Raw genomic sequence first — 271738 nt, 5'->3', positions numbered from 1 at the left:
CTAACTTCATGACATACCAACATAAATCAAATTTCAATTCCTTTCTATTTTTAGACAGTCTTTGAGAAAATAGTGAGTCATCTTAATAGAGAACAAAAACAATCTCATTCCACTCGATTTCTTACTTTTTACGGTACAGAAGAATTGATTTCTCGACCAATCTTAAAATTTGTCAGTTTTTCACATTATCTCGATACCAAATCTACTGGTTTCAGATGGTTTTAAAATTTATAATTGAAGAAAATACATTTTTATTGAAAAAAAATTAAGCAAGAGAAAAATCGGTGAAGGTGTAAAGGTATTTATGTTCCAAATTCATAAATGTAAAAGTTCTTTTATACATATCAAAAAAATTTTCTTGCATTAATTCAATCAAATACGTGGGAAAATAAATCTAATTTTTAAGTAGGTATTCAGGCGTTCAAAAAAGTAATGGTTCAATTCTACTTATCTACAAGCTGGATGTAAGAATATTATTTGTTTACATTAAATTACTCCAGTCTCTAGTTCAGTATCGACTCATGTTGATAAGAAAGGTAATTTTACTGTTTGTTCCTATATCTTACAATAATCTCCCTTAGTTTATTTGAATTTTCCTCTAACCTGCGCTTTTACCCTTCAATCTTATTGTAAAAACTACGTACTCTCATGTTTTTCACAATGTGCTCATGTTCAGCCTAGTGCCAATCAAGTTTTTTTTATTTCAAAAAGGAAGTTGAATGTAAGTACCTACTATACCCACTTTTGGTTCCCCAACACTGACCATTACTACCATTTCTCTTGATTTTAATAAGATGACTTCCAAATGACTTTGAATTTTCGTTGCACGTCACTGGTTCCTAAGCTTGATTTGAAGGACTGAACAGATCAAGTATGAAGTACGAGTTCAGTCCGAACAGCAGATATTTGGATGTTCATTAAATAAATGGAGTCATTGTTAAAAAAAAGTTTTTGATACAAAAATATGTAATAATTTAACAATGTCCAAACTAAATTCATCAAAATGGTTTCAAAAAGTTTTTTTATTTTTAGCCCTGATTTTTAAATCATCAGTTAGATTTTCAAACGAATAATGTCAATAGCGCAAAATTTTAAACGATCTGAGTAATTCCATGTGAAAAGAATCACAACAAAAACATTACTGTTAAAAAAAGAGCCAAGTTCTCTTATATTGAAATTATGCTGGCACAAAAAGTACTGAGATGTAAAAGTGTACCAAGTTCTAAAGTTTGGGTTCAAATTCGTATCAATAAAATTTTGATTGTTCTCTTGACAATTTTTCTTAATTATCGATTTTTAAAGTTATTTCAAAAATTGCCAAGTAAACAATCAAAATTTTATTGATACGAATTTGAACCCAAACTTTAGAACTTGGTACACTTTTACATCTCAGTACTTTTTGTGCCAGCATAATTTCAATATAAGAGAACTTGGCTCTTTTTTTAACAGTAATGTTTTTGTTGTGATTTCACTACTTTTTGCAAGGTATGGCTGTAGAATATAAAATCTCTATATTTGATGAAAATTCAGTGAAAATGGGTGAAATTCTCAAACTTTAAATTTTTTCCTTTGTGTAAACTACCAGCTCCACCATTCTACCAAATTTCAAGATTCTACGACAATCAGAAGTGCTCTATAATATTCGATGAAAATTCAGCGGGAATGCCGGTTGCCACGCCCCCTGGCTGAAATTCTCAAATTTAAAATTTTTTCCTTTGTATTAACTACCAGCTCTACTATTCTACCAAATTTCAAGATTCTACGACATTCAGAAGTGCTCTATAATAATTTATGAAAATTCAGCGGAAATGGGCGGTTGCCACGCCCCCTGGCTGAAATTCTCAAGTTTTAAATTTTTTCCTTTGTATTAACTACCAGCTCTACTATTCTACCAAATTTCAAGATTCTACGATAATCAGAAGTGCTCTATAATATATAATGAAAATTCAGCGGAAATGGGCGGATGCCACGCCCCCTGAATTGAAAATCTCAAATTTTCAATTTTTGTAAAATTTCAAGTTTCTACGATATCGGGAAGTTCTCCATAATTTTGATGATCTGTCAGTGAGTCAGTTACGGTTTTTGCGATTTTTGAAGCCCTATATCTCAGAAACTACTCATCGTAGGAGGCTGAAATTTTGTGAGGAGTTTGGTTTTTACGAGCTCAACAAATGTAGTGAGTTTGAAATTTCTAGCATCTTTGGTGTGGAAGTTAGAGGGGGGTCGAAAATGGCCTGAGTTGTTTCCTGTAAATAAGGGTGTAGTGCCAAAGTTGCTAGAGAACTTGGCTGGGCACTGCCCCTTGATATACGAAAAATACCTGTCATGAAATCTTTTTGTGTCATTTTTTACTGGTTCCTAAGCTCAAAACATGAACTTCTGTATATAAATAATCCCCCAAAAAAATTAGCAAGTGAGTAGTATGAATTATTTTCTTAAGTCACTCAATTTTTGAGAGTAAAAAAAACTATGATCTTAAATTACTTTTTTGCATATTTCTTGCGACTTTAAGCATAATTGAATGAATGTTTTTTCGCGTTTGTAGGGTGATATTAAGACCTTTCCAAATTCGTTATTAAAAATGAAATTAGTCCATTTTAAGCTGATCTATTACAAAAAAGGTGAAAAACACATTTTATTTTTTTTCTAAAAAAACCCATTTTTTAATTTTTTTTTCAAAACTGTTTTTGAAGTAAAATTTTATGATCTTTTCAAAAAAAATTATCCCGTTATGATTTTTACACTTTTAAGCTAGTTTTTCAAAGTTTTTTGTTGTTGTTTTTCTAGGCATTCTTAGTATTTGGGTTATATCTTGAGTAATAAATGACTAATCTGAACAAAAGAACGAGAACCTGAAAGCTGAATAAATAAGTAAGAAACACTAGAATAACTTTTCTGGGTAACTTTAGATGTTTAAGAGCAATGTATTAAAACATTTAAAAAAAATCGATATTTTAACGGAAATTTTTGCAAAAAAAACTTTATTACTTAAAGAAAAAATCAAAATCTTTCGAATCCTCAAAGTTTTAAATTTTTCATGTATAGCACATTTTCTGGAAAAGATAAAAAGATAGTTTTCTTCAAAATCTATGGATAATTCATAAAGATATGACAATTTTTGTAACGATCAATATTTTCGACTTTTTCTGTTACTTTTTGAGTTTTTGTCTATAACTTGAAAAGGAAGCCGAATTTGAAAATTTTTATTAAGTAATTTTTTGTAGATAATTAAATTTCCTATCGATATCCTATGGGTATCTTTTTTAAATATTTTAAAATTCAAATATTGCAAAAAAACTTAAGAAAAACTATTCAAAAATGAGAAAAAACGAAATTTTTAATTTTTCTACTAAATAATCCATTTTTATCCTTTGAGTATTTATAGATATTGAACATGTAATGGAGAAAAGAAGAAACTTTATTTTCATTAAAATTGTCGTGTATTGTCAAAAATTGAATACGGCTAAATTTGGATTATTTATTTTTCACCTTTTTTTGTAATAGATCAGCTTAAAATGGACTAATTTCATTTTTAATAACGGTTTTGGAAAGGTCTAAATATCACCCTACAAACGCAAAAAAACATTCATTCAATTATGCTTAAAGTCGCAAGAAATATGCAAAAAAGTAATTTAAGATCATAGTTTTTTTTACTCTCAAAAATTGAGTGACTTAAGGAAATAATTCATACTAATCACTTGCTAATTTTTTTGGGGGATTATTTATATACAGAAGTTCATGTTTTGAGCTTAGGAACCAGTAAAAAATGACACAAAAAGATTTCATGACATAGGTATTTTTCGTATATTCTTTTCACATGGAATTACTCATCTAGTAAAATGCTAAAGCCACTTAGTAAGTTACTACAGTTAAAAATCATTCCACTTTTTGGCTTTGTAATTTACTAAAATGGATTTAGCAATGTACTTAATCGTTTAAAATTTTGCGCTAATATAAATAAAATGCAAGACTGGGTTGCACGTACATTAGGGTGTGTCAAAATGCTAAAGTATGGAATTTTCAAATTTTATAGCTTTTAAAAGTTGCATTACTTATCAAAAATAAATTCTGCGTTTACAATTTTCATTTTAATTAATATCTTTGGCTCGCTCAAAATATATGTAGGAAGAAATCGAAGAAATTTGAATTTTTAGAGATTTTTTAAATATGTATATGTTTTTTTTTTAATTGCGCCTTTGAATACAAAAACAAATAAATTAAATATATATCTTTATAAGAAAAAACTTTTAAGCTTATATTTGTTAGAATTGAATACTTAGTAAAAAATCATTTTTTCATATAAAATCGTTTTTTTCCTAATAACTTCAACCGATTTGAGCGAGCCAAAGACGAACGATATTATAATTTTTGCTTACATATTATTAAACCTTAGACCCTAATAAAACTTTTGACCACTATTACATTGCAAAATTAGGGTACTTTTTTTCGGCCATACAAAAGTGAAACACCCTAACGTACATGCTCTTGCAGTTGAAAACTCTTTTATATTAGTTCACTATAAATTTTGAAGAAATTTTGTTGATGTTGGGGATTAGAGGACATTTAAGGCAAAATTTTGCTATATGAAAATTTTTTTTTTGTTATTTGAATTGCGATTGATTTGAATATTGAATATTATGTCTGCAAGGTTAAATCAAAGTCGTTAGAGCCGTTTTCAAATAATTTGTTATAACTTGCTTTAAATTTTTTTCAACACGCAACCAATACATGCATAATGCTATTGAGCATTTTTTAATTTTTATCAGACTTCAGATTTAGTTGTAATCTATCATTCATAACCAGATTTAAAGGATTGATCGCCAAAGCTGCCAGTTTTTTTTTTTTAATTAAAATGTCTTCACATACAAATAAGAAGATTTTAACCTTAAATTAATGGGATTTTTTTAAATTAGCACATTCAAGAAAATAAGAATATTTTTCCGCTTAATTTAAGACGGTAGTCTTCTTGGAAAAAAGCAGAAATCCACTTAATTTAATACAGAATTCGTTCTTTTAAACTGGTCTTTTTTCTCCTTGCATTAACTTTTTTTTTATTACTTCGGCATGACACTTTTTATTCATTTTTTATTTAAAGTCTTAATGCTTCATTATTTAATCTTTATTTCATCTTTTTTATGTATTTTTTCCATATTCCTTATATCGGAATCCACGTCTTTTTTAAATCTTTCTTAGAGAAGAAATTCAAAAACACCTGGGAAAATATCTATAACAAAATTTGTGCCGAACATATTTTTTCAGAAGTGTTTTCTCCTGTGTCTTTTAAAGTATCTCTTGCCAGAAAGTCTTGATTCCACTGATAACAAAGTAAGTAAATATATAAAACATTTATATTACCAATGCAAAATTTATTGCATTTTTAATTTTTTATTTTATGGAAAATTATAAACTGTAATTATTTTTTACAAAATTTCAAATTTTCTCTTTTGAATCAATTTTTTGTTTTTCTTAAATGATTTTGGTCACAAAACTCTAATCTATAATAATATTTGACTTGTTGCTTTAACACTCATTAAAAACGAAATTTTTAATTAACTTCGATTTCTCAGATTATCCGTGTTTCTTTCCGCTGCTCTTCTTCTTCTGTACAACTCGAACAACTTTCCCATGTCCTCCATGTCCTCGACTACTGCCACCACTGGATACACGCTTAACACCTGAACTCTTCTTCTTAGTAGCTTCAGCTAAGCCAATTTCTCCAAGGATGCAAGACAAAATAGCCACAATTAAAAGGACAAAAGACAACTTCATTTTTCTTGTTTTTTTGTTTTGTTGAATGCGTTTGACACTTTGAAACTTAATAATGTTAATGTCTGTTGGATTGAAAGGTCTTTTATATGCCCAGTAGTTGTGCATTTGTTTCCTCCTATCAAGATTTGGATTTATTTTTTCTTTTTTCTTTTGGTTTGGATGTTCCCTCCCAGCTCCCACTCAAATGTGTCTCGTAGCTTTGCTGGTTATATCAATTGCATGAATAGATTGAAAGTTAAACTTTTTAATCGAGACTTCGGGGGTTTTCTTATTTCTTCGATTTAAACAATGACAGTTGTGTGATAGCTTTGGGAAAGTGCTCATCGTGTATAATATAATATCTACCACAAAATTGTCTCGATACAATTATAGGTAAAAACAAAAATATGTCGGCATTTTCCGCAATCTACAAAATGTAAACACTCGTAATAGTTTTGATACCAAATGCGTAGTCGTCAGTATATTAAACAGATTTGTATCTTTTTTGTAGTTATGACCAATTTTTTACAATTAGTTGAGAGGTGTTAATAATTATAGACTACCTAAGTTGCAACAGAAATGTATATTTGTTTATTGTTTAATTGTGCAATTTGTGAAGGAAATTCACTATTTCTTAAACAGAATCGGATAATGATCCAATCTATTCGAGTAACAAAAGATTTCAATTTTTGAATAAAAGGTTAATGATGATTGATGAGGTACTTTTTCGTAACAATTGATTGCTTTATTTTTGAACTTGGTGTCTGCTCGCATCTGATTCACATTTTGTTTTCATCCGGGTAAATTTAGATTTAATAGTTTTCAATTTCTTAAAATCACCCAAATTTCTTCGAAATCCAAATTTAAGAAAAAATAAAACTTTGTTTGCTAATAACTCAGCAACTAGACCTCAAAGAAACTTTTGGTTTTCACTTGTTAATAGAGCTTAAAGAGTCCTTTCTTGTGATATCTAAGTTAATAGATTTGGAGGAAATTTTTAAAAATGCATTTTTTTTTTCGAAAAGGGGTTAACCTTGGATTTTTTTCGAAAATCTGAAAAATAAAGATTTGTAATTTTTGTACCTAAATGCATAGATCTGTTCAGTGTGAACTCATACCTTTAATTAAAACTTATTTCGCTACTTTGGTCCAAAGATTTCTGCTTCCAAAATCTAGATTTAAGAAAAAAAAAAACATTTTTGATTGCAAATAACTCAGCAACTAGACTTCAAAATAACTTTTAATGTTCACTTGTTAATAGAGCTTAAAGAGACCTTGCTTTTGATTTCTAACTTAATAGACTTAAAATGCATTTTTTTTTTTTCTGAAAAAGGGTTAACCTTGGATTTTTTTCGAAAATCTGAAAAATATAGATTTGTAATTTTTGTACCTAAATGCATAGATCTGTTCAGTGTGAACTCATACCTTTAATTAAAACTTATTTCGCTACTTTGGTCCAAAGATTTCTGCTTCCAAAATCTAGATTTCAGAAAAAACAAACATTTTTGATTGCAAATAACTCAGCAACTAGACTTCAAAATAACTTTTAGTGTTCACTTGTTAATAGAGCTTAAAGAGACCTTTCATTTCATATCTAACTTGATAGATTTGGAGGAAATTTTTTAAAATGCGTTTTTTCTGAAAAGGGGTTAACCTTGGATTTTTATCGAAAATTTGAAAAATATAGATTTGTAATTTTTGTACCTAAATACATAGATCTGTTCAGTGTGAACTCAAATCTTTAATTTAAAACTTATTTCGCGACTTTGGTCCGAAGATTTCTGCTTCCAAAATCTAGATTTCAGAAAAAAAAAACATTTTTGATTGCAAATAACTCAGCAACTAGACTTCAAAATAACTTTTATTGTTCACTTGTTAATAGAGCTTAAAGAGACCTTGCTTTTGATTTCTAACTTAATAGACTTAAAATGCATTTTTTTTTTTTCTGAAAAAGGGTTAACCTTGGATTTTTTTCGAAAATCTGAAAAATATAGATTTGTAATTTTTGTACCAAAATGCATAGATCTGTTCAGTATAAATTCATACCTTTAATTTAAAACTTCTTTCGAGACTTTGGTCCAAAGATATCTGCTTCCAGAATCCAAATCTTAGAAAAAAAAACAACTTTGATTGCAAATAACTCAGTAACTAGAGCTCTAAAAAACTCTTGGTTTTCACTTGTTAATAGAGCTTAAAGAGACCTTTCATTTGATATCTAACTTGATGGATTTGGAGGAAATTTTTCAAAATGCCTTTTTTTCTGAAAAGGGGTTAACCTTGGTTTTTTATCGAAAATTTGAAAAATATAGATTTGTAATTTTTGTACCTAAATACATAGATCTGTTCAGTGTGAACTCAAATCTTTAATTTAAAACTTATTTCGCGACTTTGGTCCGAAGATTTCTGCTTCCAAAATCTAGATTTCAGAAAAAACAAACATTTTTGATTGCAAATAACTCAGCAACTACACTTCAAAATAACTTTTAGTGTTCACTTGTTAATAGAGCTTAAAGAGACCTTGCTTTTGATTTCTAACTTAATAGACTTAAAATGCATTTTTTTTCTGAAAAAGGGTTAACCTTGGATTTTTTTCGAAAATCTGAAAAATATATATTTGTAATTTTTGTACCTAAATGCATAGATCTGTTCAGTATAAATTCATACCTTTAATTTAAAACTTCTTTCGAGACTTTGGTCCAAAGATATCTGCTTCCAGAATCCAAATTTTAGGAAAAAAAAAACAACTTTGATTGCAAATAACTGAGTAACTAGAGCTCTAAGGAACTCTTGGTTTTCACTTGTTAATAGAGCTTAAAGAGACCTTTCATTTGATATCTAACTTGATGGATTTGGAGGAAATTTTTCAAAATGCCTTTTTTTCTGAAAAGGGGTTAACCTTGGTTTTTTATCGAAAATTTCGAAAAATATAGATTTGTAATTTTTGTACCTAAATGCATAGATCTGTTCAGTGTGAACTCAAATCTTTAATTTAAAACTTATTTCGCGACTTTGGTCCGAAGATTTCTGCTTCCAAAATCTAGATTTCAGAAAAAAAAAACATTTTTGATTGCAAATAACTCAGCAACTAGACTTCAAAATAACTTTTATTGTTCACTTGTTAATAGAGCTTAAAGAGACCTTGCTTTTGATTTCTAACTTAATAGACTTAAAATGCATTTTTTTTTTTTCTGAAAAAGGGTTAACCTTGGATTTTTTTCGAAAATCTGAAAAATATAGATTTGTAATTTTTGTACCAAAATGCATAGATCTGTTCAGTATAAATTCATACCTTTAATTTAAAACTTCTTTCGAGACTTTGGTCCAAAGATATCTGCTTCCATAATCCAAATTTTAGGAAAAAAAAACAACTTTGATTGCAAATAACTGAGCAACTAGACCTCTAAAGAACTCTTGGTTTTCACTTATTAATAGAGCTTAAAGAAACCTTTCTTTTGATTTCTAACTTAATAGATTTGGAAGAAATTTTTTAAAATGCATTTTTTTTTCTGAAAAAGGGTTAACCTTGGATTTTTTTCGAAAATCTGAAAAATATATATTTGTAATTTTTGTACCTAAATGCATAGATCTGTTCAGTATGAACTCATACCTTTAATTTAAAACTTGTTTCGAGACTTTGGTCCGAAGATTTCTGCTTCCAAAATCTAGATTTCAGAAAAAACAAACATTTTTGATTGCAAATAACTCAGCAACTAGACTTCAAAAGAACTTTTAGTGTTTACTTGTTAATAGAGCTTAAAGAGACCTTTCATTTGATATCTAACTTGATAGATTTGGAGGAAATTTTTTAAAATGCGTTTTTTCTGAAAAGGGGTTAACCTTGGATTTTTTTCGAAAATCTGAAAAATATATATTTGTAATTTTTGTACCTAAATGCATAGATCTGTTCAGTGTGAACTCAAATCTTTAATTTAAAACTTATTTCGCGACTTTGGTCCGAAGATTTCTGCTTCCAAAATCTAGATTTAAGAAAAAACAAACATTTTTGATTGCAAATAACTCAGCAACTACACTTCAAAATAACTTTTAGTGTTCACTTGTTAATAGAGCTTAAAGAGACCTTGCTTTTGATTTCTAACTTAATAGACTTAAAATGCATTTTTTTTCTGAAAAAGGGTTAACCTTGGATTTTTTTCGAAAATCTGAAAAATATATATTTGTAATTTTTGTACCTAAATGCATAGATCTGTTCAGTATGAACTCATACCTTTAATTTAAAACTTGTTTCGAGACTTTGGTCCAAAGATATCTGCTTCCAGAATCCAAATCTTAGAAAAAAAAAACAACTTTGATTGCAAATAACTGAGTAACTAGAGCTCTAAGGAACTCTTGGTTTTCACTTGTTAATAGAGCTTAAAGAGACCTTTCATTTGATATCTAACTTGATGGATTTGGAGGAAATTTTTCAAAATGCCTTTTTTTCTGAAAAGGGGTTAACCTTGGTTTTTTATCGAAAATTTGAAAAATATAGATTTGTAATTTTTGTACCTAAATGCATAGATCTGTTCAGTGTGAACTCAAATCTTTAATTTAAAACTTATTTCGCGACTTTGGTCCGAAGATTTCTGCTTCCAAAATCTAGATTTCAGAAAAAAAAAACATTTTTGATTGCAAATAACTCAGCAACTAGACTTCAAAATAACTTTTAATGTTCACTTGTTAATAGAGCTTAAAGAGACCTTGCTTTTGATTTCTAACTTAATAGACTTAAAATGCATTTTTTTTTTTTCTGAAAAAGGGTTAACCTTGGATTTTTTTCGAAAATCTGAAAAATATAGATTTGTAATTTTTGTACCAAAATGCATAGATCTGTTCAGTATAAATTCATACCTTTAATTTAAAACTTCTTTCGAGACTTTGGTCCAAAGATATCTGCTTCCAGAATCCAAATCTTAGAAAAAAAAACAACTTTGATTGCAAATAACTCAGTAACTAGAGCTCTAAAAAACTCTTGGTTTTCACTTGTTAATAGAGCTTAAAGAGACCTTTCATTTGATATCTAACTTGATGGATTTGGAGGAAATTTTTCAAAATGCAATTTTTTCCGAAAAGGGGTTGTTAACCTTGGATTTTCTTCGAAAATCTGAAAAATATAGATTTGTAATTTTTGTACCTAAATGCATAGATCTGTTCACTATGAACCCATATCATTAAATTAAATATTTTTTTTAGACTTTTTCAGTCCAAAAATATCTGCTTCCAAAATCTAGATTTAAGAAAAAACAAACATTTTTGATTGCAAATAACTCAGCAACTACACTTCAAAATAACTTTTAGTGTTCACTTGTTAATAGAGCTTAAAGAGACCTTGCTTTTGATTTCTAACTTAATAGACTTAAAATGCATTTTTTTTCTGAAAAAGGGTTAACCTTGGATTTTTTTCGAAAATCTGAAAAATATATATTTGTAATTTTTGTACCTAAATGCATAGATCTGTTCAGTATGAACTCATACCTTTAATTTAAAACTTGTTTCGAGACTTTGGTCCGAAGATTTCTGCTTCCAAAATCTAGATTTCAGAAAAAACAAACATTTTTGATTGCAAATAACTCAGCAACTAGACTTCAAAAGAACTTTTAGTGTTTACTTGTTAATAGAGCTTAAAGAGACCTTTCATTTGATATCTAACTTGATAGATTTGGAGGAAATTTTTTAAAATGCGTTTTTTTCTGAAAAGGGGTTAACCTTGGATTTTTTTCGAAAATCTGAAAAATATAGATTTGTAATTTTTGTACCTAAATGCATAGATCTGTTCAGTGTGAACTCAAATCTTTAATTTAAAACTTATTTCGCGACTTTGGTCCGAAGATTTCTGCTTCCAAAATCTAGATTTAAGAAAAAACAAACATTTTTGATTGCAAATAACTCAGCAACTACACTTCAAAATAACTTTTAGTGTTCACTTGTTAATAGAGCTTAAAGAGACCTTGCTTTTGATTTCTAACTTAATAGACTTAAAATGCATTTTTTTTCTGAAAAAGGGTTAACCTTGGATTTTTTTCGAAAATCTGAAAAATATAGATTTGTAATTTTTGTACCAAAATGCATAGATCTGTTCAGTATAAATTCATACCTTTAATTTAAAACTTCTTTCGAGACTTTGGTCCAAAGATATCTGCTTCCAGAATCCAAATCTTAGAAAAAAAAACAACTTTGATTGCAAATAACTCAGTAACTAGAGCTCTAAAAAACTCTTGGTTTTCACTTGTTAATAGAGCTTAAAGAGACCTTTCATTTGATATCTAACTTGATGGATTTGGAGGAAATTTTTCAAAATGCAATTTTTTCCGAAAAGGGGTTAACCTAGGATTTTCTTCGAAAATCTGAAAAATATAGATTTGTAATTTTTGTACCTAAATGCATAGATCTGTTCACTATGAACCCATATCATTAAATTAAATATTTTTTTTAGACTTTTTCAGTCCAAAAATATCTGCTTCCAAAATCTAGATTTAAGAAAAAACAAACATTTTTGATTGCAAATAACTCAGCAACTACACTTCAAAATAACTTTTAGTGTTCACTTGTTAATAGAGCTTAAAGAGACCTTGCTTTTGATTTCTAACTTAATAGACTTAAAATGCATTTTTTTTCTGAAAAAGGGTTAACCTTGGATTTTTTTCGAAAATCTGAAAAATATATATTTGTAATTTTTGTACCTAAATGCATAGATCTGTTCAGTATGAACTCATACCTTTAATTTAAAACTTGTTTCGAGACTTTGGTCCGAAGATTTCTGCTTCCAAAATCTAGATTTCAGAAAAAACAAACATTTTTGATTGCAAATAACTCAGCAACTAGACTTCAAAAGAACTTTTAGTGTTTACTTGTTAATAGAGCTTAAAGAGACCTTTCATTTGATATCTAACTTGATAGATTTGGAGGAAATTTTTTAAAATGCATTTTTTTCTGAAAAGGGGTTAACCTTGGATTTTTTTCGAAAATCTGAAAAATATAGATTTGTAATTTTTGTACCTAAATGCATAGATCTGTTCAGTGTGAACTCAAATCTTTAATTTAAAACTTATTTCGCGACTTTGGTCCGAAGATTTCTGCTTCCAAAATCTAGATTTCAGAAAAAACAAACATTTTTGATTGCAAATAACTCAGCAACTAGACTTCAAAAGAACTTTTAGTGTTTACTTGTTAATAGAGCTTAAAGAGACCTTTCATTTGATATCTAACTTGATAGATTTGGAGGAAATTTTTTAAAATGCATTTTTTTCTGAAAAGGGGTTAACCTTGGATTTTTTTCGAAAATCTGAAAAATATAGATTTGTAATTTTTGTACCAAAATGCATAGATCTGTTCAGTATAAATTCATACCTTTAATTTAAAACTTGTTTCGAGACTTTGGTCCAAAGATATCTGCTTCCAGAATCCAAATTTTAGGAAAAAAAAACAACTTTGATTGCAAATAACTCAGCAACTAGACCTCTAAAGAACTCTTGGTTTTCACTTATTAATAGAGCTTAAAGAGACCTTTCTTTTGATTTCTAACTTAATAGATTTGGAAGAATTTTTTCAAAATGCATTTTTTCTGAAAAGGGGTTAACCTTGGATTTTTTTCGAAAATCTGAAAAATATTGATTTGTAATTTTTGTACCAAAATGCATAGATCTGTTCAGTATAAATTCATACCTTTAATTTAAAACTTGTTTCGAGACTTTGGTCCAAAGATATCTGCTTCCAGAATCCAAATTTTAGGAAAAAAAAAACAACTTTGATTGCAAATAACTCAGCAACTAGACCTCTAAAGAACTCTTGGTTTTCACTTATTAATAGAGCTTAAAGAGACCTTTCTTTTGATTTCTAACTTAATAGATTTGGAAGAATTTTTTCAAAATGCATTTTTTCTGAAAAGGGGTTAACCTTGGTTTTTTTATCGAAAATCTGAAAAAATATAGATTTGTAAATTTTGTACCAAAATGCATAGATCTGTTCAGTATGAACACATACCTTTAATTTAAAACTTGTTTCGAGACTTTGGTCCAAAGATAGCTGCTTCCAGAATCCAAATTTTAGGAAAAAAAAAACAACTTTGATTGCAAATAACTCAGCAACTAGACCTCTAAAGAACTCTTGGTTTTCACTTATTAATAGAGCTTAAAGAGACCTTTCTTTTGATTTCTAACTTAATAGATTTGGAAGAATTTTTTCAAAATGCATTTTTTCTGAAAAGGGGTTAACCTTGGTTTTTTTATCGAAAATCTGAAAAATATAGATTTGTAATTTTTGTACCAAAATGCATAGATCTGTTCAGTATAAATTCATAACTTTAATTTAAAACTTGTTTCGAGACTTTGGTCCAAAGATATCTGCTTCCAGAATCCAAATTTTAGGAAAAAAAAACAACTTTGATTGCAAATAACTCAGCAACTAGACCTCTAAAGAACTCTTGGTTTTCACTTATTAATAGAGCTTAAAGAGACCTTTCTTTTGATTTCTAACTTAATAGATTTGGAAGAATTTTTTCAAAATGCATTTTTTCTGAAAAGGGGTTAACCTTGGTTTTTTTATCGAAAATCTGAAAAATATAGATTTGTAATTTTTGTACCAAAATGCATAGATCTGTTCAGTATGAACTCATACCTTTAATTTAAAACTTATTTCGCGACTTTGGTCCAAAGATATCTGCTTCCAGAATCCAAATTTTAGGAAAAAAAAAAACAACTTTGATTGCAAATAACTCAGCAACTAGACCTCTAAAGAACTCTTGGTTTTCACTTATTAATAGAGCTTAAAGAGACCTTTCTTTTGATTTCTAACTTAATAGATTTGGAAGAATTTTTTCAAAATGCATTTTTTCTGAAAAGGGGTTAACCTTGGTTTTTTTATCGAAAATCTGAAAAATATAGATTTGTAATTTTTGTACCAAAATGCATAGATGTGTTCAGTATAAATTCATACCTTTAATTTAAAACTTGTTTCGAGACTTTGGTCCAAAGATATCTTCTTCCAGAATCCAAATTTTAGGAAAAAAAAACAACTTTGATTGCAAATAACTCAGCAACTAGACCTCTAAAGAACTCTTGGTTTTCACTTATTAATAGAGCTTAAAGAGACCTTTCTTTTGATTTCTAACTTAATAGATTTGGAAGAATTTTTTCAAAATGCATTTTTTCTGAAAAGGGGTTAACCTTGGTTTTTTTATCGAAAATCTGAAAAATATAGATTTGTAATTTTTGTACCAAAATGCATAGATCTGTTCAGTATAAATTCATACCTTTAATTTAAAACTTGTTTCGAGACTTTGGTCCAAAGATATCTGCTTCCAGAATCCAAATTTTAGGAAAAAAAAAACAACTTTGATTGCAAATAACTGAGCAACTAGACCTCTAAAGAACTCTTGGTTTTCACTTATTAATAGAGCTTAAAGAAACCTTTCTTTTGATTTCTAACTTAATAGATTTGGAAGAAATTTTTTAAAATGCATTTTTTTCTGAAAAGGGGTTAACCTTGGATTTTTTTCGAAAATCTGAAAAATATTGATTTGTAATTTTTGTACCAAAATGCATAGATCTGTTCAGTATAAATTCATACCTTTAATTTAAAACTTGTTTCGAGACTTTGGTCCAAAGATATCTGCTTCCAGAATCCAAATTTTAGGAAAAAAAACAACTTTGATTGCAAATAACTCAGCAACTAGACCTCTAAAGAACTCTTGGTTTTCACTTATTAATAGAGCTTAAAGAGACCTTTCTTTTGATTTCTAACTTAATAGATTTGGAAGAATTTTTTCAAAATGCATTTTTTCTGAAAAGGGGTTAACCTTGGTTTTTTATCGAAAATCTGAAAAATATAGATTTGTAATTTTTGTACCAAAATGCATAGATCTGTTCAGTATAAATTCATACCTTTAATTTAAAACTTCTTTCGAGACTTTGGTCCAAAGATATCTGCTTCCATAATCCAAATTTTAGGAAAAAAAAACAACTTTGATTGCAAATAACTGAGCAACTAGACCTCTAAAGAACTCTTGGTTTTCACTTATTAATAGAGCTTAAAGAAACCTTTCTTTTGATTTCTAACTTAATAGATTTGGAAGAAATTTTTTAAAATGCATTTTTTTCTGAAAAGGGGTTAACCTTGGATTTTTTTCGAAAACCCGAAAAATATAGACTTGAAATTCTGCCCATTACGAGTTTTTTTAAAATTTGTCTTGGACAATCCAAGTAACAAATACAGTTTTAACCCAAAATAAAATAAAACGAAATGCCTTTTTACCATATCCTTTATTTATTAACCAAAAGGAATATTTTACAACCCAAATTGCAAATTTAAATAATTTATATAGAGTTCCAAATGTTTTAGCGCCGATCAGCTGCGTTATCATCCGTGGATTGGGGACGTTTAGTGGTGGCTGGACGTCCTCTTGGATCTGGCATGGGTTCTGCCATAGCCACGCTTCCCAAAGTGGAGATCATTGCCAAGAATCCAACAATGAAGAACAAACTTAGCCACTTCATAATTGAGTTAAAATATTGTAAGGTAGATTAATAGAAAGGTACTCTTAGTTTGTGTTAAGTCTAAAACTTAAACGTTGACTGCGTTTTGACTGAATCAAACGCAGCTGTTTTATACTAAACAAATAAGTCGGTCATTTCCTGTGGGTATAAATTCTTCGTCAAGAATTCCAAAAAAAATTAAGAAAATTGCTATGAATTTGGAAAATATGTCAAAAGCAATCGATCAGTTAAAGATTTGAGACCTAAAAGTTCTAAGTTGAAACAAAACATCAGACATTAACAACTTACACCCGACAAGGTAAAACATGGAATATAACTTTGTTGGCTGTTGATTTGTGGCTGACGAGAGATCACGAAATGTTTACCGCTGAATTATTACATCAATTACACGATCATTTGCAGATTTACATCTGTGATAAAGTGGTGAAGTTTTTTTTTCTTTAATTCAATTTTCTATGCATGTTGTTTGTTGTTTTAGAGTTGAATTGTTTATGGGAATCCCGGCTCAATAAACTGTCGTAATCTTCTCTTGAAATACTAAGACGTAATGCTAATGGGATATGTCCGCACTTATTATTTGATGAGATACCAATAAATTAATTGAGAAGTTTTCCGCTTGATGAACTCAACGTCCATTTGATATGAATATGAAATTGATTTCTGATAGTTTTCTATTCATAAGAGAAAACAGTCTGCAAAATTAGAGCAACTTTTTTATTTGTCTATTTATTTTTTAAGTCTAGTGAAGTCTAGTCAATAAGGACCTAATTCTTGCAAATTTTCGGAATTCTTCATAACAGTTGAGATTTTGAAGAACTTTTCGTGTTCCAATTTTTGTATACCCAATATTTAAACTATAGTTTTTGAAGTGGAAGAATAATAATTTATATTTTTTTAAATAAAACGTTTCAACAGGATATAATGCGGGTTTTACATGCGAAACAACAAAAGTCTAAAAATAAGTATTTTGTGAAAATTATTTGATGATGAAAATGTCACACCAAATTTTTTTTATTAAACGTTTTGTATTTGACCTCAAAATCATTTTAAAAGTTGTGTTTTTCCTTTAAACTTACATACATTATTTTATTTACATTTCAAAATTTTTAAATACAAAAATTGAACAATCTAGCCAATTTGAACCATAAGAAACAAATTTGTACCTTTTATTTTATAAAAAAGTTTTTTTTTTCTGAAAAATAATCGCATAAAAATCGGTTGCCTCTGCAAGCAATGTCAAGTACAGACAAGTACGTGGCATTTTTTTAAATCTGATAAATTAAGAAAGTTAGGAGTTCAGATTTTTTTGTTTCTTGGATTTTGTTTTACAGCTATTTTTTCCTAATAGTCCAGTAATTTTAGGTTTTATCTGCGGAAAAATTCCTACTGGGCTGAATTTTGGTATACAGCTTAATGACGGCTTTGTTATGAAGATGTGAAAAATCGACATTGATATCGTATCCGCGTTAAGAGTTATAGGGGTCAAAAGGTCACAAAATCAGGTTTTTCACGATTTTCAGCAAAACGGTAAGTCTTATCAAAAAATTTTCAATGCAAGAATTGTAGACCAGATTATTATACATATATAAAAAGTGTCATGACACTTTTTTTCCTAAGACCCACCGTTTTTGAGGTATAACGATTCAAAAAGTTGAAGTTTAGTTGTAATCGTCATAATCTTATTCCTGAAAAAAAAACTCCTAACTGAAAAGTTCCTGAAATTTCATTATTTTTTTAGCTTGAATTTCGTTCCTCAACTGTTAAGAATATGGGGAAACCAAAAAAAAATGGAAATTTTCGCCATTTTTCCGATTGGGGCCCTTCTCCCGAAACCATTTCCCTGGGAATTTTTGTTTAGAATATGCCTGAAAATATACAGGGTGTGCAATAGAGAATGAACAACCTTAAAACGGCTCATAGCTACACTTATGATTGTTCTAAAAACAGATAGAAAAAAGTTCTATCGCAACCAGTTCATAAAATATGGACTTTTTTTCGTTCAGTGTATTTTAAATTTTATCATCTTATGTTTTCGTTCACTACAACCACGAATGAATGAATTTTATTTATTTCTTTTCTTTATAATTTTCTACAATAATTGTATGAGTACATAAACGCTTTAAAAACTGCACAGCTATTGCACATTTTCGTAAAAAAAATTTTGAAATCTGTTTTTTGATGCAAAATGTAAAAAAAGTATTTTATGAAAACTTTAAACACCTGTGGTATAAAATAAATCTATAGAAACCTAGGTGGCCATTTTTCTTAAAAATATTCTCCTTATACCAGAATATTTTTAAGAAAGGTGGCCACCTAGGTTTCTATAGATTTATTTTATACCACAGGTGTTTAAAGTTTTTCATAAAATACTTTTTTTTACATTTTGCATCAAAAAACAGATTTCAAAATTTTTTTTACGAAAATGTGCAATAGCTGTGCAGTTTTTAAAGCGTTTATGTACTCATACAATTATTGTAGAAAATTATAAAGAAAAGAAATAAATAAAATTCATTCATTCGTGGTTGTAGTGAACGAAAACATAAGATGATAAAATTTAAAATACACTGAACGAAAAAAAGTCCATATTTTATGAACTGGTTGCGATAGAACTTTTTTCTATCTGTTTTTAGAACAATCATAAGTGTAGCTATGAGCCGTTTTAAGGTTGTTCATTCTCTATTGCACACCCTGTATATTTTCAGGCATATTCTAAACAAAAATTCCCAGGGAAATGGTTTCGGGAGAAGGGCCCCAATCGGAAAAATGGCGAAAATTTCCATTTTTTTTTGGTTTCCCCATATTCTTAACAGTTGAGGAACGAAATTCAAGCTAAAAAAATAATGAAATTTCAGGAACTTTTCAGTTAGGAGTTTTTTTTTCAGGAATAAGATTATGACGATTACAACTAAACTTCAACTTTTTGAATCGTTATACCTCAAAAACGGTGGGTCTTAGGAAAAAAAGTGTCATGACACTTTTTATATATAATAATCTGGTCTACAATTCTTGCATTGAAAATTTTTTGATAAGACTTACCGTTTTGCTGAAAATCGTGAAAAACCTGATTTTGTGACCTTTTGACCCCTATAACTCTTAACGCGGACACGATATCAATGTCGATTTTTCACATCTTCATAACAAAGCCGTCATTAAGCTGTATACCAAAATTCAGCCCAGTAGGAATTTTTCCGCAGATTGGGCTTAAAAATGCCTAAAATTACTGGGCTATAAGTTTTTAGTTTGAAATTATTTTTTTTTTTTAAGTATTTTCATCTTGCTATTAAATTGAAAATGAAACTGTATTATTTGTTGTTTAAAATAAACTTGGACTATCGGAAGTTGATGGAGGTAAAATTACTGTCATGGGGTTGCGGTTGTGTTTTTTTTAAACCAAAACAATTAATTGAACATTTTCGTCTTTTGGCATGTCACTGGACTGGACTGGACCTCAAAACTAATGCATTTATTAAATGGAAAGCCAGTTTTATAAATAAACAAATAACAATTTAAATTTTTAGGTTTTATTTGGGCTTTAATGATCTCCATTTTTTGGATGCAATTAATGAAACACTAATTCATCTAATATAACCAAAAATACAATTAAAAATTAGATTCATGGTGAAAATTAAATTTTAGTACATTTTTATTATTATATTATTTTCACCACTAAAAGTAAGTTCCTATACAAAATTTAAATATGCTCCGTATGAATCTTATTTTTAATTGTATTTTTGGTTATATTAGTCAAATAAAAATCCCGTGAGGAAGCTGGAAAGAAACCGGCAAAACGTAGGGTAACAAAAAGATGAATTAGTGTTTCATTAATTGCATCCAAAAATAAAGATCATTAAAGCCCAAATAAAACCTAAAAATTTAAATTTCAATCATATGATCAAAAATTCACATATAAATAGTCTAAGAGCCAGGAGCAGATTTCTTGCGTTAGAGATAACCGATTCATATGAATGTCAGAGGTAGCGTGGGTCATGGTGACGACGAATACCTTAGTCTGCCTGCATTTATTTGGGGCGTTGCACACTGGGGATTTTGCGGAAAAACGTCCAAAATTTAAAGTTCCTCGGAGAATATTTCAATAGTATTTCTAAATTCTAGAATAAAATCTGAATCAAAATCAGAAAGAATTACTAAAATCGGACTTGTAGTTTACTTTTTAGAGCTTTGTAAAGGGACAAGTTGTTGAAAGTATAAAAAACGAAGTGAAAATACCCTCAAATTAAAGCTGTGTAATTTTTTTTAGCTTGAGCCGACTCATACACTTTTATTATTCCGTAAAGAAGCCATCGTTTGTCTATTGTAAATCGAAGAAATTATTAATTTTAAAGATGTTAATTATTTTATATAATTATTTAAAGAAAAGAGAAAAATATGGCTTGATTTTTTCATATTTTTGTATATATAATTTTAGCTACACTTGCCTACAGTTAGAGTATATTAAAAACTTTTTCCTTATGAAATTCCCTTTCGATGAAGAACAAATTTGGGTGCCACCAGGTGCCACTGCGTTTTTTATTGGTAATTGAAAACTTCATTTGGTCGCAAAAATCATTTTCTTAAAAATTACTTAAAATAACAAAAAAATATTAAAAATCAATGGTAATACTTACAGTTATAAATGACACTTTTTTTAAAAGCCAAAATATTAGGCTTAATTTGAGCTTTTAAATTAGTTCTTTAAGTGAATTGTTTTTGAAATAATCGATTTCAAAGTCAAAATTTTGAAAAAAAAAATTTTAAAAAACATATCCAATACTATTTTTGACAAGGTTGGGGATTTGAATTCAATTTGAATAATGAAGAACACTGCCTTAATTAATTCCTTACCAAACACTGAAAACCATATGTTTCTATGCCTTCTAGTTTTCGAGAAAATTGAAAAGTAAAAAATCTCCTTTTTGTCAGATTTTTGTTTTTTTGGCTGCAAGCTTGAAATTTTTATCCGAAAAGACAAATAGAGAAAATAAGATTAATTCGTAACACATTTTTTTACAAATCTACTACAATAAAATTACATTTGATTTTTTGAACTTGGCTCAGAAAAATTAATTTTCGTTATAATGTAACTGAAATGTATGTACATAATATATTGAAAACTATTCAAATTAAAAACGAGTGAAAAGGGATTATGCGTCTTATTGTTATACATTTTATTAATAATGGGAATTTTAAGCATTTCATGCGAAGATCTAAGCAGAAATCTAATGGAATGTCTCAAGATTTAAATTGAAATTATTATTGAAAAATACAGATCATCTGACCCATTCCTTTATTAAGAAGAATCAGAGTCATTTAATTGAGGAAAAAATGGCTCTCTTAAAAGAATAAACTTTTGAAAAATTTGTATAAAAAAATGAAAAAAGTGTTTTTTTTTTTAAATAATTTTTAACTATAATTTGAGTTTTTTATTTTGCGTGGACGTGGACCTCGACAACAGTACTACTATGAGTTATTCTTTTCCATTTAATGTATTTAAAATCGTTGAGGTGGTTCCAATAATACAAAAAAATTAAAAAAAAAAATGCTATAAGTACAAGTAAATTGAGAATCGGAATTCTTTATTACTCTCACAATTTTTTTTAAAAGGGCGTGGCAGTGGGCGGAAATGAATAATAATAATTTCTTACGACGAAAACTGTCATCCCTGAAAATTTCATCCAAATCTATTCAGTGGTTCAGTTTTTATTTAATTTTTTCCGCACTCCCATACAAATTTCCCCAGTGTGCGTTGTCGAGAAAAAGCGCATCAAAAGTACCATTTTTCTGAAAATCGATTTAGTGAGGGTAACCACTTAAAATTTATAGATAACCAACGCCACATACTCACTGATAACAAATATACCAATGGCAGACATTTTAAGTGGGGCCAAACCCCCGGCAGGCTGTCCCGAAAATGCGTTTTTTTTGGCGTTTTTAGACTTTGGGGTAACCACCTAAAATTAATCGCATCCTGTAGCGGTGGACTCCCTGATAACAAAAATACCCATGGCAGACATTTTAAGTGGGGCCAAACCCTCGGCAGACGGTTTCGAAAATGTAGTTTTTCTGAAAATTGATTCATTTAGGGTAACAACTTGAAATTAGTCGCATCCTGTAGCGGTGGACTCCCGGATAACAAAAACACCCATGGCAGACATTTTGAGTGGGGCCAAACCCCCGGCAGACGGTCCCGAAAATGCAGTTTTTCTGAAAACTGATTTATTTAGGGTAACCACTTAAAACTAGTCGCATCCTGTAGCGGTGGACTCCCTGATGACAAAAATATCTATGGCAGACATTTTAAGTGGGGCCAAACCCCCGGCAGACGCTACCGAAAATGCAGTTTTTCTGAAAATTTACTTATTTTACTTTTTCACATAACTCACGTATTATTGAAGATAATTTAATTTCCTACAGAATATGTTAAATAAGTTTTTTCGATTAAACCTTCGGTTTAAAAATTAGGGTGGTTTTTTTTTTGAAACAAGTCAAAGGGTGATTTTCTTATTGTCGTCATATCTCTTTCATTTGAGCTTTTTTGAAAATTAATTTGAAGTAAAAGTTGTTGATCTTTTTATTACTTTCATTTATTACATTAACGGTTTTTCGATTTGACAGACCGTTTTCGATCTGTAGGAAAAAAACTTCAAAAAGATTGCAATTTTGCAATCTCCACAACGCCCCAAATAAATGCAGGCAGACTAAGGTATTCGTCATCACCATGACCCACGCTACCTCTGACATTCATATAAATCGGTTACCTCACACGCAAGAAATCTGCTCCCGGCTCTCGGTCTAAATAACAATTGAATTTTATTTAAAAAAAATATTAATTTAGCTCATAAAGTTTTTGATAAGAATAAGAATATTGAAAAATAATTTTCTGATATAAAATTATTTACTAACTTAATATATAAAACAAAAAACAAGTAGTTTTAAATAACAAGTAACATAATAAGTTCTTAACTTCAATAAAAACTAAAAAGACAAAGCTGTTGAGATTACAAAAACACTATTTTCTATCAAAAATATACATAGCTACAGTAAATCATACATTCTGTTTGTGGTATAGAATCTATACTATGAATTTTGTTTTCCAAAAAATGATTTTTTTAAGTTATTCAGTCTGCCATATGACTTTTCTAATTTCAATGAATTTTGTATTTGTTATAAAATTCATTTTTTTTATTTTAAAATATATTGAAAACGACAAAATTGTTTAGATTGGTATAAAATTTTGTATTAAATTTTTTAACATTTTTTTCTAACGATACTTAAATTTTAATTCATGACAAATCACCCTAGTGAAAAAATTCTAGTGACTTTTAAGCGTCTTTGATATTCTTCTTTAAGAAGGATTTTAAGTGGCCGGTTCAATAGAAGGAATGTTTTTTCGTTAGCAAAATGAAAAAAAAATCAAAAAGAAAATTGCTATAATTTTTGAACTCTTTCCTTCAATTGTTTAAAGAAAGAAACATCATTGAATCGTTATAATGGAATTATTAGCTTAATTTTTTTTTTTTTTGAAACAATGCAATAAGTGACTCATTAGCCCACTTTCATAATCATAGGGCACAAATAAATAGTGGCTTACTTTGGGCTAACCTTGGACAAACAAACCATAGTTAAATCAATGATTTTCGCACTCAATAAAACAAAATTTTGTTTTTCTAAGGTCAAAAAAATCGTTTTCAATTTTTGAACTAGGTGGGATATAATGCTGGGCTAACCTTTAAAACCATGAATTAAAACAAACAATTTTTTTACAGAAAAAAGTATTATAATTTTTTAGTTCATAAAACAAAATTGGAGTCTGGTGTCTAACTGATCTTAAAAGTTCCATCATATCACCGTAAGGGTTTGATAACTAAACATCTTTAAAAAAACTGCAACAATATTTTACATTTGTGAACTTGTAGTATTAATGAGAAAGTTTCTATATTAGCAGGATGTATTCAACTCGTCTGTATTTTTTTATTTTTTTTTTTTTATGATTGTTTCCTCATAACTTTGGACTGAGTCAACTTATTTTGATAATTCTTTTTGTATTGGAAAGCTAGCCCCATTTCAATTTCGTTCAATTCTGGCTATAGAAACTATGAGAAAAACCATAAAACCCAGTTTTATATCCATGGAAGCCGGTTTTGTTTTTTTGATAAAAATGATTATTTTGCAAAGTGAATGTTCCATTTATTTATTTGCAAAAACCTTGAGTTACAAAAATTGCAATTTTGTCTTCCTATGCAAATTCTTTTGTAATATTTCAGTTTTCAAATTGAAGCCTTCTAAAGTGATAGTAATGTTGATGCTTCAGGAAAAGGGTATATAACTCAGGAATATAAAGGAATATAAATTCAAATGCTCATTTCCAAAACAAAAAAAATCCACTTGAATTTAGAATAGGTACCTACTCAACATTTTTTCTAGTCTCCGGGAACTAGAAGAGATATTTAAAAAATATTGAAAAAATAAAAAACACAAAAAATATTTAAATCTATAGTAAATAAAACAGCGGTTTTTATTAATTGAAACGGGACAGTAACGATGGTAGAAAATTAACAAACCGATTTAAAGTAAATTATAGATACAAACATTATTCTCTTAAAACATAAATAAATATATAAAATGAACACAATGTAAATTCTTATAAGAAAATAATTCAAACTGAAAGGTAAAAAGTTAAAAAATATAAAATATTAGTCCAGAAGAGTGTATCAGAGTGAGTAGCCAGTTAGAAGTGGTCATGGTGGTTTCAAGCGCTTTAGAGAAGTAATCCTGGTCTCTTGACCAAAAGTGGAGCCCGTCCAACCAACACAGGACGAGACACCAAAACAGCTGGACGACGAGACAAGATGCTTCCTGCCGGTTCAGCACTAGCAAAATTAATTGCACTGCACATCATCATTACGAAAATAAAAAAAATTTTGAAAAATTTCATTTTGATGAAGAAACTCTCTTTTTTTTGAAGAAATGAAAAAATGGGTAGATAGATAGAAGATGGTAATCCTCAAAAAACCGGGCTGCTGATGCGTTCGAATTGAAACCTGCTACTGAAGATAAAGAACTTGGATGGCTTGATTTTATAACAATTCGCAGTAAGTTACATGAGACGACTTCAACCATGAACCTAAAAAACTAGCAGTGGTTTGTTATTGTATAATAGTAGAAGTGTCTGTGGATGAAATTGAATCCGCTGGCCCTAGATCCATGAAGGCAAGCCAATGTGAAGAGACACTTCTGTGAATCATTATTTTATCTACTGTCTGCTCATGATGTTGTGCGTGAATGAGAGATTGAATGGAAATTTGATATCAAACAAGTGTTACTCAAGGTGGTCTATGATGCATTTGTGCACTGAATTGTATATGTGCTCATTAAAGTGTAAACCACCATTGATTACTTTTTTTTTAAATATAAATAAAAACTAATAAGTATAAATTATAAACAAATAATTCAAGTTCTCAGTACATATGATTATTTTCTCAACGATATTTAATTTAGTAACATTATTTGTGGTCTTAACGTTCTTATAGGTTCAAAACGACAATACCGTTTTGTACAAATGCATACTTGTTTTTTTCCCTTTAAGGTAAACAATAGCTTATTGGTTATATTTTTGAATTATAAAACAATGCAGACAGATGATGAATAATTAAGTAACATGACTTTGTGGCGTGTTAACAATAAAATTAATATTGAAATTGATCATACTGATTTATTGTTCTTAACCACATAAATTATAGGTATTTTTTTTTATTTTTTACTTAAATTGTAAAAATATTAATGTTTGCTATTATTAATTGTTTGATAGGTTGAGCATTACAAAATGGGTAGAATCAGTTATTACTTAATTAGTTATAATAACTTTTTTGTACCCTGTCTATTAAAATTAAACTTTTTAGGTTCGAAAACGTGATTTTCATAAATTTTGGTAAATAAATAACTTTTTGCATAAAGTAGGCTTGTCAGTGGGCGGAAATTTATTGTGATTATATTTTATATTATCTTTTATCAGTTTTGAAAATTTTATTTTATTTAGTTGACGGGTTCAGATTTTATGGGCTTAAAACTGACTAGTCATACGACTTGAAAAACTGTGCAGTCCGCCACTTTGATCGACGGTACCATAATCTTTCGGCAGGATATGACCAGGCAGCGTGGACTTTTCGGAACCTTTAAATCTTGAAAAAAAAAACATTTTGTAAACATAAGAATCATCCAGGCGTTCAGGACATAACAATCGACTGGGCTCTTGGACTATACTCTTGGACTATATTGTATAAGATTTGAAAGCTTTTTGGATTTTTAATGAACTTTTGAAATCATTTTTATGTGCAGTTAGCAGGTTTTTATGTTAATACGACACCATATCCATTTATATTTACTGAAAAAAAAAACGTTACGTATACGCCACAGTGACCATTTGAATTTAAATCTTAGTATTGATACAAAATTTGCTAACCATTTGGACATTGTTCTGTGCTCTCTTTTAAAATAAAACAGTGACTGCGTTTCGATGAAAAAACATCCAAAATCTTACTTTATTTCCCTCGAGAAAAAGGTGAAGTTATGAACTTTGACTGAATAAAAAAATTAATTTTATGTCTTCTATTTTAAAATTGGTAAAGGTTCGGTTTTCATTTAAAAAGAGAAACGGGAGTTTTGTACTGGAACGAGTTTAAAGTCTAGATTTTCGTACTTTATAGTCTATGCTTCTCTACAAGTTTTATTTTACATTTTTTTTTTTTTTCATAAAAATAACCGTCATCAAGTTGTTATGCATAACGCATTTTTTGCATTTGCAGGCAAGTTCTGTTACCTCAGACCGAACAAATTTTTTTTTTAGGAATCACAAAACTTTTTTATCAACTATATGTAACTGCAGTCGATTCTTAATTCCGCTAAAAGCTAATGGTCATTAGAACTGTGTCAGAGCAAAAAACTTTCCAATATCCTTTTTAAGTATTTTTAAGGAGAGAAATTCATAGTTAAAAGTTTAAAACAGCTCTGCTTACCGTAGAAGAATTTAAGAACGAACCGAATATAAAATAGCCGAATATTCGGCGGCATCTCTAGTTTAAATTGGTACATAGAGTGATAAGTTGTTTAATATAAATTGCGAGCGTTAGCGAGGAAGAAAATTTGTTGAAGAAATAAATTTGAACCATTATTAGGCTTTATAAAATGCACGACTGGGTCGCACGAACTTGATCTTAGAGTTGAAGTTGCTTAAATTTTGAAGACTTTTTATATAGAAACTTGGGAAATGTAGGTACATAAAAAAAAAAAAAAAAAAAAAAACAAAAATAAAATAAAATTCATTTTTCAAAAAAATAAAACAATATCTGAAATTAAATCGCCCCACAAAACAAGTATGCAGTTTTATTTGATATATTAAGGTGCATTTTTAGAAAAAAAAAAAAAAAATTTCAAAATCGTTAGAGCCGTTTTTTAAAAAACTAATTTTTTATAAATAATTTTTTGAAAAAAAAGTTTAAAAATAAAACTGGTATGCCATTTTGTAGAAATAACTAATCAACATCTAAAAACAAAATTTCAAAAAAATTCAATGTCCCGTTTTCGAAAATTTGATTTTTCAAAAAAAAATTTTCAAATTTTTTTTTTAAATCCAAAAATTATTTTTTTCAAAATTTTATTTTTGGCTTATATTTAAATTATATAAATGCTTTTGTATAAAAAATTCCGTTGAAATACAATAAGTAGTTTTGTAGAAAATCCGATTTGAAAAAAGCGGTCCTATGGCAGGTACCGTTAATAACGATTTTCAAAAAAAAATTTTTTCTTCAAAAGATAGACATTGTTTAAAAACTAACATTTGAATTTTTTTAACAAAATCGTTGGAGCCGTTTTCGTGAAATTAAACTTTTCCGAAATTTTTGTATGACAGGTACCGTTATTTTTGGTCCGAAAAAATTAATTCCAAAAACCCCTCTGGAGAGTCTCCAAAAACTACTACATAGCAAGTTTGGAGTCAATCGGTCCATCCGTTTAGGCTCTAGTTCCTTATACAGACAGACAGACAGACAGACAGACAGACAGACAGACTGACAGACAGACGGACAGACGGACTTCCAGGACCCACTTTTTTGGCATTGTCTATCATCGTAATGTCATGGAAAAATGTTATCTCAACTTTTTTTTTTGTACGAATGCATAACTTGATATATAGTACCTACCTATATCGCAAGTAAAAATTAGTTCGTACAATTTTAAATATAAAAACATTGAAAATTAAATTTTTCTCGCACTGAAATTTTGTAGCAAAAAAATTGATATGTTCTATTATATTAATTAAGTTCTAAATTAAATCAGGAATACTTAAAAATAAAATTTTTAAATAATCCAAGTTGTTTGGCATGAGCTAAGTACTTCACTTTGAAATTAAACTATAAACTTAAATTGTTTAATTTTCTAATTTGAAACAATTTGATAATAGAAAGATAAAAATATAACGAAATATTTTACATAGGTACTACACTCTCTGAAATAAAAGGATAAGATGTCGGAAAAACTTAAATAGATTTAACGGTAATATTTCAAAAACGAGATGTGATCGAATATGTTTGTCTTCGGATTTGAGTTCAGCAACCCTTTGAAAAAGTATCGTTTAGTCTCGACACCAAAAACCTTGTAGAAATACTTGTGTTATTTAAAGGGTTCTTAAAAGAACATTTTAAGGTGTTTACATAGTGCTTTAGGAAATGATCAAAGAGGTAAAAACTAGTTTTTTGAAAAATCCAAACTTTGTAATGGACCACAAAATTGTTGTTTTTCCTTAAAAAAAACTTCATCGACAGCTTCTTTAACGAAACGAAATTAGTAGAGACTTTTAGGGAGATTTTCAGATAGGTAATTATTAATTAAATTACTAAAATACACAAACAAACCATTTAGTACCGCACATATTAGACTTGTATTTGTTTATTCTATATCTTTTGATTTTCTGAAAAAATAAATTTCGGGGGGGGGGGGTTAAACTCCCATATTGGATGTCTTTTTACCATTAACCCACACAAATTTGTTCAAATACAGCTTCTTCATTCTCAAATGAAATAAATAAATAAAATAAAATGAAATAAATTAAATATTTAAAAAGGTTATTTTATTATAACTCAGTCTTTTAATACAACTTAATTTTAAAATTATGGCAACGCGTTTCGGAATTAACATTCCATCTTCGGGCTTCCAAACTGATTTATGTTGTTTGTCTCTTTTCCATGTTGTTGTTGTTGTTGACTTCGTTAAGCTTTATATTTGGTTGTGTTTAAGTGTAATGTGTAATTGTTTTAGAGAAGTAAAGTGTGGTTGTCTCATTTTATCTGTTGGTATGTTTGAGTAATGTGTCGAATAGTGAATTTGTTTTCAATGTCAACTTGTCGTTGAGTAGGTCGTCTTCTTTCTTCTTGTTAGATTTGTAGATTTCAAATTCTTCGAGTGCATCAAGTAATCTACCTTTTCCGCAGCGGTGAAGGGGGGTGAGGTTAGAGTCGAAATCGGTATAATTGTGATTAGCTTCCATCAAGTGTAGGGCAAAGTTAGATTTTGTGTTATGTTTTGGTTTATGTTCGTTGAACCTGTCAAGAAATGTTCTCCCCGTTTGTCCAATGTAGTGTTTGGTGCAATCATCGCATTTTAATTTGTATACACCTGTGCTTGTTTTTATGTCATTATTTGTTTTTGGTTGGAGAAGTTTTGTTAAATGGTTATTAGTTTTAAATGATATTGTTATTTTTTGTTTTTTAAAAGTATTTTTAATAATTTGTGGTAGCATATTTGTATACTGTATTGAAATGTATTTGGGTGGCTCTGTTGGTGATGTGATGCTGTAATTGTTTTTGTTTTTCATTTTTCTTATTTTTGCTTTTTTCTTTTCTATTATTTGGTCGATCATATTCGGATCATAACCATTTGTTGTTGCAATGTATTTTATTGTGTGTACTTCGTCTATGTAATCTGCTTCTTCCATTGGTATGGTTAGAAGTCGATTTACAAATGCATGGTATGCTGCCATTTTTTGTGTTTGCGGGTGATGTGATTCTTTGTGGATAGTGATGTCGGTGGTGGTGGGTTTTCTGTATACTTTGTATTTTAATTTGTTGTTGTTCTTTTTAATGTTTAAGTCCAGAAAATTTATTTCGTCATTGGCTTCAACTTCGGAAGTAAATTGAATTTTGTTGTTGATGTTGTTTACGTATTTCTTTAAAATTTCTAATTGTCTTACTGTGCCGTCAAATATAATGAAAGTGTCATCTACATATCTAGTATATGTTATTATTTTTGATTTTTGTGGGTTTTGTGTTGATAATATGTACTTGTTTTCAAAATTGTTTAAATAAAAATCTGCTATTAGGCCGCTCAATGGTGAACCCATGGCTAGGCCTTCTTCTTGAGTGTAGTATTTGTTGTTAAATGTAAAGTAATTTTGTTTTAAGATTATATGTAGCAATGATATTAATTCTTCTATTTGTGCGTTGTTAAGTTTTGCTGTAGAATGGAGGTTTTCTTTTATTATGTTGATAGTTTCTTGTATGGGTATGTTTGTATACATGTTTGTTATATCAAATGATACCATTTTATAGCTGGGTAACATATGTATATCTTTTAATTTTTCTATTAATTGTTTGTAATTGTTTATACTGTGGTTGTTATGTATGTGAGAATTTGTTTTGATTAATTTGTGTAAGGTTTTGGCGACTTTATAACAAGGTGCTGATGTGTAATTGATCAGTGGTCGGATGGGTACATCTTCTTTGTGTATTTTAGGTAAGCCTGTAAAAATTGGGGCTTTTGCGTTTGGTTGTTTTAATCTTTGTTTATTTGTGTTTGTAAATAAGTTATTGCATTTGTTTATAGCATTGTTTATCTCTTTTGTGAACATTTTGGTTGGGTCTTTATTTAATTCTTTTAAATTATTTTCTGTGATGAAATTATTAGTTTTATCTAAGTATGTGATTTTGTCAAGTATGACTACTGTGTTGCCTTTGTCGGATTTAGTAACGAAGGCGTTATGTTCTTGTAATTTTTGTCTTATTGTTTTAATATTGTTTATATTCTTTTTTTGTTTGTTTGAGTGACTATTTTGTGTTGGTGTGGTTTTTAATATTCTTTTTAGTTTTTTGTTTATTTCAACCCTAGTTTCGTTTTGTATTTCTTGTGTTGGCAAAGATTTTATTGCAGCTTCGGCGTTTGTTACTTCATAAATTAAAGAATTTTTGTTATTTTTAGGTATGTTAAATTTTAATCCTTTTTCTAACAGATTAGTTTCGTCGTCTGTGAATGTTATTTGTGTGTTGTTAATAAGTCGTGGATAAAATGTATGTTTATTGTTTATAACTGGTGGATGGTTTTGTTTTTTAATTAATTTTTGTATTTTTGTTTGTTGTTGTTTTTTTACTTTTTGCATTACATATTGTATTTGCACGTTAAGTTTTTCCATGTATAGTGTGGTGGCTATGGGGTGTATGTTATTATGTATTTGTAAGTGGAGGTTATATAATTCTTTGTTTAAATTAACTTTTTTGGCATACTGTTGTTTTATTTCTTCTTTTACCCAGGTTATTTGTGCTATGTTTTTTGTTTTCACTGCTGATTTTGATTTATTTTTGATGTTAATTTGCGCGTATTTAGGGATTATATTATTTTTAAGACATTTTTTATTAAATTTTATGTTCATTATGGTTTTTGACAATTTCAGTTTTAAGTTTTTATATTTGTAGACGATACTTGCTCCAACCAAAAACAAATAATGACATAAAAACAAGCACAGGTGTATACAAATTAAAATGCGATGATTGCACCAAACACTACATTGGACAAACGGGGAGAACATTTCTTGACAGGTTCAACGAACATAAACCAAAACATAACACAAAATCTAACTTTGCCCTACACTTGATGGAAGCTAATCACAATTATACCGATTTCGACTCTAACCTCACCCCCCTTCACCGCTGCGGAAAAGGTAGATTACTTGATGCACTCGAAGAATTTGAAATCTACAAATCTAACAAGAAGAAAGAAGACGACCTACTCAACGACAAGTTGACATTGAAAACAAATTCACTATTCGACACATTACTCAAACATACCAACAGATAAAATGAGACAACCACACTTTACTTCTCTAAAACAATTACACATTACACTTAAACACAACCAAATATAAAGCTTAACGAAGTCAACAACAACAACAACATGGAAAAGAGACAAACAACATAAATCAGTTTGGAAGCCCGAAGATGGAATGTTAATTCCGAAACGCGTTGCCATAATTTTAAAATTAAGTTGTATTAAAAGACTGAGTTATAATAAAATAACCTTTTTAAATATTTAATTTATTTCATTTTATTTTATTTATTTATTTCATTTGATTAATAACACAACTGGAGACGAAAATCTAACATCATGTATTCTTCATTCTCAATTTAAAAAAAAAGCACCCCTTTCCCCGTTACCAAAATTAACTCATTTGAGAAACATTATTTCAAATCTTTTCTAACATTAACTCAATATACTATAGCTATCTTATAAAATTAAATTTCTCTTTTTAACCCCTAACTCAACTGCACTTGCACTCTTAAACACATAATTATCATATTTTATGGTTTTTCTTTATTCCTTTTTAACATTTGCCCCGAAGGCATCAAGCAATTGTGTCTTAGAACTGCTATGCTTACGTCTTAAAGAATTATATATCATTGCTACAAAATTACACGCTCACACTAGTCTCATAAGCTCTTAAGAGCTATGACAGAAATTGTTATATGAAGTGACATGTTACTCACAAATCACAATTTCTTATGCGCATGACCATAACTCCTTAATGACGTCACAAACTACCGCGTGTTTCAAAGACGTGCCCCCAAACTGCACACCAATACAATACAACAAATCAAGCTTTCAAAACTTGTGCCTTATAAATCATTCAAAATCAGCTGTAACGCTGTCTGAGTTACGTCATCGTTCCATGTGCCTTGTGAAACTATACTTTTTTAAAGATATGCTTTTTCAAAGATATTGCCAGACTTTGATTTTGAAAAACAAAAATTTAAATAAGAAACTTAACCGCTTTGCTGAAAAAGGATTTTGCAGGTGAAAAAAAAAACTTTTGGAAAATAAGAATTAAAATTTTCATCTAAAAAAAGATATTAGTGTGATTTAAGCAACCATATTTTGAGAAATGGTTTAATCAATCAATAATTTGCATGCAATCTTTTTCAAACCCAAAGCTTTGGATTTAATTTTTCCTGTCTGGCAATAATTTTCTTCCTTATTTCATTCTGAACTTCAATCCACCCTCATAGGAAACCGAAAAAGCATGTGCGTGGTCACGCAAAGCCAAGGCTTTTCGTCTCAGTTTCACTTCCAAAACATCCATTAAGTTAGTTCTTCGAAGGTGACGAGTAGCAGCGTTTGTTTGAAAAAATTGATTTTCATAAAATAGATACATATTTTATCATTTTTTTTTCATGGTGTCACTTAAATCAATCAGTGAAAAAAATTAGAAGGAAGTTGAAAGATTCTATCAAATCCGCATCTATACTTGCTAAAAAGTTGCATAATACTCCTGGAAATACTTTCAATACTCTGTCGTAACTGTCGAAATTAATTGAAATAAAAATCGAAAAAAAAACTTCATAATGAACAACAATCTTATTATGAGATTGTGGTTACTAAGAAACTCCTATTCCGGCTTAACTTTGCATAATGGATCGAAAACGAATAGTTTTTTGAAAACTCTCGATAAGAAATGCATCAGCTCGACTGCAAATCCTGTCAAGGATACGAATCAAAAGTCTGCAACAAAATCACCAGCAACAGGAATTCGAGATAAAAGATTATTTGGGCATACTGGAAAAGATTTGAAAGAACGTTTCTCACATGAGGTAATTTGGTTATACGGGGAAGGGGGTGATTTTTTAATGGAAGGAAGAGGCTGTACTTATACATATTTGTGTGGGTAGACGGTAAAAAGACATTAATGGATTTTGCTTAATGCTTTGAATTACAAAAAAAAAAAGAAAGTATCGATTTCATTCAGAATATACGAACCTAATGCATATCAAGTTCTTCAATGTTTACATTGAGAACTGCGAATCGGTGGGTTTTTGTTTAGATATCAACGAATCAATTGAAGGCCACTGGGGATTTGTTTGAATCATTGGAACGCCATGTCAGCTTTTATGTTGGATTATAGTATTGATGGCAATCATTATATTCAGTTTTACTTTTTGCTTAGAGTTGTTTGACATAAAGACATTAATGTCGTTTTCGATTGGCCGTCCGGAAGCGTCCGGAAGCATTCAGAAGCCTTCTGAAAGCGTTTTATTCACAAAAACATGACAGCTTAAACGCTTCTCAGAAGTAAAATTCTCTTCTTGATTTCAAATCAGAATCGACTCAAAATTACTTATACATAGAAAATAAATGTCAAACAAAATTTTCTCGTACAAAATTAAATTTTTTTATTTGATTATTCACTAACACCGATACAAACTTTCAGAATTGAGTGGAAACGATTCAAACTGTTTTATTGGATTTCAGAATGAGTGAATCCTTGAGTGAAACCAATCGAAAACGACATAAGCTTCGTATAATTTATAATAATATAAAAAATTTAAAACAAAAAGCTTAAGTACAGTAACATTTAACATCACACCGTGCGTAAAATTTGGTAGTTTTGATTTTGTGTACAGTGTCGAACGCAACATTGTTTAAGATATAAAAAAAATGAGTTTGTAACCATCTTTGGGGCTAGGAGTTTCTATATAATATCGTTTTTCTAATATCGTCGAAGGGAACGGGTCAAAATTCTGGCTTCAAAATTCTGGTTTTCAAAATTCTGCTTTTTTTATATTGTCTTTCAAAATTCTGCTTTTTAAAATAATTCTGCCAGCATTTTTTCGAAGAAAAAAATCCTGCTAATTCTGTTTTTTTTTTCATAGCATATGCGTTTACTAAACAAAAATACACCTCATTAATGTAATTTAAGTTTGGTACTTTCCTAACTGCCTAAAAGACTGATTGAAAACGTTGAAAACTAATTAGAAACGATGAAGAATATTTCTTTTTTATTAAATTTTTTGAATTTTAATTTTTTTTTTATTAGCTAAAAAAATTTCAAGTATAATTTTTCGAAGATATATCACTACACTTTTTCTCAATATTTTACTTAAAAATTATTGATTTATCAAAAAAAAAAATAATATTACAAAAATTGAAATAGTACCTACTCGAAAGTGAGGAATCTCAAATAAGCAGCAAGTTTTGCGAGAAATTTTGAAAAGCAGAATTTTGAAAAACAGAATTTTAAAGAGCAGAATTTTGAAAGCAGAATTTTGACCCCGTCAGAATTTTGACCCCAACCCATTCAAAGATAGAACTTGTCTTAAAACTGAACTAGGAATTTTGTAAGAGCCGTTAACAAAAACTTTTCTAAATTTGGTATATAAGATGACAGATACCTTTATTTTTAGTAAAAAAAAAATTCAAAACCCTTTTGTAGCGTCTCCAAAAAACGCTACACATCCAGTTTTGATTTTTTGTAAGACTGGAAAACTTGCATGTTATTGCAGTTTTCAAAAAAGTATAAATGTTTCCAAAGTTCAAGTTACATCCAAAATATTACAACTTGAATTACACAAAACAGGTTTTTTTTCAAAGCAAAAATTAGGTTTTGTTAATTTTGCGCCAGAAAAAAAAAACATTTTATCCAAGAATAACTAAAGCGACCAATATCTAATATTAGATTTAAACAGCCTTTTCTTTTAAAAAATCGTTCACCTAACAACAACTACATATATATTTCTTTTTCCAGAAAATTCAAAACAGATGTGCACCGTTATTGAACTTAGTCTTTGCTAATAGAAAATTATCTTTCTATGATACTCACAATAACTATCCAGAAAACAATATTGATGATATGGGGTAAGTTTTTATTTGACAGTATGTATAAATATTTGACCATTGAACAACAAATGATTACTTATTAAAAATTAAAGAAATAAAATGCTTACTAACCTGCGAACACAGTTACCAATAAAACACGACTATTTCTGAAAAAATAGCTATCAAAGTTTTTGATATATACAACGTATAACTATTTAAAATTCTTACTTTTAAAAACTACAGTATGTGTATTTATCAATTTTCCACTTAGTAACTTGCAAAAAAATTTAATATAATATGTACATAGTTGACTGTTTCTTGCAATACAAACAAATATTTAAATGCAAATATGGTGCAGTGAGTACCAGTTGCAAGTTCATCTTTGTGAAAATATTTATTTTAGCTTCGTCAAATTCAACAAAAAGTTAATTTTAGATTATTCTAAAATAGAACATTTAGCAGCAATTTATGATAAATTAATAGGTAAATGATTTTGTAAATATTTCATGAGAAATTAAGTTGCATTTGAAATAATGCATATCCTTCTCTTAATGCTTCAATTATTTCATTTTATTCTATTTTAATTTTGGAATCAAAAAAAAGTTTATGTACCAAAATAATTCTTGTTTAGAGAAAAAATACAAATTAGCCATTACAGATTAAAGTAATTTTAGATTTAAAAAAAAAAAAAAAGTTTGTATCTTCCATGAGTTTAAAATATAGGCCGTATTTTTTTCTTTTTAATGTGCACACAATGATTGAAAATCATTATTTGGCATTGTAAAATTATTGTCAACAGGTGCTATATGAACAATATTGACTTGAAATAAAATTTAACTAAATAATATTTTTGTTTTCATATTTCTCCGAATGCATTTGTAGAAAATATTTATTGAATAAATAAATAAGTATTTTTTTTTTGTAAATGCTTGTTGTGGCACATGAAAAATGAAAGCACATTTGTTTGAATGTTTACAAATTCGAAATGTTGTTCCCTTAAAGGCCGTACAATTTTATAAACAAAAAAATGTTTTCAAACTCTCGAACAATTTTGAAAATATTTGTTCATCCTTCAATTATTATTATAACAATAATAGATACAAGGATGTTATTTAAAATATTTGTCATTTGCCAATTTTCCTGAAAATGTATTTTTATACATTTTATTTGAATGAAAACTTTTAATGTTTTATGCTATTAGTTTTAAATGAATATTTAACCAAAAATGTTATAAACTATTATCGCGGAAAGTACTAAAAAAATACTGACAAAAATATTGTAAATTGCTAAAATGTGTAATATTATTGAAGAGAAAAGTTTAAGTTCTTTAGTGGTTGCTAACTCTCAAAAATTAATTGTTAAGAAAGAAGTGGAAGAAGATCACAGTGAAACTTGTCTTAAAGAGATTCTTCATGAAATATCATTACAACGCAGAGATAAGTTTTTGAAAATCATCACAACCTTTATAAGGTATATAAACTTATAAATTTTAATTTCATATTTTATAAAAAAAATCCTAAATTTATAGCTCAAAGTAAAATGAATAAAATTACATAACATAAAAAATTTATCATTTATGGAGTTATGATTTTAATGACGCGGTGATAAAAAACTGAGTGATTTTTCTGAGATTCAGAAATATCCTTTCAAAAACTCCTATAAAACGTGAATTGACTAAACCAAGGACACTTCGAAGCTGATTTTTAAAAAAATACAAAAACTTTTCCAAAAAAAAAATTTTTAGTGTAAAGAAGAGTACAACAGAAATCGACAATACAAAATAGATTAATATTTTTTTTTTAAACAGATTACATCTCAAATGAAATAAATTAAAAAAAAGATATCATGACAACAAAATTAGCATATTCTGTGATAAGTGATAATTTCAAAATATACATCACAAACATGTTTATGTACAATACATACATACTAATCTACAATGTGTTAAGCATTTGCCGGTATTAATTTGTTTTCCAATTTCTAATTATTGACTAGAGATAACAAATATTAGCTAACAAGATGATCAATATTGCAAAATCTTTTATAAGGACTGCAGTTTGTAATCAGAGCATCTCATTTAGTAAATGATTCGAGTTGTGTTAACATTATAGTGCACTTTTATACTCAATTAATAAAATATTACGTATACACCATGGGTGCCGAAGATTCTAGCCGATCAAATTCAATATCTTTTGAGGGTAGTGATGCTGCTTTAATAATTGAACAACTTTTACAAGGAATAACATTGAAAAGGAGAGGAACAATTGTGAAGACAATTTCAACAATAATAACGTAATTAAATATTTATTAAACAAAAAATAATTAGGGATTTTGTGACAAAATTTTGAAAAAAAAAAATATTTAAACGTAGTAAAAGAATTTGACTTATTTAAATTGAAAATAATTTATTGATGGTCAAAAATCTTATGATATTCCATTGCAATTGATTAAGCAGTTTAAAAAAAAGCTAAAGTTCTCGAAAAGTGATTTAAAAAAATTCTATACGATATTTCAATTTTTTAAAATTAATAGAAACTAATGGTCACCAAAATTTTTAATTGGCATTTCAAATAAATATATCGTCTTGGTAAAAAGACCAACAAAAAATTTTGACTAATTTTTGGTTTTAGTTTGAGATTTTTTAATACTGGCAACGACCAAAAATAATAAATTATTATTATTCTTTACTCTTTTTTAAATATTAAAATTTAAGAGAAACTACAAATAAACTTCTATGCATCTCTCGAAACTTGATGATGTGTAAAGATAAAAATGCATCTCGCCAAAGTAAATCAAAACAAGACATGATAACAAAATTAACATGTTCTAGTGATAATCTGAAAATAAATAAATTGTGAATTTATTGTTTCCTCGATGACAAAATTAAATTATTATTACTGTTGAGCATTTCAGAAGAAATAGTGTTTTTGGTTGCATTACTTCATTTTGTTAAATGATTTTAATCGCGTAGTTATATTAAAGTGAACACAAAAAAAATCACTCATACACCATGGATGCCGAAACTGTGAATGAAATTAAACGAACAAATTCTTTCGAAGGCAGCGATGCCGCATTGATTATAGAACAACTTTTACAAGGAATCGCATTGAAACGAAGGGGAACAATAGTCAAAACTATAACATCAATAATAACGTAATTTTAATTTATTTTTTCTTTAGTACGACGTTAAATTGAGAAATTCAAATAATTTTTCTGTGTTCACCTTATTGAATATTGGTTCAAAATAAATTTTGTTTGTGGTTTAATTGATTTTCGCAAAAACTTATCGACTTTCCAGAGTTTAAGTTAAAAACCTGACCAATTGCATAACAATTGAAAAAGAAAATTAATATGAGATTGTCTGTTCAAAGTGTTTATTTTTTTAATAATCGCAATTAATTTTTCTTAAGTTTCAACTAAATGAAAGTTTTTATTTGGTGCGCATAATTTAAAGAAAAAATTTGTTTCATTTCCACGTAAAATTTTCAAACCGTGAGATATAACAAAGTGGTAGTTTCATTTAAGAGCCTATTTTTGAGCATACAAGTTTAACGAAACTAACGCAGCTAAAAAACACAAAACAGTTAACGAGAAATAACTGTCTAGGAATTCATATTTGGGCCAAGTAACGTTGCTCACAAACCAATGCATTTTTAACTGTGAAATTTTAGCTACAATGTAATTTTTAAGAATAAAATTATTTTCACTGTTATTCAAGAAGTTATTGATCATGACAAATAAAAAAACTAACTATGTTTTGTATCATTCTTCAGGTACCTATAGTAGCATTTAATTTTTTTTCTTGAATTTTCCTTAAATATTAAAAAAGTTTTGTTGTTAAGGCGGCGAACTACACAAGCGGATCATTAAAGTAAAGCAAATAGATGGGAGAGTTATGATTCCCTCGCTATCAAGATCAATATAGTACTGATGTAAAAACTTCTTTTAGGAAAAAAATAAAATGCATTACTGGGTCGCACGAACAAGCTCTTTCTATTTCAAGTTGCTTAATTTTTTAAAACATTTTAAATACAAATTTTGTAAATTTATATAAAAATTTTTTTTTAAATAAAATTCGTTTCATATGAAAAAAAAATAACTTAAGGGGTAATAACACCTTGTAAACCACGAAATCGAGCGTCATATTCATCAGCGTATAAAACAAAGAAGAAATATTATTTTCTTTTGGTGTTTGTTTAGTTTAATTAAGTATATTAATAGGTAACAGAATAGGCTAATGTTAAATTTTTTAATGATGTGAAGTTTTTTAAATGGCGGTGTAGTTCAGGATGATAGTAAAATCCTGTGCTCCCATCGGGCGACCAACTAACTCCTACAGTTTTTAACTGATTGGGCTGAAATTTTGTGTGGAGCTTAAAAATATTATTCTCTAGTGAAGTACGTAGGATTTTTTTGAAGTATTAAAATTTAACGATTTTATGGTCTTTTATTCAACGAATTTTGTTTTTGGAATGAAATAATTTTTTTAAACTAATGCCATTTCTTTAAAAACTAATATTTCAAATCCTACGTACTTCACTAGAGAATAGTATTTTTAAGCTCCACACAAAATTTCAGCCCAATCGGTTAAAAACTGTAGGAGTTAGTTGGTCGCCCGATGGGAGCACAGGATTTTACTATCATCCTGAACTACACCGCCATTTAAAAAACTTCACATCATTAAAAAATTTAACATTAGCCTATTCTGTTACCTATTAATATACTTAATTAAACTAAACAAACACCAAAAGAAAATAATATTTCTTCTTTGTTTTATACGCTGATGAATATGACGCTCGATTTCATGGTTTACAAGGTGTTATTACCCCTTAAGCAAAAAAAATATGCAGTTTGATTTGATGTATTTATATTTAAGCTATATAGATAGTTTTGTACACAAAAATCGTTGAAATTGATAAGTCTTTTGGGAGAAGTTCAGGAATAAAAAAAAGAACGTATCTAAAAAACATTATTAAAACATTCCTTAAAATCAATATTAAAAAATTTTTTTTATCAGTATTATCGTGTCAAAAACATCACAACTAAGAAATATGAATAGCAAAAAGTTCTTTTCCAAAATAATAAATAGCAAAACTAATGTGTTACTCTCATGTTACCACCAAAAAATGTTGGACAACTGAGAAAATAACTTTTTATAGAACAATAATGTTTGCTACTTCTTCTAAGCCAAAAAAACAAAACATTTTCTGGATTAACATTTTTATATCTTTTTTTTTTAATTATGACCATATATAAAGAAAAAAAATTTTTTGCAAAAAAAAATGTCAATTTCAGTCCCTTTTTCGGTAAAAAAATTAAAAGTATGATATTTGGCTAACTTTTTGTTATAATCCAGTAACTAGGCATTATTATCTTTCATCGAAACCTAAAAACTTGTTTAATTTAATATTTTTTACGAATTTTTAAAAATATGTTACATGAGAGTAACGTTGGGTAAGAAAGGCTTAAAAAATAGATGTTATCTAAGAACTAAAAAAAAAATTAAGTTTATAACAAAATCGTGGTACCTGTTTTTGATAAAATTCTAAAATAACAATAAACTGGAATGAATAACTTTCACCTATTGTCATAGAGGGAGTCATCGAAGAAGTATGAAAAACTGCCTAACTTTGCCAACGGGAAGTTAAATTTTCACGTCAATACGGAAGGTCAGAAAATGGTACCTAAATGCCAACTCGTCTCATTATTTGTTTACATAATAGAATAAATATTTTCCTAACCAACTAAAAATTGTTTAAAAAAAGTGTTACGCATACACCACAGTGATCTTTTTTATTACATATTTATACGTCGTCGCCAAGCTTAAATTTTGTAGTGTACAATATATTGCCAAATGAATTCAAAATTTCTAGGGTTCCCTCTCCGTTTCTTTTTTCATTCAGGGTTGTCTTGTTTGAAGAGTTAGTTTTTTCTTAGTTTTTTAGCTAAGGTATACCTATCTGTTATAGATTAAAACATTTATGGAGTCCCATTTTGATGAATACAAAAATAAAGTCTTGATAGATCTGTAAATAAAATAACATTTAAAAATATTAGCCTACACTTGTTTTATAAAATAAGTCCGAAATCATGAATACATTTTCTCTCTCAGCTTACAGAGGAGATTTATGTCAATGTTGCCGTGAGTAAAAAAATTTCAATAGTTACATAATGAAGCTGTTTCCATATCAAATAAAAATTAGATTTAAAATTATTATTGTATACAAAATCAAAAATATTGTTTTTTTATAAAATTTAATTTTTAATTTGTAAAATATTCTTTTAAAAATTTAACTCCGAATTTTTTAGCAAATCCTTTTTTTTTATATTTTGTTTTTATTACACATATGTACATTTCTACATTCATACAAATACTCTACCCTCCTTAAATATTGCCAGAATCAAAAATATGTTTCAGCTCTTCGAAGAAAACTCGTTATGGACACAGCTTCAAAGTTAAATTTGTAGACATTGAATAATATGTTTTGTATATAAAAATCAAAAAATACAAGAATTTACTTATTCAAATTACTCATCTTTCGACCTAAAAATTCAAACCACATTATATTTCGAATTGGCTTTTGGGAAAAATATTATTTTTAAGTTGTAAAAACAGTTTCTATCTACTATAATTTTTAGTAAAAAAAATATTTCTAACTTGAAACTTTTAATTTTTTTTCTAAATAATTTAGCCAAAGAGAACAAGAACAAAAAAATGCAGAAGATGTCCTTTTTGATATGTTCTACAATGAAGAGACCGGTTTATTGTCAATGGGCAAGTTCTTAGCGGTAAGTACAATTTTTTCATTAAAAAAATACAAATTTTAAATAAATATGTATCTATTATTTGTTTATCTTGAAGGCCCTTAAAACAACCGGTATCCGCAAGACTGATCCTCGAATCAAGGAATTGATGGAAAACTTAAAAAAAGTTCATAAGCTTTCGAATTACGAGTCAGGTTCATCTGCTGAAACACAAAATCTTAATCGAGAAACCTTTAAAGGGTAAGTTTTACAAAATTACCGAAATTAACCAATTGTATGGATTAAAACCTTTTGTTTTATATTCCCATGAATAGAGTTATCGCACAAAACATTGTCCTAATTGCAAAAGCTTTTCGCCAACAATTTATTATCCCTGATTTTACTGGATTTGTGAAGGACATTGAAGAGATTTATTGGAAATGCAAAAGTAACACAGATGGCAAAGTAGCCAATTACATACCCCAACTTGCTCGCTACAGTGCTGAATCTTGGGGTGTTAGCATATGCACTATCGACGGACAGCGTTATTCAATTGGAGATGTTGATGTTCCATTTACACTTCAGAGTTGCAGGTAAAATTGGTAACAATTTTTTCTCGAAAATCATAAAGATACATTATTTTCCCATTTTTAGCAAACCTCTAACATATGCTATTGCATTGGAAAAACTTGGTCCAAAAATTGTCCATAATTATGTTGGACAAGAACCAAGTGGGAGGAATTTCAATGAAATTATTTTAGATCACAACAGTAAGTTCAACTCATAAATCGGTGTTTTCCTGTTTTAAAACATAATTTTATATGCAGATAAACCTCACAATCCAATGATCAATGCCGGAGCTATTATAACATGTTCTTTGATGCAAACACTTGTTAAACCTGAAATGACTATGGCTGAAAAATTCGATTACACCTTACAATGGTTTAAGGTAAACACAAGGCTTATTGAATTTATTTCAATTTTTTAATCTTAATTTTTTTTTTTCAGAAAATGTCTGGTGATGAAAATATCAGTTTTAATAACGCTGTTTTTCTGTCTGAACGTGAAGCTGCTGATAGAAACTATGCCCTCGGATTTTATATGAGAGAAAATGGTTGTTTTCCGAAAAAAGCCAACTTGAAAGAAGTTATGGATTATTATTTTCAGGTAGATCACTATTTATTTTTAGTTTGATTTGAGTAAGCCCTATCGTAAATTTAACGGGAAAATTGCGTTACCAATAATGCAATGCAGCGTTACACAGTTAGCTTCCCTCTAGAATCCGAGAAAAAAAAACAGGCAATCGCTTCAGTTCAGCAATTTGAAAAAAAAAAAAAAAATAGCTTTACCAATAACGCAGCGCTGTGTTACAGAATTAGCTTTCCTCTTGATTCTACCGAAAAGTTTGAGGCTAGTCACTTCAGTACAGCAATTTAAAAAAGAAATTGCTTTACCAATAACGCAGCGCTGCGTTACAGAGTAAGCATCCCTGTAGACCTAAGCGAAAAATTTTAAGACATCGCTTCAGTTCAGCAATCTGAAAATAATTGAGTTACCAATAACGCAGCGCTGCGTTACAGAGTTAACTTCCCTCTAGACTCTAGCGAAAAAGTTGAAGAAAATCGCTTCAGTTTAACAATTTGAAAAAAATATTGCGTTACCAATAACTCAGCGATGCGTTACAGAGTTAGCTTTCCTCTAGACTCTAGCGAAAATATTGAAGACCATCGCTCCAGCTCAGCAATTTGAACAAAAATTGCTTCTCTCTAGATTCTAGCTAAAAATTTGAAGACAACCGCTTGATTTCAGCAATTTGAAAACAAAATTCGTTACCAGTAACGCAACTCTGTGTTACATAGTTAGCTTCCTTTTAGATTTTAGTGAAAAGTTTGAAAACAATTGCTTCAGTTCAACAATTTGAAAAAAAAAGGAGTTACACCTTGCAATATAACGCAGCGCTGCGTTACAAAGTTTCGCTGATAAATTAGAGTGCATTAGTGCGTTAGTGTATCAACGCAGAATTTTTTTACTGGGTTACCCATATCTAATTCTCAAACCTCTAGAAAGAAACTCAGATCCTTACATAACCACTTAATTACACTTCTTTTTCCTTTATCATATTGATCTCAAATTTGATCTTAAGCTAAATTATTTATTTTTATATATTCTAGTGCTGTTCCATGGAGGCAACATGCGAAATAATGTCCGTGATTGCAGCTACTTTAGCAAATGGTGGAATCTGTCCAACGACCGAAGAGAAAGTTCTCCAGCCTGAAGTTGTACGTGATGTCTTGTCAATTATGCATTCCTGTGGTACCTACGATTACTCTGGCCAATTTGCCTTCAAAGTTGGTCTGCCAGCTAAATCTGGTGTGTGTGGTGGCATGATGTTAGTCATTCCCAATGTTATGGGTATATTCACATGGTCTCCACCATTGGATATGCTCGGCAATAGTTGTCGAAGTGTACAGTTTTGTGAGGAATTGGTCCAAGCATTTAATTTCCATCGATACGATAACTTGAAGCATGCTTCCAACAAAAAAGATCCTCGCAAGCATCGTTACGAAACTAAGGGGCTTTCCATTGTCAATCTTCTCTTCTCAGCGGCAAGTGGCGATGTAACGGCTTTGCGTCGTCATCGTCTCTCTGGCATGGACATAACTTTGGCCGACTACGATGGACGCACTGCTTTGCATTTAGCTGCATCGGAAGGACACTTGGACTGTGTGAAATTCCTTCTTGAGCATTGCCATGTGCCACATAATCCAAAAGATCGATGGGGTAACTATCCCATTGATGAAGCTGAAAATTTTGGTCATCAAGCAATTGTTGACTATTTGAAAGAATACGGAGAGAGGGCTGGCAGCGAAGAGGTACCAACAACAGTTTGCAAAAAGAACACCGATGCTGATGAGGTATATTTCTAACTTAAAAACTAGTATTTTCCATTAACAATTCTATGATTTAAGGAAATTACTCCAACTGAATATGATCGAAGTTCAACAGCCAGTCCAGTACCCTCCGATAGTGGTGACAACACCAGACCAGGTCTTTAAGGCGTTATATTCCTTCCTCTATATACCAACCATAAACACTCCCAAAATACACCACCTATACAAAGTTGGTCTTCAAGACCATCAATTTACCTAAATATATTTATTGCTAAACAAAAACAAAAAAAAAATACAAGAAAATTTGTGCTGTGTTCTTTGACTAAAGGTTTGTGTCTTGGAAAAAAATGTTAAGATTTTTCAGAATGTTTAAAAAAATAAATGTATACCCAATTCTCCTCCTATACATAATAAATGAGTATGACAATAATAAATTATATTTAGGAGGTAAATCATCAGTCAATTTTACAAAATAAATTATTTTAAAAAGCATAACTTAAGATGCTTGTAATTATCATCAACTTAATATGTGTAATTAATTTTTGGTAGAAACTAAATTTAAAAAAAATTACAAAAAAATTACTTTTTAACTTTCTGTGATTTTCTTTTTCTAAGTTAATTAAGATTTTTTTTTTCAAAAATAGAAACACGATCTTGTAAGCTTATGTATTTTTAATAGTGTCTTTTTTAAATTCTCGCAGCTTAATATATATATTTAATAATTCACTTAATTTTAAAATGATTTTATAAGGTTTTGAAATCATAATTTAATGTAATCATCAATTTCTGTTTTGCAATGTAATAAAAATATGATTTTTAAAAAGTTTGAAACAAAAATATATTTTTCAGTCCTTATACACTCGTATAGTCAGTAGTTTTGAGTTTTTAAAGCTTATGAATTCTGGCAACCTCCTATTTATTTTGGTCAACATATTAAAAGGGCTAAATCTAGGTTTTAAAGTGGGAATTTAATGTACCAATCGATACCGAACCCACATCTCTGTATCGCAAAAGTCGCAAAATTGCTCTTATGAACTGAATGTCTTGCTTTGCAAAAGCATATATCCACATTTCTCTACTTTCTTTTTTTTCTTTAGTGTCCTCTTTTTAACTCTTGCAGAATATTTGTGTAGTATCCACCTGATATATTTACAACCTATTCCTTATAATCGATTTCCAATCGATTTGTAAAAATGGTTAAATATTTCTTATCTTTAAATAAATAATCCCAGTACGTTACACATTCCTTGTATCTGAACGGCAGTTTTATGTGCATTCTATTCGTTTATGGAACTCCCTCCCTCGCTCTGTTAAAATTATAAGCAGCCCGACCATGTTTGGAAAAACGCTAAGAGAACTCTTCTCCTAGCTCTGTGCTTGTTTGGTGATGTTGATGATGAAGAAGATGATGATGATGATGATGATGATGATGATGATGATGATGATGATGATGATGATGATGATGATGATGATGATGATGATGATGATGATGATGATGATGATGATGATGATGATGATGATGATGATGATGATGATGATGATGATGATGATGATGATGATGATGATGATGATGATGATGATGATGATGATGATGATGATGATGATGATGATGATGATGATGATGATGATGATGATGATGATGATGATGATGATGATGATGATGATGATGATGATGATGATGATGATGATGATGATGATGATGATGATGATGATGATGATGATGATGATGATGATGATGATGATGATGATGATGATGATGATGATGATGATGATGATGATGATGATGATGATGATGATGATGATGATGATGATGATGATGATGATGATGATGATGATGATGATGATGATGATGATGATGATGATGATGATGATGATGATGATGATGATGATGATGATGATTATGATGGTGATGAGGAAGACGCTAGTTTTTGAATGTTTTTATTATTTTTTATTATTAGCTTTTTTTTTTTTCTTTTGATAACACTTAAATAATCTTAATATTAATTATTTAATACACAATGTACATTTTTCCACTTATAACTCAAAGCACAAATTTTGTAAAAATAGTATTTAGATACTGAAATTTTCTCTAATTTATAAGATTTTGTATCTTACTGAGTATAATTATACAATAAAAGAACTATGACTATGACTATGACAATACCATTGTAAAAAAAAAAAAAAAACAAAAACAAAAATAAAGCACCTTCTTTAAAGGTTTCAATCCCAAAACTAAGCATATTTAACTTCTTGAAGGTATATAACTTTTTCTTTTTGCGAAATAAAAAATTTCAAAAAAAGTTTGGTATAATTTTCTTAAGAAATTATGATTCGACATCTAAATAAAAACAAACTTGAGATATACACAAACACAGAAAGACGTACAGACGGACAAAATTGCGGGACACACTTTTTTCGCATCTATCATCGTAATGACTTGTCTGATTGTTATCTCGAGTTCGATTTTTGTACGAATTATTAAATTGCCCTATAGTACCTATGTAAATCGCAAGGAAAATAATATTTAATACAATAAATAACAGTACATAGTGTTGCAAATTAAAATTTAATTTTTAACGCCGAATTCTAACTCACAATTTTTTTTATTGTTACACATACACCACAGTGGCTGTTTAAAATTGCTGTTATTAAAAAACTTTAAAAGAAAGTTCTTGGGCCCAATCCTATATTTTATTTTTAAATTACGCCTTGGTAATACCCAAAAAAATACTCACACGTTTTGTATGGTGTAATGCATTGTTTCTAAATGTTAAGTCATCCCAAGGTCACCATATTCTTAAATGAATTTTATCTCCAAGATAAGGTAACTGCCAATCGTTTGGGAAAGTCAGAAACCTTAAAAAACTGATGGAAGTAGGGCCCATTAATATTGACTTTTGGAAAACAGGTTTTTTTTACAAAAAGGTAGACCTAGATAAAACAGAAAAGCCGATATATGTAGATGTTACTACTAAATTATGGTTTGCATCTACTCCAACCGGATGAGAGGTTATTATCGACAATGGTCTTTTATGTCAATCGTAAGGCCAGTACTGAGTTTCTGGTTAATGCAATCCAAAACACTGCAATGTGTAGTTTAAAAAACAGTTTTTATTAAACAAAATTTTAAATAATAGAAAAAAAGAATGCTTAATGCTACTCATAATATAGTCAACCAAAAAAAAAATTTTTAATCTAATCACTTTGACAAATAACAGTAAACAAATTCGACATAAAATGTAAATAATCCTCTTCAACCATTTGAACATATGACAATGGACTATATTTTGGTTCTTCAGCTGGATAATAGTCAATTTCTTCTTCGATTTCATCTTCAAAACAAACTTTTTTCACATTCTCTTCCCCACCTGACATATCACTTGATCTACGAATTGGAGGACGACTAAGATTAGGTGTTGATGATATAGCATCTGGCTGGTTAGAATTTTGAACATCGACATGCGACGATACAATCGGACTGATCATTTGTGACATTTCAAATGTTCTCCGATCAGGATCTGGGGTACGTTGTTGTTGTTGTGATTGAAGATGTAATCGGCGAACAACATTAACTCGCATTGAGTTTTTATGATCAAGAACTCTTCTAGTTCCATTTTCAGGTTGTGTTTTTGATGATCTACTTGGCCCTGCAAAATCATTGTCATCACTTCCAGGTTTCATCATCAGAGCGATTCCATGTTTCCTCCGATGCCAAATCTCTTTGTGCTCTCGGAAATCTATTAAAACCTTTTTCCGAATAAATTCATGATAGGTTATCAATTCCGTGCTAATCTCTCGTCGAATTAGCTGTTTCTCTCGTGAGGGTAGATTACAATTCTTAAAAGCCAAAAGACTTTGTGATGCAGCAAGCATTAGAACATGTTCCAATGCCATCAGACAAAGTTCTCCATCAAGATTGGAGAGAAGTTCATTAGGTGGTGCTGATACTGATGAGGCAGAAGTAATCGATACCGACTTGGAAAAACCACGTTGACTTGGTGATTTAGCAAGATTATTGCCGGTTGTGTTACGACTGGGAGAATCTATACCATCTGCCTGACCTTGAAGCTCGGTGTTTTCTGGCAAAACATTCAATGGAACTTCATTGAAACCATAATTTTGTAAATTCAAAACTTTTGTAAAGACACCAATAACACTAAGTACAGTTCCGAAAGTAAGTTGTGGATTTGTGTCATTGAGCTTTGGTGCTCCAAAATGAATCTCAAATAGGGGCTCCCATTTGCAGGCTAAAAATTCTGGCTCACAAATCAAATCAATGAGAGGTGGACTAAAGCGTAGCAAACATTTCGCACACAAAGTTATAATCTCTGTCAGGCTGGAAAGAGAAATATGAAACTTAGAAACCAAAGGAAGCAAGGATTTCTCCAGAGTAACTTACTCATTGAAAGCTGTAATCACTTCGTCGACTAGCCCACCACTTTCACTCTCTTTTATGATATCCAATTGAGTTCGTCTTCCCATAACAAGACTTTTAAGATTCTTCGGTTGATTAAACATCGATATAGAATGACCCATCAACATTTGAACACAACGCTGTCAAGAAACAAAAATTAAACTAATTTACATAATGAAGACTGAAAAGACTTACCATCAAATTAAACAAACTATGTGAATGCTCCAATCTCCATTCCTTCTCATAATCAACTAATTTAGCCACCAGAAGGACAGAATTCTTAATTAAAACCATCGCACTAGGTTCCAGCGATTGCTTTCCCAATAACAATGAATCCATTAAGTACTCCTCGTGAATTCCAACAAAAGTCAAGACATTCTTTAAAAACTGATAGCCATGTTTTTGAAAGAGAATTGTTACAAGTTCTATGCCACGCGAGTATATAGGCCACCATTTTTGGACAGCCCAGTCATTTTCTCGAGGTTGTTTCATTGCGTAAGTAGCTTGAAGGAGTTCTTTCGGTGGCAACAACTTCAACCACAAATAATCACCAACGTCACAATAGAGGAATTCCTGGGAGCAATTTCCTTTAGCAAAGACAATCAGGACATCAAGCAACTCCACGGAAAGCTTCTGTTTAGAACTTAGCTGTAGAATCCAACCAGTGCAACTCAACAAGCGGTTGAAGACTTTGTTTGCTATAAATGGCAAATCCCAATTACCAGGGCCATCATTATGGAAAATGGTTGCTATCGTCTTAAGAAGGTTTAAGCTCAGAATAAGCGAGTTTGATGAAGAAGAGAAAACTGAAGATTTCGAAGCAAGTTTCATCTCAACCTTGACTTCGGTTTCCAGATTACTCAATTCTCGGCAGATAATACTGACCACCGAGTAGAGAAAGCTAAGAGCCACAGTTGAGTCTTTGAGCAGCTCCACTGCAAGTAGATCAGCACATTTGATGGTTATTGATAGACACGCCTCCTTGGCACGAATATGAAGATCCTCATAGCAACTGGCCACTCCACTGAGAAGTTTTATCAATTGTTGGAGCATGATTCTGTCCTCTTCAGCGCTTTCGGTGTAAGAATGCTTATAGCTTTGAATAATAAAAAGGTACAATTCGGAGAGGATAATAAATGGCCTAAGATCTTCGGTGTATTCTGAACGTTCCACCAGCACCTGAAGACATTTCTCAGCGAGAAGTTTGAATTTCTTTTGTGGAATTTCAATTCCAGTTGGATTTTTCTTCAAATAGATTAACATAAATCCTTTGAATGCTTGCAATCGATTCAACCATTCGGGTGTCTCATCGACAGCTTGGGAGGCCCGTGGGATATTAGGCAATTCGAAAACATACTCCAGCCAGACATCAAAATGGGAACTTTCAAAGAATTTATTAAGAACTTTCTTCAATTCGGTGTCTGTTTTGTTACTGGTACAGAACACTTCAATTCCAAGGATATTGAAGAGTTGACTGTATGCTTTGACATTTGGAGAAACCTCTGCAAACAATGGATTGCAAAGTGACGACCAGAAAGTGGGTTTCTGGACAAGTTCCTCGACTAAACTCTGCATGTTGTTCTTCCAGAGAGAATGAAACAGAGTCATAATGCGACTTGGTAGAGGGTTTTCGACCGCATTTGGGACTTTTGCAACAGCATCGAGATAATCTTCCATAAACGTTACAATGCTATCACCGAGGTTTGATTTTTTGTCTTTTGTTTTTTCTCGGGAGAAGTTGACATTGAAGAAAGCCTCTGTAACACCAGGTTGTTTCTCTATGCATGCCTCGACGAGCTCTAGAATTGCAATCTTCAGATTGTCACTTTCTAAATCATCTGGAAGTTTGTTGAGGAAAGTCAGACGAATTTGATCTGGTTCCATGTCCAAACAAGCTAAGAGCGACATATTAAACTCAAGAGCAATACGTTTGAGAAGTCTACAAGATAATAAAGGAAGCCAACGATCAAAGATGTTATTCATGTAGCTTGTGACGACAGGAATAATTCTTAAGGTGTCTCTTTGTTTTGGTTGAGTATAGATGAGTGCTTCGAGTGGTGATAATTCGGAACTGGAGAAGACGGATGTTTTCAATCGAAGAAGTTGCATTAAAATTCTCATTGATAAACGAACAAGTAAAATGAGCCCATTTGATGCTAGCACCATCCAATTAGATTCCATTTCCATCGATAGTTGCAAGTTTGGATTGCCAATTGCTATGAAACTACAAGAAGAATTAAAATTACAAAATTGAACCAAAATAATGTTTTTTTTTTTTTATTTACCGCAGAAGAACTAAGCCATTTTCAAGATTTAGTAAACTATATACGCAAATGTTTCGTAAAAGTTGCTTTGAAGGATTCTTAGATCCTTTTTCTGTGGTAACCATGTCCAGAATGTCACATATAAAACCCATAATCTCTGAATAGATTTTGTTTTTATCGTGTTGCGATTCAAAGCGCCAAGCATGCATATGGGGAAATACTTCACGCAGAAGGAATATTAAGCCGGGAATTTCCAATTGAAATAGTCGATCACGGCCCATCTAAAAAAAAAAAGTGATTTCATGAGACAAATTCTATAACCTCTAAAATAGATATAAGTTCATAACTTATTAGCTACCTCTAATTTGGACCCTGAATAGACCAAGAGCCCTAAGTTATAAAAGAAAGCGAAAACGACTACTACTCAAAAAAAAAAAAGTATAGTCCTTGTGAAGAATAATGGGAACAGGAAAAAGGTGTTGGAGTTGACTCTACTTTTTTGTAAGCATTGTAGAAATATGATTGAAGCGTCATATAAAAGGTAAAATAATAAGCTTTCAGATGATATAAAATTTTTTATAGGTTGTCATTTAAAAAAATGGATTTAATGTAGTTAGAAGAGAAAAAAGATTGATTATTTTGCTTTTCTTGATGAAAACTGATTGGGTTCAAAAAATCGTCCATATAAATATTTTGAGCTGAAACAATAAGCTTTCAGATGATATATGTACATACGTACTTGCTCTTATTGTAAAATTTACTCTAATGTTAAAGCTTTATTATTGAACAAAAGGAGAATGGGCAAGTTTGTATGGAATGTGGACGTTGCGCGGCCAGGAATGAATTTGTTATTTTTTGATGTAATTTAGGTTTACATATATTGTGGAGAAGTTTTATCCTTGTGACGTACTCCAAAAACGTATAAAATGCGTTTTGCATATAACACTTTATGCAGATTGTCTCAAACAAAGTTGTATCTTATGTGTGTATTTTAAGTGCAAAATACGATACTCTCTCATTTTCCCTAAATCTGAAGACCTTTATCTTGAATATCCAACCACTAGAACTATAAGTATTTTAAAACAACAGTTTCAAGACTATTTTGAGAGTTTCGTTATTCAATTTTTTGTTAGTTTGAATTGTTTGAAAACTTTCGAACAAAATCTTGAAGTGGTTGTCTTAAAAATCTTATATTATGAGTTCTATTGGTCGGATTTTCAAGAGTAATGACTTCAGACTCAGGGAAAATGACAGAGCATCATATTTTATGTTCCAAATAAAAATATAAACCAATTTGTCGTTCATACATTGAATAATGCATTAACGATACTAACACTGCATTTTCTTACATTCTTAACGCAATACTGCGAAACGTCCATAGTAAAAGTTTTTCCTAAGTTGTAGTCCTTTCATTTGATACCAATTTTATTAATGGCCGCTCAACGTCCAAAATTCCCATTCTCCTTTGATAAGTAGTTAAAAAAAATAAAATCTGTTTTTTTATAGTTTACTTATTAAGACCATTTTAAATGAACTTCTACAAAAAAACCAAGTATGTCGTTTGATTTCTTGTATAAAAAAGAATTTTAAGAAAAAAATTTTCAAAAATCGTTAGAGCCGTTTTTAAAAAAAAATTTTTTTTCTATAGAAAAATTTCCTAACATTTTTCAAAAAAAAGTTGTTATGCCATTTTGAAGAAATAATTAATTTACATAGTTAAAAAAAAATTTCAAAATTTTTCACCAACCTGTTTTCAAAAACTTGATTTTTCGAAAAAAAATTTTGAAATATTTTTTAAAAATCCAAAAAATTTTTAAATTTTAATATTACCTTTACATAATCGCTTTTTCATAAAAATTTTCCTTGAAATCGGGTTGATGTTGTACGAGTTATTCAGAAACAAAAATAAACCGTTCTTTGGCAGGTACAAAAAATATTTTTCTATTTCAAAAGTTGGATCTTATGTGTAGTACTACACACAAAAATTTAAAACAAAATCGTTAGAGCCGTTTTTGGAAAAAAAAACTTTTCTATTTCCGTTATATGGCAGGTACCGTTAGTTTTGGTCATAAAAAAAAACTTTCAAAACTGCTAACTACCATGTTGAAGAAAATCACTTCACTGGTTTAGGCTGTAGCTCGAGGTATACATAAACAGACAGACAGACAGACGGAATTGCCAGACCCACTTTTTTAGCATTCTCCGCCATCGTAATATCATGTAAAATTGTTATCTCGAGTTCGATTTTTTTTTTTTACGAATCCTAAACTATAACCTACATATGTATGTATATCGCAAGTAAAAATGGATTTAATGGTGTAAGAAGAAAAAAAAGATTTTTGTTTGCTTTTTTTATGAAAAATGATTGTTTTGAATAAATTATTTTATACTTTTTGCACATTGCACTGTAATCTCATGACTCGTACAAAATTTATTGAGAAAAATTAATTAAAAATAAAAATACAGAAAACTCACCTTTGCATAAGTCCTCAAAAATCCTAGATAAGCCATCAAAAATTCATAACGTTCTGTCTTCTTTTCCACATCAACCAAATAGGTGCCAACCAAATTCGAATCGAAACACACTCCATGTGCATATTTCTTATAATCCAATGTTTCATTACTCAAAGCCGGGAATATACTCAAATTAATAACTCGATTAAAAATCTCTTTGTCGACCAGAGGCAATAAAGCAGTACAAACATTCAAACAATTGGCTAAAAGTTCAATTGGTGGATTTTGAGTTAATTTAAACTTATTCAACACATCGATACACAATTCGGTTGGATGAACCATTTCGGCTGAGATTTCATTCAATGATTTAACACGAAGAATTGCCGATTGTAGATACTTCAAACCGAAATTGATGCGTGTTAGTCGATCATTATTGAATTCAGTATAACGGGTGGCGTCGTCGAGTAAGCAATTAATTTCATAATGAAGAACATTGAAGTAATTCACATTCGTACGGAAATGAACGCAACATGCTTTCGATCGCTCCATTACCACAGCGGATGTACCTGATCGAATGGTATAGTCAATACGAGGAAATGGAGAGAAATTTCGAACAAGAACATATTCATCTTCGATTTCTGGCGAAGGTTGGAGCATAAATTTGTTATCATCGTAGATTTCGGTGTAAATTGGAAGCGATTCCAGTTGAGATTTGATCTGGATATAGAAAAGCGTCAAATTATTATAAAATTATTTGATTATAAAATGTTCATACTTACGTAGGGACCCATTCCAGCTTTACTCAATGCATTAGCTATCATTGAGATGTGAATAAAATTTAAAGGAAAACTCTCTAAGGCTGTGTTGTATAGAGACCTAACTCCACCATCTAAAATAAGAATTGTTTTTAATAAAGATATTTAATGTTGTTTCTTTTTTTCTTAACAAACCTTCAAGAGCGCAGAAATCTTTGGCTAATGTCGGCCAGGAAATTAGCTCACATAACAACTCGTAAACAAAAGGATGACGACTAACACTTCCATCAGCGTCAAAGAGATCACACAAATAAGTCAGCAGATTGTAAATTGTTTTCCGTACAACTTTGGATACAACACTATCATCCTGAAATGATGAACAAACTTAAATTAAAGAAAATTACAGAAAATTAAAGTTCAATAATTGTTCTAAGATAAAAAACCTAAATCCGTTACAAAAATAACTGTGTTCGCAAAGTTTTTACTGGATAGATGGCAACCATAAAAATAAAGGAAAAAAATAAATGTTTTACTTGAATTTGTTTTTTAACTGTGTTGGGAAAAGAAAACTCGACCTAGTTGTTTTTTTAAGAGAAAATTAGTTCTCACAGTTTTAAGGTTTTCATAGATATATTTCTACACTGTGGGACAAAATTAGGGGAACGCATGAACCGCATGAATTTTAACAAAAACGAAAATTTGGATCAGGAATTAGAGTATGATTAATTTCTTATCTCTTTCAGAACAATTTAATTCTTCAACTTGCCTTTCGTGATAAAAAATTAATAAAATAAAAAGCAAAGAAACCGAAATTTTGAATGGAATACTTTTTTCATTATTATTCAATTTTACTTCCGGCTCCGTCAACTAACCAACTAACACAAGAAGTGTCTTTGGCATACTATTATTAACTCAATCGGTCATTTAATTGGGTGTTTTGTATTTGAACTTATAGTTTTTGAAAAAAATACGACTTTTCTTATATTAAGTCCATATTCCTTTATTCTATAAGACGCTTTTAACTCTCTAAGGTATACTTTTAAGAAGTTTTTAATTATTTCGTAAAAAATAATTGCCAATTCACTCTAAACTCTGGCAAAGAGCTTTTCCAAGTTTCTTAAGTACTTTCTCGTCATCCGCCATTTTCCCGTTGACCAAAGTCTACAGATTTTCGATGAGATTAAAATCTGGACTTTGTGTTGGGTACTTCGTTGTTTCAAAGAATTGATTTTCCAGTTTCGTACATCAATAATGGTATCTATGATCTCCACCTTCTTCCAATGAGACGATTTGCTGCATTGGATAGCTGTTTTCTTGGCCAAAATTCGGCCGAATTGGTATAAGGAATACCGAGATTATCATATCTATGCATTATTTCATTGATTTGAGCTAATAGATTAACTTGTGACATCGAAAAACAACCCCACGTTATAAAGACATTCCTACCGCCCGATTTTATTATTATTCTAAAAACTAAAAATAGAACTTCGGAAAAAGAATTTACTTATGATAAACAAGTTAAGTCAAAAATTTCTGCCAACATATAAGATTGTAAAAAAAAATGTTTCCACAGCATTAATACATTTTTTTGAAAAATGTAAAAATGCATAAGGCTTGGAAGAGAATATATTGTAAAGGAAAAATAAACACATATTAAATTGTCTCCCTCTTGCCTGCCATTCCGAAAACTTTTTATAGACAATTTCACTTTTTCCAATTAATTTTCTAATAAGTCAATAAGATGCCAGACCAGTTCAAAAACAAACGAGATATTCTTTGTCTAATTCATCGTTACATGTCACTACTAATGTTAAGTTATGTTTTTAAATACTCACGAGCTTTAAAATTTAATTCTTATAATGTGATCTTTAAATACAAAGTTTATCAAGGAGAATAAATTTGAGAAAATTTGCAAAAACATTTATTGAAATTTGTATCGAAATCGTTAAGGCACCTCAAAATATTAAAATATTTTTCAAGTTTCACCTAAAAACATAAAGGTATTCTTTGATTGATCTTCTATTGCCATACATGGATGCTCCACTTCAATATTCATGTCAAATTTTATCTCTGTTACATAAACTTTAACTCGTTCACCGATGTAATTTAAATGATACTCCTTGATTTTTGTTTCAATTGAATTTGCACTTTAAAATATTTTTACACTACAATTCGCATGCTTCTTTACTTTTATGAATATGCAGATCGAAGCTTGAAAATCGAAATTCAGGCATCTTATGAGAGTTGTTCGAAGCACAATAGAAATGGTTCAAGGTTATTGAACATGATAAATTGAGTTTTGTTTTTTAATTTAATTTTGGCTCTAAGAAAAATTGTCTTGAAGTCTTAAAAAAATAGATATCTAGCAGGAACTTTCGAAATATCACACAAAATTATTGGGATAATGGTTTGAAATGCTTAGTTTTGTAACTTGTTTGAAGACTTTTGGAACATGTTTAGCAAGTTATAATTAGGCCCTATTTTTCCTCTCTCTCGATCATAAACTTCTAAAAGAAATTTTTTTGACATCAAGGGATTACGTCACGAACTTTTCAATATAAAAATTCTTGGTAGGTTCAGTATACAAACAGCCCAAGACAGTAATCCAACATGGCAATATAAGCTAAATTTATTGATCGTAGCAAAGTGTTCGTTTTCATTGACGGAAAAATTTAAATTTTAAATAAAATAGAAGCCTTAATGCATAATTTATGAGTTTGTTGCTGTTTAAGAATGCGTACATAAGCAAGAAAACGTTTCTTCAATGAACATTATTTTCCGATGAAATTCAGGATTATTTCAAACTTTTTGCAAAATCCAATTGGTGTTGTTTCGGTGCTTCAGTTTTTGATTGTAGTAAATCTTGAAGATACGCTTTATTTCAATAGATTTTAAGAACGAAAACATAAAGACATTGAGGGAAATATATTCCATAAATGTTTGGCCTATAGTTGTATATTCCCTAACGTGGAAAACTTTGTAAGTAAACTTATCTCAATTTACAAGCGCATTGATATGCCAACATTTAAAATTTGGTAAAATAGGGTTCTATTGCAAAATCAATAGCAGAAGAGTATTTTATCAATTTATTTGGTTTTAGAATTAAAATAAAGAATACTAAGTGATAAATCAACAAAATTACCTTAAACATCTCATGACTAACAAGTTCTTTGAGAAAACCGAAAACATTTAAATGTACAGCTCGTACTCCAAATTGTCCATACTTCGCCATGACATTATCTTCCTGTCCTGAACTGCAACTTCTAAGATTCAAAAGCATCCAAGACAGCAACATCGGACCATTCTCTTCATTGTGATACATACTGGTAATATCTTTATCCAAAAGTTTTATAGTTTCATCAGCTCCACTAGTATGTTGTGGATTTGGGAAATCAATGCTCTTTAAAAACAAAGCAACTTCACTAAAGGCAATCTTCCTAATCAATTGCTGATGCAATTCATTCATTGGGTCAATATAACGTTGCTGCCTCCCAAATGAATGTTTCTTAAAACAATCAAACAACTTTTGCAATTGTTTCGGTGGCATTCCAACATGATCAGTAATCAGCAGAAGAATGTGCAAAGTTTCATTGATTTCCCGGCAATTACGTTCTGCCCATGAATTCAATTTATTGTGATAATTTAAGAATTCTCCAGCAGTCAGTTTTGTGGGAGGATTCTCATCAATCAAGAATTCCAATTGCTTCAAATAGGAATCCCTTAGTTTGGTCATCGACAGTTTGTCTACAATCAATCTGTATTCATTGTGATAAGGATGTCCGGGTATTTTATAGAAAATCAATAGATTCTTCATGACTTTCAGGACAATCATTCGTTCGAGAGAATAGTAACCCCAAATATCATCGAGTAACTTTGCCATATTCCCTTCAGACGATATAAAAGCTGTTAGGGAACTTGCTGAACCACGATATTCATTGGACAAATAGTAACAAAGAATTTGCCAGCATTGACTAGATTCCAGATCCTACAATAAAATACAATTTAAGAATTAATAAGTTATAGTATAAAAGTAGTACAAGAAAAATATGCATTTCAAAAAAAAAAAATTGTTACACTCATGAAACTTGGCGCAAAAGTTTACTTTTGGAATAAGAACGAAAGAATCAAAAAAAAATTGGGTGGAAGCGTGTTTTTTTCGCGGACAAGATGAAGGTCAAAAATATAGTGAACAAAATTGTTTGTCGAATAACACATATAACACATGTTTTTATAAAAATAAAGTCAATACGATTGCTCTAAGAAAAGTTATTTCCAATTAAAAACAATTGATGCAAAATGTAAAAAAGTATTTAATGAAAAATTTTAAACACCTGTGGTATGAAATAAATCTATAGAAACCTAGGTGGCCAAATTTCTTAAAAATATTCCCATTAGACGAGAATATTTTTAAGAAAGTTGTATCTCTTAATTTATGTTTTTGATACAAACTAAAAGAGAAAAAAGAGCTTATTCTTATTTTATCAAAACCCGAAAAGTGCAATTTTATGACTTAACCCCTTTGTTCCCGGCGGCAAAGAAATATCTTGACATTTTTTGAGAAATTAACAAAAAACCAAAACTACATTTTTCTAAAAAAAAAACCTCTTTATTTTCTGTTTTTACGTGGCTGGACCTGTAGATAAATTTATTAATTTATGAAATATTTACATTTTATCAATTATTTTTTAAACATTCAGATTTAAATAAAGATACAATGAAGTGATACAATATTGGATTAACCCTGAATTGATCAACTTTTTTCATTGATAACACCTGAAAACTTACCTGAGCATTTTTCTTATACTATGTTTGAGGTGCTCGCCGCCCATAAATTCTAGCTGTAAGGGCCTTAAGGCAATAAAATCTTGTCTCGACCTAACCTACACGCTCTAGATTTTTGGCACATTACTCCTGAATCACCCTGTATAAGTAATCACAACAAAAACATTACTGTTAAAAAAGGAGCCAAGTTTTACTATGTTGAAATTATGCTGATACAAAAAGTACTGAGATGTAAAAGTGTACCAAGTTCTAAAGTTTGGGTTCAAATTCGTATCAATAAAATTTTGATTGTTCCCTTGACAATTTTTCTTTTAATTACCGATTTTTTAAGTTATTTCAAGTAAACAATCAAAATTTAATTGAAACGAATTTGAACCCAAACTTAAGAACTTGGTACACTTTTACATCTCAGTACTTTTTGTGCCAGCATAATTTCAACATAGTAGAACTTGGCTCCTTTTTTAACAGTAATGTTTTTGTTGTGATTTCACTACTTTTTGCAAAGTATGGCTGTAGAATTGAAAATCTCTATATTTGATTAAAATTCAGTGAAAATGGGCGGTTACCACGCCCCCTGGCTAAAATTTTTTTCTTTATATAAACTACCATTTTTACCATTCTACCAAATTTCAAGATTCTACGATAATCAGAAGTGCTCTATAATATTTAATGAAAATTCAGCGGAAATGGTCGGTTGCCACGCCCCCTGAATTGAAAATCTCAAATTTTCCCTTTGTATACACCACAAGTCCTATCACCGTGTAAAATTTCAAGTTTCTACGTTAACGGGAAGTTCTCCCTAATTTTGATGATCTGTCAGTGAGTGAGTGAGTGAGTGAGTGAGTGAGTGAGTGAGTGAGTGAGTGAGTGAGTGAGTGAGTGAGTGAGTGAGTGAGTGAGTGAGTGAGTGAGTGAGTGAGTGAGTGAGTGAGTGAGTGAGTGAGTGAGTGAGTGAGTGAGTGAGTGAGTGAGTGAGTGAGTGAGTGAGTGAGTGAGTGAGTGAGTGAGTGAGTGAGTGAGTGAGTGAGTGAGTGAGTGAGTGAGTGAGTGAGTGAGTGAGTGAGTGAGTGAGTGAGTGAGTGAGTGAGTGAGTGAGTGAGTGAGTGAGTGAGTGAGTGAGTGAGTGAGTGAGTGAGTGAGTGAGTGAGTGAGTGAGTGAGTGAGTGAGTGAGTGAGTGAGTGAGTGAGTGAGTGAGTGAGTGAGTGAGTGAGTGAGTGAGTGAGTGAGTGAGTGAGTGAGTGAGTGAGTGAGTGAGTGAGTGAGTGAGTGAGTGAGTGAGTGAGTGAGTGAGTGAGTGAGTGAGTGAGTGAGTGAGTGAGTGAGTGAGTGAGTGAGTGAGTGAGTGAGTGAGTGAGTGAGTGAGTGAGTGAGTGAGTGAGTGAGTGAGTGAGTGAGTGAGTGAGTGAGTGAGTGAGTGAGTGAGTGAGTGAGTGAGTGAGTGAGTGAGTGAGTGAGTGAGTGAGTGAGTGAGTGAGTGAGTGAGTGAGTGAGTGAGTGAGTGAGTGAGTGAGTGAGTGAGTGAGTGAGTGAGTGAGTGAGTGAGTGAGTGAGTGAGTGAGTGAGTGAGTGAGTGAGTGAGTGAGTGAGTGAGTGAGTGAGTGAGTGAGTGAGTGAGTGAGTGAGTGAGTGAGTGAGTGAGTGAGTGAGTGAGTGAGTGAGTGAGTGAGTGAGTGAGTGAGTGAGTGAGTGAGTGAGTGAGTGAGTCAGCCAGTTGGGTTGGGTGTAAGTGATCATGGCAGAAGATATCATGGGACAAGATATCGCACGCAACTTATCATGAGACACCTGATCATGAGGTTCGATTGCAACAAAATATTCATTTTGAGTTCATTCTAAAAAAAGAGGAGGTGACTTTCAAGAAAAGACTCTTGTTGGTGGTTGTTTTTATTTATTTTTATTTTTGAGGTTTAGGTTTATTTTTTTTTAGACGGAATTTTGCGTTGATTGATATGTGCGAAAGGTGTTTGGTTTTTTGCAATTTTTTTGTGTGTTTTTTTATGAAGGGAATGAGAAGTAGGTAGGGACATAGTTTTTTTTATCTTCTATATAGGATGTGATTATGTACCTTACCGTTTTTTTATGAATTTAGGGTGTGTGGTCTAGGTGGTTTTCGTGGGAAGGAAAGACGTATGGTGTATTAAGTATAACTATATAGAGCGAGGGAGAAAAAAATGTGTCAAGATCTTTATGCTTGCTTTTTTTTGCATGAACAAAATGAGAGGTAACATATGTATATAAGTAGGGATATACTGATTTTTTTGCATTGTTTTCCTTCCTTTGTGGGTTATTGCAAATATTTTTTTATGATTTTGGGGTGTGTGGTTTAGAAAAAAATCATTCGAGACGTATGGTTTGGTGTCTATTGTGTATATAGGTATAGAGCGAGGGAGAGAAAAATGTGCCAAGATCTTTATTCTTGCTTTTTTTTTTGCATGCAGAAAATTAAATGGGTGCATAAAACATTATATAGAAAGGGATATACCTACCTACCTGTTGTTGATTGGATTATTGCAATTATTTTTTTTATGAATATGGGGTGTGTTTGTTTTGGTTTAGGTTTTTTTTAATTCGGTGACGTATGGTGGCAAGTGTGTGGGTATATTAGGATAATGAGAAGAGAGGCAGGGAGGGGAGATAGGTACCTATGTGCAAAGATTTTGATTCAATTGGTTTGGTTGATTGTAGGTAGTAAGGAACATACATAGCATAGGTAGGTAATTCTTTTCTGTCAACGCGAAAGGGATTTTGTGATTTGATTTTTTTATGCTGAACAGAATGAGATGTAGCATGAAGGTACCTAGTTAGGTGTGTAGGTACTTATATAGTTAATGCTCTTGTTTAATGATTCAAGTGATAAATAAATTGATAAAAGTTCAAATTAAATATTAAAAAATTAATCATTTTATAAAAGTTTTAGTGAATCGAAACTTGAGCATTTAAGTTCAACATAAATCTTTCTGTGACAGTTTAGGCAGAGGAAAAAGTAGAGAATAAGAGTTTATGTTCAACATAAATTATTAAAGTTACCATTCAGCAAATGACCCTTATCTAATCGTTAAGAATGATGATAGGTAGTTGGCATCCGTAAAAGGGTTAGGGTTGTCTGGTAGGTACCTATACTAGTTTTTTAATTGGTTGATGAGAGAGAGGAATAAAAAACTATCGTAGATATAGATAGGTACCTACTGTTAAGACTAAGAATAGGCACCAATCGGCAAAAATATTTTTAATGGTTTAACCCTTTCGAACCCAAGCTATGAAAATCAATATTAAAAAATGTTTTTTCGGTATTATCGGGTCAAAAACATCACAACTACGAGATATGAATAGCAAAAAGTTATTTTCCAAAATAATAAATAGCAAAACTAATGTGTTATTTTCATGTTACATGTAAGTAACATGCACTGCCTATGACCACCAAAAAACGTCGGAGAACTGAGAAAATAACTTTTTATGAATCTATAATGTATGCTACTTCTTCTTAGCAAAAAAGTAAAACACTTTCTGCATTAACATTTTTTATAGGTTTCTTTTTTTCAAAATTATGACCATGTATAAAAAAGTTTTTTTTTGCAAAAAAATGTGAATTTCAGTCCCTTTTTCAATTAAAAAAATTTAAAGGTAGGTATGATATTTGACTAACTTTTTGTAATAATCCAATAACTAGGCATTATTATCTTTCAATTAAGCCATCGAAACCTAAAAAATTGTTTAATTTAATATTTTTGTAAGAATTTTTAAAAAAATGTTACATGAGAGTAACGCTGGGTCCGAAAGGGTTAAAAGAAGGTATAACAAGAAAAATGTAAAATAGGTTGGTAATAAGAATAACGGACAAAAAATGAAAATGGCTTTTTGTGTAGCCATGGAGACTTGTTTATAATATCTAAACAACATCTAATTTTTTAAAGAAACAAGTTTGAACTTAATTAAAACCTATAAACAGCATTTCGAATAAAAAAGTTTCAAACAATTTTTTGGGTACAAAAATAAAACTGAGTTACAACGGCATTCGTTTCAGATAACCTCAGTATGATACAAATGCAACAAAAATCTTGTTGCAAATCGTATTTTGTTCTATTCGGGCATATCCCTTCGTAATATAGACATTATAGGTAACTAGGTAGGTATTGTACAATGAAAACTAGTTGGCCTTGGATTTCTGTCTTTCAAACATTAATACAAAATCTGTCGTGTGTCCAATAGAATATATATAATAGAATATATATAGTCGTGTGTCCTATGGAAAAAAAAGAAACATGTAGCTAGGTAAGTGTGTTCCACTTTACAAGGCAAAACAAAAAAAATTAAATATATAAATCATTAGTTCCCCACCTATTATTTTCGCAGACACATCAATACCTACCAACATATGTGCTGAAAGTCTTAAGGGGTCTGGTCATCCTGATTTTTTTTTTTTTTTTTAGGTATTTAGCTTAAATTAACCCCCTAACTATAACGAACATTTTAATACCTTTTGCGTATCGAAACACTCAAAATTGACGAAGTAAAATGCATTTTTCGACAGGAATATTGAGCCAATTAGAGCGGTGGACTCCATTTATTTTACAATTATCTCGAAACTACATTTTTGACCGGATGCCATCGAGATCTCGGAAACTATCCGTCCGATTGCTTTCAAATTTTTACTGAATATTTTTGAAAGCGAAGTATTTTTTTGATAACATAATAAGGTAGCTTTTTTTTAATAATTTTTTGCTTCAAAAATCTTGGTAAAAAAAATGAAAAAAATTGTTTTTCTGCTCGCCATAATTTTTCTAATGGTCCAAATAAAAAAATATTCCGGCTCACAGTTTCGGATTCATTAATTCAAAAACAAAAAAATGAATATTTCGGTCCACCAGGGTGGTCAGACCCCTTAAGTTTTGGGAAGAGGGCGCTCATCGGCTTTGAAGTATCAGATTTTGTAACACCTATTATCTGATGGTATCGTAATTAGACATGTCTTGGAGTTGGAAAAAACGATTAGCTTACAAGGGCCCCATAACCCAGTTAACAAATTTCATCTTTTTTTCGTGCCGAGTTACACATTTTGAATTCATAAATTCTTTTTTTAATTTTGAAAAAAAAAAAAAAATTAACTAACGGTTTTTATAAAAACCCACCGTATTTAACGACTCCAAACCACTTATATAAAATTAGGGTGCTTTTTTAAAGTGAGTTCCCCGTCCCTCTCACTCTTAGGGTGCTTTTTTTAAGTGAGTTCCCCGTGCCTCTCACTTTCGTATGCAAGGAGTCTTAAAAGTCTCCAACATACTGTGCTACCGCTCGCAGGAACTCTTGTGGAGTCTTGGCATCGTACTGGCGTATAATTCTTAATTTGAACTTTTATCAATTTATTTATCAATTGAATCATTAAACAAGAGCATTAACTATATAAGTACCTACACACCTACCTAGGTACCTACCTTCATGCTACATCTCATTCTGTTCAGCATACAAAAATCAAATCACAAAATCCCTTTCGCGTTGACAGAAAAGAATTACCTACCTACCTATGCTATGTACCTACCTACCTACAATCAACCAAACCAATTGAATCAAAATCTTTGCACATAGGTACCTATCTCCCCTCCCTGCCTCTCTTCTCATTATCCTAATATACCCACACACTTGCCACCATACGTCACCGAATTAAAAAAAACCTAAACCAAAACAAACACACCCCATATTCATAAAAAAAATAATTGCAATAATCCAATCAACAACAGGTAGGTAGGTATATCCCTTTCTATATAATGTTTTATGCACCCATTTAATTTTCTGCATGCAAAAAAAAAAAGCAAGAATAAAGATCTTGGCACATTTTTCTCTCCCTCGCTCTATACCTATATACACAATAGACACCAAACCATACGTCTCGAATGATTTTTTTCTAAACCACACACCCCAAAATCATAAAAAAATATTTGCAATAACCCACAAAGGAAGGAAAACAATGCAAAAAAATCAGTATATCCCTACTTATATACATATGTTACCTCTCATTTTGTTCATGCAAAAAAAAGCAAGCATAAAGATCTTGACACATTTTTTTCTCCCTCGCTCTATATAGTTATACTTAATACACCATACGTCTTTCCTTCCCACGAAAACCACCTAGACCACACACCCTAAATTCATAAAAAAACGGTAAGGTACATAATCACATCCTATATAGAAGATAAAAAAAACTATGTCCCTACCTACTTCTCATTCCCTTCATAAAAAAACACACAAAAAAATTGCAAAAAACCAAACACCTTTCGCACATATCAATCAACGCAAAATTCCGTCTAAAAAAAAATAAACCTAAACCTCAAAAATAAAAAATAAATAAAGAAAAACAACCACCAAATAGAAGTCCTTCCAAAAAAGGAGGAGTCAAATAGAATGAACTAAAAATGAATTTGTTCGAATCAAACCGTATGATCATGATCAGTTGCGTCATGATAGGTTGCTCATGATAACTTGTCGTATGATGTCTCATGATAGCTTGTCCCATGATAACCTGGGGTGACCCCCAGCCAGTTACGGTTTTTGCGATTTTTGAAGCCCTATATCTCAGAAACTACTCATCGTAAAAGGCTGAGAAGTTTGGTTTTGACAAGCTCAATAGCAATTTAGACATTTCTAGCATCTTTTGTGTGGAAGTTAGAGGGGGGTCAAAAATGGCCTGAGTTGTTTCCTGTAAATAAGGGTGTAGTGCCAAAGTTGCTAGAGAACTTGGCTGGGCACTACCGTGCCCCTTGATAATAATGGTACCCTTTCGAAATTCAGCAAATTATGTTAATTTTGAGATTTAGCCTAGTATACAGTTCTTTTTGATTAAAAAAAATAAGTGGAGAAGAAAAAAAAATGTTTTTCTTGAAAAAAAAAATAATTCTGCGGTAAACAGATGACAGTTGTAAATGATGACAGTTGTAAACAAAAATGATGGGCCACCCTAATGAAATTTGGTAAAAACGTTGAATTTGGGATAGAAAGCAAGAATAAAGAGTTTTCATATAAAAAATTAGGTGCAAGGGTGTTTTTTTTTCAAAGAGAAAGCAAAATCTATAATTTGTCCCAAAAAGCCATTATTCAATTTTTGGTTCCGATGACAAATTTAACGTACTTAAGTTCTTAGACGTTTTACACGAATCTTTGGCTTTTTCGGATCATTTAAAGATTTTGATGTCTCTTTGAAAAAAAAACACCCTTTCACCTAGACTTTTTTGATTCTTGGTTCTTATTTCAAAAGCAAACTTGTTGCGAAGTTTCAAGAGTGTTACAATTTTTTTTTATTTGTTGATTTTATGTACTTAAAGTGATTTTACTTTACCAGTAACTCTTGTAACTTTTTAGTGAATGGATACAACTTTTCTTGTTTCTTTTCTTTGAGAAGTGTTTCCAGATTTGTATTTGATGAATTTGAAGATTTAAATTGCAATAAACCATCTTGTAGTTCCTTGGATACGTTTAGTAGTTTCTCTTTGACTGTGTCTTCAGGTGTTTCGTAGTGAATTCCTGAAATCAATTGCCAGAGACGCTTCCAATCGGTGCTGAAGATTTGAAAGGGTTTTTAAAGTCATATTTGATTGGAACTAATTGAAACTACTTACATTTCACCATTTGAAGACATTGTTAGAATTTATTTAATTAATTTTGTATTTGAATTTTTGATAAAAAAGCGGGAATTATTTGTAAATTTCTATGAAATAAAAAGAAAAATACAAAACCGGTGTAACACTTTTCAAAAAGGCAAGCTGAGAAATGTCAACCAACCATGCTTTGCCTACTGTCATTTTGTTTAGAATTTATACAGTTTGCATATTTCAAAGTACTAGATTATTTAATGTAATAGATTGTTTTCAATGCTTAGTAGTGTTACCATTTATGTCGAATTCCTTTAAATTTTTTGAATCGCCTCAAAAAAATCGAATTTTTGTTGTAAAAAAGGAACATGAAAACAGACCGAATTCTTTTTGCGATTGTATGTGTGTCATTTGACAACAATTTTTACACGAACGTCAAGCTGAAACCAAAACAATTTCTGCAAAATAAAACCAGAGATTCCTTTGATCAATAATTTTGTTTATTTTCTTTGGTAGTACAAATTTATTTTAATCAGAATCAAAGGGAAATCGCAGTTAATATTAAGATCTGAGTGAAGATGAAGTAGACACGGTTATTATTTTGGCAGATGCTGTGGATTTACAGAGAAAAAATTTTCTGATGACAATTACGAGAAGAAAAGTCACAGTTATTTGACTTTTTCACAAGAACTATGCCAGGAAAAAATATATTTTGATCACACATTGTTTTTTTTTTTATTTCATATTTTTCCGCAATAAAAATACGATATTCAATTAAAATTTACTCTTTATTTGAAGTTGATTTTCTCAAATAAACAAACAACACGAAGAAAACTTTCAGCTTGACGTTTGAGAAATGTCAAATGTTCCAAGTGTGTGTGCAAATCCGTGTAAATCTCTCAAAAAAGAGGGATTAAAAAAAATTCGAATTCTGCTTCGTTTGAAGGCTTGGCCACACCGGAGGGTACGCGGTAGAGGTACAGGTAACGGTACGGGTATTTGTATGGAAAAAATTCCAAACTGACACATCAACGTTAGGGTGTGGAATTTTTTTAATACAAATATCGTTGCCGCTACCCGTACCGCTACCGCGTACCCTCCGGTGTGGCCAAGCCTTGAGGCGAATTTTTTTTCTATGGAACATGATTTTCAGAAAAAATTCGCTTCGAGATCGCCGAAAATCGCCGATTTTTCAATTGAAAGGAATTCGACATTACAAATAACACTCAAAAAACACAAACAATTGAGCTTTTAAGCCAGGCGTCAGTTTCAAAAATGAAAAAAAAAAATTGAAAAAAAAAAATTTGACAGTTCAATTCTGAGGAAGATTTCAAGGCACAATTTGATTTGATCGAATTTCGAATGTAAAAGAAAGTTGTGAAGTTTTGGAAAATCAAAACCCAAACACGATCGAATTGATTAAAAATATTTTATTTATGTTGTTTAACACGCCACAGCACGGAAAACTATTAATTTTATTATTTTTATAAGAGAAATTTACTCGACCGCCTTTTTGCAATAATAATCGCATTTATTTTGTTTTTTTCCTCAGAATTGCTTCGATTTGATTGGTTGGTTTTGTCTTGTCTTGACAGATTGCTTAAAAGCCTAATAGCCCCATTCCATTGGAGGTGGTAGTCCAATGGAACAGGGCTAATAGTAGATGTGTTGGTTAATCTAGTACTATCATCTACTCATGCTCTTCTTCCCGAGTAGATACGATTTGTATTTAATTCGTTGAAAGTGCGTTCCATTGAAAATCGCTATTAAACTACTAGTAGCACTTTACCACCTCCCATAGGAAAGTCTTGGTCACACCAGTATGCGGTAGCGGTACGGGTAGCGGTAACGATATTTGTTTAAAAAAAAATCCACATCTGAACGTTGATGTGTTAATTTGGAATTTTTTTCATACAAGTATCCGTACCGCTTTCGCATATATTCTCTGTAGAAGTAGAATTAGAAGTAGAAATAGAAGTAGAAGTAGATAACTGAGTTTTTTCCCGAGTGTTTACTGCCTATCCTTTTTCAGTGGAAGAGAAGTACTTCTTATACGTACATATTTCACTGGTTATTTCTGTACTTCTACGTTTGCTGGGTGGCATAGAGTTTTAAACCAAAATACCGCTTTATGAATCCCAATACAGACTTGGCCACACCGGAGGGTATGCGGTAGCGGTACGGGTAGCGGTACGGGTAGCGGTAACGATATTTGTATTAAAAAAAATCCACATCTGAACGTTGATATGTCAGTTTGGAATTTTTTTCATACAAGTACCCTCACCGCTACCCGTACCGCTACCGCGTACCCTCCGGTGTGGCCAAGCCTTTAAAGGCTTCGCCACATCGGAGGGTACATGCGGTAGCAGTACGGGTAATTGTATTAAAAAAATTCCAAACTGGAACGTCAAAATTCAGCTGTGGAAATTTTTTCATACAATTACTCGTACCGCTACCGCATGTACCCTTCGGTGTGGCCTAGCCTTAAAAAAAAAAAAAAATCAAATTTTCTCATCAAAAACTTTTAGCCTGGCAGTGTTTTTTTTTTTCTAAACAATTTTTATATTCTCCCTTTTCTCTTTTCTTTTTTTTGAAGTTTTCTTTTGATCATTTCAGAAGAAAAAAAAAAAACAAAACAAAAAAATACAGAGAAACTACCAAGTAAACAACAACTAAAAATTTTGCAAAAAAACCAAAGCAACCTTTTTTGTTGTATTTTTGTGTTTTTGTTAACAAAAAACAAAGCAAGATACTAGTTACTAGAACAAGCCCTTGCAAAAAAAGTGTGAAGGATCATCAGCATATAAAACAAGATCTGCGAGGACTAACCTAGAAAAAAAAAACTAGGAACCGGTTTTTTTTCACATTAAAATGAAAACAAGCACAAATTTCAATTTTTTTTTGTATCCTTAAAAAAATGTCCTTAAAATAAAAAAATATTGATTAATCCCAGTCTAATGCTAATGATTTGCATCAAACTAGTATCTAAGTCCTTTGCAACCGATTTTTTCTTCCAATTCGCTCGAAGAATTTTGTTTTTTCTTCCCATCTCACTAACCTAACCTCACTTCTATCTACTTGGAAGCAAAAAGGAGAAGAGTATAGAGGTTGTCAAGGGTTTGTACACTTTTTGTTAGATACAAAGATTATCGAGGTCTTTAACGCGCAACATCAAAACGTTTCTAGGTACATCCAACAGCAGCAGCAGGCAGGAGCAGAAAAAAAAGGCAGAGCTGCTGTGCTTTGCTCTGCTCTGCTCTGCTATACTACCTACAACTTCTTGTCAGGAAGTTTGTCACTGTTAGTATTGTCAAACTATCGATACAAGGCACAGATCAAATATTATTATTCTCTGCTACTTGCTACTTTCATTCCCATCTTGAGAGTAAAAAAAAAAAGTTTGAAATAAAAAACTAGCCACCCTCTCATTCTCTGTTATTCGACCAATAGAACATATAACTTAGGGGTGGACAATCGCCTTTTATACCCACCCCTAGCGGCATCGTTAGAAGAATTTATATTTCTACTGTCGATGCTGCTGCTGCTTGAGGAAAGGAAGAAGAACTTTGTTTAGAGATTAAATTGATTTTTCTCAAGAAACACAGAGTTTGCACAGCATCAAAGTAGTAAGCAAGGTGGAGCAGAATTTTGCTTGATAGTTAGTTTTTTCTTCATTTCTAGGACTCCACAAATTGGGACAATCCACAAAATGGATGAAAGGAATCATAATTCAGCTGCTGAAGGATGTGAAAGTGAGTTACTAGAACAGATTTTTTTTTTGTTTATTTTCAATCTTTTTTCCTCTCAATTTGTGCTAATTTCTTTTCTGTTTAGTTTAATTTATTTTGTTTAGAAAAGAACTGCAAAGTTCTCTTAATTCTAAATTTAAATTTGAAAAAAAAAGAAACTAATTTATTGTTTCTTAACTAGAAAATGTATAGTTTTGCTGATTTTTTCTTATTTTTTCTTAGTTTTTTTTGTTTTGCTGAAAAGATAAAAATCTTATTTATGTACCTATACACAGGCTCTCTGTGCTAATTAGGGTGGTGATGGGTTTGGTTAGTAGTAAGGAGGCTGGATAAGTTGAGTGATATGAGGGTGACTAGAAGTTGCGCTGTATCTATAATAGTTTGAACTTTTTCAACTTAGGGCTAGAATATAAGTTTTTTTTGCTTTCTTTTTCTTTTCTATGTAATTTTGTGTGTGTATTTATCTCTATATAGTTTTATCTGAAGAAAAAAAAACAAGATTAAGAAATCGAAGAAGAAGTATCTTTTATCGAACGATATGGATGGGGGTTTGGGGTTTTGGGTTGCAGTTTTGGGGGGGGGGGGGGGGGGTTATCTATTCTGATGCTATCAAAAGGAGGGATTTTTTTTTTCTTAATAAATCATGACTCTATTTAAGGGAGATGAGTGTTTTAAGTGCTTGGAAAGGAAACAAAAAATCGAGTATACCATTTTTTTCAAGCTACATACAGATCTAGAATTTTTTTTTAGAAATTGGGTCGAACTGTGAAATAGATTTTTTAGTTTGAGGCTTTAGTTCAATTTTTTTCATTCATTCAGAATGAATAAATTCTGTTTAGTATATTTTAATTCATACTCTTTGAAATAAAAGAATATAAATGTAATTAAATATGAACTTTCTGTTTGAATACTTTGATGATTTATTTCGTGACTTGTGAAAACGCTAGTGATGGCATCTACACTTAGGAGCAAAAAAAAACGGAATCAAATAAATTATAAATGTACATTAGGGTGGGTCAAAAAAAATCGAAATTCTTTTTTTTGATTTGGTACTCCAAAAAATCGATTGCTAGACCCCTCTAGAATATACACACCAAATATAAGCTCTTTATATTAATGGGAAGGTCCTCCGCTTTGCAATTTTCCATTTTTACAGCTTCTACTAAAAACAAATAATTTTTTTATTAATTGACTTTTTCGCAAATTTCTTTTTATATTCTTGTAGGAAATTGAACGCTCTACAAAAACGGCCTTAGACACTTTTTTCGTTTATCTAACCGTTGAATAGATATTTGAGGTCCAAAAATCGAGAAAATCTTTAAAAAATTCGTTTTTTGTTCTTAATTTTGTAACAAATTGAAAAATTATAATAATCAAACGCGAAAGACATATTCTTGTTGGAAATTGATTGCTCCACAAAAAAGGTCTTTGTAACTTTTTTCATTAATCAAACTATTCTAAAGATATTCGAGGTCAAAGTTAAATTAGCAAGATGTATTCTTGTAGGGGCTTAAACGTTCTACAAAAAATTCCTTAGCATCAAATTGATTGCTTTAACCATTTAGAAGATATTCGTATCCAAATCGCAATGCATACGGGCCATAAGAAAACTATTGAAATCAGTGAGCATTGGTTTAGATACGAATATCTTCTAAACGGTTAAAGCAATCAATTTGATTCCAAGAAATTTTTTGTAGAACGTTTAAGCTCCTACAAGAATTTGAAAATAATGAAGTATCAGAGAATTTGAAATTTTTTAAAAATATAAAATGTTTTTATATTTTTTTAACTTTGACCTCGAATATCTTTAGAATAGTTTGATTAATGAAAAAAGTTACAAAGACCTTTTTTGTGGAGCAATCAATTTCCAACAAGAATATGTCTTTCGCGTTTGATTATTATAATTTTTCAATTTGTTACAAAATTAAGAACAAAAAACGAATTTTTAAAGATTTTCTCGATTTTTGGACCTCAAATATCTATTCAACGGTTAGATAAACGAAAAAAGTGTATAAGGCCTTTTTTGTAGAGCGTTCAATTTCCTACAAGAATATGAAAAGAAATTTGCTAAAAAGGCAATTAATAAAAAAATTATTTTTTTTTAGTAGAAGCTTAATGTAAAAATGGAAAATTGCAAAGCGGAAGACCTTCCCATTAATATAAAGAGCTCATATTTGGTGTGTATATTCTAGAGGAGTACCAAATCAAAAAAAAAGAATTTCGATTTTTTTGAACCACCCTAATGTACATATATTAAAAACAAAAATTGCAATGGATAAAATACTTTTTCTTCACAGTCTCATTTTAAAGCTTGAATTTTTTACTTTGATGCATACGATAATATTAGCGCTATCTGTTTGATTCCATTTTTTTTTTGCTCATAAGTGTATTTCAAGATTGTAGAAGTATGAAAAAATAATTTTTTTCTGTATGAAATGTTAAATCAGTCTGAGAAGAAAGTTTAGTTACTAAACTTTGATGCCGGACATAGAAAGTTGATATCGCTGGTACAATAAGTAAACGATATAATGTTTTGCCTGAGCAGTAGTTTCGAGGTTATATATTTGTGAGCTAGAAAATATGTTGAAACTGTTCCGTTGCGCTCGTTGGCATAACTTTAACGTTTTTAATATTAAGAAGAAGAAGAAAACGTAAACAAGAATTTGTTTTTTTTTAATATTAGATATCTAGCCAGGGTTCAAAGCATGCAAATATGTAAAAATAACAAAATTACTTCAAGAGCTAGAAATTAGTAAGAAACTGAACAGTTTTAGGCTCAGCGCACACATGCGATTTCGATCGCGCGATTATTCAGTCGCAAATTAGATGACAAGAATTTCAATGACTGTAGACACAATTTTCAAATTTTTAATCGCTGGAAGCATGTGTGTTCACAGGCATTGAAATCCTTGTGATCCATTTTTGCGACTGAATAATCGCGCGACTAAAATCGCATGTGTGCGCCTAGCCTTAGAAATGCTAATTATTTGGTAGAAATTGGCAAATAATTTCAAAATGTAAACGAAGAGCGAAGCACCCATCACTTTGATTATTATTATAATCATTTTTAGACTAATAGGTATGTCCTCATAAATAAGAGCAGTCGTGACACACAATACACAATAGATAACATAAATTCAATTTGACCAGCATCATTCAAAACAAGAAAAGTGAAATTGTTATGAACTTTTTGTTGGTTTCTCAATTTGATCTATAAATATACTATCGGAATGGGAGAAGTAAGTTACCTATATTTCACAACCTATCCAATTATTCTCCTCTAGATTGCGATTGGAAAAACTGTTTGAGCTTAAAAAATATCTGTAGGAATGAAAGCTTCTAAATGACCGCCACTACTTCAGTAGCAATAGGTCCATTTGTGTTTATCTCACCGAGCAGTTGAACCAATCTTTAGGTACATCATTTCGGATAAAGTAAAGTTATTGCACTAGATATTCAAAAGCTTTCAACCGAGTTTGGAATCAAAAAAATTAGTTGCTTTTGTGTTCCAAAGCAAGACAATTTTTTTGTCATAGCCAAAGTATAATCACAGTTTTTTTTTATCTGCTATTATACGCCGATAGGAATCAGTCTGCTTAAGCTATGTATGATTTTCCTCAATTTCTGAAACTGAATAAAATGATTGCATTTCATTTTCTAAAAATGGTTCTGCTTACTCTTTCTGAAGTTTTGTGTGAAAATTTTGTTTCATTTAATCAATAGCATTATAAACCATTTTGTGAAAACAACTCAGTATTTTTGCTTGTTGGGAAAGATATTTTCCATATCAAAAATAATTTCTGCTTTTTAACTGGAGTACAATGTACTTTTAAAGCCACGTACAACACAGCAGAGTAACAGAATAACGCAAAGAATTTTTAATAAAAGTTACCTGAGATTATCTGTTAATTTTGGATTTTTAGTTTTGTCAAAGGTCCTCTTTTCTCTCCCGCAATATATTCAATTGTTTTTATAACTTATTTTGAATTTCTTTAAAAATTACAAATGTTACTTGATGTTAATATGGACGGGATTTCGAACTAGTCTACTAGTCTGGCTTCTGCACATACTCAAGTGTGACGGAAAAAGTTATTTTTTTCAAATTACTTAAATGAAAAATTACTAGGCTAAGCATCACATACAAATGGAATAAAGGAGTCTGATGTTTGAAAAACAGCAGCCTAACTGCATGTATGGAAACATACGAAAAAATGAAACTTAATAGGTAAAAAAAATGTTATTCCTTTATTCAACGGTGTTGTGACCTCTATGTCGCGTGTGGTGGGATCATTACTTACCGGCATTACTGCTTCACACTAGTGATCCGCTTGTGGGCTTCACTGGGTTGACCTCAGAAATCGACGGATACACGCTAGAGAACTGAACTGAAATTCTACCAATGCTTTTTAAAATTATCCGCCAGGTTCATTTATTCTTTTGAGGTGTCTATTAAAAGTAAACATTTTCGATTTCTTAAAAATTTCTTTTTTTATTCTTTTAACATCAAGGAATTCGACCATATACATATGAAATATGATCAAAATATCACTTGAAGGCAACAAAATCTCCTGCTTCCCAAGAAGTTATACAAACTTTAATTTTCGAACGAGTTTTCAAATTACTTTGACTTACTGAAAAAGTAATACAGAAACGTTTATAGTTCTGAAACATTTTATTTATCGACTTTTTTTTAGCAAAATAGTAATTATTTTAAAGGTTTACAGGAAACGACAGAAGTCTTAGGCCAAGTTTTTCGGTAAGAGATTAAAGTGAACAAAATTTACATATATCTTATGTTCTATTTTAATTTTTAATATATTTTTAAATTTAATTCTGATTTGACTTTACATTTTAAAATTTGAATAGTAACAAGATTTGAAATCTAATTTATTTTAATGACATTTATGACCAGTTTCTTAAAACGTTGGAAGTTGGACTCATCTTTTAATTCTATGGGCAGTGAATTGAATAGTTTCACTCCTTGATACATTACAGATTTTTTGGTGCTGCTCCGTCTATATCTCTCCAGTCGGAAATCATTTGCTGATCTTAGATTGAATGGTTGCAATTCGCCAACATAAACCAGTTTCTCTTTTAGATACTGTGGATAATTGCAAAATTTTATATTATGAACAAAAATTAGGACAAAATTAGACGCTGATTAACATTTAACCACTTTATCTTTATCTATTACATTTTCAAACAAAACGCATAGCTTTATTTTAAAGAACTTATAGTCTTTGCCTAAGCTCCATATTGCACATGCACATGAACAAAACTGTAGCATAATAGTCAAAATGTGGTAGAACAATTATTGTTGTAAATCATTACTGCATTTTTAAAGCTTAATTTCTTTTCGGATTCTATTTAAAAAACTCATTTTTTAACTTTTTGGATATTTTCTGATTCAATTTGCAGATTAAGAATTTCACTTGAATTTAAAATCATGAATTTGGTTTTTGACACATTGAGCATTTATTTAGACGCCTTAATGAACTTATTTTGTTCTATTGGTTATATTGACTTGAACTTATTCCAAACCAGCTTAGTTTAATAAAGATTCTTGAAATAGCCGTCTTTTCGCTTATTTCATTCGCGCATGAACTTTTCTTATTCACTCTTATTCCTTTTGAAAAGGGGTATTTACATAAACCGACATAGAAAAATATCAAACATTCCTAGGCCCAATTTATTCACTCTCCATTAAATTTAAAGTCATTGCTTCTCGAATTTGGGATATTGAATGCTCGAGCACCTTTTTTTGATATAGTTAAATTATTATTATTATTATAGTTTTCTTTTACAATTAAAGTCCTGTGTTCTCTTCTCGGTTTTTAATTTGCTTTGTTTTTTTTATGAATTGTTTATTTTTCATCAATTATGTATGAATAAATGATTAAATTATATTCCTTTTTGCAGATTACTATCAAATCAGTGATGACGACATTGATGAAAACGATGAAAATGGTGACGAGTCCGTTCTTGAAGAATCCTCAACAGCTGATGGACGAAATCCATACGAAAGAGCTTGGACCACCGAAGCCACTCGAGCATTGATTCATATTCGTGGACCTATGGAAGACAAATTCACTGAAGGACGTCAAAAACGCACAGCTCTCTGGCTTAGCGTCACCAGACAATTACAAAAACTAGGCTTTCGCTATAATGCTGCTAAAGTCCAAAAGAAATGGCACAATATCCTCATAACTTACAACAAGAATCTCAACAAAAAATTCCTCGCAGGCTATGTCCATTGGGAGTTCTTCGAGGAAATGTTCAAATACTTGCAGGGCAAAAAAGCCGAATGTGACACAATTGTGAGTGGTGCACAATTCCAAGATGAAAGCCAATACCCACCCGACAATTCCATGCTGCATCCTCAAATTCAAATGGATGGCAAATCTGCTGACGAATTCGAAGAGAGCAGTGGAAGCCCCGAAAGAAAGAAACCTAAATTCGAATACAACAACGATCACCATGATGAGCTTCCGCTCGAAATAACACATGAAAATGGCAATGATGATTATGCGCATGGCTCCTCGTCATTGCAAGGCCACTGGTGGAAAGAATACTTTGAACGGAAATTGACAATGGAAAGAGAAAAAATTGATTTGCAACGCGAAATGCATCGCGATCTAATGCATTTCAATAAAATGTCTCTCATCCAGCAGGAGAAAATTGAACGAATTAAAATCGACGCTATTAACAGTTTGACTTCTACGTTGCAGAAATTTGTCGAAGTCAAGAGTCGAAAAGCCTAGAAAAGAAAACAAAATTAGTCTCTTTTTTTTTGTTCACGGAAATGCATGTAGTTTTATTTTATATATTTTACAAATCGTCTCTAAATGTTCCCTATTTGTGATTTTAATATGTATTTGAGTTTTATTTACTGAATCAGTATTATTATGCTTTAAAGCGTGTTTCGGATACATTTTAAGGACAAATAAATCAAGTACAAAAATTTCAAGGAAATTTATGTTTGTTTTTCTTTGAACTTAAGAATTTTTATTAACAATAAGTTTGGCGTAAATTGATAAAATATGTTGTTCCAAAAAGTACCAACATTGTTTGCAAGACATTGAAATAGAACATCAACCAGACCTCAAAAAACTCTTTGGATTTCACTTATGAATAGAGTTTAAATAGACCTTTCTTTTGATGTTTCACTCTATGGGTTTGAAAAAAATTTTTTTAAATTCATTTTTTTTCGACAGGGGTTAACCTTGGATTTTTATCGAAAATCCAAAAAAAAAAGTAATTGTAATTTGTGTACGTAAATGGAGAGCCTATTAAATACGAACTCATATCTTGATACCAAAACTTTTTTGGATACTTTGATCCGAAGAATATTATTTTTTGAGTAAACACTCGGGCGTATACGTACTTTTTTCAAAATAAAATTAAACATTTCCAATCAGTCATATGCCATCATTTTTTCTTGTAGACGCCAACTTCAAGGAAAACAGTAATACATATACATACATAGCTATTCCACTTTTGATCGAAATGATAAGTTCGCAATGGCTAGGTAGGTAGCTGGAGATCTAGAGCACCATAACATGTGTGACCTTAATTGTTTGTGGAATGGAATGTAGTACTGACCAAGAAAGACAATATTTGCGATAGCTGATGGTTTTGGTAATGAGAGACTGTTCGAAACCTACATGGTACCAGGCGATGTCTTATGCCAATAACTCAAAATCATTTTCTGAACCACATTAGTTCCATCAAAATTTAATTAAAAAGGTATTTGAATAAGAAAAAAGGTCATAAGAAAGACAATTTGGTAAAAAGAGGACAATCCTCTATGTTATTTTAGCTAAAATGTTATTGAAGAACAACAAAGAAGAGATCAGTCCTCTGTAAAAGAGGACGGATCCATATCTGTACCAGGCCTAGGTTTAGCTAATAGCTTCTTAGATCTTTTTTTTCATGGGTGGGCCATATCTTCTTTTATATTCCAACTTGACTTTGATCGAGAGATAGATAGTTGTCAATATATTGCAATTCACGATTCCCAGGGGAATGTCGAATCGTTCCGCCTCGGAGGCATGAAGGGCTGAACCTTTCATCGGCACATTCGTCGCTTTAGTCTAATAGCCATCAATAGCTTTGATAGCTGCTTTACTATAAATGAAAATTGCGAATATTCTTCGGTATTGCTTTAATTATCCTGCAGGCCTACCTAAATGGCAAAACCTCAGCCTAATAACACTTGGGAAGGAAGACAAAATGATTCGTTGATTTTCATGATGCCACCATATTCCATTTTTGAGCCATCTGTGAAAATGGTTGATTTTCATCTAGTTCGTTTTTCTATTGGTCTCTGGAAGGGAACACACTTATTCGAAGTGTGGATGGGTAGCTCGGTAATCGAACCGCTGTGTTGTAGTTCTTTCGGCAGCAGATCGAGTATTTTGCTTTAGCATGCAACAGATCAAAGTTTAGTTATGGATTTTACCACTAAAAATATTGGTGTCAGTGTTCTTGAAGCATTTTGCAATAATTTTTGTTATTTCTTCATTTGTATAAAAAAAAATAAAAAAGTAAACATGGCCAAAAAATCAATTCATTTATTTTCATTATCAATAAAACTTATATTATTTTTTAAATTAAATTATTAAATTATTTTATTATTAAAGATAATATTTAGTTTTTTTTTTTGTTTTTTTTGTATTTATATTCTAAAAAAGTCTTCAAGTTATTGTGTTTCGATATTTCTTTTTATATATTTTATTTTGTATGCATTTCATGTAAGACACATAATACATTAAAGCTTATAAAGTTTTAAACATTTATCTTATACAGAGTCTGGTCAAAAATATTTGTTCGTTACAATAGCTGCGTTCCTTTGGAAATATTTATCTACTTTTTAGTACTTAAAGCTGCTTTGAACTACTTTTTCAGTATAGCAAAGTAGTTTTAAGTAATAAAAAGTAGATAAATATTTCCAAAGGAACGCAGCTAATAAAATTTAAAAAAAAATGTTTCTAAAAACTGACGAAACAAGTCCTTTTTTGCAGGACCTCATACTAAAAAAAAAAAATCTTATTTAAATCTAATTATATAATTTAAGATTTTTTGTTTTTAAGTATCAATGAGATAAAAAAATGATGTAAAGTATCGAAATAGTTCTTTAAACTTTGGTATAATTTTACATAGTTTACGAAAAATTATGTTAAAAAAAGGCAACATCGGTATTTATTGTTTAAAAAAAAATATATTATATAATTAATTAAGTGTTGTATAAATATTTCAATTCTAATTTTATTTAGTTTTTTTTTTTTTTTTTTATTAAATAAATTCCAAAATTCTTTTTAAGAAATAGACAATGGAAGCATTGTTGATCGATATTTCGTTAACATTTTTGGACAGTCAAAAACAGACAGTTTCTGAATACTCATTAGAGACATTTACATACTAGGTTTAGTTTAACAAAAAAAGCAGTTGGACGGATTTCCCAACAGTTCAAAATTAATGTTCATTAAGAAACAAACCTATTCTAATTCTATCAAAATTGTATTTACATAGTCGTCTCGGAATCTGGAGGAGTGTGATAGTTTAAGTTATACGCAGGTGGGCCACTGTTCAAAAACGCCATTGATCTTATACTCTCTCTCGATGCTGTTCGTTTCGAAAACGGTATGTTTTGAGGAGGAGTGCTAGAAAAATTAGGCGAATGTTGTTGCTGCTGTTGTTGTTGTTGCTGTTGTTGGTGATGATGGTGATGTGAATGTTGATGTTGTTGCTGTTGAATTTGATGTTGTTGTTGTTGCTGTTGTTGTTGTTGTTGTTGTTGCTGCTGCTGTTGTTGTTGTTGCATTTGTTGCTGCTGACCAGTAATGCCAGCAAAAACATTCTCAGCTACAGTTGGAGTATACGAGCTCAAAGGTCGAGCACCATGAAAGTTTGAATAACTCGATCGAACCGATGGAGGACGGTTATTGTACAACTCATCAACATGCTCACCATCATTCAAATTCGGTGTAGAATGCTGATAAGTCGGATTGTACAAACCCGTTGAAGTATTACCCGAATTCCAAGATTGCTGTAACTGCAGAGTACTTCCACTCGTGTTGTAGTAAATTGGATCTGGAGGTATGTTCTTAGTGAAGCTGCTATACTTTTTCGGTGGTTTTGTCAAACTGCTTACAATCTCATTGTTCAATGATTGCAAATTAGAAGCTGTCAAAGCTGGATTTTCGACATGTTGAAAACTGGCAAATGATTTGCCAACTCCACCAACAGCAGCACTCTGCTGTTGCATTTGCTGTTGTTGTTGATCCATCAATTTGGTAACCGGATTTTGTTGATATTTCCGACGTGATGTACGCATGCTATTGCGATTATTGCTTGAACTGGCATGACTTCGTCGACTGGTTGTACTATGGCGGCTATTCGTTCCACGTGTCATTACCGAGCGTCGTTTTACTCGGCGTGGTGTCATTGGTTTGGGGCTAAGCTGTCCGTTGCGATCTTCAACTTGGTCATCATAATCTAATATCGTATCGGCTCGATTTCGTATCGTATCCATGGATGAGGGGCCAAATTCAATTGAATATAATGATTGACGGTGTTTTGCCTTTTTACTACCATGCTTCACTGATAATAGAAAAAATAATTTTAATAAAATCATATAAAATTATAAATATTGCGGGTATTATAGCTCAAGCTGAAAGTTATTTTTTGGTATAAGTATTACCTTGAAATCAGTGTGTTGGAGGATGGAAAGAAGTGAAATCTATAAATTTATTAGTTAATTTAGCTATAAAATTAGGATAATGAAGTCGTTTTGATAGAAACAAAACAAAATTAAGTAGGTATGTAGTTTATTTTATGATAAAGCTATTAATAACGTTAAGTTATTAGGTAAAGTTAAAAGTATTATGAATAAGCAATATTTAAAACATTACCATCACCCAAAATCACTACAGTTGTGGAAATTTAAACCTAAAAAAAACTTCAAAAAATTATGTTTTCAATAGATATCTTAAAAGTCTTAAAGAAACTTGTGTTCTGACCGAATCAACTCTGCAGTCCTCTGCGATCTTCGAAGTAAATGGCTGCATCAAATTTTGGATTTTATTCATGTTAAAGGAGAGAAGAGTTTTAGCAAGTTTTAGAAATAGACATCGTTTTTAATGCCTTAGCATATTTTTAGCTCGAGGTGGTCCCCAATTTTATGGCTTCTTATCATGATTAACATCATTGTAAAGCTTGAGAGAAGTGGAGTGAAAGCAGGGCAAATGCAAATAATCTGGTTATGTTCGAATCGGGAAAGTTTACAGCGAATAAGGTTTTTACTGAAATGGCTTTGAAGAAAGTTAGCAATTGGCTGACATCAACAATTTATTTTTGGTGTAACAGTTGATTTGTATTAATTTTTTTTTTCAAATTAAGTCATTTTTTTTTTAGAAAATTGCCCCTCTCGGTGGGAATACACAACCTCGTCCCATACAATTTTCTAGCTTTTTGGTACATTCCCCCTGAATCATTCGATATGTAATTAAATAAACTATAATTGTGCAAAATTTCAATTAATTTCATATTCAATATCCTGAGATAACGGAAAAAAGATGTTGTTTTTCAAAACACGTGAAAAATACCTCAAAACACCTGTGGAGATCTGTTGTCGATGACCAGCCATTAGTCAGTGTAGGAAGTACCGTAATCTCTGTTTGAAATTTCGACATAGTTGGCTTTAAAAAATTCTAACTTTTTTGGTAGGCATGGTAGAAATATTGATACGTCATATAAAAGGTGAAATAAGCTTTCAGATGATATAAAATATGTTTAATGGTGTTAGAAAAGAAAAAAGATTGATTTTTTTTTGCTTTTTTGATTAAAAGTGATTGAGTTCAAAAAAATCTAGCTCTTTTTGTAGATGTTGAATAGACATGGTCGATATAAATATTTTGAGCCGAAACAAGAAGCTTTTATATAGGCTATCATATAAAAAGCATGGATTTAAAGGTGATAGAATAAAAAAAGGTAGATTTTTTCTATTTTTGTTTTTTTTTACAAGAAAAATGATTTTTTAAGGTTTCACTTCTACCACGTGTGAATTGCACACATGATTTTCCTTTTTCATTGAAAATAAAAATTTCAATGCAAAATGTATGCATTAAAAAGTTTTTCCATAATTTAAGGTTAAATTCTTATTTGATTGGGCGATAATAAAAATTTAAAAAAAAAATTCAATACTATCGACTTCGAGATATTGGTAGTCGATACATATTCTCCCCCATGATATTATATGTCTTCAAGAAAGTCAGTGAATAAGTTACATAGAATTATTTTATCAACGGCTGAAACTTTGCATTTATGATTTTTTTTTATGCTTGAGAAAAAAAATACGCATACGCCATAGTGACCCACAGTTGGACTTTAGTTGTGATTGAACAAAGATTGCATAAACGATATAATGCTTTTCAGTGAGTTAGGGATTGAAATACGATTTAATTCAAGGTACAGAATTTTAACAGTTTATTTTGCCAAGACCAAATTGTTCGATTTTCTCCAATTTTCTAAAATTGGTGTATTGTTTTCATCATTAGTGTCTTTGTCATTAATTTAAAAATTGAATAAATAATTGAAACAACTTCACGTTAGTAACGCATGGTGTTAATATTGGGCTGGTGTTTAAATTCTGCACCACTAGAAGTTGTATAAAGAAAAAACAAAATACTGACTTTAAATTAGCGCACATTTTTTAAAATATATTATTAATTAGAAAATGCATTTCCAGCTAAGTTAAATTAAACACAATTATAAAAACCAAAACAATCGAGACCATAACAGCGCCGAGAAAAGAAAGAAGAATTGAAAACAAAACAAAACAAGAAAGCGACAACAACAAAATTTAAACTATTTAATCCAGTCAAATAAGGATTTAACCTCAAAATGAATGTTAGTAGAAATTTTTTTTGCTCAATATCTTCCTTTTGCCATTCTATAACATAACTCAAAAGTCTAGAAAAATCTCATGTCCGCTTGTCGCGATTTCAAGGTCAAATCGCGAAATGGAGATTTTCAAAATTAGCAAAAATAGGCTATGGTATTATATACACATATGATACATGATTTCAAGGTATTTTTTATTGCTGATTCCAAAAAATCTAAAATCAAGACAATCTGACGTCTCTGAAAAAAGTTATACCTGTTTTTGATCTGTCAACTCATATTATTATAACAGTTGCAAACTTACTGCCGGAATCAGCATTAAAAAATACCTTGAAATCATGTATCATATGTGTATATAATACCATAGCCTATTTTTGCTAATTTTAAAAATCTCCATTTCGCGATTTGACCTTGAAATCGCGACAAGCGGACATGAGATTTTTCTAGACTTTTGAGATATGTTATAGAATGGTAAAAGGAAGATATTGAGCAAAAACAATTTCTACTAACATTCATTCCGAGATTTACCCCTTTTTTCTCCTTATTTTACTGTATTAATTATGTTTTTACATTTTGTCGACTTTAAAATAATAAAATAAAAATTTCAATTTCAATTTGACGAACGTAAAAGTATTTTTACTTAGAAAAAAAAAAGCAGAGAAGATTTAAAGCAATTTAACAAAAAACCAAACACCAAAAAACAAAAAGATATTGCTAATTGATTTTTTTATAAGCATTTTAAAAAGGTTATTTAAAAATTATAATATAAATAAATATAATTATACAAAACTAACAACAACAAATTATTTAAAAAAACCAACAAGCTTTTGTATACACATACATTTTTATTTGAAAATAAAAAAAAAAGAAACTTAAATTTATTAATTAATCAGTTAATTGTTAAGATTACAATAAGATTTTTAAAATTAATTTTATTTTTTTAATGTTTAATAATAATAGTTATTTTTATTTTTACTTAAAATTTCTTTTATTCATATTTTTTATTTTTTTTTTTTACTTTTTCAAAGGCAACATTTAAATATATTACTAACGATTAACACACATGTCTCTATACTTCATTTGTTTGTATTTTATTTTTTTATTTAACATTATCCAATTATTTAAAATTATATCTTTTTTTTTTCATTTAAATTCTTCTTTTGTTTTATACTCTAAAAAGGCAATTACAATCTTTTTTGGTGATTCATTCTTCATTTCAATTAAATTTTTTTTTATCACAGTTGACAAACTCGTGCTTTAATTTTATATATATATTTTTAAATTAATTTTAATTCAAATTAAAATTTTTTAATATTTAATATTATTTTTTTATTTAAAAAAAAAAAAGAATCAAACATTGTGTTTCATAATAATTTCGATTTTCTAACAATTTCAACAAAAATTTGGTTTATATTTATTTATTTATTTTTTTTTTTATTTATAGAATTAACTTATATTTAATAGATAACAACAAAAATGTTCTTTTTTTTGTTATAGTGGCGGGATGGACATTTATATATTTTTTTTTATTGTTTGTGCTTTGATGTTGTTAAACGCTTACCATTATAGACTGAAAGACTTTATAGGAAGAATTTTTTTGATTGTTACAAAATGAATGGGGGAATGTTTTAAGATAAGGGGATAAGTATTTGAAGAGTTTTATATTTTAATGATACAAAAAAAAATAGTTACCAAGCAGTATTATTTAAAAAGAATCAGGAACTTTAATTTGATCGTTCAGCGATTTTATTTAGTTTTTGTTTATAAGTTGACTGATGACTTATTTAATGTTGACCAAGGGAATTGCTGTCCAATTTTGATGGCATTTTCATACTAAACTATAATAATAATCCGAAAGTGTTGGAAAACTGTTGGTTTGTTTGGTAAATTGCGTAGATTCAATGCAAATTGAAATATCGAGTTAGACGCAAACAAAAAAAAAGAAAAGAATGCGAATGTTTTTGTAGTGCATGTTTTTTTTTTTTTAGTAAAGTAACCATTTTTTGTGAACATCATAAATTTATTAATGAAGCTAAGGTTAATTTGTGGACTTCTTTTTTAAAAAACTGATTTAGTATGAAGTTCTAAGCAAATGTGTGATGAGGACTAATGAACTTTTGTATTAGTTGAGCTGATTTAGCTTAAATATCTCTCGATGTTTAAACACAGGAGCGGTTCTTATTTTTCAAAAATCGAATTTGTAGTTTAAAGTTTCTATCTAAATTCCCTTAATTCAATTAGCTCACGGTTAATGAAAATCTCTTAGGTTTCAAAAAACCTAAACTGACCTAATGACGATAAACTGTTAAAAATACGATAAGCTACCACCAATGTGTGTCTTTTCTTCATTTTTTATTGCTGAACTTTACAAACTCTAAATCCTTTTAAAGTCAAGTTCTAAAATACAAGAGCACCCTCTTAAAAGCTTTGCATTTTTGAAAGATATTATTATCTTATTAAATAAATTACAGGCAGTAAAAAATGTTTAACACTGGCGTAGCTAGTCTTTTTGTCTAAGGAAAACCACGGTCCTTCTCATTTAACATGCTTGCTCTACTTTAACAAAAAAGAAAGGGATCAAAATATGTAGGCTCCAACTTTTGCTATGCTATTTTTCAAATGGCCATATCTTTTTTGTCGTCAGGAAAACAATTTTAAGTTTAAACACTATCGTTTTGAGACTTTAAAAACAAACATCTAAAGTTGTTTGCATTGCGCAGTTCTTAATTTGAAGTTTTAATTTTAAATAAATAAAAAAAAAAATGTCGTAACATCTTTCGAGAATTCTCAAGAGAAAAGTTGGAGAAAATCTTATAACAGTTCAATGTTAGCTACTTAAGCTCAAAACTATAATTTAATCATATTTTAAAAGTATGATTTGAAGAATGACGGCTCTTATTTCAGCAAAAGGGTGACTAATTACTTTTTGGTTCAAAAAAGTATTGCTACTGTTTGCTTTTATAAATTAAAAAATGGGCTTAAAAACTGAAATCCAGATAGTTTTGAAGTTATTGGGGAACAGCCATGCTCATATAAATAAAAACCGGTTAAATACATTACCTTTTTTTTTGCTAGGTAGAGAGAAAATAACCCCTGGATAACTTTACTTTAGGTATATTTGACTTTATTTCTGGTATTTTTAACTAACTTCTGGTACATTTAACTTTATTTTACTTTCAAAATTAAAAAATTAAAAGTAAAAGGTTGAAATTTCCGTAGAATTTTGTGAAGAAAATTTACTAATATTTAACTCTAGCCGTGTTTTATTGGTACTTAGTATTTTATTGAGTAAACATTTTATGCTATAAACAACAACAATTGATTACTTTTATTTATTTTTAAATAATCCTTATTGTTTAATTGTCAAAAATGTATAAGTTTAGAAAAAAATTTTCTCTGTAAGCCAACAAATACAAAACTTTTATTTAATCTTAGCAATTATTTCGTTCATTTACTTAAACACTGTTATAATTTAAAAAAATGTTTTAAATTTAGTATCGATCTATTTTTATATTTAAAAAGTTAGTTTCTAAAAGAAAACAAATGCTCCTTCTCCGTCAGTTTTTGAAGCTAAGTAATGCTTTTCTGTTGGATTAAAGATTACTTTATTCCAATAACTTCTGCATCATTTACTCATAATTCGTGATTTTTGAGTTATGACAGTATTCAAGTAAATGAGAGATTTCTTGTTGCAATATTTTACTGAGCTTAGGACTGAGCTACCAAAAAAAAAAAAACAGCTATGATTAAACGTAAAGTTATCCCTGGCATTGTTTTTTCTCCGTGAACGATATAGTCAAGCAAAAAAGAAACTTGGTATTTGAACAAATTTAAAAGAAAGTAGTTTCTCAACAGAGTTTCATAAGATACAGGGACGACTTCAGACTATACTTTAAGAAAAATTATACTTATTCACAATACGCGAACGGATCTGTTCTTGATACAATCCCAATCCCAATTAGATCGAATATGTTTGTAAGACATCTTGACAAAACGTGTTCTCCAAAAATTGTTAATAAGAAAAAATCCAATTTGTTTTTGTACAAATTTTCTTTAAAAAAAAATAAATTAATTTAACAATTCAATTTATATACAAAAGCAACTCAGATCAACATTAAAAAATGATAGAAAATAAAATTAGAAAAACAAATTAAAACAAAATAAAAAATGAAACTTAAAAACTAAAAAGAACACAAAAATATTACATTATTTTATTTTGTTTAACCCTTTTCAGCACATATGACCATCACCGCCATCACCTTCGCCAGTGTTGTTGCTGTCATAACTTACATTACTAGGATTACAATATGACCTAGGGCGTGGCTTATTGTTACGTTCGCTGCCATTGCTCATACGCGAATGACGATTATTACTGCCGTTATTAGTGTCGTTAGCGTATTGCATTTGTATTAGTTGCGATGGTGGATGCGGCATTTGCGGATTCTGATGATATCCGCCGGCGGCGGCGGCGGCATAACCAACACCACCCATCCCGCCGCTGCCATTTATCCCACCGCGACTCGACAATCGGTCATGCGATTTAGCTCGACTAATAGCAAAACCCGTGTCTGCATAACCGGGCGGTGTGTCACGAATTTGATCGCAGAAATTCGTCACGTGAGATCTGTCTTGACGGCGACGGGCCGCTATGCGGCTCGCGACCGGCGAACGCGGTACATACTGGTAAGGCATGGAGTATTTCTCCGTCACATCCGGCGACAAATCCGGATACGGATACTGACCGGACCGTTGAAACTGTCGTGGTATTTGCTGCACTGGTATATTTGGTGGCGTTGCATTGTTATACGCTCGATTTTCGAAAGCGTTACTCACAGGGGGACAGTTGAAAAATTGCGAATTGTCGCGAGTGAATTGTCCGACCGGTGGACCATCTTCCGGAATGGTATTATTGTTGTTATTGGTCGGACTATAGACGTGCGTTGTAGGCAGGAAGTTATTGTTGTCATTCGAAATAGAGCCAGGAGTTGGCGGGGCAACAAACAGAGCAGCCGGCACTGGCTTCTGAAACGGAACATATGTCATACCGTGCTTATCGGCCGAATTGAAAGTCTGCAGAGCAATAATGTCCTCAATGGACGCATCAAAATTGGCCGCTTTGACCAATTGTTCGGTTGACATTTGAGTGTATTTGATGTCAGGACGATTGCTGTTTATAAAACTGCTATAACTGCTGGAAGTTTTGCATTTCTTCCCGCCGCCGCTATTGTTCTTTGTTGCAGACTTGTCTCCTCTTTGGCTTAGATTATTTAGATTTAGATTGCGATCGAAGGACGCCGACATTGTCGATAGGACACTATTGTTGGGAGTCGGAGCGGTTCCGATGATATCGCTTGCGATATCTCGATTGAGCGAAGTATAGGAAGTCGAAGATTGCGTATTGATAGTTGTGGACGGTGGTTGTGGCGGTAATTGTGGCTGTTGCGATTGGGATGGATGGTGTTGATGTATTTGTTGCGCTTGCAGCTGATGCTGATGATGTGCATTGAATTTATTTTTTGCATTATTGTTGCTATTAGTAAACAATTGATCAGCTGTAGCTGTACTATCGTCATAATATTGATTATTAATTATTGTATGATTATGCAAGTTACTTAGGATACTATTACTATGCGATTTGTTGTTATTGCTATTATTATTGTGAAGATATTGTTTGTGTTTGTTAAATGATAGCATTGTTGCGCTAGCCGATGTCGGTATGCTAGTATAGCTCACGTACATTGGATGCACAACGGTATGTTGTGGACTTTTGGCGTCGCCATTCATGAAATCGACTGCAACAAGAAAAATGAAGGACATACAAAAAAAAAAAAATAACATTTTAGAATTTTGTCGTGATAGCGGAATTTTTTTTTAGTATTTTATTTGTAATTTTTGTATTTAAAATAACTTCATTTCTTAATTTTTTTTAAATATGCCAGTAAATAAAATGGTTTCTTGTTATTAAAATAAACAAAAATAAAAATTTATTTAACATTTAATAAACATATAAAATCAAACACTAACGTACTTCAAGGCATCAAATAGACAATATTAAAATTCACACAAATACAAAGTTTGCTGGAATTTCTATCACTGATTAAGCCCTCTTGCGGCGAACACCAACTGATATCAATTCAGCTTTTACGTGTAATTTTAAGCATGTGAAATCTTAAAAAACTGCAAAATAGAACTATGGGTGCAGAATAGGTAAGTTAGCTCTAAACTTCGGTAAGATGATATAAGCAAGAATTATTTTTAAAATTTAAGGAAGTTACTAGAAGTGTAAAAGCGCTACTATTGTAAAGTCTTATTAAGATATAGCAACGATCCTCCTTCTTTCTTTCTTAGCGTTCACACTAGCGGAAATATCTCCGGAGTACGCGTCATTGAAGTTAGTCAGAGTTTTGTGCATATACATTTCCTTTGAGGAATTCAATGTCAAGCTTTAATCTTTTCATATGACTATAAAGTCATTGTGCTTTGACGTCTTTGTTGAAGCAAGTTAAACAATTATATTCATTTCAAATCGAGCAAAAACCAAGTTTTCGCGAAAAAATCCAAAACCACATCCAAGACACAAGTTCTCCCAGAATATTTTGTTAATCTAAAGATTTACGTAAAACAAAAGTTTTCAGCTCTCGATGTGGGTGTATTAAAAATCGATTTGAGTGTACTAAGACTATTAGATGAGAATAATACAAGAAGAAGAAATAGCCAATTTGAAGCCATGTTTTGTGAGCAACAATTAAAAATGCCGTAAAACAATCACAATTGTGCATCAACTTCGGAGGTCGCTTTTGATCGATATAATTTCTTCTACTTAACGCTATGAGTTTTCATGAAAAAAAAGTTGTTTATTTTCATTCACAGGGCCTAATCTAGCTTTTCTGCCGCTCTGGACCAAAAGTTTTATTTTCCGCTCTTTAAAATCATACCTTAAAAGGCATACAAAAATTATTGCGACCGTATTCAGTGACGTGCGAAATTGATCAAATGTTTTGCCTTTTTTTGAAAAAGTTGTTTTAACTTTGTGTTGTCTACATAAGTGAAATCGAGTTTTTCCACACTAATTTTTTTTTAAAACGCTTCATTGTATAAATATGGACAGTTTCAAAATGGTGTTTGGACTTGACCAATTCTGCTAGTTAGTGAGTACCTAAGTTTTTTTCTTTTCAATATATTCAATTAGATTAAAGTACCAGTTTTAAGAATGTCTCAAGGAACTACATATGAATTGATAGTGAAGACAAATTTGAAAAATCGATCGTATTTCACCTTAATACAATTCTAAAGCTCATCACTGTTGAATTTGTGGTTTTCATCCTGCCCAAACAATTACTTCAAAATGTTCAACAGATTCGCAGCCAGATTGGAATCAGGATCTTGTGCTGACCACGAAATTTCTGATATCCGACGTAATGTTTGACAATTGATTCCCAAAACTGTGCTGTCAGGAAATTTGTAGTTTAAGGTCTTTGTTGGCAATTCGACGCTTGTGGCTTTGATTCACACTTATCGTAATGGCATAATATACATTAGTGCCGATGTTTTTCTTTTAACTTTTAAATAACTTTTTAAATTTTAATCTTTAGGACTCGAACAGTTTGTTAATGCCACTTCTAATTTTTTCAGCACTGGACAACTATATGTACGGGTGCGTATAAATTAAATTGATTAAAAATTTTTGGTTGGGCTTGGAAAATGATGTTATGATTTTAGCAAACTGCGTTAGAAAAAATAACAAGTTTCTATTGCGTTTTCGAACTATTACACAGAGAAAAATAGACCACATAAAATAGAACAAAAACAATAAGATTTCTCTATGGTTTTCAACCACGAAGGAAATCTTATTAAAACAATCGGGTTTTTACGAACTAAATATTTTAACTCTAGTCGCACACCTGAACCAGCGCACCTTAAAAATATTGGTTATAATTTTTGTTCTAGTGCCATAATAAAAAATAAATGAAATTTTTACTTAAATTTTAAGAAAATTTTCTCCATGAAAATAGTAAGAAATCTCTATGGAAAAACCGTGTTAATCGTTGATTTTTAATAACGTATTAAGGTTCCTTTAAAAAAAAGTTCAATAAGGCAATCTGTTAGTTTTTAGGTGGTCATATTTTTCTCTGTGTACTTTTAATGTTTGCATTAAAAAGCAATTTTACTTTCGATGAACACCCTAATAAAAGACTTGGAGAATCATTAAAATTAATTGATTTCACATTTTTATTAATTTTAATGCAGCAAGGAAAGCTTAAGAAGAAATTCACCATCAGGGTGTAATGCCTGTTAAAGTCTGAATGCAAGAAACAATTAAATTTCAAAAAAATTCTCGTGATGCAGAATTTTGTTGCTTATATAATACATTTCAGCAATGAAAAAAAATTCACATTTCAAGACCGATTTCTACACAGAAAATGGTGACTGGACGTTTGCTCACTCCAAAGACTTCCGAGGTATAACTTTTTTTCGAAAAAGCTTTACAACGGGTTACAGGTTTTTAATTGAAATTTAAGCATTCCTGCCCTAATATACTGATACCAGCAATTCATAGCATTCTGAATTATCAAATAGTCAATAGTTTTAGGATTTCATTTAAGTTTATCTTTCTTAAGCCAATGAATTGAATTTAAAAGACAAAGTAAGTCAAACAAAATTAAATACAAAAAACTATAGAAAACTCAAGGACCCTTGAAAAAGTTGGAAAACAACCAACGAAACGTGGGGAAATTTTTTTAAAAATGGACATTAGGTAAGGTCTATGCAATAACATGTTTAACTTATGATGGTGAAGTCTCATTTTATTAAGGACAGTAAATAAATAATATAATAATTTTTTAAATATTAAATTAAAATATTTATTCGCATTTTTAGATGTAAAAATAAAACATAATGTCCAAAATAACTTTTTGGTACTAAGTGTTTTATTTAATTCTGAATATTTGCATGAGCGAACTCAATTGAAGTAAATCGGAATAAAAAATGAAAGCCTCTGAAGTACGTAAGTTTGGTTAAAATTTAAATTTAATCTAAAATTTATAAATTAATAAGTAAAAGGAAATAATATTTTTTAGTTTGATTTTTGTATCCACTGGCATATGTAAATCTTGTCCTATTTTTCGCAGTTTTTTTTTCAAACTTATATAACTTTTCATTTTATAATAATATAATTAAAAAATACATTGTATTAATTAGGGGGACAATGACAAGCTAAATAAAAACAAACACATTGACACATCAAATTTAACAAAAAAAATATATAATAATTTATATAATAAAAATAACGAGTTTAATTTATATTTTGTAAAATAATCTTCATGATTTGTATGTACATAGTGATGATGATTAATTTATAAATAATTACAATTTTTATTTTTTTTAAATTTGTTTTTTAACTTTGTTATTACATTTCTTGTTTCTTTTTTTATGAATTTACAATAAAACATTTTTTTTATTTAAGTTTTTTTTTAGTTGTAATTTGAATAAATTAATCTGATGAACAAGGACTCTCAAGTCCTTGTGTTGTTAATGAGTGAGTGAAAACAAAAAAAATATATAATTAATGAGAAATATAAAAGTCCTCATCCGAAACATAAAAAATAAAAAAAAAAAAATCCTTTTACTATGCGGTACTACAATCTACTTCTACTCTATTACTATTCACCAAAAGAGAGAAATAGAAAAAGAGTTACACATGCAAGGGAAAAAAGGAAGGAACAGGATTTTTTGATACAGTAGACGACTATTGCCTGTGTAAAGGCATTTAGGATTTGGAACCCAAATCAAAGGATATACAGAGTGAATGTTCATATGTATACCAAAATGTATATTTTGCTGTCACTGTGTATCTTCATGTTGTGTATCTCGATTTGGTTATTCTTACAATATTTCTATTCAGTCAGAGGTGCACATTCAAATATTTGTGCCTGGTGTATTTAAGTAGGATATTATAAGCCTCTCAAGTACATAACATATGTTTGCTTGTGCTTGCTTTGCAATGTGAAAACTAGGTCAAGGATCATTTATCGAATAAAGTTTGCATGCAATCGTATAATGATACAAAAATAATAATGAAGAGGACGGGTTTGGAACGGAACGGGCCGACCGACGACTTTGGTTAGTCTGTTGATGGTTTGGTTTTGGTTGGGTTTTTATGGTTTGCAAGGTAACAACTTTTTGTATGAGAGGATTTTCTTTAACTGGTAATTGCTTGCAAATAAACAGTCAGAGGCATGCAATTGGAAAGCAATTTAAAATGAATACATTATGGGGACATTGAATTGAATAGAAAGACAATTTATGTTGTATTTGTGTTCGTGTCTATTTATTTTGTTTATAAAGATGTTTATTTTTTGTATATACCTAAATCGAGATACACAACAAGGACACTATTTTAAATATTATAAACAACTACTTTAAGGATAGGTATAACAACACAAAAAGGATATATAGGAAACAAATTAACAGTTAACAAAAAGAATAAAATAAAATAAAACTTTTAAACTTACATCGATCGTCTTCATCTAGGAATATGTAACTTATCATAATAGAGCCAATAATGGCAAGTGTCTAGAAAAAAAAAGAAATATAAATGAATAAGAGATATTAAAAATGAGTAAGTCAAAACTTACCGCTAAAAAGCATTGTACACCCGAATGAACTACTTCAATTAAATGATATTCTAAAAGGCAATCATCAACATGTTCTGGCCGTATGGGACGGTAAGGATCGTCGGAGGTTATATTTGTTGGATAAGTTGGCTTACAACCATATCCATTTACTTCAAACCATGAGACGCTACCGGTTCCGAGGTTTAATATATCGCTGTCCTGAAAAAAAATAATTAAATATTTTATTATTTAATTTGTCTTGGTCAAGGGAAAACAAAAATAACTTACTCTGTCCAATTCTCCAACATTCAAATAGAAACATATTAGGAACGAATTCCATCCGATCCATATAATACTCCATATTAAATACTAAAGAGGAAGATAAGATAAATGTTAAAAAATTAATTTGAAAAAAATTAGTTGAGGAAACGGTATGTCGTAAATAGAAATATTTTTACTATACAAGAAGTTATATATGATTTTTGGAACTGAAAATCCAGATATGAAAAAAACTGTACAGATTTAGGCTAGGCGCACACATGCGATTTCGATCGCGCGACTGTTCATTAGACGAATTATGAGGAACTCTTTCTTGTGCAACAAATTCGAGAATAGGTACCTATCTCTTTTAATTTCGAAAAAAATTGTGAAAAGGGTCATTGTTAGAAGTTTAATGACAAAGGATTTTGCCGTATGGAAAAATGTTACCCGTATTTGTATAAGCCAGAGGTATTCTGATACCATATAATCAGACTAAAATCATAACCGTCAGCACTACTACATTGACTGAAAAGTATGACATGTTGATCAACAGAAAATGGTTCAAAATAGTCAACAGGTTCATTATTTTTCATAGAAAAAAAATTACATACTAACAAAAAAGTTCCACATACACCCCAGTGTCCGTGCTGTTGCAAAAGTGTTTTCCGGTCTTTTAAAAGATATTATTATACGTAAAGAAATCATGTCTCCGATATTTTGTTTTTAAAAGCTTCAGCTTCTAGAAAAGAGATACATTTTAAAATAGAACTTTTTGAAAATTTTGGCGATGATTTGTTACATATTTAGCGATAATTTTAGGATTTCGCTTAGATAATGTATGTACCTAATAGCCGTTTTTTTTTTTAAATAATTTTTTATACATATACCTATAAAAATTTTCTAACATTTTTCAAAAACAAATTTTTATTAGCTAAGAAAGGAACATATATAAATAAAGTTTTGGCCAGTTAAAACGCTTCAAATGTGGATGAGCGAAAAAAACTCTTTTTAATTTTTTTTTGATAGACAGTAAACAAGATTAAAATTTTTGGATTCCGCAGTGTCTGCTAAAATGCAGGACATGAATACAGAATCAATTTTTCAAGTAAAATTTCAAATGACAGATATTATGCATCGGTTGCTAGTTAAACTCAATCAGACTAAAGTCAAAAAGAAATAAAATGCACGACTGGGTCGCACGAACTTGCTCTTAGAGTTCAAGTTGATTAAATTTTTAAGACTTTTTATATAGAAACTTGGGAAATGTTGGTATATAAAAAACAAAAAAAATAAAATTAATTTTTCAAAAAAATAAAACAATATCTGAAATCAAATCGCCCCACAAAACAAGTATGCAGTTTTATTTGATATATAAAGGTGCATTTTTAGAAAAAAAAATTTCAAAATCGTTAGAGCCGTTTTTTAAAAAACTATTTTTTTATAAATAATTTTTTGAAAAAAAAGTTTAAAAATAAAATTGGTATGCCATTTTGTAGAAATCACTAATCAACATCTAAAAACAAAATTTCAAAAAAATTCAATGTCCCGTTTTCAAAAAATTGATTTTTCAAAAAAAAATTTTCAAAATTTTTTTAAAAATCCAAAAATTATTTTTTTCAAAATTTTATTTTTTGCTTATGTTTAAATTATATAAATGCTTTTGTATAAAAAATTTCGTTGAAATACAATAAGTAGTTTTGCAGAAAATTCGATTTGAAAAAAGCGGTCCTATGGCAGGTACCGTTAATAATGATTTTCAAAAAAAAATTTTTTCTTCGAAAGATAGACCTTGTTAAAAAACTAACACTTGAATTTTTTTAACAAAATCGTTGGAGCCGTTTTTGTGAAATTAAACTTTTCCGAAATTTTTGTATGACAGGCACCGTTATTTTTGGTCCAAAAAAATTAATTCCAAAGAGGAGAGCCTCCAAAAACTGCTACATAGCAAGTTTGGAGTCAATCGGTCCATCCGTTTAGGCTCTAGTTCCTTATACAGACAGACAGACAGACTGACAGACTGACAGACTGACAGACTGACAGACTGACAGACTGACAGACTGACAGACTGACAGACTGACAGACTGACAGACTGACAGACTGACAGACTGACAGACTGACAGACTGACAGACTGACAGACTGACAGACTGACAGACTGACAGACTGACAGACTGACAGACTGACAGACTGACAGACTGACAGACTGACAGACTGACAGACTGACAGACTGACAGACTGACAGACTGACAGACTGACAGACTGACAGACAGACGGACAGACGGACTTCCGGGACCCACTTTTTTGGCATTGTCTATCATCGTAATGTCATGGAAAAATGTTATCTCAACTTTTTTTTTTGAACGAATGCATAACTTGATATATAGTACCTATATCGCAAGTAAAAATCAGTTTTGAAAAAGTAGGTACACAGCAAATTTTGGGTTTTAATGATACATAAAAATTATTTTTGGAAACGTCTTTAAGAAGTTAAAGTGCAATATCTCTGCAAATAATTATCAAGTTAATATGACACCAACAAAACGATTGGCACTATGAAAAACTGATTTTGAAATTTGTATGAATTTTCAGCCTGCAATATTCACTCGAAATATCAGCTTTTGAGTTGAAAAAAAAAAAAAAAAAACTATAAAACCGCCTGATTATGTTCATGTTTGAATGGACTGATTTCCAAGCGTGTAACATTTTTGTGTTGAAAAATTACATTTTCAGATGGACTCAATCCAATCCCCCGAACCTGAACAGAAGATCGATCTACAAAAAGGTAAAGCAACCCTATATACTATACATATGTAGTAAGCAGATATTGAGTTCTTTGCTGCGGTTACAAAAAAAAGTCAGCACACTCTGAAAACATTTTGAAAACGCCTTGGCCAGAAACTTGTAGTTTGGTTACATAAGACAAAAATACATAAAATATTTGATTATCAATTTGAATACAAAGTTGCTACAATTGAAGCTCATATGAACTCCCACTCAGTGAGAATTAAGACCCTCAGTGGACTTAGTTCCCGGGGATTTATTTCCTTGCACCAATTTTGTAACCTTAAAAAAAAAAAATTTTTGACGGTGCTTTTTGTTCGATAGAAAATTAGTGTCTCCTCTGGAAGTTATTTTACAGGTAACAAAATATGAAACAATTCTATGAAATTAAAACTTAATGACCCTGAACAGTTTTGGAAGATCACTTAGTACTTGGGAATCAACGCATCGAAAAACATAACCCTAGGAACTATAGGTGGGTGTATTGTAAACAGAACTATTTTTCTATGTGCCAATGTTATTAATTGCACACTAGTTTTTACAATGCAGTAGAATCTGACATTATAGTCTACCACATATTTCAGTTCACAATACATTTATTGGTGTACTATCTTTATTACTATCTTCGATACAAAATTGCAGTCGATAACAACACGGAAGAAAAAACACGTGGCTGTTTAATGATTGTTATCAATACAAAATCGGGGTATAGAATCATTTTTATAAATCCTGAGTAATGGAAGCTATTGCTTCTGATAAATTGTATAGGAGTCATTTTATGAACCACAAAGAAGACGCATATTTTTATTTCAAATAAATTTTCTTGCAAACTCAAAATCGATTAATTTAAGTTATTAGTCCTTAGAGGAAAATTACTTCAAGGCTTGAAAATCATCAAAATGTTTAACCCGCATATAAAAGGGAGTTATGACGAATTAAATGTACGAGTTTGTAAATATTTGGATAATGCCCATCCAATATTACCAACAGAGTCAATTTATATTGATATAATATGCACTTACATCTATAACCTAATTATTATAAGTAAAACCCAGAACCGATATATCAAATTTCAAAATTGTTTATCATTAAAATCCATATAACAACTATTAGATTTCAAATATAGTGTATGTTAATAACAGTCCCCTCTGTCCAAACAATGTTGGCCTCAATTTTGTGTTAACAAACTAAAAAGCGTCTCTCTCCTCTTCATATTAAGGCACGGCACAACCAAGTAGATAGAGTAGAAGATTATACCTATACACATAATAATACTGTTTATCCCTTGTCAAATCCAATTGGAACCCATTTCTGATGATGATAGGAGAGAGCTTGGAATTGAATGCTATTAACAAAAATTATCTATGCATTCCCTGTTATCGATTTCTGATTAGATTAAGATTTTTTTTTTGTCTGTGTGTGTTTGTTTGAAAGTGCGATTAAAATATTCAACACTTCCAATTCGATTACATTCAATCGATCGATTATTACAGATATAATGCTATATGGTGGTACCACACAAAATTGGTTAAATAAGGGCCGTATTTTTTTTGGGGAAGTAAAATTAAGGTTATATTTGTTATACAATTGTAGGTTACTTCAATGTACGATAAATAGAATATGGGTAGGAAAATGTGTTGGGTCATTCATATTGGATTTTTCTTGTGTGCAATAAAAAATAAAATTTATTTGACTATGGTTATTGGCGAGAGACTTACTGTAATTATATATTTCACTCGAAAATGATATGCTCCATAAAAACCAAATATTACAAATATTATGTGCAGGAAATTAGCAAAAATGGGTGCCCACATGTATCCGAGGAAGTCGAACACTTGGCGCTCGATTATGGTTATCTGGAAAGAAAGTAAAAAAAAAAACAAGTCAGTTATTGTGATTTAAACAAGTAATGAATTTGGGCTCAAACAATTAAATTGGTTTTAATGTTTTTAGGAATGTATCTATATTTAACGCCCTTAACTTCTGTCAGAGCATAATATGCTTAAATTTGAAAAGTTATTTACAAGCATTTGCTCTCTATTACAAATAAAAAAAAAAAAATATTTATTGCAAATAAAAAAAAAATCAATTGAAAAAAAAATATTTATTGCAACTGAAAAATATTTGCATTAAAAAAAATATTTATTGCAAGTAAAAATATTTTGCATTCAACAAAATTTTGATTGCAAATAAAAATATTTTCCATCGAAAAAAAATTTTGTTGCAAATATGTAAAAAATTCAGTGCAAAGTGTGTGCATTAAATATTTTTCAAAAATATTTTTTGAATTTCCTACAATTTTAAATAATTGACTATACATTAGGTTCAATTTTATAGTTGAAATAGCTAATATATGGTCAAATACTCAAAATTGGAAGAAATTCGACAAATATTAGAAAAAAAAAATATATTTAATGCACACATTTTGCATTGAATTTTTTTTTCAATGCAGAACATTTTTTTTTTAATGCAAATATTTTTCAGTTGCAATAAATATTTTTTTTTATGCAAATTTTTTTTGTTTGCAATTAATATTTTTTTTTTTATTTCAGATGCATTTTTTATTAATTGACATTTTAATAACCCTGGTTACAAGTTACAATTTTCCTTTACAAATTTTTATCAAGAGAAGTCACTGACATCATTTTTAAACTATTATTTGTGAACTTTTTGAAACAAAAAGTACCAAGATTGTAAAATAAACAGAATTCATTCATAAATTAATAAAATACATGAACACTTGTCAACTTATTTGTTAATACTCATTAGTTCATATTCATTCATTATGAGTAAGTGCACGTTTTCTGTACCTATATATAAATTAAAACACACATGGTTATTAAAAATGAGCTATTAAACAAAAAACAAAATAATGGCTCATGTTTTCTTTTTTATTTAAACATACGTCAACAATTAAATATCTATTACTCAATTAATAGGAAATGAAATTGAATAGTAGGTCGACGACGTGATAAACGGAACTATATTTATTTCAATTTACCACATGTGATTCACTATTCGAATTGAAAACGTAAACAATTTTTAATGTAACTTCAGACATTTATCTTCAATACACAATGTCTGCTGTTATTATTGTACATTTACTGCAATCATATATTATTATTTTTGTATACCTACCTACTCTATAAATAAAATAATGTAATTATAATTAAAAACTAGTAAATTTGTCAATTAACAATAAATAAATAGCTTCTTGGTCAACTGTGAAAACATAGTCCGAGATGCATTTTTGCAATAGATTCAAGGTATTTTATGTAAAGTGAGAATGGTTATTTGTAGAGAATTTTTGTATCTTTTAATTGAAAAATAAAATGCACGACTGGGGTCGCACGTACTTGCTCTTATGCTTAAAGTTACTCTAATGTTAAAGCTTTTTATTCAAGAAAATTTAAAATTTGATATTTTCAAGAAATTAAAAAAAAAATCTGTTTTTATAGTTAATTAAATATCGTTTTAAATGATCTTTCACAAAAAACCAAGTATGCCAGTTTACTTCTTATATAAAAAGGAATTTTTAGAAAATTTTTTTCGAAAATCGTTAGAGCCGTTTTTTAAAAAAAAATATTTTTTACATATAAAATTTTTCTAATATTTTTCAAAAAAAAAGTTGGTATGCCAACTACGCATAAAAACAAAATTTCAAAATTTTTCATAAACCCATTTTCAAAAAATTGATTTTTCAAAAAAAAATTTTGAAATATTTTTTAAAAATCCAAAAATGAGTATTTTGAAAACTTTCTAAAATTTTAATATCAACTTTACCTAAACGCTTTTGTATAAAAATTTTCGTTGAAATCGGGATGGTCTTGAAAGAGGTATTCATAAATCAAAAAAACCGTTCTATGACAGGTACCGTTTATAAAGGTAAAAAAAATATTTTTTTTATTTCGAAAGTTGGATCTTATGTGTAATACTACACTCAAAAATTTTAATCAAAATCGTTAGAGTCGTTTTTGAAAAAAATTAACTTTTCTATTTCCGTTATATGACAGGTACCGTTAGTTTTGTCCTAAAAAAAAAATTTGAATTTGTCCTCTAGGTAATCACCCAAAACTGTTAACTACCAAGTTTGAACAAAATCACTCCAATAGTTTAGGCTGTAGCTCGAGGTACATACAGACAGACAGACAGACGGACAGACAGACAGAATTGCCGGACCCACTTTTTTGGCATTCTCCATCATCGTAATGTCATGTAAAATTGTTATCTCGAGTTCGATTTTTTTTACGAATCCTAAACTTGCCCTATAGTACCTATATCGCAAGTAAAAATGTCATTTAAAAGCAAAAAAATAAATGCCACTATATTCCCATTTTTGACTAATAAGATATTGATATTTTTAAAATAAGACCTGTTTTTTTGTCGAATGTTTAATAAAACACAAATGATATAAATCGCTTTTATAAAGCTATAGCTACATGAAAACTTCACGCTTTTAAAACTTTGAAGACAACTTGTAACTTATCGTTCGTATGGAAAAAAGTGTCAAGAAAATATTTAGGTAGTTACGTAGGTTACAATAATAACTTTAAACTGGAATCTGGACTTTGGCAATAATTACTTATGATTCCTTCACACAAATAAAAAACATCCTTTCACCCATAATATTCTTGGTTTCGATGACAAATTGAACGTTTATACTAATTTTCTTAGACGTTTCACTTGAATCATTGGCATTTTGGGACTTATTACAGAATTTACTCCCTTTTTGAAAAAAAAAATTACCATTTGACCAAAAAAAAAAGTCTTTTTATTCTTTGTTTCTATATCCCAAATGTATCTTAAGTTATTATTAAAAAATTTCAATAAAAAGATCCTTTCACCAAGTATTTTTAAAACTTTATGGATTCTTGTTCCTGCTTCATTTAAAATCACCATCCCGAATTTCATCAGTTTTGAGTGTTATTCACATGGATTTGGCAGTGAAAAAAAAACGAGAATCTTCGCGTTAAATCCGCAATAAATTTTTTCATCAACTACTTTATATTTTTTTGAATTAATTGATTTTTTGTACTAATTTATCAGTCATTTATAATTTATCCCATTATAAGGGGTCAAAGCTCAAAGGTCACAACATTTGTTTACCTTAAAAACGGTAGTTTTTGAAAAATTAATTTTCAAAATCACAATTTTGAAAAAAAAAAATTGGAAAAAAATAATTTCAAACCAATTTTTTTCAAAATTTTATGAAATTAAGTACTTATTTAGTTTTTAAAATAAGGTGCTCTGAGATGTTTTTAAACAAAATCAGAAAACCGGATCCAAAAATATCTTGTCATTTTCGAGAAATTAACAAAAAATCAAAACTACTTTTTTTCTAAAAAAACCTCTTAGTTTTCTGATTTTACGTGGCTGGACTTGTTGATAAATTAATTTATGAAACATTAACCATTCGTCAATTATTTTTTAAACATTCAGACTTAAATAAAGATACAGTAAAGTGACACAGTATTGGATTTACCCTGAATTGATAAACTTTTTTCATTGATAACACCTGAAAACTTACCTAAGAATTTTTCTTACTAGTCTGGGGTGCTCGCCGCCCATGGATTCTAGCTGTAAGGACATTTAGGCAATAAAATAACAATTTTTTTTACGAAAATTGAATAACAAATAATAATTTACTTGATAAATGATAAATCGATGAAAAGAAATGGCAAATACGAAGGAAAAGAACTTAAATGTTATCGAGGAAAAAATGATTCTCTTAAAAACTTTAAAAATCAAAGAATATGATTTAAAAAGTTCTTTTTTTGTATTATGAACTACTTGAATAAATATTATTCTATTGTTTTTCATTAAAATAAAACAATTTTATTGCCTTAAGGCTCTTACAGCTAGAATCCATGGGCGGCGAGCACCCCAGACATAGTAAGAGAAATTCTCATGTAAATAATCAAATTTTAACATATAATGAAAACTTAGTAAAACGGCCCAGATTTTTTTTTATAGAAGAAATAATAAATTGCATGAATTTAATCATTTTCAGGAAAACAAATAATTGCACTGGCTAACAATTTTCAACTTTTTTTTAAAAATGTTTTAGAAAATTTCAAAACAAACTTAATGTATTTCAGTTTTTACTAGAGATGCCGCGAACATTGGTTTGGCCGAATACCGAATACCGAATATTCGGCCACGCTCCTCGGCCGAATACCGAATATTCGGCCGCCGAATATTCGGCCAAGGACACTCAGAAAAAAACGTTGGTAGTTTCAAAAATTTTATAATTTGTTTCAAGAATAGATGTAGCTTAAAAAATTCCCAACAACATCGTATTGTAACGATGAATAACTGAACTACTTTTAAGATAAATGTCTGAACACACTACCTAGTACTACAAAGGTAGACATCTAAAATCGAATTATATATGAGGACTGTTCGCCATGATCGAACGGCGGACCCATACAGGTGGTGGTCAACACACTACAAAATTTCATATTTTGACAACATTTGAGGAGCTGATTTCCAGCTATCGGAAAAAAAATTGGAAAATGAGATATGCATGCCATTTTTTAGGTCTTTTCAACGCGCGTCTGATTCAATCAAAAATAATTTTCTTAACAGCACACAGAGATAGTTATTCAATGTCAAAAAACCACTTTATTTCCAAAACAGCCTATTGAACACCAAATATTTTTTCCAAAATGGCCTACGCAAAATGTTCTTTCCAAAAAGGCCTCTTCAGTAAAAAAAAATATCAATTTGACGTATGATAAAATGCCTCATTACGATGATGGAGGAGTTACAAAAGTAGTTTTCGTCATCACTTAGTTCCGTTCGTCCATCTGTACAGCGTGCTAGGACCTAAACGGTCTAACGATTTTAATTAAATTTTGTGTACTTAAGGGTTTTAGTAATTAATATTAAGAATCTGTGTTTTTAGTTTTTCTCAAAAATTTGGATAATGCTTGTGGTTTTTTGCGAAAATTGACTTATTTTTTAGCTTATTTCGTACCAATTTTTTTCAAAATTTACAGACTGTTATTTCTTATCATTTAAAAAAATGAAATATAGAGCTATTCAAATAACCAAAATAAACACTCCAAATTACAAGAGCAAGTACGTGCGATCCAGAAACGCATTTTAATTCAATTTAATTTATAAAAATGTATTTTTGTTTCTTGTTATAAACTAAAATACTGATATTGATAAAGGTTTATTTACAAAATTTTTTTTAAAAAATCGTGATTTTACCTTCAAAAAAAGATTTTTTTAATAGTTTTACTTCCAAAAGAAGACATAACGCAATTATACTCGTACTTTCAGAAGCAGATATACCTACTTTTTAATAAGGAATTTTCAATATAAAGACTTGAGATATATTTATTTTGAAAACTTTAATTTTATTAAAATTTCGTAAAGAATAAATTTGTAGAAGATTATTTTGCTCTATATCTTCTGTATTACGAAGTAAAGGTTTTTGGCATTTTACTCAAAACTACCTTCAGGTCAGATAGCTGGTTTCAGAAATCACCTCCTCATTTGCTAAAGTCTACCTTTCTTCTCCTGGGACACGTGTTTACAGTAAAAGACTATTTTTCGAAGCAGGAATAGTCTACGAAGATAAACGTAATCGTTTACTACCAACAAATGCGAAACAAATAGTTTTCACAACACCACAACTTGCCTTTAGTAGATTTTAAGTGCTAAAATTAAAATTTTTTAATAAAACACACATTTTGGTATAATAATTTATGTCGAATACCAGAAAAATAGGCCGAATACCGAATAGTGGCCGAATGTTCGCGGCATCTCTAGTTTTTACCATTACCAAGAGCTATATTTTTTTATATATATTTATTTTTCACATTGCGGGGATGGGTTCTTACTTTTTTATGGTTTGCTTGTTTAAGTATTTATAAAAATTTTTTAGAAAAAAATGTATCATACTGAATATATTTAGGTTCACTTAACTTTAAAATCACATTGGTTTTCTCCAGCAGAAAGGTACTGTGTCAATATAAACGATTTTTCATTTTATATAAGAAGTTCTTATTTTTAAGCTATATGGGGACGATAAAACGGTATAAAAGGATACTTAACTTTTTTCTAAAGTGACATAAACAAAAATTTGTTTGACATTGTTGTAAAAAAAAACAAGTTATATACAAAACTTGTCCCACAATTGCTTTCAGGACTAAATATTTAGCAGAAACTTAAGATTATAGGCCAAAAGGTTACGGTCGTAAGTCCGAAAAATCATGGTTTTGATATTCGAGACATTGACTATCGTATGATTAGGGTGGTACAAACTGCTGGGTCACCTTAACAGGTTATTCCTTGAATCCATATTTAACTTGCTTAGAATATAATTTTTTTTAAATAATTATAACGATTTTTCACAGACTATGAAGGTGATGTTGTAGTCGATTGCCAGAATCTACCCATCTCTAGCCGACTATGTTTATATTCTTAATAAATTGTTGTTATGAAATTGCTCGACACACATTTCGCTTCTCTTCCTCATCTTTTTCGGGCCAGAAGAAGGCATTTCAGTTTTATATGAACATCAATTTTGTGCAATCATCAATTATTTCAAGAGATAACAATAATTTTAAGACCAAAATTGTTCTAAAATACGAGTTGGTTATGTTTGTTGCTGTTGTTGTTGTAATTCTAGTTTTTCTTTTTTGTTGAAGTGCAACTGAAGTAGAAAATTTATACGCGCGCCGCGCGCGTGCGATCAAAAACAAGAGATCTATGTCAATTCGATTGCTCTAATTTTTTGAGAGAGTTTAAAGATCTTTTTTATTTTTTTTTTTAAGTAAACGTTGGCGTTTGTCAGATCTAACCATTGACCTAGAGTGGAATTATTTTTCATTAAAAAATACAGCTCACTTGACTTAGTTGATTTTGCGTAAAAAAAATACAGGCGCTATACATGATGAAATAGTCTATAAGTGCAAAATTTATTTAAAACGTGCAAATTGAGGTCATCATCGCACTACTTGTTGGCTTTTCTGATGCAGAAAACAAATATTAAGATACACGCATTCAAGTGCTGACTTTTGAATTCAAAATTCAAAACAATGATATCTCAAGGCACACAACGCTTATGCCAAGCAGAACAAATTGCCAGGAAATATTCGAGATTTTTGTATGTTGATGTTGCTTTTAATTGATATGCACGACGCTGCACGGTGGCGATACGATGGCGGTAAGAGTTTCTGCAGTCTTAATGATATTTAGTACTGTCCATGGCCAGATGTTTCTAATTGAACACAAAGACGACGTTTTGAGAGACGAAGGGAATCTCTCTCGAATCTCAGGATCTTGTTCGGGATATTAATAAAAATTATGTGTGCATAATCTGTATAGTCTCACGTATGCATGTTGGACGCAAATCAGGGAAATGTTTTCGTAATAATAAAAATTCTGACTTATTGTTGACTGTTGAGTGATTTTTATCGCTTCAAAGTATGATGATTGAGAAATAAGACTTTTTTACTTGCGATATAGGTACTATAGGGCAAGTTTAGGATTCGAAAAAAAAAATCGAACTCGAGATAACAATTTTACATGACATTAGGATGATAGAGAATGCCAAAAAAGTGGATCCGGCAATTCTGTCTGTCTGTCCGTCTGTATGCACCTCGAGCTAGAGCCTAAACTACTAGAGCAATTCTCTTCAAACTTGGTAGTTAACAGTCTTGGGCGATTCTCTAGAGGGGAAATTGACATTTTTTTTTAAGGACCAAAACTAACGGTATCTGTCATATAACGGAAATAGAAAAGCTAATTTTTTTCGAAAATGGCTCTAACGATTTTGTTTAAAATTTTTGTTTATTGTATTACATTATAAGAGCCAACTTTCGAAATAAAAAAAATATTTCTTGTACCGTTATTAACGCTACCTGCCATAGAACGGTTTTTTTGGTGTTTAAATATCTCGTACAAAACTAACCTGATTTAAACCAAAATTTTTACACAAAAGCTTTTAAGTAAAGGTAATATTAAAATTTTAGAAAATTTTCAAAAAATACATTTTTGGATTTTTAAAAAATATTTCAAGATTTTTTTTTTTTGAAAAATCAATTTTTTTAAAACGGGTTTGTGAAAAATTTTGAAATTAAGTTTTCATGTGTAAATTAATTATTTCTTCAAAATGGCATACCAACTTTTTTTTTTTTAAATGTTAGAAAATTGTTAAATATAAAAAATTATTTTTTTAAAAAACCGCGCTAACGATTTTCAAATTTTTTTTTTCTAAAAATACATTTTTATACAAGAAATAAAATGGCATACTTGGTTTTTCGTAAAACGGTGTTTAATTAATTACCTATAAAAACAGATTTTATTACTTGCTCTATAGGGCAAGTATTGGTTTCGTGCAGAAAAAAAAAATCATGTGTGCAATTCACACGTGGTAGAAGTGAAACCTTAAAAAATCACTTTTCTTGCAAAAAAAAAAAAAATTTAAAAGATCTACTTATTTTTATTCTATCACCTTCAAATCCATGTTTTTTTATATGACAACCTATATAAATTTTATATTATCTGAAAGCTTATTGTATAACCTCAAAATATATACATATATCGATCAGGTCTATGAGACATCTACAAAAAGAGCTAGAATTTTTTAAACTCGATGAAATTTCATCCAAAAAGCAAAAAAAAACATTTATTTTTATGTTCTCATGCTATTAAATCAATTTTTTTGTTTGACAACCTATACAAAATTGTACACCATGTGAAAGCTTATTGTTTCACTTTGTATAATGATGTATAAATCTTATTTCAAAGATGTCTACAAGAGAAGTTAGAATTTTTTAAAGTCAACCATGTCGAATTTCCAGACTGAGATTACGGTACTCCCTACACTGGTAGCTGGTCATCGCCAACAGATCTCCACAGGTGTTTTGAGGTATTTTTAATTTTTTTTTTTCAATTTAAGATTGTGTAACTTGTAGAGCTTGTAACGTTATGTGTGATATATCAAATAAAAGGTTATGTTATCAGCATGCGTATTAAAGTTAAATCAAATTTGTAAGTGCACTAGATCAAAAGATATAACGTGTGTTGGAAAAGAACATCTTTTTACCGTTATCTCCGAATTTTGAATATGAAATTAATTGAAGTTTTGTACAATTATAATTTATTTAATTACCTATCTACAGTACAAATTTCATTCATCTATCTATTAAAACAAAAAACTTATAACAAGTTGAAGTCGTGTCGCGTTTTCGTTTCATCTTGTTTCAAATCACTACGATACTAAAGAAGTTTTCACTTCAAAAAAATTCGAGGTTTTAATCAAAACCAACATTACGATGATGGAGAAGATCAAAAAAGTGGTTTTCGTCATGCCGTCCGTCGCACATAGGGGTATTCACCAATTTTACGCGGACAAAATTATTTTTCCGGTTTATCTTCATCAACAAGGTAAAAGCTTGTATTGAGTACTGGAATAAAGTGTTTTAAGTGTTGATTTCGATGAAAACATTTTTCTTCTTAAACCACTTTTTGATCAAACAAAAAAGTGTCAAGAATGGATCCCTATGGTTTGTTAAAACGCTTATAAATGCAGTTCTATTAATGGTATCGCCAAGATAAAGGTCTTAAAATTTTGGAAAAATCATAAGGATTCAGGTTCTGTAATTCAAGAAGTTGAATCTTTAAAAAAACTTAAAATATGGATGCTGAATGCAAGGTAACTATTTTTCAAAACCTAAAACCTTTAAGAAGGGCAAATGGGTCGAAGTTGCACTTAGTTGCACTTAGTTGCACTTATTTTTTCAAGATTCAATTAGATAAGAGTTTAACCTTTAGAAAACATTAAATTTTATCACACAATTATGTGAAATTGTGTAACTTATCTCCTTACCAACACAGAAATTTACTTTTTTTACGATTAATTTATATTAAGATTCAACATATCACTTTTTTATTTATTAAGTAATACAACATTTAGATACAACATCTAGTAGACAGTTTCGTATCTCCTTATCAATATTCCATAAAAACTTCTTTCTAAATCCACTTAAAAAAAAAGTACTTACTTAAGCACAGTCGCTAAATTACAAAAAAAAATTAATTTTATCTTTGGGCTGAAAACTTTGAACTTTAGACCGCTGCTGTTAGTCACCTGAATCAATAATCAATTTTTAAACTATAAGAAAACGCTAAGCAAGTTATCTACTTTTAGTAGGATGTTGATTTTGTACGTTTGGATCACTTTAAAATTTCGCGTTTTGTCCGCCTAAATTGACTAAATACCCCTATGTGCGTCGGTCTGTGCGTCTGTGCGTCCATCTGTACATCGAGCTAGGGCCTAAACGGGTGGATGGATTTGCTTGAAACTTGGTACAGATGATTTTTGCGTAATTTCCTAGGTCCGTTTTTTTTATTTTTTTAATATCTTTTTTTTAACGCATACCTCCCATATACCGTTTTCGAGGTATTGCACTTTTCTCGAAAACGGCTCTAACGATTTCGATAAAATTTTATACGTAATGGTCTTATAGATCCTAACAAAACTGCGTTTTTAGTTTTTCTAAAAAAATTCGGAGAACGGAAATATGGCGTTGCCATTTTGCAAAAATTGACATATTTTTTAGGTTCATATATTCAATCGAAGCATAAGCTAATTTTATTCAAAATTAACAGACAACTAATTCTTTTCATTTTGAAATGTAAAATAAAATTTTTTTTAAAGTTTTAAACAATTGAAAAATTTAATTTTCTTAACATTCGATTTAAAAAAAATTTTTTTTCGAAACTTAACAAAATCTTAAATTTACAATAGATATTTAAGATAAAGACACTTTGAACTACAAGAGCAAGTACATACGTGCGACCCAGTCGTGCATTTTATTTTTTATTTACTTTTTAATTTCTTGAAAATATCAAATTTTAAACTTTCCCTAATTTTCTTGAATTAAAAGCTTTAACATTAGAGTTACTTTAAGCATAAGAGCAAGTACGTGCGAACCCAGTCGTGCATTTTATTATGTTTGTTTTACTGTCATATTTGTGCGGTTATTCAAAGATAATGTTGATATTTAAAATCCAGAGCAAATACAATCAAGTAAAATCACGAAAAAAAATGTTAGGTATGTATCAAAATTTTATGATTTTTATAACCCCATTCAAAAAATAGTTTCGCTTTATTCTGCCACTAAGGTTTGCATTACCGATGATTTCGTGTTATAAAATTCTTCATAGCTTCGATTTTTTCATTCGACAGCTTTCTCATTTTCCATGTTTGAATCACATTTTGTTTGAATCACGGATTTTCTCGATAAAATGAGGGTCTTTGATGAAATGAATCGCTTTGATGAAATCAGGAATGAGTTCGATATAATCACCGATCGATTCGCTGAAATCACGGATCACTTCGGTAAAGTAGCGGGTTTTACTTGAAAAATCAGAAGTAACTTAGGTAAAATCACGGATCAATCATGGGTTTTTTCGTTAAAATCTAGATTATCACATTAATCACGGATTTCTCCGATAAAATATCAGGCTTTTCAAGTAAATTGAAAAATCACATCGATAGAATTATGTCGAAATCAAAGATCAAGTAAAATAACACATTTTGTAAATCACGTCAAGAATCTATTAAGTCATTAAAAATATTTTTGGTGAAAGGGTGTTTTTTTGGGAAATAAAAAAAATTTTAAATAAGTCCCAAAAAAACAATAGCAGAAATGATACGCTTACGAACTCTATTAAAAATGTGGTCTTTGTCGTAACAATTACGAACAAAATAAGTTTATACATTTTTTTATGTGAAAGGGTGTTTTTTTTTTAGATGTAGACAAAATTTGGGCTTATTGCAAAAATTAAGTAATAATACTGGTATCCTAATGAAATCCAGAAATTATTTAACATATCAGATTGGAACCAAGAATCTTAACCCCTTGTAGCCCCATGTGACATTTCTTTAACAAACCGAAAAAGATCGTACAAAAGCTGTAAAACCTATATTTTTTTCCGTTTGAAGCTTCTAACATAATCTTTGAGTAATGCTCTATCGAAATAGTACGCCATATTTCTAATAAATGGAACCAATAATTTTTAATTGGAAGTTAATGTTGAAATTTACGCTTTTTTTGAAAATGAGCAAATTTGTGTAAAAACTACCAAGTTCAGAAAAAATAGTTTTTCTGGATAAACCAACAAGATTTTAATTTTGGAATTTAGGAAAGTGCCTAAAAATAAATATTAGACAGTTTTTTGTTTGAATTTTTGAATTTGTATATGAAAAAAAATTAGTTAAAATTATTTTTTTACTCCCTTAAGCCTAGTACGCAGATCGCGCTAAAATTTATCTTTCATACAAATTTCCTCCAAAGATAAATTTTAGCGAGGATTTTTAGCCAGGTAGTACGCAGTTCACGCGCTAAATTCGAATTCTCATCTACTACTTTTGCAAAAAGTCTCCACTCAATTTAGCTCGCGAAATAATGCTCAGCGCATTTTTTCACAGATAAATTTAGACATTTGTGTGGTTGTTGTTGTTGCTGGAAGGAATAAGAGGCAAAAACAACCTTGGAATATATAAAAGAAGAGGAATAAAACAAAATGAGAGCGTAAAAAAGGTATTCTGCAGGTTAAAAAAATGTGTAATGCTATATTGAATGTAAGCTGGTATAAGTAAATGAAACTGTGATTTAGCCGTTATTTTTAAATTTATCTTGGCTTTTAGCGAACGCGTGTAGAGATAAAAATTGTCGAGATAAAATTTAGTTTAGCGCGATCTGCGTACTGGGCTTTAAAATCGAAATAACTAAGTAAATAATGAATTTATTGAATTTTAAAAAAATACGTGTTTTATTATAGGTAAAGGCCAATCGATTGACATTATTAATTTTCAAATGTACGATGTTGGGTTACAAGCGTCCAACAGAATATCATGGTTAAAAGGGTGTTTTTCTTAAAAAATTGATGGGTTACCCTAGTGAAATCAGAAGTAATATTCGCAATATGAACTAAAAATAAAGAGATAAAATGATTTAGGGTCAAATAATGTTTTTTACAAAGAGGGAACAAAAATTCTGTAGCTAGTCCTGAGACTGATCCGTGTGTATGCGTCGGAATTTTTGAATACAAATTTGATATTACCTACATAACTTTTGAGTTTTTCTATAGAAAAAAATGTTACACATACGTTACAGTGAACATTAAAATTTTCGACTTCTTGCTTAGTTAACGTGGTTAGGTGTATTTGTTTAAGTATATGATACAGTTCTGGCACATATTGTGCCAAATTAAGACATTCTTTTAAAAATTTTGTAAAATTTTGTATTGATTCAAAATTTAAAAAATAAAAGTTAATTGTGTTCTACATATTGTCCGTTATTTTGAAGCTGCCATTTTGTAAAAACAAAGTTGTCAATCTTTTGGGATTCAATACATTGAATTCTTTAGTTGTGCCAAATTTCATTGTCTTTCGTCACAAAATGGCCACGAAGTAATTTTTGACGCAGAAATTTATACACACTAAATGGTATAGAACTACAAATTCCAGAATTCTTTTTTTTTTACCAACAAATCCAATTACAAGAATTTTCTTTAAAACTTTAGTTAATGAAGAAAAACAAAATAAAAAAAACTTAACCATCACATCTTGTCCCTCAACAACATTTACGTGCTTCCTTCCATTCTTGAATGCATTCCTTCCTACTAACCTCATTACCAACACCATTTTTTTTTTTTTTTTGGTTGAAATTTCTGTTAATATTGATTTTTTTGTTAGCGAAGCAAGAGAGAAAAAACCTTGACCCAAAGAGTCCAAAAATTATCTTCAACTGACCGACCCAACTCATGAGGATGCCGGAAATGTCCTGAATCGAATAAAATTAATGACTTGCAATAAATTTCAAAACTTTTGCATAATAATATAAAGAAAGAGAGAAATCGAGAAGAAGAGAAGAAGAGACGACGACAACGACGGCAATGGCGATGGCGACGATGGGATAAGTGCAGTGACTGTTGTGGTAGATGGTTTTGGTAAAAAGGAACAAAACGAACAACAAGACCAAGAAATACATATAAACCATTACAAAAAAAATATCGAATCCGAACAAAGAACATGAAGTGCATTAGTTTCCTTTTTGCAGCAGGCAAAATAATTTTCTTTATACTTTACGCAACTTGAATTGAACATGAAATTTAATTAAATAAATTAATTGCTTCCAATCAATTTTCATTTTAATTTCCATCTGAGTTTTAATTTTTTTGTTTTTTTTTTTTTAAATTAATTATAATTATGATCACACTCTTGGATCTAAGTTTTGTATTTTTTTTTTTTTGTTCTGCTATATTTTTAATGACATCATAAATTCACGTCGAGTAGGTATATTTTCTTGCTTCGATTAATGACTTCAGACATAATCTAATTAAACTTATGAGTGATTTGATGTTTTTGCGAAGCTTTTAGCAATCAAGGATATTTTATGAGCAATAGCCCAAATAAAAATGCTATAATTACTACTAATTGGTCTCATAATATAGGTAGGTATAGTATATACAAGTTCGCGTGTAAGTTTTTATTTATTTTCAGCAAATGTTTTACATTATACAGTAAAAGCTCCCTTAATTGAAAAAGTTCAAAAACATAAACGCGCTTTATTTTTAGTTTTTTTTTATTCTAGGGAAGCGTTTGACGTTACGCCCATGATTTTATTTTGTATTAAATTTAAACTTTCGGACTACTTTTTTTTTAAAGCGAAATAAGATTTTTTAATAACCTTGAAAAGTAAGAAATAGCTTATAATTTTAAATAAAGTTTGATTTATTGCATATATTTTGTCGGAAAATAAGTATTTTGAATGAAAGTTCGATAAAGAGGGGTTAGCCTGTGCTCTTATATTATCCGAAACTAGGACTTTTATTAAGTGTTTTAATAATTTATTTCTATGACAATGAGTTGCACGCGTAAAGTCATTGTTTTTTTTTTTGCAGGATTTAGCAACTTTACCGTAAAAAGGAGAAATGAAAACACAATGTCAAAATTTTGTTTTATAAAATTATTTTGTCAAAAGCAATTATGATAACAAATCATTCATTTATATCGTTTTCGATTGGTTTCACTCAAGAATTGACTCATTCTGAAATCGAATGGAACAGGTAAAATCGCTTCCACTCAATTCTATTTTTTTATTTGTCTAAATTTTCAATTGTCAAATATTTGTATAATTTTTTTTTCTTGCAATTCAAAGTTATGGTGTTGTTAGAGTTTGAAAATTATGAATTATTATTCGATAAAAATTGTAATTTATCCATTAATGTATCCATTTTTGATTTGTAATTAATTTAAATTTCAGAAAACAATAAATTGTTGAGTGAAAAACAAAAAACCCTGATTGAGTGTTTTTATTTTCACATTTGAGTAAATTCAGATTTGAATTCTGTTTTGAAATCAAGAAGAGAATTTTTATTCTGAGAAGCGTTCAGCCTGTCAAACTCGGGCGAATAAAACACTTTCAGAAGGCTTCTGAATGATTCCAGACGCTTTCCGAGAGCCAATCGAAAACGCCATAAGTGAAGAAAAAATATCAAATGCCACCTCGTGACGTGTACAAGTCACTTTCGTAACAATGTCAAAATAAATATTTCTAATTGTCGAGGTGTTTATGTTGAAAATAAAGTATCTTCTTTTCTCCATTAAATTTTCAATATCTATTAATGGGGTGCCTATTGTTTCGCCCTTTTTACTTCGATTTCTGTTATTTCGTTTTTGACACAATTATTTTTGATTATTTCGCCATCCTTTATTTGGTTTTTCGTTTACTTCGTATTTCGATCACTTCGCCCAACTATAACTTCGCCTTGTGTCTTCTTGATTTTTATTTATTTCGCATTTTCATTACAAGTCCAATGAGTTGTTTCGCCAAGGTTCATTTCGCTTTTAGTTTATTTTGGCATCTGGTTATTCCGTCTTCAGTTTTGTGGATTGTTTTGGATTTGAAGACTTTTGGTTTAAAGATAAGCAAATTGTTTTAATATAAGAGATCTGTTACCTTAAATTGTAACGAATTCGTTGTTTTTTTTTATTTTTTGGGCATTTTTAAAATTAACAGGCACTAAAAATGACGCGAATTATTTGCCACCATTTGTTTCGCCATTTTTTTGTGGATGTTAATAGCCTAAGGGCGTTAAAATTCGCGCGAATTTTAACGCCCTTAGGCTATTAACATCCACAAAAAAATGGGCGAAACAATTGGTGGCGAAATAATAAAAGTCCAAGTGAACTAAAAAAGGCGACTTACAACAGTCGGAAAAAGTATTTTGACAAAATGAACATCTTTATAACTGATGAGAATAATCTGTAACGGTTAAACATAAAATAAGGAAGTTGACGGTTATTTATTAAGTATATTATGGTAAATCTCATGATGGTCAATGTCAGTCATATAGTTGGTATTATTCTTCTAGGCTGCATTTTTTGTATAAAAAGTACTAATTTTTGAGGGAAAAAAGTATTTTGACAAACGTTCTTTTTCAACGTTGGTAAGGTAAGGTAATGCATTTTACGTGTTTCAAGCACGTATACAACTGATAGACTTGTTAAGGCCCCGATTTGTAAAAAATTGGGCAAAACGGCGGAACTTAACATTGAAATTAGTGCATCTTCTGTTGCAAGTCATAATTTCTGTGTGTCTGTTAAAAAATCTGTGGAGAACTGAATTTATCGCGGGAAACTAAAAATTACCAAATATACAAACACAAAAATATAATTATACTATTCAAAATTTACCACAAACGGACAAAAAATGAAAAAAATGCACTTACAAAAATTGAAGCATTTTGAAGAATTCACTTTATCGCGGATTGACTCCAAAAAGTCTAAATTTGGAAATGCCATTCTTTCATCAAAAACTTTGTTAACAAAAGTACCCTTTGCATTGAGCTCAAAGAAGACAATTTTACCATGTTTATGGGAAGATAATACAGTATTTATCTCATAAAACAAAAATCGAAAAAAACTGAATTCTCAAAGGAACATATTGGTATGCTTCTTTCATTCAAAAACAAAGTTTTATGGACCACATTCTCACAAATTTCTATCTCAATGATCCGGGAAACGAAAAGGAACTGTTGAAGCTCCGTAAAAATTTGGTCAAGTTTATTCCAGAAGCGAAAAGCACAACAACATGTCCCTTTGAGAATTCAACTTTTTTTCGATTTTTGTTTTATGAGATAAATACTGTATTATCTTCCCATAAACATGGTAAAATTGTCTTCTTTGAGCACAATGCAAAGGGTACTTTTGCTAACAAAGTTTTTGATGAAAGAATGGCATTTCCAAATTCAGACTTTTTGGAGTCAATCCGCGATAAAGTGAATTCTTCAAAATGCTTCAATTTTTGTAAGTGCATTTTTTCATTTTTTGTCCGTTTGTGGTAAATTTTGAATAGTATAATTATATTTTTGTGTTTGTATATTTGGTAATTTTTAGTTTCCCGCGATAAATTCAGTTCTCCACAGATTTTTTAACAGACACACAGAAATTATGACTTGCAACAGAAGATGCACTAATTTCAATGTTAAGTTCCGCCGTTTTGCCCAATTTTTTACAAATCGGGGCCTTAACAAGTCTGTCAGTTGTATACGTGCTTGAAACACGTAAAATGCATTACCTTACCTTACCAACGTTGAAAAAGAACGTTTGTCAAAATACTTTTTTCCCTCAAAAATTAGTACTTTTTATACAAAAAATGCAGCCTAGAAGCATAATACCAACTATATGACTGACATTGACCATCATGAGATTTACCATAATATACTTAATAAATAACCGTCAACTTTCTTATTTTATGTTTAACCGTTACAGATTATTCTCATCAATTAGAAAAATGTTCATTTTGTCAAAATACTTTTTCCGACCATTGTAATTCCAAAACGAAATAATGAAAAAACGAAGTAATCAATAACAAAATAAACTAAAAACGAAGTCATAAGAAAACGGAGTATAAGCTTGTCGAAATAAGGAAAAACGAAATAAATAAAAAACTAAACAACGAAAATACGAAACAATAAAATAGCGAATCGACTAAGACGAAACAACCAAAAACCGAAATAAGAAAAGCGAAACAAACCATACCCCTATTAATGCTCAAAAGATAAAAATAGACTATTTAGTAAAAACATCAAAAATGTCGTTTTTTTTCTATTTTTTGAATAGTTTTTCTTAAGTTTTTTACAATAATTTCATTTTAAAATTTTTTTTAAAGGATACATATCGATAGAAAATTTAATTGTCTACAAAAAATTACTTAATAAAAATTTTCAAATTCAGCTTGCTTTTCAAGCTATAGACAAAAACTCAAAACGTAACAAAAAGAGTCGAATATATTGATCGTTACAAAAATGGTCATATCTTTATAATTTATCCATAGATTTTGAAGACAATTTTCTTGTTATCTTTGTCAGAAAGTATAGGGGTCAAAATCATGGAGGTGGAAAATTTGATGTCCAGGCATTTTTTTTTAAATCAAAATAACATTTATTTAAAGTTTTTTTTTCTCATTTACCAATTAAAATAGTAGGCACGCATCTACAAATATATTTGTTTCGGTTAGAAAAGTTTAAATTTCTTTTTTATTGCATCTTATATACCCAAAAACAGCGTTCCCGGACATGTCCATAACTCAAAAACTGATATTCATATGACTTAAAAACACATTAAAGTCAATTATTTTTAAGTATTTCTTTTCTAAATACTACATATACACAATACTTTTTATAAATTGGTACATCTCTTACAAAAAAATTAAGTTTTGTTATTTTTTATACATTAATAAAAGTTGTCCCAAGAAAAATGACGCATAAAACCAATATTTCTTTATGTATCAATATTTTAATCATCTAACGTACAAATTGTGCCGCAAACAGTTTTTAAATTTGATTTTTTATTGGATTTATCATTCCACGCTTATTTTTATGGATAAATATGTATGTAAGAAGCTAGTTTTAGTTTCATTTTTAAGTAGCGTACATCAATTAACCGTCATTCCGGGAACGCTTGTTTTGGGGTATAGTTAGATTGAAATTTTAATTTTTTGGTGATATTATGATCAAAAATCGAGGCCACTGCAATATAATCTCAAAAATATTTTGTTTAACTTTGTGACATAAAAAATAAAAACAAATTAAGGTCAAAACGTCATTTCCGGGAACGCTCTTAGAATCTGAATAAATAATGCAGTCTAACACTCATAATTTTGCATTTTTTGGGTATTTTTAATCAGTAATCTATCTAAGTATGGCTGTAATTTATACACTTTTATCAAAAAAGTTACAAGAAAACAAAAGAAAAAATTGCTTATGGCCTAAGTGTTTCGGAGGTGCATAAAAGCATTTTTTTAGTAGAAATCGGTCTCTGTCTTAAGAAATAAAGTTATATTTAATTAATTTAGGACCTACTACCTTAATATAATAGTGTATCATTCACATTGATACCTACTATTTCTAGACCCCTAAAGTCGTTTTGAAGAGATTACCACCATTTCGAGGAACGTTTTTCTAGTACTAATTTTTGGTGTTTTGCGGTAAAGTGAAAAATATAAATTTTTGTTCATGAACCGACAAATTATGGCTAAAGCGAACATTTGAGCATGAAATTTTTATCATAAAACAAAGTTGATTTTTTATTTTTTGGCAAAAATATCCTTTAAAAAATCGATTTTTTTTAAATGTTATGATACATTGCACTTCAAAATCTGGAGTGACGCAGGAAAATTGTTCTAGTGTTTCTTGCTTATTCATTCAGCTTTTGGGTGCTGGTTTTTGTGTTCAGATTAATCGTTTATTAATCAAGATATAACCCGAATATTTTGAAGTGTGAATGCTGGGAAAAAGAACGACAAAAAACTTTGTCGAAAACCTATAAATAGGTAAACATTTTTTTTAGATGAGATTTTCGAGTTTTCTGGGTTTAAATCTATACGAAAAAGATAACGGCACTTGGTGTCCAAAAAATTTAAATTTTTTTGTAAACTAGTGTTATTGGTATCCTTTTAAAGTTCAGCAAGTTATGTTACTTTTGAGATTGGAACCAAGAATCTAAAGTGTCTTTAAGAATATAATGGTTAAAAGGTTTTTTTTTTTGAAAAAATTGATGGGCTACCTTAATAAAATTTGGGTTATAACGTTACATTTGGGATAGGATCCAAGATATTTAGTATAAATGTGTGTTTTTTTTCAAAGATTGCGTAAATTATGTTATAAGTTCCAAAAAGCCAATGATTTGTGTAATTTGTCTAAGAAATTAAGCCTAAACTTTCTATTTGTCATCGGAACCAAAAATAAAATGAACCTTTGGGTAAAAGGTGTTTTTTTTTATGGATGAAGAAAATATATTTAGGTAATTATTGCCCAAAATCAGTTTTAAAACTGGTACCCAATTCATGCATTATTCGATAATATAAACAGCCTTCACTATGTAATTTGTCGGGTGTATTTAATTTTTTTTATTTTGTAGCACAGTCTTAATATTCTGAACGCCTCAAATCTGAATTTCATCTTAAAAAAAAACACCCTTTCACCTAATTTTTTATATACTCTTTTCATCCTTATTCATTCTTATTCCAATAGCAAAATGTTGTCCAAATTTCATAAGGGTATTAATTTTTTTTAAATGCCTATTTTATCTTGGCATTTTGTTCAAAATCATATTTTAATTCACATTTGTCACATTAGCATTTCAAGTGTCACTCATTAAACACTTCTCTATCATCATTTAGATGTTTAATTGAACAGAAAAAAATGTAAAAAAAAAACAGTTTGATGCCAAAATAAACTCGTTATAAGTATCACTTATTCAAATTAAATTGAATTAGTCAATTAAGATGTTGATTCCATTACAAAAGCTATAGCCATTCCTCTTTTAAGTTAGGCTATGGATTATATTATTGTCATCGTTATTGTTGATGTTATTTATGCACTGAGAAAAAATAGTATTTTTTAAAGGTCTAAAGTTTCCCTTCATTCTCTTAAAAGGTATCGGACAAAAAAGTGTCATACAACAAAACTTCAATGTAGTTTATCAGAGTCAAGGATCCAAGTAAAACTTTCAGATACAAAATTTGTTTGGAACATTTCTTGATCTTTTTGCGATTTTCATATGTTTTTTTTTTTCAGTGTATCTGTGCATAAATCATTCTATAAAAAAAATTAAATCCCGCATCAACACAATTGACACCAAACAAAGGGTAAATCAAAAAGTGACACTAGGTTAAGTCTATATAAAATACAGAAAAAGCCTCCCTTTTTACTCCATCACTCATCGTCGTCACTTTGAATGTGGCAATAAAATAAAAGCAAAAGCTACTCGTCACAACACACAAATTCACATGTCACATCTCACAGTTCACTTAATTCCCTTTGTCATTGTATAAAACGAGGAGGAGTGTGAAATGAAATGATCCCGATTCCTTTTTTCTTTAATTTCTGCGAAATGGAAAGGCACAAGGGTCGCCCTCATAACATAAAACAATCTTATATTCGGGAACAGAGCAAAATATGCCGTCGGTCGGTCGGTCGGTAGTCTGGTGCTTCTTTTCCCCCCTTTATCATTTTAGTATGATAAAAACTAATTTAATTTTTTATTAAGAGCGTATACCTACTCTTAATTTTGCTTTGATTGAAATTTTCACAGACAATTTTTCTTGGTATGGGACACGAAAATAATGTTTTCCCAAGGCTTCAAACCTACATGAGTACGAGTAAAAAGGAAAAATGAATTTAAATATTAAAATGGATATGTTTGTAGGTACAGCTACTTTTTTTTTTATTGTGGTTCATCATGCATGAAAATGTGCATAGATATTGAAATGCATTTCGTCTTAAGGGATTTCTTGACTCAGACAAGGTAGACTGAAACTCGCGTGAATTATAAAAATAAAACTACGCGGATTTTATAGACGATTAAACAGTGCGATTTGGTCGCACGTACTTGTTTTGTTTTTCTAGTTTAAATTATAAGAATGAATTAATTTTAAATGAGAACATTTTATTTATTTTTTTTTTTTTTCATTAAGGTCCTTATTATATTACATACTGCATACAGTAAAAATGATCCAATGTAGTGTATTCTTTACACTTCTTACAGTTCTTTTTTCAGTGCCTTAGTTATATTATATAAGTCACACGGTTGCCACGTTTCCAAGCTCATTTTGTTTCGTCAAAAATTACAAACTAAGTTTTTTAGAAAAAAAAATAACAATATTTCTATTCGTATGATTTCATTTTATTCTTAATAAATGAATACAAAAAAATATCATCCAGTGGGTTTCTTGTTTCATAATATTTGTTTCATACCCATAAAGCTTTTCTACGCTTTTCCTTTATCACAATTTTACTGATCACTACGCGGGTAGGAGAAGTCATAGTAAAAATAGTTTTGACTCGTCCTATTTGTTAAAGAAAGTTATACCAAATTTGTTAATCAGAGAGAATATTATTTAAAGGATAAAATTGATTTTTTATCTGTGGTCTTGACTAAATAAGGACAAAAACCCCAGATTTTGGCCATTCTGGTTGTAGATATTTTATTCACAAAACTGAAAAAACAATTTCTATAAAAACAAATTACCGACTTTGAACAGGTGAAGACGGCAATTTCTGTCTATTTTGAACAGCTTGAAAAAAATTTTTCACAGTATTATTAAATTTTTTGACCACTATTGAAAACGCTTTAGGCTTAAAAAAAATACTATTGTACAGAAAAATTACCCTGCCATTTCTTTCGCAAAAAAATGTCTCTATTGAAAAAAAGTTTAATATAAAGCGTATGCATTTTATTCGTCGAATTTTATAGGTACAATTAAAAAAGTTTTTTTTTAAGCAAAAAAAAAAAAATGCCAATATTCTAAGAACTTCCGATTTTTTTTTAAAGAAAACGATATTTGGCTCCAAAAGCATGAGTTATTTGAAAAACAGCAAGGCTGATTCAATCATGAGTTTTTAATTTTTAACAAGAAAGTGCTCTTTTATAAACTTCAGTTTCTTGCCAGAAATCGCGAGTTGAAAAGTCTTGTTGTAAAATTCCTGGTTCCTTTAAATAAAATTTAAAAAAGTAATTCAAAAAAAATTTTATGTGTAAAAAGCAGAGAAAGCATATCGATATCGGTGCTTAAATGGCTTGACGTACTTTGTTGAGCGCTGAAAAAAATTGATAGGTAGGTATAATGTTCTTATGTTTTTATTTCGGGTCACTTATATTCATTTTGGTTTCGTTAATTCAAAAATTGCCCAGCCAAATTTGTCAAAATATGGTCATAAAATCGCATTTTTAGCTGGACAACATTTTAGGGTGTATATCCTTATCATAAAAATTGATTTGTTGGGATGATAGGAATAGCTCCATTTTTACTCATTTTAACAAAAAAAAAAAAACAAGGACAGACTCATTCATTGTAAAATTATGTAAAAAATTATATATAAATATACCTATGTAAACGAATTCCGTTTAAATTAAATGTTATAGTTGGCCAAAGTCCGGATTAATTTGTTTAGGTTATTTTTTTAATTATTCGTTATTGTAACGATTGCAGAAGCAATAAACAACTACATAATTATCGGAAAGATTTAAACCGGTTTTGAAACAATTATTTTTTATGTTAGTAAATTACCTCACACTAAAGCACAACCTAAAAACAGCGTGACCTTGTAAAATAAATTCTAATTCACTTGTATCAGTCGACGCACGTTTCAGGTATGATTATTATGTACCTTTATTTAGGACTCTATAAATAAAATTTCTTAAAAATATCAAACAAATATACTTAACATGTATCTATATCATACCTAAAACTGATACAAGTAGGAAAATAGAAAATGACCTCGATATCTCACAAAACGTAGAATATTAAAAAAAAAAACTTTTTTGCATTTCCTTACAGAAATATATCAAAAACGGATAGCGATTATATATAAACCTATAAATCTATGAAATTACCAATATAGTTTAATCTCAGAAACAAAAAAGTTTAATTTTGTTGACTAATGTTATTATAACTGTTTACTTAAATAGAGGCAAAATAGTAATGTTTAATTGAAACCTAAACATTTGATCGTAAATCATTAGTCTAAAGTCCACAATCCCAAAATATTTAACCAAATATAAATTCCAAGAAAAAATTCAGTCTAACCTCTAACAGTTTATTAAACACTGACGTAATTAAGATATCAACTGCTTCAAGTAAAATATCAAGTTCTAAATTTTCCCTCAAATACATAAATAGACCCTTAAAGAACCTTTATCGGCAAGAGAATAGGAAATTATTTTCTTTGTCTTTTTCATCGCTACGAGGTGTGCATCACTTATAATATTTAAGTGTGGGAAAAATTGGAGTGGAAAATGTTTCTCCCTCTTTTTTTTTTTGTTCACAAACAAAATAGAATGAAAGAATTTCACAGCTCCTTACAACGTCATACCATAATATTTATAACCAATTAAAATTGAGATATGTACTTATAATTTATTAAATCATTTTTATCACAAAGTAAAAAAGTTATTATAAGTGAAGGGCAATGACTTCACCTGTTTTTTTCCTATAAGATTCTAATTAATTATTCCTAAGTGCAAAAAAAAGTTATTTCTCAGAGGGAAATGATTCACTTATGGAAAAGTTTTTTCTCTTTACAAGTAAAAATTGTATTTAATCAACCCAATGAAAATGCATATAGACGAATATATGCTTGACTCGTCGTAGATATATTTATAATCGTACACCACACATTGTATATTGATATGACTCTAGGTAAATGTACAATGTACGAGTATAGTATCGAAGTCATCGAAACTATTGAACGTATAATATTGACGCACGCTTAATTGGCACAATAGTTAAGTAAAGTCAGGTACATGGTGCATTTCCTTCATTTTGTTTGTTTTTGTTTTTATTTTTCAACTCGATGAGTACATAGTTTTTGTACAATGTAGTAGCTATGTAGCCTCTGTAGGTTACACGAGAAAAGAGAGAGAGTTTTGTGATGCTAACGATACGTTTTTATTTGTCACAAAAAAAATATAAGTGTTTTATTCGAATGATGTGATCACACACTGAATCATCAGAAAATATACATACGAACGAGTAGTATTGAAGATTTGTTTTGTTAAGCCAATCAATGTGGACATTAATCAATCAATGTCGAAATTCAATTTATTGGTTTTAATGCACGAATAATCCAGATTATAGTTTGAAGGGAGTTTTAATACTGCTGATGAATCAATTTTAGGACACATGTGTATTTTGAAGAAAAATAACAAAAATAGAGTTCTTTGTTTTGTTTGATATTGTCTTCGGGGATTCAAACAATAATTCTATATTTCACAAAGAAAATAGTAAATATTGGAAAAATATACTTTGTGCAAATTATGAACAAGCAATGTTAATTAATCAAAATAACTGTGCACAGTAGTCTCAATTGAATTAAATAATGTAATGCTCAAAAAAAAGTATCGGAAATCCACTATGACCCAATGACCATCCTAAGCTGTCGGATTCCAGTGTCGAGCGCAACATTGTCCAAAAAGAATAACTTTGAGAATTTTAACCCCAAAAGAATATTTTTTGTACAAAAATGATGCGAAACGGTTTGCTTTTAAAAAATTAATACAATTCCCAAAATTAATTATTAAATAATCCAATTTATCATTTGATCATGTTGAAGTTAATGTTTTTACGAGTTTGGACTCAGTTGGTTTGCCAAATTTGCACAGTATTTTCTTACGTTGTTGACTTCTTTCCAATTGACGTCAATCACTTTTGGTCAAAAAATATGCATTAACGATTGAATGTCATTTTAAAGGAAATCTTCTGATACTTATACATAATTCCTTGCAATGCTTAGGAGGTGTTCCAAAAAAAAAAAATATGCATTTGTATTGAAATCCGATCCCTAGTAACGAGCATCACATAACAATTTTAGATGAGAATGTTTTGTTGTTTCATAATTTTTAGACCTTGATTTTGGAGTAGGTAGTCAGGTTTTGGCTTTTGACGTTATTTCCCCCCCCCCCCCCCCTATTGTTTTTAAAGCATAAAGTATAAAATGATCTACTAATTGGTGCAGTCAAATTTGAACTTTGCAAAGGAAAATACAAATTATGGCCACCATGAGTAAAAATTCATTATTCAATGGAAAATTCTAGGCCTACAGGAATAATTATTTTGTTTACAGAAAATAATTATTTTTGTTTTTGGAGGTTCGAATTTTCAAAAAAAAAGTCATAGGTAAGTCAAAAAAAACTTAGGGTGGAGTTCCAGGGCAGCCACATTGGACCACTATTGTACAATCCTCAAATTTGCTGACGACTTCAAACTCTCTTATGGTTATGTACTAACCCATATCGACGGTTAAACTTCATAACCTCGTAGGTCGAAAAATTCGAAAAAAATATTATTAATGCAAACAATTCAGAAAATTCAGAGCTATCTTTTGGTATATTCAGTTCAACAATGTTGTTTTGAACATTTTTCAGGAATGACGAAATTCAAAAGCTCGTATTGATAGATCCCATACAAAAACAAGAAACACAACATATTGTTTTTTGATTTCTGGAAAACTCGCAAAAACGACTTACGAGGTTATGAAGTTTAACCGTCGATATGGCTATTTATTTCTTCAACATGACATTGACAGAATATTTGAATGGTGCAACACAAATGGAATGAAACTTAACAAAAAAAAAAGCAAAGTAATGTCCTATTCCAGGAGCAGGAACCCCTATTTATCGTACTATGTACTTGGTATAAGAATATATGGTCGAAAGAGTTGAACATTTCAATGACTTAGGAGTCTTATTTGATACAAAGCTCTCGTTCAACCCTCATATTGACACCATCACAAGCAAGGCAATGAGTCGCCTCGGTTTTATAATGAGGTTCTCAAAAGAATTCAATGATCCTCATATTCTCAAGGTTCTTTATTGTGCTCTCGTCCGTCCCATCGTTGAATATTGTAGCTGTGTATAGTGTTTCAAATAAAATTGAAAGTGTTCAAAAACGATATTTACTATTTGCTCTTCGACATCTCCCTTGGGACCCGAATCTAAATCTTCCGCCTTATGAAAATCGCTTTAAGCTTCTTGGACTATCGACACCCAAGAAACGGAGAGAAGTTACCAATGTTCTTTTTATCTACCAACTTATATCCGAATCAATCAATTCACCTAATATCCTCAGTTTGCTGAACATCAACACTCGCCCAAGACTTACTCGCAACCCTTCCTTTTTTTAAACGCCACACACAGGTAAATTTTCCCAAATTCATGGCCAAAACTACAAAAAAAAAATTTGCGATTTGTTGTTTTTTTTTAATGCCAAGTTGTTTACAAATAACATAAGCTTAGAACCTGATTGATCATGCGATGCAAATTGTAACTGTTTAATCAGTAGATGCTTTCAAAGTAGAACATTTTAATTAACGAGTGCAGTAGCAAGGTTGGTTTCTTATAAGAAGTAGTTTGCTTTATTTTTTATTTAATTTTTTTTGGCGATTTTTAAAATAATTAACATGGATTCTGTTGCTAGTGGTATGTTAAAAAAAGATAATGACAAAGATAATGCAAAATTTTAAGTCTAAAGTAAATTTTAAAGCTTCTTAAGATAATGTGTTTGAGCAGTAAAAACAAACAAATTTTTTTTCTTTGATAATGAAAAAGTTAAGTTGATTTGCGTTTTTCTGTACTGAAAATAGTGTTGAAAAATAGTTAAATGTTTCCTTTATGGGAAACAATCCTAAAACATTGCGGTTTTTTGCGACTTTTTATAATATTGGCTTCAAAAGGTGTTGGGGACGGTGATTTTTTTTTTAATTAGATTTTTCTTTTTTGACACAGGATCGTAATTAACTTTCATTTTTCTTTCAAGAAATAAGCTTTCTGAATTTTTAAAAAGCTGTTCGTCACGTGACATTACAGAAAAAATTAATTTTTTTGGGACCAAAGGTTGAAATATATAAATTTCGGAGCAAATAGAGAAAAATTTAACGGATTTTGATTTTGCATATATGAACATAGAAGAAGATGGCTGAGTGCCTCCAGAAATAACAACACCTTCTTAAAACAAAATATAAATTGGTTGCAATATGAAATATCGTTTCCATGCTGAGCCCATGGCTTTGTTGGACGGCCTCAAATGGATTTTTCAGACCTAAGCGAACGGTCAAAGAGACGTAAAACAGAAGATTTACGTTCTAACTATAATGCCAAAGAATTAAGCTATGCTGCGCCATGCAACTGTGAGAAAAAGAGAAACTTGTTCATCAAATGTAATGAAAAATATAATATTTTCAACTCCTTCACGTGCTGAAAAATATCAAAAGCTTTGAAAAAAATTGACCAGAAAATTATTCCATATACAGCAGAAGAAGCACTTTCAATAGTTGTTGAAGGAAAATTAACTTAGTTTCATAATAACCATATGTATCCAAACTTAAGCCTCAATAAAATTTATTCATTCATTGGACAGCTCGGCGAAGAAGCCCAAGAATCACGAAACAAAGATATAAAGCGTTTCGAGAAAGTTTCCCAAGAAAATTTTCGAGGCAGCAAAATATGGAAGATGTGTTTTATAATCTCTTGGTGTCTTCTGACCCATTAATAAGTGGTTTGAGAAAACTAAATCCTAAAACAAAAAATGCGTTTCCCTCTGAAATACTTCAGTTTCTAATAGAACCAGAGATCGAGCAAGCAGACTTATAGTTACAGTTTCACAACTCACAAGTCATTGAATGATATACACACATACAAACTCACACTCATGTTTATTTATGTATATAGTTGTTATCTATGCCTGCATTATTTATTTATTTATAATAACGACTGTTCAACTGTTTTTTTTCAATCTATTGACAGCCCTATTTATAAACTCATCATAGACAGTACATAGCATTATGTACTCTTTCTAATGTCTTTAAACAGAAAATTGTTATTTATAAACTTTGAGCAACGTTTAATAGAAGTTGTATAAGCTAAACGAGTTTTTAGGTTGTTTAGAGCCTGAATAAGAATATATTTAGCTTAAATGTCATTTGAACATCAAATAATTTTCAGAAAAAGAAAAAAATATCAATATTTGTATATATTTTTTTCATTGAAGAATTTATTTTTTGGATTACTTTTCCCATTAAATAAAAAACTTGAAGTCAACTAAATCAAAAAATAAGGAATTTGGAGATTTGTTCCTGATATGATTTACCCCTTCATCTTTTTCTTATTCCATAGAATTTATGTCTACATTTTCATACATGTGAACCAAAAAAGCCGACGGAAAATACATTTTCCAATCCAATCTAATGAACAATTTGTTGTCAAGCAAAAACAAATGAAATGTATTTTTTTTTTAGAGATTTTCTTCTACATATGACATTGAGAACTTTCGCCCACGTTTTTGTTTATTTTTTTTGTTTATTTTTGAATCAGATGGAGTTATTTTGTCGACAGATGGAGTTGTTTGTCGTACTAATTTCCATTTTTAGTACTTATTTGGACACAAACCTAGCATAACAATAATGGCTAGGAAAATGTTTAATAAATAGAAATTTATGTAACGTTGCATAAAGGCTACATAAAACTTTATGTATTGTATAACTATGCAGCCGTTTAGAGCTGTTTAGTGAAGTCTAATAAATAAGGCTGTGAATGTATAAATATTGTATTATTATATGTCAAATGAAAGAAACCGTATGGCGTAAAGTAAAAAAAAACGACTTTTTTCATTTTTTGCTTCTTTTTTGTGAATTTTCGTGTAAATTTACTTAAAAATGGTGAATTTTATGGAAATTATCTTATTTTGATATAATCATGCAATAATAAATTGAATAAACACAAAAAATAATTTTGGCCATGTTTTTGGGAAAATTTACCTGTGTGCGCCAGCCAGAGTTAACTATGGAATTAATGAGCCTCTTAATATTATGTACATGGACTTTAATAAATACATACTATCAAAGCATTGATTTTAATTTATCAAAAAATATTTTAAAGACAAAACTATTGAATTGTCAATTATAATTTCTTAAATTTTGTAAAATAATTACTGTTACTACTTTGAACAACTTAGACACTTAATCTAGTTGAATAAATAAATAAAAAGTGGCAACGGGAGGTTAACTTGAAAAAAAAAAAACTTGTGCTATCTCTACTATTTCAAGAGGTAAACTGGTAATGGTAAACTGAGCTCCGTAAGAACGCGTAAATGGAATTGATAAAATAACTGATGGAGGCTGGATTTAAACCCAGAATCTCGGGCGTTGCAGACCACCGCACTAACCATTGCGACGGGGATGCAACACCATAAAATAACTATTAATTGTTAATTGAGAAAAATCCTTGTTGACAACTGTAATTAACATAATAACTTATGCACATAAAAATTTAGTTCTGAGATGATCAAAACTTAAAAAAAAATTCTTAAGGTATTTCGGAATAGGAGTGGATTTGTATCTACCCTAATTTTCAGCTCAAACACAATACTAAGAATGCTATTCAATATACTTCATTTAAACAAAAAATGGAAAAAACCATTCCCAGATTCTAAAAACTGACTGCCTGAGACTGATTAATTAAAGTAAAACTCTTCAACATGTTTGCATATTTGAATTGACTTTAATTTCATTATGAAAGCAAATTTCCATATTGAATTTGATAACAAATCATCATGTATCCCAATGTAGCCTTCTTGCAACACTCCACATTCTTATGCTACTTTGTCGAATGTCGATTGGAACGTGTTTGAATCTTATGTTAGTTTATAAGTCTTTTATTACATTGTCAACAAAGCTACACATAAGAATAAACATGATAAGAGTAGGTATATGTACTTGTACCTTACACTGAAAATAATACTGTACATAAAAATTATAAAAACCGTTTATTGACTCATTTTTCATTGTCCCAACAAACTTTTCATTGTCCCAATAAACGTTTATTGATTTCAGATTCCCGAATTCAATAAACTGTTTGTTGGGACAAACAATCTGAGTTTATTGATTTCGAAATCCGGTAATCAATAAACTATTTATTGTCGCAATGAACTTTTACATTGTCCCAATAAACCTTTTTATTGAATTTCAATTTTCAGCCGAAATAACTCGTTTATTGTCGCAATGAACAGTTTATTGATTACGGAATTTCGAAATCAATAAAATATTTAATAGTTTATTTTCTAAATCCCAGTTGTAATTCTATGTATAATAAACAGTTTATATGCACAATAAACGAGTTAAAAACTTGAATAGATTTCTTTAACAAAAAAAAAACAAGAAGTGGCCCATGTTAATAATGTCTAATGGTATTTTGTCTCTAATTCTAATGGATTTTTATTTAAAAGATTTGATCTTGAAATAAAAAGTTTAAAATCAGAAGTTTTTTACTTTTTATTTTTTATTTCATAAAAAAAAACTATTTATTGATTTTCCAAATCTCAATTTCAAAAAACAGTTAACTTTCAATAAACCATTTATTGTCCCAACAAACAGTTTATTGTCCCAACAAACTATTAATTGATTTTCCAAATCTAAATTTCAAAAAACAGTTAACTTTCAATAAACCATTTATTGTCCCAACAAACAGTTTATTGTCGCAATAAACAGTTTATTGATTCTCAAATCTAAATTTCAAAAAACAGTTAACTTTCAATAAACCATTTATTGTCCCAACAAACAGTTTATTGTCGCAATAAACAGTTTATTGATTCTCAAATCTAAATTTCAAAAAACAGTTAACTTTCAATAAACCATTTATTGTCCCAACAAACAGTTTATTGTCGCAATAAACAGTTTATTGATTCTCAAATCTAAATTTCAAAAAACAGTTAACTTTCAATAAACCATTTATTGTCCCAACAAACAGTTTATTGTCGCAATAAACAGTTTATTGTCTCAACGAACTGTTAGTTGTGGCAATTAAATGTTTGTTGGCGCAAACAACTATTTATTAGTTTACCCAAGCGCAAAAGAATTGTCTGAATAAACGATTCAGTCTATTCTTCGTTCTTGTGCTGAGTAAACGTCGTAAGTTGTAACAAAGTTTTAAGAAAAAGTTTTAACAAAGTGTTAATAAATAAATTTTATTCAATTAAGAATATTGAAATACATTTTTAATTGAAACATATGCTTAATAAATGCATTGAAAAATTTTATGTGGAGTGGATCAATTCAATTTTATATTTATGTAAGTATTGCATTTTTTCTTGCATCAGTGAAGTGTTCAATAATAAAATTGATTTAGCTATAATTATTTCCGTATTTGAACTTCTTTTGATCAGAGAATGTTTTATTGAGAGTTTGTTTTACTTTTTATTAAATTAATTGCTTTTCAATAAATGGTTTATTGTGATATTTTTAATATTAAATAATTTACTAATATAAAATGGTTCACAAAACAACGCTTAACTTTTAATAAACAATTAATTCGCACAATAAACCATTAATTGGCACAATAAACTGTTTATTGATATTCCAAATTTCTATTTCAAAAAAACTTTCAATAAACTATTTATTGTCACAATAAACTATTTATTGTCACAATAAACTATTAATTGCCGCAATTAACCATTAATTGTCACAACTAACTATTTATTGATCTAGATTTAGAGCCGATTTTTCCATCTTAAATAAACATATCTGTCAAACAAACAAAAAGATACATTAATGCATTTTTTAACTTTCAATAAAAAATATTTTTCATTGTTCGAATACGTTTTTACCTACCAATGTTTGTTTGTTTAACCAGACATTTTTATCAGACGTAAGAAAAGTCGGCCCTTGTATTTAATTTTTTGTTTACTTTTTGTTTTTGTATTCTTTTTTCATATTGTGCCAACAAGTGAATTAATTAAAACTAAAACTGTTAGAGAATTTATACAACTCAGATAAAACTCGGATAGTTTTGAAAACCAAGGTGCCACCAATGAAATAAAAGTCAAGCTACAAAAGAATTAATACAACTCATTACTCAGATAATTTTGAAAAAGCAAGGTGAGTTCATTAGTAATAAAATATACAAATTATATATACAATAGTCTAATTTCCCACTTGCATGCTTTCGAATTTCAAAAATTGATGATGATTCGCATATTTTTTTTAAGTCAACACATATTTTTTCATTCTTTAAATTATCCCTTTTTTCTCTATAAATCTTTGTTAAGAAATTGGATAGGTCAGAAGTTCAAAGCAATATTGTTTGATCCGACTAAAGTTTGACAACCTCAGTTCCGAAGAGTTCGAAAAATGCTGGAAGGCGTGTTCAAATCCAGACTCACGGATATAAAGAACTTCACAGCAACTTCGGATATTTTAAGGAAATGGCCCCAGTATAAACTTCCTCCTGGATTTTGATTCGTAAGTCAAATTTATGTGTATATTTTTATGTATAATATGTATTTATATGTATAATTTTCTTTTTTTAAATTGCCAACTTCTGAAATTTTTTAAAATCCTTTAAAAACACACTGTATGAATAAATTTTTTAATTTTTTTCTTAAAGTTGGACATGGACTTCGAGTATATTATTAAAAATCACAACTCTCTCCTTGAACGATGGGAAAACCTATACTGCAAAAAGATCGAGTTAAAGAAAAATCGATCAAGGACGTTCTGGATAAAATGGAGTGCAATAACACACCAGAAAGTAAGTTGAATATAATTTTGTTATATACAATTAATTTTTGTCTTTTGAAAACGCATATAGTTTATTTCCGTTCTCAATATTTGGTATTTGTACTAAAAATGACAGGTACTAAAAGACAATGGGTAAAATTGTATGGGTTACATCCCATTGGTGTAACATTTAAATATCTACACATGGTACTATTTTTTATGTAGGCAGAAATCTGTATTTTATGCAGGGAAAAACTTTATTGTAATGGTTGCATTTATTTTTACAGGTTTTTTTTAGATAGTTAGAGTTGTATTTATTCCAAAAAATCAACCACAATAGTTTTTTCCCTGCACTACTTATGCCTATACCATACAAACAATCACCCCTATTACGATTGTCGTTTAATTTTTTTTTTTTCCAAAACACTATCGTAATAGAGGTGAATAATTGCATTTATCAATACCTTTCAGATCGTTGCCGTACAATGAAATTTTCTAAGTCCATTTTGACTTGTAATTGTAATAAAACATCTATCTTACATTTTTAACAATTACATTAATCCATTTTTGGATTTTTATTATTAGATAATTTCTAATGCAATAATGAAAAAAAGGACTTAGGGAATTTTCATTGAACGACAACGATATGATATAGGTCTTTAAGTGTCACACCAATGGGACGAAACCATCCATTACATTCGAGGTCTCCTTTATCTTATCTTTCACGAAAGTTTATATTATATATCTTCTAGTTTAATTTAAGTAATTGATAATTATATCACACAATTTTATATCCATGTTTTCATTTATATTTTTAGACTGTCGGGATGCTGCTCTCTTGTGGGCACTTCATGGGTACCTAGTACCCACATTAAAGTCTGTGCGGAAGGAAAAGGAATGAAGACAACATTGAAACCAACCATCAAAGACTCCCAGGAGTCGTTTGTTTTTGTTGCAGCATCTATCCAGAACGTTGAGGACCACATCCAGCACCTTCAACAAAAAGGAGATAACGTCCAGCCGTTTATAATTGTGGTTGGTAAGGATGTTATTAATTTTAAGGAAATATTTTTATATTTCGACGGGGTAAAGTTTACTTTTATTAGTTTCATACGGGCGGTCGATATTTGTTTTAAAACATTCTTCCTTTTTAACTTAGAATTTCCTAATCCAAGTTCCAACTTTTGGAACTTTATTCAGTCATTGTATTTTGATGAAAAAAAAAATGTTGTACAAAAGCACACATCCTTCTAAACGCAATTAATGAATAATTTTTATTTAAATTTTTTTTCTAAATTTTGATAACTTTAATTCAAAGGGTCTAGGTGTCTATTTTCTATTATTCACTCTTCTTAAAAATTTCTGTAGTGATTATAATAATTTTTTTATAACGCATGCACTTCTTTATCCTTTCCACTCCTATCATTATCATTAGTTTGAGATTATACATTATTTACACTTTTCAAATAATTTTTCACTATGAATTTGCACTTTTTCTTTATTATAAAAGAGTAATTATCTATATTTGTAGGTCCCTTTGAATTAAAGTTACGATATCATTAGTTTTCCACTAACATAAAAGGGATGTATGTTTTTTATTTGGTGCCACTGTTGTTTTAAACGTGGAATTTATTAAAGAGTTTTCCTTTTTTTAACTTAAGATCTACTTTTCCAACTTTATATATACCTATAGTTCAAAAACAAAAAATATTTTGTATTTCTTAAAATAAGTATACATATATGTTTGATACATAAATCTATATGTTAATGAAAGAAATTTCAATTGCAAAAAATTAATAAAATTTATAATGTTTACCTAACTTAAATGTTTAATTTTTGAACTTAAAACTGTTACAAATTTCAGAAAAGGTTGCGGATAGAAAAAATAAAATGTAAGTATTTTTAACATATACATACATATTGCCATATAGAAATTTTATAAATATATTGAAAGTTTAATTTATTTATATATATATATATATATATATATATATATATATATATATATATATATATATATATATATATATATATATATATATATATATATATATATATATATATATAATATATATATATATATATATATATATATAATATATATATAAAATATATCAGTAGTTTAGTTATTTAAATAAATAAATAAAATTTTTAATATTTTACTAAAATTTTTAGCAATATGCTTTTTGTGACAATAAATTGAGTTAATTGTGCCAATTAACTCGTTTATTGGGGCAATAAACGAGTTCATTGCGCCAATAAACAGAGTTCATTGCGCCAATAAACAGAGTTCATTGCGCCAATAAACTCGTTTATTGAGCCAATAAACTAGTTTATTGGGCCAATAAACGGAGTTAATTGTGCCAATAAATAAGTTTATTGAGCCAATAAACGAGTTTATTGTGCCAATAAACAGAGTTCATTGCGCCAATTAACTCGTTTATTGAGCCAATAAACTAGTTCATTGCGCCAATAAACAGAGTTCATTGCGCCAATAAACTCGTTTATTGCGCCAATAAACGGTTAATTGCGCCAATAAACAGAGTTCATTGAGTCAATAAATAAGTTTATTGGCACAATAAACGAGTTTATTGTGCCAATAAACGGTTAATTGCGCCAATAAACAGAGTTCATTGAGTCAATAAACTCGTTTATTGTGCCAATAAACGGTTAATTGCGCCAATAAACAGAGTTCATTGAGTCAATAAATAAGTTTATTGTGCCAATAAACGGTTAATTGCGCCAATAAACAGAGTTCATTGAGTCAATAAATAAGTTTATTGGCACAATAAACGTTTTATTGTGCCAATAAACGAGTTAGTTGAGCCAATAAACAGAGTTTATAATTTTTCTTTAAATTTCAACTATTTCAATTAACAGTTTATTGTGCCAATAAATCGTTTATTGTCCCAATAAATCGTTTATTGATCCAGAAAAATATTTCAACTAACTGTTTATAATATCAATAAACAGTTTATAAAATCAAACAACAAATTCAACTAACGTTTATTGAAATCAACTAACAGTTTATTGAAATTTTATGGAAAAAATAATTCAATAAACAGGAGTTCATTGTCCCAACAAACTTGTTAGTTGGACGAGTTTCAATAAAAAAGTTTATTGGGACAATGAACTTTTTTATTGATATTATGTACCTTTTTGGTTCAGTGTATGGATACACCGTTCTGAGAGTACACTTAGATTTGGAATCTTAACTTAATATATATATACAAAAATCCCAGAAACGTGTCTTGTGTGCCTTTTTCTGGGACACATAGGAACAACAAAACAAAAAAAATGAACCAATCTCATAAAGGGATAAATGTGTATTATTCTTGAACATAAAACCTCATTCCAATCACGTATTATGACAACTGAATCTCGTTTTTTTTTTTATCGAGTTAAGTAAATTTATAGGGTAAATAAGATATATTGTTGGCAACTCAATCCAAAGAAGAGCTAACCATTTGAATTTTTGACGAACACTTAAAAACTTCTTTTTTTTAGTAAGTTATAACTTTTTATTTAAGATAATGATATTTAATATTTATTTAAAAATTAGTTTTAAATAAAACAAAACTTTTTTATGCTAAAATCACATTTTTCATAGCACACATTTTTTTGTTTGAAATCAAAAATATGTTCGATCGATGTTCGTCATTTTAATGAACGTTAGCTTTCTAGGGTTAAAAATAGAGGTATACTACAAAAAAAAGTGCATTCATTAAATAATGTTATACCATTAAATAATGTCATACCATTAAATAATGTAATAAGAATCAATGTAACTTACTTAAATCAAAATTTAAAAAAAAAATATATCCAATAAAAGGTTTTTGATTGCATTTTTGCTATCACCAATTTGGAATCAGTAGGTGGTTTGCATTTTGACGAAATAGATTACCAGCATTGATTCAATAACATTCAAAATGTTGGTTTTGAAATTAATGGTTGTCGGAATTATTGTCGAAATATTTCTTGTAGAAGCTAAACCGTTTTTAGCAAACACAGTTAAATTTGCATTATCCAATACTTTTAACAAAACCGCTGATTTCGTTCAAGTGGTAATTGAAACTGATTCCGAAAACAACACCATATCTTTGATTGACGAGATGGACACTATTCTAGCAAACGATAAATGGTTCTTTCAAACGCAAATCGATATTAACAACAAAGACATTCAGTTCGTTAGTGACCATAATCTCTTGTTTATTGACAATTATAAAGCTTTGCGGTGAGTGTTTCAAATTTTTAATGTTTAACAGAAATATCATTTTTTTTTTCTTTTAGCCGACTTCTTCCATTAATTCGAGACTATTACAGAGACTCTCAAGTTTTCTATTTTATAGTTCTAAAGATAACCGAAAACTATATCGAAGAAATACAGAAAATATTCTCAGAATTTTTGGTTCTTATGATTGCCAATGTTAATGTTATCATAGAAACAGTTTTCGAAGAAGTTCTCTTCTATACTTTTTATCCTTATCAAAACCATGAATGCCAATCAACTAATCCTATTGTTATGCATCGGTTTTTCGGTAATAAATCAATAAATTCTTCAATACCATTTTTTCCTCCCAAGGCACAGTGGTCGATTTTAAGTCACTAGGTGGACTTAATTCTTTTGTATGTCTTATTGGTTTTGAATATTATTTTTAATGTGATAACGTCTTACAAATCGATGAACCCTGGTCTCCCGTTCTTCCCGTGCCTGTTAGCTGTTTTTTTCACCTTAGCTGCTATATTCATTATCAATGTACAGCTTAAACTATTACAATGGTTTATAAGGGTTATTTTGCCGAAACAAAAATATACTTTTCTGGAGGTTTTCGGTGTCCTGAACTCGAATCCGAAGTTAAAAAAAATTAATCAGCTCCCGTTTTTGAAATATTACCGTTAGAAGATGCAAAAAAACGTTTTTTTGAGTACTTCGGACCTTATTCTTTTATATAAGGAAAATTGTTTGAACATATTTAGTAACGGTTTCTATAAGAATTGTTTTCCATCTTCCAATGCCTGTTTAAATCTTTCTGATGTATTTTTTATTGCCCGAGATATCCTTAATGGGAAAAAATATTTCTTTTTCCCAAATTTTTGACCGTTTTCGAGCCCTTTTGACCGTTTTTTATTTATATCTTTTTCGTTTTGATAGATATATTAATCAAATTAATAGGGAATATAAATAAAAGCCAGGACTATATTTGTGCAAAATTTCAAACATTTTCATAGTCATATTTTTGAGATAACGGTAAAAAGATGGTCTTTTTTTTGACACGTAATATCTTTTTACATAGAGCATTTTAAAATTTGATTTATTTTTATTTTGAAAAGATATAATATAACCTTTCATTTCATATATCACACATAACAGTTCATGCTCTACAAGCTTGACAATCTTGAACAATGTCCTTCCGTAAAAAAAATGGTCACCTTAAAAAGAGCCGATTGGTACCTGAAAGAGACGAAAAAAATAGTTTGCGGCGGTTTTCGGCACTTAATTTTAGCATCAAATTAAAGGTAATGATTCAAACTACAAAATATAAAAAATTCACGATGGCACTCTTCGGCACTTTATTTAATCGTCCAAGAAGTAAGAAACAAACATCTGAGAACTATCAAAAAAATGCCTTAAAACATACAGTTAATAGAAATAGAATCCGACTATTTTTTTCCAAAAAAACAAATTGAATTTAAAAATACATACCACTAGCATTTTCTGACATTTTTTTGTTCAACTCAGTTTCTCACTTTTATCATAAACTATCACTTTGTAAACACTTGTTAATTCGAGGACGTTAAAATAGAGAGTGAGCAAATCATGAATGATTACATTGAGATGCTTCCCATGAATAAAATAACGGAATCAAAAAATTATTTTTGTTGTTTTTTGTTGTTTAAGAATATTTACTTTCGGCCTAACAGTATTTTTTAAGTTGACAACAACTTTTTTTTTCGACTTTCGACCAGCTACGATGTACTGAATCGACCAGTGTGCAAGGGAAGTAATTTTCATGGATGTACTCTTCGAATTGGAAGCGGAAATGATCTAATTATTGAACTGGTAACTGGAAAAGAAGCATCAGAAAAACGAAGTCGTAATGATATATCTTTTTTTGAATTAATAATTTTTAAAGAATTTGCCACAAGAATGAATTTTACAGTCACTGATATTGATCTGAATTTCTATGAACCTGAAAAGGAGGTAATTAGATGAAGTGTACTAATTTTAAAAGAAATCAGCTTCAGCTGTTTTTTCATTTCTTCTAGATTTATAATGGAAAAATTGCTTTGATCATGAGTAGTTTCGGAAATGAACCTCAACGAAATCATTATTTTTCGAAAACTCAAACTTATTTTTTATCACGAATTGTAATAGTTATCTATCCACGTTTGAATGTACTTTGGACGTATGATTGGATTCTAAAACCGTTCAGTTCTACAATATGGATTTTTATTATTATTTCTTTAATTTTTATAATTGGATGCCTAGTTTTGGCAAGAACTAGTAGAGTTTTACAACAAAATCACCATTATCCAGGAGGTCTTGAGCTACTATCTGTCGCAATAGGTGCTCCAGTTGAACACTTGCCAAGAAAAAATTCCCTTCGATTTGCTTTTATCATCCTGAGTTTTGGAGTACTTATTTTAAGATCAGCTTATTTGGGAAAATTATATGATGCATATCGAGGACAAACAATTATAACTCCACCAAAAAGTGTTCGACAACTTTTTCGAGAAAATTATACAATTTATACAAATTCAAGATTAAGAGCTGCTATAAATGATTTTAATGAACAAGAATATCATAATTATCGTGAATTAGAATATGGCACAAAATACAACAGTATTTTTGATAAAGAGAAAAAGATTGCTATTGTAGCTCCATTTAGTTATGTTTTTACATTTTACACTGCTAAAGAACTCAACGAATTGATAATGGAAACTGTTTTGGATGAACAAATTTGTATATTTTTTCAAAAACATTCTTTTATTTTACCAAAAATGAACGAAATTATTGAGAGATTAGAAGAAAGTGGAATTTTACATCATTTTAGAAGAAATTTTGAAAATTTAAATAATGTTGGATTTGCAAAATACAAAATGGAATATAAGTTGAGGGTATTGAGTTTTGAAACGATTGGATATGCATTTTATTGGTGGGGTGGTCTTTGTGTGTTATCTTGTTTGGTTTTTGTTGTAGAAAAATTGTGGTATATAATAAAGAAACAATATTTCTTAAACTAAATCATTTTTAACGTTGCATATTCAAAAAGTGTTATAGGTGTTAAAATTATCGTATATCTAATGCCATAATTTATAATGTCAGATCAACTTTAATATATATGTAAAATATAAATGTTATTATAGGGGTTTTTATTAATCTGGGAAAAAATTCTAATGAAAAGTAAAATTAGTGGATTTTATCAATGGATACTTGAGGTATTTTTTTAATTGCCTGTTAAATTAAACAGTTAATTATTAACTTAAGGGGGGAAATCCCCCTGGAATTTTTTATTTTTGCATTATTTTTGTTTGCGTAATAAATTCATTTATCAACCGAAGAACTATTTTCAGTGGTCTAAGCCTTAAATGAAGCCTCAAAAGTCCCTAGATAGTCCCGAAACCTACGCGCTCCGAACCTACCACAGTACGAAAACGAAAACTTTAAACTATCGACTTGAAATAAAATGCAAATTACTCGTTAACTTATTGCATGAACCTAAAAGTTTATTATAATTTTTACAATAAATATTTTTTTTTAACTATTTTTTTATAAAAAAACATTGTGTTTTTCGTTTTTTTGGTCTCTAATTTTTACTTTACACTTGTTTTTACTAAATTTAGGTTCATGCAATGCGTATAATTATATTTTATTGGAAATTTTTTATATATTTTTTGATTATAAATAATTTTCTGGACTTGGGCATTGCACGGCGCAAATTGTAGACGCCAGCTTTAAAGAGCTGTAGAGCCCCCATTTAGTTTTTATTTTACTTCAAAAAAATTGTATCAATACTTCATAATGTCAATGCTTTCGGTTTTCCAAAAAAAAAAAGCTATCTTCCAGAGAAATTTCCCCCCTTAATGTGGAAGGGAGCTCAAAGATAAATCCTTTAAGTATATATTTTTTTTTAACGTGTTTTTTTACACAAATGAAGGAAAACAACATTGTAAATTGGACAGAAAGTTATGCGCGCATGTGTTCATTATGGTTTCTCCTCATATTTTCAGAAACAGAACGAAGCAGTTCGTTGGATTTTGACATAAGCTGACATTTTCTTCTTCGTTTATCTTAAATTTTTGTCCCTGCTCTAAATAATGACATATACAAAGTGTACAATTGAAAACAAAAATATAATTACTTAAGCTGGAGGTGGACGAATTTCGATTGCGATTGAATTCTCATAGTAAATAAAATACAAGACGTGCTAGTTCTTATGATAAAACTAACTATGTATAATATTCAAAAAATTCCAACCTCTTTCGCTCTTCTAGCTGCTGAGCCAAAGTTGGCAGAATCAGGCTAATTGTTCAGATAAATAAAAGTATGATTTGTCATTTAAAAAAATTTTAAAACAAAATAAAAAAAAGTATAAAAGGTTGAAATCTTACTGTCAAATTATACTTTTCTAATAGACTTTAACATTCTTAAGCCTGAACTACATCAAAACACAAAGTCAAAAAAGTACAAAAAAGTAAACACGATGTTTTTTCTTCTTCCCCCTAGTAGCTTGTTTGTATATTTCTCTTTCATTTTAAAAAAGTATTCGAATCAAAAAGCTTGAACAAGAGCAAGCTTTCAATTTTCACAAAGTTTTAAAAACAAATACATAAATACACTCAAACAATATTTTATATCCTTTCCGTAAGGTAGCTCTTCGATCACATAGCTCTTGTCATTTTGCGAATAAAAAGCTCTTTTGACAAATAATTGAAATTTCAAATACAGTCGATTCCCTAAAAGTCGTACTTTTGGTCAAATTTTCCTGTTTTTACTGTTTTTAATGAAACCGCCTGCAGCAAAAAGATTGAATAGATTCCTCTTAGTCGAATTTCCCCCTAACTCGAACCAATTTTCGTGTCCTGTTCGACTTAGATGGAGTTGACTGTAATTTGTTTATTTTTTAAATTTTTTTTTTATTTGAAATTTCAAAACTTCAAAAACAAAAGAGCTTTTTTAGTTAATTTTTTTCCAATAGATGTCAGGTAAATATACATATATATGATTTTTATATTTTGAGCTTTTTTTTTACTTTTTCGTACTTTTTTGACTTTGTGTTTTGATGTAGTTCAGGCTTAAATTTGAATTAAAAGTAAAAAAAATCTGTCATCACAATTACAATACACAAAGAGATTATACAAAAAGATTTTCTACTGTTTAGTACTTGGCCCAAAAGAAATGCAGCTAAAATCTCAAAAACGTGACGTCATAGATTTTTTTCTCCTTTGGATTAAATTTTCGAATATTGAAATCTATTAAAAAAGTTTATTTTCAATCCAAAAACAGTTTTGTTGAACATTGCAATTTTGTTCAAATACGAATCCAAAAACTTTTCTCAAAACCAGGATTTCCCGGGAGCATGCGGACCTGCGATTTAGATTCAGCTAATCGAAGTATAGAAGCCTAGGTAAATCGGGTTCGTTATGCAGTCACGTCCGGTGTTATTATTTGATTTTTTTAAAGAATTTCATATATAAAATATAAAAATACATAAGATAATTTTTTTTACAGCCACACAGAAAAAAGTTCTGAACTGTGGGTGCGACTATGTTAATCATAATGAAAATTTATTTTTAAAAAACAGCTTAATTTAAAAACATAATAAAAGACATAATTTTTGGCTATGCAAATTTGCAAAACTTTGTTGCGCATAGCTCTGGTTTTCATAACTTCGTTATTATTTCCTTAATTTAAATTTCTCGATCACATTCCAGATTAGTATCTGACCAAAGGATTACAGTTATCTGTTTTCCAATTTTCTCAAAAACTAAAAGACGTAAAAATATAATTTGATAAGAAATAATAGAGGCAGCTAACATTATATTATACGTTTATTTCGTGTTGAAGTTCGCAGTCTTTAAAATATTCAATGAATTTTGTAAAAATATTTTTCTCCTAGATTTGTACTTGGACATCAACTAGGTATTTCAAAGACAATTTGTTAAAATAACTTGGTTTGAAAATAAAAATCAAAGGAGAATGGGCAAATTTGTATGGAACGTGGACGTTACGCGGCCATTAATGGATTTGTTATTTTATGATGTTATTAAGTCTTACATATGTTTTGCAGAAGTTTTATCCTTGTGACGTACTTCAGAAACGGGTAAAATGCATTTTTGCATTTAACACTTAATGCAGATTTTCTCAATGTTGTATCTTTAATATGTATTTAAAGTGCATATTATGATACTCTGTTATTTTCCCTGACTCTGAAGACCTTAATCTTGAATATCCAACCACTAGAACCCAAACTATTAGCTTTTTTAAACAACAATTTTAAGCCTATTTTGAAAGTTTTGTTGTTCAATTTTTTGTTAGTTTGAATCGTTTGAAGAACTCTCGAACAAAAACAAAAGTGGTTGGCTAAAAAATCTTGTATTATTAGTTCTATTGGTCGGATTTTTAAGATCAATGTCTTCAGGATCAGGAAAAATGACAGAGCTTCATATTGTATATTTAAAATAAAAATATAATCCAATTTTTCATTCACACATTAAACGATGTATTAACAATACTAATATTGCAATATCTTGCATTCTAAATGCAATACAGTGAAACATCCAATGTAAAAGTTTGTCCTATGATATAGCCCTTTCATTTGATACCAATTTCATTAATGGCCGCTCAACGTGTAAAATGCCCATTCTCCTTTGATATTAAATAAAAAGTAGAATTCTTAATTCAATGTAAGTGTTGCCGTTCTTCTTAAATTATATTTTTTTTTTAATTTGAGGCATTTTTTAACTGCTCCTCACTTCTTAACCGGGAGAGGTAGACCCCCTCTTCAATATTAAACAAAATTCTTCAATTTGGCTCTTTTAAAACAAGCTGTCACTATTTTTCGCCGCTTTAGTTATCGTACTTCATATCATAAGGGTGATCCATTTTTGTGGATTAATGTTTGGCAATTTTAAGTTTTTACCAGGTGTACCTTTTTAGAAAACTAATTTTAATATTCATTGTTAAAACTTATAAAAATTAATATTGGGGCACTCTCTCCCTCTCTAAAAAAATGCATATCTTGAAGGTTTTTTTTTTTAAATAAAAAAGTACCAAAAGATTTTATTAAAAATGACTTAAATTCGAACTTAACCTTAGTTTTACCAATCTTTAACTTTGGAGAGTTTTATGTATGCATACTGTTGCAAAAATTATGGTGTTCCAAACTGATTACTCACCTGCAAATAAAAAATAGAAAAAATGAAGTTAGTTGTTGTAAAAATATTAAAAAACAATTTTAAATATTTATAATTAATGTTGAATTATTTGAATTACATATTCAAAAATTAATACAAAATTTTTATTGTATGGCAATTTATCTTGTAAACTATCAGATGATTTTTTTTTTGTCAAAACATTAAATAATTGTAAAAATATCATTAATTTCAGCGATTCTTTCCCAGGCACAGTTTCCTACCATAGTATTTTTTTTTTTTTTCAACAAAATGACCTACGCTTTTAAAATGTATTGTGACCAAATTAAGTAAAAATTGTCTCAAAAGGCCAACAAATGAAATAGTTACCCTATCTTCTTCTCATGTGCGTACAAGAAGAAGTTCTTTCCGTTAAATATTAAATTCATAAACAACACAAACCCAAACGAAAATGCGATCGACAACATTGTCGTCGTTTCTTTGGTCGTGGAGAGAACAGAAGTGCTCATTGTTATCAATTCTATTTCACTTTGTATTTTTACAACAATAATATTGAGCTATATGGAATCTAAAACAGATTCAGAATTTTTTTTATTATTTATTTCTTGTGTCATCATGTAAAACGGTTACGAAACACACGTTGTTGGTTTTGTTCTTATTTTTTTTTTTTTTTTTTGTAAACGATAAATAGACGTCTTGAACTTGAAACTATATTTACACAAAACCGTTTTTATCGTTTTATTGAATTAGATGTGATGAGTAGATGAGTTGGCTGTGTATTTAAGTACAATCGTGATGGCAATATGAATTTTGATGGAACTTTTGGAATATTTTATTAAATCGATATCTATATATAAAATACAAATATAAACAAAAACAGAAAAAAAAAAAGTTTCACACAAAGTAAAGTTATTTGATGATAAACATGATAGCAAAAAGGAAAATCGATTTTATAGTTGGTATTTAGTTTTGCCTAAGAGGAGAACATTAGGAATCATAAATAAAACAATATGGCAATATGGTTGATATCAAGGACACACACAAGTAGTCTCTCACACTCATAGAGGCTTTTAGACAAAAAAAAAAAAAGTTGGCAAAAATATCAAATTCAGTCCTATTTCACATGAAACAAGGACACAGAAGCCATATAAAAGTCCTATTGGCAAATAAGTCGCATGTATTTGCTCAAGAATGTTATTGTAATCGATCTATGAAAAAAGCTTTGATAGAACATTGTCACTTGTAAAGATTCTTTCACATTGATTAGTCCTGTTTTGGAAGTAAATTAATGGGTTCCTTTAATTACCAGAAATTAAACGGAATTTTGTTGGAACTTTGTTAGTCATTTTAAGTGGAATTGATTTTTGCTTAAAAGTGGGCTTATTTTTGAAAAAAAAAAAAAAAAAACGAAATTGCTATCAGGTAGATTGCATTTAAAATTGATACATTTGTTATCATTTAAAAAATGGCTTATAAGGGCCTTAAAAGAAGTACGGCAGGTATTTTTTTAGATTTTGGTGATCTAAATTAACTGAGATAGCATAAGTCACTTACAATAGTTTGAGATAACAGGCGCTTACACTACTTAAGATAGCAAACAACACTAACTACCTTTTTAAGTCAATTAAACAAATAAAAATATGAAATTTTTGAAAATTAATTCTGGTTTTAATTGGTTTTAAAACCACTTTTATATTTTTGAGTGTTTTAAAAATAGAAATCCATTCAGACAAAAAAAAACTGCAGGAAACCCGTTAGATAAACTGGAAAAACTTGTGAGACAGGTTTAAAATGGTTATTAATTCTTGTTAAAAAAAAAACACCTAAAAACATAAAAACTCTAGAACGAAGACAAAACGAGCATATGACATCATAAGTTTTTCGACTTAGAATAACTTCAGGAAGCCATGGTTTTTTTCATTGGCGTTGACTGTGGAACGCCCCGTATATCATATAAACGTTCAATTTGTCATCGAAAAAAAATAAAATTAAGATAATCATTGGCTTTTTGGGAACAATTACAGATATTACTATCTCTTCGAAAAAAAACACCCATTCACCCAAATTTTTTTATGAAAACTATTTATTCTTGCATTCTATCCTAAATGCAACGCTTTTACCAAATTTCCTTGGGTGACCCATTATTTTTTTTTTTTCACTCAAAAAAAAAAAACACCCTTTTAACAATGATATTCTTATAGTCACTTTAAATTCTTGTTTCTAATTTCAAAAGTACCAAAATTGCTGAATTTCAATGGGGTACCACAATTATTACTTAGCTTTTCCAATATACCCACATTTTCCTTACACCTAAATAAAAAAAACACCGTTTCACAAGAAACAAATTTATAGACTCATTTAATTCGTAATTCCCATGGCAAAGACAGCATTTTTAATAAATTTCGTAAGGGTACCTACATTTTATACTATTCATTTTATCGGACTTATTGCGGATTTTCCTCATTGAACAAAACAAAAAAACACCCTTTCACCTTAAATTTTTCTTAGACTGCTTAGATTCTTAATTTCTGTAGCAATTTTCATTGGTGTAACATTTTTGTTCCAGTTTTAGTTGTACTAATCCGAATTTCATCAGTTCTTAAGAAAAATACCCTTTAACCCAATATAATTTTGTAGACTATGTAGATTTTTAGTTACTAACAAACGAAACTTTTTCGCAAAGTTTAAGACATTAACAAAATTTATGTCAGCTGTAATGATACCTTTCTCATACATAACTCAACCCATCAAAAAAACACCCTTTCATCAAGAATATTATTAAGAACTTTATGTATTCTTTGTACCTTCTTTATCTTGAACCATTATACTGAATTTCATCAGTGTATCATGTTTTTTCCACATGGGTTTCGGTTTTTTCGACAAAAAAAAACAAATTTATTTTATAGACTCTTTTGATTATCGATTTTTATTCCAAAAGCAGGTACTATTTTACTTGAACTATTTTCAATCAACAGTTTACAAAATTTTACTAGATGACAGCTTTTTAATTTAAATAAATTCTTTTTTTTTTATTTTTTTCTTCAAACAAAACAATGCCCAATTTTGATCAGAAACCGGAAGCTTATTTGAATATTTATTTTTTCCCCGAATACAAAACATACCCTTTAAAATACCAATAACACAAGTTCAAAAAAAAAAAAATTCATTTCATTTCAATGGCTATGACAAAATTTGAATCGAATCCAATTAAGGAAGGAACCATCAGGAGCAGGAGTACTTTTAAAAAGCCTCCTTTAGACCCCCACTTTACAGTAGGATGAGAGACAATAAAGCGATTTACGTTTGTATTTTTGGCTTTAGTTCTACATACAACAGTCTCGTCTTCTTCCTATATTTCGCAGTCTCACAAATTTCCAACTAAACCACCTACCCCATTGCTGCATTTTTCAATATTAAATTGGGAAGTTTTTTTATTTTAGTTTTGTTCTTCTTCTGTATGAGCACTGAGCAGCAATGAAGTCATTATGAGCAAAACTTTTTGGGCGGAGTGATATTCCGCAAGAACCCTTAAATAGCAGAAAGCAGTAGTAGCAAGCAAGCACCAAAAACATAATCATCAACTTCCTTTTGGATGTTTTACATTGGAATCATTCAAAAAGGGAAGTCAATTCAAAAATGAAAAAACAAAAAATAAAGAGGCGCACAGACAAATTGATAATAACATCCGTATTAGAATGCACAGGGTGGGGTTAAATTTGTATTCAAGTGAGAATTATTGCTTAAAAAACATATTGTTAGCAAAATTCAATAGTTCAAGGAACATAATTTTTTGTTTTCAAATCTTTTGTCCCCATCATCTTTTGGAAGAAGTTTTATCTATTTATTGTGTTTAGTTTTTTTTTAAGTCTAAACTGATAAATCGCAGCCAAAATCTTTGTCCAATTAAACTTTTTAACTATAGCCGAAGCTGATACATCAACACGAGTTAATAAGTCGCAGACAAAAGTGGTAAGGCCCTGCCAAATTGCAGCGAAAACTGAAAAAATTGCAACGAGGCTTTGGGAAATTAAAGCCGAAATTAATAAATTGTATTAAAAACTAATAAATCGCTCGAAAAACTTGTAAATCGCTGCCGATAGTGTTAAATCGTAGATTAAATTGGTAAACGGCTGTCGGAAGTGTAAAATCCAACCCCAAAAACTGTTAATTCGTTTCTAATTGGGGTAAATCTTATCACTGGAAGTTGGTAAGTCGCAGACAAAAGTGGTAAGGCCCTGCCAAATTGCAGCGAAAACTGAAAAAATTGCAAGACGGCGTTGGTAAATTGAAGCCGAAATTAATAAATTGTATTAAAAACTAATAAATCGCTCGAAAAACTGATAAATCGCTGCCGATACTGGTATATCCTAGACAAAACTGGTAAAACAAAGTTTAAAGTGGTAACTCCCAACCGAAACTGGAAAATCGGACCCGAAACATAAATCGTTGCTGAGGTGGGAACTGATAAGTCGCAGTAGGAACTGGTAAATTGCCGCCGAAACTGATAAATCGCAGCCGATATTGGTAAATCCTAGACAAAATAGGTAAACCACTTTCCAAAGTGGTGAGTTCCGGTTGAAGATGAAAAAACGCTTTAGAAACAGAAAATATCGTTGCTGAACCGGGAACCAATTGCAACCGAAAATGCAGTCGAAAATGGTATATTATATTGTAGTCAAAATTGAAAAATCGCTGCCTATATGGCAGAAATTGGTAAATCACTGTCGAAAGTGGTAAACTAACCAAAACTGGAAAATATTACCCGAAACATAAATCGTTGACGAGACGGGAACCTATAAATCACAGCAGAAACTGGTAAATCGCATCCGATATTGGTTAATCCTAGACAAAACTGGTAAACCACAGCCGAAAGTGCTAAGTTCCGGATGAAAAGGAAAAATCGCTCCCGAAACAGATAAATCGCTGCTGAGATGGAAACCAATAAATCGCACTAGGAACTAGTAAATCGCAACGATACTGAAATCGATGAAACTGGTAAATCATTGTCGAAATCGATTAGTCACAATAGAAGCTGGTAAATAGCAGCTGAAAATGGTAAATCGCAACAGGAAACGATAAATCGCAACCGATATTGAAGAATCACAAACCAAACTGGTAAATTGTGATCAAAATTGTATTATCAATAATTTTCAGAAATTGCGTAAAAATCATTATGAATATTTCAAAAACTGTCGGTAAGTTATGTCACCCTGTGCCAAAAAAAAAAAGCAAAACCTTTCTGACAGACAAACACTTTGATGACTTTAACCCTCCTCTGCAAAAAAAAAAATCGAGAGAAAAAAGAAGACAAAAAAGTCAAATGTAAAAAAAAAAAAAAAAAAACAGTAAAAACACCAACAAAAATTTACTGCATCAAGTCGTCGTAATATGATGAAACCCTTTAAAATATGCAAGCATATGTATATTATATTCTCAAAACTTTCAAACTGACTTTGCAAAGTTCAAAGTATTTGGCTTTCTGCCGAAATCTGCACAAACAAACACAAAATCACTATAAAAATTCTAGAAAAGATGTAGGTAGTAGGTAATTGTATAAACATGAAAAGCTGTTGTTCTTTGCCACATTATGTATGCATTTTCTTTCAAAAATCTTTTGCACTCTATACTCATCTGTTTATATATTATATAGCTCTGCTACTTAAACGTAAATCCATTTTAAAACGAAGACAAAAAAAATGATAAGATAAGCATAAAAATGCTCAACATTAATTCTTTTTTTTTTATTTTTCGTTTTATTTTCCATTTTATAATCTCTGCAATCTGAGAGGAGCATAATAGTTTTTTTTGTTGTTTTTTTTTTGTATTTATTTTTTTCGGGTGACTTGTGCACATTAAAGAATGATGTGTCTTGTTAAATGGCAATTTTAATGTTGTCTTCTTTCAAATGACACAGGAAAGGAAATAAATATTTAAGTAGTAGTTAGGCCTAAGCAAGCACATGCATCAAGACCGTGGTGTTTCTTTTTTTTTTATTCAAGGGAGAAAAACTTTTGACATCTTAATACACTAACTCACGTTTCTACCTTGTAACTTTATGAGGAATATTCTAATTTTTTATTATTATTAAATACGATACAAAAATGTTTTTTTTTTATCAAAGCACTTTTTCAGTTTTTTTGCACTTTTCACAGTGCAGGTTCTTTGCAAAATCATCAATAGAGGTTTGAGCAATTTCAGCAATTCAAATAGAATTCGGCATCCCCAAATAAAATTTAAAAAAATGGATTCATTTTCTGATATTTCAGAAATTTGAAATGGATTATGGCTATGAATTATGATATTTAACGCCTCCATACATTTGGCTATTTTGCTTATAAGCGAACCAATAAAGACATTGAACTCTTGAGGAACTACTGGAGAACTTAAGTATAGTGCAGCGTTAAGATTCTTCATAGTACTTTACATGAAAATGTGATAAGTTTCCAAAACAACACTAACAACACGGTGCGACACTGAAAATACACCCGACGAATTTCATAGTGTAGGCTGTTCGTATGGTCGAATAATGCATAAAAATATTTTTGTTGTATTTTTGGAACCCTCCATTTTTTTTTTATTTACAAAAAACCATTTTTTACAGACTTTACGATGTAATCTATCAATATCTCAGTCATTTTTTTAACAATTCTCAATATGTTATATGTTTTTGGAAAGAGGATTTCCAGACCTTTTGAATGATGTATATAAGTCTATTGGTTAAACAAATTAAGTGAAGGTTTTTATCCCATAAATCTTGAAAAATTGATTTTTTTCTCAATTTTTTCAACTTTACCCAATTTTTTTTTGCACAATCAAACAAACAAAAAAATAAAGTAAGGTTATATTCTGAAAGAATATTTATTTAGGCACAAATTGGTGTATTGTTTTATTGAATTTGACCAAAACTGCGGAATATATGCTACTTTTTCGTAACTAGAAAATATAACAAATCATGATGTGAATTGAAAGGTGCACAATAGGGTGCTCGATATTTTAAAATAATTGGCGGCATTTGTATGCTCCTTAGATCTTATATGGTTGGAAATAAACTAAAAAAAATATTCCCCAAGTTTCAAGTCTCTAACTTCATTCTAACCCGTGCCGCGAAGCGGTTGAGGTTTCTTGGACCTAGTTCGATCAATTTTATATTCCAGCCAAACGATTTGTTCAAAAAATTTAAAACTTTAAAGACTTAAACTTTATAAGTGTAGCTATCATGTGAACATTTTTCAGATTTTAAATTGTTATATTTTTAGAGATTCTGCTTGGTAAAGACAATCATTTTTTTCAGACTTTTTCAAAAATCGCTTTGTTTCTAGATTTTGGGATTCTGAGTCTTCGGTATTTTGTGTTTTCGGGATTCTGTGTTTTCTGCATTCAAAATTTTGGGATTTCAGCTCTAGACATTGAAAAGAATAAGACCACACAGGTTTCTTAAAATATCTACAAGATTTTAAATGCCCATCTCGAATTCGTTTTTAGAATTTTTTTAATTGGGCAGGATTTTTGAGATATGTATTTGAGTTTCAAAAAAATGATGGAGAGTTGTAAAAATATCAATTAAAAAACATATTTTTCCATAAAATAAGAAAAATCAATGGAAACCGAATATTTTCTGCATGAGAACAAAATTTGTATCGCCAGTAAAAATATTGATCGACCCTATTAGAAGCTGGAAAAAGTTGACAGTCCCGGTGCCAATTTCAATTTTAATTATGGCATCACAATTAACAACTTTTAAAATATAACCAAGACTACTCCTTGTCATACTTATTATAATATCAATACGAGTGTTGAACGATAGATAGTTTTTAATTCAATAAGACTCCTTAATTCTATAGAGTAACAAATAAATACAGGCTTCTGCTCCTGGGAGCTGGAATAAGACATCACTTTCCATTTTTCTGTCAAGTTGCCTATCGATCCTAATCTTAATCTTTGTAAATATATAATTGCTCATTTAGGTTTGTAAGGCCATAGGAAAATTTGAAGTCGAAAAATAATAAATAAAAGTGGCCTAATGTAGTTTCCTTGTGGAACTCGGATAAAAGATCAATTTGTTTAGACACACTCTGCTTAACGATGACGGACTGTATACGTACTTTTAAATATTATTTAATCTTATCAAAAATCTAATAAACAGTATTGAGAGCCAAACCATATCAAATTCTTTACTAAGATCAACATTGAGACCAACAGTTTTAAGACCATTTTGCAGATTTATGTTTACATGGTTAGCAAACTATAGAAGATTTGTTTTACATGACATAGTATCGAGGAATCACAACACTTAAAAATATTTTCGTTTTAAGTTTAAGACGAGCTTGAATGTTTTTGGGAATAAAGGGAAATTCTATGGTTCAAAGTAGGACCGTTTCGAAAATTAACAAGAACTATAAATATTCAATCGAAAACCGTAAGAATTCGGGATGAAGAAATTACCAAATTCTGAGAGTATAAACGATGGTCTTTTAATAATTTTTGGACATTTTTTTATTATAATTACTTCAATTTCAACCTGTATATCAACAATCACCGATTAATTAATGTTTGCTTTGGAAAAAACTAATCTACAAAATATTTAGTATACATACTTTGTTTTATTAAACATTTTATATAAATTTTAAAATAATCATTACTCTTTGCTTCTTTGTTAATACAAAAAAACAACTTTAATTCGCCTTTCAATTTATTGTTTGTTACACACAACTTTTATACTTGCACACGGAATTTAACTATAAAATCTTATCTCTGGACATATTTGCAGTCTCTTATTATTAAAAAGGATACAAAAAGGGCAGGACAAACATCAACTATGGAACTGGTTGTTGTATTTCTCTTTATATTTATGTTTCCTTCAACTACACACTAAAACCACACCCTCTCTCTAATGCAGTTATTGTCCTTATTTTATTTCGATAGAATCAAGAGAGGGCGGCACATAAAGTCTCTGCTACATAATTTAGTCAACCTACATTGTGTTCCTTTTTTTTGTTATTAAAAATTTAATAGTTTTTGATATTTTTTTTTAACTAAAATGAAATGATCCATGGAATATTATACGAGTTGATTACTAAAAAAAAGTAGGATAGGGAATGCATTTTGTGTTAAACAAAAAAAAAATAATAAGAACTATGGACTATAATTGTCTAACATTTGTTCATTCAGATAAAAAAAAATAAACACTCTGAAAGTCAATGAAATCGATTGCCAACGTTATTTAGGCAAATTGGTTCCACCCGAACGGAAACGCACGTCACTTTAGCTTGGGTAGTTCTGACTTTACCAGGAGCGACCTAAGAAAAAACTTTTGGAAGGCCAAAATTTCAATAATTCGTCAAAAAATCTTTAAACTGAGCCATCAAATTAATAGCATTTTTGGCAACTGTTAAATCTTTGCCAGAAGAACCTTAGTATTCCTCAAAGAAAACCATTTTAAAACAAAGGTATAATAAACAAAAATTGACATGGGAACGCTGAGTTTTTGAGCAGCTTTTCATTGATCTTTGTTCAGCAATTTTCTAGAAGGTAAATGAAACTTGAAAGAAATGGTGTCACTAACATACTTTGCGACCCCATTTTCACGACTGGCCCTTAAAAGTGCTTGTTTATGAAACATGAAGCTCGGAAATTGACTCCAGAAAATAATTATACTAATCCTTTAGTGTTACTTCGATTCCACCCTCAAAACGGTCCTGGGTTCCTGTGTTTTCTTTACAGAAAGAGAGCGAGGAGAGCATAAACATGCGACCTGTCATGAAAGGCTCTACTCAATTTGGTCTCCTCTGTCCCTGCAGCTGCCTGCTGCCTGCTGGCCCTGGATGCAAATTCAACGTTTAATAGTTATTTACTGCGGAATATAGCCTTTGTCACGGATCACAAGGCTACGACGACGACGACCGACTACGACTCGAGTGCTTGGTAATTTGAATCACAAAATCGCATTAAAACCATACTGCCGACCATATTTTTTGTTTGTTTCGTCGGTCGTTGTGTGTTTACAATATCCATAAGTTGACAGTTGCGTTTACTTTAATTTTTTAGTCATTACTTTGTGCGGAGAGAAGAATGAGAACGCAGGGAGTTTATTGCATGCAATAATGAAAAAACAGAAACTAAACTGTTGTCAGTTGTGTCTCATCTAATTATGCAGACAAAAATGGACTTTGTTAGACTTTGCGAATTTTCTTTTATTGACTTTTAATAATATTATTTTCAAGAAGTTTTTACCTTTAGTTGGAATTTACTTTTTCTAATGTTCTGTTTTTTTCTTGTAAAGTTGACTTGGTTTTTGTTGCTGTTGTAGGTTGGTAAGAAAGAAGGTAAAACATTTGTTGACACCTTTTGAAAAAATAAAACAAGTCGTAACTATTTCATTCACCCAGGAAGTACACAATTCTATGCCGGTGGTGCCGGTGCCAGTGTGTTCAGCGGTGTCACATTTCCAAGTAAAATAAGCTATTTAACAGTTAGTTTTTATTACCTATTTCTTTAGTAGGTACTCTCGTATAGTTGTTGGCTTGTTGTACGAATGCGAATTTCTTCTTTCATGCGTCAAAGTATAATATCGTATAGAGTTCATAAGGGAAGGTACATTGCACATTTATTGAATAAAAAGAAGCCAAGTTAATGTAGCCATCAGTTTGTATTTTTACGTGTTCGCACGCAAACGATAACTAATAAAAAAAAACTGAAATTGGTTCTAAGCAATCGTAAAATCAAATTAACACCATTGCGAGCAGATGACGAAAAATCAAATAATACATTTATAGATTTTAAGGAAATTAACAAAAAAAAGTGCGATTAGACAATGAAAAACTGTAAAACCCAATAATAGAATAGAGTACATTTTGTATGTAATATACAAAAATACAATAGCGGACAAATTTTTTATAGTGTTATCAATCAACGAAATAATCACTTCAGTTAACGACAGTGCAGTTAATCAAATTCTAAATATTTTACAAAAACCTCATTTTAAAGAGATTCGCTTAGAAAACTTGTATGTTTTTTGCTTTAACCGCCCAAAATAATATTTTTTTTTTTTAAGTTTTTCTAAGAGGTGACGAACAGGAATTTTTGGGAATTGAGGCTAGCTTATGATTAAAAGTACGGTTCAAACTAATGTATGTACTTCCTATGTTTTAAAGCTCTTATTTAAAGCATCATCATTAAATAGTAATTTTGATTTAATTTTTTAAAAAATGTAATGTTACAAAAAACATATAGTCCAGTCAAAGCGTCATTTGACCTTGCGCACAAAGATGGTCGAGCAATTGATAAATTAACGCAAGTAAAACCAGTGCGAAAACACCCAAAAATATCGTTTTTTGATAATAACTCGGCTTCAGGATGTCCTTGTCCTACGTCAAAATATAAAGCTATTAATAATAATTGTTCGTTACAACATTTTCTATCGATTTAGTCCATATTCTTTTTGTTTAAACAAATAAAAAATTGATTACATTAAGTCGAAATCGTTTTTTGGTTTAGCAAACTCTTGCCTAATTATTTTGCAAATGGTGCAAGTATTGGCTAACAAAAAAAAAAAGAAGTCTAAAACGCTCAAATTTTGAGATAGACGTATAAAACCAACTTCAATCGTTTGTCCACCTCGAGTTCTATATACATACCAAATATTATCGTTTTTTCCACGTTTCGGAGCAATTCAAAAAACAAATTTTGCACTGAAAAATTGAAATTCTCCTAAAATCCCCAAAAATCAATTTTTATCCAAAATCAATTTTTATCAAAAATTCAAACTGCAGTCGTTTGTCCACCTCGAGTTCTTTACGTATACCAAAAATCATCCTTTGTCCACCCTCCTTAGGAGATATTCCAAAAAGAATTTTTTTATAGCAACTCTCAAAAAAGTACGCATACACCACAGTATACCTCTACTGAAAATTAAAACGTCCCAAAAATTTAAACGGCAAACGTTTGTCCACCTCGAGAGGTGGATACAAACAAAAAATCATCGTTTGTTTAGGAGATATTTAAAAAATAAAATTTGTACTGAAAAATTCAAAGTCCCATAAAATCTCCAAAAATTACTTTTTTCAAAAATTTAAATTTCTGCAGGACTTCACAAACTTGCTCTTAGAATTTGAATTAGTTAAATTTTTAAACTTTGTATAACAAAGGAGATGGCACATTTTTCTATGGAGCTTGGGCCCAGTGTGTTCATTAACGAAATTGGTATCAAATGAAAGGTGACGGTAAGCACATTACGTGGGTAAAATATTTTCAAATTCGTTAGTGGGGTTTTGGAGATATTTGAGTTTGAAGTTTCGGATTTCACAATCAAGATTTCAGCTAATTTTTCGAACAATTAATGCGTAATAATGGGTGTACAGAAATAATATTGGTATCAAATGAAAGGTATTTCTCTTGTCTATAAATCTGTATCAAAAGTTTTTTTCTTTATTAAAAAAAATAATACATATTAGGTATTTACTTCTCAAAAGGTGATTTTTTTAAGCGATGCATTTGGCACATCGAAATATCAAAATATTCAGTATTGACATGCACTTTTTTTTTGCAATTTTTCGATAGCTTTATGTGTTACCTTTAATTCTATATATAAAATAGTTCTTTAAAACATACAAAAACCTTATAATAAGCAAAATACACAAAAACGCGCTGAAATATGTCTATTAAATAATAAGAAGAGAAACTATAGTTCAGTCAATGGGGAAAAATCTGGAAAAAGCTATGACGTTTGAATGCAGTATTGAAGAGGGGTTTATCCCAAGTACAAATCTCAGATTGCGTATTGTTTGGTCTTGTGGGGCGACCGCCATTTTGAAAAACGCATATGTCTCAATATCTCGAGAACGACTGGTCGGACAGAAAACTAGAAAGGACTTTTTAGATTGGAAATTAGTTAATCTTTCTTTTTCTAGTACATCATTTTTCTCTAGGAGTTATTATTTCAGAGTTACACTACCGAAAATTGTGTGTTTTTTGATATTTTAAATATTTTAAACAACCCTTAGAGTTAAGTGCGGAATTACTGAGAATGAGATACTTTGCGGTTCTGTTACTCTGAAAGTATAACTCCTATAGAAAAATGATGTACAAGAAAAAGAAAGATTAACTAATTTCCAATCTAAAAAGTCCTTTCTACGCATTCTACGATTAATTGTTCAAAAAAATAGCTGAAATCTTGATTTTGAAATCCGAAACTTCAAACTCAAATATCTCCAAAATCCCACTAACGAATTTGAAAATATTTTACCCACGTAATGTGCTTACCGTCACCTTTCATTTGATACCCATTTCGTTAGTGAACACACTGGGCCCAAAAATGTGCCATCTCCTTTAGCAAACATTAATAAAAAAAAAAAAAACAAAAAAATGATTGATCGAAAAAAAAAACAGAATTTTAAATGAATATCAGCTTTAAAAAATTCCATTAAAAAAATCTAATTTCAAAAACTTTTTTAAATATAATTCCTAAATCCCCTCTGAAAAACGCTAAACACCAAGTTTTGACGTAAATTGGTTCATACGATTTTTTTTGTTTGCATTCTCTATCATCGTTATGTCATGTGTGATTGTTATATGAATATTTTTTATTTGATATTTTAGTACCAAAAGTCAACGTCACAACCTACTCTATGTACCATTTTCTTTTCGATGTTGACTTTTGGCACAACCAATATATCGCAAGAAAAAATATGGCCCTAACATAAATTCTTTATAATCTATATTCGAAGAGGCAGGACTTATGATCTTTAAGTTTATTACTTTAAAAGTACTTTTAAGGCCAACTAGGGCCGTATGTGGTGCATTTTATTTAATTTTGTTTATTGAAAAATTTTTTTATTAAAAATTACATTTGACAAAAAAATGACGTATGCATTCTAATTACTTTTCGAGTTTAAAACAAAAAAAAAAGACAAAGAATAAGTTATATAAAATGTGTGTACTGTGCATATCAAAATATGTTTGAATATTTAAACATTTTTTTTTTTTTAATTAATCTTGCATAAGGTTGCTGTTGAAAAAATAACCACAGAAAAACCCTCCTGCATCATTCGGGATTGTGATGGCCTACTCTCATACATTTCTCGTACATTTGTTCTAATCCTATAAATATTAAAAAATATAATCATCCATTTCTCTCTCTCTGCACAAATGAACCAATTGAATCTAAAACAAACCCTAAAACTGACCTATAAACCTGAAAATCTTACAAATTTATAAATTTCATAGTGAATTTATGTATTTTATATTCTCATATACATCAGCAAAGAGTTATTTATCCCGAATCGGGTTTCAATGTATACTACAGATAGAACAAGCTACTTGAAAACGAATGCCAATTTTGAATGCAGCAGCATCAGAAACAAATGCTATGTGGAACACCAATTCGAATTGGGGAGCAAAAAAACATTTTGATGTATTGACTTCGCGGTTCTTTTGCCAATTTATTGAAATCACAAAAATTCTAGTTTTGTGGTTTTATTTGGCCAATTTTTTTGGTGTTTTTTGTTTATGGCACACTTCTGTTTTTTTTTTTAGTGGGATTTGGTTTGGTAATTTTTTTGTTTAAATAAATTTATTTAACTCAATCGATATGGTAATTAGTTGAATTCTTTAAAAATTTGGAGCTTTATAAAGGGTGTTTCGTTCAGAGCTCATATTAACTGCATTATTCCCAGAAACAAATTAGGAATCGGGGAAGTACTTAATTTTAATACCCAAAGGCAATGTCAAGGTACAGTAAATTCAAGGGACTTTAAACCAAGGATGAAAAAAAACCTATGCGGAAAAAAAGTTGAAAGTAAGAGTTAACAAAACTTTAAAAACATAGAACACTCAAAAATTATTATTTTTTTTTTTTTTTTGCATTTACTTGATCTGGAATAAGATTATACACTTTAAAAATGTGTCCCGAAGACGAATGTTGAAAAAAAAAAAAACTTACCACACTTAAAAAAGAAACACCCTTTGAAACATATACAATACTTTCAGAGAAATTAATTGGATTTACTTTCATTTTGGCTAAGGCTTCAATTTGGAAAAAAAAAATCACTGTTTGACAAGTTGAAATTTGTCAATTCATATGGTGGAGCATTTTTCTAATTTGATTTGAGTCCAATCGATCAAAGCAAAACGATTCAGGGAAATAAAAGTTGGTAAGCGAATTCATTGCAAAACCTGCTACCTACTTTTCCCAATTTCATCAATCAATTTTCAGATATTTTTTATGTATGTGGTTTTATTATTTCTTCACATAAAATGTGTGTGGGCATCACAAAGATTGATATGAATTTTATTTTTGGCTTTTTAAGTTCATTGTCACCATCACCATCATCGTCATCTGTAAAAAATCGTGAGGTTTCATTAATGAAGTACTTTTTTTATTTAATTTACTGTCGGATGGAGAAGTTGTGGTTATCGGAACCAATCACACGCAAAAGTTCATTTCATTAAAATTAATTATAATTGTGGTTAAAATGAAAAAAAAAAAAAAAAACGAAAGTGCGTATATTAATTCATCGATAAACATCGCATAGCTTATGGGTATTTTCTCTCAATATTGACAACAAGTCTGGTATGATTTTTTCTTGTCGATAAAAAAAAATTTTACATTGATTAATTTTTTCACATGAGTTGAAATAGCGTTATGGAGTTTCAGTTTCAAAAGAGATGTATTTTTTTTTTTTTTATTAATATCCGTTATTTAATGCGGATAAAATATTTATTGTCTTTTTTTGTGATTAATGCTTACTGGCGAATTTTTCAGAATTTAAACAAAAAACTAAAGCGCATGGAAACATAATAACTTACAGAATCGCATCGTTGCAGATATGGGAAATCGATTGAATTTGTAAAGTTTAAGGTTTGGCCAGTAATTGAACAACTCACTCACAATGTGAAATGCTTGATTTAGCCCAAAGGCAAAAGGATTTATCCCTAGTTTGTGACCACCTTCGAATTGTTACTTTTGTTAGATAACACATGACCGACAAACAGTTTGAAATTGTCAAACAATAAAAAAAAAACGAATTATTTTGTTGGGGTTTAGATAAACGTCGGTTTCAAATCGAAGAAAGTAAAAAAAATAAAAGAGTATTTTCGTTTTTGCTCTTCAAGTAAAAGTTGTCATTTGCTGACACTGACATAGAACTTAAACTGAAAAAGGGTTAACAAAAAATCGTTCTTTTTAAGTTCTTATGAAAAAAATATTTTTCGACTAGCCTTTACGACATTAATTTAATTATTTCGTTTAAATTGATTTTTATAATTTTACGTCAAAATTCAGTAATATCAGGCTAAAAATTACGTTTAAATGTTGAAAAAAAAACTTTCGAATAAGATAAGAAAATCGTTAAAATCAGTTAAGTCAATTTTAATACACGGTAAGACGATTTTTTTTTTTTTGTTTTTTTGAGAAAATCTTTTTCTTATCTATTTCACTTTTCAAGCTCCGATTAAGAAAAAAAAAAATAACGGGTTTTTAATTTTGTATATAAAAGAAAAACAATTTGAGTCGTTTTCGGAAAAATCAAACGCTTAATTAAAATTACTAGCCGACCCAGCCCTCGAAATTCGAGTGCCAATTTCTTTATTTTTTTTTATTTGCAACAATTTTGATCACAATTATACCAAAATAGTTTCTTTATTTTTTATAGTATATGTTGTTGTTTTCTTGCGATTTACTACACTTTTTGAAGACAAAATACACTACGTTTTAACTACGCTCAACTACGTAAAAAAAAGTATCAAAAAGAAAATGCAAAGTGTAATCGCCTTTAGGGCATTGTGTTTGCACCTTGCATTTTGCGATTCAATTCAACCTGTTTCATGTTCCATTCGTTCGAATTCCATCATTCAATCATTCAACCTCCACCAACTTCACTCAAATTTGTCATTCACACCATTGTATATAGGTTCTCGTCTTAGCTTGTAGATATTTAAATTTCCGGAAGGGAGAGCGCGTTATTTATCGCACTTCCAGTTGAAATGATATTTGTGGTATGTCAACTATTACATGAAGCCTCAAAAGGCGCTCCTCTTTTCAAAACAAAAGAGTGCAAAAGAGAAAGAAGATAAAACAAAAAATTATCCGACCGGAGAGTCGTGGGCAAACATTCTGAGACTCTTTTTTGACGTTTCTTTTTTCCACTCTTTCTTTTTTCAACATTCCCTTTTATTTCTTTTTGCTTCTTGGTGGAATACAACAACAACAATACTTAAATTAAAAGAGAAATGTCAAATTTGAGTCTTTGACTCAAGAGGCGTCGTGTAATAGTACGCGCCTCACAGAATGATTATCAAAAGAAAATTCGAAAAAAGAGTCAAGCCTCTTGAGGCTTCATGTAATAGCTGACTATTTAGTTTTCCAGGAAAATTTTAATGAATGCTTTCAGATATTAATAAGAGATTAAAGATAGGTTCACATTTATTAAAGGTGCGTTCAGGTGTTGATCTTCACAGTATAGATACAGTAGTAAAAAGGTAATCCGTGGTACTGTGTTGCCGTGAAATTTTAAGCAAAACATCCCTTTAAAAGTGAGAATCAACATTTTTTAATCAAATAAATCAATTCTTAAGGCTTTACCACACCAACTGCGTCGCACGACAACGTTTTTTTTTATGTTAAAGCCATAACTACAATGACCTAAAAAGTGAAGAAGTGATAAATTTACAAAATTAAATTTTTTTATTTCTTTCTAGCGCTTTTTGTTTTTGTATAAATTTTTGGAATAAACTACAAAAATTGTTTTTGAAACCAAAAAATAGGTTTTCTGCATAATTATTTTTAATTTTGTGGTCGGAGAAACTGTCACAAAATGAGTTTGAAAATTTTCACTTTTTGACTTTTTGCAAAAAGTGGCCATTGTAGTAATACATACCTTAAACTGATTAAATTTTTATATTATTAAATATTTAGCAATATTTGTTTTTGGAAAAAAAACTACAAACATTTTTTTTGAAACCAAAAAATAAGCTTTTTGCATCATTATTTTTTATTTTGTCGTCGTAAAAACTGTCATAAAATGAGTTTGAAATCTCTCACTTTTTGACTTTTTGCAAACAGTTGCCGTTGTAGTTATACTTTTAAAGCCTTAAGGCTTAACTACAATGACCTAAAAAGTAAAAAAGTGGTTGGACCTTAGTAATAGACTCGATTTTAATAGAATTCGATTTTAACAAAAAAAAACTCATGGTAATAAAACAAACATCTTACTTCTAAACTTAGATAACTAAAACAATGTAAGTTAAGCATAGTTAACATGCGATCGCAAAACAACGCACCAATGTGAAACCACCTTAATGTTTTTTTATTTTCGCTGAATGCTTTCATTCATTCAGTCTTGAATGACATTTCATTCCAGTCGATTGGAAATATTCCAACAGATATTCCAGTTGTTTTTTTGTTTTTTTTTTTTTTTTTTTTTTTTTTTTTATCGAATTTGATTTTTGTATAATTTCAATATTTCGGTTAAAAAAAAAAAAAAAAAAAAGTGATTCTACACTTCTAGACGTCATTCTGTTTCGTTTGGTGTATAATTTATGCCCTTTCGGTTTTTGTGGGCCCGGTATTTTGTACCACAAAAACTATGTTCGCCGTTTTATTATATGATGATGATGTATAGGTACAAAACCACTTATGTTAAATTAAATGTTGCTTTGATAACAAACTTCGGACCTAGAGAGTGTGCCTTTTTCAGTAAAAAAAATGTGACATGTGAGCCACAGCACGAGTTTGTAAGAAAAAGATCAACTAAAGTGGAATCCGTTTACACAGACTTTTCATTGCATTTGATCAACTAAGTCATAAAGTTATCACTGTTAATTTTGAAGCTTTCGGGTTCCTGAAATTTTTCATAGATTTGGTAGAATCATTTTTTACGGTGCAGGGAAATAATTCCACGGGAATCTGCTCCACATGGGAATTTATTCCACCTTATGTGGGAATCTGTTCCACTTTTTGAAGTGGAATAAATTCCCGCCTCGAGTGAGAATTTATTACACTTTTTATTGGGAAATAAATTCACCTTCAAATTTGATGATTTATTCCTTGTCACTTTGGAGAATGATTCTACTTTATGTTTGTATTGTATGTGCAATCTGGAGAAAAGCTGGATTTTGCGGAAAAAGATAGTATCTTAAGGTACAAATATCGTATGTAATTTTGAATGAAAATTATAAGCTTAGTTGATTTTTCACCTTAGAAAATTGTTTCAAATAGTCAGAAATTTATAAACCATTTTCATGCCTAGAAAAGTAGAGCTCTTTCCAATTCGATCTGGGAAAATAATATATATTTCATAGCAAAACAATAGTTTACTGAAAAGAGGAAGAAGATTTCTTTCAAGTCTCATAGATTTCAGTTCGCGTGATTTGAATAAATATCTTACAAACAAAGCGGACAAATAATGAGAACTTAATGATCAAAAACATATCAATCCTTCTTGTAATAATTGGTTGAAAGCGAAGCGTAAAAAAATTTGCTCACATGAGAATGAGCAAATTTTTTTCCGATTCGCGTTTGCCGGATTATATGACATATACAATATACATAAATGTACATTTGTGTTTCTATTAAATATCAGTAGGTATGTTATTAAACACATACAAACTCAAATGTCCCGGCAAATTTATGTCCAAATGTCAAACTTTAATAAGACCAACTTGAGAGAAAACGTATTTTTTGAAGAATTGGAATTATATAAACATTTGTGAATATTTCAGTTGAAGGAAAAACTATTTAATCGTTTGTTTTGAAAAAGAATACAACGTCGTTTTTTTTAAATAAAATATTTTGGTAAAACTAAACCTTCTATTTCCGTATACATAAAGTATTGATTAACATGAATTCAAATATGGCTCTCAAAATATTCAGAAATTTATCTATTTTTCAGATTTTTGGTGGGTAATAATTCCACGAAAAAATAGGTGTAATAAATTCCCTTATACGGTGAGAATTTATTCCACTTCAAAAAGTGTATTAGATTCCCACTTGAAGTGGAATAAATTCCCATGTGGAGCAGATTCCCGTGGAATTATTTCCCTGCACCATTTTTTACAGGACGACATTAATAGTTTTAGTGTTTGGTGTGGTGTGAAAAAAAAAACGTTCCATCACTTAATCTAGATAAATACCAGACAATTAACTTTTCTAGGAAACTAATCCCGAATGTTTTTGATTATTGCATTTCGCACCAGCAACTTTCACTGAACACATCAATTACATCATAAACAAACGATTTTAATGCTCGGATTTGTAAAACGTTGTGCAAAGGATTTTAAATATAAATATAAAAAATATAAAATACCTATAAAATAATATCTTGTCACATTCCTTTACCTTATTTGTGCTAAGTTTAAACAAAGTTTAACTTTTAACTATTTGTTGATCTGCCAAAATACGCCCAGGCTTAAAAGCAGTAAAGAAAAACTGAAGAAAGTTTTCATTAAAGCCGTGGAATTTTTTTTTTTTTTTTTTTTTTGAATATAGTGAAACTTGTAAATGCTTTGAAATACTTTACTTCCGAATCTTTATGAATAGTAATAAAAATAACTTTACATCAATAATAATAATAGATTATATTAGCTAATAGATAATAACAATTCGATGACACACCTCTTGAAAAAAAAAAAAAATTGCCTGAAAGTAAGAGTGAGAATTCATAAAAAAAAAAAAAAAACTATACTTGACCAACTATTTCATCATAAAGTATCTCTTAGTCACCAGCTACCACCACTTTATTCGTCACGAATTCAAAAGAACATAACCAGGGTCGGACTGGCCATATAACCGAGTTGGCGATTGCCACCCGGGCTCTCAGCTATCCAATATAAAAATTCATAAGAACATGTACAAAACAAGTACAAATAAAAATTTCAAACATCAAACAGTCTTATGTCTAAAGAAAAGGGGCCCGTTTAACAAGTGCAGGCCCTAAATCGGACTATTTGACTATACTATATTTATAATTGTATATGAAGTGAAAAGTTTTGGGGCCCCAGGGGTGTATGTACCTATACCTTACCTTCTGGCAGTCAATACAATTCGCGAAAATCCTGATAAAAAAATTAATGCAGGATAATATTAATTATAGGTCATTGTCTATTTGCAGCTACAAGTTCAAAAATTTCAAAATCTTTATACAGATAGTTAAAAATCCCGCGTTTTAATAAATTTTTCAACTTAGTTTGTGAAGAGCTTTCAAATTTTCTTACAATTTTAAATTTTGTCGACTATCTGTTTTTTTTTTTTTTTAATAGAAATTCTGAATAAGATTTATGTATCAAAATAAAAAAAATAAACTGAGCTCAACGCATGCCTCTTGGGGCCCTGCTCTCATACTCTATTTATTTATTTTTAATATGTAATTTTTAATATTAGAATCGCCAAAAGAAGCACCAAAAATCTTAACATTAAATGTTTGTAGTATTTAGTTTTTCTTAGTTCTATGGATCAAGCAGCGGTGCGGGACCTTTTTATTATTTTGCCACCCGGGCCCCTTTGCCCTAGTCCGACCCTGAACATAACTATTCTTTGAAAGAAACTTAAAGAAAAGAAATGAAAAAATTACATCCGCCAACTGTGAGATAAAAACATGAAAAGTAGAAACAAATTAATTTTTAACAAGGTGAATAATATGAAGTAACTTGTACATAAGAACTTTTATTTTTTGACTCATTCACAGAGATGGAAAATGAAGATAAATGCTGAAATACTTTTCAAAAACAAAAGTGTAACCTTGTTTTTTCACTATCAACTTTAAGGACACATCAAAGCCGTAGTTATTTTTTTTTTTTTTGTACAAATGAATTTTTGTGATTGTTATGCTTTTTGTTTTAGAAAAAAATAGAGGCATTTATGTATTTATTTTCACTTATTCCTTAACAACTACTAAACCGCTTCGAATAATTTGACAAATGAGGTATCTTTCAAAGCGTCTTACTCGTCCCCTGGTTATAAATTATGCGAAGTCACATTAAATTAAATATGACGCCCTCTAGAGGCGAATTCATGAACTTAAAAAGTATTCATCTTTTTGTTATGTTTTTTTTCTCCATAAAATTTGGTCCTAACTAAAAAAGAATTAAAAAAGATATTGACTGCAAAAAAAAAAAGAGGATTAAAGAACCCTTTTTTCTATTGACTACGTCCTTGGAGCCCGTGACCCTTGTAACTACTTCAATTGAACCTCAAACTGACATTTCTCATTCGACATCCTCTCTCTCTCCTTTCACTAGTTCACAGTGAAAGCATTATACGAAATAAAAGTAACAAAGTAATGGCCTTGTTTCCTTTTCTATATGCATTTTACCCTCAACTTGCAAAAAATACCTCTTCTCGTATTTTTTTTTTTGTTTTTGTGTTTTAATGAAAGTATCGTGTTGATGTTGATGATTTTGTCGTCTTGTCGAGAGAAGTAAATTATTTTTTTACGATGCACTTTACATTCATAGGGAAACACCTTTAAGCTGCAGTCACATTTTAAATTGAATTCACAAGGATACTTTGTTCACTTATATGTCAGAGGAGTCAGCAGGAGAAAACATATATAAAGATTTGTCTTTACGAGCAAAATGGCACTTTGCCTTGGAGCATAAGGCAAGTACTTTTTATAGTACTCTCTTATATAGTCGCAATTGCTAACCCGGGGCACAATTATTGTTCTTGGAGCGAAAGATAAATGCCAAGGAAAATTGCAACAACAATAAAAAAAAGTATAATACAAAGGAAAAACAATATTTTTATCCCTAATTCTGAGTTGTTTAGTGAAATTCTTTGGCTAAATTTACACTTATTTATGCACTTTAAATATTTATCAATTTACATCATCAAATTAAAATCGTCTTCATTAAATTCATCTTCAAGCGAAAATTTCTATTAAACAATAAAAAAAAGAATATTAAAACTAATTTTATTCAACATAATAAATTTAGATTTTAAAGTGTGTGCATTTTATTTGTAATCCAACTCCACATCTAACAGTCCATTACTTAAATTAAATTTCCCTTTAATTTAATATGACAAATGCATTCACCAGTCATAAATTGTCAACAGTTTGTCTGTGAGAAAAAAAAATAAAAAAATTAAATAATAGAAAAAATAATTTTCCTGCCTCACACTTCCTGTGTTTTGATACATCATCATGAGATACATATACATTATAAACATTAAAAATCTTTCAAGAATTTAATAAAAATAAATTCTTTTAAATATTAAGGTGCGCATTCTTAGAGAGGAAAACAAAAAAAAATATATAAACAAAATAAATACATGAAAATATTTTGTTTAAAATTCGAAACAAAAAAAAAAAAAACAAAATTCATTTCCATGATTTAATGGCTGCGATTAATTTTTTTTTTTTGTTTCTGTTGTTTTGGTTTTTGCTGTTTTTCCTTGATATTCAAGAATATTTTAATTTCTAAAAATATACACACTGCAGACACTTAATTATCTTAGCAATTCAAATTATCTCATGGGAATTATTTTAGCAGAAGTCGCAACAGTGGGATAGACTATAATCACAATTTGGAATAATTTGAAAAGAAAATTTTATTTTTGTTATTTTAAAATTTGGCTTAATGATCGATAGGAGAAAATAGAATCAATAAAAAACTAATTTTCTCAATTTTTATTCAACAAAAGTTAAAAAAAAAACCAATAAACGTTTTATTTTTCTTGTAATTAATAATGACAAAAATAATGAAATAGGGTAAAACGGAGAAAGCAAAAAGAAATTTTCAGTTTTTGGTGATTTTAGCTCTTTTTTGGTCTATGGCATTGACAAAAAAAAAAAACTGGGTCCAATATTGGACATGATTAAGTTATTATTATTATTATATAACTGAAAGTAATTTTAATTTTTTGATCGATTTCAAATATACTTTATGCCGTATATAGCCCACCGTCTGGTTATTTAGCTATAAGTATGGTAATGTGGTAACCCTATGAAAATAAAACGAAATTAGTTTTACGTTATTAGAAATATTTAATGTCCGAAGGAAAAGATCAGATTATGAAGAAAACTTACAAAAAAATTGAAAAAAAAAAGAAATGGTAACGGAGTTACGAATAACAGAGTTACGCGCGACAGAGTTACGGCCGTCAAAGTTACGCGAAACCGAAGTTACGAAAAACTAGAGTTACGAATTCTAAAGTTATGTTAAGCTATGACATGTGATTTTTGGGTTGGCAACAATTGCAAGGAACGATATGGAATTATGGAAACATAAATAAGAGAATATCGATTCTCATTGGTTATTTTAATATATTTTAACGAAAATGGGTGTGGTTTAATCTTTTTATGCAAAAAACAACCCCATTCCTTGTTTATTTACTTGACACAGGATAAGTTAAAAATCAAACGAAAACCTTACCTAATAAACAGAATTCTAATATACCTCCTATATATTTGCGATATGGGCAGGTCTTTTGTGTCATATTTATGTACCTGCCCAACTATCAGAATTTTATGTTTTTTTTTTCTTTCGTTAGAAGATTGTCACCCCAATTGCTATTGTCAACTATAGTTACGGTGACCATCCGTCCCGGTTTACCCGGGACTGTCCCGTATTTCTACAGCTTGTCCCGGGTTTTTATTTAGGAAACCCGGGACGTATAAGTGTCCCGTATTTTGTAATTTGTCCCGTGATTGTCCCGTATTTGGACATTCTCTGATTTTTGTATTCAATATTTTAAATTAAAATTTTTCTACTTTTTCGGATAAAGCATTAAGCCAGTACGCTGCTGAAGCGAAACGAAAATTTTTGTAAGACTCCAAAGTCAAAAAACGATTGAAAAATCTCCATATATTCTAGCACAGGTAAGAATTTCGTTACCTTTGCTGCGTATTGTGCAACGAAAAGCTAAATTTTGTGATGGTTTTGTATGAAAATTTTCGTTTCGCCTCTAGTCTAGGCTTTAGTTTTTTTTAAATGGTCGTCCATTATTTAGTTCAGCTTCTGTTTGTCAGGTTGCTACACCAAGTAAAATATTTGGGAATAAAGAACAACATATGGAAGAGCAAAGAACCCAGATAAGTTTCAAAACTTTTAAGAAAATGTTAAAAGTTTTGTCATACATTAAAATGATAAAAAACAGCTCTCCCGATTTTGATTAAAAAAATATTTTTTTTTTTTTGAAGTTATTAACAGACATTATTAGCTGCGTTCCTTTGGAAATTTGTATCTACTGCTTAGTACTTAAAGCTGCTTTGAACTACTTTTTCAGTATAGCAAAAGTAGTTCAAAGTAGTTTTAAGTACTAAGCAGTAGATAAATATTTCCAAAGGAACGCAGCTATTATAAAACCATTTTCTTCATTTCTAATTTCGTAAACGACTTAAATGATTTCAACAAAAACACTCCCATAAAATCGTTTAGAAATTCTTGATATAAAAATAAGGAAAATTACGAAAACTTATTTAAAAAAATTTAATTTTTTTTTTTTTTGAAAAAATCAATATTTTCAAAACGATCCAAAGAATTTTGTATCTGTCCCGGGTTTCGCTTCCAGAAATATGGTCTCCGTAACTATAGTTGATGTATATTAAAATTTAATAGTTGAGTTTAAAAAGACAACGAATTTCAGTATTTATCATCAATTAGTACCTGACAATTGCAATAAGGATGACCTATCCAATCAAAATTTTACAAGATTAAATAACACCCATTTTCGCTTTACTCATTTAGTTCTGACCAATGAGAAAAATTTTAATCTCTTGTTTGTATTTCCAGAATTCCATATCGTTCCTCGCAATTGTTGCCAACCCAAAAATCTATGTTGCCAACCCAACATAACATAACATAACTTTAGAATTCGTAGCTCTAGTTTTTCGTAACTTCGGTTTCGCGTAACTTTGACGCTCGTAACTCTGTCGCCCGTAACTCTGGTATTCGTAACTTCGTCGGTTTCCCGAAAAACCAAGAATGCTTATTTTTTAACAGTATCGAATGTTGGCAACCCTTTTTTAATACTTTAAAAAAAACACAAACCTTTAACTTATTGCTTAATAATTGGAATTTTTTATTACTGTGTTAATAGTATCTTAAACATTTAACAGTAAGCTATTACTAGCACTTTTTAAAGAAATGGTAATGTGTAATTCAAACTCGAATACCTTTTGAATCCTTAACAAAGATTTGTTCATTGTGTTTTCCTATGAACAGTGTTACCATAGATACGATATTATCTTTGGTGTTACCTTATTTTTAGTTATACATTTTTTTCACGAACTATTGTATTACCAGTAAAATCGGTAAAATCATAGATTGTTTCTGCATTACAATTTGGTTAACTTAAATAGCGTTTCACATATGTAGATAAATAAGGCACTTTTAAATAAGATAATGTCCACTTTAAATCCTTTCTGCTTAAAACAATAAGATTTCTTATTAATATAAATGCAGTCTGCTTAAGTTTTTCATTTAAAATTAACTTATTGCATTTTAATAGGAATTTTGTTTAAAAAAAAACTCGACTAAATTTTAAACGATTTCTTAAAAATTTTATGTGCATATACTCAATGGTCAATATTGCGAAAAAAATTTGGCACTAATCGTTAGATCAGTGCAACCAAATTTTTAGAAAATGTATTGATTTTTTTGCACAGTTTAGATTAAGCTAAGAAAAAATAAAAATAAAACTTATTTGTCTTGCAATTAAAAATCTAATTTATAATAGACTTCTAAAGTGAAAATTGGCAAGATGTTAAAAGTAACAAATTTTACAATTTATTACACGGTGTTACAAAAATGAGGTTTTAAAATATACGCGGGCGGAGACCTATCAGGTTTTGTAGAGCTAGTCGCACTGAATACGAAACGGTATTTGAAAATCCCCTAACACCCCCAAAATCTGGAGTTACGGGCAAAAAACGGTTTTTTGGACCTTCATCCATTGAAAAAATTCTAGCTTCGACAATTTTTTACCCATTTTCGATTTTTTTACAGTTTCTGATAGAAGATAAATATACTTTTTTAACAATGTATAAAACATGTAACTCGGTTAAACCACTTAGAATTTATAAGCTGTCAAAGTTCAAAAATTCAATTTTTTTTGTCATTTGCCCAACTTCGGCATCAATTTAAAGTATATGTTTTCAAAACAACATGCTATTTAAAAAATATATTCTAAAACTATATCTATTTCCCAATTGATCGAGGTATTTTTTATGAAAATCACTTCAAAATTGGCTTAGAAAAAAAAAATTTTCGATTTCAACCCAGATACAGAAATTGGAACTTTTAGGTATAGAACAAAAATGTTGTTTCGGCACGTAGTAGGATAAGTTGGGCGCCAGGATTTGATGAAAGGTTTTTGTAGAGGAGCTCAATACAAACATTTTTTTTCTTTGGGAGGGGGGTCTATCTCCCCCCGTTTAGGTGGGAGGGGGCATTTTTCTAAAAAAAAATTATCAAAATAAAAAAAAATTATTAAAAAACAACGGCAACACTTACAGTAATAAATGATACCATTTCCAAAAGGCAAAATTGTGCATTTAATTCTAATTTTTAAATCAATATAATATTCCCAATAGTTTTTGAAATAATCGATTTCAAAGTTAAAAATAGGGGAAAAAAATTTTTTTAAAACTCATTTTATACTATTTTTGTCCAGACTGTGAATTTTAGTAAATAAATTACTTAAACAGAAAACTGCCTCAATTGATTCCTTATCGAACCGTGAAAACTATATGTTTCTACGTCTTCTAGTTTTTGAGAAAATTGAAAAATAAAAACAAATAAAAACAAAAAATATTTTGAAAAAAGAAAAATCTGATAAAATAATTTTTCAATTTTCCCAAAAACTAGAAGACGTAGAAACATATAGTTTTCACGGTTCGATAAGGAATCAATTGAGGCAGTTTTCTGTTTAAGTAATTTATTTACTAAAATTCACAGTCTGGACAAAAATAGTATAAAATGAGTTTTAAAAAAATTTTTTTCCCCTATTTTTAACTTTGAAATCGATTATTTCAAAAACTATTGGGAATATTATATTGATTTAAAAATTAGAATTAAATGCACAATTTTGCCTTTTGGAAATGGTATCATTTATTACTGTAAGTGTTGCCGTTGTTTTTTAATAATTTTTTTTTATTTTGATAATTTTTTTTTAGAAAAATGCCCCCTCCCACCTAAACGGGGGGAGATAGACCCCCCTCCCAAAGAAAAAAAATGTTTGTATTGAGCTCCTCTACAAAAACCTTTCATCAAATCCTGGCGCCCAACTTATCCTACTACGTGCCGAAACAACATTTTTGTTCTATACCTAAAAGTTCCAATTTCTGTATCTGGGTTGAAATCGAAAATTTTTTTTTTCTAAGCCAATTTTGAAGTGATTTTCATAAAAAATACCTCGATCAATTGGGAAATAGATATAGTTTTAGAATATATTTTTTAAATAGCATGTTGTTTTGAAAACATATACTTTAAATTGATGCCGAAGTTGGGCAAATGACAAAAAAAATTGAATTTTTGAACTTTGACAGCTTATAAATTCTAAGTGGTTTAACCGAGTTACATGTTTTATACATTGTTAAAAAAGTATATTTATCTTCTATCAGAAACTGTAAAAAAATCGAAAATGGGTAAAAAATTGTCGAAGCTAGAATTTTTTCAATGGATGAAGGTCCAAAAAACCGTTTTTTGCCCGTAACTCCAGATTTTGGGGGTGTTAGGGGATTTTCAAATACCGTTTCGTATTCAGTGCGACTAGCTCTACAAAACCTGATAGGTCTCCGCCCGCGTATATTTTGAGTGTTACACCGTGTTATCAATTTAATTTTTATCGAAGTATCTTCTATTTAATTTACCCTTTCGGAGTCTCAAAAGAAAATTAATGTATCACAGACGTGTAATATCAAAGATTTGGACATTTTATTTTAATAGGATCCCAGATAAAAACAAAAGCAATTAAAATGAATTCAATCAGAAAACGTATTTTATTTAAGTGCCTTACATTTTGTTTTCAAATGGAAATCTCTTAAAAAAACATGCAGAAATATCCACGTAAAATTGAGTCTCGATGAAATGAGTTAAAATTATAAAATTGTTCTGGCAAAATTTCGGACTGCTGTGATAGAATCAAGAGATGGCTCGTGAGCACATTGTTTTCCGAGGAATAAAAAATTACTTTGACCTCAGTTATATTTTCACATTTTACACTACTTATTAATCCCAAGATCTATAAGCAGACGACAAAGAGACTCAATTGAGCTAATAAGTCGTAGCTAGAAAAGGACAATCACAATTTGACAAAGCTATACATATTTTTTGCAATTCTTTAAACAGTGAAAAAGTTTCCTCCCACACTGGCAAGCAAAATAGGATCAAATGAGATCAAATTTTAGTCATTAAAGTTCTTCTCTCATTTGAGTTCATCAATTTACCAATTGATAAAAATAATTTTTTGTATCCAATTTTAAACATGTGTTGTTCCACTGTCACCTAGTCAATATGTACAACTACATCATCATCTCTGTATATAAGTTTTGCTTTTGGGAAGCACCCATTGAGGCAGTTTTTACTATCCAGATGTTTTCGCACTTCACAAGTTGAATTCAGAATTTTGCCAAAAATATAAAAAAAGAGTGTGTGTACACATGTACACGCGACTGAAGTTATACTTCTCATTCGGTATATGTAAATGAATTTCATTTGATATTTTTAACTTCTATTATTAAATTAATTAATCCACAATTCGTTTTTTTACATTTTTATCAAGTGAACAATAAATGGACGCAAGTCCATGTAGTTTTCAATTTATTCTGTGAAATTTACTCATGTTGTGCGGTTCAGAACGTACGGTATATGGTTAACGAAAGTAAATGAATTGCTCATAAAATGTGCGATATGGTAATTTTATGAGAATTGTGTGTGCTTCAGCACTAGTAGTAGCAATATGGAACTTGCAGGGTTGCCACAAAGCTCAAAAGTTAGCTGAGCTCAGCTCACAGCTCACAGCTCAGCTCAAATTTTGAGCTAGCTCACTTTTGTACTTTTGTACCATAGCTCAGCTCATTTGAGCTGAGCTGATGGTTGAGCTGAGCCGTTGGGTGAGCTGAGCTGTCGGTGAGCTGAGCTGAGCTGTTGGGTGAGCTAAGGTAAAGTGAGCTGAGCTGAGCTGTGATGGGTGAGAGGATACATTGATTTTTATTTGGAAAGTACAATGAAATATGAAGATATTTTAAACTTTTATAAAACACCATAGCTTAAGATGTTTGGTTCTAGTTATTAATGGAATTATTTTAACACATGGATATTTTTATAAATAAGACAGATAATTTTTCGTGATCTTTTCTCTTGGTTTTTTTAATGGTAAATATATTTCTATTTTTTTAGTAAAATATTTCTTTTTTTATCATAAAAAAAATTCCGGTACAATCCGGTTTTTCGATTTTTTTCAAAATTCCGAGAAAATCGCGTTTGAAAGTTTGGGTAAAATTTTTTTTTCGAAAAATCCCCGTATCTTTGAACGCTCCTGGAAGCTAAACCGCTTCAGAGCAATTTTTAGGAGTGATGCTAAATGATAGCTTGTGTCATGGGCCTACGCTTTGCACATTGTCAGATTTTTAAAAAATCGCCTTCCATGTCAAACCGCCACATCATGCCTATTTTTTCAGAATCGTGCCTATTTTTTTTTTACTTTTAAGTTCTCCCGGTTTGAGAACGCGTGGACCTACAGGGATGGGAGTTGTACCCAAATGTAGGTTTGAGTCCCCGCTACATTTTGGCATCAAAAATTTTATTTTCATTTTCTTCAAAATTCCGCGATATAGGCGTTGGAACGCTTTGATCTAGAGACAGGGGAGTGGTGCCATATGAAAGGTTATATTCTCAGCTACCCGATACTGGTATAATCCGGTTTTTCGATTTTTTTCAAAATTCCGAGAAAATCGCGTTTGAAAGTTGGGGTAAATTTTTTTTTCGAAAAATCCCCGAATCTTTGAACGCTCCTGGAAGCTAAACCGCTTGAGAGCAATTTTTGGGAGTGATGCCAAATGATAGCTTGTGTCATGGGCCTACGCTTTGCACATTGTCAGATTTTTAAAAAATCGCCTTCCATGTTAAACCGCCACATCATGCCTATTTTTTCAGAATCGTGCCTATTTTTTTTTTTACTTTTAAGTTCTCCCGGTTTGAGAACGCGTGGACCTACAGGGATGAGAGTTGTACCCAAATGTAGGTTAGAGTCCCCGCTACCTTTTGGCATCAAAAAATTTTTTTTTCATTTTCTTCAAAATTCCGAGATATAGGCGTTGGAAGTTGGGGCACTCACTTTCAGCTCAGCTCAAATGAGCTAAGCTATGGTACCTAGCTCAAATTTGAGCTGAGCTGTGAGCTGAGCTGAAATGTGAGCTTTTTGCAACCCTGGCAACTTGCCACATGTAAATTACCACATGCAACTTGCCACATGCAACTTGCCACATGTAACTTGCCACATGCAACTTGCCACATGCAACTTGCCACAGGCAACTTGCCACAGGCAACTTGCCACATACAACTTGCCACACGCAACTTGCCACATGCAACTTGCCACATACAACTTGCCACATGCAACTTGCCACATGAAACATGTTACTTGCAACGTGTTGTGTGTTTTATGTTTGCCGTACTGCGGCGTACTGCATTTTAAAATACTAAAGTACTGCCTACTCCAAAGGTAAAACGACAGCCCTGCTACCCAGGGTGATCGCGTCATAATCCCTTTGACATTCTTGTCAAAAAGTAAATTTTCATACCCACCCTCCCATAAGAAGTATAACTTCAAAAAAAATATTAAAACAAAAAAAAAAAAAACGAATTTCATGGAGAGATCGTTAAATATAAAACAAAAACGAAAGAAACATTATATCATTTTATTTGAAAACGTGCTTACTATAAAATGCATGATAACTCATTTATAATTTGTAAAAATCTTTTCTACGAGTAGTTATTCTTTTTTTATATAAATTTCATGAAGATAGCCAAATTACATTGAGAAAAAACTCTGAATTTTTAATCACCTCACGTCTGGGAGTAAAGTTTTTTTTTTACTCCAAAGGGAGGAATTGATGCTAGCTCTGAACATGGTGGTATAGCCTTGTCGTTGCCGCTTTCTGTCTATAAGTCTACAGACACACACCAAAAAGTCGTTGAAAATTGTTCGATACATAAAATCAAATAAAAAACAAAATAAAAAAAAAATATTCAACTCAAAGGAATCAAAAGGAAAAACTGAAAAAAAATAAAAATTTTAAAATCCAATACAGAAACGGAGCAATGGATAAAAGAATTCGAAAACGACAGGTGCAATCAAGAAATACGCCAGGTAAGTCTATCAACATCGGCCAGCTCTATCTGCCATTGTTCATATATGTATGAATGTATTTGTGAGTGTGTGTGCTATAGTTACGTGTCCAAGGACTGTAGTTGTTTTATTTTTTCCAGGTAACCGGCCGTTTTTATCATCGTCGTCGTCATGTCGGCTCGGTTTGGTCATCAGTGGAAGCCAACACTTGTTGTACCTCCTAACATGAATAAACATTCACAGCAACATAGTGATGGGTATGTTACAGTGAGCGTTAAAAGTTTTTGGACTATTTTTTCAAAAACTAATTGGAAAAGGTTAAAAAGAAAAGTTCCACAAGGATCGATTCTTGGGCCAATTCTTTTTTGCGTGTTTATGAATTATCTGACTCATAAACATGCAAAAAAGAACTGGTCCAAGAATTGATCCTTGTGGTACTTTTTGGTTAAAGTCCCAGTTTTTAAATGTGAATTCAAACTTTTGATCCTCAGTGTCGAGATTTAACACAGCAAAAGAGATTACATATCTACCTTTAGATATTTCTTGTTGTTGTTTTATATATATTTTTTTTTTTATCTTTATTAAGAAAAAGGAATTGACTTAAGAAATATTTTTCTTTATTTATTATTCGATTATGCTTTTGCGCTAACAAACAAGAGAAGAAGAACTAAGGGCATAGTTCTTCTTCAACACGATTCCATGTGTCCGATTGTTGTTCCCATTACGTCGAGTCGTCGCTAAAATTATCAGGAATTTCTTGACTCACATCAGCACTGGATAATAATCATAATAATAATAATATCTACTACATACAATAGTCGTATTGCCAGGTGATGCTAAAAAAAAGTTTGTTAGCCATCAGACAATTTGTGTGGCATTTAGGGAATTTCGTTCGTATTCGAATATTGAATCAGTTCACAGAAAAGTTTATTAACAATAATTTTGTTGGGTGGAATTTTGTTTGGACAAATTATATTTTATTGGTATTTTGTATTACTTCCGGCTTGAAAGGAAAATCGAATTACATTTCATTCAATATATGTATGACGTGTTGTTGTGTGTGAGTAAGGTAGAAAAACCAAAAGTAGAACTTTTACTTTTAACGACAATTTTGTGATTAATATTTAATCAGAATAAACTACAGTCTTTGTCCATTAACTATTTCGTATCATTATTTTCAGTTCTTAACTAAATATTGAAACGTTTATTTTTAGATAGTGGAACATTGACCTGAGTTATAATTGCTTAGATCATGTAAGAACTTCTGTGAAGTGAAAGGTTTTGGTAATTAACTGTTGAGATGCCTTTAATGTTGTGTCAGTATATTAAATATTTATTTAAATTATTCAACGCCTTCAATTAACACAATGTTACAATTGTTTTTTTTTTTCTTTTTATCAATTATCTTAAACCCATTTTGGGGATTTAATATTACAAACAATTACGGCCATATTATTCACTAGTTTAAAAAATACATCTGGATGTAAAGAAATTGAAATGTAAAAAATAAATCCAAATCCATAATATTCACTATCACACAGAGACAAAAAGAGTCATTTGTAACTATTTTTTAACTATTTTCATAGTTAAAATCGGGACAACTATTTTGGATTTGAATTTATATTTGACAATTTTACATCCAGATGTATTTTTTAAACTAGTGAATAATATGGCCATAAGTATTAGTTAGGTAATATAGAGTTTTTTAGAAATATGAAGAATGTTATAATTTTGAAATTAAACAGTTATTAGGAAAAATGAAATGTATTCTTGAAAAAAATAATTGAGTAAAATCTTACTGGAATATGAAGATACCATAAATGAACTTTAAAACAAAGAACAAATTTCATACAAAAAAGCTGATGAGGTAGACGGCAACTCCATTAAATAAAATTTGTACCTTAAGTAAGTAAAAATTTTACTCAAGTGAACATTTGTTCTCGCGTTTGGCCCACTTAAGCTACTTGTAACATTAAGAAAACCTATTAAAAGATTCTTTGATTTTAGTTCATGAATATCAACTGAAGAAATTTTGAAGTAAATGCGTGAGGAAAAATTTTGCTTGAGTGAAGACCAGGGTTCGGACTTTACTTCGATCGAAGTAGATTTACTTCGATTTTGGGAAAAAAATAAAATCTACTTCCCTACTTCTCTTTTTCAGAATCTACTTCTATTTCTTGATTGAAAAATATTTTTCAAATAATAAATTTAGAGAAAGGGATTTAACTTCAATTTTAAATCTGGTCGAGCCATTGAGAATTGAGAAATAAAGCTCAACTGAAATCTCAAAAGATGAACTGAGGTCAATTATTCTTCGAATTCAAGATATAAATAAAGTTTATCAAAGTAATTTTGACTGATTTTGAAGAATTCTTGATCAAAAATTTGTAAGATTATGCTGAATCAACCGTTTTACACTAAAGCACCGTTACAACCACTAGATGAGAAAGGTTTTTTAGAAAAGATCATAATAAAAAAAGTAAAGAAAAATAATTTTGTTGAAAAATAATTTTTTTATAATACATTTTTTGTAAATAAATGTTCTGAAAGCTTAATTTTGAAATCTATGTACTTCCGAAATTTTGGATCTACTTCACTTTTTATTCTAATTTGCTTCGAAATTTTGAACCTGAAGTCCGAACGCTGGTGACGACTCTTAATTTCGCCCTAAATGACTCTCAATTTTCATAACAATATTATCACAGCTTTTTGCTTGGGAACTTTACTTTATTCGTTCCAGGTTACATTTAATTATTTTATGTTAATATATATATTTTTAGAGATTAAAATTGTAACATAATAAATGTAAGCTTTCAATAGCTTAAGTTTACTTTTAGATATTGTAAGATTTTACGTCTTTGATCTTCACACAATTTCGCTAGTGCAATATCGAGGTAGTGCAATTTTGTATCACAAAGAAAAATAATTTTTAAAATTCAATAAAAATAAAAATTAATGAACTTAAAAAAAATGTTTACTAAGGACGTTCCACTGTATTGCATTACGAAGGGAAATTTTAGTATTTTTGATGTTAATGGAAGAAGAATATAAGAAGTTAATATATCGTGCAATATGAGAGTTGTATTTTGTATTTCAAATATAAACTTGATATAATGCTCTGTCATTTTTTCTAGGTCTGAAGACCTGAATCTTGACTATCCATCCAACCAACAGAACTCAAAATATAAGCTTTTTAAACCAACAACTTTGTGAATTAGTTTGAGAGTTTTGAAATGCTTCAAACAAAAGACTATCTCAAAAAAAAAACTCGAAACTATGGATGTTTTTTGGCAAAGCTATCCGCAGTATGATTTCCCAAACATCAACACCTAACAAGAGCAAGGAAGAGGTCAACTTATATAATTTTTTCAAAATTCTATTTTCAGCTTGGTTTAGCTTCTATTCTTACCGGCAGCTGCGTGTTGTTTTTGTAATACATGTAAAAGCCAACTGCGGATACGGCTAGCAATTTTAAAAAGGTTGACAAAATTGAAAAGCAATATCTTGGAAACCATAAATCCATCAAAGATGGTTCTTGAATTAAAGTACATATGTATTAAAATTTTATGAGATCAAAGGCCATGACAGACCACGTTTACCAAAAACAACTTCTAAAGGGCTAAATCAACAGTTATTTTTCCGCAGCAAATGCATATTTGCCTGGGCGTTGTTAAAAATTTTAGTGTAATTTGAGAGCCAAAAAAGGAAATACTGCTGCAAACAATTTTCATTTTCACTATAAATCTACGACAATCAACTAACTTGACGAACAAATTAAATTTGTGTTTAAATTTTAAGAAACCTTATCTAATCTTTTATGTGGGCTTTTTGGTTGATTCAAACTATTTGTGTAGGTTTTGATAACCTTTGTAGACGGATTGGATAAAGTTAACAATTAGGCTATTTCGTGTGGGTTATTTTAATACCGTTTGAGGGCTATCATTTGGAACGACCATGTAAGTCATAAAAAGGTAAAACTAGGTTCTTAAACAAAAAAAATATTTCGAAACCCGTTGCATAAAACATAAATATATACACAACATAATTATTCATGCTAAAGATATATATGGGAAATTGACCGCAATTAAAATGTGTTAATTTATCACTCAATTCCACACCATTTTCTTTAAAGACTTTGTTAATTGCTAAACCAACATTGAATTCATCCGAAGCTTAAATTACAACTACCCACAGTGAAAGTGACTTTCCATTACAACGGTTATAATTAAATAAAAAAGAAAGAAGAAGGAATAAAAACTATACAACAAGATAGCTAATAAACGCTCCCTAATCAACAAAAGTCCAAACCGTAAGAATTGCTAACATTTCTCAACATTTCCTTAACACCTAGCCAATGAAAGTAAAAAAAAAAAAAAATATATAAAAAAAGGTAGACAAACTGTTAAAATGATAAACCTGAAACCTCAAATAGATTTGCCCTACCCGCCAGCTCATTAAAAAACATATCCCAACATATCACACTTTTAATTTTATTCAATTCATTAACAACTCCATACTACCTACAACTAGCTACTTTAATATAAAAAAGATTATGAGTCAACCATTATCATATCCAAGTTCATTGTGTTATTCGTGACGAATGTTCACCTTTATTACCACCTACAACCATAAAGAGTAGTTTTCTTACACTCAGGGACGGACTTAGGCATGAACATCGAAGGCCTCTGTTGAATTATAATGTTATACTTGTCATTGACTAACTGGCAGGTTGTTATCAGACAATTAACAGTCTTGAATTCGAAGAGAGTCATATCATAATATCGAAAAGTAGGGCTCTGGTTGATAAAAACACAGGGCCCCCTTAAAGAATTGCCTTATTTACTTTATTAGCAATCCATCCCTGTTGTTACCAGCTTATCTCTTCTTAGCAAAAGCCTTTTATATAACAACAAAACCTACAAAAAAAATTAACTGAAGAAATAATTCGTTCCAAGAAATTCTAATGAATAAAAATGTTTGAATAAAACAAACGAAGAAGAGACAACGAAACATAAGAAAACGAACAAAAAAATACAAAAAAAAAAGAACAACAACACTGAAGTAGAAGCTGTTTGTGGATATCAGGACAAAACAAATGGCTGTTGGCAGTGCCAGGGTCCTAAACACCGGCATTCCCCATCTTGAAAATGTACGTAAACGTACATATCTTCAACTTCCTGTTTTCCTTTCTTTTTTATTAATATGTGTGTTGTTGTGGAGAAAACTGGAAAGATACGCGCCTCGTCGAGTTGCCGCCACTGTTTGTTTGTCGGTTGGTATGTCGAATTGACAAAATGACATTATATACGCCATAAGGGCTTGTCGCCAAGTTTTGTACATCAATACTCTTTAGCTAAAATACTTGGCCTCCATTCCCAAATAACATACAAAACTAAAACAACAATAAACTTAGAAGAGATGGGAACGATAAAGAGAAGCAAAACACAACAAAAAAAGTTTAAATTTTTCTTTATTATTTGCTTGACGCCATATATGAACGTATATACGATTTAGGTATAAGTATCTAAATAGGTAGACTCACTATAAGCCAGAATCTGACTCTGAATCACCTTCTTGATGAAAGCATCTCTGAAGTAGCAGCAGCGCAACGAAATATTGACGTAGTCTTTCTTAAGAGCAAAAACAAAAAACAGGCCATAGTAAAACCGGATTAGACAAAGTAATGCCTGCATGACTGCGACTTCAAGCTTGAGTCTGTTGAGTTTACTATGCGAAACCAAAAATAATGCTGTGGGGTCTTTCGGTGGATTTTTGTTTATTATCTTTTTCATGCAATATGCTTCTTGAAAGATACCTACTTGCGTACATTTTAGCAATGATCTTGACATGATTATTAACATTGAGTTGAGTACAGACTGAATGTAATAATTGCAAAGGCTGAAAATGGGTATTTTTCTTCCAACTTTATAGGTGTGTCGACCCATAGCCATATTAGAAATAGATTTGTAGTGGGTTGAATAGACGCTAAGTTTATCGACTTTTTAGCACTTTTTATATATAAGGAAAAAAGCTTTAGTATTTTTTTTTATTTAACATAAATTGCTAATAAATTCTATGGTTTAATGATAGGAAATGATAATACGGGTTAATATATAAATCAAAAAATGTTCTGAATTTGAATATTTAATAAAGTACAATTTTGCTGTAACTAAAGAATCTTTGGAAGGGTTTAGTTAATTTTCTGTTAAGGTGGAGGTTTTTTTTTCAAATTTGAATTCGTGTTTATTTTTATATGTTTTTTTTTTTTTTTAATTAAGTGCATTAAGCAAACAGAAAAAAGATATTCAATTCTTATATAATGAAATAGTAATAAACACACAATTCTTATAACGCTGTCGTTAACAAGAAAAGTTAATTGATTAATAATAGTGAAAAACAAAGTCGGAGACATAATGGAGCCTTGAGGCACTTCAGCTATTTAGTTTTAACTTCAAACTTTAAGCCTTCCAAAACAACTTGAATGGTAGGATCAAAAATGTAATCGGAAATCTGTAACTAAAGCTCAAAAATGGCAATATTAGGGATTACAATGTTTTTTGAAAGGGGGTGAGGTTACATAAATTCCCAGCAAGCTGAAAATTGGTAGGATTGTTGGAAACACCATCATAAATTAAATCTAAAAAGTCCTCATCGATCCGAGACCTGGAAAAAAATTTACTTGGCATCAAAGGTCACAAAAACTGATTTTTCACTATTTTCAGCAAAACGGTAAGTCTTATGAAAAAATTTTCGATGCAAGAATTGTAGACCAGACTATTATATAGGTATATAAAAAGTGTTATAACACTTTTTTTCCTAAGACCCACCGTTTCTTAGGTATAACGATTCAAAAAGTTTAAGTTGAGTTGTAATCATCATAATCAGGTCTATTCTGAACAAAAATCAAAAAAGCTCCTGGAATTTCATTATTTTTTTAGTCTTAATTTCGTTCTTTAATGGTTAAGAATATGGGGAAAGCAAAAAAAATGGAAATTTTCCCTGGGAATTTTTGTTTAGAATAGGTCTGAATATAGACAAGGTGTCCGATAGGGTGCAGGGCCATAAGTCCACGGGCCAAAAGTCCATAATGGACTACTGACTCACTTGGGTGGGTTATAAGTCCACAAATCAATTATGGACTTACAACCCACCCAAGGGTGTCAGAAACCCACAAAAAAGTGAGCCAGAACTCCCTAATGTCGAAAAAGACGTGGGAGGTGCTTAAGAAATATTAATTTGTAAACAATGTGGAAACTTTATTTTTTTTTTTCAAGAATATTTTTGTAAATTGATTTTTTAGTTTTTTTTTATATTTTTTTTTTTTTTTTTTTGAAAATTTTATGTTTTTTTCAACTGACTCGAGTTTCGTTTGTAAAGCTTATTGAAGTAACTTTCAAAAACTCGCACAAAGCAAAGTAGAACAAAATTTTGTTCAAATGAAGATTAGTTTGGAGTCTCACAGTGATATTCGCCACTGATTTGAGAAACTATCTCGCAAACAAAACGGGCTAAATTATCTCACGGAGATTAAAAAAAAAATAAATCTTAATTGATTGGCGGAAAGCGAAGCGGAAAAAAATTTGCTCACATGAGAATCTATTTAAATTGCACAAGCCAAACGCGAAGCGGAAAAAAATTTTGCCCACGGGAGAATCAATTTTGAGGTGTGAAAATAAAAATTCGCGCGAATTTTTATTTTCACACCTCAAAATTGATTCTCCCGTGGGCAAAATTTTTTTCCGCTTCGCGTTTGGCTTGTGCAATTTAAATAGATTCTCATGTGAGCAAATTTTTTTCCGCTTCGCGTTTACCGAGTTATAACATAAACATCTTTGGTGTTCGGTATTATCATACAATTGCCAAAACGGGCTTTCATTTAATGTATTCAAATGTTTTAAATAGCTTTTAAAATTAAAATTTGAAGTAAAACCAATTTTTTGAAATTGGTCTTATTTCACTTGAACTTATTTCATATGGCACACCAATAGAACATTTAATGAAGAAACTTCCATAAATCGACGAGTGCTCCAGTTTTGAATACTATTAAAGTAATTTTCACTGGAATTCAAAAGATATTTGCTTAATTTTTTTTTTTATGTTTTGGAGAGATATTGAGAAGAAATTTAGAAGATGAGAGCTCAGCCGCATTATGAATTTTGGCTTTCCTAATTGGTTACAAATTTTTAATCGATGGGCGAAAAGTCCACAGGAGTTTTGTGTGAACTTTTGACCCTCTTGGGTGGGTTGTAAGTCCATAATTGATTTGTGGAGCTATAACCCACAATAGTGAGCCAATAGTCCATTATGGACTTTTGGCCTGTGGACTTTTGACCCTGCACCGTCCGATAGAGAATGAACAACTCTAAAACGGCTGATAGCTACACTTATGTCTGTTCTAAAAATATATAGAAAAAATTTCTATCGCAACCAGTTCATAAAATATTGGCTTTTTTTCGTTCAGTGTATTTTAAATTTTATCATCTTAAGTTAAAGAGCACATCAAAAAGAAAAGAGAAGAACTAAACTTGAAATATAGAAAAATGTACTGGTTACTTGGTAACAACTCTGATTTATCAACCCAAAACAAAATAATGCTGTATAATCAAGTACTAAAGCCTGTTTGGACCTATGGTATCCAATTATGGGGCTGTACAAAGAAAACAAATACCGAAATCATCCAAAAATTCCAAAACAAAGTCCTTCGTGGAATAGTTAATGCACCTTGGTACATAAGAAATAGCGATCTACATCGTGACTTACAAATAGAAACGGTTACAGAAGTTGTTAAAAAATACGCTGTATCCCATAATCAGAGACTGCAATGTCATACCAATTCTGAAATGGTGTCCGTCTTGAATACCAGAAACCATGTTCGGAGATTAAGAAGAACCAAGCCTCATGAGCTTATGGTCTAAAAAAACATGGGAAAGTATTAAAAGTTTAAACTTCCCCCAAAGTGATTTTACAAAGTTAAGAAAGAAAAATCTGATGTCGATCTCTCAAGATTGGTCCTGATAAAGAGGTGGTTTTAGTGGTTAAGAGTCCCACACTACTTGGTGTCGAATACTGCCAAGTGTCTTTTGAAGATTTCCTTAAGTTAAATCTTAAGTTTAAGTTCACTACAACCACGAATTTATAAATTTTATTTATTTCTTTTTTTTATAATTTTCTACAATAATTGGATGAGTACATAAACACTTTAAAAATTTCATATCTATTGCACATTTTCCTTAAAAAAAATTTGAAATCTGTTTTTCGATGCAAAATGTAAAAAAAAGTATTTTATAAAAAATTTTAAACACCTGTGGTATAAAATAAATCTAAAGAAACCTAGGTGGCCAACTTTCTTAAAAATATACTCACCTAAGGGGAATGTTTTCCAAAGTTCAACATTTAAATATAAATTTAATTTTTCTTTATTCAACAGTCGTTATTGTTGAAGGTTAAAAAGCGAAAGTTTGAAGGTCTTATTTGTCAAAGTCTTAAAGAAAATCAATTATTTCAATACGAAAATTCAGTTTTTATCAAAAAAAATCCAATAAAATTGAAGTAGTTTTTAATATTTTTTCCTTTTCCTCTTCGGAATTCAAGTTATAATATTTATGGCCGAAATATTTTAAAATATAAATTTTATTTTATTTCGAAAAAGTTTGAAAAAAAAAGACATTTAAAATTTTCTTGAAACATTTTTTTTTTTAATTCTGAGTTTGAGGACAACTATTTAAAAAACTCTTCATTTAATTTAATAGATTTAAATTTAATAGTTATGAACAGGGCTACCTTCGTAGATTTTCAAAAAGAGGCAAAAAAAGAGGATTTTGATAAAAAAAAGAGGCCCCAAAAAAAAAATGTGAAAATAGAATAAGTTAAGTACGACAGTCACACGAATAACCTCATTTGCGCCTTTTCCGAACCGCAACACAAACCTTTTAACAGAATTTCTTAAAATTAAAATTGTATTCATACAATTTTAAAAACAGAACATTATAAAAACATTGCCTGTCCATAATTTCTTCAAAAAAGAACACAAAATTTATCAAAAATAAGCTTATAAAAATCAAATCAGCGCTTAACAACAGTAACGTATATTTTTTTTACAATTGAGTCGTTATAATTAAAAGTGGTATCGGTCACATTTCCTTGATTTTCAAAAATATGTCAATTTTTTTAATCAAACGTACATAATTTTAAAAAAGAGGAAAAATAGGAACCAAAATATCAAAAAGAGGGATTTTTTGACAATTTTTAAAAAGTGGAGGGAAAGTGGATTGGGTGAAAAAAAGAGGAAAAACGCCTCTTTAGAGGCGCAAAGGTAGCCCTGGTTATGAATGAGCTTCTAGCTTTTAAAAAATTAGTTTTTAAATATTGTAGGTGTTACCGTTCTGTTCAAAATATTTTTTTTTTGTGTTTGAAGTCAGTTTGTCAGAAAATTGTATTTATCGCTTAAACGATGGAAGATTGTCTCTTACTTCCATATATTATTTTCTTTAAATTACGTAGGGAACCTTTTGGTATAATTTAATTTAAGAAATTTTACCAAAAAAAAAATTTAAAAAAAAATTATTTTAATTTTGAAAAAAAAAAACAATACGGCAACATCGGCAATTTTTAACCTATAGAGGTTAAAGTATTTTTAATTACCCACGTCGGCAATTTTTAACCTATAGAGGTTAAAGTATTTTTAATTACCCACGTTTGATAAAAAAGATCATCAAAATCGGAGATGTTCAACCGGATTCCCTAATAATTTGCTTAAGTTTCTCCACTAGATACATAAAAAGCTTTAGAAGCATCAAGCGCTTTTTTTAATACAGAAATATTTGAAATAAATGAAAAAAAAATATTTCAAAGCTGTGGAAAAAAAAAAGTAATTTTTTTTATTGAAAGATTGTCTTAAAAACTACGACAGAATTTTTAACCATGCATTCCAAACTTTTACAATAAAGGAGTTTCGAGTTTTTGCTTTCAGGAAAAATCCCTTATAATAAGTATCTAAATGTATTTAACACCTACACAATGAGTTTTATTTTGTTGCAAGTATTCATTTATATCCATCCGCTTGAACCATATAATTCAATTCATTCAAATTGCTTATTCCATTATCCAATGAAAAAAATAAAAAAGTTGAATTGATAAATCTTTTGCAAAAAGAAATACTTCATGTTGTGTATGTAGGACAGTTCAACGTTTCACCCATGAACACAACACATATAACACCCATTCTTTTCTTTTGGCTCTTGGCAAATATTTTATCCTTTGTTCGAGTTTATTTTTTTCCAAGTCAAATATTTTACTTTATTTTCTAGGTAAACGGGTTATGTTGTAACCCATTTATCCTTTTTCTAAAATAGCTTCTCCTTTATCAAAGAAAATAAAAATTCTCCTCCAGTAGAAGAGTAAGTCAAGTACAGGTACAGGTACACTTACTAGGAACCTATTTGGTTCGGTGGTGATGACGTATGGATATTGAAAATTAGGTTTTCTTTATCTATTCACAAACTTTTACCTTTCAAAAATTACTCTTATAGCGCATTAAATCTACAAACCTTTTGTGTACTTAATTTTGAAGCACATTTGTGTCATGAAAACATTACCGCTTAGGTACTCTTCAAGTTTGCCTCTTATATCACAAACAGAGAACAGAACAGAAATATATTTGATTTAATAAACTCATAAAGGACACAAATTGGGTTAAGTGTTATTCACAATTAGAGAAATTTTACAACCGCAATCTCTACCCTTCGCCCTCCTTCTTGTAATAAATGAAAAAACAACACATTTCCGTACCACGAAAATAACAAAACATATTCAACCCAAGTCACTGTCGTTCCATTCTCTATCTCCTCCACTTTTCCAAACAAACAAAGCTTGTTTCCTATCGTGTCGTCGTCAGTGGAATGGTTAGTGTGTTGGTGTGGCAGAGACCCACTTTAATGAATTAGTGAAAACACATGCCTCTAACTCAAGTATTCCCTCTCAACCTCATGATTCAAGGATCTTTCTGACTGACGACTGTTTTATGTTTTATGGCCATCGTGTCAACATAGATTGTAGAACAGAGAATGAAGGTATTTTTGTATGCACACTGCACAGATTGTGCATATATAAAAGAAAGCCGATCCGTCCTAAACCTCCAACATAATATCACCTTCAGTGACTTTGGTACTCTACCCCCTATAAAGAAAAAGGATGCTATCATCCACTGCAAGAGATTATTTTTTGTTGTAATGTGCTTGCTCCTTCCGTGTAATGTGGTATTGAGTGGGATACCGAAGATACTACTGGACGACACGATGAAGCAGAGGAGATTCTTTTGTTCTTTTTTTGTGTTCATTCAAATTCAAAGTGTACGGTACGACTGCAGAGCATTTGATTGCAGCAGCAGGGATGTCGTCCCTGTTGAATAATCAAAACAACTTCTTGTGGTTGATGTTTTTGCTCAACCACATAATTCCACATCACCGAGATGTGATTGTGACGAGACTCTGAGAACTATATCATTGTCGTTCATTTGTTGTCTTAGAACAGTCACAGTTACCATTACGAGAGATGCCCTGTCAATGTTTTTTTTTATTCAATTTTATTTGTGTGGTTTTTGAATCTTGGTTTATATTAGATGAACTGTAATTGAAACCCAATCGAATGCAATGACACGTGCGAATTAAACTCATCGGGATTAGATTTCATCCTTGAACGGTCGGTTGTGTGGAGAACTTTGACAGATAACAAATTGCATACGAATGTGATTTATTTACTTCAAAGGGCTAAGAATTTGCTCTAAAAAAATCAACACAAGAATCAACAAGAGAATTAATAAAATTCGTTAGAAAAATTAAATCTACGAAAGTTTTTTCTAATAGGTAAAGTAGGTAGATTAATGGCTGATATCATAAACATTTAACAAGTTTTTAAAATTTTAAATGAAGTTTTTTGTAGGGAACAAACGTCATTTTAGGATGTAAAAGTCTAACAAATATTTAAATATTTTATAGTCTTTATTTTTGCACTCTTTTACCTACTTTTTCTGAAAATTCTCGAAGTGATAGTGATTCGATGATATTTTGAATATTAAAAGAATATTTTATGAAGAGTAGGTGTGAGTAGTTTTTCAGTATACTTTTGTTTCAATAGTTCTGCTGTTTCTTTGATATTATCTCCAAATTTATTTCAATTTACTTCTTCCTTTTCAATTCAAAATCTAAGGTTATATTTTCTTCAAATTTTACTTCCAAAACCTCATAATATTCATAATTCATTCAATGCTTTCTTTTGTTGGGTTCTGTTGCATACGTAGCATTTTAACCATATTCCTTTTCAGCGAGAATCTTTAGACGAATGGTTAATGTTTCATAAATTAATTTATTAAAAATCCCAGCAACGTAAAAACAAAAAAATAAAGAAGTTTCTTATACTACGTTTCCACCTACCCTAAATCCGAGATTTAGCTAAGTAGATTTAGCATAAGTCTCGAGTTTTATTCTAAATCTCCGATTGAAAGTAGGTGAAAATCTTAGATTTAGGGTAGCTGAACCCAAATATGAGATTTAGCGAAGTAGATTTAAATTAAATCTCGAGATTTATTCTAAATCTACTTAGCTAAATCTAAATTTAGGGTAGGTGGAAACATAGTATTAGAAAAAAGCAGTGTTGCCAGAGCCGGCTATTTATCGCCAAACAGGCTCCTTGAAGATTTCACTCGCTCCCTAAAATTTTGATTTCCGATTTATCGGAATTTGGCTCTTTTAATTTTGAACTTAGCGATTTAAAATTAAAGCACTTAACAACAAAAATTCACATGAAACGTTCACAGAGACAACCAGTTGGCATACATTTTTAATTTGTATGTTATTACAAAGGAGAATGGGCATTTTGGACGTTGAGCGGCTATTAATGAAACTTGTATCAAATGAAAGAATTATAACCTAGGAAAAACTTTTACCATGGACGTTTCGCTGTATTGCGTTAAAAATGCAAGATAATGCAGTATTAGTTTTGTTAATGCATTGTTCAATGTATGAAGGACAAATTAATTCATATTTTTATTTGGAACATACAATTTTTCCTGAGTCTGATGACAATTATCTTAAAAATCCGACCAATAGAACTCATAATATAAGATTTTTATTAAGTCAACCACTTCAAGATTTTGTTCGAAAGTTTTCAAACAATTCAAACTAACAAAAAATTGAAAAACGAAACTCTTAAAATAGGCTTGAAATTGTTGTTTTAAAATGCTTATAGTTTGGGTTCTAATGGTTGGATATTCTTCAAATACATGTCAAAGTTGCAACATTGAGCAATCTGCAAAAAGTGTGAAATGCAAAAATGCATTTTATCCGTTTTTGAAGTACGTCACAAGGATAAAACTTCTGCAATACATATGTAAGACTTAATTACATCATAAAACAACAAATTCATTAATGGCCGCATAATGTCCACGTTCCATACAAATTTGCCTATTCTCCTTTAACAAAATACACTTAGGAGCAAAAAAATGGAATCAAACTTTTCGTTCTTTAAAAACGATAATTGGTCAGGATGTAATTACGTACATGAATGTTAATTGTACCATTGAAAAGCTTGAAACAAAAGCTTTAAATCAATGCTAGGAACTTAAAAACCCGTGCACTTTATAAAGATCCAATCAACATAAATGAAGCATGTAAGGAAAAAAAGACTGAAATTGAAACAGGGAGTATCTGGAAAATTTAACTTTTTTAAAAAATGAAGTGCAATTTATTGACAGATAACATCAATGGTAACGTAAGGAAAAAAAAAGACTGAAATTGAAGCAGAGAATATCAAGAAAATTTAACATTTAAATAAAATTGAAGTACAATTTATTGACAGATAGCGATGTTACTATCGTATGCATTTTTATGTTTTTACCAACAATTCAAAGTAAAAAATTCAAGCTTTTAAATGAAACCATGAGACTTGAAGAAACATTATTTTATCCATTGCAATTTTTGTTTTTAATATAAATAATTTATTTGATTCCGTTTTTTGCTCCTAAGTGTATATCAATAAAATGAAAAACAAATAATTATACTTGAAGTCTGACAAGCAAAAATTATCTAAAAGCCTTGTATATACAGGGTGTCCCACAGTCACCGCCCCAAATGAAAACCATGGATTCCTGAGGTCATTTTAAGTCGAAAAACTTAAGAGGTAATTTTCTCGTTTTCGTCCCGTTTTCGAGTTACCACGGTTTTTATGATTTTTGCTCTCTTGTCCTAGGAAAAGCTACCCAAAAGGTACAATCATTGGCACCCAGGTACAATTCGTCGCCTTAAAGCAAAATTGTTCTAAGGCTCAATTTATTCACTCTCCATTTTATAACCAATCAAGTTTTTATTAAAGTTTAAGTTTGTCTCAAAATTTTTTTTTTCTGTGGACAACCGTTTTTCCACAATTTTGCATCAAACACAATTTTCTTCGTTTTTCAAGTTGTTTTTTACACTTTCATATCATTTAAGTCAAAAAAACACGTTAATGAGTAGTAATTTTTTGTCCTTTTTATTAAACCCCACTTTAATTTCATAAAAAAAATAAGTTTTATTTCATAAAAAAGGCTAATTTAAAAAAATAAACAAACTGAGTGAATTAAAAAAAAAAAATAATTTTTAAATACAAAATTTATTTAAATGAATTAAAAACTTTTTCTGAGCTATTGTGGTTAAGAAAAGAACAAATAGGTAAAGCTCAGAAAAATTTTTAATTCATTTAAACTAATTTTGTATTTAAAAATAATTTTTTTTTTAATTCACTCAGTTTTTTTATTTTTTTTTTAATTAGGTATTTCATAAGTCTTTTTTATGAAAAAAAAAGTTATTTTTTTTTTATGAAAATAAACTCTACTTTAATTAAATTAAATTAAATTAAAAATTAAAGCGTAAAAAACAACTTAAAAACGAAGAAAATTGTGTTTGATGCAAAATTGTGGAAAAACGGTTGTCCGCAGAAAAAAAAGTTTTGAGACAAACTTAAACTGTAATAAATTCTTGATTGGTTATAAAATGGAGAGTGAATAAATTGAGCCTTAGAACAATTTTGCTTTAAGGCGACGAATTGTACCTGGGTGCCAATGATTGTACCTTTTGGGTAGCTTTTCCTACTTTAATATTCTGCTATAAATAGTCTTTGTTTTTTAAACATTTTTTTCTAATAACATTCAAGTCAGAAATTCTTTAAACTTTAATTTGACTTTGACATAAACATATTCCTAACTCTTTAAATGCGAAAGTAATTCGCAATTAAAAGTGAAAAAATGCTTATTTGGGGGTGCCAACCATTGTACCCGTTACGCTAGAAAGTAGAATTTGTTGGTAATCTTATCTATAAACCCTAAAACAAATAATAAAAGATAGAAAGAGAATTCAAAGAAAAGTAGGTACCTAATCTAACTACACGTTTTCACTTTATTTATAAAAATAATACAGCTTCATATAATAAAAGAACTTAAATTTACATATTAAAAATAATTAAATATCCATCAAGATTCACCACAAAAAAACAAAACAAAATAAAACATAAAATACTTACCAATTGCAGAAAACATGTTGACAACAAAAAGTGTCGCCTAGTACAAGATCCCATGACATTATTATTCCATTTAATTTGTTTAAAAGATGATTTAGTGGTCGTTCCACGCGAAAATAATAAAAAGAAAGGTCGATGGATGTTGTTTAGTTTTTTTTATTTTTTTTCTAAAAAGTTGAGGTGAACCACCATCAACCATACAACAACATTAGCATCAGTCAACTCCAACTAGTTTGTTGTTTTGTTGTCCCACCAGTCCAACTAGTTTCTCAACTCACTAGTCACTACCAAAACCAAGTCGCAACTCCAAAAAAAAACGAGACGTTTTTCAAATAAAACAAAAACAATTTTTCAAAGTTTGATCTCAATTTTATTCTTTTATTTTTTGTTTTTTTTTTTACTAAATTTCCCGTTCTTGTTCCCGATTCAATGGAATGAATTAGAATTCCCGAACCTGCATCAATTTCGAACGAAAAAAAAGATAGGAATTTTTCTTTTCTTCTTCTTTTTTTAAACTCTTTTTTTTTTCAACAGAAATTCTTGGCTCTTACTTCCTCGATTGCACTTTTTTTTTGTATTGAATTTCTAAGGAATTTTTTTTTCGGTTTTTTTCGTTTTTTTGCAAAAATGAATCACAAAAATAATTTTGCGCACACACAACAACAAAGCCAAGTAAAATTCGAATAAATAAAACAACAACAACAACAACAACAACAATAAAGAATGATGACAAAAACAATATAAAAACCTAAAAACTGATTACATAAAATCTAGCACTATTTTAGGTTTATTAATACAAAAAAAAAAATATATTAATAATCAACGTGATTCTCTCTTTTGATTGTGTTTTTTGTGATTAGAAGAAGAAACAGTCGTCATCTACTTAAATCATTTGTCGATTGTCGAATAGAAAAACAAACAACTTTTTTTTTTTATTTGAAATTGAAATTCATTTACTTTGTAGTGGTTTTGTATATATTTTTTTGTTGTAATACGACACTTCTTTTTTTTTTTGGGAAGCAAATCCGGCTTCAACTTGCACTTGGCTAAAAATCTAGTTATTTAAAAACTTTGAAATTTCTTAAGCTTGAAGAAGTTTCATGTTTTTTTTTCTTTTCTTTGAGTTGAATCAAAAAAATGGTCTCAAACACACCAGCACGACGACAACAACCAACGATGACGAACGAACGGCGGAGCAGAGAATGAAGAAGAAGAAAAATGCACACAACCAACGACGAACGTCCTTTCGGATTGACGGCAATTCGAATAATGCTGTTAAATTTTTTAACTTTGATGTTGTTTTCTCCGTTCTTTCTTTGCTTTGTAGATTTTTTTTGTAGAAATGCAGTTTAATTGAAAAGAGATGAAATGATGTAAAAATTTGGTAGACAGAGAAGAAAGGTTAGATATAAAAAAAAGATGACCACTTGTTGAATGCAATGAGGAGAGGAGAATAATATTTTAAGGAAGATATTATCAGGTGGAAGGAGAGCAACAGTATATTTGATAACAGGTTTGTTTTATTTAATTTTTTTTGGTTTTTGTGTCAATGTGAGAAGGAAATAACAGTATGGATGGCAAAAGAGATAGGTAGTCTTTCATGAGTGGTGAATGGTGATAATTTAAGAAATGGTGAGTTGAGTTCATTCTAAACCGGAAATTGAGAAAGCTACCATTTTTAATGTTAAATAATACGTTACAATTTAAAAATTGCAGATTTCTATTTTTTTTTTATTATTTTCATTGCACTAGATAATGAGAAATTACAAACAAAGTTCATATTTGAGCATTAGTAAACTCCATAATTTTCGAGGAGTAAAGCTTTCTTACAAATTATCTCATTCTTTCTTTTTTTTTTTATAAAAAGTGTTAGTGTGGCGAAAAACAAGTAAAATAAAAAATTCAGCCAAATTATCATTCCTACCACAATTATGTTAGTTATGCCTGTTCGTTGATAACGATAATAAATAAGTGATAATTTGCAGGTGTTTTCAGATAAATTAAACCCCAACCCGCATTGTAAATTCATTTAAATACATTAAATAATGTATGCATGACTGCTTTTTTGTATAATTATGTGAATGTGCGTAAGCGTTACACAGTTCATGCCAATGTGATCAAGATCAGTAACTAACGCATCAAGATTATTTTTGTTTAGAAATTTTGCGCTTGAATTGTTGCAATGGAGGTTTGCATTGGTGAAAAAATATTCTGCCGATATGATGCGTTTAGGAATTTTTGACAAGAGTTATTACGCTCCATCTGTCATTTATATCGGGATAATATATAGCAAGAGCATTACTTACTTTTGCTGCATATAGAAAACGAAAGTGAAGATTTTTTAACGTCATTAGGTACAAGAAACTTAGCGAAAAATGTAAATTCCCTTCGATTGAAACTCATGATAGCTTTTTAAATTCCAGGCGAACAAAAATATTTCGGGTGGAAAAATATCCACGTGAAACTCACGGTAGGGCAATATAATGTAAAAAAATATATCTATATAAAGACAACCCTTTTTTTTGTTTGGGCACAATTTCGTACAATTTACATTTCCATTAGGGTGGTTCAAATTTTTTTGCTTATTAAACAAAACTCATTCTGTGGTCATTTTTTATACATCTTTTTTCAGACGTTTATGAACACTCATAGTGACTGCTGAAAATTGTACTAACGCAGGCCTGCAAACATTCTGCAGAATTGGTGTGCTCATTAATGCAGCAAAGCAGAAAGACGATTGTACTAACACCCAATATCATGGTTAAAAGTGTGTTTTTTTTTTAGTGAAAACAAAAATTATGGGTCACCCTAAAAACATTGAGTTTGGGATAGAAACCAAGAATAAAGAGTTTTCATACAAAAAATTTTCATATTAAAGATTTTACTGCGTCTTCGAAAAAAAACACCCTTTCTCCTAAATTTTTTGTATGAAAACTCTTTATTCTTGCTTTTTATCCCAAACTCAATGTTTCTAGAGTGACCCATAATTTTTGTTTTCACTAAAAAAACACCCTTTTAACATAATATTTTTATTGACACTTTAGATTCTTGTTTATAAAAGTAACATAATTGCTGAATTTAATAGGGTACCACTAGTATTATATTCTCATATTACACACTTTTTCCCATATTTTCTCTACACCCAAAAGAAACACCCTTTCACCTAAATTATTTTTATAGACTACTTAGATTCTTGGTTTCTGTTATAAATCAAACATTTGTACCAATTTTCATTGGTGTAACAATTTTGTCCCAGTTTTTGTGGTACTAGTTCCGAATTTCATCATTTCATAAAAAAAAAAACCGTTTCACTGAAGATAATTTTATAGACTCTGCTGATTCTGAGTTCTAATAACAGACATTACTTTTTCACTAAGTTTAAAAAATTAACAAAATGTAAGTCAGCAGTTATGAAACCTTTCTCACACACAACTCAACCCACCAAAAAAACACCCTTTCACCAAAAATGTTTTTAAAAACTTTATGAATCCTTTGTCCCTGCTTTATCTAAAAACTTTCTCCCGAATTTTGTCAGTGTAGCATGTTTTTCACATGGGTTTCGGTTATATTTTACCAGTTGAAGTCAACAAACAAGCACTCTTGTTTTTAATCGGCAATAATTTTTCTTAGAGCAATCGTATTGACTTTATTTTAATGTCATTAGATACAGCACCAAAAAATACCTTGAAAATATGTAGATATGTGTCATATGATGATATTCGACAAACATTTTTTTTTTTTTCAGTATATTTTTGACCTTCACCCCCTCCCTCTTGTACGCGAAACACCCTTCCACCCAACTTTTTTTTATTTACTTTTTTTTATCCTTGGTTCTTATCCCAAAAGCAAACTAAGTTTTGAATATTTGTAAGTAAAACCACTGAGTGTAGTCGATACCTACTCAAATGACGACTTTCACAAAAGAAACTACATATATTTGTCTTAACTCTTCCCACTCCTATAAATCTGGAATTCGTAAATTAGGTCCTTCTTCTGAAAAAAAACAACAACAATTTAGGTATTTTGTCTAACTTTTATTCACTTCTTTTTAAATTTCTTTCGATTTTTTTTTTCACTATAAAACACATTTTTGGGAGACATACAATTTATTTATATTTTTTTTAAGTTTTTGTTAAATATTTGTTTTATGTTTCATTTCTTTTGTTGTTGGTATTTAAAATAATTTACCATTTTTTTTTAGTTTTAAACTAGTTATGCAAAAAAATTTATTGACTAAAATTAAAACAAAACAAAAACAAAAAAAATATTTATAATATTTTTCCTTTTTTTTAGTAATTTGTGAAAATATTATTTTATAAGAACAGAAAAAAAAAATATTTATAAAACATTCGAGATGTTGTTGATGATAATAATAAGTCGTTCACAAACTGAGAAAATGGCTCTAGTTGTATTTATTTTTTTGTTATTTTTCATAAAAAGTCGTTTTCTAAAATTTCGTTATTTATTACTAGAAAATAATAAAATTACATCCGTAATAGTTTTCTATATTTTTTTGTTTTTTTGTGTTTAATATTATTTAATTTTTTGTTTTTGTTTCTAACATTAATATATAATATATATTTGTTTATTCATTTGACTTTGCTTAAAATTAATTTAATTTTGTTTGTTTAGAAGTAGAGGTACTATTTACAAAATAAATCAAATGTTTTATTATTTTATTTTTTTTTTATTAAATTTATTTTTTTAAATTAAGTTTGTATACATAAATATTTATATGCATACACAGATACAAATTGTTCATTATTCCATTTGACAGTAAGTTATTTAGTTAAATATTAATTAAATGATTAAAATTAATGCAGAAAACTAATAAAAATGTATGATATTATAGAAATTTATGAAAGAAAAGAAATAGAATTATAAACAAAATGAAAATTATTAATTATTTATACAAAAAAAAAAAAAAAATTAAAAATTTACAAAACAAAAATAAAGTTAAAAGAGTTCAGATTTTGTTGAGTACGTTTGATAAGTTTTTTATGCCAGTTTTTTGAGTAAATTAAAAATTTTGTAACTATAAAATGTGAAGATTAACAAAGAAAGTTGTTTATCGTAGCGGATTGAAATTGAATTTTTCTGAAATGATAGTTGTTTTTGTTTGTTAAGTCCATGCAAAATTAAATTTAAAAAAAAAGTGATATTTGTTGCATACAAAACTAAGTCAATATATTTTTATATATAAAAAAAAAATAAAACTTCAGGTAGTTTAATGTAGTGTTACAATCAATGTTGTTAAGGGATGCGTGATTGCGTAGAAATGGATCTGAGAAATATTATGATTTTTTTTTTTTTTCGTTTTCAATGCCGCAGAGATAAGTCACAATTAATATTTAGGGAAAGAAAGATTAAGAAATGTGGTTTAAGAAGAAATAATCAAATATTTTACAAAAGATATATTTGTTTGCTCTAAAATCGAGCATTTTAGTCACAGTTTATTCAAAAATAGACTTGATTTTTCACTACGGCGTATGTGAAACGTTTTCTCCTATAGGAAATCTTTTTAAAATATCCCAAATAATGAAATAACTTTGATGTTTGAAATAATTACTTTACTGGTCAATTGAATGAATTGGGAACAAATTGACAACTTTGTTTTCACTTCAATTTTAGAGGTAAACAAGTTGGATTAAAAATTATATCCTTGATCATTTTTAAAACTTCGGCCCCACTTAAAATGTCTGCCATGGATATTTTTGTTATTAGGGCGTCCAAGGCTACAGGATGCGACTAATTTTAGGTGGTTACCCTAAATAAATCAATTTTCAGAAGAAAAAAATACGCAATTCCGTCTGCCGGGGGTTTGGCCCCACTTAAAATGTCTGCCGTTGGTATATTTGTTATCAGTAAGTTAATCGATTTTCAAAAAAATTGGTACTTTTGATGCGTTTTTTCTCGACAACGGCTGGGGTGCTGTCCGCTTGTATACTATAGGATTTGGGGCGGGTGCAAGTTTGGGTATAGGCAGATTTCCTTTAAAATTTAAGTTACTTGGAATCCAAAACCCAACATTGCTGCCCCCACACCTATTCTGAGTTTTATGCGAAAAGAATTAACATTTACCGCCAAACTAGTTTCTTCCTCGCAACAAAAATTTAAGTGAGTAAAAGGATTGCCTTGCATATTACATGAAAAAAATACTAGGAACGTGAACAACTTTACAGACGGAACTCAAAATAGGGGAAACATGAAATGCATTTTTTCCGTGTGAAATCTTGATCGAATTTAAAAGTTGAACTTCAAAAGATAAGAACAGCCCAAATGTGAAGGTGCTGTAATATCGGCCGTAGTGAACAACATTAAACTTTGTTGAAAATATTTGTAAATGATTAGTTAGTCCGAAAAATTAGCAATCATTTAGTAACCGTGAAGGCATTTGGCTTGGTTGCAATAAAGGATTTTTGGTTAACTTACGGCTTTTAAGCAGCTAAGTGTGATCTATACTTTAAAGTTAGTACCAAAATCTGTTTTAATCCATTTTTTCAATAAAATATGTAATAAGTAGTCGAGATAGAGTTCTGTCTGCATCTTTTCAGGCTAAAATCGACTAGTGAAAAACCGGCATAAGCCTTGACGTGGCGGAAGGGCTAACGGTGCCCATTACTTTAAAGCTCAGGAATATGCGAAATCTGCCTTATTCTGCTTTTCCTTCCTTTATCACGTCAAACTTTGAGAACGTCTAACTTTCGAAAGCAAAGCGTTGAATCACGTGAATCGAATAGCACAATAGGTCCTTTGTTTTCGCACAAGCGTCTCCCACGATCGACAGGTCGAATCGTTGTAGGACGTTGCTACTAATTACCCCCATTGCCTGGGCATTCAGAAATAGCATTTTTGACTTCAGACAGTCTGAGCGATGTTGTGAAGTTTGAAGGAGGCTTTTGCCCGAAAAGACCCAGCACAAGCTGAAGAGCATGTTTAAAATGCAAGTTTAAGATGCTAAAAGGCCAAATTCTTTAATAAAAGGATTCAATTGGTAGTTTGTTGCTTTTGCATCACAAATTTTTGTATGGCACGAAAACACTGCTTTACATAAAAAGCACCAAAAATATTTTTGATACAAAAGAATCACGCGTTAATGAACACAGCCCATAATTGCTTGAAAAACTAACTTTAACATACAAACAAACAAATATTGATTAAAATGTTGCGTGTTTTCAGATTTATAATAAGAATATAAAGGAAAAAGGATTTAGTGAAAAAAAAACATGTTTTATATTAAAGCACACACAAGAATTGACAATTAGATTGGATGCGGAAATTGATTAATCTACACTTTACATGTTACCATTTATACTTTTTTTTTGTTTTGTTTTTGTTCTATCTATTCTATACACAACAAATACTTTTTTCTTTTTCTATTTATTTATAAAAAAGGACTTTTAGTTTCTGGCTAATTATATAATTGTATGGTTTTTAGTTTAATAATTTTTATTGTTGTTCTATTTTTTTTAAATTTTGATCCATTTGATTTACTATACATTTATATAATTAAATATTATTCTGTAATAATATTTGCATTTTAGTATATTTTTATGAATTTGAAAAAAAGAAAAAAAAAATACTTTGTATCTGTAAGAGGAAATTTTTGAAAATTTCCTTTTATTTTTGTGATATATTAAAATATATTTAAATCTGTTAGGTAAATTTAAAAATTATATATATAATATTTGTATTTATATACATTTATCATGTATTTTATATTTATGTATTTGTATTTTTTATATAAAATGAAAAGTTGAATGTAGTAAAATAATTATTATTTATAAAGAAAATTATGTGTTTTTTTTTAAATCTGTTTTGTTAAAATTTCAATATTTCTTTGTTTTATTTGCAAGTTCTCTCACTCTGTGGTTTTATTTTATTTTAAATATTTAGTATCCCTTTTTGTAATTTTTAAAACACCTATTTTTATCTCTTCCTCGACGACGATGTATACAACTACTTTTTTGGGTTGGTTATGCGTTTCAAGATGGATGGATGGAATTTTATTTAAATCCTTCTTCTGTTTATATCAGACAAAAAAAATTCCGTTGGAACACTGAAGATTTTTTGTAAATTGGTCGAAATGTCGTGGTTGGTGAGTTTTTATTTTGTTTTTCTCGAAGGAGTATTTTGGATGAATTGATGGTGATTTTGTTTGTTGTTGTGTGTTTCAAAGTAGCTAACAACTAGTTTGTTATTTTATCTTTTTCTACATTTATGTATGTTCGTTTGTTTTGTTTTATTTTATGTTTGAACAAAATCTGTATTCAATTGTAAAGAAAAAAAAATAAGAAAAATTAAAATTAAAGAAAATTAAATAATATTTAAGACAAAAAAAAAAAATGAAAATGTTCGAGGAAGAGAATGAAAAAGATGAAAATGAAAAAAGATAAATGTCTTTTTTTTAATTCTATTTTAAAATGCCAATGAATTTATGATGATTAAAAAATAAATGAGAAATAAACTATTTTGTTGTCTTTGTGTTTTTAAAATATTTTGAATTGGTGGTAAGTAAGTTTTTGCAATGTTTTTTATGTATGGATTTTAATTTGCTATTGACTGATGGTCGAAGAATTGGTTTCTTTAAATTTCAATTACCCAGCACATGAACGTCTTCTTGTTCCTGTTCACGTTGGCGGACAGCAACAGCAGTTTCAACTAGAAGGTACAAACACTTGAATTTATCTTTATCATCTCGAATAACTCCTGCAAATAGAAAATATAATACAAATTAGTATAAATGATGAATAGATAAGTAATGAGTTCTTACAAAAATAAAAATGGATTACATATAAATAAAACTAATATCAAACAATAACTTTAATCATAGAAGTCATTTAGACTTAAATGACAAGAAAATGACTCGCTGGCATTTTAAAAAACTGTCATAATAAAGACATGAAAGTTGAAGAGCGCAGAGAACGCTTAAGTTGCAATTTTGAATATATGATAACTGAAGCAATTTGGTTCAAACTTGGTTGTTATGAGTTAAGGAATATTGAAATTTTATATTTATGACCGAAATTAACGGGATCTGCCAACTGACCAAAATAGAAAAGCATGTTTTTCTCAAAATAGCTTCAACGATTTTCATTAAAAAAAAAAAATACGTGGCAACTAGAGTCCTTCTATAAAAACTAAATATGTTTTTTTGAACCATTATTAACGGCATCTGTCATAGAACCTTTTTCTTGATTTTTGACATTCTCCTTAATGATTCGACCGATTCCAACGAAAATGTTAATCATAAATGGTAAGGTCTATGAGCAAATCAGTGGCTTAGCAAGAGCTGTACAAGAAGCGAAAATAATCTTGATAAATTATAAAGTTATTTGATTTTTATGTTCCAAAATTCATCATAGTCGTAATCAAATGCCCTTCAAGTATTTACACTATCCTGATTCTGGTCATAATAGGATCGTTCTTTTATCCTGTTTGTATCCACTACTATAACATAAAATGTTATTAAGGAATGGCAACTTCGCCACATATATTTTTAAACAACTTTATGGTGACTTATTCAAACTTTTCCGGAAAAAAAAAATGATTTTAAATTTCCTTTCAAAAATTCTGAATAAATCTTTTTTTTCCGGAGATGTGTCATGGGTACGGTGACCATTCACCCCGGTTTACCCGGGACTGTCCCGCATTTCTATAGCTTGTCCCGGGGACACGTATAAGAGTCCCGTATTTTGTTATTTGTCCCGTGATTGTTCCGTATTTGATTTTTTGTATTCAAAATTGTAAGTATAGTGGAGTCAAATTAGCTTTATACCTCGGAATCCAGGGAAAGTCGATGCATCTGAAAAACGAGTATAGGGCTGCATTATAAAAGGGTCAAATAAGAAAGTTAAAAAAAAAAATTTCACCGCTCTCGATTACAACAGTTTTTATGGACCGTTAACTGTCATTCCGTATGCAAGCGTCAATCGGAATTGCTGTTTCATTTTAGATTTTGATCAAACTTTGTAGGGATGTTCTCTAGGACTGTAAGGAAGCAAATCCATGATGATTTAATTTTAAGTTGCGTGGTTTCCCCGCTACCCGCATTCGAACTTTTTCAGAAGGTCATTTTTATGTTATTATAGCTTTGCGTCTACTAAAGATATCTCTTTGTTTGAAACGCCATTTTAAAGCTTAAGAGTATTAATTTTTGAATATATATTAAAAAATTGCGTAATAATTATCCCTGAATTAAAAATAATTTTTGAAAAACTGGTAATTTTGCTGATTTTTCATGGTTTTTGACTGGCTCCAGAACCTTGGCTATTATATGTAGGAAGCTTATACTTACCAAATATTAAATATAGATGTTTTTCAACAAAATGAATCTAAAATGAACTCGATGGCTGTACTCCTTATGTAAAAATTTTAAGTTCAAAGTATTGAGTATTTTAAAAAAGCTAATTTTTATATTGTCATTTTCTACGATTTGACTAAACGAAGAAATGTGAAACTTACAGTGTGTTAAGCTAAGAGTACGAACTAAATATACTATTGATTTCATGCTTCTATCTTATGTCAAACATAGTGCAATCATAATCTTAAGTAGGGGTTTTTTTGGCTTTTTAGCATTTTTGCGAATTTTCAAACAAGCGGTACACTAAGAAGATATGAAAATAACACAATTTTATTTAGAGGACTTAAAGCTAAAAGTTTCAACTTAACACACTGTTAGTTTCATGTTTCTATCTTTAGTCAAATCGTAAAAAATCATAGTATAAAAAAATATTTTTTCAAAAAACTCAAAACTTTGAACTTAAAATTTTTGCATAAGGAGTACAGCCATCGAGTTCATTTTAGATTTATTTTGTTGAAAAATATCTATATTTATTATTTGGTAAGTATAAGCTTCCTACATATAATAGCCAAGGTTCTGGAGCCAGTCAAAAACCATGAAAAATCAGCAAAATTACCAGTTTTTCAAAAATTATTTTTAATTCAGGGATAATTATTACGCAATTTTTTAATATATATTCAAAAATTAATACTCTTAAGCTTTAAAATGGCTTTTCAAACAAAGAGATATCTTTAGTAGACGCAAAGCTATAATAACATAAAAATGACCTTCTGAAAAAGTTCGAATGCGGGTAGCGGGGAAACCACGCAACTTAAAATTAAATCAGCATGGATTTGCTTCCTTACAGTCCTAGAGAACATCCCTACAAAGTTTGATCAAAATCTAAAATGAAACAGCAATTCCGATTGACGCTTGCATACGGAATGACAATTAACGGTCCATAAAAACTGTTGTAATCGAGAGCGGTGAAATTTTTTTTTTTAACTTTCTTATTTGACCCTTTTATAATGCAGCCCTATACTCGTTTTTCAGATGCATCGACTTTCCCTGGATTCCGAGATTTTACAAATTTTATGTCTAATTTGACTCGACTAGTACTTTGTACGGAAAACAAGAAAAAAGTGGATAAAAGTTTTTATAATTTTTCATATCCAGCCATTAGTTTTTCAAAATGTTCGCCATTTATTTAATTCTAGTTGTGTTTGTGAGTTTGAAAAGCTTCTTCTAGAAATATGATCACCGTAGTCATGGGGGGCTTTTTCTTCCTAGCTCGTTGAAGCTTTCACAAGAAATTAATATTAATTATAATTTGTTTCCATGAGAAAAATATCTTTACAAAAGTAAAACCCACACTCCACACACCTTACAACAATACTCTAAGATGCTGTAAATCGACACATATTTACATAATCAATGACCCCGGAACCCGGATCTATTCTTTCTAGACAGAACTAAATTTAAGGATTCAGCAAACATTGCTTTTATCTATTTAACATTGAAATTTCAACTCACCTTTCACCATATGACTACTGGGCATCATAACACTCTGCGCTGACAACATATTATTGTTATTATTATTGTTTGTATTTGAGTTATTGTTGTTATTATTATTTAACACATTATTTTGTGTTGATGAAGTGACAACTGTAGCTTCAGCTCCAACCGTCGTTGCTGCAACTTCAACAATTGAATTTGATGTTGCATTCTGTATCACGTGATTGGCTGATGTGTTAGATTCATTGGCAGATTGCACAACAATTTGTGAATTTGAACTTCCTCCTCGCGCCAAGCAAATAGGAACTGAAATTGTTTTTTCTTTTGTGGATATTTATATTCATTAATTAAATAATTCATAATAGTAAAAGATAAATTAAAACTGTTGAAAGTTTTTGAATTGATATAGAAGAAAACTTACCAACTGTGGTGGTTGTTGTTGTATTGCCACTCAACGGATGCGGTATTTGTGGTAAATGTGCCAAATGCGGGTGTGGCGCACTCCAATAGGCAGCATTGGATGGACTTGTTGTTACTTCTTCGGTACTGAAAACAGATCCATAAATTTTTAATAAAAAAGATTTTTTTCATTCAGAACTTAAAACCGCATGCAATAAAAAATTTAAATGAAATAAAAAAGGTAAAAAAAAATTAATACAATTAAAATATCTACTTTCAATCTTACCTTATAACACCCTGCCATGCATTAGAGTTTTCAAATTTGTTTGTATCTTCTTCACTTGGTGAACACGATTCATATTCATTTACGCTGTCATCTTCAGATCTATGGTTAAACAGGAGAAAAAAAGATATTTTTGTTTAATCAATTTAAGAATAATTTTTGTAACCAAGATTACCTCCGTTTCTTGATAGCGGGACTTGGGAATGATTGATTGGGATTATTTTGAATAATTTGATTGACAGTTTGGTTATAGAAATAATTATTATTACGGGGATATTGATAGAATTGAAAGGCTTGAGGTAGGTTGTTGGTGATGTTGTTAAAAGGATATCTTGGAACTTGCATGAATTGTGAATTTGAAGGCGACATTTGTCGACGATATCTTATGTTTTTTTTTATTTATTAAATTATTATGAAATCTGAAGAAATGAGGAATGAGTATGAAATGGATTTTGCGTTTACCTGTATATAACACTGTCGTCGTATTCCATTTCGGGTTCAACTTTGACAACTTGACCGCCTGGTGTTTGAACAAAATGATGGCCTAATGCAGTGAGTACATTGGCAACACCATCATGCACTTCCTCGCCTTCAACCTCTTCGGTTGCTCCGACAATCTGTAAATATCACACAATTTTTTTGTAAAATTATCAATTTGTTTAATTTTATTTCGTTGTTACTTACAACTTCTGAAGCCGGACTACCAGTAATTGGATTTGGTGCATTATTGCCAGATGTGTTTAAACTCGATGCACTCATTGTTGAATAATTAAGTTTTTTACCTCGTCTAGAGATAGTATAGTGGAGAGGATCATTACCTTCACGACGAATCATTTCAGGCAAAATTCTTCTGCGGGCATTTATAAACCAATTGCACACCTAAAATATAAAAACGAAAATTAATTTCCTTCAAAAATAATTCAAACTTTCTGAGAATTATTACCTGTAAAACTGTAAGATTGGCTTCTTGTGACAATGTCAACTTTTCGGCATCACTTGGATATGCGTTGTATCTATGCTCATAGAGCCAACGTTTAAGAATTTTAACAGAGTGTTTTGGTAAATTGCCACGACGTTTGCGTATGGATGAACTATCCATATTATTGCCATCGCCAGAATCAAGTATATCTTTGATGTCTTTGATATCTTTTAAATCTTGCATGTCACTCATGTCGTGCATATCCTGATGGTTGCCATCGTGATCGGAACCAGATTCATCGGCACTAGATGTTGATTGGAAGCGTTCACGTGCTGTAAAATTAAATAAATTAATTTGACGTTCTTAATCGTATACCTATTTTTTTAATAAGAATTATGTATTTTATTTTTGTTTTGCTTTTGTAAGTTTTTTTATTTATTAAAAAAGAATGTTTATTGATATTTTTTTTCTTCTCTGAATCGAAATCTTTGTATGTAGTTGAAAGCTCTTAATAGAAAATGGGCACTTTTACTCAAAGTGCAGCTCGTACAAAAATATTACGCTTTTAAGCGTAAAATATAAGCACTTTTTTCCAAAGTTTTACAAAGGTGCTAGAAAAAAGCCAATACGATTTTTGGACCTTTGTAAACCTAAATCTAAAAAATTTGATATAAATCTTTCTGGAAAAATTATGAAAGTTGAAAATTGTTGACCAGTGTTATCGTTAATCCCCAAGACATCAATTTTTATTTCTTGTCGTTCTACTTTTTTTTTGTCTTTTTTGTTATTAAAAAAGAAATGTTCATTTTTTACTTTAGGATTCGTAAAAAAAAACGAACTTGAGATAACAATTTTACATGACATTACGATGATGGAGAATGCGAAAAGAGGGTCCGGCTATTCTGTCTGTCTGTCTGTCTGTATATACCTCGAGCTACAGCCTAAACGAGAGAAGTAATTTTCTTCAAACTTGGAAGTTAGCAGTTTTGGGTAATTCCATAGAGGGGGAATTAAACATTTTTTTTTATGAACAAAACTAACGGCAGATACCTGCTATATAACGGAAATAAAAAAAGTTAGTTTTTTTAAAAACGGCTCTAACGATTTTGATTCAAACTTTTGAAATAAAAAAAAATATTTTTTGTACCGCAATTAACGGTACCTGCCCATAGAACGTTTTTTTTTTTGGTTTTTTGAATATCTCGTACAAGATTACATCGATTTCAACAAAAAATTTTATACAAAAGCGTTTAGGTAAAGGTAATATTATAATTTTAGATACTAATTTTGAAAAAAAAAAAACAAATTTTTGGATTTTTTAAAAAAATATTTGAAATTTTTTTTTTTTTTTTTGAAAAAATAATTTTTTGAAAAAATAATTTGAAAAAGAGTTGGTGAAAAATTTTGAAATTTTGTTTTTGTGTGTAAATTAATTATTTCTTCAAAATGGCATACCAACTTTTTTTTGAAAAATGTTAGAACATTTTTATACACATTCAGCCCTATCGGCAATCTCACGTGAGAAATTTCCCCGGGAGTAGGTTTTCTCTCCCGGGAATTTTTCTCCTTATCGGGAATCTCCATCGGAATTTCGTTTTCGGGAAAGAAGTACAGCCAACTTAACAAAACAAAAAAACCTTCGAACATATGTCTTCGAAAATTTTGACAACTCTAATTTTGAGTTTATTTGCTGCAAAAAGTAAAAAGTTAAACAATTAAAATGTTAAACAGTGCAACATTGTTATTATTAGATGAGGGAGATCGTGCCGAAAGGCAAAACAATGGTTTAAGGACTATGCGAAGGCTTTTAAGGGACAGTTGGAATCCACTTGAATTGCCAGAAGTTGCTTGAAGTTGGAAGTTGAATTTTTAGCATTTACCTCAAGAATTGTTTTATTTTTTAGATTCAAAAAATATTATCGTGTAAATAAGTTGATTCTAGTTTTTTTTTTTTTATATTCATCCTTGCTCTTGCAATATCCAGTGGCAATATCCGGATTTTCCCTATTAAATCACCAAAGTTTCCATTTCGCCGCCCTAGGATTGGTTTACCTTGTTAATAATTATTGTGTAGGTGTGCAAAGCCATAACGATTTGTTTTTTGTTGATTGCACTTGCCCTCACGAAATAAATAATTTAATATTTTTTTACAGAACATTTTGAAACTTGCTTTTTTCCTTCAAAAAATCTACTCCCTAGAAAAATAATCAGCCCTATCGGAAATCTCACGTGAGAAATTTCTACCGGGAATTTTTCTCCCTATCGGCAATCTCCATCGGAATTTCGTTTTCGGGAAAGAAGTACAGCCAACTTAACAAAACAAAAAAACCTTCGAACACATATCTTAGAAAATTTTGACAACTCTAATTTGATTGTATTTAGTACACAAAAACAATTAAAATGTTTAATAGTCAATATTTATATAATTTTTTTTCTTTGGTGTTGATTTGTGGATTTTTATTCAATATTATTACTTTGTTTGTTTCTTCAGATGGACATGTAATTGGTTTTGTGTTTGTAATTTTAATTAAAGAATCAATCAATAAAGTTTCTTAAGCTTTGTTTTTTTTTGACATGATAAACAAATAACTGTAATAAATTGAGGCATTCCACATAATTTGATCATTTCTTCGACCAAAGCAGCAAACTAATGCTCTCGGAATGGTCTCCTTTAGTTCCATGCTTTTTTTAAGGTTTTCTTATATTTTATTTTTGTCTACTATTTTGCGTTATTCAGTTGCAATATCATTTGCTTTTTGTTGGATTAAGGAAGTAAATAATTTAATATTTTTAACAGACTATTTTGAAAGAAAAACACGTACATTTTGGCTTCAAAAAATCTGTTCACCATAAAAAATATGATAGAAATACTTCGGGGGAGAAACTTCATTCCCGATAGGTATTTTTGTGTGGAAATTTTTCCATTCAAAAAGTATTGCCGATACCGATTTTTCGGAATAGAGAATTTTTTCCAGGGAAATTGTATTGCCGATAGGGCTGAATGACAGAAATACTTCGGGGGAGAAACTTCATTGCCGATAGGGATTTTTATTGGGGAAATTTTTCCTTGGAAATGTTTCCATTAAAAAAGTATTCCCGATACCGATTTTTCGAACTAGAGAATTTTTTCCAGGGAAAAAGTGTTGACGATAGGGCTGATTATGTATAAAAAATTATTTTTTTAAACGAATTTTTCCGATTTTTTTTTGTCTAAAAATTATTTTTTACAAATCAAATGGCAGGTACTTGGTTTTGTATAAAAGATCATTTAAAACGGTGTTTTGTCAATAATAAAAAAAGATTTTTTTTTGTCACAAATTTTCCCTACTTTTGTTCAATAAAAAACTTTACATTAGAGTAAGTAGAGCAAGTACGTGCGACCCCAGTCGTGCATTTTATTTGATGGAACAATCGCAAGCTCTTTTTTTTTTAAGTTCAACCATTGTCGGGTAAACCAATTCATAAATTAAATATTTTATCCATCGCATAAAATTAGTAGTCAAATTTAGAAAACCTTGTTTTTATTAAAAAAAAAAAAAAAAAGAGGTTCGAGCAGGGCATATCTTTTGATGAAAAGAGTTTATGTATTTCTCATTTTTAATATGAACATAGAACATTCAATCTGATAAAATTGTCAGGTTTGTGTGAAACCAGATTTTGAATATGAAAAATCATTTTTTCGAAAGCGGGATATAGAATTTTTTGAGATTCAGTTCCGAAGTATTGTAACTTTATGAAAAAACATATATCGCATATAAAGGCTTTTTAAATTTAATTAATATTCGAACTGTTCGCTCCTATCAAAAAAGTTGTATTGGAAATTCTTGTACGGAATCAATTAAATTTTTTTCTCATTTAATAGAAAAAGATATCTTTAAGGCTTTAGACCTTTTCAAGCTCATGCAAGGAAATAGCTCCTGATGGTTTCCTTCGACCGGAGACACCAATTTTTCCAAATTAATAGTGAAGTTCATGGTGAGCCTTCTATAACTATCAGTTACCTTTTTCCTTCTGGCGTGCTTTTTCTTTTATATACGAAAAACTTTAATGCAGGCTCCAGGTCTATAAAAGATTTTTATATGGTTACAACGTTTCGAGCGTGAATACACTCTTCATCAGGTAACAACAAATAGTTGATAATCTGCTGTAGGTTGCCCGGTGCCAGTGCAATAAAAATAAGCCTGTTTTATAATGCAATTGAATTTAAGCTTGCGAGTCCATCTCAAGGACAGCTCGTTGGCATTGACAGATACTTAAAGAGTCCTTAGGAAGGACCGACATCTTAACTCCAGTCGGCAAACTTGATTACTTTGGCCCAGTACTTCAACACCTATTTTGACGATACTAGGAGGACCCGTTTCGACAGTTGCCGTCCTGAGATTTTTGACTTCTTGCCTCTTAGGCGAAACTATTTGGATACTTTTCAGCTAAACCTAGTCTTGGGTTTAAACAGACTTGGTAAGGTCTTGATACTCTTTGATTCGATCAGGTTTCAAAAAGGCCCCCCTAATATACAGCCGGATACTCTTGGCTACAAGCCAATCCAATAGGCACGGTTACATGAACCTTTTTTTAAAGTCAGTAAACTTTTGATCTCATGAAGTTATCAGAGATTTTCTTCAAGGAAAATATTTAAAATTTCTCCCAAACAACCCACCGCCAAAAATTGTTCGCCTAGTTTAGTACCTACTCCTACATAACAAAAACAATTTTTTTGAAAAAGACGTTTTATCAAATGTCAACCTTTTTATTGTTTTTTTTTTCGGATTTTTAGCGCGCCGTCGTCATTGTCATCATGATGGCAACGAATATGAGAATATAATAAAAAGAAACAAAATAAACAATTAAAACATAAACGCACACCAACATAATACTTCAAACCAACAAATGGAATGGCAATGGACAAAAATAAATTTTTTTTTGACAAGAGAGAAAGGCGGAAAAAAACAGCAGAAGAAGAGAACAAAAAAAAAAAAAAATCATATTGGTTGGGTATAAAAACGTTTTTGATACGAATATGATTTTTTTTTTTTTTACTTATTCAAGATTTCTATTTCTACAGGAGTTAAACCGCAGACATGGGCGCCATATTGGTGTGACTTTGATAGAAATTAATAAGAAAAATGTATGCCATTTATTTAATTTATTTTTAAGGGCAAATCATTGTCATTTGCAAAAAATAAAGGGCATAATATTATGACAGCAAATTGACTTTATTTTTGTGAGATAAAAAAAATTTTAATAAAATGACAATCAGAATGTCACATTACGTAATTTGACAATTTATCAGAAAGAAGGTAGTAAAAAGTCAAAGTGGAATATAGACAACGACGGGCGCGAGCGAGCGATACAAACCTTTCTGCCAAACGTGTTATTATTTGGGCTTTTTGATTTCACTTTTATTTAAAAGAATATATAAACTTTGTCTTACCTTCGTGTTGGATTATCTGGGCTTGGATCTGTGCCTCCTGAGCCATGTCATGGATGTCCTGTCTTATTTGTCGGTCGAGGTCGGAGTTCACCTCCTCGTGATGAAGAGCATCGGGCGAGATCATCTTCGTGCTGCTTCACTTATTCCTTGTTTCTTTTAAAGTTTATTTTTTTTTCTGGGTGATGAAATTTTACCAAGGATTCCGGGCAAGAAAAAAAAAATAACCCCAAGAGGAGTTTAATCTGTTGACATAATTCATAAAAAATTTAATATTAGCAAAAAACAATCTTTATTAAATTTCTTTTGCGAAAAACAAAAACATACCAAATTTAAAATAAATTCTATTTTTCCCGAGTTTGATTTTCTAAGGTGACGAAAAATGTCGTATTATTCAGAATTCACACAAATCAAATAAGAAAAAAAAAATTTAATTTTCTTCTTCTCAAAAAAACCTTAACGGCTAATACGATTTGTTATTTATTTATATTTTTGCAAAGTAGTTTATTTTGAAGTGTTTTTGCATTATTTTTGTGTGGAATTAATTGAGATCTGCCAAAATTGGAGAAACTTCAAAATTTTATTTTTGTCGAGAAGAAAGAAAAGACGGGAACAATTTTCACACAGTAGTCAAGTCTGACAGCTGTCAGCAAACGAAATGAGAATTTGGCTAGAGAAAACTGACGGCAAATTGTCTATTTAAATGCATTAGTTAGAAAGGGTAGACGATAGTTTTTGAGTGAAATAGAAAAGTAACGCGGTAAAATATTTTAACCAAAATGGCGCCGCATTCTTATTTTTTTTTTTTCTTATTGAAATTTTTTTGGGATAGTATGGTAATTTTTTTTGTTTTACAGGGGATTTTTTTAAAGATGTATGAGTGTTAGCGCAGTACCGGTGATGATTGACGTTTATAGTATATAGAGCAAAGTATGCAAAGAAGGAAATGTTTAAAAGAAAGATGCAATAATGCAGTGTTACCAGATAAGAATGGCATATTAATGCGAATATTCATGTAACGATATAATTTTCCACTTGGTACAAAAATATAATGGCGTTTTTAATTGGCAATCTGGAAGCAAAAAAAAAAGCGTTCAATTGGGCAAAACTGACAGTTCTGATTCTGAAAAAAAGAATATTTCTCTTCTGGTTTTAAAAACAGAATAACTCTCTCACACATAGATTTAAATGTCAGATGTCACACTTGACCAATGTCATATTTAAAATTATATCACAGTTCACAGCAGTCCAAATTCAGTTCCTCCATGTTTTTTAGCACAAAAACAAATTAAATTTGGCGCGAATACACATATATGTGACACATGGCAAACTCAACCAATGCATTCACACCAAACTTCAGATTCTTCGGAATAAAAAAATAACTGTTCAATTTTGATTCAGAATCGAATAACAATTCCGGATTGCCAATTAAATAAGCCATACATTTTAGGCATAAGATTAACATGAACGCCCCATTGGAAATATTTACGAAAACTAGTGAAACAAACAGCTGTTTGTTAAACGTCAAAACGTTGGAGCATGTCAAGTCAAATTAAATGTTTTTTTTTTTTCTAAGATTTCTGCTTCAAATTTTTAAGTTAAAATTCTATGTTTTGCAGAATATTTTTCTTATACACAAAATTTGACAGTTCATTTATACCGATAGAGAATTCTAAGGTTTTTAATGTTTCTATGGGTTTTATGCGTTTGGAAGAATACCCCTAATAGAAAATCTAGCAAAGTAAAACTTTTTGCACTTTGCTTCATATGAATTCACCATTGAAACAAATCAGTGACAAGCCAATTAAAGTTATAATAGGGTTATAAAAATATGAATTCAAAAAAATGCATTTGAAATTTAAAAAAATATATATTCATTGCAACTAAATAAAAAAATTTGCATTAAACAAATTTGTATTGCAATTGAAAAATATTTTCATTAAAAAAAGTAGTTATTGCATCTAAAAATATTTTGCATTAAAAAAAAGTTATTGAAACTGAATAATATTTGCATTAAAAATACAATTTTGCAATTATATTTGCATTAAAAAAATTTCATTGACCTACTATATATGGACTGCTAGTCGTTTGACTTTTCCATACAAAAATTGAAAAAAAATGATTCCACATCTTTCTAGCTCTACTAGCGGTACAACCTTAGACGGCGAAAAGAGGAAACTTTTAGTGAATGACATCTGTCGTTAAAAGGTAGTGCTTTCTCTGTTTTTCTCATTGACTTAATATATATGGACTGCTAGAAGCATATTCAGGTTGGTTCCACTTGTTTCTTCACGATACTAGCGCCCTAAAAAAAAGCGGAGAATAAGTGCAACATTTTTGACGAAGTGCGAAAGGAACAAATATAGAAAAACAGAGAAAGCACTACCTTTTAACGACAGATGTCATTCACTAAAAGTTTCCTCTTTTCGCCGTCTAAGGTTATACCGCTAGTAGAGCTAGAAAGATGTGGAATCATTTTTTTTCAATTTTTGTATGGAAAAGTCAAACGGCTAGCAGTCCATATATAGTAGGTCAATGGTTTTTCTATATTTGTTCCTTTCGCACTTCGTCAAAAATGTTGCACTTATTCTCCGCTTTTTTTTAGGGCGCTAGTATCGCGAAGAAACAAGTGGAACCAACCTAAATATGCTTCTAGCAGTCCATATATATTAAGTCAATGAAAAATTTGTATTGCAAACAAAAAATGTTTTGCATTGAAAAAAAAGTTCAATGCATAATGTGTGCATTTGAAGCAGTAATGACCAGAATATAGAAATTCTTTTTTGCATCAGAATTGCAAGTTCTAGACCACACCTCTGATTTTGAGGAATATCAAAACGGTTGGACCCCCTTGTGTGGTGGAGCTCGAGGACTTTACCCGTAATAGCATCTTTCGCGAAAAGATATCTTGCTATTCCAGTTACATCAGCAGATTCAAAAAGACTTTTTCCAACGACAGGCAATATTGTTACTGCTAAAAGATCATGTTTTACGCCATAAAATGTTTCTTTGCTGTTTTTTTTTTTTTTTTTCAACATAATATTAAGCACATATTCGTCATAAAGAATTTGTTTATTTTTGAAAATGTCTTTTATTAATTATGATTTTTTTTGTATCCGTTTTTTGGATTATCTACTGAATAAAATGTTTACTTTGCCACAGCGTTTGTCGGTATATCAACTTTTATCTTATATTTTTCCAGGATCTGTAATCTGGGTAGTAGCCATTTTAACCGAGAACCCGGGTTATTTAATATAATATCAGTAAAAATGAGTTAAGATAAATGAAGGGTCCAGAGGAAAAACAGCACAAGTCCATTCAAACTCGTTTCGAGAAAAAAGCATTTTAAAATTTTGTTCTCCATATAACTTAGTACTAAAAGCACACAATTTATTTATTTTTTTAGCAAGGCTTTCATTTGTTTTATAAAAGTAAGGATGTCATCAGATAGTGCTTATTAAAAACTACAAGGCCTCATCATTAGTTTACTTTTGACAAAAAGTGGACATGTGCCATTTTGCCCCTAGACCGTGAGCGCACCCATTGTGTAATTTTTCATAAAAAAAGATGAACGCGAGAGAGAAAACAGCTATCCCTCTTACGAATTTTTTGCCCAAAAAATTTATTCGGACAAAAATTTGAAATTCTAGTGTAGACCATTGCCGATGCCTTCAAAAACATTAAAAAGTACAAAAAAATCATAGTAGGATGAAACCCATTGGAAAAGGAGGGAAATATGATAAGAATGAAAGGAAAAATAAATTACGGGCGAGACGAGTTCGGGAAGTGGGTGGGTTGAGTTTTTAATGGTAAAAAATGGTATATCTCGATTTCCGGCAAAACTACAAATCCTATCGAAAAAAGTTGTTTTGCAAAGTTGTAGGTAATAAAAAGATCTACAAACTTTTGTATCAACAATTTTTTTACATAACCTCAAAATTTATGTGAAAAATTCAAAAAACCGAGTTTTTGGTTTTTTATTTTAATCTTTTTCAAAAACAAAAATTTTTCTACGAAATTTGGTGAAAACTTACCTTATTATGTCCCAAATACACTGTAATTTATTTGATTGAAAATATTAATTTGTTCACCTTATTTTGACTTAATACCAAAAAAACACCCTAATTTTCAATCGAAAATTCACGTGTCAAAATATCAGCTTTTTTCAAAAACTCAGTGAGCATGACGTTCGTTAAAATGTCTATTTTCTGATGGTGTAAAAAAAATTTTACATTAGTATACTATAGAACATGTTCTAGTAAAATTCAAAAAATGAAAAAAGCTTGAATTCGAAAAATGTTTTTATCATTGTTTACAATTTTGGCCTATTTATTCAAATTTACACTTTAATTACTCAAAAAACGTAAGATTAATCAATGTTACATTAGTCTATTTAATAGACCCGAGCTCCAGAGCAAAAATAGAACAAATTCGTTCAAGAGTTTTTATTGGCGAATATGATTCCTTGACATACAAGAATACTCCAGCCAAAAGTGCTACTAAATCCATTGGTGCATTTCTGAGAAAACGGCAACACTGGTCACTTTTCAGTTTTTTTGATTTAACTCGAAAACCAAGCCTGACTTTGAAATGGTTCAAAGACACTTTTCATAGCAAATTAAATTTTCTGTCAAGTTAAGATGGTTAAAAAATTTTAAAAATTATTTTTGACTAAAATTCTAACCTAAAATCAAAGAAAAAAAAGTTAAAAAATTGACAATTTTATTTTTTTTTACTAAATCAAGGGGCATTTTGTGTATGTAGCCGGGACGTCCAAACTTTGTACTAATGAAATAAAGTAGAGGTAAAATCCTTTGATAATATGCAATTTTTAATTTTTTTTGTCAAGAAACAACTTAAATGTACCTATTCAAAAATTAGCACTTTTTCTAAATTTTTGACTTTTTTAGTTAAAAGCAAGTTTTTAAAACTCGATAAAATCGTATTAATTGGTAACTTTTAGACTTTTAAAGTAAACATACTTCGAGGGATTGATTTAATATAAACTAAATATGACAAACAAAAAAATTTATTTGCATCCTTATGGCCTTTTGTGCAATTTTGTGTATGTGCATTTTTATAAATTCGGGTCGAATGGATGGACAGAGAGCCATTAGCTTTGGTCTATTGCATAGAAGAACATTTAATACCAACTCTTTTACTGTTTTCAATGGCCTGAAAAACAATTCTTGTAAAATCCGCGACCAAAGAAAAGTTTCTCTTGAAAAACGAAAAAAATACTCTAATGAGTTTGAAACAAAATAGCTCAGGCAAATTAGTAAATCAAATTGCACTTTTCGCGGGACAAATTTTTTTCATGGAACGTGTTTAGGTGAATGTCCTTATCGTAAAAGTGAATTTTTTGGGATGATAAGATATCGGGAACAGCCGCCATCTTGGAAAAGAGGTCGGTGCCGTTTTTATTTTATAACTCCATTTTAACTCATTTAAACCAAAAGTGTCCGAGGATAAACTTATTATCAATTAAATTATCTAAAAAATTATATACAAATGAATTCCGTGAGTTAGTTAAATTCAATTTTATAGTCGGTCAAAGTCCGGGTTCTTCTCGCAAGGTTAAGACAATATGACATTTTTTCAAATATCTGAAGAACTTTTTATTTGTTTGGGATTTTCTTAAAGAATGAATTATAGCACTTTTAATTATCTATAAAATGAGCCCTTTATCGTAACTGTAACCAACATAATGTATAAGCCATCTAACGTCGAAGTTCACATTCTACTAGTCAAAAGTGAGAAAATAACAAGTTTTCTTCTATTAGACCGAGCAAATTTTTGAAGTTGAGGTACAACCAAAATATAAGTAAACAGTTTTTTAACTATATTCGTCTAAATATTGAATTAAAAGTTTGAAATCTTTAATGTTAACCTTTTATGGTTTTCGAGGTTTTAAATGAAGTGAATTTTCCAATTAATGTGAATAAGCTAAAGTGACACTATTTAAAATTCTAAATATAAGAACTGATGCCCTGTCATTTTTCCTAAACATGAACACCTTAATCTCAGCATTACGATAAGTATAACTCAAGATATGAGGTGTGTAAGCCGTTATGTTTTCGAGACTATTGTGTTTAATTTTTGATTGTTTATTTGAACTATTGAAATCCCAAATATGTTCAGTTAAAAAATCGTATATCATGACTTCGACGTTTGGTTGCTTCTACAATGTGATGGCTACAGTTATGATAAAGGGCTCATTTTATAGATAATTAAAAGTGCTATAATTCATTCTTTAAGAAAATCCCAAACAAATAAAAAGTTCTTCAGATATTTGAAAAAATGTCATATTGTCTTAACCTTGCGAGAAGAACCCGGACTTTGACCGACTATAAAATTGAATTTAACTAACTCACGGAATTCATTTGTATATAATTTTTTAGATAATTTAATTGATAATAAGTTTATCCTCGGACACTTTTGGTTTAAATGAGTTAAAATGGAGTTATAAAATAAAAACGGCACCGACCTCTTTTCCAAGATGGCGGCTGTTCCCGATATCTTATCATCCCAAAAAATTCACTTTTACGATAAGGACATTCACCTAAATACGTTCCATGAAAAAAATTTGTCCCGCGAAAAGTGCAATTTGATTTACTAATTTCCCTGAGCTATTTTGTTTCAAACTCATTAGAGTATTTTTTTCGTTTTTCAAGAGAAACTTTTCGTTGGTCGCGGATTTTACAAGAATTGTTTTTCAGGCCATTGAAAACAGTAAAAGAGTTGGTATTAAATGTTCTTCTATGCAATAGACCAAAGCTAATGGCTCTCCGTCCATCCATTCGACCCGAATTTATAAAAATGCACATACACAAAATTGCACAAAAGGCCATAAGGATGCAAATAAATTTTTTTGTTTGTCATATTTAGTTTATATTAAATCAATCCCTCGAAGTATGTTTACTTTAAAAGTCTAAAAGTTACCAATTAATACGATTTTATCGAGTTTTAAAAACTTGCTTTTAACTAAAAAAGTCAAAAATTTAGAAAAAGTGCTAATTTTTGAATAGGTACATTTAAGTTGTTTCTTGACAAAAAAAATTAAAAATTGCATATTATCAAAGGATTTTACCTCTACTTTATTTCATTAGTACAAAGTTTGGACGTCCCGGCTACATACACAAAATGCCCCTTGATTTAGTAAAAAAAAATAAAATTGTCAATTTTTTAACTTTTTTTTCTTTGATTTTAGGTTAGAATTTTAGTCAAAAATAATTTTTAAAATTTTTTAACCATCTTAACTTGACAGAAAATTTAATTTGCTATGAAAAGTGTCTTTGAACCATTTCAAAGTCAGGCTTGGTTTTCGAGTTAAATCAAAAAAACTGAAAAGTGACCAGTGTTGCCGTTTTCTCAGAAATGCACCAATGGATTTAGTAGCACTTTTGGCTGGAGTATTCTTGTATGCCAAGGAATCATAATCGCCAATAAAAACTCTTGAACGAATTTGTTCCATCCAAAAGGGTCTATTCAATAGACTACATGAAATCTTACGTTTTTTGAGTAATTAAAGTGTAAATTTGAATAAATAGGCCAAAATTGTAAACAATGATAAAAATTTTTTTTCGAATTCAAGCTTTTTTCATTTTTTGAATTTTACTAGAACATGTTCTATAGTATACTAATGTAAAATTTTTTTTACACCATCAGAAAAAAGACATTTTAACGAACGTCATGCTCACTGACTTTTTGAAAAAAGCTGATATTTTGACACGTGAATTTTCGATTGAAAATTAGGGTGTTTTTTTGGTATTAAGTCAAAATAAGGTGAACAAATTAATATTTTCAATCAAATAAATTACAGTGTATTTGGGACATAATAAGGTAAGTTTTCACCAAATTTCGTAGAAAAATTTTTGTTTTTGAAAAAGATAAAAATAAAAAACCAAAAAACTCGGTTTTTTGAATTTTTCGCATAAATTTTGAGGTTATGTGAAAAAATTGTTGATACAAAAGTTGTAGATCTTTTTATTACCTACAACTTTGCAAAACAACTCTTTTCGATAGGATTTGTAGTTTTGCCGGAAATCGAGATATACCATTTTTTACCATTAAAAACTCAACCCACCCACTTCCCGAACTCGGCTCGCCCGTAATTTATTTTTCCTTTAATTTTCATCATATTCACCTCCTTTTCCAATGGGTTTCATTCTACTATGATTTTTTTTGGTTTCAAAAATTATCGACCCTGGTCTAGTGCTCAAAATATATATTTGAAAAAAAAAAAGAAAAAACAAGTGTTTGAAAAAAAAAAAAAAAAAAAATACAAAATGTTTTGATATTTTTCGTTTGTTTTTTTTTTTTCTTTTTTTTACTTTTTTTTAACATTGAAAGAGTAGCAGAAAATTTTAACCAAAAAGCGTTTGGATCAGAGATACCCAAAGGAGATGGGAAACTTTCGAACGTTTAACCCCCCAAAACCCATTTGTTAATTTCGTGTTGTTGTAATCTCTTTTGTATTCGTGAATAAATGTGAAAAACACACACAGTGTAGCCACGGTGTTTTACCTAGCCAAAAGCGTCCGATTTTCACGCATACTAAGCCAAAATTGTCCGACGGAGCTTATAGGCAAACCCGTATTACGTCAGAAGTTTCCCATCTCCTTTGGGTATCTCTGGTTTGGATACTTTTGAATAATTTTTCTTTCTCTGAGAGGATTTCATCTCCACTCCTTAAAATTTGACAGGTCTTATATTTTGTTAAAAAAGAACCTATTTATACCAAGGTATGTAATATGTAGTTGTGTTCATGTGTTCAACGAAGATTTTTCTAGATCAGAACAGGGCAGGACAGCACAGTTTCGTGTGAAACTGTTAGAACAAGTTAGAACAATCATTTAGACGTCAATTGTCAAAAAAAAAAAAAAAAAAAAACAAATTGTAAATTGTGTGAATATTTCGTTTCGCGTTTATATTCTTTTTTTTTGTGTTTTTACTGTGAAAAATATTAATAAACATTATTATTTTAATTATTAGATGTAAAAACCACGAGGACACGAGAAATATTCGCACAACCAAATCAAGTTCTAAACAAAAAAATGAGAGCTTTGCTTTTGACAGTTCTCACGAATCTGTACTAACCTGTTCTTAGTCAAAAGTAAGAACAGAAAATCCTGTTCTAAACTGCTCTAGACAGCGTCAATAAACAGGAAACTAGAACAGTTCAGAACAGAAAAACCTCAACAAACAGCAAAAAGCTGGGGTTGAACTACGCCATACGTTCGTTATCAGAAGAAAATAGTAGAGACATAAAGCGTCAAAACGTTAACGTTCGTATGCCCTTAGTTCGACCCATATTCTTTTCTGTCTGGAACAGTCCATAACAGAGTCGTTGAACACATATAATGTATACTAGAAGTGTGCCACTCATTTGATTTTTAATGTTTTATTGATGAACATTTTTTTATCTGGCAATACTTTATTAACTATAGAATGACAACGCAAAGAAAGCCACCACAAAGCATAACCGCCGATAAATAAGGAAGATACAAATTTGACATTTAACTGATTGGACAAAATTTTCGAGTATATAAACTACTACATTCACAATAAGCAAATAGAATGAAAGAATAATAAAGAAACAACACACTAGCGCGCAAATACGTCACACCAACACGAGAGTGCGCACAGCACAAAGTAAAATCCAAGATTATTTGACACGAAACCATTTTGACATTTTCCCCATCAAAAATTTTGATGTTTAAAAAACTTTTTTTTTTTTTTGTTATTCCACCGAAATGACAATTATGATCAATCCGTCATTTAAAAGATGCCGCTTTTTTTAAGAAACAATAACAAACCATAATAAATAAAATAACTTAGCGATTTTTTAAAAATTAATTTTAAATAATTTATTTAAACAAATCAAAATGGCGTGCTTATTACTTACATGAGCTAAAAACTAGAAAATCCCAAGTCTTCGAAATTCACCTATTTCAGTAGTTTTTTTATTCACATATATGTATTAGGCGCGTAATCACTTTTTTCTTTAAACAATTCTTCTATGTTTAGTTAAAATGTTTCTATTATTTTGGTTAAAATTGTTTTTCCTTCTCTTCGAGAGTTTCTTATTTGTCAGACAGACTGAATACAGCTTTGAAAGGGAAAATTATCGCGGCAAAAAGTTTTTCAATCACACATTCAAATGAAAAACTGTATTTAGTTTGTTTTTCTCTTTTTGTAACTTGAAGAGTTGAACAATATGATTTAGCGACACTTACAATTGGAAATTTTAATAAAAATTTAAATTTTATATTTTCTGTATACACCTACTTAATTCTTTTTCTTTGCAATAAAATAAATGCGAAAGCAAAACAGCGACTGACAGAGTTGGAGCTGAGTGACAGGAAAGCAAAAGCCAATGCTGAAGAACAACGCAAAGAAGAAGAAGCAAAAAAACGGAAGACGAAAAGTTCCGTTGTGTGCAATGGGTGGGATGTGTTCAATAAAACTGTGTAAAGTGGATAGAGAATTTGAAATTTACACGATGCAGCTATTGACATCACGACACCTGGTGTATAGCGACGAAAACCCGAAAGTGATATAGATTATTTTCCGATTTGCCGCTCAATGTAATTTCCATAAGAAAAAAATAAAAAAGACCTCGAAAAACATTTATTTTACGAATTAATTTTATATATGTACGAGTATCAATGTTATGATTGTAAAATGATAATAATATGTGTTTATATCTATATCAAGTTTAAAATAAAAAGTATAATAATACCTGTGTAATTTGTATTTAAAAAGTGCAAGCGAATCGCCTGAAAACAACAAAAAATACTATAAAAAATATAGAAATTATTAAATTATTCTTTTATTTGTTTTGCTTTTTCACAAATAATAGTAGGTAAGCATTTTTTTTTATTTTCAACAATTTTGAAAGGAAATTAAACCAAAATAGTTTCTATTTTTTTTGTAGTATTTGTTGTTGTTTTCCTGCGATTTGCTTCCCTTTTTGGAGACAAATTAAATAGGAATTATTATTCTTTTTGATATATTTTAAACCTGATTTAGATATAAACACATATTATTATCATTTTACAATCATAAAATTGATACTCGTTCATATAAAATTAATTCGTAAAATAAATGTCTTTCGAGGTCTTTTTTGTTTTTTTCTTATGGAAACTACATTGAACTGCAAATCGAAAAAAATCTATATCATTTTCGGGTTGTCGCTACAAGTGGTAGATGGCGTGGAAAGCTATTTCCCAAGTCACAATACTCAACTCTGAGTGAAATTTTTTGAAATTATCCCGGAATAATGCCGGATTTACACGCCTGGCAATTTGACATTGTTTTTTTAAGTAATAGCAAGATTTCATAAAAAACGAACCTGCTCAAAGGGATCTGACAGTTATGTGCCAAAATTCTGGAGTTACATACGTCTGCATTTTCAGATCTGCTTTGAAAGAGGACAAAATTTAAGAACCACAGATGTTGGATAGAGAGAGTAGATGAAAATGCAGAGGTCTTCATAAATGCAGGGTCGAATTACGGCACACGATTACGATCACACGTTAACGTTTTGACTATTTCTGTCTTTATTTAATTATAAGAAAACGATAGGGACAAATAGCAACCATTCGTTAACTAACGTATGCCGTAATTCGACCCCAGATTATAGGAAGATTATGACGAAGACGAAAATGTTCGTCTGCATCATGCCTCTCTTTCATACGTACGAATTTCAGGTGTACATCTATCCCCCTTTACTTTTCTGCATGCAGACCTATGTACACCCAGCATAAATGCACAGAGTACACAAAATATTACCTTTTTTATGTTTTAATATCATGTTTCGACAATTTGGCGACCAATGTCAGTTCGGAATATATTAGGTCTGTTCCAGACTTTTTGTGCACTAAATTAGGAAGTCTGTCAAATTAATGAGAGTTGGGAGAGAATTCTCTCAGTGGGAAATAAAACTACGAAAGACTGCCAAAAAGTCCGGAACATAATTCGATATACACACTTTTTTAATGCAAAAAACACGTAAACGCGATTCAATTTAAAAATCACTACAATTTGATTTGTTTTCATCTTTATTTATTTGTTTGACATACGTCAACTTTTCATTTGATATTTCTTTGGGCTAAATTTGTCAGGGTGGGGAAATTTTTTACTCTCTCGTGTGCGCTCTCTTCTACACAATTTTTGAAGTTGAGAACAGACTCTGACCAAAAATAACCAAATATTACTAAATTCGGCAGTTGTAAACTGAGTGTGGAACGGAACTAATACGTTTTTATGTGTACCGTGTTCTAAACTGACATTGGTCGTCAAATTGTCGAAACATGACAATTTGGCTACCAATGTCAGCTACCGTAATTCTTAATGGTTTTAAAAACCAACGAAAAAAAGCACAAAAACCGAAAAACCACGTAAACCACTAATTTTTTTTAACAATTATTGACCATTTTCCGCGAAGAAACACGAAGAAAATTTGTTATTTTTTAATTTATAATTTTTTTAAATGACATTTTATAAATTAAAACAAAAACAAATTTCCTGTTTACTGCGATTGAAATATAAAAATTAATTAATGGCCGACCTGACAGATTGGTGCCCATTTTTGACAAAGAAATTTTGACAACGTTCGAAAGATATTACTTTATTATGTGTACTGTGTTTCAATAGTACTATCATGAAGAGAAACGATCTTAGGAACTCTGGTGGTAAATTGTAAAAGCAGAATTTTTATGAAATAAATACACTGAGCACCACCTTTAAATAGTGGTGACTGGAACTAATGTCGTTTTGTATTGACGATTCTCAGAATTAAGCCAGAACCATAATGAGATTTATGAATCTGACAGCTAAAAGGGGGGGGGGGAGAGGGGAAATAGTGGAAAAATCTCAGATTTCATGATCTATTTGCGTCTTGAGATTCAAAAAAATGAATCTGATGTCGTTTTCTATTGACGAATCTCAGAATGAGATTTATGAATCTGACAGCTGAAAGGGGGGGTCCAGAGGGGGAATAGGGGAAAAATCTCAGATTTCATGATCTATCTGCGTCTTGAGATTCAAAAAAAATGACAAAAAAATTAATCTGAGATTCAATAATCTCAATATTTGTTGTTGTTTTATTGCCTTTATGATAGTCGGCCTTATAGCGTGTTTTCACTAGAGCCCAAATGAGGTAATTACGCAAATTATCTCATTTCGAATGTCAAATCGCATAGAAAAAAAAAAATGAATTTAAAATCTGAACAGACCTAATTTGCGAAAAAATAATCACGGAATCCGTCCGCAATGGAAAATTTCATACAAATCGTCACCACAATCGGATTTTGGGAATTGTTGAAATTTTCCGATACGATGGAATACGTGATACGTAATAAAGGCCGAGTACTAGGTATACAAATATATATTTCACACAGTATATGCAATGGGTTTGACCACATTTACCATTTAACCCAGGTTTACCAAGAGTTTACAAAGTTTCATGAATACCCCCATAATTTTCGGGGTTTTGGGATCCCATTCGGTATTTTGGGTTTTCGAGATTCTGCGTTGTCAAGATTTTAGGTTTTCGGGATTTTGAATTTGCGGGATTTTGAATTTTCGGAATTTTGAATTTTCGGTACTCTGGGTTTTCCGGATTTTGAATTTCGGGTTTTCTGGATTTCCGGTATTTTTGTTTTTAGCATAGGTTAGAGATCATTATTATTAAGGTAGACATAATGTACATGCTTGAACCAGAGTTGAACCACAGATCCACCACACACCACGTTTTAACGGCAGTACAGAAAATAAAGCAAAAATTAAAAGATCTCCCAAACTAGCGAAAACAAAAATATGACAAAAAGCGTTGCCAAATGTTTTTTTTTGTCTTATGCCGACTTTTCACGAGTTGATTTTTGCCGTACGGCGAAGCTTTTCCACTCGTGTTAACGTAAACCGTAGGTGACTAAAGTAACAATCCCCGTAGACAAATCCTAGTCGACTTTAGCCGTGCGACATATCGTGCGGCTAAAATCTACTTGTGAAAAGTCGGCATTATACGTTCATGGGCCAAGCTACTACATCGATGACCCAAAACACATGTGTTTTCCTACGCTTGACGCAGCCATTTGATTGACAAGTGCGGTGATGGTGATGTTGCATCATTCTACTGTAACCACTTGTGCGTTGACGCAGCGGTGATTTGGGAACTTGCGAGTCCATCGATCTATTTTTGTATGTAAAAAGTTAGTTTTTAAAACAAAACTATTGTTCCTTTTCCTTCAATTTTTGAAGTTAAGAAATGACTTTTTTAAAGATTAAAGATTACCCAATTCCAATAACTTCTGCATTAATAACTCAAAACTCGTGATTTTTGAGTTATGACAGTATTCAAATAAATGAGCGATATCATAATTTGCTGCAAATTGGTCATAAGTTGCTAAACCAAAATTAATAATATCAACAAATTAATGGCCAAGGAGAACAAAATTTTGGACATAAGGCGACCAAACGCTCAATCATTGCCCAGGCTCAATGATGGATGAAGTGGCGGGAAAATTCTGCTATCTTCTGTGATCGAAAAATGCCCCCTAAGCTGAAAGGAAGGCTCTACACCGCAGTTGTGCGTCCAGCACTCACATACGGTTCACAATGTTGGACAATGTACAAAAAGTATGAGAGTAAGTTAACGGCAGCTGAGATGAAGATGCTTCGCATGACAGCAGGGGTAACAAAGCTTGATAGAATTAGAAGTACGAAGATCCGAGGAAGCCTTCATGTTAAAAATACCATCTCCCAAAAAATTGAACACGACCGACTCAGTTGGTATTGCCATGTTCAAAGGAGAGATCCTGAGAACCCCGTCAAAAAAGCAATATCATATAACGTTCCAACACGAAATAAAAAGAAAGGTAGGCCTAAAAACTCCTGGTACAAGCAAATGCAAAAACACCAGCATTCAGTTGGCCTCAGAAACGGAACAATACAAAACCGGGAGGCTTGCCGCCGATTTCTGAGGTCAACCCGGCGAACCCCACAGGCGGATCACTAGTGTGAAGCAGTAACGTGGGAAGGTTATGATCCCCTCGACATCGAGATCATAACAGCGCCGAGAAAAAAAAAAAAAAAAAAAGGAAGAAGAAGATTGCCCAGGCTCAACGCAAAGCTCTGATTGGTTAGTTTAGTTTATTTGTTTATCCAAATGTCACCTAATTTATCTTAGGCATCTGACCAGTCAAAGCCTCTAAACTTAAATTCAGGTAGTCTGCGTTGACCACATCCATTTTCTCTGAGGTCAACCTTAAATATTGATTGATGTCTCTTCCACTTGTGTCACCTTAGATGAGGCAGGCGCTGCACTCATCTGCACTCTCTTGACTAGGTTACCTGACTAACAAATTTGCTTCTATAAAGCTTTACAGGTGGTAATGTAGCTCCTGTAAAGCTTTATAGAAGGGATATTGTTTGTTGGGTAGTGCCCTTGTACAAGCCGTACAGTTCACTTTTCTTCTCTTTCATCCGCCCTCGGACGGACATCATGTTCGTTCTATCGATTCTTTCAATCGCTGGCATATCGTCGACGGAAAGCAAATTTGTTCTAAGTTCTTAACAAATCCTAAGGAGTTAGAACAAGGTGGCAGACGATATGTAACCAGCTGGACGGACTTTTAAAAAACTTGTGGGTATCAATTTGATATTCGTTGGTTTTTTACAAAGTTCTGTTGTAATGCTCATATAATACGGCAGAGGATCTTATTGATCTTAAATTTAAAAAAAGATTGATTCTAGTTAACGTAATTCAGAGGGTTTCCTTTCTTGAGGACCGGACAGACAACAGCTTTGTTGGATTTAAGCTTGGATATGAATTCCTTCACTTCGGCTGGGTCGAGGACAGAAAGCTTGGTTTTTTTTATTATTTTAACTGAAAAATAATTGACAAAAACATTTTTAATATGGTTTAACTTTAACAACGAATTGCTACTTAAAATTTGGTTTTATTTAATACGGTGCGTTTTAAACATAAACCTAATACATATACGGTGGGCACGTATATATGCATAAACGACAGTTATTAACAACAACAACTTCTATCAGAACAACCAGAGTTCGGAATTTTCTAATAAGGTACTTAAAATTTGTATTGAAACTTATTTGCAGAAGTTTGCTGTTTGGTATGGAATTTCGGTGCAGCCGATTGATTAAGGAACAAACTCAGGAATTGTTCATTTTGTGTCTCATTAAGAGGCATTTCGAGTTCGCTGCAACTCTTTATAACTTCTGCACAGGCTCGGAGATCTTTGCGATGATCTAAAATAAAATATAAAAGCTATAAATTTATTTAAGATAATATAAAAATTAACTTACATTGGTAATTGAATAGAAGACCAAGACAATTACTACACGAATCTCGTTGCTCATATTGCAAAAATAATTCAATTAACCGATGCACAGCATCAACATTTTTCTGACGCAGAAATGAGGAGCACAATGATTGGGATCTACAAGAAAAACATTCACATTTTAATAAAAAATTAAATAAACTAAAGAAAAAAAAAACTGCCTACTAACCGTCTTCCAACCAATCCATGCAATTCCACATACTCTTCGAACAATTGGGAGGCGGTTTTTTGATCGGAAAACCATTCACTTGCAAAACAGGCTTTCCAAACGCATGCCAATCCAAAGATATCCTTTTGTTCGGCATAGATTTTTTTGGCCAATTTAGTTAGACCAACTAGGACGGCATCACTTTTATTTTCTAGAGTTTCTTCGGAGATGGTTTTGAAAGCAATTCTTATCATACGACGACCTTCATCATCTTTACAACTGGCATAGCCTTGCTCTAGAGTTCTTAGTGCTCCTTCTGAACTACCACTTCGCCACATGGCCATTGCTTTGAACGGAGCCAATCCACCATAGATTGTGAGAAGAGGATTCTTTTGCAATTTGCAAATTTCAATAAAATCTTCAATTTGCTGGGTCTTTTGCAAATTGCTTAGGTATTTAAGACATTCGATGAGAACATCCTGGAATGAAATAAAATTTAATTAATTACTTCAAACTTAAAGGATTTTTCTCTTATATCGGCTTTCTCTTATATCGACTAAATTTATGATTGGTCTAGACCTTTAACTTAACATAATAATGAAACATAGGAACTAGCAATTGCGAAAACGAAGGCTAAAAAATTGTGAGCGATCAACTGCACGTAAAAATACGGTTATCACACAGGCACGCGCAGAATACAATTGGCTTTCTTCTCATACATAAATAAAAACGAAAATTCGAAATTTTGGACTTAGGCTAGTTCTGCATTAAGGAGACAATATGCCAGGCCTTAAAACTATCAAACGACATCTGCACGACCTACAACCATGTTGTTGAACAATAATTACAGAATCAAGATAACTAAAAAAAAAATATCCCAGTCATCCAGGAAGTAAGTAAGATAATAGTGACTATTTGGGTTTGGCTTTTTGATGAAAATAAAAAAAAAATGTTGTACGAAGTGTCCGTCAAGGAGCAATGCTTTGAAAAACAACTCTCAACCATTCTTATGTGCTTGTAATTAATTTGCTAGAATAGAAAGGACCTACAATTCATCAACCAAAATTAACAGTACCTAATTGTCATATGACTAAAACTTTTTTTTTCAATAAAATTTTTAAGAAGATACAAATTTAGATACAAACGATTTTACTTCCATTATGATACATGAATTAGTCTTTTACTGATCTAGTTTGCTTGGCTCTTACGCAGAATGAAGTTAGATCCAAGTTGGTAAATTAGAATCAAAAGTAACTTCAGACCATGACAACGTACCATCAATATTTTTTAAAAATTGTTCTGATTTTTGGCTAAACCATTCACTTTAAACTCTGGACTCATATGAAGTATCAATATCATCAATAATACAGATAATCGGATTCGAAACAGACTACCTATATCTAGCGTACTTTATGTAAGAGCTAACTTTCCTATTTTTTTGATTTCAGAAAAGCAAATTTTGAGTTGCTATCCGAAAACTTATATAGGTCTGGAATATCAGACGTATTGTCTTTGCCTAATATTGATGAAGCTGTTAACAGTTTCTATAGTATTCTAAACAATTGTCTTATTAATACTCTTTCCATGAAAAAAATGAAAAATACGAATTTAAATCAATCTTGGTACACAAAAGAACTGAAATCGTTGAGAAATAAACGAAATAAAGCATGGAAAACTTACCTAAAAACCTTATCTCTAACTGATTACGCCTCTTATAGCGCTCTGTTTGAAGAATTTAAATCTCTTTCGAAAACACTTTACACCAATTATTTAATTGAGAAAGGAAATAGCTTAAAAAAAGATCCTAAGTCTTTTTGGAAACTCGTTAACTCTAAGAAAAACTCAGATGGCTACCCTGCAAATTGTATTTATGAAAACGTCCCAATGCAACAAACCTTTGACATTTGCAATGCTTTTGCGATAAATTTCCGTAAATCTTTTGTTGATGAGGCTTTTGAAATTGACGAAATATTTTTTAGAAATCTACAAAGCTATTCCCAAACGTGTTGTAACAATATCCCTGTACTAGAAAGTACTGTTTTAGAAATTCTTTCATCGTTGAATGATGATTGTTCGTTTGGACCAGATGGTGTTCCTCCAATATTATTGAAAAACTGTAGAAACTCGTTATCTAAGCCCCTAACGTATTTGTTTGAACTTTCCCTCAAATCTGGACAATTTCCCATCATTTGGAAATCATCATTTCTAACTCCTATTTTCAAGAAGGGTGATAAGACAGATATAAAGAATTATAGACCTATTTTCGAAAAAGTTGTTTGTGAGAGTGTAGCATTTTTCAGCAAGAATCTAGTATGTGAACAACATGGTTTTATGAGGAAAAAATCAACTATTACTAATCTCCTTACCTTTTTATATAAATGTTCAAATGCTTTAGAAAAAGGAAGTGAAGTTGATTGCATATACACTGATTTTTCTAAAGCGTTTGATCAATTAAATCATAAAATTATTTCTTTCAAGCTAAAAGCTTTTGGTTTTCCGCCTTTTTTTATAGCCTGGATAGAATCATACCTTGAGAATAGATCCTATCAAGTTAAATTCAGGAACTGTCTTTCTGACCCCTTTATTGCTCGCTCAGGTGTACCCCAGGGAAGCCATCTGGGTCCATTTCTTTTTATACTTGCTATAAATGATGTAACTTCATGCATTAATTCAAGTGAAATTCTTAAATTCGCCGATGATATGAAGATTTTTAAGACAATAAAAAAAAACCATGACCGGATTCTTCTACAAGCTGACATTGACAGTTTTAGTGTTTGGTGTGGGAAAAACGGTCTCTCTCTCAACCCAGTCAAATGTCAAACAATTACTTTCTCTCGAAAACGAGTCCCGAATGCCTTCGATTATTGTATATCGCAACACAAGCTCTGTCGAGTATTTAGTTTTAAGGACTTGGGTGTCCAATTCAGTTCAAACTTAGAATTCACCGAACACATAATTTTCATAGTAAACAAAGCGAGCTCAATGCTTGGATTTGTAAAACGCTGGGCAAAGGAGTTTGACGATCCATTTGTCACACTTTCTTTACTCACTCTGCTATGTTTGAAAAGTATTGGAAATAAAATGTCGAAGATTATTTTTAATCGATCTGGAGTGCAATAGTTTTAATTTGGTTTATATTTAAATGAACATCCGTGTAAATTTGAAATTCAAAGTGCCTACTTTAAGCTGATAATTTTAAGATTTGTAAGTAGTTCTTAAAAGATATTAAACACTGCAGACTACTTCAAAAAGTTTTTATGAATGTTTTTAGATGGAGTTAAGTGTCCATTTTAACATGTTAAAATGTAATGTCCTCCCATTTTGTATACAAAGTAATGCATTAATAGGTATTTGATTGTTGCATTTCTCACTGTGTACTTACTAGAATTTTGAATCAGGTCTGGCAATTATTTTTGATCCAAAACTAAGTTTTTATTCTTCATTATGACTACATAATCGCTAAAATCATATTTTTGGATTTCTTAAAAGCACTTCGCAAAATTTAACATGCATTCAAATCTATTATTTATCTTTGAGTACATACATTACGCAAGGACTTTATCAATAAAATTATTTTTGGCTTTGCTTTGGCAGCCTTTAATCTCTACGTTGAAAAAAATTAACGAACATAGACTTCTTAAATGAAAGAGTTCACAGGTTCACACACACCGTCTATTTATAAACTTTAAAACCGTCTATGGTAACCCAAGGTGTAATGTGTAAATCTATACAAAAGTAATGCAAAGTATCGGGAAGCCTGCCAAACTCGTTTGGTTGTGGTATGAACAATAAAGAAGCCTTTGATGTCAAGAAAAGATAAGATAGGATAGAGCTATCTTTTGTATCCTCTTTAACAAGGAGAACTTCAACTTAAAAAGAAAACTGCCAATGCATTGAATAAAATGGCTAGGGATATATGGCCTAGGCTATATGGATTCTACTGCCAGACAAGTATCTGAAAGACAATAAGGACCAACTGCCGACCTAGGTAGGGCTTCCAATCCCGCAGTCTATTAATTGCCTTGCACAATTTACATTTTGCAGTTAACCCGTCATTCGAGTTTTGAAAATACTCCCAAACAAAAGAATTACTAGAAAAGGAAGTATATTGCACTGAACTTGAAATTTTTCTATTCAAAATTAGTATCACTTATAGCGTTTTTGTTTGGTCGTCCGGAACCCTCCAATACAATGTACAACATAATGTATGCAAATCTTGATGGATTGATTTCATATTTTGGTTAGGTATACCTAAATACCATTTAAGACTTTTCCAATTTTGTCCCGGTTAAGTTCCAAAAAGCTTTGAACGAATTAAAATATCTGAAAAAAGTATTTTTTTTTTAAATACCGATTTGTATGGAATTTTCAACCCTCTTATAATTTGTAACTATAAGTCGTATACACAAAAGTGGATAAACAAAAATTGAGTACTTCTTCTTTTTGAACAATTTGTTTTAGCTAGAAGAGTTCACTTTTGAAATAATACGTCATAAACACAAAAAATATGCATTTTTTGTTTTTTCTTGGGCTTGCTGAATACAAACAAGAAACGAAATGCAAAAAAAATCTTCCTTCAGCCTAAATATTTGAAACTTTCATTTTTAAACGTTATCTTAAATGGCGTAAAAGTAAACAATTTTTTTAAAATTTTTTCTGAACTTCGGAACTAGGGGTTAAAAATTCGATTTTCCAAAATCATACGTGATAATTTATTTTACATATGTAGACATTTAATAAAAAAAAATATTTGAGGTGGAAGATTTCAATCTGAATTCGATATTAAGGGCGTGTGTGAAACGAGTTAAATATTTAGCCAAGGATAAAGACACTATAGAGGTCAAAAAATAAAATTTCTGCCGTTAAAGATTTATCATGTTCTGGGTGCAGATTAAATTTGTATCTTCAGAGAATACATTTTTAATAAAAGGGTTTTTGTGTATTTTTGTAAATAAATGTTCAAAATAAACAAAGAAATTTGAAAAAATAATTCAAGAACGTTGACATAAAACTCAAAGCACAACACGTTTTGGGAGTTTGAAATTGTAAATATTTTTTTTTGCAGCTTAAGAAAACTTTTAAGCCCATAAAAAATGTATCCATTAAATATTCAACACATGTTGTGTGTATGTCAAACATTTTTCTTTGGCTGAATATTTAAACCCAATTAACAAACAGCCTAAGAGACAAGAACATCAATTTTTGGTTATTTCTAGATACTTTTTTATAGAAACAAACCATCAGTAAGAGAAAAGTCAATTTTTTATTTTATTGCTGTTTAAACCATTGATTGTATCTAGTGTTTTACGAAATAGTTTTTTTTGTATAAGGCTTAGGAAAGCTTCTAAAAATTTTTTTGCTCGCTCACGCTCCCATGTAAAAATATGTCAAAAGAATTTTGTCGGTCTAAGCTAACCCTCCCCGAAATGGAATCCTAGCTACGGCTATGCACTCAATGACGAGTTTTGAGGCAGAATCAAAACGAGAATCACGCACACATTTTCACATGATCATGAAATGTTATTGTTTATTGTTCATTTCCTAATATTGAGATTTTTTACATTTTCTAAAATAAAATAAAGGAAACAAAAATGAGAGATAACTTTTACGAAATAAACAGAAAGAAGTATCCAAGTTTGTTCGTTTGGCATTCCGAATCGGTGAGTCCCGGGCCGTTCTAAGAATTACCAAACGAAAACGCTATTAGATCCCGGTATTGCGGAATTAAATTATCCCACGCCTCTTTCCCCCCCAGATACCGCACGCGCTGGGGTCCATTTACACCGAGTATGATGGCACTTGCGGTGGCTAGTCATATCGGCACTTAAATTAGAGTTTTTTGAAGAAAAAAATAAACACGAGATAAGAGCGGGGCTGCTTATTACAAGCAGATACAAAATGTAAAAATAAATATGTAACTATATGGGAGCATGGGGAAACATACAACCATATAGAAAAAAAAATTAAAATAAAGTATTAAATAAAGTTAAAATTTAAAAATAAGTAAAAAAATTAAAAAAAGTGTAGAAAAAAAAAACAATAAATAAAATAAAAAAGCATGCTTAAGCACTTGTTAGATCAGTAAAAAAAATAAAAAGTCCAGTTTCAGTTTCTCTTTTACTATTTCACTATTTACTAATCTTTACTAATCTTTAGGTCCAAGAGGGCTATGAAATACCATATAGTAGGTTTTGAAGCCCTAGACCGAGGTAGCTAAAAAGGCTCTTTGGTTTAGTTAGTTTTCCATCATACAACAAAAGATTATTAGGGTCAGTACCAGTGTCGCATGTTTAAATTTAATTTTGGTTTTACAAAAAAAAAAAGATTTTTAAGATTGAAAGGGCGAAGAATTGTTTTTCCTTTATCGAAATTGTTTTTCAAGGACAAAGACCAAAGTCATAAAAATCTAAAATTATCATAAGAAATGTTTTGACCATGCAAGTGTATATTAAGTTCTTGCACGCTATCCTTTTGAGACTTAATCAAGAATTCAATACTAACTTCTAGATTGACCTTTTAAGAAAAATGAATATAAAAATAGTTTCTCTAATAAGTGATGTCATATTTTGAAATCATGATATCGAGTGACCTCATAAGGAATCTCCTTTTTTTGATTGTGAAATCATGATGTCATGATTCCTAATAAATAGGTACTTAATTTTCCTGAAAAATGTTCAAATAAACTTAAAATAAGATTAAAAGATAGTAACAAACATTCCAACATACCTTGGATGGTAGCAATCGCCAATTAATGCACTGTTTAATCAAATACAAAAAGTCAACTTTATTTTTAATTTCCAAAGTAGACAGCAGCAAATTGTCCAATTGCGCCCGAGATAACGATCGAATGTCCAAACCCAATTCGGGCGAACGTATCGACTCTAAATCCTGCATGACACCCTTTTTAGCCAAAACTACAGTCTGACCAAACGATGGTGTTGGTGAACTACGACCATCGCCGGACTTCATAAGATTCTCCCGCAATGATTCCCATTTTTTTGTCTTTTTGGTAACCAATTCGTTTGTGAATGAATCTATTACATCGATTTGTGTGGATTTCTGTAATGATGGCCACAAGAAACCAATACAATTTTGTAGATGTAATAGAGCTTTGGGTGATCCGGGGGTCGATGATGAAAAACGAGTTAGCAAAGCCATTTGATTCTCTTATCAATCTTTAGCAGACCAAAACGAAACGCAATTGAAACCTTTTGAAGCAATGCTTTTTTAAGAAAAAAATTGTGTTTTATATTGTTTTTAACAGTGCATTTTGTTTTGCAAGCGAGTTGGTTATGTAAAAATAAATAAAACAAAACAATACGATGGTGTCTTCACATCGCCAAAATAAATACGAAGTGAAGTGATAAAAAAAAGTGAATTTCGTTTGGTGGTGATAAAAAAAAGTAATGGATAGAGAAATGTCAGTTTGGTGGATATTCTGTTACTTAATAAAATAATAGTAATCTAGTACTATTTGATTTTGGTTTAACTATGCACTGGTAGATGGTGTAGAAGGATGTCAGTTATTTTTTTTTTTTAATTTAAAAACAATAGTAAAAATGAACTTGAGATGATAGAGTTTTGAAAATAAAGAGTTTGGCAATTCTAACTGCTGTACACCAACCCCGAATGACATTTTAAACCATTGAAACAATTTTAATGAATCTTGGTAGTTAACGGCCATATTATTCACTAGTTTAAAAAATACATCTGCTGGATGTAAAGAAATTGAAATGTCAAAATTAAATCCAAATCCATGATATTTACTATCACAAAGAGACAAAAATAGTAATTTTTAACTATTTTCATAGCTAAAATCGGGATAACTATTTTGGATTTGGATTATTATTTTTGAGATTTGACAATTTTACATCCAATGTATTTTTTAAACTAGTGAATAATATGTCCGTAAGAGTTTTTAACAATTTCCAAAGAAATTGCAATTGAATTCAGAGGCGGATTTACAAATTTTCATGGTATAGGCTCTTCAGTTTTTGCCGCCCTTTCCCCTTCATTTTTTTTTTATAGTGTACCTGTCATACAAACCTCTCATACAAACTTTTCACGTTATAGCAAATTACTCGAAAACGGCTCTAACGATTTTGATTTAACTTTGAAGACGTAATACTCGAAGCAATCTCAAAAAAGTCAAATAACAAACAAAAAATTTTCATTTTATAAAACTTTACCCTAAATGTCGGCTCTTCCCCAACATCAAAATTTTTTTTAATTTATGGGCCAAAATACTATTTTTAGTGCCTAACAAAATGTCCCTTTTTTTTTAAATTTTATGTTTCGTGAAGAAAAAGTACAAATTAGTAGAAAAACTATATTGAGTTATAAAATTAACATTATTTACTACAAGTTTGAAACCCAAATTGGGATCGAATTGTTTACAAATCACGGTAACATTGTGGTTTACATATATTGGTAACGCAGTGATATTTAAAGTTTTAAAGCTGATTTTTGGTAATAAACTATTAAGAATATTTAACTGAAATTAATTTTTCTGTGATTTAACTTCATAGAAGACTTAAGTTGTTCCTATAGTTTCAAATAATAATATCTAATAATAATATATGATTTTACAGATAAAACTGAAATTTGCAGTAAAGTAACGCATTTGTTTGGTTTTGATCACTTTGTGTTTAAACTGTGTCATAAATATAGAAATATCATTCCAAACATATCGGTGCCAATGTTATTTAATAATAGATTAAAGTATAACCATTCTGTGTCAACGAAAATATATGAATATTGATTCAAAATTCACTGTCCAAAGGAACAACTTTTTAGGCACTTAATAGTACTTTGGCGTTTGGCCCTTATATAGAGCCAGCTAACAAAAGTGGTTTATTTCGTGCATTTTATTTCAATGAGTTTGAGTTCCGCATTAAAATGATGGTTTGCAAGAAAATCAGGAGTCATTTCTGTTAAACCACAGCTATGCACAGGTTTGTTCTTAACACCATGAAAATCTTGGGTAAAATCACAATGTCGCATCATTAAAATCACTGGTTTCCCCGATAAATGGATCATTCCGAAAACATCCCGAATTACTTTGGAAAAACTACATAATCTCTACACTTTAAGAATAAGTTGCTGCTGTATGATTGTGTTTTTTTTCTGCTAAAATCATCTTCTAATCACGTATTGCTTTCCAAAATCTTCGGTAGCCGGGAAAAAAATAAATCATGGAACGTGTCATTATAATTTTTGAACAACAACAACATCTTGAAGGTGCTACCACCAAGTGTTTATGGCTAGAGTTACAGTACTGTTTCACGGATGCCAATCCGATCATCAGACTCCTTTTATTCCATTTTGTGTGTGTTGCTTGGTCTAGAACAGGCTTGTCAAACTCAATGGCATTCACGGGCCAAAATAGCAGGATCTAAATTTCTATGGGCCGCAAAAAAAAAGATATTAAAATTTTTACGAAACAGATTTATTTTTATAAAAGAACAAGAACAATAATATGTAGTAATATTAATGTTTTCTGCCTGACACTTGGCATCTCTTTTCTGTACCATCTTCTCTACTTGTGATGAAAATTTTTTAGAAGTTATTACTTTTAAAACAGACCCAAGGTGTAGATCTGTTATTCTGGATTTAACAGGTGACTCATTTCGATTCATAAGTGAAAACTGCTGCTCGCATCGATGAAGTGCTTCCAAACATACAAATGATTTCATATGCCAATTTTCGAGTGTTCTCAAATCTGCTTGTTAGATACTTGTAAAATTCAGGTATCCCAGCTTCATCGAATTTATATCTTTAAACGGAGCCACACTGGATTTCGATTAGCTCCATTTGCAAATGATTACGTACTGATTCTATATTTATAAACCCGTCTCAAAAAGAGATTAAAAAAGGATGGATTTTTCGGGACAAAGTAGCGAAAATATTTGCATTGGTGTTCATTTAAGAAAAAAGTAGCGACTGCAAGTCGACTGGAAATCTAATTTTCGGTTGCTTGGAAGTCGACTTAGGTCCATTTTCTTCACTCGGAGTTGAACAAAACTTGAGAATTTTTATATTAAAACTTCTCAAGTTATGTTCAACTCCGAGTGAAGAAAATGGACCTTAAATATTTTGTACAAATAAACAAATTCAGAGCTTATTCCCAAAAATTCACTTAGGATGAAACAAATCGTATGGAACTTTTTCACTGCTTTCCCATTGGTCAAACTGCACTCCAATACTAAATACAACAAAAAAAAGCTTGTTTTCAATACAAAAAATGTTTGTTTACCTTTTCACCCATCAAGAACTCAAATAAGCTGGAAATTCTCCATTGCGACATAAATAGCAAAAAGTTAAAATCTCTGCAGTGAACATCGTGTTGAAATGGAGAAATTCAAAACAATTTTATTGGATTCCCCGGTTTGTTCGTGTTCATTAGAGACATTTAAATTTTATTTTATAACTAAAATTAAATGTAAAAATTGAAAATGCAAGTTGTACCTAAATTAAGCTTGGGCCGCACAAATATACGATGTGGGCCGCATGCGGCCCGCGGGCCGCAAGTTTGACATGCCTGGTCTAGAACGTGTCGTTTAAAGCACGCGTTGGCCACTAAAACCAATTGTAGGGTTAGTTCGGTTAAATTAATGATTTGGTTGCCCCCTTAAAATCACGAGATTCCTCTTTAAAAGTCACGGTTTCCACCCGAATCTTTGCTGTGTTTTCGTCAGTAAAACACGGATAGCTTTTAGTATTTTTTTAGATTTTCATAAAAAATAAAAATTGAAGTCACGGTTTAAAATCACACAAAAAAAATTACAAAATTATATATAAACTAGCCAGTTCGTAACCTCCAACTAATAGTTGGACTGGCATGTATGGGTTGTTAGTGGGAAAAGGGGAACGCATTCACCCCACCCCTATTACGTAAGTCGTTTGTACTAAAACGAAACAAAAAACGAAAGAGGGACAAAGAGCGAAGGGGACTGCCAAATAAATATCTAATTTAAGACAAACTGTAGCTCCCAGAGCAAGTCATTTTAGTAAGTATACAAACGACTTACGTATTAGGGGGGATTTTCTCATACAAAGTATGGGCAAAAGGCGTAGATGCCGATTACTAGTTGAGGGGCGGCGAACTAGCTGTTTTAGTCTAGAATATGGAATGTGCAATGACTAACGGGAGAAAAAAGTCATTGGAAATTTTTATTACAGAATTCTATCTGCAAGACATCAGAAAGTCGTCATGTAAAAATCTTTTTGACTTCTATGAGGAGAACAGATTGGTCCCCAAATTTGCCGCCCCTAAAATCTGCCGCTCTAGGCTCCAGCCTACTCAGCCTTCTGGTAAATCCGCCTCTGATTGAATTTCTTTTAAACTACTTTTAGACTAAAACATTTTTATTAGATTTTAGAAGCATAAAGTGAATTAAGTTTGTGTTTGTGACCAATTCTTTATAATTTTATAATATAAGTAGTTTAATTGGGCTTTTTTTGGTCATTTTGGCAATTTGACCAAAACAAGCCCAATTAAACTACTTAAATCATAAAAGTGAATGTTTTTAAAATTTAATTTATAATGCTTATTCCGTTCGAAAAATTCACAAAAATTATGCACAAAGCTTATATTTTGTTTGAAAAAAAAAAAAAAAATAGTTTGTTCGCTGTTAAATAAAAAACGACGCTGCTGGGGAGAAAATACTTTTGTACTTTAAAAAAAAAATGACTAGTGTACCTACGAGTAGGTAAGAATCGATATACAGGGTGTCCCAAAAGTAATGGATCAAACGAAGTATGCTGATAGGCCAACTTTAGGTCTCTCAGAATTTGGTAACTTGTTTATCTCAAAACTTTACGATTTTCGATTTAATGCAGTTCTTGTGAAATTTCGAAAAATCCCGATTTTGCAACAGTATTTTGCTTCCTTCGCTCACAATTGATTTTTGTTTTTTACAATTCTTTCACTAAAACATTGCCTAATAATAAGAAATAATTAATTAATTAAAATATTTTTTTATTTCATTCGCCATTTTGCTGCAAATGAATTAACAGTTCCATGTTTTATGAAAACTCAATTCCTCACTTTTATTTCGGAGCAACACCCTGAACAAAATTTTTATGATGTGACCCCGGTTTATTATTTTGAAAACTTGCCGTGTTATTGCAGATTTCAAAAATGTATAAACGTTTCCAAAGATGAAATTAGAACAAAAGATATTAAAATTTGAATGCAAAAAAAACAGAGGTTTTCAGAGCAAAATAACAAACAAATTAATTGTAATTATAATCCCTATAATTATAAGCCTACATTTTTTAATTATAAGAAAAAAATTCTTTAGTTACGATGAATATTTTTTTTTTATCTAAGGGCCAATTTTTCAATAGTCAGATAAAGCTCAGATAAAGCTTATTCCTAGGAATAAAAGTTTTTTTTTTATATTGACATTTATTCTTCTGATAGTCTAACTGACGATTGAAAAATCAGGGCTAAATGAATATCGTAAACAAAAAGGAGAATGGGCAAGTTTGTATGGAAATGGGACCTTACGTGGCCAGGAATGAATTAGTTATTTTTTGATGTAATTAAGGTTTACATATATTGTGCAGAAGTTTTATCCTTGTGACGTACTTCTTAAACGGATAAAACGCATTTTTGCATTTAACACTTTATATAGTAGATTGTCTCAATGTTATAACTCAATTGTGTATTTTAAGTGCAAAATATGATGATTCTCTGTCATTTTCCCTGAGTCTGAAGACCTTTATCTTGAATATCCAACCACTAGAACCCAAACAATAAGCATTTTAAAACAACAATTTCAAACCTATTTTTAGAGTTTCGTTGTTAAATTTTTTGTTAGTTTGAATTGTTTAAAAACTTTCGAACAAAATCTTGAAGTGGTTGTCTTAAAAATCTTATGTTATGAGTTCTATTGGTCGGATTTTCAAAATTAATGTCTTCAGGCTCAGGGAAAATGACAGAGCATCGTATTTTATGTTCCATATAAAAATATAAATCAATTTATCCTTCATACATTAAACAATGCACTAGCAATACTAATACTTCATTATCTTGCATTCTTAACGCAATACAGCGAAACGTCCATAGTAAAAGTTTTTCCTGGGTTATAATTCTTTTATTTGATACCAATTTCATTAATGGCCGCTCAACGTCCAAAATGCCCATTCTCCTTTGAGAATTCAAGAAAATAGAAATATGATCTTTTCATTCTGTTTAAATCAAAAGCAGGCAGGGATTATTTGTGGTATAATGGTAAAGTAATAATAATTTTCGAATGACAATTCTTCGTTCAACAATTCTTCAAATAAAAGATGTTTGCATTATCTATACAGAGAGGTTACATTTAAAATTTTTTTTTTTTTAATTTTATAATGGTGGGGTTTGAGGAGGAGGGATGCTGCGTTAACCATACCATAATCGAAGAACAAACCCAAAAATCATCTCTTAAATTTTCCTTATCCATATCGAGAGCATGCAAGAATTGATAACGGTTTTTTTTAGAGGAGTTTAATACAATAATTTTTTACTATGGGAGGTTGGTCCATCTCCCCCTGTTTAGTCGGGAGGGGCAATTTTCTAAAATATCACGTTAAATACAAAAAAAAATTATTAAAAAACAACGGCAACACTTACAGTTATGAATGATACCTTTTTCAAAAACTAGAATTGTACACTTGATTCTAATTTATAAATTAAATTATTGCAATTAATTGTTCTCGAAATAATCAACTTCAAAGTCAAAATTTGGGAAAAAAAAGTAAAAAAAAAAAACACATTAAATACTATTTTAACCAAGACTGTAAATTTAAGTATGAAATAAATCAATGAAATAAACTGCCTCAATTAATTTATAATCAAATTCTGAAAATTATATGCTTCTATGCCTTCTATTTTTTGAGAAAATTGAAAATTAAAAAAACTACTTTTTATCAAAATTGTATTTTTTAGCTGTTTTCGTGTTTACATAACCATAATGCTTGCAAGCAGTATGCCCCCATGCAACCCCCCTACTTGGGCACACTTTTATAGGATTTGGGGTGGGTGCGAGTTTGGGTGAAGGCAAACTTTCTTCAGAATTTAAAAAGTTTTTTCGAATTCAAAAGAAACTTTGTACATACCCAACCTTGACGCCACCCCAAATCAATCCAATAGTTTGCCCAAGCTGGGGGGTTGCAGGGGGGCAGCAGCCCCCCCCACTTAGCCATCTCACTTTGATACGCCTTCAACTTCATATATTTACCATTTTTATAAAAAAATCGCGAGATTCTTAGGACCAATTTCAAATGGCCTAAGCGAAGCAATGAAGTTGTCTGAGCTGGACACAGGACCCAAAAAGAGAATTTAAATGCTGAGAACCCGCGAAGCGGGCCAAACATGATACTTTTAACAAGTTAAAAAGCTGTTCATATTAGCGAAAATAGTTAAGAAAATGAAAATCTGATAAAAAGATAATTTTCTCATTTTCAATTTCCTCGGATATTATAAGGCATAGAAGCATATGGTTCTCAGTATTTGATAAGAAATTGATTGAGGCAGTTTATTTCATTGATTTATTTCATATTTAAATTTACAGTCTTGGTTAAAATAGTATTTAATGTGTTTTTTTTTTTACTTTTTTTTTTCCCCAAATTTTGACTTTGAAGTTCAATATGTCGAGAACAATTAATTGCAATAATTTGATTTAAAAATTAGAATCAAGTGTACAATTCTGGCTTTTGAAAAAGGTATCATTCATTACTGTAAGTGTTGCCGTTGTTTTTTAATAATCACTCAGGATAGGTGATCCTGAGTGATTTACCAGAATATTTTTTCCAGAACAAATCAACTGGTCATCTGAAAGTCGTACTAATTTGCTCAGACGGTCATCCAATACGGTAGTTTTTTCTTTTTCATGTAGGTATTCGTCTTCTCTTTGTACGTATAGGAAGATGTGCAGAAGGTTAGTTTTCATTTCATTTTATTTACATTTGGTCACCCCCACCGCTGATATGATAAGAGTCGTATGTTAAATAGTTATTAGTCAATCAATTACTTTTACCGTAATCTCAATGCCATTGCATAGAAATCAAAAACACATCTGTATCGACTTAAGCTATCCAGCATCCATTAATAATCCGCAATCTGACTGACAATCCAGCCAGAGACCTTGCCTTGAAAAGAAGAAACAAAAAAAAAAAAATCAAAAAAAAAGAATCTCCTGTCGCCGTCGTCGTCTTTTAAACATTAAAAATTTATTGATATAGGTACTGGATACACATGTATATATCCTCTCTACAACACTCTGACATTTGCATAAATCATCCGAATTACTCATTGATAGAAAGCACACCACAACCATCTTGTTATCCCTTTAAGATGTGGTGCACCCTAGCTATACCTACTAAAAAACACAGAAACAAAATCCCACAAAATCAGTCTGACAGATACATTTTCCATTACCATTCCATCCAGCATATTTTCTTTGGTTTGGCATTGCTTGTGTCTCTCCGTTATCCTTTATCGAGTAATTTTCATTCTGTCACAATGAAAATGAAATCGCAAAAATGCAGCTTTATCACAGAGTCAGATAGTAGACGACCGACAACGATTTCTGCAACTCCCCCAATTGCTCCCTGTTACCGAAAATATATCCCCAACGAAAAGCACCAAAGTTTACTTTAGCAAGAACTGCAATCCGAAGAAAATTTACTCACCCCACCTCACAAACCTCCCGAAAAAATATTGCATCCTCCCCAAAACTCCAAGCATCAACTGAGAGAGCTCACGAAAAACTAATTCCAAACGATTGTTGGAGCAGAAATCTACTCTCATTGTATAACCTATTCATGTCCTTTTGTTGGGCGGAATTGGAGTCAAATTGAGAAATCCAATATTCTATCTCCTTGTTGATTATTTTACGAGTACCGCATTGAGAGATACATTTGAATCTAGGAACTGAAATCCGAATCCCCCCAGAAGAGATCTCTAAGAACAAGTGACTTTCACAGGATTAAGAGAAAATCCTTTCCCCAAAAGCCTTTTAGGCCCATTTGCTGAAACTAGTCGTAAATTTTGATCTTAGCTAGGCCGAACATATCTCTTATGTTTTACTTAGTTTATTCTAAGTTTCTAAAAAAATTTTATGTTCAACCTAGCACTGATTGACTTTCATGCGAGAAATCCCTGAGAACTTCAAATTAATTTGTCAAATCGATATAAACGTCAGTTAGTTTTTATTTGTTTTTGAGGCCCATTTGCTGAAACGAGTCTTAAATATTTATGTGAAACATAAACCCTTAAGTTCTACATTACGGTTTGCACGAACTTCAAACTGTGTCATAAATTCCTCTAAGTTTAACATAACTTAGGGGGAAGAAATAGTAGAACTTAAGCTGTTATGTTCTACCTAGCCACTTTTATTTTATGAAAAAAGCAAGAATGTCGCTCAAAAATTGATGTCGGTAGTACAAAGGACATGAATTATTATCAATTTAATAAAAATAAACTTACATTCATTAACTTAAACCATCCACAGATGGTACAATTTACACCACAGTTTTTTGTATGAGGCACTATTTTGCTGTCATATTTCATTGACTAATTTTGACACACCAGCACATTTACACACACACACGAATAATTTTTGTTTAACCAATTAACACTTATTTTTGGCTCAAATATACTTTTTTACACTTTTATTCCGCAAGATAAAGACACAAATTTGAAAATTTAACGATATTGTTGTATATTAATTGCTAAATTGCTCAAAATCTATTTAAATTATTTGACGTTTCTATTGATTTGACTTTTGAATTTGAAGTTCTCAGCGATTTATATCATGAAAGTAAATCATTGCTAGGTTAAACATAAATATTTTTTAGCAACTTAGAATAAACTAAGTAAAACACAAGAGTTATGTTCGACCTAGCTAAGATGAGAATTTATGACTAGTATGAGCAAATGGGCCTTAGATGTATATGAAAGTTGTATAGATTTCTATCGTTGATGTATTAATCGGGGTCAGAGATTCATTGTACAAGATAACTCGAAAGAGGGTTTTTCTTTTCTTTTGGGTTAATTTCTATATAGTTTTTAGTTTTAGTTGCCAATGCCAATACGAGAAGCACTAAAATTGCATTTGAATGATCCTTTTGTTGAAATATATTCTATACATTTACATTTTCTTATTTTCTTTGTTTTGAAAGGGGATCGTCCTTCGACGGCCGACGGGTTCGTCGTAAAAATAGTAAACTAACATTTTTTTTTTGCAATGAGAAAAGACAATGGAATCCAGCCAGTAGTCGTGTCAAGTCAGTCTGCTTTGAATTCTAAGAAAGAAAATCTCAGAGAGTATAGTGTTGAAATTAAGGTTCTGGCATATGCGATGCTTTCAATTTGCAAATCCTTTTACACACACACACACACACAGATACAAACACACATCGGAATGATGTAACGATATTTCAGGAATTTAAATTGAATGTCACATTGTTTGTTCTACCACATTTTATGTGAAAGTGTTTTAATATAATGTCACATTTGCATTTGCTGATGCTTTTCGTTCCTTTTTTTTTCCTACGTTTCTGTATGCAAAAGCCAAAAGATATGGTGGCAGTAAATGGAAAAGAAACGTAGGATAACAAAAAAAAACATTCACATAGAATAGGAATTCCAATGAAATTTCATTCACTCACTGACTGCAGGGAACGTCAAGCTTACAACATTCAAAGTAAACGAACTCTGCGAACCATCATACCATAGCGAATGTGTGTGGGATGCTTTTCGAGGATATTGTTCTTTTTCTTATAATGTTGTTTAGTCTGCGCGCATAAAAATTCATTTCTATTCTGCACATGCCATCATCGACCATCGCGTATGTAACTATTGTTAAACAAATAGAACAGGAGTGGACCAACATCATGCTAAAAGCTTTAAGATGCAATAGGCGCTAAGGCTTCAGGGGGCGACAATTTTTGAAAAAAACGGGAGTAGAGCATAACACCATAGTTTCATTACGGTCAAATTGCATATGTGACTAAAATCCATTTTTTTTTTGTGAAAGGTTGGATATAAGTCCACAAGAATAGCTTTGTTGTAAGAAAAAAACAAAAGCTTAGAAGTGAAAATGTTTTAAGAATTTTTGAGGTCACTACATTGGATTTGGAGTGGGTTCGAAATTGATTATATGCAATGTTTCTTTGTGCTTAAAAAAAAATTTTGGATTAAAAAAAAGAGGTTGTCTGTAAAGCCGGTTACGATGATTTTACGTGATAACGTCGTCAGAAAACAGGATGTGTGCTTTTGTTTAAAATGAGTCAATTGAAGCGTTTACTTTTTTCAAACAATCATTATTTTAAAAGCTTACAAAAAAAATTATGCATTTTAAAAGCCAAGTATTTCTTCTTAAGAATAAAACCGTTTTTAAATTTTTACAATGCGCAAAAAGTATAAAAATAATTTATTGAAAACAATCATTTTCATCAAAAAAAGCAAAAAAAAACATGAATTTTTATATTCTCATGTCATTAATTCCATTTTTTTTCCTAACAACCTATATTTTATACCAGCAAGAAAAAGAAACGGTCTACCATTTCCTATGTCAATGTCCCGCCCTTGCTAGGAATAGAGCACTCTCTCTGGGGAGCGAATTCTTTAATGTCATAGATAACATCTCAGAATCAAAGATCAAAGACTTGATCTCGTTCCTAAATGCAACAAAGTGGATTTAGGACTGCCTAACACTTGTTTTTCCCTTTTTTTTAAAAACCAATTAAAAAATGTATTTCAAATAAATCCAATTATCACTCACAGGTTTCATAAGTTTTGGTATCAAAACGGCGCATCCTGCGCTAATTGGGTCAATCAAACATGGTTTGCCTTGACCGCCATCTCTACCTACCATACCATCTGAAAGCTTATTGTCTTAGCTCAAAATATATATATCGATCAGGTCTGTGAGACATCTATAAAAACAGCTAGAATTTTTTGAACTCTATCAAATTTCATTAAAAAAAGCAAAAAAAACATTTATTTTTATAAAAAATTTTATACCATGTGATTTTTTATTTCACCTTTCATATGACGCATCAATCTCATTTCAAAGATGCCTACAAGAGAAGTTAGAATTTTTTAAAGTCAACCATGTCGAATTTCCAGACTGACTTACGGTACTTCCCACACTGGTGGCTGTTCGGGGGGCAACAGAAACAGATCTCCATTGGTGTTTTGAGGTTTTTCGCAAGTTTCTTGAATAAACAGTGTGTAGCTTGTAGTTAGTCTATCGTTATTAGTGATATACCAAATGAAAGGTAATTGTATCAGGATGCTTATAAAAGTTTAATAAAATTTCTATCTGCTTTTGGTCAAAAGTTATAACCTGTTGAATTCTAAAATTTTATTTTGCCGTTATCTCGAAATTGTGTTTACGAAAATGATTAAAACTTCGCACACATATAGTTGTAGTCATGGTATATTATTACTTCATATACTTTATTCCTGTATATTTTAAAGAAAAAAAGATAAAAATAAAAAACGATGAAAATCGGTTAAAAACGGTCAAAAAACGTGTTTTTTAAAAAACTTGTTTCTTCCGTTATTCAGTCAAAACTCACTAAACGATTGCACATGTATGCATAAGGCCAAAACCTACAAGTTTGAGATTTTTTGAACGCTTCAAAAAAAAAGCTAAAAATCAAAAATTACCCAAAAATACCCCTAAAACACAATGTGTTTTTCAAAAATTCATATTTCGAAACGCAGAGTGTTTTTTTCTCTTATCTTTCACCTGGCATCTTTAGAATTGTCAAAAAAATTCCTTTACCCAAAATCATCATTTTGTCATAGCCCCAACACGTGTACAACGTTCAAACAAAACGTTCTAGCTTAGTTTCAAAATTTTTTAGAATTTTTTTCTTTAATGCAGTTATTCTTAAATTAATCTTATTTATCTATAGCGAAAAAATCAATTCTCTACGACTTTGCGTTTAGATTTTAGCCCAAATTTCATCTTTCCGTTTTACCCCTGTTTACCCTATTAAATGACGGAATTTTTAAAAATCCTAAACTTGGAGTATAAGCTTTAGGTTATTATCTTTCAAATAAGCTATAGAATATTTGTGTATCTCTAATAGTTTATTTTTAATTTTGAATTGAAAATGGCGTCACTTTTTTGTGGTGGCTGCTGTGGTTCATCGATTTATAAGACGTTATCACGTCAAAATCTGAAATAAATGATTTTCTTTACCAAGTTAAATCTCTAAAATTATAACAATTACACTTATAAAGTTTGAGTCTGTAAAGTTTTAAATTTTTTTAACAAATGGCCTGGCTGGAATTTAAAATTGATCGAACAAGGTACAAGAAACCTCATGTTATTACCATAAGAAACTTCAACCGCTTTGCGGGACGGGTTCAAATTAAGTTAGAGACTTAAAACTTAGGGAATCTTTTTTTTAGTTTATTTCCAACCATATAAGATCTTAGAAGCATACAAGTTCTAATTATTTTAAAATAACGAGCACCCTATTGTGCATTTTGCAATTCACATCATGATATGCCATAATTTCCTAGTTACGAAAAAGTAGCATAGATTCCGTATTTTTGGTCAAATTCAATAAAACAATACACCAATTTGTGCCTAAACATATAATATTCTTTCAGAATATACCTAACCTTAATTTATTTTTGTGTTTGTTTTATTGTGCAATAAAAAATGGGTAAAGTTGAAAAAATTTAGGAAAAAATCACTTTTTCAAGATTTATGGGATAAAAACCTACACTTAATTTGTTTAAACAATAGACTTATATACATCGTTTAAAAGGTCTGAGAACCCTCTTTCCAAAAACATATAACATATTGAGAATTGTTAAAAAACTGACTCAGATTTTGATAGATTACCTCGTAAAGTTTGTAAAAATGATTTTTTGTAAATAAAAAAAAAATGGAGGGTTCTAAAAATATAACAAAAATATTTGTATGCATTATTCGACCATATAAACAGCCTACATTATGTTAGGTTAGGTTAGGTTAGGTTAATAGGGTGGTGCACAGCTAAGCTGTTGCATACACGGGGGCCTGTTGGTCCATTGTGATACCCTCTTATTTTAAAAATCGCAATGATGTTCCTAAACTGGTCTATCGGTTTACAAAGACTGGCTCATTAACGAACCATCCTGTACTCTCAATAAATTTTCTCATGTTAGCCATTGGTACCTGCGCTAGATCGTCCAGTTCATCCACGAACCTCGTTCCAAAGAAACGAAGTCGGTTTGTTTGGAGGTTTGGACATTCGCAGAGCAGGTGTTTAATGGATTCTATCTCCTCTACATCTTGACAGCTCCTACAGAAATCAGGTGCAAATACACCCATTCTAATAGCCATTGTGCCAATGGCACAATGACCCGTTAGTACACCTATCAAGACTCTAATGTTCTTTTTGCTCAGGGATAATAAATACCGAGTTTCTTTTTCATTGGTTTTGGGCCATAAACTTCTAGAAATAATGCAATCGTCCCTAGTTTTCCAGGTGTTATTGATTTGTTCTCTAGTCAATAGGTCTATTCTCCTTTTGAGCACACCGATAGGGATATCTGGTCCCTTTGCTAATTGGATGCTAATATTCTCATTTGATGCTGAGCCTAACCTAGCTAGTTCATCCACTATTTCATTCCCTTCTATTTTGCTATGTCCAGGAACCCAGCAGAGTTTAACTTGGTTAGTGTAGCAAATACTATTGATTCTTTTCCTGCAGTTTAAAACCGCCTTGGATCTTATTGTCTCACTGTCTAGAGCTTTGATAGCAGCCTGACTGTCCACAAAGAATGTAATCTCCGAGGAGATTAGTTTTTCTTTGAGTACCAATTCTGCCGCTTTCTCTATAGCAAAAATTTCAGCCTGAAAGACACTACAATCGTCTGGGAGTCTGAATGATTCTCTAATATTGAGAGGTTTGCAGAACACCCCAGCTCCTGTTCCTGATTCCATTTTTGAACCATCAGTGTAGAAGGGTATTCCTTGTTTGCTGATAAGCGAATTGTGATCCCATCCTTTTCTTTCTGGTATTAAAATGGAAAATTTTTTATTGAAATCTATCAAGGGTGGAATGTAATCTGTAGTCGCTTCCAATCCAGGAACTGTGTCGTATCTTTGCATGATAGACCCATGACCATAAGTGTTTTGCTTCCAGTAGCCCAGTTCTTTTAATCGAAGTGCGCTTTTGGCTGCCGTGCATCTTATGAACTCGTCCAGGACTGGAAGGTCCAAGATCATTTCTAAACCTGCTTGTGGCGTAGACCTTTGTGCCCCTGTAATCCCTATACACGCTAATCTCTGTACTTTGTTAAGGTTCTTGAGATAGCTTGATTTCTCAACAGCTTCCCACCATACGATCGAACCATAGGTAAGTATGGGGCGAATAATCGCCGTATACATCCATTGGATGACTTGAGGTCGCATACCCCATCGTGCACCAAAGGTTTTTTTGCAAGTGTAGAAAGCGCATAGTGCTTTTTTCATTCTTTCTTCGGTGTTACGTTTCCATGTAAGCTTGGAATCTAGGATTACTCCAAGATATTTAGCTTCTTTGGAAAGTATCAGAGGAATATCATCAAGTTTAGGAGGATTAAAGTCCCCTTGTTTCCTTTTCTTCGTGAACAGAACCAATTCTGTTTTAGTGGGGTTAACCCCAAGACCATTTTGTGCTGCCCAAGAAGATATTTCTTTGAGTGCGCGTTCCATAATGTCTCCGATGGTGGTAAGAAACTTACCTGTTATCAGAACTACTATGTCATCTGCATAAGCTACTATTTTTATACCTTGACTTTTAAGTTTTGTAAGAATTTTGTTAACCACAAGGATCCAAAGGAGAGGCGAAAGAACCCCTCCTTGTGGAGTACCCCTAGTTACTGTTTTCTCTACAGTACTATTTCCCAATTGTGAGTAAATGATTCTGCCATTTAACATTGTATGGATCCAGTCTACTAAAACTGAATCAACTCCAATATCGACTAGACAGTATTTTATTGATTATGTGTTAACGTTGTTAAACGCTCCTTCAATATCTAAAAATGCTGCTAGTGTATGTTCCTTGTTTTCAAGACTTTTCTCAATATGAGAAACTACCTCGTGCAATGCGGTTTCCACTGACTTGCCTTTAAGGTAAGCGTGTTGGTAGTTGCAAAGGTTGTTAGAATTGAGAAGTTCCCTAATATGCAGATCAATGATTCTTTCCAGTGTCTTAAGGAGAAACGAGGAAAGACTTATTGGTCTATAATCTTTTGCAGTTGAGTGTGTCGGTTTTCCAGCTTTTGGAATAAAGACCACTTTAACTTTTCTCCAACTCATAGGGACGTATCTAAGTTTAATACAACTAGTGAAAATAACCCTAAGCCATGGTGCTATTACATTTAAAGCGTTTTGAAGAAAAGCTGGAATTATCTCATCTGGTCCAGCAGATTTATAGGGTTTAAACGAGTTGATTGCCCAGATAATCTTCTGCTCTGTAATAATCTGTTCTATGTTTAATTCTTGGTGTGTGGATTCAAGCAGGTTCGATTGCTTGGAACCAGGAATATCGGTATTTTTACAGCCAGGGAAGTGTGTTTCCATAAAGAGTTCAAGTGTTTCTTGGCTCGAGTTCGACCATGATCCATCAGGATGCTTAATGTAACCCGGTGTCGTGGGGTTAGAAGCAAGGACTTTACGAAGCCTAGCCGCCTCACTTGTGTTCTCAATGGATTCGCAGTGCCTAGCCCATGAATCCCTTTTAGCCTTCCTCAGTTCTTTGGTATAAAGGTTAAGTTTGGCTCTGTATGAATTCATGTCACTCTCTAATTTACTCATTTTTGCTCTATTGAAAAGTTTTCTGACCTCTGTTCTGTGTTCCTTTAGCTCACTGTTCCACCATGGTGGGTTAGTGGGTTTTGTGCAACGAGATAGGGGACAGTGTTTTTCAAAAGATTTTTTCATTTTACTAGTAAGGATTAGGACGGTATTATCGATGGCTGATGTGTTTACAAGCGTTTTTTCCCTTGGAGGGTCGATATGCTCATTCAGCCATTTTGTATACTCTATCCAATTTGTTCTAGTTGGGTTTCTGTAAGGCTTGATATCTATTAAATTTCTGTCTAGGGTGAAGAGTATTCTAAAGTGATCCGAAAAGGATTCCTCTGGAGAAACTCTCCAATCTCCTATCGAAATTTGCTCATTATTGCTCATAAGAGTCAGATCTAGAATTTCTTCTCTGTTTTTGTTTCGGAATGTTGGGTGATTACCCCTATTACATATCGTCATGTTAGAACAAAGAATGTATTCAAAAATTGACTCACCTCTTTTATTGATGTCATTACCACCCCATTGTGTATGATGGGCGTTGGCATCACATCCCATCACCAAAGGTGTTCCATTTACCGTGGAATAATCCACAAGCTCCCGGACTGTTTTTGATGGTGGGCTCTCCTCCTCGTATGGCATGTACGTCGACGTTAAGATGAAGTTGCCTTCCTTAGATTCAACGCTGATTGCCGCGTTATCATTGTTGCTGTACCTAGATAAAAAGAAAGCGTTAATTGACTTTTTGGTTAAAATACAACTTCTTACTTTACCTACTTCAGACGTGGAATGAAAAAGGTTATAGTATTTTGACCTTAATCCATTTACCTGGTTCTTACAGATCCATGGTTCTTGGATCAAAGCCACATCCACGTTATTTTGAGACATGAAGAGCATTAGGTCGTGAGTCGCTGCTTTAGCGTGATGCAAGTTGATTTGCACCACCAGCAGCTTTTGGCTCCCCTTTGCTTTCATGCCTTCTTACCTTTACGGTGCCAATACCGTACTTCAGCACGTCTCCTTTCGTTTTTAGCAGGAGGTCAGAGTTCTCATCCACCGCGAACAAGAGGTCTTTCCCTACTCCGCTATGGCTCACCTTAGATTTGATGAGCCTCCAATCCCCTACGGGTATTTCTATGTTCTGTCTCTTTAGCAGTTTGATTATGTCCGCATCCTCGTGACATGCAGGAGGTGGGATCCATATGTTGATCTGCTGGCGAAGTGGTATAGCTGTCACGGGAACGATTTCAAGAGACGCCCCTTCCCACAGTTCGCCACATTTGGCGATTATGTTGGAAAGGAAGTCTCTTGTTTTCCGATCACCACAGCAGACCACTTTAACTCCCTTTCGCCATCCAGCGCCGTCGAAGATATAGTTCGCAGGACTATCGTTTTCGGGTAACGCCATCATCGCTTTGAGGATCTCATTTTCCACAAGTAGCCAATGTTCCGCCGAGATTTTCCCATCAGGGTTGTCTCGACTTATTATGGCTGCTTGTAGATCGATCGGGGTAGTGTCGAAGCTGTTGGTTTTCAATTTTTTGACACCGTCAGTATTGGCTGTCTCCTCCGACCTATCTCTTTTTGTTGCTCCAGACTTCGTCCTAGAAGAGTTGCCTACTTGCGTTTTACTGTTTGTAACATTAGAGGGCAGTTTCTTGTTGGTCGTCGTCTGATCTTTCTCTGCGCCTTTTCGAGCATTAGAGCTAATACCAGCCTGCTCACAGTCAACCTTTTTAGGGGCCGACCTAGATGTGGCAGCATCAACTCCTTTGCTCTCAGACTTTTTGTTATCTTTTTGCTGAGAGGGGTCTACGGGTGTAGTGGCAATCCCTGCCTTACGTTCGTAGGACCTTATCAGCTTTTTATGCTTTTTAACAAGAGCCTTGTCCCTCGCACTGAGAGTGGAAGGATCTTTGCTTTCAGTGGCTCTCACGAATCTTTTAGAACATCTGTAGCTCCTGCGCTTCCTCGATTCTTGGAGGTGTTCAGCAGACTTAAGCGTAGTGTTTTTTTGACTCGGGTCTTCCAGTAGCTCATCCTCCGTTTGACTACCTATAGAAGGAGGTCCGTTCGGGGATTTCAAACCATCGATAGTTAACCTATCTAGGTCAGGAAGTTGATCTACTGACAAAATGACGGCCTTCTGTCTTTTTAGCTCTTGCTTTTCATTGTTTACAGTTGTCACTGGCGACTTAGCTTCTTGCGAAGCCAAGCCCTCGCCGGCAGCCGTGACTTCTGCCGACACTTGAGTGTATATCCCCACTCGAATTTCATTTTCTTGTAAACTTTTGTTTTCCATGATTTTTTATTTAGATAAACATCCCTGCGTTTTTTTGGTTTTCTTGGTTGTAAGGCTCTGCAACTGGATTGTTGGAGAGTCAAACGTAAGCCCCCCCGCCACGACAAGGCGAAAACCTGGGGGTCGGGTGTTTTTAATTTTTTTTATTTTGTAGCACATAGTAATGTGTCATATCCCCGGCTTAGAGTGAAAAACATGACAAAATTATTTATTAAGTAAATTACTTTTAAATATGTGAATAAATTCAAACAACATAACGTTATTCTGCGATCAAGTCGAAATTCGAAACTGAACCGAAACTCTCATTACTATCTAATTCCAAAAAAAGAAGTAAAAATCTACTATTTTTTTGTTTTGTTTGACGAACCAAAAAAACATAAATTATTATGGTATTGAAATTTTGAAAAGGAATTCTTCCATCCATCCCTTTTTTGAGTTGTTACGAACAAAATTCATAATTTATGTCCTTACATCGTTAGGTTTGTGTGCATAAAAAGAAATCAAACATGTCGCGTATGTTGTCTCTCTATGGGGCAATGTTGATCCTTATGGAACATTTTTATAAAATTCCAACCATAAGCATATTTCCCCCCGCAAATCAGAGAGACCTTTAATACATTTGTTGTTGTTAAATAAACCTGACATTCTTTCTTCTTCTCTTCCAAAAAGGTATAAATTCTATCCTTTTTGCCATCAGGAAACAAAATCCTAAATCATAGCATTTTCCCTTTTCTTCGCACTTTCTTCCTCTCTTGCATATTTCAAAATACTACATCACCTAACTAAATTTAGCCCCGCAGTGAATACAAACATCACAAGCACTCTTCTATCGCATCTCCCCAAAAATAGCGCAGGTACCCCCGGCCAAGGATTATAGCATCGCGGAGCTGGCTGTGGTGGGGACACAAACTGAGATAAATCGGAAAAACAATGTTTGTCATGTAAAGCTCATTTTCCTTAATGTGTCAAAGGAGCCAAATTCAAAGTAAGATGAGCGATTTATGCTGCACGTAAAAAAAAGGAAACACACAAAAAATGTGTAAGTTGAAAAAAAAGTAAATAAAACTCGAGGCGAGGTAAGGGCTGATGATAGAGCCACTGTAGATTCTCAGTGTGGCTGGAACTTCCATCACCTTGAAAGATTTTTATGCAAAGTTAGCGTGATTTTGTCGACGAATATTTTTGTCTTTCTTTTTTTTTTTGTGTTCTTTCGCAGATTCTATTTATTAAGCAGATGTACCTACTTCTTTCCTTTTTTTTTTTGCATACGAGCATCATAACGCCCGAAGGGATGAGAAATGAAAAATCTTAAAAGGTAAGTTTTGCTCCCGGTAGGGATTTACAAAAACTTTTTCATAAAAAATTGCGACATAAATGTTGCATTTTCACGTCTGAGACAAGATGATGGTATGTGTGTACCTGTGTATGAAGGCAGTTTTTTTTTGTTAAACAGTTTTGAGTAGAACTTATACTAAGCAAAATTTAAGGGTGGAATACATTTTTTTTTTATTGAAATGTAAAGATTTCCGTAAAAAAGAATCAAATTAGAAAAATATGCCCTAAACTTTAATTTCTTTGATTGGTAGAATTGGACTTCTCGAGGCACCTTTTTGAACATTTGCACTATTCAGACCATAGCAAGTATTTGCCAACGTTCAATTGGACTTAGTTATTGAATTTTGAGATAACCGATTTAGTTGATATAGTAAGCTCTTAAGCAGGCCCCTGATGTACCAAAAAAAGACGAAACTCTGCAGAATTTTCTTCATACAAAATTCTGACTTTGTTCCTAGAAAAATGAAATGCACGACTGGATAGCACGTAATTGCTCTTATAGTACATAAATACTAGCAAACTCTTGGAAATGCATTGATTAGGTTAGATAGGTATTAGAAAAAAATTCAAAACATTTTTTTTTAATAACATTTCAATACACAAAATGATTTAAAATGATAAGAAATATCTATTTGTAAGGTTTTAATAAAATCGGTGCAGCCTTTAACCCAATAACCCAATACGTAAATAACCAAAATATCCTTTTTCGCAAAAAGTGATAACACCATATATTTCCACTACTCGAGTTTTTTGAGAAAAACTAAAAATGAAGTTTTATTAAAATAACTTAGGTCATTATTCACACCAACAACAAGTTCTAGTACAAGTTCTAGCTGAGATCTTAAAAAAACAAAACAAAAAACAACTTTGGTAAAAGTTGATAAGTATGTTAAAGTTTTTAGAGCTTTCACAAAACAAAAATTTTATATTTAATTTTCATTCATCTTATAAAAATTGTAAAAAAAAGATATAAAAATTAATTTTTTTTTTAAATTTTAATAACGAAAACACATTTTAAAATGGTTTAATTTCCAAATAAAGTATGCCATTTTATATCTTGTGTTACAATTAATTTTTAGATTTTTTTTTTCGAAAATTGTCAGGAATCATTTAAAATAAATTGCACGACTGGGGTCGCACGTACTTGCTCTTATGCTTAAAGTAACTTTAATGTTTAAATTTTTTATTCAAGAAATTTAAAATTTCATATTTTGAAGAAATTTCATAAGTAGTATAAAAAAATTAAATCTGTTTTTATAATTAATTAAACTCCGTTTTAGATTATCTTAAAAAAAAAAATATATATGCCATTTTATTTCTTGTATAAAAACGTATTTTTAGACAAAAATTTTCGAAAATTGTAGGAGCCGTTTTTTAAAAAAATAATTTTTTATATATAAAAAATGTTTAACATTTTTCAAAAAAAAAGTTGGTATGCCATTTTGAAGAAATAATTAATTTACACACAAAAACTAAATTTCAAAACTTTTCATTGATCCGTTTTCAAAAAATTGATTTTTCAAAAAAAATTTTGAAACATTTTTTAAAAAACCAAAAATGCGTTTTTTGAAAAATTTCTTAAATTTTAATATTATTTTTACTTACACACTTTTGTATAAAAATTTTCATTCAAATCGGGTTAATGTAGTACGAGATATTCAGAAACGAAAAAACCGTTCTATGACAGGTACCGTTAATAACGGTACAAAAAATATTTTTTTTATTTAAAAAGTTGGCTCTTATGTGTAGTACTACACACAAAAATTTTAATCAAAATCGTTAGAGCCGTTTTTGAAAAAAATTAACTTTTCTATTTCCGTTATATGGCAGGTACCGTTAGTTTTGGTCATAAAAAAAAATTTTAATTTCCCCTCTAGGGAATCACCAAAAACTGCTAACTACCAAGTTTGAAGAAAATCAGTTCACTCGTTTAGGCTGCAGCTCCAGATAGAGACAGACAGACAGACAGACAGACAGACAGACAGACAGACAGACAGACAGACAGACAGACAGACAGACAGACAGACAGACAGACAGACAGACAGACAGACAGACAGACAGACAGACAGACAGACAGACAGACAGACAGACAGACAGACAGACAGACAGACAGACAGACAGACAGACAGACAGACAGACAGACAGACAGACAGACAGACAGACAGACAGACAGACAGACAGACAGACAGACAGACAGACAGACAGACAGACAGACAGACAGACAGACAGACAGACAGACAGACAGACAGACAGACAGACAGACAGACAGACAGACAGACAGACAGACAGACAGACAGACAGACAGACAGACAGACAGACAGACAGACAGACAGACAGACAGACAGACAGACAGACAGACAGACAGACAGACAGACAGACAGACAGACAGACAGACAGACAGACAGACAGACAGACAGACAGACAGACAGACAGACAGACAGACAGACAGACAGACAGACAGACAGACAGACAGACAGACAGACAGACAGACAGACAGACAGACAGACAGACAGACAGACAGACAGACAGACAGACAGACAGACAGACAGACAGACAGACAGACAGACAGACAGACAGACAGACAGACAGACAGACAGACAGACAGACAGACAGACAGACAGACAGACAGACAGACAGACAGACAGACAGACAGACAGACAGACAGACAGACAGACAGACAGACAGACAGACAGACAGACAGACAGACAGACAGACAGACAGACAGACAGACAGAATTGCCGGACCCACTTTTTTGGCATTCTCCATCATCGTAATGTCATGTAAAATTGTTATCTCGAGTTCGATTTTTTTTACGAATCCTAAACTTGCCCTATAGTACCTATATCGCAAGTAAAAATTGAAATGCTAAGAATGGCATTTTTCAAAATTTAATTTTTTTAAAAAATCCAAAACTGAAGGTTTTGAAAATTTTAAGACAATTTAGTATTACGATTTCTCGAATAATTTTGTAAAAAAAATTGTTTGGAAAAAGTTAGTAATCCAAAAAACGCTTCTATGGCAGGCACCGTTACTAAGGCTAAAAAAATTATATTTCAAAATATGACACATTATTTGCCTAAAAATTAATTTATTTCATAAAGTCCACAAAACAAAAACAAATTCTTGTTAACGTTTTCTTCTTCTTCTTAATATCAGCCAGACCACCTGGCTAAATAATATAGTTTATGTCGGTAATCATCAACTACAAATTTTGCGTATAAGAAGGGTACAACAGAGCATCTTACTGATGTTGTGCCTAGGAAAAACGCATTATTTTGGACTACAGGTCAAAACAAATTATTTAAATTGAACTTATTTGTCTAAGCCAACAGTTTTTCTTTAATCCAAATCGTTACAGACTCAGTAATTTTAGATGTAGCTCGAAATAGACAGAATTGAAGAACCCAAATTTTCCATTTTTATATTATCATAATGTCGTATCCGAGTGTTATCTAGAGTTGGAACCTTCAACGAATCACAGACTTGCCTTATATTACATAAATCGCAAGTTAAACCAAAGGTTAAAAAAAAATCACTCATACGCCCTAGTGTACAAATTGGCTTTTGCTTTCTATTTATTTACCGATTAATTTTTTTTTTTTAAGAAACTTTGTTAAAATTTTAACTTAAACTTAAAAACTTAGTTTGGTTAGTATAGATCGACAGAGCCTTACTTTAATAGATATTTGAATTTGGAAGGTATTAACAACAATCCAAAAATAACTAAAGGTACAATGTCCTCCCAATAAAGTTCGTTGTGTGACCTTTTGCTATTCGCTTTCGCAGTAATTCACCCAAAATTTCTAAATTTTCTTCACGTTTACCTCTCAGTCATATTATACAAACTATGCAGATATACGTTTACTGACTGAAGTTGCTTTAGCTGAATAAAGGAATATAACCAACATCACACAAAGTATATAGAAACGCGCGGTGGATATGCGGCTAAATACCAAAGAAATTTCCATTAACTTCAGTGGAATTCTTTTCAACATTCATGAGATGAGCAATATTGCCATTCACCCACGACCCACAAGACCCATGAGAGACCCTTGCCATTGCCGCGAGGAATACGGTACGCGTTCTACCTTCATTTTTACATCTAACCACTCTTTAACCACCGCAGCATCATCGTGTCGAAAACCACAACGAAAAGAACGAAATACCAAAAGAATCAACGACCAAAGAATCGCTAAGAAAAAAAAATAAAAAAAAACTTAAAAAAAAAAAAAACAAAAAAAGAAGAAAGAAAGAAGAAGTGATGTCAAGGATCCTAAGCCATAACAAATTAAAACAACTTTACAAGCCTGATAGACATGGAAGGTGGCAAAAAAACGAACATGTTAGAGTTCCATCCTAGATGAAGATGGACCCCGACAAAAAAAAAAACATAAAATGTCTGGTTAACATACCACCGCCATTACCGTCACCAAAGCATCTTTCTTACTCTCTCTCTCTCATTTTTTTCCTATTTCCATATCTAACATCAGTTTGGTTGCTGCAGGAATAGCTGCAGCATAGTTTTAATATGCGTGAAACTTTTGAATGAAGAAAAATGAAGTTGTCCTCCAAAGAATATGAAAAATGCACAACGATTTTTTTTGTGCAGCTTTTCACCATCATCGCATCAAGAGTAAAGGAATGTGCCAAGCTCTTTGCAATCCCCCCATACCCCTTTTTTGTCCAGGTCATAGGTTGAGCGTCATTTATTAATATTTCGCACCAATGATGCTGTAATGCCGACGACGACGATGATGTGCGGCAAGGACGACAAGTACTGCAACCAGATCGCTCAAGACGACAACGTAACGTTTTTTTTTTTTTTTCAACAATGCAGTGCTGTCGGTGTTAATGCGTTTTAGGTGCGTGTTCTTAAGATTTTTGAAGTACTTTTAAGTAGGTACCTCGAAGTCGGAATGCTTCGAAAACTAGTTGCTGACAGAAAAACGAATCTCATATGGGGCCTTGGACCAATTAAAACCGACAAGGACAAAAACCAGTTTCGAAACTGAAAAACAATCGCTAAGGAAATCTGAGGGGTGTCTCATGAAATCCGGGTGTTATCAATTGTTATAAATCTAAGCCGATATTCTCTTCTAAACCAACGACAAAGAACGAAAAAAACCGCTGCCAACAGCGTTATTTGTCGTCTGAGTTCGGGTGTGCAGCTAACTAAAATTTCACACCTGAACGTCATCAGCAAAAATACTGCGGTCAGCCTTTTTGGTCGTGTTCGTGTCGTTGCCTTAAAGAAAAATCGACATTCAATGAAGTAGAACCTTCGTTAAAACAGAAGATGATAGCGAAAGAAATCAAATCTATCTAAATCTAAAAAAAAACTTGTGAATTTATTTGCAAATAGGCGACGACTTGAGTCGACACTACAAATCGGATTTTTTCCAAAAAAAAAAAAAAAGTGAAAACGGATCTCCGAAGATCCAGGTCATCGCAAGAGAACAACTAGGCAAAAAAATTCCTTTTTAAGAGAAAGAACCAACAAAATCTGGACAAATTCCAACTTTCAAAACTTGGTTTATCACTTAACCGGAAAGAATCAAAGAAGTGAGGCAAAGTTATGTGAGTTTGGTCATTGGAATTATGGTTGTGGTTTTACGAAAGGGTTTTTTTCTTAATATGTAATAATCGAAACCGATAAAAGGTCAAGTTACAAGCAGATACAAATTTAAAAAAATCTGGTTTAGAGAACTGCTTCTGGTGCTGACTTGACTATAACGAAAATCTCTGTAGTTAAGTTCTTTTACGCTATTAAAAATGACCAAAATTATACTTGGAAGGAAACTAGTGTAGAAGAAAAATATGGCTGACAATCAAGATGATCTGAAAGCACTAAGTTCCTGCGAAATTAAAAACCAATTAACAAACTTTGTTAAGTAAAAAAAAGTCACAGCTTAAGATTCAGGTTTAGACAATTAGGCTCTGTAGAAAGTTAAAGGTTTAAACTGATTGACGAGTCGACTTCTTTGTTTGTGGAAAATATAAACTAGGGTTGGTTTAAATAATTCCACAACACTGTATAGTTTAAAAATGTATTAAATGTATTACAAACTGACTTTCAGGTGGGTCCCAAGAATTGGGGGACATTGGGTTGTGGGCCTTTATCCCGTTAATGTTAGGTAAGTCCCCGGGGCATAAGTCCCGAATTTTTTTTTCGGGACTAATGTCCCATTTTACTGGGTCATACTTTACTGAATCATGTAACACCTTACTGAGATATTAGTCCCGACAAAAATATTCGGGACTTATGTCCCGCGTATATATTTCTTTTTTCTTAAATAATATCTGTAGAGACTTTTTAAAGAGACCACAGATGACGAAATAATAGAACCGATATTGTTCTCTCGATTATTTTTCCGTAGTACCAACTTTAATGTAAAGTACGGTTACAAGCTGTTGGAAAACAAAAGCAAAGTTTCAAAATTTATTGTTTAGTCGAAATTGCATCGTGGCAAAATATAATCAAATGTATAATGTGAAAGTTTAATAATTGAAATTTGTGATAACCGATATGAGTTCTTACCAGGGTGAAGCAGTAAAAAAATATCTGACATGCGAATTTCTTTAATTTCAAACGCAAAGCAGACAAAAATTTTACCGACTGTAGAATCCATTTTGAGGTGTAGAAATAAAAATTCGCACGAATTTTTATTTCCAGATTTTTATAAAACAGTAGATTAGAGATACGTAGCTGTGTTGCAAGCTCCATATTCGTAAGTTTGGGATTTATTGTATCTAGATAAAAGTTTTCAAATGCGGAATAGTCCTAGCTCTAAAATCTACATTTTATCAGAAGAGTTTGTTAGGCTTTGGTTTGGTTTTAGTCTTCTTAATTTTCAGCTTTTCTATCCAACACTATTTTTGACAAAAAATGATAAAGGTAAAACTTGCAGAAAATTTTATTTTCTATAACCTTTATCTTAATAAATTTTTCTATTTGACCCATATTTTTCAAGTTAATTTGAAAAAAAAAATATTCCCTTACTCAGCTTGAACGTTATACCCGCTTTATGTATAGATTTTAAAATCAACGTAATATGGGAGTATTTTTATATGTTTTTGGGGATGAGAAATCTAGCTGCAATGTTAGGTTTTGCAAATTCCTGAAATTTTATAAACAAAAATAACTATCTCAAAATCGGTAAGTGTCATTTTAAACAAAATGAGTAAATATTATAACTGAGGTCTAGCAAGACAATAAAGTCTTTGAATTTTTCAAATCAGTTCATTAATGCCTGAGATATGACCAATTGTTTATAACTTTCTCTCTTTTTTTTTTTCATTTCTTCATTTCAGTAGTCGGATTGGATGGTTACTAAAAAATCTCAAAAACTTTATTTAGTTGCTTCTTTGGTTAAACCCTTATATTCAATCGTCTATTTTAACAGTGCATGTTCTTTTCAAACCTCATTACGTCATGTTTAATTCCGACGTGAGTTGAATTTTCTCCCAACAAATGTAAAGACTTATCTTCCCTCATGTCAAAGTAATGTCCATGTCCATAATATAAACATATTCTATAATCATAAATGTAAACGACAACACTGGAATCTGACATAAACCCAATCTGCATGCCACATGCACAGCACAGCACATCCCGTTCCTAATGCAGTTCCGGTGTTTTTCTTTTCGCCATCAAACTGATGGCTCTTCTTCTTTCTCGAAATAATGAAGTTTCAAGATTCGATAGCAAACTTATCCACACCACCAATGTTCTGTGGCGACCGACGACGCGACGACAACAACGACACGGATCGGGAATAGATGGGAACATTTCTAACACTGCACCCGCTGTCTGTTAGAGCTGTAATGTAATGAGATGCAATACTGTTCGCGTGGTTGACTCCTTTTTTCACGTCCTTTTTCCCATTTTCATCCAATTACAGTTTGATGGATATGCTATGACGTATTGCGGAGCATTGTGATGGGACGGAGTTAAACTTCTATAGTTCTCCTGCTCCTGGCTGAATTATCTTCCTGGTCGTGGCTCGTGGGTGATAGATACTTTTTCCTGTTTAATAATAGAAAATGCTGAGAAGGTACTTTTTTTCTGGTGACAGGTGAAGAGAGAGAGTCGAGTCAGAGTATATCCTTATGCCAAAGCAGGCATTCAGCATCCAACACATCATACAACATTCATCTTAACGTGCACATTATCAGAAATTATATATGTACGTTATAGCAAACGTAAGACTTAGACTAGCCCCATCCTGGCCCAGATCGGCTTGGATTAAGGGGGTGCCAAAGTTTATTAAAAATATTTTGATGGATTTTGTGGTCACGTAGAAAGTGAATTAGATGAGGAACGCGTCTAGCAAACGTAAAAGCCCTGTTGGCAGTTGTTGGTTGGGGCTAAATTTATATATATATGGATGTTGGCAATGAGCAGATGTTGCTGAGGGTGCGGTACCCGATTACCCGTAGATAGATATACCGGAATGGCATGGATGTGGATGGATGATTGAGTGGAATATGTGGAGAGTTGGTTTTTGGTCTGGGTTGTATGTAGGTACTTGCTTTATATTTTCCGCACTGACTGTGAACCATACCAAAACCAACGAAAATGAACAGAAACGGACGTCGGATGTGGATTAGATCTAACGATAGGAGAACGTGTTTTCGTAGACATTGGAAATACCTGAGGCAAGCACGTGCTCTATAGCTCTATATAGCTATACAACTACACACATACAACGGTTGTATAGTTATGATTCGTAGGATATGGCAGTTAGGAAATGGAGGATGGGGGGGTTTTTGCCATAGGCGAATGGAAAATTATGCTAACACAGCTGTCACTGTTTCTACAGTTCGTGGTATACCTAATTTGCACTTTGAACCATAAATGGCATAATTAATATGGGTTAACAAGTTTATTCTGTGTATGAATGGCAGAATATGTTCTCTTATGCAACAAAATTCAGTGGAATTTGTCAAACTTTGTATTTAAAACTTATATAAGCTTAAAAAAAATAGAAATACCTACATTTTTTTTATTAAAAAGGGTTAAAATGATTAGTTGATACGTTTTTAGTTAATTTATTTTTATAAATTTTTATATGCAGTAGGTATGTAATGTATATATTTAATAATTTGCTCGGTTAGCTAAAAATTAGACAGAAAGCAGCCAAAATAATAGAAATCTAATAAGAATTTATTTATATTTTGAATTTTTTAAACGAAATTTTTAACGATTTTGAGTTAAATTTTTGTGTGTAATTTTGCAAATAAGGTGATACTTCTCGCTACGTGTGATAGAAGAGTCTTTTTACCGACTTCCAAAAAGGATTCGTCTGTATTTTTTTTTTATTTTTTTTTTTATTTTTTTATGTTTGTTACCTCATAACTTTGGACTAAGTGAACCAATTTTGATAATTCTTTTTGTATTGGAAAGCTGGTGTCTGCAGTGTGGTCCTATTTTAATTTCGTCCAGTTATGGCTATAGAAATTATGAGAAAATCCATAAAACCCAGTTTTGATCCAAATTATTATTATTTCTAAATTCCTCGTAAATAATTAAGTTGTTTGAGAGGAAATTTTTTATACAAAAGTGCTCAAGTAACCGTTATATTCAAAACTTATAAAAAAGAACATTTTTGGATTAAAAAATATTAAAATAAAAAAATCAATTTTTTGAAAATGGGTTCAAACATTATTTGCAAGTTTTGGTTTTGGCAAAAATTTAGAAAATTTATAAACACATAGAAAACAAAACAATGTAAATCAATAAAAATAAACATGTCTCTCATGAAAAAAAAAAAACAAAAAAAAAAACTAAACTGAATTTGCACGTTTCTATATTTTCTGTACCTACCCTTCCATCTCTCTCTCTCTCTTTTCTCTGAATGTTGTCCTCAGCTGGCATAATGAAGGTAATTGTTTCAATTTTGCTTTTATTAAAAATTTGTTTTTAGAAATGATTTTTAATTCAAAAGGGAAATCATTTTATTTTAATTCTTAATATTGTTTTTCATGTAGAAACAAAACTTAAACAATTACAATTCATGTCATTTAATAATCTTTTTTTATCAAAAAACAAAACCGACTTCCATGGATCAAAACCGGGTTTTATGGTTTTTCTAATAGTTCCTATGGCTATAACTGAACGAAATTGAAATGGGACCACATTGCAGCCACCAGCTTTCCAATACAAAAAGAATTATCAAAATTGGTTCACTTAGTCCAAAGTTATGCGGTAACAAACATAAAAAAAAATTGAATACCTCCTCCTTTTTGGAAGTCGGTAAAAAACAAAACCATTACAAATTAAAATGAAGAAAAAATAAAAGGTTGGAAATCGGTTTTTTTTAAACATTAATTTTTCAACTTGACTTTACATTGGGGTTATTTTTCTCTGTGTAAATTATAAGGAGGTATTTTTTTTTATAAAACAGCGAGTGGATCATCAAAAGAAAAACTACTTTAATATCTTTTAATTAATGAAAGCCAAACGTTTCCTTGAGGTCTAACAGCTGAGTTATTTGCAATCGACCCTTTTTTTTCTTACTTTCGGAAGCAAATACCTATACATATCTTGCTTGCGTAAATGATGAAATTGATTTTAGCGAATACCTACATATTTCAATTCAAAACAGTTTGAAAACAAGTAAAATTTTCAAAAAACACATTCTTGGATTTCAAAAAATGTTTCAATATTTTTTTTTTTTCGAAAAACTAATTCCATGAAATATTTTAAAACTTTTTTATAAAACTATGTTCATTACTCTCTGTCCAACACACAAAAATTTTCCAAACCGTTGTTTAGTAATCATTTCTGACTAAATAGAAGGTGCTGAATCCAAAAACAACACTAGGTTTTTTTTAATTACTCATACATACAAATTAATAAAAATTCATAAAAATTTTGATTTTTTTGTAAAATTTTGAAAAAAAATTTAAAAAATTTGAAAAAAATTATCTCCAAAATTTAAAAAATGAAAATATCTCAAAATTTAGAGCTTATTAAAAGGAACCAATACATACATATCTAAGGTTTGATATAACATTTTTCTGGAGAATCTTATATTTTAAAAAATAATTGAATCCACCCTTATTATGTGAAAAACGAAAATATCACCAAAAATAGAGCCATTAACACAGTTTTATAAATTTTATCCCCAAATGCATTAAATATTTGAAAATTAGAGCCGCTATATAGAAACCAATTTTATTTTTGGCTTTATAATTGAACTAATCCTATAAAATTTTAATCATTGTGGAAAATATCAGAAACAAAATGGCATACTATGTTTTTTTTTTTAGAACGATAATTTAGGGGAACGGGTCGTTATTCTGTATTCCAAAATTCTGTATGACTAAAATTCTGTATCTGAAGAAAAAATTCTGTATGAACATAATTCTGTATTCCATTATTCAGCTTTTCTATTATTCTGTAATTCAAAATTCTGTAAATCCAAAATTCTGTTTTTCAAAATTCTGCAAATCCATTGTTCTGTTTTTAAAAATTCTGTAATTCTAAATATCTACATTAAAACATGTCCCTCAAGTAAGCAGAGCAAGTACCCCAAAATTATATCAGTGCTCCCCTACTTTTGGAAAATCTTAATGTTCTGTTAACTCGTTTTAAAGTTAGCACAGCAATTACCAGAAAATGCCTTAAACTGTTAGTAAAAAATTCGGGTTTAGGTGCCAAACAAAAATTGCAAAAAAAATTTTTTTACAAAAATAATTTTTTTTTAGGTATGATTACATTACATTTTTTTTTGAAATTTTCTTGAATAATTAAGTACTTTGAGTTAAGTACCCAATTTTTGAAAAAAAAATCCGAGATTTTCCATAAAAAAAAAATATATTCATTTTCCATACAAATTCATGTTCAACTAACTTTAATTTTTTTTTTTTTCAAAAAATTCCACTTTTTCGAAAAAATTGGACATAAATAATTGAATGTTCGACTAATTTGAATTAAGGGCTCCATTTTCCGAAAAGTTTTCCGAGATTTTCATGTTCTGCTGGCTTAAAAAATTAAATTTTTTTCGACAAAATTCGAATGGAGTTATTAAGTGCATGACTAATTTGAGTTAAGTACCCTATTTTCCGAAAAAATTTGCGAGATTTTTCATTAAAAAAATATTTCATTTTCCATGTTTTTTTTTTTGTAAGTTGTTCTTTCTTCGTTATTAAACATAAAACCATCGACACACAATTTATCCTTTCCTTTATTAGGTTTTAATAATTTAATATTTTCCATTTTTCTGAATTCATTTTATATCACGATTAACTCATAACACTTGCTGTCGAACGCAAACTGCTTCAAGGTTCTGCATAGAAAATATCAAAAATCTGTACTCCAAAATTCAATTGGAGTACAGAATTTTGGAATACAGAATTTTGGAATCCGAATTTTGGCCCATACAGAATTTCGACCCCAACCCATAATTTAGTCTTAAAACATTTTTTTTTTTATAGAATTCCAAAAAATGTAGGTAATTACAAATTATTTTTTTTCATAAGGGTTTTAACATAATAGAAACTTTTATCATAAGAGCAAGTACGTCGTGCATTTTATTTTGTAAGAAAAATGTATGATATATGGAGTTTGAAATTTATCAGCTCAAGGAGATTTGATATACCTTGTTCAAAATTTGTTTTTCAAAAAAATAGATCGCAGGAAAACTGTATAATACAGTAAAATAAGGAGAAAAAAGGGGTAAATCTCGGAATGAATGTTAGTAGAAATTTTTTTTGCTCAATATCTTCCTTTTGTCATTCCATAACATATCTCAAAAGTCTAGAAAAATCTCATGTCCGCTTGTCGCGATTTCAAGGTCAAATCGCGAAATGGAGATTTTCAAAATTAGCAAAAATAGGCTATGGTATTATATACACATATGATACATGATTTCAAGGTATTTTTTAATGCTGATTCCAAAAAATTTAAAATCAAGACAATCTGACGTCTCTGGAAAAAGTTATACTTGTTTTTCATCTGTCAACTCATATTATTATAACAGTTGCAAACTTACTGCCGAAAAAACCTTAAAAATTATGGTAGATGAACCAAATTTTGCATGAAGATTTTAGAATCCATCATTATTAAAAATCAAAACAATCCATTACAAAAAATATATATACCTACGAAATAATGGTATTTTTTGATGGAGGGGCAAATTTTAGGATATGCACTAAAGAAGATTCTTGTTCATCTTAGGAATAAGTGCAAATAGGCTAATTTTTTCATTTTAATCTTTGTTTGGATATTCTTTAACTACCCTCAAAAATCTAAAAAAATCTCATGTCCGCAAGTCCTAATTTTCTTGGTTTGAAAATAAGGTGCAGATTTTAAAAAATTGGAAAACTACACTTCAGATATTTGTGTCAGATCAACATGAATAAGGTGCATTACTTTTCAGGGATGGTCAGGTTGACTTGTTTGTGAGTTTTGTTGGAATTAGTGTTAAAAAATACCTTTAAATCATGTCGCTTATGTTGGTATACATATACAAATTTAAATTTTTCTTATTAATTTTTTAAAATCTGCACCTTATTTTCAAACCAAGAAAATTAGGACTTGCGGACATGAGATATTTTTAGATTTTTGAGGGTAGTTAAAGAATATCCAAACAAAGATTAAAATGAAAAACTTAGCCTATTTGCACTTATTCCTAAGATGAACAAGAATCTTCTTTAGTGCATATCCTAAAATTTGCCCCTATATCAAAAAATACCATTATATCATAGGTATATATATTTTTTGTAAGGGATTGTTTTGATTTTTAATAATGATGGATTCTAAAATCTTCATGCAAAATTTGGTTCATCTACCATAACTTTTAAGGGTTTTTCGGCAGTAAGTTTGCAACTTTTATAATAATATGAGTTGACAGATGAAAAACAGGTATAACTTTTTCCAGAGACGTCAGATTGTCTTTATTTTAGATTTTTTGGAATCAGCATTAAAAAATACCTTGAAATCATGTATCATATGTGTATATACTACCATAGCCTATTTTTGCTAATTTTGAAAATCTCCATTTCGCTATATGACCTTGAAATCGCGACAAGCGGACATGAGATTTTTCTAGACTTTTGAGATATGTTAAAGAATGGCAAAAGGAAGATATTGAGCAAAAAAAATTTCTACTAACATTCATTCCGAGGTTAGACCCTTATTTTACTGGATTAGTATACTTTGAAGAAAAAAAAAAACAGCAACATATTATTTAAAAGCGGAAAAATTTTTTTTGCATAGTAAATTCGAAAAATTTTGAACTTCCTTGCGGCTGCAAAAAAATATCCATCAATGCGAGTCTTTTACATACTCCAACCAAAAAATTAACAAAAGATTGAGGATTTTCCTCAAATTGAATTTGGGATCACTTAAAGTTTTTTTTTTTTTATTCTAATGAAATTTTGAATAGTGTAATTTTGAGTTTAAGTTGAGATTATTGGCATTGAATACGAATAGTTGGGAGTTTTTTGAAGATCCAATAGTCTTTAAATAAAGAGTCAACACATCCTATCAATATTCTTCGGCCCCTGAAAAACTAAAGAATATTGTTTGCTAGCCATGAAAATATGTCGGTTGGTCTCAAAAAACTTTAGGTACTTATTTTTTTTGGGCACACTTTTGAAAAGTCTACAAAAGATCGCCTGGGAAGTCTTGCAGTGCTTTTAAAATTTAAATAATATTTATTTGTAATACCCACTGAGTGGCTAATACATTTTTTCGATCAGGAGCCCAATAATATGTCTCTCAGCAATTGTATGGCTAACAACGCTGAACGCAAAAAAGACTATATAAATTGTCCATCTTGTGTTCGCGGAATCATTCAAGTCCAAGTTAAGTTTCTTCTTTGGAAAAGAATCCTGAAAAGCAATGGGCTTACT

The 271738-nt window shown here is 30.5% G+C and overlaps 7 protein-coding genes across 17 annotated transcripts; 2 read left to right on the top strand and 5 right to left on the bottom strand.

Moving 5' to 3' along the window:
- Nucleotides 1-33649: 33649 nt before the first annotated feature.
- Nucleotides 33650-46315, top strand: LOC129917673 (glutaminase kidney isoform, mitochondrial). Of its 4 annotated transcripts, XM_055997720.1 has the most exons (11): nucleotides 33650-34135; nucleotides 36067-36176; nucleotides 42250-42279; nucleotides 42830-42926; nucleotides 43000-43142; nucleotides 43217-43474; nucleotides 43536-43651; nucleotides 43709-43830; nucleotides 43890-44048; nucleotides 45053-45796; nucleotides 45851-46315. In XM_055997720.1, the coding sequence occupies exons 1-11, from the start codon at nucleotides 33890-33892 to the stop codon at nucleotides 45935-45937; spliced, it is 2112 nt and encodes a 703-aa protein (XP_055853695.1). In that variant the 5' UTR covers nucleotides 33650-33889; the 3' UTR covers nucleotides 45938-46315. The 4 variants fall into 4 exon arrangements, with proteins under 4 accessions (XP_055853695.1, XP_055853702.1, XP_055853721.1 ...); XM_055997727.1 differs by lacking the exon at nucleotides 42250-42279 and having other exon boundaries at nucleotides 33651-34135; XM_055997746.1 differs by lacking the exons at nucleotides 33650-34135; nucleotides 36067-36176; nucleotides 42250-42279 and adding an exon at nucleotides 38210-38429 and having other exon boundaries at nucleotides 45851-46314.
- Nucleotides 46316-48863: 2548 nt separating this feature from the next.
- LOC129917665 (nucleoporin Nup188) lies at nucleotides 48864-68205 on the bottom strand. Its single transcript, XM_055997708.1, has 10 exons — nucleotides 68047-68205; nucleotides 67767-67986; nucleotides 58802-59644; nucleotides 55855-56026; nucleotides 55684-55793; nucleotides 54926-55621; nucleotides 52472-52731; nucleotides 50382-52410; nucleotides 50172-50326; nucleotides 48864-50108 (listed from the first exon to the last, which is right to left on the bottom strand). Exons 1-10 carry the CDS (start codon nucleotides 68064-68066, stop codon nucleotides 48968-48970), a joined length of 5646 nt encoding a protein of 1881 aa, XP_055853683.1. The 5' UTR covers nucleotides 68067-68205; the 3' UTR covers nucleotides 48864-48967.
- A 2514-nt stretch (nucleotides 68206-70719) lies between these two features.
- Nucleotides 70720-78733, top strand: LOC129906293 (uncharacterized). 3 transcript variants are annotated; one of them, XM_055981991.1, is made up of 4 exons: nucleotides 70720-71136; nucleotides 71206-71642; nucleotides 71701-71771; nucleotides 77688-78733. In XM_055981991.1, exons 3-4 carry the CDS (start codon nucleotides 71729-71731, stop codon nucleotides 78527-78529), a joined length of 885 nt encoding a protein of 294 aa, XP_055837966.1. In that variant the 5' UTR covers nucleotides 70720-71136; nucleotides 71206-71642; nucleotides 71701-71728; the 3' UTR covers nucleotides 78530-78733. The 3 variants fall into 3 exon arrangements, with proteins under 3 accessions (XP_055837966.1, XP_055837965.1, XP_055837967.1); XM_055981990.1 differs by having other exon boundaries at nucleotides 71206-71645; nucleotides 77688-78732; XM_055981992.1 differs by lacking the exon at nucleotides 71206-71642.
- Nucleotides 78734-80827: 2094 nt separating this feature from the next.
- On the bottom strand, nucleotides 80828-194808 carry LOC129907433 (sodium/potassium-transporting ATPase subunit beta-1-interacting protein). 2 transcript variants are annotated; one of them, XM_055983648.1, is made up of 6 exons: nucleotides 194104-194808; nucleotides 100043-100180; nucleotides 95573-95653; nucleotides 95306-95503; nucleotides 95183-95243; nucleotides 80828-82370 (listed from the first exon to the last, which is right to left on the bottom strand). In XM_055983648.1, the coding sequence occupies exons 1-6, from the start codon at nucleotides 194155-194157 to the stop codon at nucleotides 81292-81294; spliced, it is 1611 nt and encodes a 536-aa protein (XP_055839623.1). In that variant the 5' UTR covers nucleotides 194158-194808; the 3' UTR covers nucleotides 80828-81291. The 2 variants fall into 2 exon arrangements, with proteins under 2 accessions (XP_055839623.1, XP_055839622.1); XM_055983647.1 differs by lacking the exon at nucleotides 80828-82370 and adding an exon at nucleotides 88703-90463.
- Nucleotides 194809-198511: 3703 nt separating this feature from the next.
- Nucleotides 198512-223276, bottom strand: LOC129921048 (ankyrin repeat and ELMO domain-containing protein D-like). 5 transcript variants are annotated; one of them, XM_056002677.1, is made up of 11 exons: nucleotides 222834-223276; nucleotides 212930-213171; nucleotides 207523-207830; nucleotides 207264-207458; nucleotides 207042-207196; nucleotides 206755-206961; nucleotides 206583-206681; nucleotides 206319-206443; nucleotides 205916-206218; nucleotides 202702-202809; nucleotides 198512-199197 (listed from the first exon to the last, which is right to left on the bottom strand). In XM_056002677.1, exons 2-11 carry the CDS (start codon nucleotides 213051-213053, stop codon nucleotides 199169-199171), a joined length of 1653 nt encoding a protein of 550 aa, XP_055858652.1. In that variant the 5' UTR covers nucleotides 213054-213171; nucleotides 222834-223276; the 3' UTR covers nucleotides 198512-199168. The 5 variants fall into 5 exon arrangements, with proteins under 5 accessions (XP_055858652.1, XP_055858655.1, XP_055858651.1 ...); XM_056002680.1 differs by lacking the exon at nucleotides 222834-223276 and adding an exon at nucleotides 213254-213595 and having other exon boundaries at nucleotides 205916-206203; XM_056002676.1 differs by lacking the exon at nucleotides 222834-223276 and adding an exon at nucleotides 213254-213593.
- A 5595-nt stretch (nucleotides 223277-228871) lies between these two features.
- LOC129921050 (uncharacterized) lies at nucleotides 228872-236830 on the bottom strand. Its single transcript, XM_056002683.1, has 4 exons — nucleotides 236171-236830; nucleotides 229466-229923; nucleotides 229262-229395; nucleotides 228872-229204 (listed from the first exon to the last, which is right to left on the bottom strand). The coding sequence occupies exons 1-4, from the start codon at nucleotides 236600-236602 to the stop codon at nucleotides 229026-229028; spliced, it is 1203 nt and encodes a 400-aa protein (XP_055858658.1). The 5' UTR covers nucleotides 236603-236830; the 3' UTR covers nucleotides 228872-229025.
- Nucleotides 236831-250545: 13715 nt separating this feature from the next.
- Nucleotides 250546-252372, bottom strand: LOC129911141 (uncharacterized). Its single transcript, XM_055988829.1, has one exon. The coding sequence runs from the start codon at nucleotides 252370-252372 to the stop codon at nucleotides 250546-250548; it is 1827 nt and encodes a 608-aa protein (XP_055844804.1).
- Between the last annotated feature and the right edge of the window lie 19366 nt (nucleotides 252373-271738).

Source organism: Episyrphus balteatus, chromosome 1 (assembly GCF_945859705.1).
Source record: "Episyrphus balteatus chromosome 1, idEpiBalt1.1, whole genome shotgun sequence".
In the NCBI taxonomy this organism is placed as follows: Eukaryota; Metazoa; Arthropoda; class Insecta; order Diptera; family Syrphidae; genus Episyrphus; species Episyrphus balteatus.
The sequence above is the reverse complement of the archived record's forward strand: the minus strand, read 5'-3'. Positions and strand labels throughout refer to the sequence as shown.

What these genes read in the sequence shown, in the direction of transcription:
- LOC129917673 (XM_055997720.1), top strand. Translation starts at nt 33,890, where the DNA reads ATGAACAACAATCTTATTATGAGATTGTGGTTACTAAGAAACTCCTAT. An exon ending in AAGAACGTTTCTCACATGAG is followed by an intron (nt 34,136 to 36,066) that starts GTAATTTGGTTA and finishes TTCTTTTTCCAG; the next exon opens with AAAATTCAAAACAGATGTGC. An exon ending in AATCGAGAAACCTTTAAAGG is followed by an intron (nt 43,143 to 43,216) that starts GTAAGTTTTACA and finishes TCCCATGAATAG; the next exon opens with AGTTATCGCACAAAACATTG.
- LOC129917665 (XM_055997708.1), bottom strand. Translation starts at nt 68,066, where the DNA reads ATGTCTTCAAATGGTGAAAT. An exon ending in TTAGTCATGAGATGTTTAAG is followed by an intron (nt 56,027 to 58,801) that starts GTAATTTTGTTG and finishes TCATCATTTCAG; the next exon opens with GATGATAGTGTTGTATCCAA. An exon ending in AGATTTCTGCGCTCTTGAAG is followed by an intron (nt 55,794 to 55,854) that starts GTTTGTTAAGAA and finishes TTCTTATTTTAG; the next exon opens with ATGGTGGAGTTAGGTCTCTA.
- LOC129906293 (XM_055981992.1), top strand. Translation starts at nt 71,729, where the DNA reads ATGGATGAAAGGAATCATAATTCAGCTGCTGAAGGATGTGAAA. An exon ending in AGCTGCTGAAGGATGTGAAA is followed by an intron (nt 71,772 to 77,687) that starts GTGAGTTACTAG and finishes TCCTTTTTGCAG; the next exon opens with ATTACTATCAAATCAGTGAT.
- LOC129907433 (XM_055983647.1), bottom strand. Translation starts at nt 194,157, where the DNA reads ATGGGATCTTGTACTAGGCGACACTTTTTGTTGTCAACATGTTTTCTG. An exon ending in CAACATGTTTTCTGCAATTG is followed by an intron (nt 100,181 to 194,103) that starts GTAAGTATTTTA and finishes CTTTCTTTCCAG; the next exon opens with ATAACCATAATCGAGCGCCA. An exon ending in CCTAGATGAAGACGATCGAT is followed by an intron (nt 90,464 to 95,182) that starts GTAAGTTTAAAA and finishes TTCTTGTTGCAG; the next exon opens with TCGATTTCATGAATGGCGAC.
- LOC129921048 (XM_056002677.1), bottom strand. Translation starts at nt 213,053, where the DNA reads ATGATCTCGCCCGATGCTCTTCATCACGAGGAGGTGAACTCCGACCTC. An exon ending in CCAGATAATCCAACACGAAG is followed by an intron (nt 207,831 to 212,929) that starts GTAAGACAAAGT and finishes TTAATTTTACAG; the next exon opens with CACGTGAACGCTTCCAATCA. An exon ending in CCAATCTTACAGTTTTACAG is followed by an intron (nt 207,459 to 207,522) that starts GTAATAATTCTC and finishes TTTATATTTTAG; the next exon opens with GTGTGCAATTGGTTTATAAA.
- LOC129921050 (XM_056002683.1), bottom strand. Translation starts at nt 236,602, where the DNA reads ATGGCTTTGCTAACTCGTTTTTCATCATCGACCCCCGGATCACCCAAA. An exon ending in GGCGATTGCTACCATCCAAG is followed by an intron (nt 229,924 to 236,170) that starts GTATGTTGGAAT and finishes ATTTCATTCCAG; the next exon opens with GATGTTCTCATCGAATGTCT. An exon ending in CATGGATTGGTTGGAAGACG is followed by an intron (nt 229,396 to 229,465) that starts GTTAGTAGGCAG and finishes TTTTTCTTGTAG; the next exon opens with ATCCCAATCATTGTGCTCCT.
- LOC129911141 (XM_055988829.1), bottom strand. Translation starts at nt 252,372, where the DNA reads ATGTTAAATGGCAGAATCATTTACTCACAATTGGGAAATAGTACTGTA.